Genomic DNA, 227,999 nt, shown 5'->3' on the forward strand with positions numbered 1-227,999 from the left:
ACAACTGGACTTTAACACCACTGCTGTACCTTTAAAGATACACTACACTGTTTGTACCTTTAGTGACAGTAATGTACCTGAACCGTACCTTTATTTCTGAGAGTGTAGGATCAGCATTTCTTAGTCAATATATTAAACGTAATACAATAACATAAATAAGAAAGAAGAAACAAATGCAGAGGATTAGGCAAATAAGCAGCAGAACAAGATCCTTAGAATTAAACTTGGCTTAGAAAGGAAATCAATAAAATTAATCAGAGAAAGCAAACTGAAAAATAAAACAATGTCAACAAGAAAAGAAAATTCCTCAGACAATTAAGTGCCTTCGAAGGCTGAAGAGTAAAAGTAAGTTTTAAGTTGAGATTTAAAAGCTGATATGGAGAGAGCAGACCTAATGTAAAAGTGAAAATTGTTCCACTGTCCTGGAGCACCCTTGAGTTTTAGCCAGGACCATGAAACAGCCAAGACATTTTGTTGACTTTGATATTTTTGTTGAATAATAACTTCTTTTCCCTTTTTATCTTCCAGAAAAAAATCTCCTGTTGCTTGTGTCCAAAGGAGTTCCATTGTATTTCCACAAATATATAAAGAAACATCGCCAAGAGGAATATCCCACAATGTTGAAATCAGGAGAGGATGGGGAGTGCAGGAGCTCTAGACATGAGGAGTTCTCCTTAGCTGCTTCCGACACTATTACAAATGACACCCAAATTGAGAAAAGTACAGACAAAGAGAAAACATACAACTGCTCAAAGTGTGGGAAGGGTTTTACTTTGCAGAGTTATCTCAGGATACACCAGCGCATTCACACAAGAGAGAAACCATTTCAGTGCTCATTGTGTGGGAAGTGCTTTAGGATTCAGATTCATCTTAAAGACCACCAACATATACACTCAGGGGAAAAACCATATTCGTGTTCAGAGTGTGGCAAGGGTTTCACTACCAAGCCTATTCTCAAAAGGCACAGACGCATTCACACAGGAGAAAAACCACATTCCTGTTCAGAGTGTGGCAAGAGATTTACAACCAAGCCTAATCTCCAGAGACACCAGCTCATTCACACAGGAGAAAAACCATATCAGTGCTTAGACTGTGGGATGAGTTTTAGGCTACTGATCCATCTCCAGAGACACCAGCGCCTTCACACAGGAGAGAAACCTTTTCACTGTGTAGAATGTGGGATTAATTATAGGCTACTTGTCCATCTCCAAACACACCAGTGCATTCACAGAAAAGAGAAGCCATATTTCTGCCCAGAGTGTGGAAAGGGTTTTACTACCAAGCTCATTCTCCAAAGGCACAAACGCATTCACACAGGAGAAAAACCATTTTCCTGTTCAGAGTGTGGGAAAAGTTTTACCACAAAGGGTAGTCTCCAAGGACACCAGCGCATTCACACAGGAGAAAAGCCGTATCAGTGCTTAGAGTGTGGGCTGAGATACAGGCTACAGATTCATCTTCAAAGACACCAGCTCATTCACACAGGGGAGAAACCGTATCAGTGCTCGTATTGTGGGGTGAGTTTTAGGCTACAGTTTCGTCTCCAAGAACACCAGCGCATTCACACGGGAGAGAAACCGTATTCCTGTTCAGAGTGTGGGAAGAGTTTTACAAGACTGATGTGTCTTAAAAGACACCAGCGCATTCACACGGGAGTGAAACCCTACTACTGTTCAGTGTGTGGGACGAGTTTTAGTTCACTGATTTGTCTCAAAGAACACCATCGCATTCACACAGGAGAAAAACCCTATCAGTGCCCAGATTGTGGGAAAACTTTTACACATCTGTGTACTCTCCGACGACACCTGCGTGTTCACACTGGAGAGAAACTGTATTCCTGTTCAGAGTGTGGGAAGAAGTTTTCTGGTCACAGTCATCTCAAAAGACACCATCGCGTTCACACAGGAGAGAAACCGTATCAGTGCCCGGAATGTGGGAAGCGGTTTACGCGAATGCATTCCCTTAAAGATCACCAGCGCAGTCACACAGGGGAGAAACCGTATCATTGCTTGGAGTGTGAGAAGAGTTTTATTCATCCTAAGAGTCTCCAAAATCATCAGTGTATTCGCAAGGGAGAGAAACCATATCAGTGTTCGGAGTGTGAGAGGTGTTTTACTCGAGAGAGGAGTCTCCAGAGTCATCAGTGCATTCGGAAAGGAGAGAAGGTTTATCACTGTTCAAAGTGTGAGAAAAGCTTTATTCACCATAAGAGTCTCAGAAATCATCAGTGTATTCGCAAAGGAGAAAAGCCGTATCAGTGCTCTGAGTGTGAGAAGTGTTTTACTAAAATAGGGAACCTCCAAAAGCATAAGTGCATTCCCAAAGGAGAGAAACCCTATCAATGCTTAAAGTGTGAGAAGTGTTTTATTCAAAAGAGGAGTCTCCAAAAACATAAGTGCATTCACTTAGAATAGAAATAATAACCCTGCACAGTATGAGATTATCTTCAGGCATTTGGATTTCAGATGCACATAGTCCTGGGCGTTATGGACAAAAATGTTATCATGGTAAATATTTATATTGTTGATCGATCATGATGTTGATACAAAAATTTGTTTTAAAACTAAATCTTTGTAAACATTATAGAGTGGATACACCAAATATGTGCAATGTTAATGCTATTATAATAGTTTTTTTTTAAATGTTTAAATATTAATTAGATCACATTATTTATGCACAGAATGCAGATTACTCTATTTCACAAGGAACAATTTAAGTAGACCTGTCTAAATGTACATTTCGATTATTCTGCCCAGATAATGAAAAGGTTTATTCTTACTTGACCAGCTTAAATGCTGCCAACTTCTTTCTTAACGGTCGTGGACCCAGAAAGATGTGCAAACCCAGGTCCAGTGTTCTCTAATTTCTCCATAGATGGGAAATGAAAAACATGTGTTCAGACATGAGAATTGTTTTTCAGTTAAACAATGGCATGCACTGTAGCTATATAATAAACTCTGGACACTACCAAATGCAATGTTGCACTCACCAGCCAGAACACAAAAACAGGCACCTCCAGCTCTGAAGCTCCAGCCAAGGACATGGCGGCTGTGGAGAAGGGGATAAGACATGTTATTGCGTGCCTGGAGTGTGTGTATTCCGGTGTTAACTTCATCACGGTACAGGCAGAGAATGGGGATGTTTTTGTTGATGCAGCAGTACTTGGTAAAATGTACAATAACTGTTAATAAAATAAGAAAATATCAAATGTGTTATGCCATTATAAACGTAAATGGTCCAGCCACTTAATTAGATACACATCCTGGTATCTACAATTTTTATTTAATGTCTCCTTCCATAGTGCAATTTGTAATTCTCCAGTTACATTACTGTAGGACAAATAACACAAACTGTGCAGCGACAGATGAGCTACTGTCTCTGACTTTACATCTACAAGGTGGACCTATGAGGGAGGAGTGTCTCACAGAGTGGACTCAGGGTTTAAAAACTATATCATTTGATTTATAGATGGCACGGTGGCGCAGCAGGTAGTGTCGCATTCACACAGCTCCAGGGGCCTGGAGGTTGTGGGTTCGATTCCCGCTCCGGGTGACTGTCTGAGTTGGTGTGTTCTCCCCGTGTCCTCGTGGGTTTCCTCGGGTGCTCCGGTTTCCTCCCACAGTCCAAAAACACACGTTGCAGGTGGATTGGCGACTCAAAAGTGTCTGTAGGTGTGAATGTGTGTGTGTCTGTGTTGCCCTGTGAAGGACTGGCGTCCCCTCCAGGGTGTATTCCTGCCTTGCGCCCGATGATTCCAGGTAGGCTCTGGACCCCCCGCGACCCTAAATTGGAAAAGCGGTTACAGATAATGGATAGCTGGATGGTCCTGAACATAGAAGAACAGGGTAAAAATGTGTGTAATTGAACTATACAGGATGGGCCATTTATATGGATACACCTTAATAAAATGGGAATGGTTGGTGATATTAACTTCCTGTTTGTGGCACATTAGTATATGGGAGGGGGAAAACTTTTCAAGATGGGTGGTGACCATGGTGGCCATTTTGGATCCAACTTTTGTTTTTTCAATGGGAAGAGGGTCATGTGACACATCAAACTTATTGGGAATTTCACAAGAAAAACAATTTCTGACCACTTATAAAATGTGTTCAATGTGCTGCCCATTGTGTTGGATTGTCAATGCAACCCTCTTCTCCCACTCTTCACGCACTGATAGCAACACCGCAGGAGAAACGCTAGAACAGGCTTCCAGTATCCGTAGTTTCAGGTGCTGCACATCTCGTATCTTCACAGCATAGACAATTGCCTTCAGATGACTCCAAAGATAAAAGTCTAAGGGGGTCAGATCAGGAGACCTTGGGGGCCATTCAACTGGCCCACGACGACCAATCCACTTTCCAGGAAACTGTTCATTTAGGAATGCTCGGACCTGACACCCATAATGTGGTGAAGCACCATCTTGCTGGAAAAACTCAGGGAACGTGCCAGCTTCAGTGCATAAAGAGGGAAACATCATCATGTAGCAATTTCGCATATCCAGTGGCCTTGCGGTATCCATTGATGAAGAATGGCCCCACTATCTTTGTACCCCATATACCACACCATACCATCAATTTTATTTGTTCCAACAGTCTTGGAGGGATCTATCCAATGTGGATTAGTATCAAATCAATAGCGGTGGTTTTGTTTGTTAACTTCACCATTCACATAAAAGTTTGCCTCATCACTGAACAAAATCTTCTGTGTAAACTAAGGGTCCTGTTCCAATTTTTGTTTTGCCGATTCTTCAAATTCAGTGCACTGATCTGGGTCATCCTCGTTGAGATGCTGCAGCAGCTGGAGTTCTTAAGGGTGCCATTTGTGAGTACCTAATATCCACCAAAGGGATGTTTGACTAATGCCACTCTTCAGTGACATGCAGCGAGTGCTACGCTGCAGGCACTTGCTGAATGAAGCCATTACAGCTGTTGATGTTTCTTCATTAGTGACAGTTTTCATGCGTCCACATTTTGGCAAATCCAACACTCAACCAGTTTCACGAAACTTGGCAAGCAGTTTGCTAACTGTAGCTTGGGAGATGGGTGGTCTCGTAGGGTGTCTTGCATTGAAATCTGCTGCAATGACTCGGTTACTGCGTTCACCAGACATCAACACAATTTCTATACACTTTTCACGTGTTAACCTCTGTGACATGTCTATGGCTGTAAACAAAGAGAAATTTGTAAATAATTCATGAAAGAATAACGTTATGTTAAAATCAAGCACACCATTGATTTCTTGTGAAATTCCCAATAAGTTTGCTGTGTCACATGACCCTCTTCCCATTGAAAAAACAAAAGTTGGATCCAAAATGGCCACCATGGTCACCACCCATCTTAAAAAGTTTTTCCCCTCCCATATACTAATGTGCCACAAACACTTCTGCCAATCACAGTGCAGGAGGCGGGTGTTGTGGAGAGGGACTATGTGTGAGGGACAAGCAGAAGAAGAGCTGTGTGCTGCAGATAAATCAGGAGCTCTTGCTGAAGGTAGAGATCTGTGGAAGACTTTTCAAAACTGTTTACACTGGGCTTTGACTCTCTCTCTCTCTCACTTTATTGTGCAGAGAGCCAATAACATGCAGTTAGTATCTAAACAGATGTGTAAAAAATAGTATTATATACAAATAAAGTACAGGAACGAAAACATGGCAGATGATGCTATGGTTACATTATGTACAATTAGGGATAGTGGGGGTAATATACAAATATAATACAGGTATTTACAGAGTGAGTGGAGAGAAGGCTAATATAGTTACAGTAACTTGCTGTGCAAATATGAATAGTGCCATAATGCTAAGATATAAAGTACAGTTATGGTGCTTTTCCACGGCATGGAACCTATGTGATTCGACTCGGATCTTTTGCTTTTCCACTGGTCAAATCTGGTCCTGATCCTGGAACCGGGTAAGTTTTCAGTCCCAGCTCTCTTCAGGTTCCAACTATGGTGAGGTGTAAACTCTGCAGAGCGTTGATTGGCTAGAGCCATATTAATCACCACTCAATACAGAGCTCATTCAAAATCCAGCACAAACCGCTGTTTGTATAAGCTCTTAAGTTACAGCAGCTTTCACATTTATTTTTATTGGACTCACGGCAGCAACTTGTAACTTTACCTTCAGGTGTTTTTGAAGAGGTTTAAACACTCCTTGGTCAGATGGCAGACAAAAAATTCCAGGGAAAGCCAAACATGCAACAAGTAACTGATCTGTGAGAACTGGGGTGGAGTCGTGTTCAGTCCAAAAAACAAAAACAACACGAGATACACGATGAGTAAACTGTGCCTAACTGCTGTTGTTGTGGTTTTCAAAGTGAGCAATTCCTGTTAGAGACAGGTTTTTCAACGTCACTGGTTCCATTTCACGGGGGAGCCCTTCCAGTGGAAAAGCGACAAGCTTTATATGTGAGTCAAGTCGCGTAGAGCCTGACCCATGTGGATTGATTTCCTACTGTATTGCGTGGTGATTGACATGGTTCTGGCCAATCAACGCTCTGCAGGGTTTACACCTCATCATTGAGTACCTACTCAGCACAGTTAGAACCTGAAGAGAGCTGGGACCGAAAACTTACCCGGTTCCAGGATCAGGACTAGAAAAGCACTATTATAGTGGCACAGTCTCAGGGAAGAAGCTCTCTCTGAGCCTGGTTATGCAGGAGCCTGCCAGATTGGAGGAGGGTAAAAAGTTAATATTTAGGACAAGAATTGTCCTTGATGATGTATCTCAGCTGTGCCAGGCAGGGCTTATGGTAATTGTCCTCAGTTGTGTGTCAGTCAGGAAGTCCAGAATGTCTTGCTTCTGGGGCTCCCCCTAGTGTAATTAATTTTTATAGCACTGTACTGAAATCAATGGGGAGGGGATTGATTTCCTATCTGCCTCCAAAAGTTACATAGTGCAGTTTCTGCTGTGCTGAGCCCCATGTAGCAGTATCCTACTTACTACGGCTCAGTGGAACTTTTACTTGGAAGCTTTAATTTATTTAGTGTTCCTTTAAATTCTGAACTGATGTTAAAAACAGCATTCTGAGATTTGACAGTCCAGGTGGGTCAGTATATTCCCATGTTGTTGGTGCTTTTAATATCAATGTTTACTTTCCCTTTTTCTCTTCCAGAAACAGAAACCCCTCGCTGCAAATCTTCTCCTGCTCTTAGTGTCCAAGACATTTCTACTTTCACAAATACATTAAGAAACATCATGAGGAAAACCCCACAATGTTGAAATCAGGAGAGATTAAATGTGAGGATGAGGTGTGATTGAACTCTAGTTCTCAGGATTCATTCTTGATTGCTCTTTGCAATAACATATCTGGCAGACAAACGCCACAAATTACAGACAAAGGTCAAATTTATGACTGCTCAGACTGTGCAATGAGTTTTATTTATCACAGTACTTTCAAAAAACATCAGTGCATTCACACAGCGAAGAAACCATATTCCTGTGCAGAATGTGGTTAAAGGTTTACTAGATGTAAAAACCTTCAAACCCATCAGCATGTTTACACAGGAGAGAAACCGTATTACTGTACATACTGAGTGTGGGAAAAGATTTACTGAACGTCGTAGTGTGCAAATACACCAGCACATTCACACTGGAGAGAAACCATATCAGTGCTCACAGTGTGGGAAGACTTTTACCAATAAGAGTACTTTTAAAGGACACCAGTGCGTTCACACTGGAGAAAAGCTGTATTCCTGTTCACTGTGTGGGCACGATTTTACTCAACTCGGTCATCTTCAAATACATCATCGCATTCACACAGGAGAGAAACCATCTCCTAAGACACCAGCACGTTCACACTGGAGAGAAACCTTTCTAGTGTTCAGTTTTACAGGACTGAGGAATCTTCAGCAATAGACCGTGGCAGAAACCGGGATACCTGATGGAAACTCAATTGGACACAGGGAGAACACACTAAATTCCTCACAGTCAGTCACACGGAGCAGGGCTCAAACCCACAACCTCCAGACCCCTGGAGCTGTGACAGAGACACTACCTGCTGCTCCACCATGGTGCCCTGTTTTACAAATTAATACACATTATCAACATGTAGAAGAATACTTTGTATCATAGGTTCTTCAGACCTGTTCCCAAGCAGATGAGTCTGATGAATGTGGGAGCATTGTAAGTGTTGTCCAAGGTGAAAAAAAAATCTTGAAGTCTTTATCTTCCAGGTATTGAATGAATGATCTAATATTTGCCATCATTTATTCACCAGTAAAATTTGGACTTTGCATATTGTCCAATCATAATACAGCCAGTGCACTGAGGTGGAGCTACTTTTTGAGCTGTGTGTAGGTATTATGTAACGATGAGTAAATGAAGATAAATTTAAAATGTGCAGTTATTTTGTTGTACAACAAAATGTGTCTTCTGCCTTTAACCCATCTAAGTGAATGCACTAGGGGCTTTGAACACAAATCCAGAGGGGGGTCAGCCATCCCCGCCCCCAGTTTCTTGCTAGTGTTCTGAGGGTTTATCTTGTCAAAATGTGCTGCAATATTGTACATTTTCTTAAATATAAAAAAAGGTAAGATACTCTGATAAGCTAAATGTAGTGTATCAGAAAATGCTGCCTACAGAAGTATAAGTAGGGGATATTCATTCATTCATTCATTATCTGTAACCGCTTCTCCAGTTCAGGGTTGCGGTGGGTCCAGAGCCTACCTGGAATCATTGGGCGCATGGCAGGAATACACCCTGGAGGGGGCGCCAGTCCTTCAGTAGGAGATATGCACAGCATAAATCTCCTTATTAAAGAAATTGTAAGATATATATATATATATATATATATATATATATATATATATATATATATATATATATATATATATTAATTATACAGTGCTGTTTTGGAACACTGAAGCAAAAAATAACGGTAATCAATGATTGTGAAATGTAAATAAATTTATCATGTAAAACACCAGAAAACGTTACAATTTTGGGTCTGAGCATGCGCAGAGCTGCAAAGAAGCACATTTTGACAAGGTAGCACAACTCGTTACAACACCTGTCAGGGGAATGATCTTTCAGTCCTAAACTCTCTTCTCTGTTTGAGACCCTGAGGAGTGGAATTAACTGATATAAAATGGCGGCTGTCTCTTTAAAATGTAGTGTGTGTGAGCAGCAGTGCAGTCTAACCTGCTGCCGCCTGCGCTCCAGTGGAAACACCGCTACAGCAGCGAGGACTGATCGGTCACTGTCCAATCAGAGAGCGGGTGGTATGAAGCTGCATCCAATCGCAGCGCAGGGGGCGGGTGTTGTGGAGAGGGACTGTGTGTGAGAGAAGCAGAAGGAGAGCTGTGTACTGGAGATAAATCAGGAGCTCCTACTGAAGGTAAAGATATGTGGAAGACTTTTCCACACTGTTTACGCTGGGCTCTCTCTCTCTTTCTCTCTCTCTCTCTCTCCGAAACGGGGGCAGACAGCTCCTCTCTCTGGGAAAGAAGATGGAGAGTGGGGGGAGGGGGGAGATATGTCCACTGTGAGCTCTTTCAGGATTGGAGTATTATTGTGATGTTCACAGAGAAACGGTTACATTGACATTCTTAGTGTGCAATGCACTAAGAATTAACTCTTAGATCTAACAGACATCAGTATAGAGTTCAGTATGAGTGCAATAGAGATTTTTATATACTTTATAATTTATATACTAGCAGCAGCATGCAGATGCACACCTATTATATCTGAATATATTCAGATCAGGAGTACAAATATTTTACAATTGTTTTACAGCATATATTTGTAATTCGGCAATTAAACATTATCCCAGTCTTTTGTCATTTTATGTTAAGTGGTGTGTCCTAATAAAAATCGAATTCTCATGTTTTTTCAACAAAAAATAACCTAAAAATGAAGCCGTGTGAAAAGTGAGTAGTTTATTGGGCGCTGCATTCGTTCTGAGCTCCATCAGGAAAAAGCTGCAGAAGACTGTGATGGATTTGTTCTGTTCTTGTGGATAAAACTGTGTCCAAAAGTCAGTGTGAGTGTGGGTTTAGACGGATTAATACTTATATATTTTTATATTATGCAAAAATGCTTTAAAACTTAATTTTACATCAAATATCAGGGATACAATATTAACACCATCCAAGATTGTAATCAGCTGATACTTCAGTCTAAATCCACTTACTTGTGTGCCCAGATTTGCACAGCTTATTCTCAGATTTGTGATTTGTACTGGCCAATCATCTTGTGCTTGGACTCAGATTTTCCTATAAATTGAGGTTTCAGCAGCGTATGCAACACTTCATAGCTCCTAAGAGTAGTGAGTTTCTGCCATTCCTCTGCTCTCTTTTACTGGTTGAGAGGAACACAATGAATTCACCCACCTTTTTGGCTTGTATCAATATTAACAGATTCAACAGCCTCAGGTCATGGGAAGTAAGAGTATTTAAAACATTAAAAATATTTACATTCACTAAACAGATATAATATTTAGTAATCAGAACCTCTGGTCTCTTGCTTGAACTAAGTTATACCTTTTACACAAATTATGGTCCTTGCACCCCCTAAGTTTCAGTGACTTTTCACTGGGCACATCTAACACAGGAGTGTTACTTTTTTTTTCACTTTCCATTTTTCTTGAAAATTTATTGAAATATTAACTTTTCCTTTCTATTTTGCAGTATAGAAAAAAGACTGCAAGTTCTAATGTCCAAGGCACTCCTACTTTCACCAGTACATCAAGAATCATCAAGTTGAAAACATAACACAATGCTGAAATCAGGAGAGATTAAAAGTGAGGATACAGAGTGCAGAAGCTCCAATTCCAAGGAAACATCCTCGGCTGCTCCTAACACTAGTACATTTGCTGTACAAGCACAGAAAACTACAGATAATGGGAAAACTTACAACTGTACAGTGTGTGGAAAGAGTTTTACCCTTGAAAGTTCTCTCAAACAGCACCAGCGCATTCACAGAGAAAAGAAACGGTATTCCTGTTCAGAGTGTGGGAAGAGTTTTACTAGACCGAGGCATCTAGAAATCCACCAGAGCGTTCACACTGGAGAGAGACCGCATTCCTGTTCTGAGTGTGGAAACTATTTTTCTAATCTGAGTTCTCTCAAAAGACACCAGCGCATTCACACAGGAGAAAAACCTTTTCAGTGTTCAGAATGTGGGCAAAGGTTTACTAGACAAAATAGTCTCCAGACACATCAGCGCATTCACACAGGAGAAAGGCCTTACTACTGTACAGAGTGTGGGCAGAGTTTTAATGAACGTCGTAGTTTGCAAATACACCAGCACATTCACACTGGAGAGAAACCTTATCAGTGCTCAGAGTGTGGGAAGAGTTTTAATCAAAAGAAAAACCTTCAAAGACACCAGCTTATTCACACAGGAGAGAAACCATATCAGTGCTCAGAATGCGGGAAGAGTTTTGCTCATCTAAGTAATCTCATAGGACACCAGCGTCTTCACACCGGAGAGAAACCTTATTCCTGTTCAGACTGTGGGCAAAGTTTTACTCGACTCGGTCATCTTCAAACACACAAACGCATTCACACAGGAGAAAAACCATACCAGTGTTCAGAGTGTGGGCAGAGTTTTACTACAGGGAGCACTCTAGTAAAACACCAGCGCATTCACACTGGAGAGAAACCGTACCAGTGCTCAGAATGCGGGCAGTGTTTTACATCAAGGAATAGTCTCACAAGACACCAGCGCATTCACACAGGAGAAAAGCCGTATCAGTGTTCAGAGTGCGGGCGGAGGTTTACTGCACGGAGGAGTCTCATTAAACACCAGTGCATTCACACTGGAGAGAAGCTGTACGTGGGCTCAGTGTGTGAAGTGTATTACTACACAGAGTAATCTCTACCAACAGCAGAGCAGTCACTAAAAACATAAGCAATAGCAATGCACAGTATGTTGAAGTACCTTTAGATTTAAAAATACATAAAGAAGTAAGGACTAAGATAATTTCTTGCTGCTTGTTGGGAAATATTGTGTCATGTTGGATTTCGGTTTAATGAGATAAAAACTTTATTCACTCATCCACTTGACCGGCCTGCACAGGGTCCTCAGCACAATGGAACACCTTTAGAATGAATTAGAGTGGAGACTGTGAGCCAGGCCTCGTCCAACATCAGTGTTACACACTTGTAAACAATGTGGAAAGCCTTCCCAGGAGAGTTTTTAGCTATTATGGCTGCAAAGTGTGGGGTGACATTATCACTCAATGGCCACACAATTTCATGTGTGCAAAGGCAGACGAGAGAGCGGATACTTTTTCCAATACAGGGTGTGTGTATATATATATATATATATATTCATTCATTCATTATCTGTAACCGCTTATCCAATTCAGGGTCGCGGTGGGTCCAGAGTCTACCTGGAATCATTGGGCGCAAGGCGGGAATACACCCTGGAGGGGGTGCCAGTCCTTCACAGGGCAACACAGACACACGCACACACACACATTCACTTTTGAGTCGCCAATCCACCTACCAATGTGTGTTTTTGGACTGTGGGAGGAAACCGGAGCACCCGGAGGAAACCCATATATAAATATATTATAACCCATATATATATATATTATATATATATAAAACAGTTTCTTACTTAATAAACAGAAAACCATCTTGAAACAATATTTTACACCCAGCAAAAATCATTATATATATTTGCTTTACAACACTGAAGCACATAATTCTCTCTAAAAAGCACTTCATTTCACTGCATTGCATAATGTTTGGGATTTGTAGACCTCTGTGAAATGTGTAATTATAAGCAATATGTATAATAAAAAAACTTTTTTAAAAATAAGAAATTTTTTAGACCTTTCCATAGGCAGATTAATCAAATGACTGAAAGAATCTGATCATTTTGGATCAATTTAATGATTGCAAGAGCTTTGGAAAAGTCTAAATTTATTTAGACAAAACGTGACAAAGGATATAGAGTTGGGGTGTACGTCATTTTATTTATTTTTCTATTTTTTTATTTTGGGATATAAACAGAATGTGGATTTAAATGTTAAAGTTAGGTTAATTTAAGTGTTTTTTTTTATAACTATTAAAATTCTGGTTCTGTCTTGCAGAAAAAGTCTGGCAGTCTTGTTTTGTTCTCCCTCACTCTATGGTCCACGCACTGCTAGTGTGTTCTGTTACCAACCTTGCCCTCATTATTGTTCATAGGAACAATCAACAATATCATCATATAGTGTCAGAGAAATCAAAAATGAAGATATGTGTGTAACTTAGTATGTAAAAATAACACATCAAAGAGGTTTGTATATGACCTGCTAACAAACTCTTTCCCAGAACTCCACACTGGGGAGCACAGTGGAAGGCCTACAAGATGCTGTTTGCAAACTTAAAGATGTATGAAAAGAGTTACAACCAGCAATTTAAACTACTTTGTCAAAGCAGTGCAAACACTAATGTAGCAAAGGATACTGTGCTTTGGGCTTTGACTTCATCCAGCTATTGGTAAGTCCAATTAATGCTGACTGCTAAATGGTTAAATTTATCAAAGCTTGAATTAGGCAGTAAAATGTTTGCCGAATAACACAATATTTTATTAGAGGAACACCCACCAACGCATTGGTTACAGCAAAAAAGTAAAATGCTGAAGATGCTAGACCTTTTTGTTTTCCAAAAATGCATTTTTTTTTCATTTTAAAATAAAAAGCATTGTATTAAAATAAAAAGCATTGTATGTAGGCTAGTCTAACAAAAAATAAATACAGCTGCATATAATTATGTTGTATTAAAAGCATTTTATTAGTTCTAAGTGAACTGTCTTACAAGCTTTATGTAAATAATTACAAAGTAATATCGTGTTTTATTACAGGACACAACATTGAGGATGACAGGTTTACCCAGGCAATCTCTTTATGCAAATTTATGGGTCTTCCAGAGGCTGAGGTGTATGATGGCTATGATGGCTGGTGTTCCAACATATTTAAATAAACTGCCTCAGCAAAAAATACTTTTCAAAATTCTTTGCAAAGTTGTGTACAATATTTCATTAGGGAAATATAAATATACTTATGAAAACTATCATTATTTACTGATATACTTTCTGTGCTGTAGGCTATATTTTCATATTTTTAAATATATTTACAGAACAATTAGGCCTCCCATTGTTTAATTACATTTAAATTACTGTGCCAAAAATAATTGTAATTATCATATGAGATTTTTTGCTGTGTAAAATAGCAGCTGTCCATTTAAAATGTAGTGTTAAGTTGCATAGTGCAGTTTCTGCAGTGCTGGGCTCAGAGTACCAACAAATGATACTTTAGTCTTCCTATTGCAGGACAGTACAAATATGGAAATATAGAAATAAACGTAAAAATTTGAATTAGAATCACTTTATTGGTAACTGTGCTTGCACACAGCAATTTGTTCTTCACATTTAACCCAATCTGTGCAGTGTAACACACATTCACACACTAGTGAACACTAGGGGGCAGTGAGTACACATGGTATGTGTAAATAAATAAATGTAGAAATCAATTAAAGATGGATTAAATTTAATTATGTCCTTTTTCAGGACAAAAAATATTTGTATAAATTTGTTGTGCATTTATACTTTATAATTGTATTTATTGATTCGTTGTTTTTTAATTTATTTCAATTTTTTTCCCTTTTAGCAGCTCTAATCCTATAAAATTACTAAAACTCCGTAGTTGTATAAAATGGCGACTGTCTCTTTAAAATGTAGTGAGTGTGAGCAGCAGTGCAGTCTAACCTGCTGCCGCTTGCTCTCTAGTGATAACACCGCTACAGCAGCGAGGACTGATCGGTCACTGTCCAATCAGAGAGCGGGTGGTATGAAGCTGCTGCCAATCGCAGCGAAGGGGGCGGGTGCTGTGGAGAGGGACTGTGTGTGAGAGAGAAGCAGAAGGAGAGCTGTGTGCTGGAGATAACTCAGGAGCTCTTACTGAAGGTAAAGATCTGTGGAAGACTTTCCCACACTGTTTACACTGGACTTGGACTCTCTCTCTATCTCAGAAACGGGGGCAGACAGCTCCTCTCTCTGGGAAGGAAGATGTAGAATGGGGGGAGGGGGAGATATGTCCACTCAGAGCTCAGGAGCTCTTTCAGGATTCAGGAGTGTTATTGGTATAATCAAAGAGGAAGAGTTACAGTGATATTCTTAGTCTGAGCTTCCAAAACACAGAACTGTAATATTTAGCTTACAGCAGCAGCATGTATATATATATATATATATATATATATATATATGTTATAACTGAATATGTCTGGTAGGTCTGCAAGATTAACACTGGCTAATTGGCTGATTTATAATATTTCAGTCTTTACTGTTTTGAGAATAATATACGGTAATTCATCTCATTTTGCAACTGGATTCTACTGCTCCCCCAGCCCCCTTGTGCTTATAACAGAATATAGAATGAGTTTACTGCACTTTGTTAGAGTATGAAGACAGCAGAGGCTCAGCAGTGTAGACTACACTCTTCAGAGCCCCTAAGAGCAGTTTGACCAATAAATTTCTGACTGTCATTGCTCTGCTGTCTCCCACTGTTTTATAGGAGTGGTTTACCCACATCTCTGGCCTGTCTCAGCATTGACTGATCCAACAGATCCAGGTCATGAAGAATGGAAGTAATATTTATGTTAAATATTTAAAATATTAACGTTCATGGTGTCACATGGCTCCAGGGTCCTGGAGGTTGTGGGTTGGAGTCCCGCTCCGGGTGACTGTCTGTGAAGTGTCAGTAGGTCTGAGTGAGTGTGTGTCGCCCTGTGAAGGACTGGCGCACCCTCCAGGGTGTGTTCCCATCTTGCGCCCCGTGATTCCCAGTAGGCTCTGGACCCATCGCCACCCTGAACAGGATAAGGGTTACAGAAAATGAATGAATGTTCACTAAGCAGAACTTGAATGTACTAAGCAGAGCCTTTGGATTCTTGCTTGCACTCTTCTATATCTTTTAAAAGAGGATGGCCCTAATTTTAGCACACTAATGTTGTAGTAAATTCATATCTGTAAAACATTTTACATGTTTTGAAATACAAAAAGATTTATAACTTCCTTTTATTGTTTCTGTTCCAGAAAAAAACCCTCCCTCTCCAAGTCTTCTGCTGAATGTGTCCAAGACAGTTCTACATTACTTCCAGAAATATCACAGAGAGGATTATATCACAATGTTGAAATCAGGGGAGATTAAATGTGAGGACGAGGAGTGTGTGATCTCTGGTTCTCAGGAAGCACCTTCAGCTGCTCTTACCACTAATTCATTTGGCAAAAGAACACAGAAAAACACAGATAAACGGAACAGTTTTAACTGCACTGAGTGCGGAAAGAGTTTTACTCATCACAGTTCTCTGAAACAACACCAGCGCATTCACACAGGAGAGAAACCGTATTCCTGTTCAGAGTGTGGAAAGAGTTTTACTCGACAGAGTCATCTCCACACCCACCAGAGCGTTCACACTGGAGAGAAACTCTATTCCTGTTCAGATTGTGGGAAGGATTTCACTCATCAGAGTTCTCTCAAAAGACACCAGCAGATTCACACAGGAGAAAAACCGTATCACTGTTCAGAGTGTGGGCAAAGGTTTACTAGACAAAACAACCTCCTAACACATCAGCGCATTCACACAGGAGAAAGGCCGTACTACTGTACAGAGTGTGGGAAGAGCTTTACTGAACTCTGCAGTCTGCAAATACACCAGCGCATTCACACTGGAGAAAAACCGTATCAGTGCTCAGAGTGTGGGAAGAGTTTTTCACAACTGAGTAATCTCCAAAGACACCACCATATTCACACAGGAGAGAAACCTTATCAGTGCACAGAGTGTGGGAAGAGCTTTAATCAACTGAGTAATCTCACTGGACACCAGCGTCTTCACACAGGAGAGAAACCGTATTCCTGTTCAGTGTGTGGACAAAGTTTTACTCAACTTGGTCATCTTCAGACACACCAGCGCATTCACACAGGAGAGAAGCCGTACCAGTGCTCAGAGTGTGGGCAGAGTTTTACTACACGGAGTAGTCTCGTAAGACACCAGCGCACTCACACTGGAGAGAAACCGTATCTGTGCTCCGTGTGGGAAGTGTTTTACTGCACAGAGTAATCTCTACATCAGCGTGGTCACACTAAATAGAAGAACACTACACGTGTGTTGGAGTATCTTTTAAATATTTAGATTTAAATATGCATAAAGAAAGAAGAAAAGACTTTCTGATGATTTCATGCTGCTGTGTGAAATTTGGTTGTGTCATGTTAGTTTTCTGTTTAATATTAATAATAATTCTGTTTAAACAGGAAAATAGTTTACTAGAGATACTAATAATTATTAAGGGCGGCACGGTGGCGCAGCAGGTCGTGTCGCAGTCACACAGCTCCAGGAACCTGGAGGTTGTGGGTTCGATTCCCGTTCCGGCTGACTGTCTGTGAGGACTTGGTGTGTTCTCCCCGTGTCTGCGTGGGTTTCCTCCAGGTTCTCCGGTTTCCCCCCACAGTCCAAAAACACACGTTGGTAGGTGGATTGGCGACTCAAAAGTGTCTGTAGGTGTGTGTGTGTGTGTGTGTGTGTCTGTGTTGCCATGTGAAGTACTGGCGCCCCCTCCAGGGTGTATTCCCGCCTTGCGCCCAATGATTCCAGGTAGGCTCTGGACCCACCGCGACCCTGAACTGGATAAGCGGTTACAGATAATGAATGAATGAATAATAATTATTAACATTGCTCTTTAAATAACGACACTGAAGCACATGAATTCAAAGCACTAAATGTATTTAAAGCAGCCATGTGTAATTTTTGGTTATTCGGGGACTGCTGTGGTGGTGAAGTGTAGCTGTACTCAGTACAGAAGTACATTTTACAGCTTGGGTTCTTCTGCAAATAGGATGAAGCTATGATTGCAGATGAATCTGATGATTTTGGATGAATCTAAGGATTGCAGTGAAATGAGCTTGGATTCTCTATGAACAATTTCTAAAAAATACTTCCTAGGAAGTTAAAAACATGCAATTGTCCACCCTGGGTCCAATTTCTCTTACCACAGGTTTCTAAATTATACTGTTTTTCAGAGGTTTCAGAGAAAGTTTTTCTATTACAGTTTTGCTGATTTGTAGCTGGGAATAATATTATGGATAAATTTCAGTTTCTGTTTTAAAAGCACATCATTCTACAGACCTTGCCCTCCTTGAGGTAACAAATGATGTATTGTTAACTTTAGACTCTGGAAAATGGGCTGTATTTAACATGGTGATACATGAAATCCTTCTTGACTACCCTAAAAGTGAAGTTGGTAGAATTTGCCTAAAATAGTTTGCTTCTTACATATAAAAAATGAACCTTTTCTGTAAAGTAGGAAAATTCTCCTAATCTACTGCAGAATTTACCTGTGGAGTACATCAGGGCTCTATATTGGGTCTTGTATTATTGTCTATGCTTCCTCTAGGACAGTGGACATCAAACTTTTTAATTAAAGGGCCAGCTCACAGTTTATCAGTCTTTTGGGGGATGGGCTGCAGCCAGAGAAGGAAACATCTAGAAAAAAATATATACTATGTCATAAAGTCATAAATATTTTGAAGTTAAAGTCATTTTTATTTCAAGATTAAAGCCATAATATCTCAAAAATATAATGTAGCTGGATTGAAGTGGCTCTAAGTTAAAGGGGCTGGTCAAATGAAAGCAGTGGGCCGTATATGGCCTTGGACCATATTTTGAAGACCCCTGCTCTTGGGTCTATCTTCCCTAAACATAAAATCTCCTATTACTGTTACACCAATTGTATGAATTATGCCAAAACAGATGCGGTTATCTTTGGCCATTCGGACTCTGTACCTGATTGTCTGCACCCACTTTCCTTAAATACACAAAGCCACACCAGAAACCTTTGTGTTATCTTTGACTTAAATTCAATCAACAAATCAATGCAGTGGTGAAAACCTGCTTATATAAACTTATTTAAAACCCATCTTATCATTTAAGGAGCCCTGCTTTTATCACGTCATGCCTTGACTCTAGCAGTTCTCTCTAGGTGAGTCGGCTCTTAAGTGGAACCAGGAAAAGGGAAAACACCACACCTCTCATGGCTTCCCTTCACTGGTACAGGTTAAATACAGATTAGGTTTTAAGAGTTTGCTGATGTTAATTTAAAGATCTAAATGGTGTCTTTCTGACATACATTTCTGACAATTTGAGCCCATATTTAACATCACAGACTTATGGCCATCAAATCAGTTGCTGTTGGGCAATCCTCATTCTGGAATGAACTCTAAAGGTGACAGAGCTCTCTCTGTAGAAGCCCCAAAACTGTGCAATGGCCTGCTGCTCTATATAAGGATTCCACCCACAGCTGATGTTTTAAAATTTGAAAACCTACCTATATTCACAAGCTATTCTTTCTTAAGTTGTTTTTAATTTTTATGTCCTGGTAATATTTGATCTAGTTTGTTATGGATTTTATTTATTCTAAACTTTTCTTTGTTGTTTTAAATTGTACAGCACTTTACCTCCTGTGGTATTATAAATGTGGTTTAGAAATAAAAGATTGACTTGTTTGAGATTGTGGGTGAATTTGATGATCGCAGGTGCTTTGGATTCTTGTCTAAGTGGAAGTCACACAAAACTCTGATTGAAGCTTTATTATTGATATCAGAAATGAAGTCCTGTTTCAGTCTAGCAGAAAGCCCTGTTTATACTCCCTCACTTTCTGGCCTAGGTCCCACTTAATCTGCTTTTTCAGCAGTGATATCCTGAATGGTGTTTACAAACACAAACATCAGTGTCCTTTCCTGCAACGTTGAAGGGGCAAGCAGTTCAAACTCGAACATGGCAAAGGATGCAGTGCTGTGGCACTGTTTGGTAAATTGGAAAGGGCAAGTTTTCAAAAACAAATATTAACTGCTTAAGTGTTTTATTTAAAATGTATGTAATTTATCAAATGCTTTTTGGACAAATAACTGCCCCCAAAAAAACAATGATGTGTGTTTGTCCAGATTGTCTTATTAAAATAAAAAACTAAAACATTTTATATAGACCCAGCCTACCAAGTTAAATTAATTTTTACAGGGTGGCACAGCAGGTAGTGTTGCAGTCATACAGCTCCGGGGACCTGGAGGTTGTGGGTTCAAGTCCCGCTCCAGGTGACTGTTGGTGAGAAGTTTGGTGTGTTCTCCCGGTGTCCACGTGGGTTTTCTCCCACAGTCCAAAAACACACGTTGGTAGGTGGATTGGAGACTCAAATATGCAGCAAATAGAACTTGAGAAGGTTGGGTTAAGTGGTAAATATAATAAAGTAATTCTATTATTATTCATTCAAGTGTTTATGCTTATGTTCTTCATACTCCAGCTTGATATTGCTTAAAATTCTGAAAACAGAGTAAATGCTATAAATTTGGGAAGAGAACTCATGCTTCCAAAGTCAATAGTGTATTTTTTTAAATATTAAACAGTGATTAACTGCTGTGAGTTCGACAGAGATGCACCATGATTCAGTAAGACCAGTACTCACGTCTCTGTCACAACAAAGTCCTATGGTTTAGTTTCCATGCAGCTGGATACATGGTAATGCACAACCACACAGCTGCATTTCACTGCCATTACAACCCTGGAGGCCAAATGAGGGCAAAGTTTGTTTTTGGGGTTTTTATTTGTTTTTGTGTGTGTGTGTGTGTGATATAGATGTATAAAAGTCGAGGTGTCGGTGATCTCCACGTTTCAGAAGTCCATCACTGCTGCAGCTATGACCTGGACTCGGCTCATCCTCTTCTTTTTTCTTTATTTCTCCCTCTCTTTTGCCCAGAATGGTGAGACTAATGTTTATTTACTCTTCTTCCTGTTTCTCCACACTAGGCCAGAGAGAGAGACCAGATTACACGTGTAGTTTTATATACATTTACATGAGGTGAGTTAATGTCCAAAATTAAGGAAGGAATATGGACAGTTTCTTATTCAAATTCTTTTTTAATATTATTTATTTAATTAATATAGAATGTTTTAAAAAACAGCTCAAAGTTGCTGCAGAAGACATCACAAACAAGGACTGAGTGAACTCCAAGAGATTAATTAAATTATATATATATATATATATATATATATATATATATATATATGTATGTATATATATTTCTGTCATGAAACAAGGACATACTTATAGTCTCATTTCTTTTATCATGTATTTTTATACATCAAATTAATTTTTGCTATTTACATTAATACATTATATATTATATACATTAATCCTATTTATTCAAATTTATTTATATATTTTCAACATTCCTTTATTTCCACATGTATTTATTTATTTATTCCTGTATTTCTCAGTCTCTATGTTAATTGAGTGGGTGGTTCTTGTGTCAGGATGTTATTACGGACAAATAAAGGACCTCACATCAGAGACTCATGGATATGTACAGCGTTAGACAGGTTAAAAACTCTATCAGTATTTTTATTCCTGTACTATATCTATGCTTGGCACGTTATAGACTTAACCTCAAATACATGAAACATCTCAAATTGTGGATATTTAATACCCTGTTTAGTACAATAACTGTACTGCAGTACGTCTGTACACCTTTCTGTTGTGAGGTCCCCACTGTGTTGGTACTCTGTAAGAATAAATAAATGTATAAAAACATACATCGGCCAAATTAATTTTGACGTATGAAGATATAGACATTTCAAGAAATTTATTAGAAATTTATTATTATTAAAATTATTTTAGGTCAGTTTTCAAGTCAAAAATTCATTTATTTATTCATTCATTCATTCATTATTTGTAACCGCTTATCCAGTTCAGTGTCGTGGTGGGTCCAGAGCGTACCTTTAATCATTGGTCACAATGCGGGAATACGCCCTGGAGGGGGCGCCAGTCCTTTACAGGGCAATACACACACACTCTCACATTCACTCACACCTACGAACACTTTTGAGTCGCCAATCCACCTTCCAATGTGTGTTTTTGGACTGTGAGAGGAAACCGGAGCACCCAGAGGAAACCCACGGGGACACAGGGAGAACACACCAACTCCTCCTATTTATTTATTTATTTATTTGTTTTGCTTATAATACATTATAATTCATGTATTAATTTATATATTGGCACTTTTATACATATTTATTTATTTATATTTATGTCACTTTCAGTCTTTCATACTGTTCAGTGGGACGACTATGAAACATTACTCTCAAAATAACTTCAGATATCTTCCCCATGTTGCAGAACTGTGAGGAATTCCAACTCATTCCAAAATTTCCTCACATTCCTAAAGTAATACCTTTTTGGTCCCAGAATCATGCGACACTGTGGAAGGTGCTGCTGTGTCTTCATTGTGCTGTGTGTAAAATTATTTCAGAGTGTGGTTCAGAATCGACTGTGTGGCAGCTCTGAATTGAATGTGTACCTGAAGATTAAAATGTTCTTTTGGACCGTTCTCAGAGTAATTAAAATTTAGAAAATATCAAAAAGGTCCAAAATACACCCTCCCTCTTCGGGGAGATGTGTTCGTTCCGGAAGAGTCGCAGACACCAGTCGAGTGAAGTTCAAAGCAAATCAAAGTATTTATTTAACAATACTGGATCCAGGAGAACTAATACATGAGAAAAGAGTTTAATGCCCCTCCCAAGTAAAGCTCTGACCTCTTCAAGATCTGACTCCGACAGTTATACCCTATATGACGTATAACCTGCTGGTGAGGCGTTTCTGGCTGATTAGCGTATATTAATATGCATAATTTCACGTGTTAGTACTCAGCTCTTCACGTGCAAGTTTCAAGTGCATTCTGTGACCCCAAAAACATTCATTATGGCCAGGCTGACAATGGACCTTTTCTTTCCCAAGACTCCTCTCCCATGAGGAAAATTTAGGGAGTTAGAAATGCACTTTCAAGGTCAACAGCATGCCCCTACACTTCAGCCCTCCTAAGCCAACACTTGTGATTAATGTCAGTGTGCTAAAAGCCTAAAGTGCACATCTATTCAAGGTTAGACGTTTAAGAATTAAGAATGTGTAAATATCACGTGTGTCATCATGCCATATAGTTAGTCGTGCAGGATCTAAAATGTTTAACTAATCATCATTTAAGGATATTTGTCCACAAACACAAAGTAATAAAATTGTTTCCTACGACAGTTCCCCCTTATGACGTGTCCCCAAGACACGTCATCACACTCTAGGTCCTCCAAACATGTTTTTGACATGTGTTTAACCAAGGAGAGCGAAAACCTGTCGGGCAGCCAACCAACCAATTTTTTGACAGGAAAAATTCTCCCACTGCCCCTTTTGCCCCCAGGCGGCCAAAATTTTAACCATGTCAACAGGAGGAAGTAACATTATTTCCCTGTTTGTTATCTCCCAGACTACTTATTCTACAACAGTAATTGTGCCTGTATTTTGTCCTGTCCCACCCCCTTTTTCCATACCAAGCCATTATTAAACAATCAATGTGTTTCCCCACTAAGTTTCCTTCTAGTTAATAAAATATTATCTATACTCTATATGTGTAAGTGATAAAGTTACAGGGTGCGTTTTTTTTTTTTTTTTTTTACAATTTGTTTAGAAAGTTCAACCTGCAAGGAAAGAAGAAGGAGTCCATAAGAGTCCAAGGAACCTGTAAAGAAGAAGAGTCCACAACAACCTGTAAAGAAAATAATAATGTGTTCTGGATCTTCAAGAGCTTCAGACAGCTCTCCGGTGACACCTGCCGTTCGCAGAGTGTCCAGCTGGCACTTGTTACTAATTAGATGCTTGCTTCTGCGCCTGGTACTCCTCTGGTGGCAGTGCTGGCTTGCACTGAGACAGGTGGTACCATGAGCTGCCTTTACCCTTGAGTCGCACCGCGTGGCTGGTTCTCTCTGTCACCCGGAATGGGCCTGTCCAGCGAGGCTCTGACCACTTTCGCTTAATGGCTCTCAGATACACCCATGGAGCCACGGCCACCTCGGGAGGTATCTCATGCTCCTCGTCTCCTCCTCTGTTTCTCCGTACCTGCACAGATAGTTCCTCACACACTGATTTTAGATTCAAAAACAGTTGACGATACTCATCTGTGTTCGTCCCAGGCGAGCCCGCATCAGGACTCAGTCTTGTTTTTGGGCCTGGGAATGCTACGCCTCTGACCAGTTCAAATGGGGAGAAGCCTGTGCTTCTATTAATAGAGCTCCGAATACTGATCAGGGCAATTGGTAGGGCATCTAGCCAATTCATGCCCGTGGTCAGTGTAATCTTAGCTAATTTGGATTTCAAATTTTGATTCATCCTCTCCACCTGACCTTGTGAGGCACGATGATACACACAACCATAGCTATGGCGCAGCCCCAACGACTGCTCCACCCACTGCAGTGTTTTGCTCGTGAAATGACTCCCGTTATCTGAGAAAATTTTCCTAGGAAACCCATGGTTCGGAATCCAACAATTAATCAGAAACTTACAGACTGATTTTGCATCTTCCCTCAGAGTGGGGACTGCCTCTACCCACCCCGAGAATCGATCTACAACGACCAGGAGATATCTATATCTCCTAATGGGGTCAATCATATCTGTGTAATCCATTTGAATCTCGTGTCCATGAGAATCTGGCAATGGAAACCTTCCTGGAGCTAGTTTAAATGCTTTTGCTACGTTCTGTGTGTTACAAATCTGACATTTAGTGATGTAATCAACCACTAATGCTGACATGAATGGGTGCCACCATTGTTTTAGATTTTCCAGTGTCTGTTGTCTTCCTACGTGCGCCACTGTGTGTGCTTCTTCTAAAACTGCTTCTGCTAGTGACATTGGTAAAACTACTTGTCCTTCTTGTGACGTCCACACCTGACTGTTTGGGCTAGCCCCCTTTGCTAGCCATACTGACTTTTCTTCTGGACTTGCCTAATCCTGTATGTGTCTAAGCTCTTGTCCTGTGGGAATCGGTTCCCAGGGTACACTGGAGTCCAACACAAGCATGTTGTTGGGTTCCGTGTATCCTGCTGCTCTTTTTGCTGCCTCATCCGCAGCTTCATTCCCTCTGTTTATTATTGTGTCGCCCTTTTGATGTCCTTTACACTTCACAATCGCTACCTTGTTTGGTTTGTGTATAGCTGCTTCTAATCGCATCAGTTCTGTCTTGTGTTTGACTGGTTTCCCTGTGCTTGTGACATATCCAACCTGCTTCCAATGTGGAATGTCTACATGTGCGGCTGTTACTACGTACGCTGAGTCACTATAAATAGTGACGTCCCTTCCTTCTGCCTCTTCTAGTGCTGAAATTACTGCTAGTAGTTCTGTGCTGATGGATTTTGTTTCACCTCCTCTGCTATAACTGTCTGAAACTCATATGTTTCCCCCTTTGCTTCCTGAACGACTGTGTATCCTGCTCTGACTTCACCTGTATCTGCCCTGTAGCCACACCCATCTGTCCATAATTTCCATGACCCTGGAATGGGTGTGGCTTGTAAGCCTGGTCTTACTTTTCCTTGCCTTTCTACCTGTTTCTCACACTCATGTGGTGGACCTTCCAGCATCCCATCTGCCATGTTAACTCCTTTGTGTGTGTAGGTGATGTTGGGTGCAGTCAATGCTTTGTGAATGCATCTCTGTCGCAATGGAGTGAGTGTGAACATCTGTTAGTTTATGTATGCTACTACTCCGTGTGTGGTTAGAATGTGCAATGGGTATCCTGCTACCAGATGTGCTGTTTTCTGGACTAATTTGGTCAGTCCTGCTACATGTCTTGTGCACTGTGATTGTCTCCTCTCTATAAGATCCAATGGGACACTTAAGTACATTAGTACTGCTCTACCTTCCCCCTTTTTCTGAAACAGTACACCATTAATCAGTGTCTGTTTCAGAAACATCCATGTAAAAAGGTAGTGAATAATCAGGTCTGGCTAAGTCAACTGCAGCAGATAAGGCTTGTTTAACATCTATAAACGCCTGTTCATGTCAAGACGCGGCTTATCCTGTTCTATATAATTTCCCGTGGTATCTATAAGGTCAGAACAGTCGGTGTTAATATTTGTGTGTGGAATTGAAATTGACTCATGTGGCCTTCGCAGTTGAAATGGATCATCTGTGTGTGCGTTCGTGTGTGTGAAGCTGTGGGCTGCCTGCTCACGAGCAGAGCCCCTCCCTTCTGTGTCTGTCTGTACACTCACTTTGCCTGAGTCTACGCTAAAGACAGGCAGGATAGTGTCAGCTGGTGGGATGTGGCCTAGGTTGTATGGCGGAGGCGGAGCTGTAGGCTCCTCCCCCTTGTGTTTTGTATACTCACTTTCCACTTCCGCCTGCTCAGCAGTAAGTGAAACTGCCTTCGACTGTGATGGACCTGGTGTTTTCAGTGTAACAAGCTGTGGTGTCATACTGAGAAATGCCGTTTTAATAGCTGCAAGCTCCGCAATGTCCGTCTTAGTTATTTTTAAACTTTTCTTTGCCTTAGTTCTTTTGAAAAGGCTAGCCCTACTAACCTCTGCTTCAGCCTGACGTAATATTTCCTCCAGATCTCTCTTCGACTGATTAATGCAGGTGATCAGAGATACAGTATCCCCTGTGTGTGTTTTAGCCCAAGTGTCAAATCTCTTGAGCACACTTTTGTGCACGATATCCCGCTTTTTCAAATTTATCACCCCCTCTTTCACTCCCTCAGCTATCTTTTCAATTTGCTGAACGAACGGTTTCCATTCCCAATTCCCCATGCCGTAAATGGCGTTTAATTCATTATGCAAATCTCTAGTAGTACCCATGTTGTCTGTAAGGTGCTGATTAAAAAAAATGGATCTCACCTGAATGGGTCTTCGTTCTAGTTCACTCTTTAATCGCAAATCAATTAACACCGCAAGGTTTCATCACAATTCAGAGTGTATAGAACAGCGTCCCAGGGTCTCCCCCACACAGCGCCCACGGCAGCAACCGCTGCACTTAACGCTCTCCGGACGGTATATAAAAAAAAAGAAAAAGTCCAAGTTTTAGAGTCAAGTTTTCAAACTCAGCCAAGAAAAGCAGTACCACCTCAGCCCTGTGAAGAATTTCACAGGTGGATAGAAAACATAGGGCGTGTCTTCAAACACAGTATTGAATTTGAAGCAAGCTAAGCCTAATTTACATTGAGTATCAAACCGGCCCACGGACCGAAAAAGCTCTTTAGTCAGAAACAAATAACACACCAATAGATGAAACAGAATTTGTAGTAAGTGGAAAAAGCTATATAGGCAGGACAATTATCTCACAATACAGAATGAAGCCAAAGACTATATTTTTGATAACCGGACACACTAAACCAGGGGTGTCAAATTAAATCCACGGAGGGCCATGTGGGTGCAGGTGTTCTTTCCAACCATGCAAAAGCCCCACACTACTGAAAGTCAAGATCTATTGATTAGATCCAATGATTAAAAACAGGTGGCATGAGGTGTGGCTTCTGCATGGTTGGAAAGAAAACCTGCACCCACACAGCCCTCCGTGGATTTAGTTTGACACCCCTGCACTAAACAGTCCGCAAGCCACAAAAGTACCTATTATGTGGAGGAACAATTCCAACCGAACAGGACAAACATCATCAGCACACCGTTAAAAGGCAGTCAAATTACAAGATATATTATAGCAAGTGAAAACAAAATTTTGAGAACTATGGAAATAGCAAGCAAGTTACAAAATATGTTATGTTCAACGAAAAGTTCAAACCGAGGCAGAAAAGAAATTGTTAACACAAACTACCACAACAAAAAAAATGCAAACTGAACCGGAAAAATAAGATTCTTTGTACAGTAAGTAGTAAGCGAAGTACAAAATATATTTTATCCACAAAAGTCCAAGTCATCAATAAAAATCCAAGTGAAACCCAAGAACAAAGGAACAATTAAAGTGAGGCTTTTAATCTACGTGTATAATGCGCTTCACAAAGAACCACCGAATATATTATACAATAAAATATGGCTGGGTATATAATCCATTAAATTTATTGTATAACACCAGGTGCTCTTATTCAAATAGATGGACCAGTTTATGCAATCCTCTATCACCCTCTAGCATGCAGAAACGTACTCAACAGTCATGTAAACAGCCCCTAAGAAATAGCACAGCCTCTATAACAGACAAATCATGAAATAAACAATCAAGTTACATTAAAATACACAACGAAACCCTGGTGGGAACAGCTTCCACCTATTGCGGGAACAGCATTCGCTCGCGGGAACAGCTTCCGCGTCTGATTATACTTTAGGGGGGGACCACACCCCACGGACGGACCCCCCGACCGGGCCTTTACTTCGATACCTCGTCAGGTTCCGAGGGGAGCACGCCAGCGCTCAGTCCCTGTGGTGGGAACAGCATCCACCTCAATATTTAATTTAATTAATTTTTTTTTTTTTTTTCAAACAAGCAACCCCAAATATATAAACTGATAAGAAATTATAAAGACTCCACACCACTCCGCACCACAATTTTAGAGAATTCAATAAGCAGAATTTGAATATAACAGGGTCTGCGCACCCACCTCAGCATATTGCGGCCGCGAGTGGAACGGAGTCCGAAGTCGTCCACCGCCTGGACCTCCCGCACGTCGGGGTCACCAATTGAAGATTAAAATGTTCTTTTGGACCGTTCTCAGAGTAATTAAAATTTAGAAAATATCAAAAAGGTCCAAAATACACCCTCCCTCTTCGGGGAGACGTGTTCGTTCCGGAAGAGTAGCAGACACCAGTCGAGTGAAGTTCAAAGCAAATCAAAGTATTTATTTAACAATACTGGATCCAGGAGAATTAATACATGAGAAAAGAGTTTAATGCCCCTCCCAAGTAAAGCTCTGACCTCTTCAAGATCTGACTCCAACAGTTATACCCCATATGACGTATAACCTGCTGGTGAGGTGTTTCTGGCTGATTAGCGTATATTAATATGCATAATTTCACGTGTTAGTACTCAGCTCTTCACGTGCAAGTTTCAAGTGCATTCTGTGACCCCAAAAACATTCATTATGGCCAGGCTGACAATGGACCTTTTCTTTCCCAAGACTCCTCTCCCATGAGGAAAATTTAGGGAGTTAGAAATGCACTTTCAAGGTCAACAGCATGCCCCTACACTTCAGCCCTCCTAAGCCAACACTTGTGATCAATGTCAGTGTGCTAAAAGCCTAAAGTGCACATCTATTCAAGGTTAGACGTTTAAGAATTAAGAATGTGTAAATATCACGTGTCATCATGCCATATAGTTAGTCGTGCAGGATCTAAAATGTTTAACTAATCATCATTTAAGGATATTTGTCCACAAACACAAAGTAATAAAATTGTTTCCTACGACAGTACCTCATTGATGTGGCAAAAGGAAGCAGAGCATTTTCCTGTTTTTATTTCCTTGTGATTTTCTGTTTTTATATAAAAAACTGAGGGCTCATGTAAGTCTTTCCAATTATTGTTTAGTTATTCATTTGTTTACAAAACATTTTATCATAATTCCCTTCATGAAAAATTGGCCATCAATTAATATTTTTATCATAGTATTCATTACTCTAGAGTTCTGGAGCATTTCTGTTAGGATATTTATTGTGAGTTGTTGTCTAAGAGAAAAGATAACCTATTAATTTAACTGTGTTCTTATGTGATAAATGTAGTGTAATTTCCACTGCTGTGTGTGCAGGTGTGGACCTTAAGCTGAAGAAATGTAATGAGAAACTGGAGGAAAAAACTAAACATGCCACAGACATCGGTATGAAAATAGAGGTTAAATCTGCCTATGACTTATTTCTGAGGGTGACTGCCCTTTTAGTGCCATGTCTTAGTTTGGTGGACAGAATATATGTGCCAACAACAATAGGCATGGTTTTAGAAGGAGAGGGAAATGAGCGGGTGGGATTTTTTCTGGTTGTTTTTTTCTACTGGTTTCTACAGAATCACCTACTGTAGCTTTAAGTTTCAAGGTTTAGTGGAGGTTATTCTAAGCCATATATGTGTTCTCCAGAGAATAATCTCTTAGCAATGAGGAAGGAGCTGAGGCAGGTCACCACTTTGTGGAAGGACACCATTCTTGAATCCACTGAGCAGATTGCAGGTAAACTTTCCCCTTTTTTTGTCCGCTACAAATATGATTTTTTTCTTCTATCACTTATATTTAAGGCATTTTGTGTTCAGTTGGAGTTTGTATTCCAGTTTGAATACTACCCTCTATCTACAGTAAAATATGAAAAACAAGTAGACTGGCCGGTGGAATTAATTTAAATCTATTTATCTATTTTTTTGTCATGTTGAGATTATGGAGGCTCAGTGGAGCAGCAGATAGTGTCTCTGTCACAGCTCCATTGACCTGGAGGTTGTGGTTTAGAGTCCCGCTCTGGGTGACTCACTCTATGAGGAGTGTGGTGTGTTCTCCCAGTGTCCGTGCGGGTTTCCTACAGCTACAACCTCCAGGACCCTGGAGCTGTGACAGAGACACTACCTGCCATACCCTGGTGATGAGGGAACTGTAACTGGAAGATTTCCGGTTCAATCCCCAGAGCTGGCAGGTCATGACTGAAGTGCCCTTGAGCAAGGCCTAACCCCCAACTGCACCCCATGTGCTGTGGCTAGGCCTGCCCACTGCTCTGGGCACTGCTCACTGCCCCCTAGTGTTCACTAGTGAGTATGTAAATGTGTGCTTCACTGCACGGATTGTGTTAAATGCGGAGAAAAAATGTCTCTGTGTGCAGCACCGTGCCCAATAAAGTGATTTTGATTCTAATTTAGAAATAATTATTATTTATTTAAGGAAACAACTCAAAGCTTAGTGTAATAGTGATTGGTTTTATTTTGTTTTCTACAGCTCTACAGAAACAGCTGGATTATCTGGTTCTGAAGCTCAGTAAAAGTGCCCAAACAGGTGTGTACAATATTCAAGTGTGTGTTTATAATCACCACTCCATTTAAACATCTGACAGTTCATTCTAGTTGTAGATTACAGCTGTTTATGCTATATTCATATTTAATACCCATTTATATCCTTGATATACAACAATTTATATAATAAAAATCTCAGTTCACGCACTACCCACAGGTAAGGATATTCACAATACTGACACCTAGTGGCCTGGATGTGACAGAGATACTGTTTTAAACATGTCTACCTCTGTGTGGGAGACCCACCCTATGGAGAACAAACTGGTTTAGGACACATTTTGTGAATTGATCCTTTATCTCATGTGAGCTGCACGTTAGACAGCTGAGAAACATGGTTTAATTTAATGCCTCATATTTCTCTGCAGAGTGTGAGGCATTGGACATGATTTTCCTTCTGGACGGCTCTGGCAGCATGACAGATACTAGCACGTTTATTCAGAGCAAAGGGTTCATTTGGGATGTTGTGACAAGAAATAAAAATTCCTCCATACAGGTAACCTGGCTTTAAAAACCTTCACTACATACATATTCATCTACAGCGGAGGTGCACTTGAGCAAAACACGTAATCCCCAAAACGCTCCCTGGGCGCCGAGGTGGTTGGCAGCCCACTGTTCCTGATGTGTGTGTGTTCATTGTCCCTAGTGTGTATGAAGAATTGACCACTAGTGTTTGTTTGTGTGTTACCGATTAGGGATTAATGAAGGTGACTCTTCTACCACACCCTTCTTCAAGCTTATTTAGTTTCAGCTCCAGTTTTCATTTAGATCAAAAAAAAGAAATTTGATTTTAATATAACAGGGACACAAAATATACACTTATATACAACATTATTGTTTAATTAATGTTTAATGGAGTGTCACACTTAGTAAATAAACAGTAATTGTGATTTAAAAATGTGAGAACAACAATCAAAATATTGTTGCAATGTTGTTAGATGTAGCTGGTTGCTGATTGGATCACAAAACAGCCACAGCAACCTTGGTGTTGAGGGGTAGGATTCAAACAACAGAAATGTTGTGGCTGTAGGTAGGAAGAGAGTGGGGTGGGCCCTATGTGAAGCTCTATTGGATTGGCATAGGATATTTTACATCTTATCTTGTGTATGATTATAATTGAACAATTTGGAATATGTTACAAATGTCTGACGATCTCTCTGTCTTTGTTTAGTTTGCTGCTGCCCAGTTTTCTAGTAAGGCCCGCACAATCTTCACTTTTAAAGACTACAAGGAGGGCACAGCGAAGGAGAAGAATGATAAAGAGAAGGATATGGGAGAGCTGTCAAACACTTACAATGGTATTGAGCACGTCCTGTGAGTCTTCATTTGCTTCTCCTTATTTTTCTCAACCTAAAAGCAGGTGGGGGTATTAGGGGATTTATGTGCTAATTATCCTGGGGTATTTCATATCACTCAGTTCACTTGGAGGAGCGTGCTGTGTCTTCCCCATGTTTAAAAGTCCAGGCACTAACTTAGGTCATTCTGAAAGGAGCTGTTTATACAGGCGGAGAACACTACTGTGTGGGGTTTTGACAAAACCAGGTCTCAGATATTTCTTTAAAGCAACATTAGGCCGCATTTTTACTTTAAAATGACAACTTCAACTTCATACTGATACTCCACTGTGCTGTAATAGGGAAAATAGAGCCTCTGTCCTTGCTACCCCAGGGTCAGTACTGCAGAAACTGCACTATGTAACTTCTTGAGTTGGGTAGGAAACTACCAGAAAAAATGTGTTTTTACAGATTATTTCATAACTCTTACAATCGAAATTTGCAACAAAGTGATGGCAATAAAAAATTTTCAAAGAAAATATTACATCTCACAGATTGCTGATGAATTTTAGTGAAAAGAATTTATACTTAAAGTTCCTATTCACAGTATATGAACTTTATGTATATGTATTTTTGTATATGAGTATGATTTTTCAGCATGAAAATATTAAACACTGAATAAAAACACGCTGAAACTAAATGACACAAACTGAACCCCCCACAGTCTACAGAACAACACGAGGGTTCAGGAGTGTTCCTAAGGCTCACTGAGGGAGTTTGAGGCTCTGCTTCTGTGTGTTGCTCCTCTCAGTAAAGGGGTTTTTAATCTATGTAACTGCTGCTGTTTAGTTTTGTTTTGCTTGTTGTTTCAGCTTATGTGTTACGAAAATCTGCTACAAACAAGATGAGCTGTTCAGTTGCTGTCTTCATGCTCATTTGTTTGGCCTGTAACCATGACAATGGTGCTGTCTAGTCTGTCTAATTTTAACGAATCCTTCAAACACAGAAAATTGAACAGGCTCTAATTCAAAATCTGACACAGCGTTGCAGTTTGTAGTTTCAGATTTTTGTGGGGTTTTTTTTGTCTGTGTGAAAAGGCCTTTAGGTAGATGTTTTCAGATGTGTCTTGTTGTAATTTGGGTTTTACTAATAGGAATGTCTCTTTTCGGGTCTTAATAATGAATAGGCTTTTAATGTTTAGATAATCAACATTTCAAATATTAATAACTTGTGATGTTCCAGAGTGAATCTCTTCAATGACACGAAATCTGGGGCGAGTCCTGCAGCCAAGAAAGTGCTGGTCATCATCACAGATGGACGTCTTACAGATTATGATGCCAAAGACGTGCTAAAACAGTGTGATGAGCAGGGGATCCTCAGAATAGTTATAGGGGTGAGCTCACTCACATTAAATATATCTTCTGAATGCAGATGCTGCAGGTCAACACCAGAAAAGCACCATAAAAATTACATTTTAATTTGATAAAAATGTATTACCCACAAAATGAAAGCCCCTGATCTCAGACCAGATGGTCTAGTCTCCAATTCCTCATACATCTATCTGGAGTGTGTCTTCTTTGCTGTGTTAACATTCAATACTTTGCTGACAGAGGTGTGTAAATCTGTCCATTCCTCTGGCCACAGGTTGGAATTATACAGGAAAACATTGGAATATTTGCATCAGAACCAAAAGATGAGAATATGTTCCTCACTAAGAGAATCACTGATATAAGCAGGCTTCCGGATAAACTGCAAACTAAGATCAGCATCGGTACGCATGAACACCATCTTCCACATCTTCACTGAACATCCATATTCATCTGTTACCAGTCACATGACATATGTATGACCTCTTTACATCTGATAACTAATATCAGATCTGAAAACAACAATATGCTTAGGGTCATAGTAAAGTATCACCTCTGATAAATTCCCTTTGTTTCTTCTCCAGGTTTTCCAGGTGTTTGTTAGGCTGAGTTGCCAGACTCAGAACATGGATTTTATATGAGGTTTACAATGTTTTAAAGAGTTTTTGTGTAATGTATAACTCTAATTTCATTCAAACATTCTCAGCTCCTTTGACATTTTATTTGAACTGTTACTGAGTAATAAACATGACAACTGTCATTGTACTCAACAAAAAAATAACCTAAAAATGCAGTGTTGATGAGCTCTGTTCCGATCTCTAACACTGACTCTATCTGTAAATCGTCCAAACCCACACTCACACGAACTTTTGGACACAGTATTTTTTCCTTTGGACACAGCAGCTTTTTCCTGATGGAGCTCAGAATGAATGCAGCGCCCAATAAACTCTTCACTTTTCACATGGCTTAATTTTTAAGTTCTTTTTAGTTTAATAAAATGAATGTGATTTTTAATATGACACACTGTACAATGACAAAAGCTCCCAAAAATATTAGAATTTTGAATTACAATTATACAGTATATAACTTAAAAAACTGAAGATTTCTGTTGTGTCTTTAACAATAATAATAATTTATAATAAAAGTTAAGTGACTAAGTTAATGTGTGTGTTCGTGCCTTTCATGGGAAGCTCCAGACCACCATGATCTGAATTCTTAGACCATGTAAAAAAACAACTAGCATTCTTCAGCTAGGATGATGTTTTATTCCAGCAGCGAGGAAAAGCTTCAGCTGTGTTTATTCTGCACTTTTAAACATGGAGGGACAGGAAAAAATATTTTCTGGAAAAGAATGTGAACTAAAGCAGTAGTGTTCAAGGCAACAGTCCAGATTTAGGAATAATATGATTAAAACTGTAAGTCACTCTGGAGAAGAGTGTCTGCCAAATGTCATTAATTCAAATGGAAGTATAAAAGTCATGGTCAGACCTGGCAGACAGTCCAACTCCCCAGAGGAGTATGATAACGGTGTCCAGAAGTTAAAGCACATTCTGAAATTATTTAGTGAGTGGTTTTCTCCAGTTATTCTTCCTAACATTAAGAAGACTGGCTTCTTAATGAGGACTACTAGTCTGGATATATCAGAGGTGCTGCAGTTAATCCTGTTTTAAACATGGCTGCCTCCATGTGTGGGACATGTCAGTACATATGTGGATGTTTTGGATGGAAACCCAACTTGTGTGTGTGTATGAGAGAGAGAGAGAGAGAGAGACTGAATGAGTGTGCCCACAGGTATGAATAAGTGAACAGATGAGTGTGCTTCTGCCTTTTGCCCATTGATTCAGGGTAGATTCCAGACTCATTGCAAACCTGAACATGATAAATTGCACCAATATCAAAAAAACAACTCTTGGGAAATATTTAAATGTATCAATCTCAATCTTGGTTTGTGAGCTGGGATTGTGTTGAATGCAATGTATGAATTTTTTTTTGTTTTGGTTTCAGATGTAAAAGAGAGAAGATTACAGAAGTGGGAGAGAATTGATTATGTTTGGCATTACACCTTTAAATGTGCTAAGGGTTTTCCTCACACGTGTGAAACTGTGTAGTTTATTCTCAACAACTTCTCCAACTAACTTGGGAGTCAATAATTGGCGAGCCAGCCAGGAGTCTTTAGATTGCATTCAGGATTCAACTTTGACAAATGTCAAAGGTGAGGTTTTAGCCAAGACTTGTACTGACTTCAACTCCTACTGTGCTGTTTGAGACAAAGGGCCACAAATCATCCACCTAAACCCAGCAGTGGTGAATTTAATTGTGCTCTCCTCACAGCAAGAAACACGTCAATTTATGGTCAATTATAAATGCTAAATTTATGCTAAATTCACTACATTTTATGTGGTTAATTTGAGCAATAAATGTAGACTTAAGGGTCGATCCTAAATTGTAGTAAAGTATCAACTCTTTGGATGTTTTGAAAATTGCCTGAAAGGTGCATCTCAAAGACTGACTAACAGATTAGAGGTTGAAATTACTTGGAATTAAAATAATTCAGTTATGGTGACTGTATAGTGTGAACATGGTATATGTGTTTACCATTGGTCTATGACAAATGAGGCTTATAACACTCTCTATATTCTGTGTATGCTCCCACATCTGTGTTGTCTGGGGGCTCAAAGGTCACATACATAACAGTTTCCTTCCTTGTCCTACATGGAATGAGATTTTTCTGGAGTTTCTGTATCTTTCACAGTGTTATGTATAGTATATGTGGAAATAAAAACATTTTTGTTTTGAGAACATTGTGCTTTTTTTTTTTAAAAGCTGTTTGACAAGCCTTTTACAATGTTTGGCACAAAGCAGTGAACCAGGATGGGTGTTCCTTTATGTCTTAAGCCTTTATAATACTCTGCTTATAGTGGAATGACTCAAAATGGTGAAATATTCAATAAGCACTTTGTTCTTATTTCACCCTACTTTTTTAGAGCTTGTTGCAGGCACAGATTCTAAATCTGTTTATATTTACAAAATACATTCAAATTCTTCAAAGACAACATTGGTAATCTATACTCTGAGCTTTTGTCTGTAATTAGAGACACAGATTTCTGCTGTTACTGTAATATACTGTATGTTAGATCTTTCTGGAAGCTAGATTTGCATATGTTTTAAATGATATGATATTGCATTTAATGTTTTATTTTTTCCAATGTGTTAAATGCAGCAAATTGAAATGTAGTATTTAAGTACATGTAACCTATTTAAGTGTTTATATTGAAATAGGCATCCTATTAAATTTCTCTAAAGGTTTCTTTACATTTTTACCCCATGTAGCAACAGAACCAGTGAGAATGTACCATTAATGTACCATAGGGTAGATTAAGCATCAAAAATAACAAGTCGTGCTGTCCCTCAAGTTTAAAGTGTTTATGCATATTTGCTTCATCCAACTTCATCTTGAAACTGCTTACAATTCAGAAAACAGTCTGAGTAAATATATAATTACTGGAAATATTGATTTGAATGAGAATCGTAAGAGCAAAGACCTGCTTCCAAAGTCTATAGTGTATTTTTATAGTAAACATTGATTAACTGCTGAGAATTATACAGAGATACACCAGGAATCAGTAAGGCCAGTACTCTTTTCTCTAGCGCCACCTAGTGCCGTGATATATTTGTTCCTTGATGCCGGATATATGGTAATGCTTAACCTCACAGAGGGTTTCAGTATGAGATTTGGGCATAAAGCTGAACACTTTAGTCCTAGAGAAAGGCCAGTACAAGTGTAGTAAGTAATTTCTTGCCTTCTTCCTAGTCCTGCCCTTTATCAGGCTGTAGGTGTTTACTTTGTAGCCCTCTTGTTATTGTTCCCAGAGTTTCCAGGTTTCTTAATACAGAATCTTTGCCTTGTTAATTCTCTTTATGATTGTAGTCACCATAGCTAATCATTGTTGTGTTTTGAATTTTGAAAATTAATGGAGGTTACAAAGACCAGGGCTGCCCAGTCTTGGGGTCTTATTTATAAAACTCTGTGTGGATTCTGAAGTGAATGTGTGCCTGTGCACAAAAAAAAAGCGTGGGCCCAAAAAGAGTCAGATTTTTAAAATGCTGAATTCTGTTTTCTCTTCGTAGTTCACAACCTTCTTCAAAATGTGAACCAGTTTCATGTTCTGCCTCTGTAATGCACACAGTTACCTATAAATGATCAATGCAAATAACCTTGTGAATATTTAAATATGGGCTTCTTTGTTAATTTTCATGTGAGATAGTGGAGACAATGGAGGACCTAAAACAAAAAATAGAAACTTTGTAGACTGTGCAGTACAAGTTATTGTTTTAGAGGTCGAGGCGAGGAAAAATGTGCTGTTTGGGGCTCAGTCGTGGCATTACACACAAACACAAGTTAGCTGAGTGACAACATGTGGCTGCAGCAGTAAACAGTGTTAATGTAGAATTTAATACAGAAAGCAATGTAACTTTAAAAGTTTTTTATTACTTGACTTTTTTAAAGTTATTTTAAACAAGTGTTAATCTTCCTGAATTTTCCATTAATCTTTGTGTTTTAATCTGTATGCTTTATAGACAGATATGTGTGAGGATGATTTGTGCATTAACTTGCAATTCTCTATTTTACTACATGATGTCACCCATTTGGGCTCTCTTCACAAAGGTTTATGGATACGCATGTGACAAACCTTTCTTAAATATATGCTCATTTTTTAAGTATTTATAAATCACAGTTTCTTCATGAGATGTTACATACGCACATTTCAGACCCATTTTTGTGACGACATTGGCTTATATTTGCTGTTACAGTTACATCACTTAAAGTGGAACTAACACTAAATTCAGGAGAGCGGTAACTGCATTAGCAACAGTGCTACAAAACTAAACAGCTCGAGTTACGAATGAGTTTCTGTGGGAATTCAAATTGTGAATAAACACTTACAGACAATTTACACTTCAGATACCAACAAGATACAGTCAATATTTTCCCTTAAACACGCAGTTCCACCTTAAAAGACACGGAGCTTAGAAATGTGCTTCCCCACAATTGTAGATGTTCCTTTCAGGAGAGATTTGAGGGTATCCTTCTCATATCCATAATTCACAGTGCATGTATCTAACAGCAGAAAAAAAAAAAAACTAAACCTGGTGGCAGACAAATGAGGGCAAGAGTGCAAAGTTTGCTTTTTGGTGGTTATTTGTTTGTGTGTGTGTGATATAAAAGTATAAAAGTCAAGGTGTCAGTGATCCCCACATTTTAGAAGTCCACCACTGCTGCAGCTATGACTTGGACTCCACTCTTTCTCTTCTTTTCTCTTTATTTTTCCCTCTCTTTCGCCCAGAATGGTGAGATTAATGTGCATTTTCCCTACTTCTGTTTCTCCACAGTAGGCCAAAGAGACCAGATTAAAATTATAGTTCTATATACATTTCCATAAGGTAAGTTTTACTTTAAAATATCAGAACAAAATGTTACTCCAGTCTATAGAGAACGCATCATTCAGTATTATTTACATATAAAAATATTATCCTCAGTTGCACATTCTTTAATTGTTGCTCGTTTGTGTACAGTCTATCTTATGTCTATTTTTTTTTTCCTTTTTAACCAGGAAAGTCAATAATAACATATTCTTATTTACAGCGGCATCCAGACAAGAAGCAAGGGCTGCTTGAGGAAAGAATGTTTAAAAGAAAATATATATAAAGAGAAAGGAAAACAAATTATGAAACATTTGCATACATGATTACATGCACAGGGGTAATAATAAATAAATAAATAAAGTCTTATATTTAATGTCTTTAGATATTTAATATCTAATATGTCTTATATTTAATTTGGACTACATTATTTTATACTATTATAGTTCATTTTTATGTCAACACCTGACCAAACAAGTTCCTTGTACAACAGCTACTCTGATTCTGATTCATAATAATATGAAGTAACATGTAATAATAATAATTTGAATAAAAATCTGATTCATAATAATAGCAGTAACATGTAGCTGTACCAATAAGATGTTTTGTGATATAAATTAAAATATATGTATTTATTTCCTTTAGAATAACTGTTAGATAGTGCTAATAATTCATTATTCATTAAGAAGCAATGTAATGTACCTGAATGGTGTGTATATATATATATATATATATATATATATATATATATATATATATATATATATATATATTTATATATATATATATATATATGTTGTATTGTTAGTGATGGAAGAAAAACTTAACATCTTAACAATCTTAACAAAACATTGATCTTCAAACTCACTTTCACCTACTACTTTATAGAAAATAATATCTTATATTTCTTATTTGTTTTTTATTATTATTTGTTTGTATTTACTGTGATTATATATAACTTTACACAAGTCCCAAACTCACTGAGAAGGCGTTAGTTTAAATATATATCATTATCTTAGATTTCTGCACTGTGCTGTGTATGAATAAATAAATACATTTGATATAAATACAAAAAGAAAAATCTCAACAACAGTGTTATGTGATAAATTGCACTGCTGTGTGTGCAGGTTTAGACCTTGAGCTGAAGAACTGTAACGAAAAACTGGAAGAAAAAACTAAATACACCAGCGACATTGGTGAGAAAGTGGAAGCCAGATATAAGTTATTCATCAGAATTATTTATTCATTCATTTATTCATTCATTCATTATCTGTTACCCTTATCCAGTTTAGGGTTGCAGTGGGTCCAGAGCCTACCTGGAGTCATTGGGCGCAAGGCAGGAATACACCCTGAAGGGGGCGCCAGTCCTTCACAGGGCAACACACACACACAGTCACACATTCACACACACACTCACACCTATGGACACTTTCGCCAATACACCTACCAACGTGTGTTTTTTTTTTTTTTTTTTGACTGTGGGAGGAAACTGGAGCACCCTGAGGAATCATCAGGATTAATCTGGCAATCTGACAATTTTTTACTTATTCCACAAGTAAATTATTGAGATGTTAGTGATGTCGTGATACTGTATACAGCGCAGAAAACCTGGCAGTACAATAAGCATTCATATATATTAATAAAAAACAGATAAAGTAACTGAAGTGTTAAGTGTTACAGATATTCTCCAGTACTCCAAACTATATATATGTAACATTCTGATTAATGTCTGCCTGCATTGGTGTGTTAAAATTGCCTGAAGATAACAAATTTGTTTATGGCAAATGCATATTTATTGCCATTTTTTAATTTGGTGGACCGAGCATATGGTCTTGGTACTTTCCATCATAGTTAACAATAATAATTACAATTTTATTAACTTTATAAAAAATATTGTCATTGCTAATTATATAATTGAAGTTAATAACATAATTTTGGGAGTAGGACCACACCCAAACTCCTCCTCTCAGCCCTATACATACCCCGCAAATTCATGTAATTTCTGCGTCAGACAAACTCGCTTCATTTAGTTCTGGAGACGGATCTCGACTCGACTGCTTCACTATGTCAGCTCGCTCCTCCGCGCTGGGTCATTCCTGATGATCCCCATATTCGGAGCCGTGTTCGGCCATTGTCAAACCCACTGAGCCTCCTATTTAGAAAAAAAAAACTTGCTCCCACCTCCACCCTGTCTCCACCCTTTTCTCACGTTCATTTATCCGGGGGTGGGGTCCGGCTTTATACGCATTCTTAAGCCACCCTTTACTCCTCCCCAAAGACTTCTGAGTTCACCTCCCCGTTTCAGCCTCTACGGGCGTGGTCCGTACTAGCAAATTAGTTAAAATAAATAATTATAAAAAGATGCAGTTATTGTATCAGTAAAACATTAATTAGTTATATCACCATTTTAACATTTAAAGTTATAGTAGTAATAATATGACAGAATTGTCACTGCACTATATCGCTGACTGATTTAAAAGAATTTAGAAGAGTTAATCTGGTTGGATAACCATGCCTGTTGGTCATGTAATCATTCTGAGGTCTTTTTGTAATTGCACTGCTCTGTGCTTATTAATTGCGTGCTGCTAGACATGAAAGTAGCAAACAGGATTTCTGCCACACCCACATATCACATCTTTGCATATTATTAATGGAACAAAACCTTATATCTCAAAAATCATCTTTGCAGAAGATGGAATAATAATCTTCAATTTAGGTAAAATACATAGATTTGTGAGGTATATTTTAACTTGTGTTTTTCATGTGCTATAATTTTAAAATATGCAAAAAAAAAAAAAAAGCAAAACCTTTTGTTAATTTCTTTAAATACTCTACGTCCTGATAGAAGTCAGTGTAATAAATTCTCTTAAGGTATGAATATGTTGAGCTCAACATACAATGCACTATTTGTGTACAGATGCTGTTTTATGACCCTCATCAGACATACAGTATTTAAGATTCAGCCCTTGTTTAGGCTGCAGCTTAGACTCAGCACTAATTCAGTGCAGAAGAGTAAATCGTCCTTTATCAGTCCATGCCATTCCTGATTTAGGGGAGTGGTTTAGAAGGAAGGGGAAAGTAGGGGTGGTATTATTTTTAGAATAAAATTTTCTATTGATTTTTACAGAATCATCGACTCTAGATTTAGTGTCAAAGACTCAAGGTTTTGTGAAAATGACACTAAGATTTTTTTTTGTGTTCTTCAGAGAATAATCTCATAGCAGTGAGGAAGGAGCTGAGCCAGGTGAGAACCTTGTGGAAGGACATCGTTGTTGGGTCCACTGAGCAGATCGCAGGTAAACTTTCTCCTTTTATTGTCCCCTACAAATTTTCATTGCCTCCTATATTATATTATACTGTGAAAAAAATTACTGAAATATTTATATCTAATAATAATAATATAAATTGGCATATTAATTGAACAATCTAATATGGCAATAATATTAGAGTGAAATTATTTTGATACATTGACCTTACTTTGAAGCAAAAATGTTCTTATAATACTTTTAAACTCATTGTGATTTCTTTGGGTAAAACAATACCTTTGCGGTGTAGTTCTATTGTTCAGAGGTTCCTAGTCCCAGAGACCTATATGTAATGTGTTCGGTTAAGTGTGTGTTTTTTCCTTGTACAACAAAGCTTTTTTTCCTTAGGTAATCATCCTCTGAGATTTTTCAGGTTGTAAAAGAATTGGCAAATTATTATTAGAGATTGGCCTTCTGTGATAATGTTCTGTGAATTCTACTAGATCCCCCTTGGTTTTTCACATTATGTTAATGACCAGCAAATATCAATTCACAAAATATGTTTTTGTTATTTAAGGTTAAATGCAAATATGTGAAGCTTGAAAAGTTAATTCTAAATTGTATTTCCAGTTTATTATAAACTGTTTGTTTTCTGTTTTTCATTTCAGGAGTTAAACCCTAGTGTTCCCAATCTGGTTAAAGCAGACATTTTATTTTTATATTTCATTATACCTATATGTTTGTTTGCCATGTGATATCCCAAATTCAGTGCTTATTGTAATTGTGATGCTCCTGTTTTATTTGTACAGCTCTACAGAAACAGCTGGATGCTCTGGTACAGAAGCTCAGTAATAGCAGACAGATTGGTGTGTACAATATTCAAGTGTTTGTTTATATTCACTGCACATTTTAAAAATGCATTATGACGATTCACTTTGATGAATGTTACAGCAGTTTATATTATTAAAGCAGTAAAGTCTATTTCTAGATTAATATATTTGTGTTGTATTTTATTTCAAATATAAATATTTATTTAAGGAAATAAATAATTGCAGTGCTCAGTGTAATATTGATTGGCTTTGTTTTATTTGTACAGCTCTACAGAAACAGCTGGATGATCTGGCACAGGAGCTCAATAATAGCACGCAAACTGGTGTGTACAATATTCAAGTGTGTGTTTATATGCATCATTTAAACATTAATTCAGACAATTCATTTCAATGGAATATTACAGCTGTTAATGCTTTATTTATAAGCTGTGCATTTAGATTCTTGATATACAACAATATATATAGTCAAAAATTGCACACTACCCACATGTAAGGCTATTCACAATACTGACACCTAGTGGCCTGGAAGTGCCAGAGATTCTGTACTAAAATATTGTGTGGGAGATATGGTCTATGGAGCACAAAGTGGTTAATTCAGGGAACACAAAGCAAATTGATTCCTGTTCTCATGTGAGCTGCACTTTTGATTGTGTGTAAATCATAGTGTAATTTAATACATGTAATTTCTCTGCAGAGTGCAAGGCAGTGGACCTGGTTTTTCTCTTGGATGGTTCTTTCACTGTGTCGTCTACAGAGTTTACTTTGATAAAAAAGTTTGTTTGGGATATTATAACAAGATATAACAACTCAGCCATACAGGTAACCATCACCTTCACTACACACCACTCTTCTTCAGACAAGCTTGTTTAATTTGGGCTCAAAGTACAGACTAAGAACATTATTGTTTAAGAGAGTATTACACTTAGTTAATAAACAGTAATGCTGAAATAAAATGTGCAGAATTGTGAACAACAAAATAAATATTGAATATGTTTTAATGTCTGCCTGTCTCTCTTACTGTCTGTCTGTGTTTAGTTTGCTGCTGCCCAGTTTTCTCATAAGATTCAGACTATTTTCACTTTTAAAGACTACAAGGAGAGCACAGCTAAGGAGAAGCTTGATGAAGAGGAGCAGATGGAAAAGCTGTCAAACACTTACAGGGCTATTCATCACGCCCTGTGAGTATTCCTCTCCATTTCCTTATTTTTCTCAAACTGAAAACACTTAAAGTTATAATTAAAATGATAATTATTAAATTATTATAATAAAACATATTGGACCACAAAGCACACTGTCCAATTCGCAGCTTTTTTACTTTAAAAATTCTTTATTCTATGAAATCAAATCATATAAATAACTTTGTGCAGTTGTAGAAACATTTAGTGTATGTGTTAAAAAAGTTTTTCTATGTTTAAAGGAGCAATTTGTAATACTGACAGCAAGCATTTACAATAGGATCTACAATGCAGATTCAGATCAGTGGCAAATTTTGACCCAGAGTTGACGCTTGAGCTGACTAGCCAATCAACACTGCAGACTCACTAACCAATCAGAACACTGCACACTGAGTAGCCAAAGCTATAACTGCTGCTTCTATTTATTCGGGTATACAGAAGGTGCTGGAATATCTTACTGTCCGATTAGACCATGAAAAATGACATTTCCTTTAGTAAGTCCTGGCAGCTTTACATTTGGAGGCACCTGTAAAGATCTGCCTTAATGATGTAATAATCAACATTTTAAATATTAATATTACTTTGATTTTCCAGAGTGAATCTCTTCAATTACGGTAGGTCTGGGGCGGATCCTGAGTCCAAGAAAGTGCTGGTCATCATCACAGATGGTGTTCCTACAGATTATGATGCTTATGGAGTTCTTAAACAGTGTGATGACCAGGGGATCTTCCGAATCATTGTCGGGGTGAGTTCACTCGCATTATATTTACATTCAGCATTATAGACACCCTAGCGCTGCTATATACATTGATATACACTGATCAGCCACAAGATTAAAGACCCTGATCTCACACCAGACTGGCTAGTTTTCATCTCTTCATGCATTAATCAGGAGTGTGTTCCTCAATGCTACACTAACATTCAACACTGTTCTGAGCAGTCAGTACTAAATATTGGAACATGACTGTGAATATTTGATGGCATTATGCAACATAAGCAACAGTGAGGTCAGATTCTGATGCTGGATAGTTCTCCAAAGGTATTGGAGGGAGCTTTATTACTATTAAGTTATCAAGTTTATGTGTTTGTGTACCATCAAAGTCTAACATAAATGTTCTTAAATCTAGTGTTAAAAGTAATTTCAAGTATTTACATTATAAAATACTCAGGGAAGTAATAGATAAAAGACCAGTAATACATACATGTAAAATCAAATACTTAGAACCAACCTCCGCTGACAGAGAAGTGTAAATCTGTTCTTTCTTCTGGCCACAGGTTAGCATTCTATCCTCACGGCTGGTTACAAGATTAGCATCAGACCCAAAGGATGAGAATTCATTCTTAATTGGGTCATACAGGAATCTGGATGGCCTTCTGGATAAACTGCAAACTAAGATCAGCAGTGGTACGCATGAACACAGTCCTTCACATATTCATCTGTTACAGGTCATATTAACTTTTTAATAACCATTTTACATCTGATAACTAAAATCAGGTCTGAAAAGTGATCTTGGAAGAAATTATTTGATGATTGATATATGGATTAGAGACATAACCTGAGAGAAAATTCAGCAAACCTCATGATGAAAGCCTGAATGTTTTAAAAATTAAATTAGCCTCATCAGGAGATCATAAGTTCCAGTTCCAGTGATGCCCCAGACATCCATAATCAGGAGTCCCAAAGAGTATATGTGGGTGGCTAAGACGGCCCTCCGTCTCCTTCCATCACTCATCAAAGAGCCTAGCAAAAGCAAGCATCTGTTAACCAACATATCAGACGTGGACAGTCAGTGTCCTTCTGCAAGTGTGTTAAGCTGATGGAAGAGAATCAGCAGTTAGTGTTTTCCTCCAACTGTGTTTATCGGAGGCACCTGAATCAGTAGTTGGTGTTCTCCAAGTGTGTGGAGCAGATGCCACAGAATCAGTTGGGTGTGTTCTCCTTGGTGCAGGTTGAGCATGTTGAACAGAATCTGTAGTTAGTGTCCTCCAACAAGCGTGTTGAGGTGATGCAAGAGAATAAAATGTAAATGATGTAAATGCTGAAGTCCTCTAATAGTAAAGGTTCACCTGTGATAATTACCCTTTTTTTTTTCAGGTTTAACGGGTGTTTGTTAGATCATGTTTCCAGACTGAATCCTTTTCTTTTGGATGTGCTTCTTTCTCTAAAATAAAGACAGTGTCATGCCTTCCCTCTTCCTGACACAGAAAAGGAAGAAAAAATAAAGCATCAGAAAGTCATCACAATGAGTTAGAACCTTGAATTTCAAAAATGGAATTAATGGAAATGTACATAATTTCATTGTTCTTGATCTTAGATATTTTAAAATGTTTTTTGTGTAATGTATAATTGTAATTCAAAATACAAACATTCCCCTGCTTTTGTGTAGTATCAAAAATAACATTATTATCATTATCTGTAACCGCTTATCCAGTTCAGGGTTGCGGTGGGTTCAGAGCCTACCTGGAATCATTGGGCGCAAGGTGGGAATACAAGGGGGCGCCACAGGGCAACACAGACATACACACATTCACACCTACGGACACTTTCGACTCGCCAATCCACCTATCAACGTGTGTTTTTGGACTGTTTTTGGATCTGGTTTCCCGGAGGAAACCCATGCGGACACGGGGAGAACACACCAACTCTTCACAGACAGTCACCTGGAGTGGGAATCGAACCCACAACCTCCAAGCCCCTGGAGCTCTGTGTCTGCGACACTACCTGCTGGGCCACCGTGCCACCCATCAAAAATAACAATTGTCATTTTATATTTAAAATACCAGCCTTAAAATCAAGTATTAATAAGCTACATTCATGAGGTCTAACATCGATATTACCATCTTTCTACCAAAAATCAAAACATCTAAACCATAGCTGACATATTTTTAGATAAAAGAACAAAACAAATTGTTGCACGTGCACTTCTTTAAGTTAATTTTGGTTGAATGATATCACAATTGTCATTATTAATACTACAAAGGTTTATAATAACATACAATTATAAATAAAATTGCTTTAAAACTTCTTTGTACATATAATAATTGCACTTACACTACAACTCCTCTTTTGTCTCCAATGGGAATTAAAAATAAAACAGAAGTTTCAATCTCATGTTTGTAACCTCATACATGTTCCAGTGTCCAGCTTTGTTGGTTTTGACAGTATATTTTACCTTCTTTTCCTTTTTCAATACCAAAATAAATCTGCATTTCTACAGCTCCTAATATCAAATACAGATCTATAGTACTTTAATTCATTATTATTAAGTGGTGAATTTTTCTATTAATACTTATTCTCCTGTCAGGACCGGTCAGACTGATGGAGGCGGACGCAAATAACACAAACTTTATTTAAACAAAAGATAACAAACAGAGATACTCAAACAGAAGACGTGAACAGAAAGACTTTACAGGGAGAGCTAAACAGACAAACCTAAATAGAGGGAACTGAACAGACAGAGAGAGCTTAAGCGACTAACCTTGACAAAGAGAGCTAAACAGAAACTAGAGAGACAGATACAGACCTAGACTGGGAGATAGATACATATAGACCTAGACAGGGAGATAGATACATATAGACCTAGACAGGGAGATAGATACATATAGACCTAGACAGGAAGAGCTGAACAGAGACACAAACAGGGAGAGCTAAACAGACTAATAGAGAGGAACAGACAAACCAAACCAAACCAAACCAATACACGAAGCACAAGGAAGGAACAGACAGACCAGATTGACCTACAAAGGGAAGCGACAAGAATGTCCAATAAAGGAAGTCTGAGACAAAGGAACTTAAATACACACAAGGACACCTGAGACAGATAACGAGAGACACTGACGAGGAAGTGGAACTAAGGCGAGACTAGGGACAGGAACCATAATAAAAAGAACCATGTGCAAGTGCACATGGTGGGAAAAGCAGACAGGACAGGGCCAGGGCGGGACATCTCCCTTATCAAAAATGAAATGATGCTTGAGTGATATTATTTTGGAAACATTAACTTGTACTAAGTCATCACTAATAAGTATTTTATATTATATTAAGATACACATAATATACACTGAGTGAACTAGTCACATGTTATTTTTGTCACTCTTCTGATAAAACTGAAATATATTCCTCTGAGCTGTCACCTGAATTCTAGTCAGGATGGCATGACTGTGAATGAAACATAATTTATTGTGTTACAGCAGCTGTTCAGAATGAAGGTGATGATCCTGCTAAGGCTGCTGTTCAGTGGGATTTTCTTTTTCATACTGGGTGCTGACTCGAGTATAATCCCTGTAAATAATTAGGACTATGTTTCTTTGTAAATACTTTAGCCTGTCTTTCTGTTTGCAGTGTTTATGCCTATTTTTGGCATCCTACCTCTGCTTGAAATTGCTTAAAATTCAGATAACAGTCAAAGTAAATACTGTATTACTGCAAATGCTACAGATACGGGAAGAGGATTGTAAGAGCAAAGTCCTGCTTTCAAAGTCAATATTTTAACTGCAAATTATACAGAGATTCACCAGGGTTCAAAAAGTCCAGCTGTCATGTCTCTAGCTTCACCTATTTCTGTAATGTTTTTGTTCCTTGCTGCTAGATATATAGTAATGCAAATCACCACAGCACTGTACACTGGACAGAGGGGTTCAATGTGTGCATAAAGGTGAATAATTATAGAGCTGCTAAAAGTGTAGTAAGTCATTTCTTGCCTTCTCCCTAGTCCTGCCCTTTATCAGGCTGCATGTGTTTACTCTGTAGCACCGCCCTCATGTAATTGTTCCCATGATTTCCATGTCTGTTAATACAATCTTTGTCTTATTATCAACTAATCACCATTTATTGTCACCGTAGCTGTTTTTTTTTAATTATTATTTTAAAAATGAAGAAAATTAATAGGGGTGACATGTTTAAAGTAGGATTTAGTACAGAAACTGTATCACAGAGCCTAGATTGCAGTCAAGCTGAGCTGTATTAAAACACTGTAAGGTTCCCATGTTAAGTATGGAGGTATGTTTGGTGCAAAACCCCTAAGCACCCGTGACAGTGATATTTGTAGTTGTAGAACAGGGGTGTCAAACCAAATCCACGGAGGGCCGTGTGGGTGCAGGTTTTCTTTCCAACCATGCAGAAGCCACACCTCATTCCACCTGTTTTTAATCATTGGATATAATCAATAGATCTTGACTTTCAGTAGTGTGGGGCTTTTGCATGGTTGAAAAGAACACCTGCACCCACACGGCCCTCCATGGATTTGGTTTCACACCCATGTTGTAGAAAATAGTCACACATGTGTATCAGTAAATTTGAAGTCAAAGTGAAAATCACTTCAGGAGTTGCAAACCTGTAGTTTTTTTTCCACTCCCACAAGTACAGCTTAATAGTTACACCTTCACAAACTCTTCACTGCAGGTGCACAAATCCAGTTCTACACACACACAAGTACAAAAATATCATACGCTCACAGTTTTGCTCCATTTGTAGCGGTAAATATGGTGCATAACACATTCGCACTTGATTAAAACTTGCACATTCGCAAACCAACATGTGAATCTGGGCAGTGCGAGTTGCACACCTGTAGAAAGTCTCCTCAGAAATATATATATATTTTAATTTTTTGGGGGGTGATATTTCTCTTGCACAAACACAAGTCAGTGACTGCACCTGCTCGAATCTGCGGCTACGAGTCTCTAATGCTGGCTTCTTCACTCACACGTGACTACTTCCGGGCGCTCTCATATTTGCAACAAATATATCAGATGGAGCATGGTGCAGAACTAATCTGTATCTGTAGAACTGTATATTCTAGTAATGATGCAGATTTTTTTTTTGCTCAATTATTCCAAGAATTTTCTCTGAATTATTGAAAGCTAATATAAAAGATTAGCTCTGTACCATGCTCCATCTGATATATTTGGTGCAAATATGAGAGCGCGCGGAAGTAGTATATATGGGCGGCATGGTGGTGCAGCAGGTAGTGTCGTAGTCACACAGCTTTAGGGACCTTATCCAATTCAGGGTCACGCCGGGTCCAAAGCCTACCTGGAATCATTGGGCGCAAGGTTGGAATACACCCTGGAGGGGGTGCCAGTCCTTCACAGGACAACACATACACAGTCACATTCACTCACACACTCACAGTCACTTTTGAGTCGCCAATCCACCTACCAACGTGTGTTTTTTGACTCTGGGGGGAAACCGGAGCAACTGGAGGAAACCCACACGGACACAGGGAGAACACACCAAACTCCACACAGTCACCCTGAGCGGGAATCAAATAACACAAACTTTATTTAAACAAAAGATAACAAACAGAGATACTCAAACAGAAGACGTGAACAGAAAGACTTTACAGGGAGAGCTAAACAGACAAACCTAAATAGAGGGAACTGAACAGACAGAGAGAGCTTAAGCGACTAACCTTGACAAAGAGAGCTAAACAGAAACTAGAGAGACAGATACAGACCTAGACTGGGAGATAGATACATATAGACCTAGACAGGGAGATAGATACATATAGACCTAGACAGGGAGATAGATACATATAGACCTAGACAGGAAGAGCTGAACAGAGACACAAACAGGGAGAGCTAAACAGACTAATAGAGAGGAACAGACAAACCAAACCAAACCAAACCAATACACGAAGCACAAGGAAGGAACAGACAGACCAGATTGACCTACAAAGGGAAGCGACAAGAATGTCCAATAAAGGAAGTCTGAGACAAAGGAACTTAAATACACACAAGGACACCTGAGACAGATAACGAGAGACACTGACGAGGAAGTGGAACTAAGGCGAGACTAGGGACAGGAACCATAATAAAAAGAACCATGTGCAAGTGCACATGGTGGGAAAAGCAGACAGGACAGGGCCAGGGCGGGACATCTCCCTTATCAAAAATGAAATGATGCTTGAGTGATATTATTTTGGAAACATTAACTTGTACTAAGTCATCACTAATAAGTATTTTATATTATATTAAGATACACATAATATACACTGAGTGAACTAGTCACATGTTATTTTTGTCACTCTTCTGATAAAACTGAAATATATTCCTCTGAGCTGTCACCTGAATTCTAGTCAGGATGGCATGACTGTGAATGAAACATAATTTATTGTGTTACAGCAGCTGTTCAGAATGAAGGTGATGATCCTGCTAAGGCTGCTGTTCAGTGGGATTTTCTTTTTCATACTGGGTGCTGACTCGAGTATAATCCCTGTAAATAATTAGGACTATGTTTCTTTGTAAATACTTTAGCCTGTCTTTCTGTTTGCAGTGTTTATGCCTATTTTTGGCATCCTACCTCTGCTTGAAATTGCTTAAAATTCAGATAACAGTCAAAGTAAATACTGTATTACTGCAAATGCTACAGATACGGGAAGAGGATTGTAAGAGCAAAGTCCTGCTTTCAAAGTCAATATTTTAACTGCAAATTATACAGAGATTCACCAGGGTTCAAAAAGTCCAGCTGTCATGTCTCTAGCTTCACCTATTCCTGTAATGTTTTTGTTCCTTGCTGCTAGATATATAGTAATGCAAATCACCACAGCACTGTACACTGGACAGAGGGGTTCAATGTGTGCATAAAGGTGAATAATTATAGAGCTGCTAAAAGTGTAGTAAGTCATTTCTTGCCTTCTCCCTAGTCCTGCCCTTTATCAGGCTGCATGTGTTTACTCTGTAGCACCGCCCTCATGTAATTGTTCCCATGATTTCCATGTCTGTTAATACAATCTTTGTCTTATTATCAACTAATCACCATTTATTGTCACCGTAGCTGTTTTTTTTTAATTATTATTTTAAAAATGAAGAAAATTAATAGGGGTGACATGTTTAAAGTAGGATTTAGTACAGAAACTGTATCACAGAGCCTAGATTGCAGTCAAGCTGAGCTGTATTAAAACACTGTAAGGTTCCCATGTTAAGTATGGAGGTATGTTTGGTGCAAAACCCCTAAGCACCCGTGACAGTGATATTTGTAGTTGTAGAACAGGGGTGTCAAACCAAATCCACGGAGGGCCGTGTGGGTGCAGGTTTTCTTTCCAACCATGCAGAAGCCACACCTCATTCCACCTGTTTTTAATCATTGGATATAATCAATAGATCTTGACTTTCAGTAGTGTGGGGCTTTTGCATGGTTGAAAAGAACACCTGCACCCACACGGCCCTCCATGGATTTGGTTTCACACCCATGTTGTAGAAAATAGTCACACATGTGTATCAGTAAATTTGAAGTCAAAGTGAAAATCACTTCAGGAGTTGCAAACCTGTAGTTTTTTTTCCACTCCCACAAGTACAGCTTAATAGTTACACCTTCACAAACTCTTCACTGCAGGTGCACAAATCCAGTTCTACACACACACAAGTACAAAAATATCATACGCTCACAGTTTTGCTCCATTTGTAGCGGTAAATATGGTGCATAACACATTCGCACTTGATTAAAACTTGCACATTCGCAAACCAACATGTGAATCTGGGCAGTGCGAGTTGCACACCTGTAGAAAGTCTCCTCAGAAATATATATATATTTTAATTTTTTGGGGGGTGATATTTCTCTTGCACAAACACAAGTCAGTGACTGCACCTGCTCGAATCTGCGGCTACGAGTCTCTAATGCTGGCTTCTTCACTCACACGTGACTACTTCCGGGCGCTCTCATATTTGCAACAAATATATCAGATGGAGCATGGTGCAGAACTAATCTGTATCTGTAGAACTGTATATTCTAGTAATGATGCAGATTTTTTTTTTGCTCAATTATTCCAAGAATTTTCTCTGAATTATTGAAAGCTAATATAAAAGATTAGCTCTGTACCATGCTCCATCTGATATATTTGGTGCAAATATGAGAGCGCGCGGAAGTAGTATATATGGGCGGCATGGTGGTGCAGCAGGTAGTGTCGTAGTCACACAGCTTTAGGGACCTTATCCAATTCAGGGTCACGCCGGGTCCAAAGCCTACCTGGAATCATTGGGCGTAAGGTTGGAATACACCCTGGAGGGGGTGCCAGTCCTTCACAGGACAACACATACACAGTCACATTCACTCACACACTCACAGTCACTTTTGAGTCGCCAATCCACCTACCAACGTGTGTTTTTTGACTCTGGGGGGAAACCGGAGCAACTGGAGGAAACCCACACGGACACAGGGAGAACACACCAAACTCCACACAGTCACCCTGAGCGGGAATCAAATAACACAAACTTTATTTAAACAAAAGATAACAAACAGAGATACTCAAACAGAAGACGTGAACAGAAAGACTTTACAGGGAGAGCTAAACAGACAAACCTAAATAGAGGGAACTGAACAGACAGAGAGAGCTTAAGCGACTAACCTTGACAAAGAGAGCTAAACAGAAACTAGAGAGACAGATACAGACCTAGACTGGGAGATAGATACATATAGACCTAGACAGGGAGATAGATACATATAGACCTAGACAGGGAGATAGATACATATAGACCTAGACAGGAAGAGCTGAACAGAGACACAAACAGGGAGAGCTAAACAGACTAATAGAGAGGAACAGACAAACCAAACCAAACCAAACCAATACACGAAGCACAAGGAAGGAACAGACAGACCAGATTGACCTACAAAGGGAAGCGACAAGAATGTCCAATAAAGGAAGTCTGAGACAAAGGAACTTAAATACACACAAGGACACCTGAGACAGATAACGAGAGACACTGACGAGGAAGTGGAACTAAGGCGAGACTAGGGACAGGAACCATAATAAAAAGAACCATGTGCAAGTGCACATGGTGGGAAAAGCAGACAGGACAGGGCCAGGGCGGGACATCTCCCTTATCAAAAATGAAATGATGCTTGAGTGATATTATTTTGGAAACATTAACTTGTACTAAGTCATCACTAATAAGTATTTTATATTATATTAAGATACACATAATATACACTGAGTGAACTAGTCACATGTTATTTTTGTCACTCTTCTGATAAAACTGAAATATATTCCTCTGAGCTGTCACCTGAATTCTAGTCAGGATGGCATGACTGTGAATGAAACATAATTTATTGTGTTACAGCAGCTGTTCAGAATGAAGGTGATGATCCTGCTAAGGCTGCTGTTCAGTGGGATTTTCTTTTTCATACTGGGTGCTGACTCGAGTATAATCCCTGTAAATAATTAGGACTATGTTTCTTTGTAAATACTTTAGCCTGTCTTTCTGTTTGCAGTGTTTATGCCTATTTTTGGCATCCTACCTCTGCTTGAAATTGCTTAAAATTCAGATAACAGTCAAAGTAAATACTGTATTACTGCAAATGCTACAGATACGGGAAGAGGATTGTAAGAGCAAAGTCCTGCTTTCAAAGTCAATATTTTAACTGCAAATTATACAGAGATTCACCAGGGTTCAAAAAGTCCAGCTGTCATGTCTCTAGCTTCACCTATTCCTGTAATGTTTTTGTTCCTTGCTGCTAGATATATAGTAATGCAAATCACCACAGCACTGTACACTGGACAGAGGGGTTCAATGTGTGCATAAAGGTGAATAATTATAGAGCTGCTAAAAGTGTAGTAAGTCATTTCTTGCCTTCTCCCTAGTCCTGCCCTTTATCAGGCTGCATGTGTTTACTCTGTAGCACCGCCCTCATGTAATTGTTCCCATGATTTCCATGTCTGTTAATACAATCTTTGTCTTATTATCAACTAATCACCATTTATTGTCACCGTAGCTGTTTTTTTTTAATTATTATTTTAAAAATGAAGAAAATTAATAGGGGTGACATGTTTAAAGTAGGATTTAGTACAGAAACTGTATCACAGAGCCTAGATTGCAGTCAAGCTGAGCTGTATTAAAACACTGTAAGGTTCCCATGTTAAGTATGGAGGTATGTTTGGTGCAAAACCCCTAAGCACCCGTGACAGTGATATTTGTAGTTGTAGAACAGGGGTGTCAAACCAAATCCACGGAGGGCCGTGTGGGTGCAGGTTTTCTTTCCAACCATGCAGAAGCCACACCTCATTCCACCTGTTTTTAATCATTGGATATAATCAATAGATCTTGACTTTCAGTAGTGTGGGGCTTTTGCATGGTTGAAAAGAACACCTGCACCCACACGGCCCTCCATGGATTTGGTTTCACACCCATGTTGTAGAAAATAGTCACACATGTGTATCAGTAAATTTGAAGTCAAAGTGAAAATCACTTCAGGAGTTGCAAACCTGTAGTTTTTTTTCCACTCCCACAAGTACAGCTTAATAGTTACACCTTCACAAACTCTTCACTGCAGGTGCACAAATCCAGTTCTACACACACACAAGTACAAAAATATCATACGCTCACAGTTTTGCTCCATTTGTAGCGGTAAATATGGTGCATAACACATTCGCACTTGATTAAAACTTGCACATTCGCAAACCAACATGTGAATCTGGGCAGTGCGAGTTGCACACCTGTAGAAAGTCTCCTCAGAAATATATATATATTTTAATTTTTTGGGGGGTGATATTTCTCTTGCACAAACACAAGTCAGTGACTGCACCTGCTCGAATCTGCGGCTACGAGTCTCTAATGCTGGCTTCTTCACTCACACGTGACTACTTCCGGGCGCTCTCATATTTGCAACAAATATATCAGATGGAGCATGGTGCAGAACTAATCTGTATCTGTAGAACTGTATATTCTAGTAATGATGCAGATTTTTTTTTTGCTCAATTATTCCAAGAATTTTCTCTGAATTATTGAAAGCTAATATAAAAGATTAGCTCTGTACCATGCTCCATCTGATATATTTGGTGCAAATATGAGAGCGCGCGGAAGTAGTATATATGGGCGGCATGGTGGTGCAGCAGGTAGTGTCGTAGTCACACAGCTTTAGGGACCTTATCCAATTCAGGGTCACGCCGGGTCCAAAGCCTACCTGGAATCATTGGGCGCAAGGTTGGAATACACCCTGGAGGGGGTGCCAGTCCTTCACAGGACAACACATACACAGTCACATTCACTCACACACTCACAGTCACTTTTGAGTCGCCAATCCACCTACCAACGTGTGTTTTTTGACTCTGGGGGGAAACCGGAGCAACTGGAGGAAACCCACACGGACACAGGGAGAACACACCAAACTCCACACAGTCACCCTGAGCGGGAATCAAATAACACAAACTTTATTTAAACAAAAGATAACAAACAGAGATACTCAAACAGAAGACGTGAACAGAAAGACTTTACAGGGAGAGCTAAACAGACAAACCTAAATAGAGGGAACTGAACAGACAGAGAGAGCTTAAGCGACTAACCTTGACAAAGAGAGCTAAACAGAAACTAGAGAGACAGATACAGACCTAGACTGGGAGATAGATACATATAGACCTAGACAGGGAGATAGATACATATAGACCTAGACAGGGAGATAGATACATATAGACCTAGACAGGAAGAGCTGAACAGAGACACAAACAGGGAGAGCTAAACAGACTAATAGAGAGGAACAGACAAACCAAACCAAACCAAACCAATACACGAAGCACAAGGAAGGAACAGACAGACCAGATTGACCTACAAAGGGAAGCGACAAGAATGTCCAATAAAGGAAGTCTGAGACAAAGGAACTTAAATACACACAAGGACACCTGAGACAGATAACGAGAGACACTGACGAGGAAGTGGAACTAAGGCGAGACTAGGGACAGGAACCATAATAAAAAGAACCATGTGCAAGTGCACATGGTGGGAAAAGCAGACAGGACAGGGCCAGGGCGGGACATCTCCCTTATCAAAAATGAAATGATGCTTGAGTGATATTATTTTGGAAACATTAACTTGTACTAAGTCATCACTAATAAGTATTTTATATTATATTAAGATACACATAATATACACTGAGTGAACTAGTCACATGTTATTTTTGTCACTCTTCTGATAAAACTGAAATATATTCCTCTGAGCTGTCACCTGAATTCTAGTCAGGATGGCATGACTGTGAATGAAACATAATTTATTGTGTTACAGCAGCTGTTCAGAATGAAGGTGATGATCCTGCTAAGGCTGCTGTTCAGTGGGATTTTCTTTTTCATACTGGGTGCTGACTCGAGTATAATCCCTGTAAATAATTAGGACTATGTTTCTTTGTAAATACTTTAGCCTGTCTTTCTGTTTGCAGTGTTTATGCCTATTTTTGGCATCCTACCTCTGCTTGAAATTGCTTAAAATTCAGATAACAGTCAAAGTAAATACTGTATTACTGCAAATGCTACAGATACGGGAAGAGGATTGTAAGAGCAAAGTCCTGCTTTCAAAGTCAATATTTTAACTGCAAATTATACAGAGATTCACCAGGGTTCAAAAAGTCCAGCTGTCATGTCTCTAGCTTCACCTATTCCTGTAATGTTTTTGTTCCTTGCTGCTAGATATATAGTAATGCAAATCACCACAGCACTGTACACTGGACAGAGGGGTTCAATGTGTGCATAAAGGTGAATAATTATAGAGCTGCTAAAAGTGTAGTAAGTCATTTCTTGCCTTCTCCCTAGTCCTGCCCTTTATCAGGCTGCATGTGTTTACTCTGTAGCACCGCCCTCATGTAATTGTTCCCATGATTTCCATGTCTGTTAATACAATCTTTGTCTTATTATCAACTAATCACCATTTATTGTCACCGTAGCTGTTTTTTTTTAATTATTATTTTAAAAATGAAGAAAATTAATAGGGGTGACATGTTTAAAGTAGGATTTAGTACAGAAACTGTATCACAGAGCCTAGATTGCAGTCAAGCTGAGCTGTATTAAAACACTGTAAGGTTCCCATGTTAAGTATGGAGGTATGTTTGGTGCAAAACCCCTAAGCACCCGTGACAGTGATATTTGTAGTTGTAGAACAGGGGTGTCAAACCAAATCCACGGAGGGCCGTGTGGGTGCAGGTTTTCTTTCCAACCATGCAGAAGCCACACCTCATTCCACCTGTTTTTAATCATTGGATATAATCAATAGATCTTGACTTTCAGTAGTGTGGGGCTTTTGCATGGTTGAAAAGAACACCTGCACCCACACGGCCCTCCATGGATTTGGTTTCACACCCATGTTGTAGAAAATAGTCACACATGTGTATCAGTAAATTTGAAGTCAAAGTGAAAATCACTTCAGGAGTTGCAAACCTGTAGTTTTTTTTCCACTCCCACAAGTACAGCTTAATAGTTACACCTTCACAAACTCTTCACTGCAGGTGCACAAATCCAGTTCTACACACACACAAGTACAAAAATATCATACGCTCACAGTTTTGCTCCATTTGTAGCGGTAAATATGGTGCATAACACATTCGCACTTGATTAAAACTTGCACATTCGCAAACCAACATGTGAATCTGGGCAGTGCGAGTTGCACACCTGTAGAAAGTCTCCTCAGAAATATATATATATTTTAATTTTTTGGGGGGTGATATTTCTCTTGCACAAACACAAGTCAGTGACTGCACCTGCTCGAATCTGCGGCTACGAGTCTCTAATGCTGGCTTCTTCACTCACACGTGACTACTTCCGGGCGCTCTCATATTTGCAACAAATATATCAGATGGAGCATGGTGCAGAACTAATCTGTATCTGTAGAACTGTATATTCTAGTAATGATGCAGATTTTTTTTTTGCTCAATTATTCCAAGAATTTTCTCTGAATTATTGAAAGCTAATATAAAAGATTAGCTCTGTACCATGCTCCATCTGATATATTTGGTGCAAATATGAGAGCGCGCGGAAGTAGTATATATGGGCGGCATGGTGGTGCAGCAGGTAGTGTCGTAGTCACACAGCTTTAGGGACCTTATCCAATTCAGGGTCACGCCGGGTCCAAAGCCTACCTGGAATCATTGGGCGTAAGGTTGGAATACACCCTGGAGGGGGTGCCAGTCCTTCACAGGACAACACATACACAGTCACATTCACTCACACACTCACAGTCACTTTTGAGTCGCCAATCCACCTACCAACGTGTGTTTTTTGACTCTGGGGGGAAACCGGAGCAACTGGAGGAAACCCACACGGACACAGGGAGAACACACCAAACTCCACACAGTCACCCTGAGCGGGAATCAAATAACACAAACTTTATTTAAACAAAAGATAACAAACAGAGATACTCAAACAGAAGACGTGAACAGAAAGACTTTACAGGGAGAGCTAAACAGACAAACCTAAATAGAGGGAACTGAACAGACAGAGAGAGCTTAAGCGACTAACCTTGACAAAGAGAGCTAAACAGAAACTAGAGAGACAGATACAGACCTAGACTGGGAGATAGATACATATAGACCTAGACAGGGAGATAGATACATATAGACCTAGACAGGGAGATAGATACATATAGACCTAGACAGGAAGAGCTGAACAGAGACACAAACAGGGAGAGCTAAACAGACTAATAGAGAGGAACAGACAAACCAAACCAAACCAAACCAATACACGAAGCACAAGGAAGGAACAGACAGACCAGATTGACCTACAAAGGGAAGCGACAAGAATGTCCAATAAAGGAAGTCTGAGACAAAGGAACTTAAATACACACAAGGACACCTGAGACAGATAACGAGAGACACTGACGAGGAAGTGGAACTAAGGCGAGACTAGGGACAGGAACCATAATAAAAAGAACCATGTGCAAGTGCACATGGTGGGAAAAGCAGACAGGACAGGGCCAGGGCGGGACATCTCCCTTATCAAAAATGAAATGATGCTTGAGTGATATTATTTTGGAAACATTAACTTGTACTAAGTCATCACTAATAAGTATTTTATATTATATTAAGATACACATAATATACACTGAGTGAACTAGTCACATGTTATTTTTGTCACTCTTCTGATAAAACTGAAATATATTCCTCTGAGCTGTCACCTGAATTCTAGTCAGGATGGCATGACTGTGAATGAAACATAATTTATTGTGTTACAGCAGCTGTTCAGAATGAAGGTGATGATCCTGCTAAGGCTGCTGTTCAGTGGGATTTTCTTTTTCATACTGGGTGCTGACTCGAGTATAATCCCTGTAAATAATTAGGACTATGTTTCTTTGTAAATACTTTAGCCTGTCTTTCTGTTTGCAGTGTTTATGCCTATTTTTGGCATCCTACCTCTGCTTGAAATTGCTTAAAATTCAGATAACAGTCAAAGTAAATACTGTATTACTGCAAATGCTACAGATACGGGAAGAGGATTGTAAGAGCAAAGTCCTGCTTTCAAAGTCAATATTTTAACTGCAAATTATACAGAGATTCACCAGGGTTCAAAAAGTCCAGCTGTCATGTCTCTAGCTTCACCTATTCCTGTAATGTTTTTGTTCCTTGCTGCTAGATATATAGTAATGCAAATCACCACAGCACTGTACACTGGACAGAGGGGTTCAATGTGTGCATAAAGGTGAATAATTATAGAGCTGCTAAAAGTGTAGTAAGTCATTTCTTGCCTTCTCCCTAGTCCTGCCCTTTATCAGGCTGCATGTGTTTACTCTGTAGCACCGCCCTCATGTAATTGTTCCCATGATTTCCATGTCTGTTAATACAATCTTTGTCTTATTATCAACTAATCACCATTTATTGTCACCGTAGCTGTTTTTTTTTAATTATTATTTTAAAAATGAAGAAAATTAATAGGGGTGACATGTTTAAAGTAGGATTTAGTACAGAAACTGTATCACAGAGCCTAGATTGCAGTCAAGCTGAGCTGTATTAAAACACTGTAAGGTTCCCATGTTAAGTATGGAGGTATGTTTGGTGCAAAACCCCTAAGCACCCGTGACAGTGATATTTGTAGTTGTAGAACAGGGGTGTCAAACCAAATCCACGGAGGGCCGTGTGGGTGCAGGTTTTCTTTCCAACCATGCAGAAGCCACACCTCATTCCACCTGTTTTTAATCATTGGATATAATCAATAGATCTTGACTTTCAGTAGTGTGGGGCTTTTGCATGGTTGAAAAGAACACCTGCACCCACACGGCCCTCCATGGATTTGGTTTCACACCCATGTTGTAGAAAATAGTCACACATGTGTATCAGTAAATTTGAAGTCAAAGTGAAAATCACTTCAGGAGTTGCAAACCTGTAGTTTTTTTTCCACTCCCACAAGTACAGCTTAATAGTTACACCTTCACAAACTCTTCACTGCAGGTGCACAAATCCAGTTCTACACACACACAAGTACAAAAATATCATACGCTCACAGTTTTGCTCCATTTGTAGCGGTAAATATGGTGCATAACACATTCGCACTTGATTAAAACTTGCACATTCGCAAACCAACATGTGAATCTGGGCAGTGCGAGTTGCACACCTGTAGAAAGTCTCCTCAGAAATATATATATATTTTAATTTTTTGGGGGGTGATATTTCTCTTGCACAAACACAAGTCAGTGACTGCACCTGCTCGAATCTGCGGCTACGAGTCTCTAATGCTGGCTTCTTCACTCACACGTGACTACTTCCGGGCGCTCTCATATTTGCAACAAATATATCAGATGGAGCATGGTGCAGAACTAATCTGTATCTGTAGAACTGTATATTCTAGTAATGATGCAGATTTTTTTTTTGCTCAATTATTCCAAGAATTTTCTCTGAATTATTGAAAGCTAATATAAAAGATTAGCTCTGTACCATGCTCCATCTGATATATTTGGTGCAAATATGAGAGCGCGCGGAAGTAGTATATATGGGCGGCATGGTGGTGCAGCAGGTAGTGTCGTAGTCACACAGCTTTAGGGACCTTATCCAATTCAGGGTCACGCCGGGTCCAAAGCCTACCTGGAATCATTGGGCGCAAGGTTGGAATACACCCTGGAGGGGGTGCCAGTCCTTCACAGGACAACACATACACAGTCACATTCACTCACACACTCACAGTCACTTTTGAGTCGCCAATCCACCTACCAACGTGTGTTTTTTGACTCTGGGGGGAAACCGGAGCAACTGGAGGAAACCCACACGGACACAGGGAGAACACACCAAACTCCACACAGTCACCCTGAGCGGGAATCGAACCCACGACCTCCAGGTCCCTGGAGCTGTGTGACTGCGACAGTACCTGATATATATATATATATATATATATATATATATATATATATATATATATATATATATATATATATATATGAGGAGACTTTCTACAGGTGTGTAACTCGCACTGCCCAGATTCACATGTTGGTTTGCGAATGTGCAAGTTTTATTCAAGTGTGCGAATGTGTTATGCACCATATTTACCGCTGCAAATGGAGCAAAACTGTGAGCGTATATTTTTGTACTTGTGTGTGTAGAACTGGATTTGTGCACCTGCAGTGAAGAGTTTGTGAAGGTGTAACTATTAAACTGTACTTGTGGGAGTGGAAAAAAAATACAGGCAACTCCTGAAGTGATTTTCTCTGTGACTTCAAATTTTCTGATACATATGTGTGACTATTTTCTACAACTACAAATCTCACTGTTACAGAGGTTTGCACCAAATTAACCTCCATAGTTAAGGATCCTTCACATACAGCTCAGACATGCAGCTTTTTTTGGGAGAGATTTGGAGGGTAGTCTTTTCTTACCCACAATTCACAGTGCTCGTATCTAACAGGAAAAATAAACTACACTTTTTAGAGGCCAAATGGGCAAAGTTTAGTTTTTTTGTGTCAGGGCGTGTGGTGGGATGGCAGTCTTTCTTTATGCTGTGTGTGTGTGTGTGTGTGTTATAATAGCAGGGGGCTTTAGCGATCTCCAAGTTTCAGAAGCGCATCACTGCTGCAGCTATGACATGGACTCGGCTCTTTCTATTCTTTTGTCTTTATTTCTTCCCCTCTTTCGCCCAGGATGGTGAGATCAATGTGCATTTATTTTTGTGTCTTTTTATCCACACTAGGGCAGAGAGCCCAGATTAAACTTACAGTTTTATATACCTTTACATGAGGTGGATTCTACTTGAAAATGTCACAACAAAATGTAATGCCTAGCTATCAGCTTTATTGTTATTTTTTAAATTTAATAATAATAATGCCCTACTGACTTGAAATTATGTGATATATAAACTATTATTGTTAAAGAAACAATGTAATTCAACTGAAAATTAAGTTGAATTAATGAAAGTTCTTAATGAAAAAACATTTTCAGTGTACCAACAACTTACTGCAATTAACTCTGGAGCATTTCTATTGATTTTTCATTATGAATCGTTGACATATGAATTATGTCAGTAAACTAAAAATAACACAAATGGAGACGAGAGGTTGTTGAAATAGGCAAGTGTAAGATACAAATGTGAAATATCTCAGCAACGGTGTTATGTGTTTAATGTTGTGCATTTTGTACTGTAGTGTGTGAAGAGGAGAAACTTCATCTGAAGACCTGCAACAAGGAGCTGCAGGAAAAAAATCAATACATAACCAATGTTGGTGAGAAACTAGCACCCATATTTAATTTATTCAGCAGGACTAATATCATATCTACTTTATTTAAACAATCTTTAATGACCCTGGAAATAATTTTACTTTAACTGACATTAAGCTGACTGTTTTTATTTATTCTACATGTTCAGTAATGAGAATTATATTTCATGCTCCAGCAGAGAAAACATGGCCAAACATTAAGCATTTAACAAGTAATGGTCAAGAATTATACAAAGACAATATGTGACCGAGTATGATTTTTATTCTTTTGATTCCTTTACATTTTGTTCTACAGATAACATTCTTGTTTACTGTAATATTCTCTGTACTCCACAGTCTTTCTGTAATATTCTCCTGTGCTCCAGAATCTTTCTGTAATATTCTCTGTGCTGCAGAGTCTTTCTGTAATATTCTCTGTTCTCTAGATTCTTTCTGTAATATTCTCTGTGCTCTAGAGTCTCTCTGTAATATTTTCAGTGCTCCAGACTCTTTCTGTAATATTCTCTGCGCTCCAGAGTCTCACTGTAATATTTTCTGCGCTCCAGAGTCTCTCTGTAATATTCTCTGCGCTCCAGAGTCTCTCTGTAATATTTTCTGCGCTCCAGAGTCTCTCTGTAATATTCTCTGTGCTCCAGAGACTTTCTGTAACATTCTCTTTGCTCCAGATTCTTTCTGTAATATTCTCTGTGCTCCAGAGTCTTTCTGTAACATTCTCTGTGCTCCAGAGTCTTTCTGTAATATTCTCTGTGCTCCAGAGTCTCTCTGTAATATTCTCTGGGCTCTAGAGTCTTTGTGTAATATTCTCTGCGTTCCAGAGTCTCACTGTAATATTCTTCGTGCTGCAGAGTCTTTCTGTAGTATTCTCTGTGCTGCAGAGTCTTTCTGTAGTATTCTCTGTGCTGCAGAGTCTTTCTGTAATATTCTCCTGAACGCCAGTCTTTCTGCAATATTCTATGCTCCAGAGTCTTTATTGTCATGATAAGTGCTAGAGTGATATTTGTTTCTTTCCAGGCTGGCACAGCATATAAATATATGCTCTGTCCTGAATAGTTCCCAACTTAAATAAATAAAAAATAAAAAATAAATAAATCCAGTGCATGAACTGTTTGGCCCAATGTGAATGGCTTTATTATCTAACATACAATGCACTATTTGAGTACAGAAATTGTTATTTATAACCTGCATTGTGCACTATAGGGTGGTGGAAGTTGTCTGAGATTGAGCTCTTGCACAGGATATGGCTTAGACTCTGCACTGATTCAGAGCACAAACATAAATCGTCCTTTGCCATACTGTGGCATCCTTGTGATTTAGTTTTAAAAGGTGGAAAAAAATAAGCTAATTAAATAAGAGAGAAGAGATATTTTGGTAGATTTTTTCTATTGGTTTTGACAGAATCACCCACTCTACCTTTAATTTCAAAGATGCAAGGTTATGTGGAAGTGAGTCTAAGTTATTTTTGTGTTCTCCAGAGAATAATTTCTTTGCCGTGAAGAAGGAGCTGAGACAGGTCAGAACCTTGGGGAAGAACAATATTCCTGAATCTATTGAGCAGATTGCAGGTAAATATACTCCATTTATTTTCCCTTACAGATCTGCATTACCCTCTGGCTACAATATACTGTCAAAGAAATTAAGCAGATGGTATACACTGGTGTTAAAATACCAGGATAATTTTATTGATGCTACTAACATCATGCTGTTTACACTGTGAGATTAAAAAAATGGAACTAAATTGTCACAAACTAATGTGTTTTTGTTTGTTTGTTTAAATATGTCGATATGATGAGCAGTACATTTCATCATCATCATCATAATCATCTTTTCAGCTTAGTCCATTTTAGGGTCAGGGTGGCAACAGCACAATTAACGAAAGCCAGACGTGTCTGTCCCCTGCAACTTCCACCAGCTCCTCCTGGGGGATCCCCAGGCATTCCCAAGCCAGCCAGGAGACATAATCCCTCCAGCTATTCCTGGGTCTACCTTTGCTTTATGGCTCAGCTCTCTCTTCACCACGATGGTCCAGTACAGTGACCGCATTACTTCAGACGCTGCACCTAACATTTGGTCAATCTCACTATCCCTCTTCCCATCACTCATGAACAAGAACCCAAGATATTTGAACTCCTTCAATTGGGGTAGGTTCTCACCCCCGACCTGAAGGGAGCATGCCATGGCCTCAGACTTGGAGGTGCTGATCTGCATACCGACCGCTTCACACTCGACTGCAAATTGCTTAAGTGAATGCTGGAGGCCTCCGTGTGAAGAAGCCAGAAGAACAACATCATCCGCAAAAAGCAGAGATGCCACCTTCCGAGCTCCTCGATGAAAGCCTTTCTATCCCAGACTACGCCTCACCACCCTGTCCATGAATATCAGGAACAGGAGTGGAGATAAGGCACAGCCCTGACGGAGTCCAATGCCCTCAACAACTCAAACTCTGAGAGTACAAGGAACGTGCAGCTCGCCGGAGCAACCCTGGCACCCCATACTCCTAGAGCACCTCCCACAGAATCTCTCGGGGAACCCAGATATATGTAGCGTATGTTGGTCATACACCGTGACCTCTGTGAATATATATTTAATATATATATTTATATTTGTGTTTATAGCGTTGACCTTATTCAAACTCTTATAATCTCTGATATTTGACTTAATGATATTAATTAAAGTTTATAATTTGCTTAAACAATTAAAACGTTACTAATTAGTTTGAGAATGAATAATAGTCAAGCTAAGTGAGTACTTCAGGATTTTCAGGAAAATTAATGAACAAACTGTATACACTGTGATTTCAAATAATGAAGGTTTTATTAACAAAGAGAAGGATATTTACTTAACATAGCGTGATCTTGAAATCTCACGGCATCAATGCAGGGGAAGCCGATTCGACTTTAACGATACGCTAGGCACTCTGGCTTGTGACTAAAGTGTTGCTAACTGAGGTTTAATTAATACAAAATTTTATCAAGAGACTTGATTTAATTTTCAGCTCTGGAGATGCGTAAGTTTAGCTTACTTTTCGTCGATTATCTCCACTCGTTGGGTACAAAGGCTCTCTGAGGTCCTGGGAGTGATGGCGTCTTGTTTGGTTTCGCTCCCGCGGAAGTTTCCAGGTTGGGTCAGCGTGGAGTTCTTTCTTTGTTGGTCGAGTAGCCTCGGGCGTACTCGGAGCGTAATGGCGCCGGCGTCAGGATCCTCTGGCTCAGTGTCCTGAGTAGGAGGGTTCAACCATATGGACGTTTTGGACGAAGGTTTCGCTGGTTACTGCAGATCCAGAATTGAAAATCGATTCAATAAACTTACTTATTCTACGACTTTCTTATATCTCGGCGGTGTTTTCTTACTCTGGCCACGAATAAGTTCACCTGCTTTGATCAGTCGTGAGATTAAACTTAGATTGGGCGATAAAACATAAACACGATTAAAAGAAAAGAAGATATTCAAATCACTCGACGTATTAGTAAGGCTTCATACTCTAGCTAATTCAAGACGTCTCTTGTGAGCTTTGGTGAAGTCTTTAAGGTTCTTCTTTGTTTCTTTCGTCGGCATGAAGGAGAAAGCGTCTCACTTTGGAGAGGTTTGGAGCTTGAAGAGATGTTCTCTGCTGATCTCTTTGATGTTTCGAAGTTTTTCTCTTCTGATTTTCTTGAACTGCGGTTGAGCTTCCGATCTTCTGAGTTGAACGGGCGTACTTGATGAACTGCATGCTCTCTTTTTCCTGTTGCGAACTGTGTTGTTCTCTTGTCTCTTTCTGTTCTGCTCGACTCTCCTTTTGTTTTCAACTCACTTACTGTGTGCCGAGCTGAACTGTTTTTCAAAGCCAGCGCGGTCACGCCCTAATGGGAGGCGTCCTTTTCCGATTGGATGCGAGTTCGAGGCTCGCGTGACTCTCACGAGGGAGAGAGAGGAGGGGGAGTTTGAATCAGCGATTCACAGAAACGGAATATAAATTTCGCGTATTGAAATTCCTTATACATGTTAGTAATATACGACAATGAGCGTCCTGGATTATTAATATCAAACATTTACATAAGATTTCATCTTGAGTACATTGTTTTTACGTCCCGTTTACAATGATACGTTAGAAGTATTAATTCTGGTGTTAATTCACTTTTCTAATCAGAGACAGAACTTCTTTTAATGGTTGACAACAGTAATACACATCATTTCATTAGAAGGTGGACGTTCATCTGAGGACACAGAAAGTGACATTAATACATATTGTTTATGCACATTAATTAGAATTTGATTTCATTTCCGTTATTCGTTTAGGCGACCCCGAGCGAGGCGTAGTTTTGCCAGTGTCCATTTGGGGTCGCTGTTGGTCCATGCGGATGGTTAACGAGAGGTCACGTCGAGTTCAATCAGTTTGACCATCTGGGCTGTCTGTTTAGTGGGCTCGAGATAAGGACTGAGACACTTAGGAGCCACTGTCATATACGACTTATGACTCCCCACTCTTGTTTGATGTCCTTTTGGTCTAAGAGCATCATAAAGTGGATTTGTTATCTTTATGTTTCTGAAGGGAGGAAGGGTGTCGTAGCCAGGTTCTGGTCAATCCTTTGATGTAGACCTTATGTGCGTGTGCGTAAGGTTCTGTGTGTGTGTGGGGGGCTGCAGGATCTTTGCATCCCTGTGGTTTGTGGAATGTTGGCTTCGGGACCAGACGAAGGTCCTGGTCAGAGTGAGAAAGATTTAATTCAAAACTTTTCATTTCTTTATTTCTTCATTTTGATTTTTCATCCTTTATCTCGTTATTCGGTCCATAGTCCACTACACATATGCCTTCTCCAAAACCACAAAGCATGTGTAGAGTGGAGTAGCAAATTCCCACGCCCCCTCAATCATCTGTGAAAAAGTAAAGAGTTGGTCCATAGTTCCACTGTCAGGACTAAATTGGTATTGTTCCTCCAAAATCCTAGGTTCGACTATCGGATGGATTCTTCTTTCCAGCACCTTGGCATAGACTTTCCCAGGGAGGCTGAGAAGTGTGATGCCATTTTTTTTATTTAAAAAATAGGAACCACTACCCCTGTTTGCCAATCGAAAGGCACTGTTCCTGAGGTCCATGCAATATTGTAGAGGCGTGTCATCCAAGACAGCCCCACAGTATTGAATGCCTTCAGTACCTCTGGGCGAATCTCATCCATTCCAGGGGCTTTGCCACTGGAAAGTTTTTCACCACCTCAGTGACTTCAGCCAAGGAAGTGGAATCTAATACCCCAGAAACTTCTGTCTCTCGGGTTTAGGAGTTCCTCAAAGTGCTTTTTGGATTGTGTTTGTCTGGATCTTCACTACAGACCTGTTCGCCATGGGAGACCCTACTGGGAGCTAACTGCTCCCAACAACATAGCTCTGCTGGAAGTCATTAAACTGCCACAACAAGGCCCCAATCCTGGAAGTGTATGTCCCATGTTGGTTTGTATCCTTTGTGTTGGTGTTTGTGAACCTCTGGAAGTGCTTTGAATGACTGAAAAGCACTCAAATTTTAATTTTTCCATGTCTGTTTTCTTGAGTGACTGGCAGGATAACGTTAGTTAGTTAGTCAGTGTGTTGTTTTCAGCTTTTGTTCTCAGCAACAAGTTAAGGTGGGAGGTGTGTTGAGGTGGGAAAAATGATGAGAATGAAGGGAAGAGTGTCACAGGATTACTGTTTAAATTTGGCTCTGAGACACCAGTGTAACACCTATAAAGACCTAATTTGACAGTTTTCTGTTTTTAATTTTAATAGTTAAATCCCTAGTGTTCCCCTCAGTTTAAAGCAGGGAATTATTTTTATCTTAAAATTTACATATGATATCTTTAATCTCATCTCTTTATTTCTACAGCTCTACAGAAACAGCTGGATGATCTGGTACAGAAACTCAATGAAAGTCTTCAAACAGGTGTGTACACTATTCAAGTGTGTGTTTATCACTGTGCAATTTAAACAGAGACTGCAGGAGTTCATTCAAACAGAGGATTACAGCAGTTATTATATCAGTAAGCAGTGCATTTATATTCTTGATATACAAATTTATACATTCAATATTTCTATTTTCATGCTACCCACAGGAAAAGCTATTCACAAAACTGACCCCTAGGGGCCTGGATGTATCAGGGCTACTTACTAAACCTCTCTGTGGCAGACCTACTCTATGGAGAAATAACTGGTTCATTCAGGGAACACAAAGCATATTGATTATTGATCTCATATAGTGAGGAACATGGTATAATTTAATTTGACTCTGTCGTCTCTCTGCAGAGTGTGATGCAGTGGATGTGGTTTTCCTCTTCGATGGCTCTGCCAGTATGAGGACTTCAGATTTTGAAATTAGTAAAAAGTTCATTTGGAATGTTGTTACGAGGAATAAATACTCATCCACACAGGTAAACAGTCTTTATCTTATTTATAGACAAGCTCATGTCATTAGGGATCCACTTTTTCTTTACTTCAGAGACTTTATAACATCTTTGTGCTGAAAATGCAAAAAATCTTCTAAAAGTCTTAGTGCAGTCAGATATATATATATCATTATATATCAATATTATCTTGTAGCACTGTGTGTGAGATTGTTTTAAATTTAAAATGCTTTACAGATAAAATATATTATTATTATTGTTATTATAATATGAACAAAAATGTAAATATTCAGTATGTTTGAATATGTTTCAAATGTCTGTATCTGTGTCTGTATTTAGTTTGCTGCTGTTCAGTTCTCCAGAGACATCCGCACTGTTTTCACTTTTAAAGACTACATGGAGAGCACAGCTAAAGAGAAGCTGAGTAAAGAGGAGCATATGCAAGCACTGACAAACACTTACATGGCTATTAGATACGTCCTGTGTGTGTTACTCTCCTTTCTCTTATTTTCCTCACACCGAAAACTAACATTTAGGGTTAAAGGGATTTATAATTACTTATAGCTGAAATTACCCTGGGGTCCTCTACAATTTTTCACATTAGTAACTTAGAATACCAATCTATGAATGCTAATACACATATGAAATTGTATTTGTATTTACTACTATGGGGGATTCTGTAATTTATGACCCATTTTAAGATCCATAATTAATAAAAGATAAAATGCTGTTGAATAAAATTGTTTTCATGTTGGAATGTTTAATGCTAGCTTTATAAAAATCTGTTTCAATGAATTAATTCTGTTTAATGTTGAGATGTTATGTGCAGAGACTTTCCAACCAGTATGGAACAGATTTGGGTCCCGTACAGACACCTAATTTTGAACCCTTTGGCACTTTTCCACAAACATACACAGACTCCAGAAAATAAAAGATTAATTCCCAGTTTAAACAAAAAACAGGTTCTTCAACAGTAACTGTGGTGCATCCATGCCCGTGTCCATTTAAAAAAGCTCAAGAGACCACATAGTTCTGGTGCAGTGGACCCCTTATCTGAGTCTTTTACATTTCTCCGCTGCTCTCCTTCACAACCTCAGCAGGATCGCTTCAGAGGCACACTCCAAAATAATCATGGGAAAACCAAAACTCTGCAATATTCTAGATGTGTATCATATCTCACTCTGATCTAACCCTTCTGTAAACTGTGGATAAACCATGACTCATGATATAGCACGCTCTCTGGAATTATTGCACACATCTCCTAGTGTCAGTGATGTTATCTACAGTAATACACTACCATGGACTATACAAAGAGGATGCAGTGATAAGTGAATATGTTAAGTTTGTAATATGGTACTTTAATACATTTTACAAACCACCACTTTGATTTTCCAGAGCTAATCTCTTCAATAACGTGACGTCTTGGGCGGATCCTAAGGCAAAGAAAGTGCTGGTCATCATCACAGATGGAGTTCCTTCAGATTATGATATTAATGATGTAATTAAACAATGTGATGACCAGGGGATCTTGCGAGTCATTATCGGGGTGAGCTCACACACATTATATTTACTCTCAGCATATATATATTTACAGATGCTGTGGCACCGCCCTTGCTGGTCAACACCAGAAAAATGTTAATAACTCTGTTTTTCTCTGATAAACACAAACCAAAAGATTAAAATCCCTGATCTTAGGTCACACAGATCACCTTCGCTTCCTCATGGAATATTTTGATGGGATTGGGCCTCATAAACCTGAGGTCAGTTGTTGATGCTGGATCATTCTCCAAAGGTCACAGCTCAGTGATGAGGGGCTTTAAACATCTCTAGTCCACTGTTGCTCTTGGGCAGAATGACCTTAGACTCATGTTCAGCTGTTCCAGAGCACCCCATTCAAGTGGCCTCACAAAATTTTATGTGGTTGATTACCATCAAATACTCACAGAAGTAAAACTATTAACATTTGTAGTCAGGGAAATATGAAACCTATCAGTATTTTATTGAATACATGTGTCTGAGTAAAAGAAGTACTTAATACCCACCTCTACTGACAGAGGGGTATAAATCTGTCCATAGGTTGGAAATAGAGATGAAGCGAAGCTTGGAAAATTAGCCTCAGAGCCAAAAGAAGAGAATGTCTTCTACATCATGGGTCATGATAAACTGGATGGCCTTCTGAATAAACTACAAAATAAGATCTGCTGCGGTACGTATGAACACAGTCCTTCACATCTGGATTTGGATCTCCAACATGACCTTTATTTTAAATCTGTGTATATCAGTGTTGGGGCTTTCTATTGGAGCAGCAGTCTAAACACTGACCCGATCATCAGGCGGTTGGAGGTTTGAACCCCAGTGATGCCTCTACATCAAAGGCTGGGTGTCCTAGGGAGAACAGTAGGCTTGTACAATTGTTCTGGGTGGGTAGGATTAACCTCCCTCTCCATCTCTCTGCTCAAAGTACTAGCTAGTGTGGGCGTCTGTCAGCTGATGTGAGATCTAGGCAGAGTGCCGTTCATAAAGAAGTGGTGGAGTCGGTCTCAGGTCTTTGAAGTATTATGTGTTCGGCTCAGCCCCTCGAGGCTGTGGGCAAGGGGTTTGAGAATGAAATGTAAATGCTGTGAATACTGTCCCCTAACAATAAAGTTTCACATCTAATACCTTTTTTATTCTTCTCGAGGTTTTCCATGTGTTTGCTAGGCAGAGTTGTCTGATTTCAGAAATAGAAATAAATGAAAGTTAACAAAACATAATTTTTCTTATTAATAATAATAATAATAATAATAATAATAATAATAATAATAATAATAATCACCGTGACCCTGAGCTGGATAAGCGGTTACAGATAATGAATGAATGAATGAATGAATAATAATAATAATAATAATGTTTTATTCTAGAGCAGCTTGAGTAGACCATAGGACATTACAGCAACAACAGTGAAATAAGAAAGCAAAAGAAATGGGGTAAAAAACTGTTTTTTCAAAACATAAGCTGAGAGTAGAGAGGGAAAGGAGAATTGAACACTTACACTATATAAAAGAACAACTGGAGCTTTCCAACTAAGACAAGGTTTTTCCTCCCTACACTGGATACCCATAACATTTCACACTGACTATAAATACTCCTCTTAGCTTATAAATCTCTAAATGGTTTAGGCCCACAGTATCTTACTTCGTTCACAGGACACTCGTCTACTCTTAGTTCCTCACATTAAGAAAAACACTGCCGGAGGAAGGGCCTTTTCTCACAAAGCTCCTCAACTCTGGAGTAGCCTCCGGTTACTGTTCGAGGCTCAGACACACTCATTCATTCATTCATTCATTATCTGTATCCGCTTATCCAGTTAAGGGTCGAGCCTACCTGGAATCATTGGGCGCAATGCGGGAATGCACCCTGGAGGGGGTGCCAGTCCTTCACAGTCACACCCTCAATCGTTAAATCTAGATCCTACCTTTTCACACAGGATTTTGTTTAATCACTCACTCTCAGGTTACTCTTTTTCTACTGGTGTTAGAGCAGGTTTTCATATTATCACAAGTCTGCATTAACCCTGTCATACTAACATAACTACAGCTTTTTTAGTTTTCTGGTAACCACCAACATCTCTCATTCTGTAATATTCTCTGTGCTCCAGAGTCTCTCTGTAATATTCTCTGTGCTCCGGAGTCTTCCTGTAATATTCTCTGTGCTCCAGAGTCTCTCTGTAATATTCTCTGTGCTCCAGAGTCTCTCTGTGAATATTCTCTGTGCTCCAGAGTCTCTCTGTAATATTCTCTGTGCTCCAGAGTCTCTCTGTAATATTCTCTGTGCTCCGGAGTCTTCCTGTAATATTCTCTGTGCTCCAGAGTCTCACTGTAATATTCTCTGTGCTCCAGAGTCTCTCTGTAATATTCTCTGTGCTCCAGAGTCTCTCTGTAATATTCTCTGTGCTCCAGAGTCTCTCTGTGAATATTCTCTGTGCTCCAGAGTCCTTCTGTAATATTCTCTGTGCTCCAGAGTCTCTCTGTAATATTCTCTGTGCTCCAGAGTCTCTCTGTGAATATTCTCTGTGCTCCAGAGTCTCTGTAATATTCTCTGTGCTCCAGAGTCTCTTTGTAATATTCTCTGTGCTCCGGAGTCTTCCTGTAATATTCTCTGTGCTCCAGAGTCTCACTGTAATATTCTCTGTGCTCCAGAGTCTCTCTGTAATATTCTCTGTGCTCCAGAGTCTCTCTGTAATATTCTCTGTGCTCCAGAGTCTCTCTGTAATATTCTCTGTGCTCCAGAGTCTCTCTGCAATATTCTCTGTGCTCCAGAGTCTCTCTGTAATATTCTCTGTGCTCCAGAGTCTCTCTGTAATATTCTCTGTGCTCCAGAGTCTCTCTGTAATATTCTCTGTGCTCCAGAGTCTCTCTGTAATATTCTCTGTGCTCCGGAGCCTTTCTGTAATATTTTCTGTGCTCTGGAGTCTTTCTGTAATATTCTTTGTGCTGCAAAGTCTCTCTGTAATATTCTCTGTCCTCCGGAGTCTTTCCGTAATATTCTCTGTGCTCCAGAGTCTCTCTGTAATATTCTTTGTGCTGCAGAGTCTCTCTGTAATATTCTCTGTGCTCCGGAGTCTCTCTGTAATATTCTCTGTGCTCCAGAGTCTTTCTCTAATATTCTCTGTGCTCCAGAGTCTGTCTGTAATATTGTCCAATGTACTTGGGGATAATATATTCTGGCATTTGTTTTTTTGGATGAATATATTTGTGGTCTGTACAGGATCACCTACTCTATCTTTCAGGTCAATAATTCAAGGTTTTGTGGAAATCACTCTAAACTATTTTTGTGTTGTCCAGAGAGACATGCAGCGAGGAAGGAACTGAGCCATGCCATTCTTTCATCCACTGAGCAAATTGCAGGTCAGTTTTCTCCATTTATTGTTCTCTACACACATGCATGACTCACTGTACTGTGAAAAATAAATGTAAATAACAGCATTATTTGCTGTTATTATTATTATTATATTTTATTGGACTACAGTCAGCAATTGTAGAAATACAAAGTGCTCCTATGTGGTCAGTGAGTGTAGTAACAAAGTTGATGTTCCTAGTTCAGTCAGTTCAGTGTATATTATCTCTATGAGACTAAATGAATATTTTTATTATTATACCCCTATAGTCCAGGGGTAATTATTAAAATTCATTAAGGTCCAGGTAGAGAAAATGTTTTCAAGCCAAGTTGTATAACTTGCATGTCATCAGTGCCACGTCCTGTACATTAAAGTAGCCTCATAGTTATAGCATCATTTTATGTCGTTAACAACTGAAATGTCCTTTTTTTCATTTCAAGTAAAATTTACAAAACAAAAACAAAAAAAAAACACAAAGATTTGGAAAAAAAAAAAATGCATATTTTAAATAAAATCTCTAATGACTTTTATAGTTGCAGTTGACTTTGCTGCTTTTCCATAACAAGCAATCTGATTGGCTCTTATTGCTAGAGGGCAGGATTTTATCTGTTAACAGCAACCTGATTGGATCTTATTGCTGAAGGGTGGGTTCTTTATGCGTAAACAGGATCCATGTTCAGAGTTTTGAAAATTTCAGCTGGTAATCAATCCTTTATTTTTAAAGTTTCTGGATTTAATTCACACCACACCACCACCTGAAAGTGTCCCAAAAGACACTTGGGTTGGGTTGTTTTTACTGGCCCCAGGACAGCGGTGTCGGGACCCTGCCCTGTGTGTGTCACTCATTGGAGTCACAGCGCTTATCATAATGCACAGATCTGATTGGCTGAGGAGCCTCATGTGTGATATGCAGAAACAGATGTGATTAGTCTGTGGGTTTCCTGGAGCGTTAAACCTGAACCGTAATGACTAGAAGAGTCACACCACTTCATACACACATTCTGTTCAAAATTACACAGCTCTTACAAGTTTATCACTTACAGGTCCAGGTCCGGATCGGACATAATGTGGATCCGGACCGTGGGTCGCCTGTTCCTGACCTCTGATATAGTCCGTAGTGTAGTTTTACAGTGACTCCTTCAGTAAAGATCTGACACAGAGCTTTGACTATTTTCTATTTTGTGACTGAACTCTTTATACCCTGCTGTACTCTAACTGAAGCACAGGCTCCTATTTAGAAACTCCTGTAGGTTCAGTAATGGTGTTTTTCTCATATTTGGTCTCATGTTTATCTAAACATTACTGATTTCTGCCTTTATCATTTCCTAATGACGTCTTGAATTAATAAAACATTAAAGTTTTCATTTCAGCTCCTGAAGTCCTAACCCATGGTGAAGCATGGGTGGAATCTACGTTAATACGTACCTGAGAAGATACAATTCTGATTTAACAGTTTTTTGTTTGTAATTTTAGGATTTTATCCCCTAGTGTTCCAATCTGGTTAAAGCAAGAAATTATAATTGTGTAATTAAATTACTTGTGTTATGTTTTGTTTAAAATGTAGTATCCTATAATGTAAGGAATAATTTATTCAAGAAATATATAATTATTTAAAATAATATCATTATGAAATAATTAATAGCATTTATTATTTTAAATATTTAATTCATAATTAATTACACATTTATTTATGGTAATAGACAAGTCCAGTTCTCTGTGTAAATTTGGTTGGTTTTATTTTATTTTGTACAGCTCTAAAGAAACAGCTGGATGATCTGGTACCGAAACTCAATAAAACGGGTAATGATTCATTCTTTTTTATATTCTTGATACACAATTTATACAGTCAAACTCAACCCCCCTGACACCTAGTGGCCTGGATGTCAGAGATTCTCTACTAAATCATTGTGTGAGAGACTGGTTCATTCAGGGAACACAAAGCCTATTGATTATTGATCTCATGTGAGGAACATGGTATAATTTAATACGTCTCTGTCATCTCTCCGCAGAGTGTGAGGCAGTGGATGTGGTTTTCCTCTTCGATGGCTCTAGCAGTATGAAGACTTCAGATTTTGAACTTAATAAAATGTTTATTTGGAATGTTGTGATGAAGAATAAATACTCCTCCACACAGGTAAACAGTCTTTAACCATCACCTTCACCACACTCTTATCCAGACAAGCTCATTTCATTAGGCATCCACTTTTTATTTACTTCAGAAACTTTATAACACCTTTGTGAATGTTTGTGCTGACTCAAAAGTGTCAGAGGTGTGAGTGTGTGTGTTGCCCTGTGAAGGACTGGTCCCCCTTCCAGGGTACAATATAAATAAAGTTAATTTAATACAGTTACAATTTAATAAAGTTAAGTTAATACAAATAAAGTTAACATTTAATTGTATATTAATGTTGACCACAGCGTCTCATTCATTCAGGAAATAAAGAGTAATGGTGAATTAAAATGTTCACAGAAGTGTGAACAACAAGCTAAATATTTAATATTATAGAACATGTTTTAAATGTCTGACTTTCTCCTCTGTGTCTGTGTTTAGTTTGCTGCTGTCCAGTTCTCTGGAAACGTCCGCACTGTTTTCAGTTTTAAAGACTACATGGAGAGCACAGCTAAAGAGAAGCTGGGTAAAGAGGAGCATATGCAAGATCTGACAAACACTTACAAGGCTATTACATACGTCCTGTGAGTGTTCCTCTCCTTCCTCTTACTTTTCTCACACTGAAAACTAACATTTAGGGTTAAAGGGATTTATAATTACTTATAGGTGCTAATTACCTTGGGGTCCTGGGCTCATACTCTTTATTTCCTCAAGTCCCTGTAGTGTGGAAAGGTTCATGTTTCTAAACTTTAAACTTGAACCATGTTCATGCACAATAAGGTAAGATGTTACTTTAACAGTCCTGCAGTAGGGAAGTTTACTGTGTTACAGCAGCATATGTGTAGCAAACAGTGGTGGACACAGTACACAGACCATGTACTGAGTAAAAGTACAGATACTCCAATGTTTATTGAAATGTTTATACTCCAAATTTTATTTCAGGGTAAAATATATCTCCAGTAAAAGTAAAAGTCCTTGTTGTAAAAGTACAAAAGTATTTACCTACAAATGTACTTAAGTATTAAAAGTAAAATTACCATGATGTATTACGGCTGTAACGTCCTATTATCATTTCTTTAACGAGACTCATGTTTAACGCACTGTAGGTGAAAAACTTGAGTGCCACTGTTGGTTCCACAGTCTTTTAATAGAACGTCATTAATGAGTCTGACACTGAACACAGTTTGAACACACTGAGCCCAATTTACGTTCTATGTTAAACATGTGCTGTAGGCAGCATGGCCTGATGTTCACCCCTCAGAAATGTAACTTATCACGTCTACACAGACCACGACGACTGTGATTGCTCAAGTCAAGAATCCAGAAATATTACCTCCTCTACACTACACTCCCTTAATAGTGCACTTTAAAGATTCGTAAAACTAACACCACTACGTTGTGTACTACATAGGGTTGAAGAAGTTGTTTGAAATTCAGCCCTAGTCGTTTGGTGGTGTAATTCAGACGCCAGATGCAGACGCCAACGCACAAGTATAAACTTTCACAATGGAATAGGACACTATTAAAAAATAATATCATAAATCATATCATAAATAATATCACATTGATTGATATTAAAAATATATAAATATATTTTGGGGTTTAATAAACCTCCAACTGACTCCATCCTCTGGGAGTGACATCTACAGCTCCATAAACTGTGTTTTTGAATGAACAGTAGTTACTGATGACTCAAACACAGCCAAATACTAAATACTACAAATCTTTTTGTTAATTCATAATTGTTCTAAGAACTGAAAGTGATTAATTACAGTCTCAAATTCCCTCAACCCTTGATAAACCAAACTCACACGTATGAACACTTTTGAGTCTCCAATCCACTTACCAACGTGTGTTTTTGGAGTGTGGGAGGAAACCGGAGCACCCAGAGGAAACCCACGTGGACACGGGGAGAACACACCACACTCCTCACAGACAGTCACCCGGAGAGGGACTTGAACCCACAACCTCCAGGACCCTGGAGCTGTGACAGAGACACTACCTGAGCAGTCTTCAGAAGAACAGCTGATGTTTTGAAAAAAAAAAAAGAGTATTTTACTAAATTTAATAAGCCAGAACTTGTGATTTTCCAGAGATGTGCTCTTCAACAATACGATGTCTGGGGCAGATCCTGCTGCCAAGAAAGTGCTGATCATCTTCACAGACGGAGTTCCTTCAGATTATAGTACCAGTGATGTTCTAAAACAGTGTGATGACCAGGGGATCCTCAGAATCACTATCGGGGTGAGCTCACTCACATTATTTTACTCTCAGCATTACAGACGCTGCAGGGCAACAAAACTGCAGAAATACATTAGTAAATATACCTTTTTATTTGATGAACACTGATCAGCCACAAGATTAAAGTCCCTTATCTCAGATCAGACGGGCTAGTCTTCACCCTTAATGCATCAATCAGGAGTGTGTTTTTCACATCCTGGCCCAATCTTGTTTGTTTTCCCCCACCATGTGCTCGCTTGGCACATGGCTCTGTCTGTCTGTTATTGTCCATGTCTCCGCCTTTGTTCCGCCTCCTTGTCCTTTACCCTCATTATCTGTGTCAGGTGTGTCTTGTTTTTTTATGTATTTAAGTTCCGTTGTGTCACTTCTTTTCAGCGGTCATTTGTTTTGTATTGTATTGTGTTGTTTTGCTTGCTATGTTCCTAGTCGTGTTGTTTCGTGTTTTTCCAAATTCCTAGTCGTTTTGTTTACAGTTCCTCGTGTTGTTTCATTCCCATATCTAATCATGTTGTTTATCATCTGTTCCTCGGTTCGTGTTTACCCTGAAGTTCGTTTGTGTTTGTTTTGTTATTTCATTAATAAAATATCTGTGTTGTAGCGTGTGCGTCCGTCTCCGTTAGTCTGCCCTTCGCGTCCCCCTGACAGTGTTCCTCTTTGCTGTGTTAACATTCAACATTTCTCTGAGTAGACATTGGATACTGGAACATTAATGTGAAGATTTGATGGTGTTAGGGGTTAGGTCAGATTCTGAGGCTGGATCATTATTTAGAGGTGCTTTGTAACTTTGCAGATCTAAAGTTTATGCAACTGAGTACCATTAAATCCCCACAGAAATGTTATCAGGTCAAGCAGTTAAAGTATTAAGGTTTGATGGCTTTGGGCCTCATAAAAAACAGAGGTCAGATGCTAATATTGGATCATCATCCAAAGGCATTGGATGGTGCTTTGCTCATCTGATGTTCTAATGTTTACATGGTTGAGTACAATCAAATCCTCTCAGAAATGTTCTCAGAAATAGTAGAAGAAATAACAGAATTAACATGTGAATATAACATGTGACAATATGACCCCTATGATAATTTTACTGAATATGTATGTCTAAGTAAAAGCATAAATTTAGTACCATCTTCTACTGATGTATAAATCTGTTTATTCCTCTGGCCACAGATCGGAAATGTAGATATCAACAAGATTCAAGAATTAGCCTCAAAGCCAAAGGAAGAGAATGCATTCTACATTAGGCTTTACAATGAACTGGACAGCCTTCTGGACAAACTACAAAATGCGATTAGCAGCAGTACGTATGAACACAGTGCTTCCCTTCTTCATTTGGACCTCTGTATTTATTTGTTACTGGTCACATGACTGTATTTATGACCTTATTATTTTTGAGATTTGAAATTTTGAATTTTGAAATTTAATATCAGATCTTAAAGACAACTATACACTGTAGCTCCCAGAATTTTAAATCTCTTTGTATAAGAGTGTTGGGGAAAGTTGTCTAAGCATTGACCATATCATCCAAATGTCGGTGGTACAAACCCCAGTGAGTCAGAGGCCAGGAGAGTCAGAGGCCCAATAGAGTGGGTAGGATGGCCCTCCTTCACCCCCATCTTTCTGTTAGTGCCAGATATGACAGATCTGGGCAATGTGTGTTCTCCTTCGGAGTGTTCAGCTGTTCAGTGCCACTACATGAACAGTAGTTTGTAAAGAAGTGGTGGTTTGGCCTCATTTGTCTCTGAGGAACAGCATGTCCACCTAAACCATCCCAAGCCCAGGGGGGAAGTGTGTGTTCTCCTTCAAAGTGTTCAACTGTTCAGTGCTACTACATGAACAGTAGTTCGTAAAGAAGTGGTGATTTGGCCTCATGTGTCTCTGAGGAACAAGTCCACCTACATTCTCCCAAGGCCGGGAACTGGAGATGAGTAATAACTGAAGAGAAAATTCAGCAAACCTTGGTATCCTGAACATTTTAAAAATGAAAAATGAAATGAGTCCAAAAGAGTATATGTGGGTGGGATGGCCCTCCCTCTCCCTCCATCACTCAGCACAGAGGTTAGTAAATGTAAGCCTCTGTTAGCTAACATAACAGAGTGGAGGGTTAGTGTTCTCCTCCAAGTGTGTTGGGCTGATGGAACAGAATAATGTTTCAATACTGAAGTCTAATAGTAATAGTAAATGTTCACTTCTGGTAATTATATTTTGTTTTTGTCTCCAGGTTTTCCAGGTGTTTGTTAGGTGGAGTTGCCATATTGAATCCTTTTTTTTTCCGGGATGAGCTCCTTTCTTTTTAATAAAGCACTTCCCCATTCCTCAATGACACAGACAACAATGAATAAATAAAGCATCAGAAAATCATCACGTGTCAAAACCTTGTATTACAGAAATAACAATTATTATTATTATTATTATTATTATTATTATTATTATTATTTTTATTATTATTATTATGTGCTGTATTTTAGAGCTTATCAAATAGACACAAGGGCTACAGCAGCAACAGTGAAATGAGAAAATAACAGTAAGGGGTAAACAAACATGAAGGACAACCTTATAGTATCAGAGAGAATTTCATTTGCACACTAGAGACAGTAATGACAGGTCATGAGGCAAGGAGGTGGGATGCAAATGCAGAGTTTTCTTAGTGGCTAGTTGCTCTTAGCCACAGAAGCTCTGCCCACAAGTTGATGAAGAGTCTGATCCCTTCAGTGCACTAATCTGGTCTCAATGTCAGGATTCTGCCAACTGCATTCTGATTGGTTCTCTGTACCTCTGCAGATGCTCACTTCAGTGTTTGGTTTTGTACTGGCTCTGGTATTGGTCCAACGTGCCTCCTGCTACATGGGAGCCCAAAGTAGCAGACGTGTGACTGGTCCTTTTGAGTGTCAGTCAGATTCCTTTTCCTGTAGTACTAGGTGGTTCTTGGCCACACCGTGACTTGAGCAGAAATGCTGCGGCACACTTTTATAATTTTATCCAATTTAATGTAATTTAAACTGTTAATTACTGTGGATTAAATCGTCCGCCAAGTGCCACAAATATAAACAAGTGTAAAGTTCAGGGTCAAAGCAGGCAGGAGTTCAAATGTAGGTACAAAATTCTTCCACCTCAAGGTTAAAGCAGATAAAAGCAGTCTTTAAAGGTGCAATCATTCATTTTCTCTAGTGATTCTTCTTCGCAAAATGTAACAGCTGTTACACTGACACCTAGTGGCCTGGATGTGTCAGAGATACTGCAGTTAATCCTATTGTAAACAGTGATGATATTGTAAACTGAAAGCAGGATGGAGATGTGTTTTTCTATCACTTGTTCAAGCTCAAACTCATTGTTTTCCCTCTTCACTCTCTGATTAACAATGACAACAAAAAAACTGGTTACTTCCTCTTACTTTCTACTTTAATTATAACCTGCACCAGAAGAGCAGAGGCAGACTGTGAGTGTGTAAGGCTTATGATGTTTAATAAACTACAGGTAAATAATGTGTTGTCTGCTGAAACCAGTAAACATTTATATTACTTTGCCAAGTATTAATGCTATACTGTACTGGAGCACAGGAGGAAACCCACACAGACACAGAGAGGACACACTACACCCCTCGCAGACAGTGACCCAAGGAGAGGAGACCAGCACCAATTAGAGAAAGGGGTTCAGACTGTAATGTGAACAGATATTAAATATTAACTACAGCCAACTTTTATTCAGTGCTGTGTGAAGCACTGGGATTGACACAGACCACAGGGACAGCGCCACCTCTTGGTCTACCACATTCTACAGCCACCCAAGCTGTCTTGGGAGGTTTCTGCTGGGGGAAATACATGACCCAAAATGGGAGACCCAGTTTTGATTACAGTTTGGCGCTGATGAAACACTGGTGGTTTCAGACTTGTAATTTTCACATTCTCTGCTTCATAACCTTTTTATTTTATAAGATATTTGCATGTTTAGTCATATGAAAGCTGGAACTGTCTTCTTTCCATTGGAGTGGTGTAATTTATGTAATTTGTGTAAATATAATGACAAATAACGAGGAATCTGCCTCAAGCAAACCATGTGTAATCCTTATATATATATATATATATATATATATATATATTTTTTTTATTATATATATTTTATCATGCAATACCATTTAATGAGGGCCACAAGATGGCCCTAACCATTCATTTAACGCCTTATTCAAGGTAATGGAGTTGTTTAACTATTAAACACTATTTTTTACACTTTAGATATTTATTACACCATTTTTTCTAAAAGGACAAAAGTTACACTCTTAGTGAGTCCATTACCACTTGTTAGAATCTAATGTTGCCCAGTATGGCTTTTCGTATCCCAAACATAAACCATTAAATTTATATTTGTAGTAATTCAAAATTCATGTGAATTTCTACATATAAATCCACATGTGGACCCCAGCTGATGTCTCTAAAATCATTTATAGTGTTAAAAAGTGAGAGTCTACATTTTTTGGCCTTTAGGAGTCAATTGGAAGCATGCAAACTTTCTTAGGGTCGAAAACCACATCTTTTCCTACTTTAAAGAAAACCCAACTATTTTGATTTATTCCAATTATTTAGAAAGTAATAATCATTCAAATTTGGCTGTGTAATTTCGGAAATTCTGAACAATAGTTTGAGGCTAACAGGTTACAAAAAGAAGTGTATTATTAAATGTTCATCTGATGGGAAGGATTTGGACGTCTACAAGGTCTTGTGTGGATGTTATGAGTTCCATTTTGATCAATGTTTTCTGGCTTATTTTGTATGAAAATAAACCTTTTGCATAGTGCTATAATCTTCTATATCCCTCACAGAACATGGGATAGGCCCAAATCTGTGGTTAGAGACATTATGATTAATGCTTTAGTTAATACCCAAAAATGTCACCCTTATTTCAGTTTCTCTTCTTCCTTTTTATGATTTTTAATCAGTTTTCCCCCTAAATACTCATGGCCAACTGCGCGGCTGTGCCTGATCCACTCATACCACACACTAACACACTACCACCACGTCAGTGTCACTGCAGCTCTGAGAATGATCCACCACCACATCACACCTTCTCACCTCGCTGAAGAATAGGGTGAAATGGGGGTAACAATGTATGCAGAGCAACAGATGGACTACAGTATGTAATTGCAACACTACTCATTGACTGGTGTCGAGAGTGAAGCTAAGAGAGTCATGTAGCTGGTGTTGTTGGGTCCAGCAGGGGGCGCTGTCCCTGTGGTGTGTGTGGATCCCAATGCCTGGGTGCAGCGAGGGGAACACTGTACTGAATAAACAGCGCCGTCCTTCAGACGAGATGTAAAACAGAGGCCCTGAGGGCTGTAAAGACCACTGGGGGGCAGCTCCTGGAACAGAGTTTGTCTCAGTCTGCCCCTGTGGTCCCTCTCTGTCCTCCTGATCATCCCCGTCTTTAATAAACCACTCTGTCCCTTCCCCTCATCTCCTAATCGCTGATCTGTGGTGAGGGGGGAGAGTGGACACTGGACGTGGAACTATCATTCATTCATTCACATTTAAAAATATAAAAGTGGAATGTATTAATAGGAACATTTATGTAAAAATTAAAAGATGAAGGACTGAAGTCTTAACCAAAATAGTGTCCACTAATCCTGGCTCTTACATGTGACCTCAGTCCTGTTTGTGAGAGAGGGTTTATCCTCTTTCAGAGTTACTTTAAATCCTCAGAGGCTTGGGAATCTCCTCTCTCTCTCTCTTTCTCTCTCTCTCTCTGTCAGTGATAAGGATGGAGGGACAGAAGGTGGTTCTAATAACTGGATGTTCTTCTGGAATTGGACTAAAGATCGCGGTTCTTCTCGCTAAAGACCCACAGCAGAGATACCATGGTAAACTGCTGTTTTTATCTTTTCTTCATTCATTCATTCACATTTCGTAAGTGGTCTTTTCTGATCAGGGTTGTGGTGACACACACTCACCCAGAACCTCTCTTTTACACACACACACACACACACCCCTACCGTTTCACACACTCACCCGGTCACTCACACACTCACCCCTGTCTGTGTTTGGACTGTGGGAGGGAACCCACGCAGACACAGGTAGAACACCCCACTCTTCGGGGTCTGGAGGTCTGAGCTGTGTGACACTGGTGAGTTCTGTCATGCTGCTGGTCCCCAACTTGAGGAGGATGTGTGGGTCGTGACAGGAAGGGGGTCCGGAGTAAAACCCATTCTGAGTTGACTGTATAGACTGGCTGATCTGCTGTGGTGACCCAAAAAGTGTTGTTCCACTGACCACAGCACACTCAGGATTGAAACCTTGCTGTGCTCCGGTATCAGTTCTGAGGGAATTAGGACACTTTGCTCTCCGTTAACTCACCCACAGCTCTCAGCTCGCTCTGAGTCACAAGACACAGCAGGTACCAGGACCAAATGCATCTAATTTTACTGTAGAAGCCAATGGACGAGCTGGACCCACCCCTGTCCAGTCCGTGTGGGCTCCACTAAGGTGAGCAGGCTGTGTGATGAATTCAGCACCAGTTTCTTATTTCTTACGTCAAGGATCAGATGAGTTCACTTGCTGCGATATTACAATCACATTTATATAACACAGAATAAAGAGAGTCTGTATATATAAAACCCTTTATCCATACTTACCCTTAATTCTCTTCAGCTATTTTCAGACACAAACAACATTATTTAACCCTCCACACACTCTCTACCTAAAGGTTATGTGCACAATTTCCTCCAGCGCAGTCCACAGCAAAGTCTGAAAGCCATGCCTCTTCTTCCACCTGGCATAACACTTCTGGGCAGTTAGTGTTCTCCTCTAAGTGTGTTGAATGGCCCACTTCTGTGTGAAGCTCCAGTTGCTGTTACTGTGGGTGGGTTACTGGGGGGCACCTAGCTATCGGGGGGAACTAGTGATGAAGCCTGGCCTCTGTAGTGGAAAATGATGACAAAAATAAGAAAGCTCAGTCTCTGAGTCGGCATCAGGTAAAACAACAGTTTATTTGGAGAGAATGCTATGCGTAACACCTTTTCCTCCCTCCCTGACCGTTTCTCAACCAGTGTCTTTTATACCTGTAATTGCCATTACCATGGCACCCATTGAAGTTACCATTTGTTCACTATCAATCACATTCCCATGTATTCTGTTCCCAGTATGACTCCAAGCCACTTTTACCATTTGTCTACACTCTTTGTATATCTATCACCTTTCCTGATGCACTCTGTGCACCCCTCTCTATTCAGTTGGTCTCGGTGGTCTCCTCTCTGTGGCCTGGAGACAAAAGGAGTTGATTGAAAGGAAGGTGTCGATATGCTGTTATTTGAAACACGCACACACACAAGCCTGTTGTTCACACAGAGAATTGAGGAATAAAACAATTTCAGTTACACAAGCATACATGGTGATTGCTGATTAAAAATACCTCTATTGATTATGAATCATTTCAATAAACGATTTCCATCACACCTCATAGCGCTTTTCCACCAAAAGAAATCTGGTTCTTGAACTGGTCCCGTTCCTGATTCTTGGAACCTTGGTTCTTTCCAGTGAACCACCGCGTTTCTACATGTTTAGAGGGGAACCGAGGATATTTCATCAGCGGTTCTGCTGTGTCTGAATACAGCGTCAGAGCCACAGATAAACTGTCATGACAGGGTCATTGTTTATTCTGTTTACTGTGGATCAGTCAGATCAGAGTGAGATATAACACTGTGTAAATGTTGCTGAGTTCAGAGGCGTCCTGCTGAGCTTGTGAACAGCGGAGAAATGTAACCAACACAGAGCTGCGGCTCGGACCAACGCCCACTGTGTCGCTCCAAACACAACCCCAGAAACACACACAAATGGAGCGTGTTCCTTCTTTATTTCCTATTATTTGTTTTTATGAAACAGTGTAAATGTCCCCATCCACAGACCACGGTTCGCACTGAAGAACCTATTCTTCTTTGGTTCCAGCTGGGAATTAACTTTTCTGGTTCACGAACCAGTTTATGTCGGTGGAAACGTGCCGGAACCATTGTGGGTCCTCCTTTGTGGAAAAGTACTATCAGTGAGTGCCCCAATGAAAAAATGTTCGAAGAGAGAAAAAAGCCTCCATTCCCAGTGTCCACTCCACTCCACACCTTCACTCCACCACTGTGGCTCCAGTCGTCCCCCTGCAGCAGCTCCTGGATCAGTGATGGATCTGATTCAGCACAAACTTTTACTCCCTGCGTTTTAAAGCTAAATCTCTAGTGTTTGACCAGAGGAGGACTGTCTCCTGTGAGTCTCAGTTCCGCAGGAGGCTTTTCCTCCAGCTTTGAGGGAGTTTCTCCTGCCACTGTCGCCTTCAACTGCTCCCCTGGGGTTTTACTTCATACTTTTGTTTTATTTCTCAATGTTTGTGAAGATGCTTTTGACTCCCTCAGATTGTAAAAATTGCTACAAATAACTCATCACTCTGTCCTGATTTTCTCTCTGTTTTCTCTCTCTCTCTCTCTCTCTGTAGTCATAGCGACAATGAGAGATCTGAAGAAGAAAGACAAGCTGCTGGAAGCTGCAGGGGACACTTACGGTAAAACCCTGTCTCTCCTCACGCTAGACGTCTGCAGTGATGAGTCCGTTCAGCAGTGTGTCAACAACGTCAAAAACCGCCATATTGATGTCCTGAGTGAGGAAAAAAACACACACACACACACACATTTTTGGCTATATCAGGATTTTGCAAGCACAGACCACGCCTGGACGGAGATGGAGGACTCGGGCTGGAGTTGTGGGTGGCTTGGATGTGTGTGTGTGTGTGTGTGTGTGATTCCTTCCCTAAACTCTTCACTTTTCACACTGCTTCATTTTTAGGTGCTTTTCTGTTGAATAAAGTGAGAATGTGATTTTAATACGACACACAGTCACTTTACAATGACAAAAGATAGGAGAGTGTTTTCTGTTTAAATTACAAGTATAAACTACACAAAAACAACATTTTAAATGTTTAAAGGCCTCATGTGTCATTTGTGGCCCGTGTTCACAGATCCAGATGAATCTAATTAAGCAGAAAACCCTGGGTCTGTAAGAGGGTCCAGGACTGAGAGACACTAGCAGCTCCTCAGTACTCCCTCAGATAATCCCTGTTTATTTACAGCCCTCAGATCCTCTTTCACACACACACACACACACACACACACACACACAGCTGACTGGCACAGTCCCTTACCTCAGAGATAAGACTTCATTGATCTTGATAGAGATTGCATTAGCGTACACACTGCACTAGACCAGACTCATATCAGTCTGAATATGGAGGAGGGGGTGGGGGGTGATACAGAAGTCCAAATCAATTCAGAGTGAAATATATCAATGTAAACACACGAGGCGATGAGAATCAGTGGCTACAGCTCTCCACACATTATCACCCAGAGCCACAGGGACCGTAGCACTCAGTCTGCAGTGGAACAGGTGTGTGGAACTGTGGAGCTGTGTTCTCTGGAGCGATGGAGTTCCTCTGGTGTGTGGAACAGTGGAACTGTGTTCTCTGGAGCGATAGAGTTCCTCTGGTGTGTTGAACAGTGGGACTGTGTTCTCTGGAGTGATGGAGTTCCTCTGGTGTGTGGAACAGTGGAACTGTGTTCTCTGGAGTGATGACATTCCTCTGGTGTGTGGAACAGTGGAACTGTGTTCTCTGGAGTGATGGCATTCCTCTGGTGTGTGGAACAGTGAAACTGTGTTCTCTGGAGTGATGGAGTCCCTCTGGTGTGTGGAACAGTGTAACTGTGTTCTCTGGAGTGATTGTGTTTCTATGCTGTGCTCTTTCTCTAGTCAATAATGCAGGAATTGGTCTGGTGGGGCCTCTGGAGAGCTTCAGCCTGGAGGAGATGAAGAAGGTTTTTGAGACCAATTTCTTCGGCGTAATCCGAATGATTAAAGAGGTGCTGCCCGATATGAAGAGACGCTGCTCGGGACGCATCATCATCATGAGCAGCGCCATGGGACTACAGGGTACACCCCAAAACATCACCTCAATACGGCAGACCCTTTAAAATCTAGTGATTAGAGATTAACCTCTTTATACAGGATGTGTGACTTATTTCACCAGCCGTGCTCAGACCTTTATATCATGGCTGTTTCTTAAAGAAACACCACGTAATATTTTAAACTTAAAATTACAGCTTCAAAATCATTGTGATGCTTCACTGAGCTTTAATAAGAAGAACAGAGCCTCTGTCATTGCTACTCTGGACCCAGCACTGCAGAAATTGCACTATGTATCCTATGCACTATGTATTGATTTCAGTACAGTGCTGTGCAGAAGAATTACACTAGGGGGAGCCCCAGGAGTAAAAAAAACTAATCTCACTTAGTGTTCCATTAAATTGTAACCTTACAGGAGACCAGTGGAGACCAGTGGATGTCAGTGGAGCGTTTCTATTGGTCCATTTATCAGGAAACACTCACACAGTGTGAAGGACAGGTGCTGTGTTCAAGTGATGTAGTAACTAAACATCCACAAACACAGAGACACGGCTTTTAATCAGACAAAGACAATATGCTTTTCAACTAAACAATATTTCAGGACCCGTAAAGTAATAACGTTATTATTATTATTATTATTATTATTGTTTCTCATGTCATTTTTTTATGTATGTACTGCTTTCTCTGTATGGAGCTATATTCGAGTCAAAAGTTTTGTTCATTTAAAAAAAATTCTGAAACTCAAAGTTCAAATCTTAAGATTAAACATTGAAAAATACAACAAAGTATTCAACATTAAAATAAGTATAGGATGATTTTTTTTCCAAATAGAAATTTGATACAACATATAATTTTTTGAGTAAATAATTTATTTTTTTTCACTTTGCTATATATTTTGATATTTGAAGTCTTATATTTTTCATTTGCAGTTCCATCTGTCACGCACTGGTCCTGTCCTGTGTCTGTTTTTCCCACTATCTGCTCTAGCACATGGCTCTGTTTGTTATTGTTACTGCCTTCGTCCTAGTCCGGCCTTAGCTCCACCCTCTGGTTGTGCCTCCTTTGTAGTCCTGCCCTCTTGTTATCTGTCTCAGGTGTTCCTTGTCTGTGTTGTGTATTTATGATCCTTTGTGTGACTGCTAATTTGTTGAACATTCCTTGTTCCATTTGTATGTTTGTTAGGTCTGTCTGTTTCTTTTCCCTTTCTGTGCCCGTTACACTTTGAAATCGGTTTGTGTCTCTCTTTCGTCTGTTTTCTCTTTCTGTGCTTGGTTTGTCTGTTTCCATCTCTGGTATGTTAGTGTCCCTCTCTCTGTCTTTGTCTAAGGTCCTCAGTTAAAGTTTCTGTATCTGTCTCCTAGTCCAGGTCTCTGTTTAGTTCTCCCTGTCCAGGTCTCTGTTTAGTTCTCCCTGCTTCTGTTGGTGTGACGGCAGCTTTGTCCTGATAGAGCGGACACCATCGCCAGCAAAGTGCTGGGAAACTAAAGTGTGGCTTTGGAACTATGCTCTGACAGAGTTTATAGCTCTTTTAATGTGGTTGGTGCCAAATGTTGTCTAAAAGAGCTCACTATAAAGAACTATGTCACTGAAGTCAATGTTTTACACTGAATATTGCATATAACGTGAGAGTTCAGCGATAGTTCTCATAGTCAACAGTGAGGAAGGTCCACCGCCTTCATTGCTATGCTGTCAGTCATTAGACCACGCCACTCTCGGCTGATGTCCCACCTCTCACGCTAGATCAGGGCCACAACTCTGAAACTGAAAAACCGATCCGAAAAAGGATCCAAAAGTGAAAAGAAAAAGTGTGAAAGTGAAAATAAGATCTGCGACCGAAAAAATAAACTAATATAAGATCTGAATCTGAAAACATTAAATCTGCAACTGAAATATATAAGACTTCAAATATCAAAATATATAGGAAAGAGAAAAATAAAAATAAATAATTTATTCAAAAAAATTTAATAATTGAATCAAAATTCAATTTAAACTGAAAAAAAAAACATCCTACACTTATTTTAATTTTGAATACTTTGTTGTATTTTTCAAAGTTCAATCTCAAGATTTGAACTTTCAGTTTCAGTTTTTTTTAATGAACAAAACGTTTAACCCAATATAGCTCCATATCTTTCTCCCTCCCTCAATCTCTCTCTTTCTCTCTCTCTCTCTCTCGCTCTCTCTCTCTGTGTATTAGGTGTAGTGTTTAATGACGTTTATGCAGCGTCTAAGTTTGCTGTTGAAGGTCTCTGTGAGTGTCTCGCAGTTCAGCTCCTCAAATTTAACATACAGTGAGTACCTCTCTCTCTCTTTCTCTTTCTCTCACTCTCTCTCTCTCTCTCTTTGGTTATTATTACCTGGTACAGAGAGAAGAGAACACGTCCCTCTGGTCTCACCCTTCCTTATACTAATTCCCAGTGCACTACAGAATCCAGAGTAAGATTGTAATGATGATGTTTAAAGCCCTGATTGCTTGTATTGTGTTTATATTGTGGACAGGTTTTACACGTCCGCGCCTGTAAGGTCTCTAAGGTCATCATCACTGTCACTTCCGTCTCTCCCAAAGGCTCGTCTCATGTTCAAAGGGGATCATAGCTTTGCTGACATTAGATTTAACTCCTTTCTGACTGTTTTAAATCCAAGCTCAGGACATTTCTATGGTCTTTAATCTGCTGAGGTGTGGACTCAGGAACCATCCACCCTGTCTGTCACTCCCCCAAACAAATTAAAGAAGCCCTGAATGACCCACTTCCCAAACACAACTTATACAGCTTATGCAAGAATAGAACATGAATATTTCACACATCTGAGTATCTCAGCAGCCATAGTAAGTGTACAGAAGGCAGTCCTACCTTAAGCAACTTCTTTAAAAAATAATTTTAAAAAACCAAAACACAGATATTAAGCAATTTTTCCAGTAATGCTGCTTCAGCTGCTTCTCATCCCTTTTTAAGATTTTTTGTCTTGCAAACTACAGCCCTTCAGGCTATTATCTGGCCCTCTGAATATTTACCCAATTGTCCTAAAAACCGCATTAATTTCACCTTTTTCCTGCAATATCCTGCATTCAACTGAGTCAACTAGATGGCGCTTCAAACACTACTGACTTCTGCTAAAGGCGAGTCTATTAGATCTACAGCTCTACGCCTCTGGAGTCACTGATCACGGAAGTGTGATCTCAGCACTCAGCTGGTTCAAGACGTCTCACATAGACCGTTAACGTTTGTTGAAAGTGCTGCTTTAAACGCTGTATTAGTTTTGTTTCGACTGCGATACACTAACAGAAACAAAGATAAAATAAAAAATACATTACAAAATCACATTCTCACATAAATTAAACTCACATAATTACATGAGTCTGGCATTTCATTTATATTCAGAAATAAGATAAATATAGATTATATATTAAGGTAGGTATAATCTTTAAATACACATGTAATTTATGTATTTATTAGTTCCCGCTCCCCATAACACCCACCTTGGCCCGTCTGTCATTTTTTAAACCTCAGTGTGGCCCTTGAGCTCAAAATTTGCCCGTTCCTGGTCTAGGGCAGCGTTTCTCAAAGTGTGGGGCCTGTGGGTATTGCAGGGGGGTGCAAGGAATCTGAAGAAACAAGCATTTCTTTATTAATGAGCCTGTCTTTATTAACGCCCTTCTGTTTTTCCTACAAAGATTACTCAGTAAAAAGCACCCACTCACAGTGGATTCATTAATAGCCCTTAAACATAATAAAAGAACATTAGATAGGAGACCAAAACATGTAGCTTGCCTGGAAGCAAAATATGTTTTTATTCGCAAACATTTATTTTGAAAATATGCCACAGAGATTACCATGTTTTGGTTATTAAACAGAATTTTAGACAATTTGCCACATTTTAGCACTTTTCCATTCACAGTCCAAATTAATTTTTTTTCTTTCAATAGGTTCTTTTGTTATTCTTTATAAATAAGATCAGTAAATAATTTGAATCCAGCACAGTATCAACATTTTTAAAATAATAATTTTATATCAGGCTTATACTCATTATTATATCTCTCATAGTTGTTGGTAATATTTGTATTAGTTTCTTTTCCAGAATAAAAGTCCCTGTGAATTTAAAATTAAAAACTAGATTAAAAATGGTTTATGTCTTGGAGTTGTGAATTCATATTTCAGAATTGATTTCAAATCCTGTGACTACACATTCATTGGCTTTTTGTCAATTCAATTCAATTCAATTCAAGGTGCTTTATTGACATGACAAATTAGTTTGTATTGTCAAAGCTTGGGTTACAATTTTAAAAGTTTAAGAAGAACATAAATATTGAAGTAAATAATCAAATTTTGAATTGGATAATTACAGGGTGTAACGTATTAGAAACTTGGAAACAGTAACATTTACCACTAGTAACAGTGACTGGAACTATGGGAAAAGGTTGTAGAGTATGTTAGAGTATGTATAGAGTATTATGGGGTCATAGGGTGTGTGTGTATGTTTGACAGGGTCACTCACTGTCCCTTTTGCGATGGCAGGTGAGGACGTTGAGAGTGCAGCTCTCTCTCTGTTCTCCCAGCAGATACGGTAGTCTGTCTGTGGGGGTCAGGGCTGTGAAGGATGGGTGTTTTTTCTAAATTTAATTAATTTGTCTCCAACCGGGTGTCTTGATTGGTTTATTTAGCACAGTACACATTGGGTAGTATAAATTAGTGCTGTTGAGGACCCCCTGGTGGCCAGGTCGGTCATCCTTCCCTGGGTGGACTGATGTGTGTTTGTGTTTGTGTAACTGCTGACTGGAGGAATTCTTTCTCATAAAGCACTTCATTTTTAAATGTGCTCTAGAAAATAAATGTACTTACTTTCCTACTCAACCCCTTCTCTCTTTCTCTCTCTCTCTCTCTCAGGGTGTGTATGATAGAGCCGGGTCCAGTCCACACAGAGTTTGAGATGAAGATGATTGAGGACGTGTCTCAGAAGGAGTTTCCCGGCGCTGACCCCAACACCGTCCACTACTTTAAAAACGTTTACCTTCCCTCGTCCGTGGACGTGTTTCAGACACTCGGCCAGAGTCCGGACGACATCGCCAAGGTCAGGAGAACATCTTGTTCACACACACATAAAAAGAGAGACAGAGAGGGAGGGGGAGAATGCTTGGAGGAGAACACTGATAAATCTGCTGGCTGATAAAGTGCTGACTGGAGGGGCAGAACTAGGAATGTTCAGGGTGTATATATATATATATATATAGAGAGAGAGAGAGAGACAGAGAGAGAGAGATTAAAGTAAAAGTTAGCGTTCTTCTCCGAGCCGCAGTGAGAACACACCCTGAAGTAGAATATCTCACGCTGTGAGCTGCCTGTGTGAAAGGACTACTCCGGGACATTTCCGGACCTGATACTCTGGTAAAAGAGATCTCTCTCTATCTTTCTCACACACACACACATTCATTCACTCTCTCCCTCTCTTCCCCATCTCTCTCTGTCTGTCTCTCTCTAGTGCACTAAGAAGGTGATAGAGGCAACCAGCCCCCGGTTCCGTAACCTGACCAATCCCCTGTACACCCCAATCGTGGCGCTGAAGATGGCGGATGACACGGGGGGTCTCTCTGTCTCAGCGTTTTATCACATGCTATTTAACCTCGGAGGACTGATGCACGTCAGCATGACGGCTCTGAGGTGGCTGACCTGTGGGTGTTTACGCAGCCGCACGATCTCCCCCGACTAAACACACAAACACACCGCCATCCTCTCACACCACATACACCACCCCAGTTCTGTTCACACTTCAGCACTCAACACTTAAGCACCAGCGCACCCTCAGAACGGGTCTGAGAAATATCCGGATCCCTGCACATCCAGTGTAACCCTTATCCAGTTCAGGGAGGTGGTGGGTCTGGAGCCTACCCGGAATCACTGGGAGCAAGGTGGGAGCAAGCCCTGTAGGGGGCGCCAGTCCTTCACAGGGTGACACACGCTCACACATTCACTCACACACTCCAATCCACCTATCAACATGTATTTTTGAAGCGTGGGAGGAAACCGGCGCACCCGGAGGAAACCCGCAGGGAGAACACAACACACTCCTCACAGACAGTCACCCGGAGTGGGACCCACAACCTCCAGGACCCTGGAGCTGTGACAGAGACACTACCTGCTGCTCCACTGTGCCGCCCCTTTTGTAAAGTGTTTCTTTGTGATTGTACAGTGACTGTGTGTGGTATTAAAATCACATTCTCATTTTATTAAACAGAAAAGAACCTAAAAATGAATTAATGTGAAAAGTGAAGAGTTTATTGGGCACTGCCTTTGTTCTGAGCTCCATCAGGAAAAAGCTGCAGAAGACCGTGATGGGTTTGGTCTGTTCTTGGGGACAATACTGTGTTTTAAAGTCTGTGTGAGTGTGGGTTTAGACGATTCCCAGATGGGGTCAGTGTCAGAGATCAGGAATGGAGCACAGTAACACTGCATTTTTAAGTTATTTTCTGTTGATAAATGTTGGATGTATCAACAACATGACTCTAACATGCTGAACTCCAAGCACAATTCCCTTTGTTTTCACTGAAATATCACAAGAAATCAGTTTTACAAATCTCTAAACACTGCATCATTTAGGAAACTGTTCACCTGCAAACACCGGCCTTCAACTTCCCGACTCCCAACTCGTCTCACTCATGTTTCACCTGTTCACACTCAACTGGGAGCAGACTGTGATCATTTGTAAAGAGCATAAAAGAGGCAGGATGTAAATCTATTTCATGACTTTTGCAATAAATAAATTTCTTTTGTGACCTTTTTTTTATCTGCCTTTTTCTTTGTGGTGTTTCTCGTTTTGCTACATACTCCGTGGGTTTTAAATGGGTCCACTGTGTGTTATGTACAGATACATGTCGTAGTGTAAATGCTTTGGGACAAAGAACCTTACACTTCACCAAAATGAGAAAAAGAAATTCTATTTTCCACACCCCAATATGCATTTGAATGTGTAGCATGGCCTCGTTAAGCACAAGCACACATCTCCATGTGTGATGGCAGTGTTGTGAGTCGTATCAGTGTTTATTTGACTGACTCTGTAAGAGATGTGTAACAGCTGTGTGTAGTGAAAGGGGTCAGGTCTGAGGAGAGAGCGTGGTTCTCAGGGCTGTGTTCATTTGTCCAGAGATTTGTGGCTTTTCGACAAAGTAATAAACTCTTTTGAGTTTGATAAATGGAGCCAAGTTTCTGGAAATGTGTTTAACATTTAGGAAAAAACTGTAACGCAGCTTGGGAATAGTGTCTCTTTTTGGCCCAGACTGAATCAGTCCTGTATCTCAGCCCAGGTTTCATCAGTGGGTTAAATGTTGGAGCCTCATATGGAAGCCCTATGGGGTCAGTGATGGGACAAGGACAAACAGATTATTAAAAAGAAATAAGAGAGACACCAATCAAAAATGTGCTCAATTACAGTTTAATCACAGGGTAGATTTACAGCAGCAGTCTCTCCAGTGATTATTAAACAGCTGTGATACTATGGAGTGAGATCACTACGACACTAAATCGAGCACGTCAGACTCAACAAGCACACAGAATCAAGAAAACCGAGCGAAAACAGCAACAGCGGAAAATCAAGCACTGTGCTCACCTCCTGTAGCTCCACGCTCTCGTTTCACTGTGTGCTCCAGTTTTTTCCTTGCTTCAAAAATTTGAGCTCGCTTCTCAAAATCTGCTCCCTTCTCGGTTTTAACAGGAAATACGTCACGGATTCAAAACCTGGTAACCGATTCCTAGTGATGCCACCCTTGAATCTGAAAATGGTTAATTACTCGAAGCTTCGTGACACAGGGCACATAAGTGCTGTCTGGTGGCCAAAACCTCAAAACGCTTTGTGTATCTCGCGAACAGATGTCACTTTTACAGCTTTTAAAACCGTGTTTTGTGTGCATTACAATCATGTATTTGTTGTTTAAATAAAATAAACCACTAAAACTAAATTGTTGTGCACGTCTTCAATATCTCATTGCTGATTTGGGTTGATTTGGTAGAAAACTTTAATGAATGAATAATATATTCTGTTACAATACATAAAACAGTAATATATTAAAAATAAGTTTAGAACACACTCATAACACATCTTGATGAAGCACATTGTAATTACTGTTGTAATTACATTCACAGTGTTGCAGGTTGGAACTTCTTGTTATGTAATTATTCGGTTAATATCTAAAATTATAATATTCTTTGAGCAGGGCTTTCAATAATACATTTACAATTATTGCCGTGCTAATCCATGTCCTGTTTTTTCCAAAGGCGAGGCTCATGTGGGCTTGCATATGAGGTATTTAACATGAGAGAATTTTGTGTGCATGCCTTCAAGCTTCAGATTCAAGAGTGCCATCACTAGGAACCGGTTACCGGGTTTTGAATCGGTGACGTATTTCCTGTTAATACCGAGAAACGAGCAGATTTTTGAGAAGAGAGCTCAAATGTCTGAAGCGAGGAAAAAACTGGAGCATGTACTGAAAACTGAAACAAGAACGCGAAGCTACAGGTGGTGAGCACAGTGCTTGATTTTCTGCTCTCACTGTCGCTGTTTTCGCTCGGTTTTCTTGCTTCTGTGCGTCTTCATTGAGTCTGACTTGCTCGATTTAGTGTCGTTTTTGTGCTCTCGCATAAAAGACGGTAATCTCACTTCTACATTATACTGACACCTACTATAGATCATGGGAGAGAGCCTCTGTGTCACAGGGAGTTTAAAGGCTGTAGACTGCAGGCTCCTTTTACACTGTGCAGTCCATGATAGCGCCGTCAGTATTGAGGATCCACAGGTGTCCAAGGTCATAGGTGACGTGGGAGGCTGTTGGCCCGTACTGGACCTGGCTCCAGTTGCTTCCAGCAGGATTGTCTGGGGAGACTCCCAACCTGCAAGACACCAGCCGAATATTGTGGACGTTAGATACTTTTAGCCTGTATTTCTGGGGAAAAAAATGGTTTTCATTATCAAGATTTTATTTTACCCCCAGATTTCATCTGCAGTTCGCTCCACAAGTATGTACCCCTCCGATCAAACACAGCACCCCTTGACTGTGAAGGGTGGGGGTGAGCATGTGTTTCCTCCAATAAACATGAGGCCAACCCACTACTTTTTATGAGCTGCCTCCAACACAACACTGACCAGCTCCAGCTCAATGCTCCGGAGGAAAACACACAGTGCCCAGATCTGTCACATCAGCCCGTGCTAGCTAGCACTATAGGCAGTAATGGGGGAGACTAGACTCTCAGCATGGGGGAGACTTGGACAGCTAAGTCATCTCCAGGATTCAAACCTGTGATCTGCAGGGGATGTGGTCAGCATACTTCCATTTCTCTGCTATAAACTAATTTAACAAAACAGACCATAGGTTGTAGAGATATGAAACTTTGTCAGTAGGCAGTATTATTTCCCACTACTTAGGTGCTCAAATTCAGCCCAATCAACCAGATGGTGGTTCTATAGAGGAATGTAACAAAATTTGGTCCATATCTCAAACACTGGGTTGTAGGGAAATTCTGTGCCTGAAACTGAACTAAACTGCCTTTGGAGTGTTTAGCTCCTCCCACTATTCTGAGCTCATTTGCATTTTATGGAAATTATCTGAAGACTTTGGATTTTCAACGTTTTCACAGATGACAAAAGATTCCTAAAAGCTGAAAGCAAAATTAGGTAGTATTTTTTACCTTAAATTACAGATTAAAAGTCATGGTGTTTTTCCACAGAGCTGTAAAACACTCTTAAATAAATAAAGGTGCCACAAGAGATTGTTTTTCCGCCAATGTGGAACGGACTCTGGTTCTGGTTCATGTTAGAAACATTCGGCACATTTCCACCAACAAAAATAGGTTCCGGAACCTGAAAAGTTTGTTCGCAGCAGGAACCAAAGAACAGTAGGTTTTTCAGCACGAACCGTGACGACATTTGTGGGCGTGTCTAGGTACAAGAGCAAGGCACCATCTTCTCACTTCTATTTATTGCCACTGTGCAACGCCCCCTATTGATGACGTATTCTGTGACGTATCCTGGGCTACATTAAAACTGGTGTAAACGCAGCTGGTTCACTGAAAAGCACCAAGGTTCTTAAAAACTCAAAGGGAACCAGTTCAAGAACCAGAGCTCTTTTGGTGGAAAAGAGTTATGAGCGATGACTTTGAAGAACCACTTTTGGTTCCATAAAAATCATTTTTTTAATAGGTTTAAATGGGTAACGGACCATAAGATTGAATGACGGATTGTTAAACTTTTAAAGGTTCTTCACACTCACACATCTCTGAAACTCAGATGATTCTTTATGGAATCTAAAGTGGCTCTTCTATGGCATTGCTCAAAGAAGCCTTTGTAGATCCTTGGTGCAGGGAGAACAGAGACTGTTTTTGTTTCTCCAGGCTCAACACTACAGAAACTGCACTAATCTTTTGGAGGAGGGTAGGAAAATATCCGCCCCCCTCCCCTGATTTCAGAACTGTGCTGTAAAAGTGAATTAGACCCTGCAATTTGAGGAAAAATATCAAATCTTACCTAGTGTTGCTTTAATGAATAAAACATAAATGTATAAAATCATTCTCCATTGTAATTCCTCCCAATAATGAAATCACCTCTGGTAGATATTTCCTTGGAAACTGACCCCGTAGACTTGTCCATCCGTGGACACCTCAATCATGGACAGACCTCCGGACACGGACTCCCAATTTAAGGAACCAGAGCAAGAGCTCTCAGTCACACCCTGAAACAAAGCAGATTCAAACTGAAAACCCACTCCCTGATATAACAAACAGGCTGAAGAGTCCTGAACCTTTACATCATGAACCGACTGGGTGGAACCAGCTGCGGCTTAGTCTTTATCAGCAGAATACCTTCATAATGTAGATTGCGTCTGCGCTATTGACTCCCCAACAGCTGTAAGGTCCACAGCTGTAATACTTCAGCTGTCCAGGGATGTGCGTCCATCCAGAACCTTTTCCCCCAGGGAGGCAGAAGATTTCATCAATCATGCTGACACCAGCTGGGGACACTGTTCCTCCTGCATCAATCTGTTTTAGTTTACCTTGGTCAAGAACAGATGAACAGAAATGTAAATAAACAGGGAAAAGATTTCTTAAATCACTGCAAAATGTCAAGAGCCACAGACCTGGCACGATAACCCAATCTCCTCTCACGAGTTTGTAGATGAAATCATTTTTATTGACCCCCCAGACTCCAGCAGGGCCCACGCTGACGTGCGTCAGAGATCCAGGGACTTTCATCCAGGAGTTGCTGTACAGAGTGAAGATCTCATTTTGATTGCTGACTCCAAACACTTGGCCATTTGCTGCGTCAATCTGCTTCAGAACGCCTGGCACCTGTGTGCACTGAAGAGCTGTGAGGAGGGCAATGGCACATCATGAGAGTTGAGATAACCATTTATGGCATGTAGAAGAGTCACCTAAAATGTTTACTCATGGTACACATGTAAGCAAGTGTACTGTTAGGAGTCCAGAGACATAGATCAAGGCCAGTGTGATGTATGAACCTAGAGATGTCCTATTTACACTGAACTCACCAGAGGGCAGACTAGGGATTCTGAATGTAACCAGTGTGGCATTAGTTCAAATAAATAAGTGATGAACCAGAGTTGTCCTCCTTGCTCTGTGTGTCGATTAATAATGTTTACTTAGTTACACTATAAGGGAGCAACATAACATAAACTGGCAACTAGTCACGTGTTTCGGAATACTTTGCATCGATAATGTGAATACTTTGCTGTGAAAGTTAAGCCACCCTTGTGCAAGTTTTGGACCGAAATGAACACCCGTGTGGGTAGCTAATGTGCTGATCAACTATAAGCCAACCATCAATGGATACAAGGGCATTGAGTGCTTTAGGTTCATCTACAGTGCAAGTAATCCCAGAAAGACCTATGATGGCTGGAATATATGGACAAATGGACATTTTCGATGAGTCTGGTGAGCAGTGGGCAACGTATATTGAATGTTTTGAGCATTATGTGGTGGCTAATGACATTCACGAAGCTAAGAAAGTTTCAGTACTGTTCATGGGACCTAAAACATATGGACTGCTTCGTAGCTTAGTAGCTCCCGTGGCACCTGGCACAAAGACTTACGAACAGGTTGTGACTGTGGTTAAAGATCACTTCACACCAAAACCGCTTGTTATAGCCAAAAGGTTCAGGTTCCACAGGCGAAATCAGGGGGAAAGAGAAACGGTAGCACAGTATGTAGTAGTACTCAAGAAGCTATCAGAACACTGTGAAGTTCGGGGCTTATCTAGAGGACGCTCTGAGGGACAGAGTTGTTTGCGGATTGAAATGCGAAACTGTCCAGAAATGTCTTCTGATTGAGGAAAACTTCACATTCATAAAAGCAGTGGAACATGCAGTGTCAGCAGAGACAGCAGCATGCGACGTACAACAGTTAAGTAATTCCCTGAAAGTACATGCAGTGTTTTCGCAAAGTGAAAAATGCCGCTGCTGTGGGAAGGGAAATCACAGTGATGATGACTGCTGGTACAAAGACTGCGAATGTCACCAGGAGGAAAGGCCATATGAAACAAATGTGTAGGGGTAGATCAAAAGGCAGTCACGAAAGAGAACATAAACACAAAGATAGATAGCCTGAACAGAAAAGCCATGCTCACAAATGCAGTGTGAAAGATAGAAAGGAAAAATCCATCACGTCAAGGTGAATGAAAGTGAAAGTGACGGAACTAAAGCGGATAGTGACAGTGACTTGGGACTGTATGCAGTGTCTCAAAAAGGGAAATATTCATGCATATCAGTAGTGAAAGAAAATGGAGATGGAATTAGATACAGGGGCTGCAGTGTCACTGATTCCTTATGAAATGTACAAACGAAAGATGCACAAAATTCCTCTGCAACCCACTGATATCATGCTAAAGACAAACACAGGAGAGCCTTTGGCACCAGAAGGAGTCATTAAAGTGCAAGTGACATTGAACAAGCAACACCCTGTATTGCCACTGTATGTGGTGAAGGCGGATGTTCCACCATTGTTTGGCAGGGAGTGGCTGAGAGTCATTCAACTGAATTGGAGAGACTTAAAGATGGTACATGCAATTGAGCATAGACAGACAGACAGCTTAGAGACAGTGTTAAAGAGATACTCCGCTGTTTTCTCCGATAAGTTGGGCACCATAACTGGAGTTAAAGCCAGGCTCACTCTAAGACCAAACAGTGTACCCAAATTCTGCCCACCACGCAATGTGCCATATGCTCTTCGACAGCGAGTGGAAGCTGAACTGACACGCCTTACTGAGATTGACATCATCTCACCGGTGGCGCATAGTGACTGGGCTACATCAGTGGTGCCCATGAACAAGAAGGACAGCACCGTGAGACTCTGAGGGGGCTTCAAAGTCACACTCAACCCAGCGCTCTGCATCGAAAAACACCCAATTCCTCGTAATGAGGACGTGTTCACTTCTCTCGCTGGAGGTCAACGTTTCAGTAAGCTGGAGGTCAACGCTTCAGTTAGCTGGATCTATCCAATGCATAGCTACAGATGGAAGTAGAAGAGGGCTCCAAGAAGTTGCTGACCATCTCAACACAGAAAGGACTCTTCTGCTTCAACCGCTTGCCTTTTGGTGTAGCATCATCGCTCGCCTTATTCCAGAAAGCAATGGCTCAGGTGCTCCTCGGACTGACACACACTCACTGCTACCTGGACGACATACTTGTCAGTGGTTCTGACGAGCAGACACACCTGAAAACCCTGAATGCAGTGGTCAGCAGGCTAGAGGAATACGGTCTGCACATCAAGAAAGAGGGCCACATCATTGACGCTGCTGGGCTCCACAAGTCACCAGAGAAGGTACGCACCATTGTGGAAACACCAGCACCAGGCAATTTCAACTTCGATCTTTCCTAGGAATGCTTAACTATTATGGACGCTTCATCCCTGATCGGTCCACTGTGCTAAAGCCGTTGAATGAACTGCTGAACAAAGCGTTCCAGAAAGCCAAAGCACTCCTGATATCACAGGAGGTGCTAACACACTACAACCCCGTGTTGCCTCTTCACCTCGTTTGTGACACTTCACCCTATGGGGTCAGAGCTGTTCTCTTTCATGTCATGCCGGATGGTGATGAAAAACCCATCGCCTATGCACCCAGAACTCTCAGCAAAACAGAACAAAATTACGCTCAGATTGAGAGGGAGGCGTTGATAGTCTTTGGAGTACGCAAGTTTCACCAGTACCTGTATGGCAATACATTCACTCTACTCACTGACCATCACCCACTTACAACCATCTTCAGTCCAGTGAAAAGCACACCATCCATGGCTGCCGCTCGCATGCAACGCTGGGTTCTCCTGCTCTCCGCTCACAATTACACCATTGAGTACAGAAAAGGGGCCCTATATGCCAACGCTGATGGACTGTCGAGGTTACCGCTCCCTCATGCCCCCAGGGAGAATCAAGGTGCAGTGGAGGTGTTCTACACCTCACAGTTGGACACATTGCCAGTCGGCAACGCTGAGATCAAGCGTCACACCATGACTGATTCCACCCTGTCCTGTGTCATGGAAACGGTCACAACTGGCCGTTTTCCAGCTGCAAAGGATGCAGTGGACTAGCTGTCTCCCTATCTCCAGCGCTGCCATGATCTCACCATGCAGCACAGATGCCTCATGTGGGGTTTGAGAGTGATTGTGCCACCCAAACTGCACCCCCGGGTGTTGACAGAGCTGCACTCAGCACACCCAGGTGTAGTAAGGATGAAGAGCTTGGCCCGCAGCTACGTTTGGTGGCCCAGCAACGACTCCCAGATCGAGCACCAAGCAAAGTCATGCCACTCATGTCAGTGAGTGCAGAAAGACCCTGGCCTAGCACCCTTACACCCGTGGATGTGGCCATCCAGTCCTTGGGAATGGATACACCGACTTTGCCGGTCCATTTGAGGGGCACATATACCTGGTCGTAGTGGACTCACACTCCAAATGGCCCGAGGTGCACATCATGGATAGCACCACATCCAGCAAAACCATCCAAGTGCTTAGGGGACTCTTTAGTTACTATGGCATTCCACACGGTCTTGTAAGTGACAATGGCCCTCAGTCCTGCTCTGAAGAATCCAGCACATTTCTGAGAGCCAATGGAATCAAACACATTCGCTCAGCACCGTACCACCCTGCCTCCAATGGCTTAGCAGAGCGATTTGTGCAAACTTTCAAGCACGATCTGAAATCTTCCAGAGGAAATTCACCAGTGCAACAGCGTCTAGATACATTCCTCCTGACCTACTGCAACACCCCGCATACAACACCCAAGGAAAGCCCTGCAATGCTGTTCATCGGACGCAAACTGCGTTCTCGACTGGATTTCTTGAAAGCAATTGTAGTTGGAACAGTGAACCAGTCACAAGAGGCTCAACAGCAACGGCACCAGCTACACTCTAAACAGAGACAGTTTGAAATTGGTGAGCCAGTGCTCATGCGTGATTATAGGAGGGGGGAGGATAAGTGGACGCAAGCTGTGGTGATCGAGAAGACCAGACCAGTGTCTTACAAGGTAAATGTGGGAACACAACTACACTTTATTATAACACAGACCACAACAAATGTGACTGGTCCACAGTCAGATGAACATGAATGAAGTGGGAGGAAGTCCATCAGGAGCAGAGACCCAGGTGGGAAAAAATTCCAGTGTTGTATTTGTTTCTTTCCTGGCACCACATGTAAGCTACACAAAACAATAATACTGTGTCCTGCAGTATTTAAAAATTTGGACTGTATCTCAAATGAGGGTTAGGGTTAAGTATTTATAATGTGTGTGGTGTGTCAAATTTCTGTGTGGTGTCTTTAAATACAAGACCAGAGTTAACTCATGTGCATTAAAGAGAGCCACAGGAAGGGGGCGCTGTGGGAGCTATCTGACTGGTGATGTCATGCTCTGAAAATGGGTGGGGGGAAAAAACACAAGCCCAGTAGCCCACTGCAGTTGAGTTTTTTTAACCCTTTAACTTAACCAGGCAAGTCATTAGAACATAATTGTATTTAAAAGAACAGCCTGGTAAGTAGCAGAAGCTGCTTGAGGGATCATTGAGAGAGTTTAGCGCTGAGTTTCTGTTAAAAGAGAGATGAATGAAGCCGAAAATAGACAAAACTCTCAGAAGAGCCTTCACTTAACTCTGTGGTCACAGCTATGAGGCTTTATCTCTAAATGTGTGTGATTTGAGCCTCAGTTTCACTGGAATACTATCTGCTTTGGTGTATTTAACCCACTGTTGGACAAAGTACACAATCCATGTACTTGTGTACAGATACAGATCCTCAAGGTGAAATATTACTCCAGTAAAAGTAGAAGTCCTTGGTGTAGATCTCTACTTGAGTAAAATACAAAAGTATTTACCTTCAAATGTACTTAAGTATTGAAAGTAAAGGTACCATGACGTATTTATGGCTCTAACGTCCCATTATTAGTTTTGAAACAAGACTCATATTTAACACACTGTAGGTGAAAGGCTCTAGTGTTACTCTTGGTGCCGCAGTCTTTTAATAGAATGTCATTAATGAGTGTGACACTGAACACAGCAGAAATGTCCAAAGATTAAATACAGTGAATGATGTTATATCACTGCTGCCACTGAGTAGACTAATCCATAAGCATGATATTCAATTCCACTGTTATGCTGATGACACATATATATCAGCCAAACCTAATAATTTTGTCTACAGAAAATTACAATATCTAATTGAAATTAAGGACTGGATTATGCAAAATGTTCTCATGTTAAATTCTGATAAATCTGAGGTCTTGTTACTAGGTACAGATACTCAGATACATTCACTCAGAAATGCTACTTTTAATCTTGGTATTTCAAAAGTAAAACATAGTGCCATCATTAAACACTTAGGGGTAGCTTTTGATTCAACTTTCACATTTGATACCCACATATCCAACACAGTCAATACTGCCTTCTTCCACTTATTTAATCCTTAAATGATGCAGAAAAACTAGTGCATTCATTTATAACTTCACATCTGGACTACTGAAATGTGTTTCTGACAGGGAGCTCGTGCAAAGCGTTACACAAGCTTCAGTTAGTTCACAATTCAGCAGCCAGTGTGCTCACTAGAGCTAGAAAATTTTAAATAACCCCAGTTCTCTCGTCCCTACACTGGCTAACCGTAACATTACACATTGACTATAAAATACTCCTCTTATAAATCTCTAAATGGTTTAGGCCCACAGTATCTTACTGAACTTCTCATACCTTATCTCCGGTCACGTACACTTCATTCACAGGACGCTCGTCTACTCTTAGTTCCTCACATTAAGAAAAACACTGCAGGAGGAAGAACCTTTTCTCACAAAGCTCCTCAGCTCTGGAATAGATTTGACAGTTGATTTGATATCAGCTGTCTCATACACCCAATGCGCTGCCCCTCCAAAACAACAGAGGTCACTGTCTCCTGAGTATTACGCCGTAGGGCACACATCAATCTGAACCCTACACATAGCCTGACTTGCACCTCTCCAGAAATATAACTAACTATGCATTGCATTGACGCTAACCGCTATGACTGTGATTGGTCTGCAGTGAGACGAACATGAATCAAGTTGAACCGAGGAAGCCCAAAAATATGAACTCCTCCACACTACAGAGACTGCAGACAGCAGCAAAGTCACCTCCAGAGATTTCCTCAGACATTGGTTTGGACCATCACAATAATTTTGAAGTTGTAGTTTTAAGAAATAAAATATTACATCGAGTTTTATCTTCATAGTTACAAAGTAAGTCTATTGTTTGAGCTATTTCTGCGATTCTGAGCCGTCTGTTTCTTAAATAAGTTTTTAGTTTTTCCTGGTACTCGGTTTTGTTTTTTGGATTTGCCTTTTGTACTTGTTTATTTCGCTATTATTATTTTCAGATTTTGGAAATATTTCTGGTTTTGACCTCACTTCAGGTACTGTGTTAATTAACACTGTAAATTGTTAAAAACAGTGTTAAATGAACCAGCCACCAATTCTAAACAGCCTTATTTCACTTATTTTAACTTTTTTTAATAACTTTTCTGTTCCTCCAAAACCAGTCTCTGAAATTTTCTCTCACAGAAATGGGTTTTTATCATCAACACGTGTTGGTGTGCACTGTCGGGCTGTGTGGAGCTGAACTGCACAGCACTGAAAACCCTTCGCAAATGGGAAATCAATCCAAACGTGAAAGAGGAAGCCAAAAGGGGTCTGTGTCGGAAAGGACCAGTAGAAACAAAACAATGAAAGGGCACTGTGTCTGGAAGAACAACAACAGAACGCACATCTATAAAAAAATATGGTTCTCATCTGAGCTCACCCACAGCTGCAGTGAGAAACCCTGGTGGAGCTGAAGGAGCTGCACTCACCCAGAGAGATGGTCCAGATGTTCATGAGAACAAAGAAGACTGCGATTTTGCCCATGGCCTGCAGTTATAGCTGTGATTGTACTGACAGAAACTGTGATTCTGAAATGTAACAGTCCTGTGGAGCATAAATAAAGGGAAGTGAGTATAAGGAAGTGACTGATGAACCCAAATGACTGGACATTGCACTTGGGACATTTACACTTTGAACCCAGGTTGGTTTCCTCATTAATAACATGTGTTATATAAAGTCTTTAGTCTCTGTGTCCTTTTAGAGATTTTCATTTATTCATTCCTTTAATAAAATAATGCCAGTTGGTCCAAAACCTACCCAGAGCTGGCTGGACTATCATAATTAGTGCTTCTGTTTTATAAAATGTGGCTAACTAAAGACCTGTGTCGTCTTTGAGAGTCTGCACTCATGAATGTTACAGTTGGTGTCAGAAATGGGATTCTATGGAAGCAAATCTGTCTCATCAGATTCTGAAATATTATTTGTAGCACTGAATTTTTTTACACTGAAATTATGCTTCTGAATTTTGCTGCTTTTCAAGTTAAGTCTTCAGATTTCCACCTCTGAATTATTTGCTTCGAAATTATGCGTCTGAATATAATTTTTCTATCTGAATTTATTAACCTTGAATAATAACAGTGAAAACGTGTTCTTGAAAAATTCACGAGATCAATTTAAGAGTAATTTTATTCAGATGCATAATTTCAGTCCAAAATATTCAGAGGTGGAAATTTGAAGACTTAAATTCAAAAGCAACAAAATTCAGAAGCATAATTTCAGTCCAAAAAATTCAGTGCTACAAATCAAAGGTGGTAATATTTCAAAGTCTGATGAGACAGATTTGCTTCTATAGATTCCACTCAGGAGAGAAGCATGTTCCTGCTGTTCCTCATTGAGTGGACCAGAGGAAGGTCCAGGCAGTTGAGAGAGAATTGAATACTGGGTCTGCTCTTAGCCCAAAACAGCTAACCAGATAGTTAACCATGCATCACAGACTCCACACCATCAGCTAAGGGATAACAGTTATTAAGGCACCAAAGAAGAGCACTGCTGCTACATTCGGCAGTGAGGCACCCTTACAATACTCAAATATATATACTAAATTTAAACTCTCTGACCAGCAGCGCATCCTGAAAACCAGACCCATCCAAATAAATAAACAAAGTAAAACCACTCACCTGCAACACTGGACAAACCAATTTATTTCACAACACAAACTGAACTGCTTCCTGACCCTAAAACCACAGCACCCACCAGCCCAGTATCTCCTCACTGTCTGAGAAAAACAGAGGCAGATCCTGACAAAAATACAGACTGGGTGACCACACCCTTGCCATAGAGAAAGACAGATGCGGGGGTCCCCAGAGAGGACAGAGTGTGTGGTTACTGTGAGACGGGAGGTAGAGATAGAGGTGGACTTCTTGCTGAAATGTCCCAAATATCCAAGTGTAAGGAGTAAATATTTGACCAGTTTGAAAAACGCATTGGCATTTTCAGAGTGCTCGGAGAGGATAAACTGGCTGCTGTGTTGGGAGAAGGTCAGTCAGCGTCCACTGCAGCCAGATACGTGCAGGAATGTCATAAACCACACACACACACACACACACACACACACTAAAACACACACACACAGATAATTTTGTACTGTTATATATGTAAATATATTAAATAGACCTTCTTATTAACACAGAGATTATAACAAATTTGCTTTTCTTAATGTTTCCTTAATTTTATTTTTCTTTCTTTTCTATATGTTTTAATTCAATGAAATCATGACCCTGAATTTGATAAGCGGTTACTGAATGAATGAATTAATAATTAGTTTAATACATAATTTATTAATAACTTAAACTGGGCTTTTTTTTTCTTAACAAAATAACATTTTTTGGAGTGGGACATTGTTTCATGCTTTGTGATTTATATCAAGCAAATCTTGGACTTTTGTTTCAAAATAAGGCTTATGCTTTTATTTTGACATATTGTGAATTCCCTGCAGACCTTCACTCATGTAGCTTATAGCAGCAGAGACTGTTTTCCAAAGCAGAGAGGAGCTTTATCGTAAATAGCGAGTAACTTTAAACAAACACAAACATGAGTTAATCTTTCCTCACTGTCCTTTACAGTTTTAAACAGCTGCAGTTTACACACCTGCAGAAGCATGAAGTTCTGTGCATTCACCGTTCGAATCAGACAGCAGCCCACATCTGGTAGTGACAGAGGACCATTTGAAAGAAGCTCTCCATTTACTCACATTCATTTCAGGATGTCTATGAATGAATAATAAAGACGGCCCATATTCTCTTCTGCAGAGAGTGGACTCTCTGTTATTTGATCCACAAGCTTAAAGTTTATAAATTAATGTTTTCCTACAACAGTGCTAAAGATGACATGATAAATGTCTGACAAAATCAGTGCTATGAATAAAACCTGCAGACTTTTGTAAATTAAGTAAAGGCAAACCATGGAAAACCATTTGCACAAACATGACTTGTGACTTAATTCTGCTGTCTGTGATGTGAATGTTGTCCTCTCACTGCAAAAACTATTCTCTGGAGTGTTTTCCATTCCAGATCACCCCAAAGTGGATCAGGAACCCCTTCACACTTGACATTATAGGAATGCCTGAGGATCTGACCTCTGCTGAACAGACAAAGTTGCTTGAGTTTTCCTCTGATGACACGCTGACATCAGAATTTAAACAGGTGTCACTCTGGAACTTCTGGATCTGAAAACAAGGTGAATACGCAGCCCAGTTTTTGATACCTTTTGCTACAACCTACCTTTGTGAGAAAGGCCTCTCAATTCTCACTGCAATGAAGACTAAGTACCAGAACAAGTCATTTCAGCTTACTGATATCATTCCTGACATATCCTGTTATGCTCTGCTAAACAACCGCACCACGTTCATGGAAATGGTAAGTGGTTGCTGCATATACACACACATACACATACATACACACCCCTAATTAATAAGTAACATGGTTCTGTGATGAGACACATGGGTGGGCACCTGCACAATCTCTCTTTCCTAGGATTTGAGTATGAGAATGAGAATGAGAATCTGATCAGGAAGTGAAAAGATTAACTTGTTATTTACAAAGTATTTGTTAATAGTTTGACATTAGTTAATAGTTTAACATTTCATGAAATTGTGATGGAAAGCCAGTTTCCAAGCTCCTAACTCCTGCTTGTGGAAGTTTGCAAGCCTTCCATGGAGTTACACCTTTTTTTTTTTATCACAAACAATCCACCACATTTTTCAAAACCTAAATGAATTGGTAGCACCTACATTTCCAGTTGGTTTAAATGTGAGATTAATATCCAGATCATTGTAACTCTATATTTATGAGTTTAAATCAGAACTTTATTTTTCCAAATAAATTACAATATCAATGAGTCTATAACTGCACGTGTTGGCATCAACATACAAGGATAGAGGAGGATATAATGCCCTAGAAATACCCTCCACTTTGGACAATAAAACCCTTTCTGGGGGGTCAAATTTTATTGCAAGCAACAGCCAAAAATAGTTGTTCTGGCAGTAGCTTTTTTACTAGTCATTATTTAGAGATATCGGACTGATTCTTTTACTTGTATTCCGTCAATCTGAGTCATATTTCTATCATGTATAGTCATTATTTCATATTTATCTCGACTCACTGACAGACCTGACACTTCTGAAAACAACTAGTCAAATCAAAAGTCAAATTTATTTATATAGCCCTTTTTTGTTGTCACAAAGCAGCTTCACAGAATTCCAGTAAGACAAAGTCCGGACGTAATGGTTAAGAAGTTCAGCTACAAAGAGGAATAAAAAAAGGGAATTTGGATATCCTTGACTAATGCCCCTATTAATTGTAGTGTGTAGACCCATCATTGCTGTTCATATGAGTTAAATGCTTGAATAAACTTTTAAAAAATTAACTAAAGCCAAAATATTGCAGAGTTGCAAATATACATTTATGTTCCACTGTATCGAATGCTTTGTAAAAATCCACAAATATAATAGCTTCCTTATAAACCAATGATGAGTAATCCAAAATATCAAAAATAAGACAAGATATTTAAAAAATATTTTACTCTGTTAGCATATAAATATGCTAATAATTTATAATCAGAAATTATTATTATATATTATTATTTTTAAGTTTTCTTTTAAAGAATTGTTGAAGAATCAATATGTAATACTGACCAAGCGTTTAAAATCTGAACTATAATACAGTTTCAAAACAGTGGAGAGAGCTGTCTGCAGGCAGACGAGTTTAAGAACTTGGGCTGTAATCTCTTAGAAGAATGTGCCATAATCAACATATTTCCACAGAAAAGTGTTCATTATTTCACTAAAACATCTACCTACGCAAGAGAAAGTCAAAAAAGGTAAAGGCTTGTAAATGCCGCCATTCCCCTGCCTTTACAAGCCTTTACTGTCCAAATCCACCTTAAATATTTTGATTAGACAAGACCGGTGTTACTTATTGATTTTCCATTCCACAATAAATATAATTTATTATTCACCAAACAGACCAGTAAATTTGAGAGACGTGACTATGGTAGTGGTGTTGAACGGTCAAAGCCAGCCTTTAAAATGCAGTGGCATAAATCTAGCAAAAGTTCAGCTGAAAAAAACAAAAATAAGATGTTTTAGCTGTAACCAAATAGGACACAAAAGCTCTGAATGCCAATATCCTCCCACTAGCTCTAACCAACTGTGCTACATCCCTAGAAAAAAATCATTTTAGTACACCGGAAGGTAGTGATGAAACAGTAACAGTTGGATAAGAGTAACAGTTAAAATAAATAGCAAACAGTTTAAGGCTTTATTAGATACAGGGGCAGGCCAAACTTTAGTCACACAGGCATGTCTTGAAAACACACAATATAACCTTACTGTAACGTTAAAGGTTAAATGCATACATTGTGATGAGCAGATTTACCCAACAACAGAGGTTAACATATCAATCAAAGGACAAGCCTACCTGGTAAACGTAGGCGTGGTACAAAACGCTCCATATGCCATCATACTAGGCAGAGACATCCCTATTTTTATCCATTTATTGAACTATAAAAATGTAAAAGTGGCAGAGGCTATGGTAGTGACAAGGCAAAGCAAAAAAAAATTAGCCAAAGAAACCACAGAACTGTTTAATGATTTACCATATGCAGCAGAAACTAAAATAAGACAAGGAGAGATGTAAGAAAAGCAAGAGTTATGGGAACCAAATTCCTAGAGAAAATAGAACTGCCAGACACAGATAACATCAGCTTGCCCATTAACTTTGAACAACTCCAAAACCTTGATGAAACTTTAAAAGCACTATTAGAAAAAAGCAAACAATATAGCAACACTGATAAAGGTTGCCACTTGGCGATAAAAGATAACCAACTATATAGAGTCACTGATAAAGGTGAGCAATTAGTACTCCCAGTAATGCCTTAGGGAGAAAGTGCTTAAAATGGGACATTCAGATCCCTGGGCAGGCCACTGCGTGCAAGCTAAAACATTCAGCCGCATAGCATACAGGCATACAAATTTTACTGGCCAGGTCAGTATGCTGATGTAATTAAATACTGCAAAAATTGCCCAGAATGTCAACTTACAGCAACTCAAAAAAAGTCAGACAGGGTGTCTATGGTGAGCATGCCTATAATAGACATACCATTCTCTCGCATAGCAATGGACGTAGTAGGACCGTTACCTAGAACAAAAAACAGTAACTGTTACATTTTGGTAATTTGTGACTATGCGACAAAATATCCAGAGGCTTTTGCTCTCAAAAATATTAAAACTCATCAAATTGTCAATGCTCTAATAAAACTTATTTCAAGAGTAGGGATCCCAAAAAAGATATTGACAGACAGGGGCACAAACTTCACTTGACAACAAATAAAGCAAGTGTACGATCTATTAGGCATTAAAAGTATTCACACCACACCATATCACCCTCAAAATGATGGGTTAACGGAACGTTTCAATAAGACTCTGAAACAAGCCTTACAGAAGGTGACAAACAACAATGGTACAGATTGGGACCTATGGTTACCCTATGTGCTGTTCGCGTATCGTGAAGTACCTCAAGCTTCCACTGGCTTTTCCTCGTTTGAATACCTTTACAGAAGACAGGTGAGATGCCTGATGGATGTCTTGAAAGAAGTTTAGGAAGGTGAGAAGAGAGAACAAAAACTGAACATTTTACGTATGTCTTGAAGATCAGAGACAAGTTGAGTCAATTGACAAGAAGTGTCCATGAAAACATGGGGAAAGCTCAACAGCAGCAAAAATTCTGGTACAACAAAGTGGCAAGGAAGAGGGTGCAGAAAGTACTCATTCTACTACCCACCAGTGACACTGGACTTTTAGCCAAATGGCAGGGGCCATATAAGGTGCACAGACAGGTCGGAGAAACTACATATGAACTCCACCTGCCTGAAAGATTAAAGAAATTTCAGAACTTCCACATTAACATGTTGAGACCCTGGAAGGAGCCTGAGTGATTTGCCTGAAAACTATTTTCTCAATGATTTTGCCAATGAACGGTAAATTAGAAATTGGTCTGTAGTTTCTTATCTGAGATGATTCTAAATTTTTCTTTTTTAGTGTGTTAATGTGAAGTAAGTCTGGTGCTATAGTGTGAAACACACTCTTAAAAAATTTGGTTGGTAGTGTGTGGAGACTTCAAGTGGATGGTTTGAGATGATTAACTGTGTCAATTAAAATTTCACTGTTTACAGTACTGAACATTTTAACTTAAGGAGTTTTTATGAGGTGATGGAGAGGGTACAGACACATTGTTGGATTTAGATGTACTAATCACTCGTCTGATATTCTTGATTTTAGTGTTAAAAATGTATACAAACTCATTAAATCTCTCAGTTGATACTAATTCAGGGGCCATTAGTGTGAGTGAGTTTGTAAGTCTGTCGACCACGGTGAAGAGGATTTTGCTGTTGTTAATGTTGTTGTTGATGATGCTAGAGAAATTATTGTGTTTTGCATATTGTCGTGTTATATTCATGTAGCATATCTTTGTAGATTTCTTTGTGAATATGAAGACTTGTTTTACGCCATCTGCGTTCTGCCTTGCGACATTCCCTCTTTTGGATTTGAACAGAAGCATTTCTCCAAGGTGCTTTCTGTTTGCAAGACAAAGCCTTCACTTTAACTGGCGCAATCTCATCCATAACACTGACAATCCTTGAATTAAAACTGTTCAGCAGATCATCAACAGAGTCGGATTGTTGGTGTAGTGCACAACTTACTCATGAAAAGTGTAGCTGTGCAGTCCTTTATTATCCTTTTCTTGACACAAATTCTTCTGCCCGTGATGACTGGTGAGGCCCACATATCAAAGAACACACAGTAGTGATCTGAGAACGCGACATCCCTCACAGTGGTCAATATGTTGAGGGGCCCTTGACCAAGGCACAGAATCCACAACTGATCCCCACCGCTCTGGGTGTGTGTTCACAGACCCTAGTTCAGTTCTGTGTGTGTGTGTTCACTGTCACAAATGGGTCACCAGTAGAACAACTTACTTGAAACAGCCACTGATCCAGGCACCAAGGGAGAGCATGCTGCTGCGTTCTCCAGGTGAGACCCCGCAGTCCTTCAGCCAGAGGATATTTTGCATGCAGAAGTACCTGGCACAAAGCCGGCATGGATGAGTTGCAAAGGTATGTAATGTGAGCAATGTTTGTAAAGATGTGGTGTAAGTTGAGTTTGCATGTGGCAGTTATGTGCTGTGAAACTGGTGGGGGTGAGCCAATGAGTGGTCCCCTCCTAGTGACTTTGGGGAGAAAAATATAAGTGAATAAAAATAATATTTAATCCCATGCCTTTTTTATGCCCATGTTTAATAACCAACATAAACTGGAATAAAAGTGTCATCAACTTAAACCAACATGTTATACAGCATATTTAAATAATCTTCAGCACCTTTACAGTACTCAAATATACATGCAATAGCAATAAATCAACACATTGCCAGGACACGAGTACGTCCTTCACAGGGCAACATTCACTCACACCTACGGACACTTTTGAGTCTCCAATCCACCTACCACCGTGTGTTTTGGTCTGTGGGAGGAAACCGGAGCACCCGGAGGAAACCTACAATGACACAGGGAGAACACACCACACTCCTCACAGACAGTCACCTGGAGCGGGACTCGAACCCACAACCTCCAGGAGCCTGGAGCTGTGTGACACTACCTGCTGCTCCACTGTGCCACCCCTGTTTTAAAGTGTTTCTTTGTGATTGTACAGTGACTGTGTGTCGTATTAAAATCACAGTCTCACTTTATTCAACAGAAAAGAACCTAAAACTGAAGCCGTGTGAAAAGTGAGCCGAGCTCCATCAGGAAAAAGCTGCAGAAGACAGTGATGAGTTTGTTCTGTTCTTGGGGATAATACTGTGTCCAAAAGTCTGTGTGAGTGTGGGTTTAGACGAGTCACAGATGGGGTCAGTGTTAGAGTTTCGGGAACGGAGCTCATTACAGTTTTTCTCAGTTGTTTACGCACATTTTCTAAAAGCGTGACTCATACTCTTAGAGCTCTACACACAAATCAAAAAAACCGACACACAATGGGCAAAACCACTTAATTTTTTACAATGTATATGACAATTACATTCAAAACTATGTTATCTCTTCACAACATTGTATTTTGTTTTCGGATGACACACACAAACCATCATATGAATAGACATTTATAAGAACCAGTTGAACACTGATGAGCTCAATGTAAAACACTATGATCAATGGGAAACACATTCTCCATTCATCCTGTAAAGGTGCGAGGCGTGCGGACTGACGGAGGGTGGACGCAAACGCTTAGAACACAGACGTTATCAACAAGAACAAACACAAATGAACTAGAGGGTATACACGAATTAACCCGACAAGAAAACAGGGCAAGCTAAACAACACTACACGAATGGGGCATGAAAGGAGCAAGGGAAACAAGCAGGAGAAACGAGCGAGAGAAACAAAGAACACTACCGTACGAAGAACAAAGAACAAGGCGTGAAACAAGGAACAAAGAACAAATGAACGACCAGAGGAAGTGAGACGAGAGGGCTTAAATGCACAACACAGACGAGACGCACCTGAGACAAATAACGAGGGTGACGTAAAAGAGGCGGAGACGAAGGTAGAGACAAAGGCAGAGACATGGACAACAACAAAACAAAGCCATGTGCTGAGAAAACGAACCAGACGGGACGTGAGTGTGACAGATGCCCCCTCCTGAACGCGCAACTCCTGGGGCGCGTAACCTAGACCCCCCAGAAGCTGGCCCAGGAGGGAGCACGGAAAACAAGACAGACTAGGAAAACAAGGAACTGTAGGAGACAGGCCTCAGGACAGGACAGGAACAGACACGGGAAATGGAGCTATGAACAAGGGACTAGACAGTAATGGACGCTGGACAGAACTAGAAACAGGAGACGGGAATCGCGAGAAGACAGGAGACAAGGCAGGAGCAGACACACGTGACTGAACAGGGTGCTGGACATTACTAACAGGGGACTGAACATGAGACAGGACAGAAGGTTGAAACGGGGACTGATGCAGGACAGGGGCAGAGACAGGGGACTGAAACTTGGACTGGACAGGAGATGGGACTTGAGACAGGAAAGGACTAGACTGAAAGGGAGTGATCACATGAGATTGGACGGGAGTGGACAAATGTGACTGGACAGGGTGCTTAACATAGGAAGGGAACAAGGACTGGACATGAGACAGGGCAGAGGGTTGCAAAGTGGACTGGACAGGAGACGGGACAGGTAACTGGGACTGGACTATACTGGAAACGGGGAGAGACACTGGACTGGAACATAGACTGGACGGGTGCTGAGATGGAGGATCTATACTGGGAGTGAACAGGGGACTGGACATGAGTATGTGCTTGGACAGGACTTGGCAGGGGAACCGGTATCAGGACATTCACAGGGACAGAAATGAACACCGTGACAGGGACAGGAATAGAAATGAAAGCAGACACAGGTACAGGGACAAGGAGAGAGACAGGAACTAGGACAGGGACAGACAGCGGAATCAAAATAACATGGGGGTGCCCAGGACTGGCAAATGTCTGAGGGGACGTCCGAGGGACCAGCCTGGGCACAGTTCTGGGGATCGGCCCCGAAGTCCTTGGGGCCGTCCTACGGGTTTGACCGGGAGCGGCCATACCCACAGTCTCGGGGGCAGAAACGGCCGTAGCCACAGTCTCGGGGGCAGAAACGGCCGTAGAAGCCGCCTTCTCTGGGGCTGGAGCGGCTGGCTGCGCCGCTTTCACGAGGAGAGGAGCGGCTGGCTGCGCCGCTTTCACGAGCAGAGGAGCGGCTGGCTGCGCCACTTTCACGAGCAGAGGAGCGGCTGGCTGCGCCGCTTTCACGAGCAGAGGAGTGGCTGGCTGCGCCGCTTTCACGAGCAGAGGAGCGGCTGGCTGCGCCGCTTTCACGAGCAGAGGAGCGGCTGGCTGCGCCGCTTTCACGAGCAGAGGAGCGCCTGCCTGCGCCGCTTTCACGAAGACAGGAGCGGCCGGCTGCACCGCGTTCACGGAGACCTCCAGACGCGCCATGAGGCTTGTAAGCTTCTCTTGGAGGTCAGGAGGGAGTGCAGAGAGGTGCTTTGGAGCTGGGGCCCTTGCGACGAAGTCTCTGGAAACAGGAGGCCCTGCAGCGACGCCGTCCACGGAGGCAGGGGGCCCTGCAGCGACAATGTCCACGGAGGCAGAGGGCCCTGCAGCGACGACGTCCACGGAGGCAGGGGGCCCTGCAGCGACGACGTCCACAGAGGCAGGGGGCCCTGCAGCGACGACGTCCACGGAGGCAGGGGCTTGTGCTGGAGCTGGAGAGGGTTTAGGGGGCTTGACGGGCGCACTCATGAGATCCCCTAGAGGTGCGCCCCTGTTAGCCTCACCTCCGTAGCTCTGAGGTTGGAGGCTAACAGCCCCTACCCTTAACGCCCCCCCAAAAATTTCCCGGGACCTGAGGGGATAATCCTCCAGCAAGGGGGAGACTCCAGCCCGCTTTCTCCTCCGGCTCCGTCGATTCCCGCTGGAGCAATTACTCAATTCCTGAATCGAGTCCTTTGGTCGGAGATGAGTACCCGCGCCGGGCATGATCTGGAGCCGGCGACTCCATTCCGAGGCCGCTCTTAAAGCCTCCTCCACAGGATCCTTAGGGCCTGTGCGAAATGGAGTCCGGCGAATTGCACACTTCGTGAATGGGTAGTCCGTGCTAGCTGCATCCTTTTTTGGTCGTTCATTCTGTTAGGGGGCGAGGCGTGCGGACTGACGGAGGGCGGACGCAAACGCTTAGAACACAGACTTTATTAACAAGAACAAACACAAACGAACTAGAGGGTATACACGAATTAACACGACAAGAAAACAGGGCAAGCTAAACAACACTACACGAATGGGGCATGAAAGGAGCAAGGGAAACAAGCAGGAGAAACGAGCGAGAGAAACAAAGAATACTACCGTACGAAGAACAAAGAACAAGGCGTGAAACAAGGAACAAAGAACAAATGAACGACCAGAGGAAGTGAGACGAGAGGGCTTAAATGCACAACACAGACGAGACGCACTTGAGACAAATAACGAGGGTGACGTAAAAGAGGCGGAGACGAAGGTAGAGACAAAGGCGGAGACATGGACAACAACAAAACAAAGCCATGTGCTGAGAAAACGGACCAGACGGGACGTGAGTGTGACACATCCATTCAATGACTTAGGTTTGATAACATTTTTGTTTAGTGTTAGACTTACTACAGACAGTACATACATAAGTGTGCTGTAAAATATTTTAGAATATATCAGAACACACGAATACATGGTAACAAATATTTTTTATTTTTCACACAGTGTACATCTCAACCAACACAAGGTTACATATGCAGTGGTCTACATACAAAACAACAGAAGAATTTACTGTATACAGTTACAGTAAAAAAAAAACTGCTGCATCCTCTCTTCTATTTCGGTCTGGCCACAGCACATCATCCAACAAGCAATGTATTCCCTGGCCAAGCAGCAGGGGAAATATAGCCTAGCATGGCAAATCCAGCCATGAAAAGCATCAACTGCCATATCTCCACATGCATCTAACAAAGCTTGGAGAAGGGGCCAAGGGTAGCGTAGTGATGGATGACGTCATGTTGGGTAATATCTGCACACACTGTGGTGTTCCCTCCTTGCTGGCCAGGGACTTCAGCAATGGCACGCTGGTCGATGATATTTCTTCCCCTCCTTCGTCTTTTTTGTGAGGTTGAATCCAACCTCATCAATGAACGTGAACTGGTGCTCCACTGCAGCCACATCTAACTCAAGGACTCTCTGAAACACACGCGACAGTATCAGAAATAGACAGTGTGAGTGTAAAGCAGGAATTATGCTTGTAGTTTAGCAGAATTGGTTCAGGGGTTTGTTGCATTGTGTCTCCCGTACCAGTATTTCTGTGTAAACAATTGAGAAAAACTTAAATACTCCATTTTTAGGTTGTTTTCTGTTGAATAAAATGAGATTTTTTAATACAACACACAGTTACTCTAAAACAACAAAAGAGAGACTACACAAAAATGCTTTAAAACTTATTTGTGCTTGATACATATTTTAAACCCAGGGTCTGACAGGAAATTTCCCTCAGGTCTTGTCACATGGACTTGAGTCTACCGTTTTCAGGCTAAACTGTAAAGTCCTTCTTTGTGGGCTATGCCCCCAATCCCCATCTGACTGCTGTTCCTTGTCCCTGTGTATTTATACCCTGTCTTTGTCTTGTCTTTGCGTTGTTGTTATCTGTTATCTTGCTTTCAACGACTCTGCCTCGGCCATCAGTTCGTTACATGTCTGTGTTCTTAGGAATGTTCTGATTATTTGTTTTCAGTCTAAAGCCTTGTTTGTTTCTTTTTCTGCTTGTTTTCACCATGGAATCCACCAATAAAATCCACACTTCCCACCTGCTTCCTTCGCCTGTGAGGTCACTCCTGGGTTTATGGAGTTAATGCAGCTTGTAAATACTCAAATGATTGGGAATAGTGTCCCATTCTGGCCCCAAACTGAAGGAGTCCTGTATTCCAGCCCAGTTTTCATCAGTGGGTTAAATGTTGGAGCCTCATATGGAAGCCCTACAGGGTCAGTGATGGGACAAGCACGAACAGATTATTAAAAAGAAATATGAGAGACACCAATAATAAATGTGCTGAGTTACAGTTTAATCACGGTGTAGATTTACAGCAGCAGGTGGTCAGACTCTACAGTGATTATTAAACAGCTAGATCACTATAGATCACAGGAGAAAGTCTCTGTGTCACATGCAGTTTAAGGGTTCCTTTTACACAGTGCAGTCCATGATAGTGCCGCCAGTATTGAGGATCCACAGGTGTCCGAGGTCATAGGTGACGTGGGAGGCTGTTGGCTCATACTGGATCTGGCTCCAGCTGCTTCCAGCAGGATTGTCTGGGGAGACTCCCAACCTGCAAGACACCGGGCGAATATTGTGGATGTTAGATGTATTTCTGGGGAGAAAAACTGTTCATTGTTTCAATTCAAGATTTTTGACCCTACTTTTCAAATATATGGAGGTTGAAAAGAAATGTATTTTTACCTGGTAGTTATAGAAAGATAAGTAACAAGAGGCACGTCTCTCTGTGAGACTCAGACTGCGACCCTTAATGGCCCAGCCATTCGTATTCATATGGTAATAACATGATAATCCAGCTGCTCTTATTGGAGGATTATGACACATGAAAACACTCATTTTAGTCATAAACAAATGCACATGGATGTGTTTTTACACAGAGATGGTGCAGTCACGCATTTCAGCTACCCGAGGAGGAACTGCTTCATTTTGTGATGAGTAAGAAATATATTTGACTTGTTTTTCTGCAGCACATTTGGAGCTGATTAGCTTCGACACTATGCTAGTTCAGTACTATACTCCAGATGAAACTTGTGAAGCTGGCGGTAAATGTTTTGTAATTGCGCAAAGGCACAGAGCTCAGCTGATAGAGGGAAAAATGGCATGTAGTATAGTTTGGGAGCTCTTTGCTGCTTTCAAGCTGTTGTCTGAAGCTAATATTTAAGGCTCTGAGGCTCCAATGCAGTCCATGTCTTAGCAACAGAAATAAATACCACCTTATACAAATGACTGAGTTGTTTTCACTGATGGGGTGGGGGCTAATGGCCATTAACTGTGACAGTGCGAGGATCTCACATATCATGAATATTTATTGTGTAAGCCACAAGAGAAAACTACAGTGTCACATCAGAATCAGAGCAATATAGAAGAAAAGCTAATTAAAATCTCAGAAAGCTGTAAACACCAGTGTGTAGCCAACACCCATGTTTACACAGTTAAATATCAAGGTCAGATCACCTCAGACCTGGCTGAACGGCTTCAGACTCCAGGGGGTTAATTAACACATAATAAATTTATAAAGTCTTTCTCCATTGAGATTCCTCCCAGTAATAAAATCACCTCTGGAAGATATTTCCGTGGGCATTGACCCCGTAGACTTTTCCATCCGCGGAAACCTCAATCATGGCCAGAGCTCCGGACACAGACTCCCAATTCAAGGAACCAGAGCAAGACCTCTCAGTCACACCCTGAAACAAAGCAGATTCATACTGAAAACCCTCTCCTTGATATAACGCACAGGCTGAAGAGTACTGGACCTTTACATCATGAACCAACTGGTTGGAACCAACTGTGGCTTAGTCTTTATCAGCAGAATACCTTCATAATGTAGATTGCGTCTGCGCTATTGACTCCCCAACAGCTGTAAGGTCCACAGCTGTAATACTTCAGCTTTCCAGGGATGTGGGTCCATAAAGAACCTTTTCCCTCAGGGAGGCAGAAGATATCATCATTCATGTTGACACCAGCTGGGGACACTGTTCCCCCCGCGTCAATCTGTTTTAGTTTACCTTGGTCAAGAAAAGATGAACAGAAATGTAAATAAACAGGGAAAAGATTTCTTAAATTACTGCTAAATATCAAGAGCAACAGACTAGAGGTGGGTGATACCGAGAGTTTTGGTATCGATCCGATACCAAGTAAATACAGGGCCAGTATCGCGATATTGATACCGATACCGCTAGTCTTCACCACGTGCAGGTGCCGAAGCAAAAGACAGGAGCGGAGGGGGGAGGTGCACGCATGCCTGCTCTGCACTGACTCACCCATATGGCATTATTTTTGTGCCACAATTCTGCATGCGCGCTCGCGGATATTTTGAGCGAGCAAGAAGGTTTCTGCGTTGTCTCTGACATGTACTCGCTCCACACTTACAGCCATTACAAAGTGCCTCAGACTCAGCCAATCAGAAACTTCATATGACAAAGGTAATTTCTGATTGGATGGCTTGATTGCCGAGTGGGAAGGACACATAGGCTAGAGACCAGTAAATAGGCGGTTACCGGCGAGTGGGAGGATGTGGTTAGGGGGAAATCTAAAAATGCCCTCTGTACGGCAGCAGACCAGTACACCACAGCCAGTCATTTTGTTTTATATTCATTGAATTGACAACATTGTAGAGTTTTTATCTGTTGTTTTTGGCCTTGTATTTACCTTGATTAACTGAGTCAGCAACGTAGCTGATGTGCTAAAAACAATGTACATGGTGTAAATTAGTGCTAGCAACGACAGTAAATGGTACTGCAAATACTGTAGAAACTACTTTATTAGTAATAGAAAGTACTGTAAATGCTATAGGTAGTTATCAACATACAGGGCTAGCTGATTGTGTAATTCTTAAATCTATATAACTTCCTAAAGGAAGCTTAATGCAGCTATAAAGTTAGCTTGCGGTTAGCTATTCAGAATTCTGTTGGCTATATCTCTGTAATGTAGTAACGTACACCTGCATATATTAGTGGTTATTTGATTTAACTATGGGGTGGCACGGTGGTGCAGCAGGTAGTGTCGCAGTCACACAGCTCCAGGAACCTGAGGTTGTGGGTTCGCTCCGGGTGATAGTGAGGAGTTGGTGTGTTAACACGTTGGTAGGTGGATTGGCGACTCAAAAGTGTCCGTAGGTGTGAGTGTGTGTGTGTGTCTGTGTTGCCCTGTGAAGGACTGGTGCCCCCTCCAGGGTGTATTCCCGCCTTCCGCCCAATGATTCCAGGTAGGCTCTGGACCCACCGCGACCCTGAATTGGATAAGCGGTTACAGATAATGAATGAAAGAATGATTTAACTATGCTTCACAATTTAGGTAGAGCAAAAAAGTATTTCAGTTTTTTGCTGTAGATATTGGGAAAGCAATGCATGTAGCCTTAATAACATACAGGGGAATGAAAGAAGGGTGAACTGAACCCACCTTGTCTGTGAAATCTTTCTGTAATTTTTTTTTAAACTCCATAGAGCTTTCCAGAGTTAAAACCTATTTGTCCAGTGTTTTGTGTGTGTGTGTGTGTGTGTGACTATGCGGGGGGAGGGTAGAGGGAGGCTTTAGCATCAGAGCGGTGGGAGAGAAAAAAGGCTTGAGTATCGATCTTTTCCCACAAGTATTGATCAATACCAATACCAGCGTTGGTATCGATATTATCGATATTTGGGTCAATACGCTCACTACAACAGACCTTGCACAAGAACCCAGTCTCCTCTCACGAGTTTGTAGATGTAATCATTTTCATCGACCCCCCAGACTCCAGCAGGACCCACACTGACGTGCGTCAGAGATCCAGGGACTTTCATCCAGGAGTTGCTGTACAGAGTGAAGATCTCATTTCGGTTGTTGACTCCAAACACTTGGCCGTTTGCTACATCAATCTGCTTCAGAACGCCTGGCACCTGTGTGCACTGAAGAGCTGTGAGGAGGGCAATGGCAGCCGAGATTAGCATTAATGGAATTTGACAGAGTGACACAGTTCCTAGTGATCTGATATAAAATAAAGCTAGTTTTATTCCCACCTTGCGCCCAATGATTCCAGGTAGGCTCTGGGCCCACCGCGACCCTGAACTGGATAAGGGTTACAGATAATTAATTAATTAATTAATTAATTAATAGCTTTAATGAAACCACAGGAGTCACTGGGGCAACCTGGCGTTCTTGTGTGAGAGAGAAGAAACAATCCAATTCCACTCAGTTCTGACCTGAACTCACCCACAGCTGCAGTGAGAAACCCTGGTGGAGCTGGAGGAGCTGCACTCACCCTGAGAGACGGTCCAGATGTTCAGGAGCACAAAGAAGACTGTGATTTTGTCCATGGCTTGCAGTTAAAGCTGTGTTTGTCCTGATGGAAACTGATTCTGAAATGTAGTGGTCCCATGGAGCTTAAATATAGAGAAGCGAGTAAGTGATCAATGAACCAAAATGACTGGACATTGCACCTTGAACCTAGAAAGCTCCATTCTGGGTTTCTCATTAATAAATAACTTGTGTTTTTACTTGGGTGTTTATTTGGGAAAATAAAAATTTACAGAATACCATTACAGAATAAGTAAGATAAGTTCAGAGTGTTTTAAACCAATCTGTAGCTGCTAAAACAGGAATGTTTTAAGTCTTGATTTAAAAGTGTCTAAAGTCGAGGCTCTTCTAATAGTCTCAGTCAGCTGGTTCCATATAAGAGCGCTGCCAGAGCTAAACGCTGCTTCTCCATGTTTAGTTTTGACCTGAGGTAGGACTAACGGACTAGTTCCTAAAGATCTGAGAGCTCTGCTTGGCTCATATCTCTGTAGCAGATCTGATAAATAAACTGGTCCTACCCCATTAAGACATTTATAGACCAGTAATAACACCTCAAAGTATATTCTGTAACAGACTGGTCTCCAGTGTAAAGATTTGAGGATTGGCTGAGTTCCCAACTGCTGTTCCCAAATAGTATAATCTCAGTTTTATCTTTATTCAGCTGCAGAAAGTTGTGTCCCATCCAGTTAGTCATGTGTTCAAGCCACTTGCGTAATGAGTCAACTGGACCAGAGTCGTTTGGGGACAGGGTCAGGTAAATCTGAGTATCATCTGCACAGCTGTGATAGGATAGCCCATAGTCCTGTAGAATCTGGCCAAGAAGAAGCATGTATAATTAAATAGTAATGGACCTCAAATAGAACCCTGGGGGACACCACACATCACTGGCATGTTCTCTGAAATATTATTTTCTATTTCTACAAAGTATTTCCTTCCTGCCAGGTAAGAAATGAACCACTTCAGGACTATTCCGGAGAGTCCAACCCAGTTTCCGAGTCTATCTATTAGAATCTTATGGTCAATGGTATCAAAAGCAGCACTAAGGTCAAGAAGTAATAGAAGAGATACCTTTCCAGCCTCCATATTTAAGCGAATGAGACTAAAACTGAGATCTGAGTCCATTAATACACCAAGGTTACGAGCCTTTAGATTTGAGGGTTCTCGAGTCCAGATACGCAGCCAATATCTGCCTCACTGCTGTTCCCAAATAGAATAATCTCAGTTTTATTCAGCTGCAGAAAGCTATGTCCCATCCAGTTAGTCATGTGTTCATGCCACTTGCGTAATGAGTCAACTGGACCAGAATCGTTTGGGGACAGGGTCACCTAAATCTGAGTATCATCTGCACATCTGAGACTCTTCTAATAGTCTCAGTCAGCTGGTTCCATTTAAGAGCGGCGCTGGAGCTAAATGCTGCTTCTCCATGTTTAGTTTTGACCTGAGGAAGGACTAACGGACTAGTTCCTAAAGATCTGAGAGCTCTGCTCGGCGCATATCTCTGTAGCAGATCTGATAAATAAACTGGTCCTACCCCATTAAGACATTTATAGACCAGTAATAACACCTCAAAGTATATTCTGTAACAGACTGGTCTCCAATGTAAGGATTTGAGGATTGGCTGAGTCTCTCACTGCTGTTCCCAAATAGTATAATCTCAGTTTTATCTTTATTCAGCTGCAGAAAGTTGTGTCCCATCCAGTTAGTCATGTGTTCAAGCCACTTGCGTAATGAGTCAACTGGACCAGAGTCGTTTGGGGACAGGGTCAGGTAAATCTGAGTATCATCTGCACAGCTGTGATAGGATAGCCCATAGTCCTGTAGAATCTGGCCAAGAGGAAGCATGTATAATTAAATAGTAATGGACCACAAATAGAACCCTGGGGGACACCACACATCACTGGCATGTTCTCTGAAATATTATTTTCTATTTCTACAAAGTATTTCCTGCCTTCCAGGTAAGAAACTAACCACTTCAGGACTGTTCCGGAGAGTCCAACCCAGTTTGCGAGTCTATCTATTAGAATATTATGGTCAATGGTATCAAAGGCAGCACTAAGGTCAAGAAGTAATAGAAGAGATACCTTTCCAGCCTCCGTATTTAAGCGAATGTCAATAATGACCTTGATTAGAGCAGTCTCAGCACTGTGTTTAGATCGGAACCCGGACTGGAATTTGCCTAGGCTACTGTTTATGGACAAGAAACTAGTGATTTGCCTGATCTATAAGCCTTTTTTTTAGAAGAGGCTTTATAACTGCAGTTTTTTGTGAGCTCGGAAAGACCCCTGACATGAGTGAGGTGTTTACAATGTGGAGTAAGTCTGGTGCTATAGTGTGAAACACACTCTTTAAAAAATTGGTTGGTAGTGTGTGGAGACTTCAAGTGGATGGTTTAAGATGACTAACTGTGTCCATTAAAATTTCACTGTTTACAGTTCTAAACTCTGACATTTTAACTTAAGGAGTTTTTATGAGGTGATGGAGAGGGTACAGACTCATTGTTGGATATAGATGTACTAATCACTCGTCTGATATTCTGGATTTTAGTGTTAAAAAAGTATGCAAACTCATTAAATCTCTCAGTTAATACTAATTCAGGGGCCATTAGTGTGGGTGAGTTTGTAAGTCTGTCGACCTCGGCGAAGAGGATTTTGTTGTTGTTAATGTTGTTGATGATGCTAGAGAAATAGGATTGTTGTGTTTTGCAAATTGTGTTGTATTCATGTAGCCTATCTTTGTAGATTTCTATGAAGACTTGTTTTACACCATCTGCGTTCTGCCTTGCGACATTCCCCCTTTTGGATTTGAACAGAAGCGTGTCTCCATGGTGCTTTCTGTTTTCAAGACAGAGTCTTCACTTTAACTAGTGCAATTGTAGCAGGATGGAGTTCTGCCATTGGTTTTACCTCCTATACTCCCCAGTCTGAGGATTTTGGGGTGGGACTTTCAAATTAATGAGGGGGGCGGGCCTTCCTTGCGCTATATGTATCGGCAGTGGTGGGTTGCTTGCCAAGGCATTTCCTGTTTCTCTTCCGGCGTCTGATCCCTGTATTGGCAGTGTTTAACGTTGCTGAAGTTTGTGGCTTGCTCCGTGACGATCGGAAACCGTTGGCTTGTGCTTGGATTGCCGGTGTCGGCTGGTTGGATTCCGGTGTTTGCATCATAGCGAGGTAGCAACCGTGCTGCATGGTTGGGTCGTTACTGCTGCTGTACTCTCTGATTTTGACCGCAGTGGGGAACGCTGTGCTACTGTCTGTTGGTTCCTGAGCCTGGGTGGTCCTGGCTTTTGTCCAGTTCCTGCGGTGCTGCTGTTTTGTCTTGGGTTTTTTTGTTTCAAAGACTACATTGTTTTGCCTTCGTTTTGTTTCAAAGACTACATTGTTTTGCCTTGGTTTTGTTTTAGTTTGTTTTGTTTCTGTGATTTCTTCTGTATTTTTTTCATTTGAATTTGTTAGTTATCACCATTACCCGCAAGCGCTCGGTGTGTGTGTGTGTGTGTGTGTGTGTGTGTTTGTGTGTTTGATGTGAAGAGTGGTGTTTTTTTTTTGGAGTGAATTGAGTTTTCTTTTATTATTTTCTACATTTGTGTCCTCTGATCTTCTCTCTCTCTCTCTCTCTCTCTCTCTCCTGTTTAGACAGGAGCTGTGGGTCACGGCAGGAGGTTATAGGGTTGGTTTGTGGAGTCCCGGTCATTCGTCCTGCAGTGTAGAGCACTGGGTTTGTAACCTGTGTGGTGTGATTACATATGGTGGTGGTATAGGGGACTCCTTCTGAGCTCAGTCTCTGCCGTGGCAAGCCCAGCCCTGTTCTACTACTTAGTCTTGTCTAGTAATTATTTTACTGCTGATAGTCCTCCCAGTCCTGTTGGTTACATGAAACTGATTTAAAACCTATTGTTAATAAATTTGGAAGTGTTGGAAATACGTCTCTGGCCTCTTGGTGTGAACGAACCTGAGTGTCTTTCTCATTTCTTTTCTTTCCTCTGGGCCTTAACGCCCCCTTTTTTATTTCCTAGGGGTGAAAGTCCCTTAGGTGGCGTAGTCGTGCTACATCACTTTATTGTAGATTCCTCCTGACCACTACCACCTCGCCACACAATCTCATCCATAACACTGACGATTTTTGTATTAAAACTGTTCAGCAGATCATCAACAGAGTCGGATTGTTGATGTAGTGCACAACTTACTCATGAAAAGTGTAGCTGTGCATTCTTTTATAATCCTTTTCTTGACACAAATTCTTCTGCCCGTGATGACTGGTGAGGCCCACATATCAAAGAGAACACAGTAGTGATCTGAGAACGCGACATCTCTCACAGTGGTCAATATGTTGAGACTCTTTGAGATAACAACATCCAGAGTGTGACCATGAAAATGTGTACGCCCTGTAACATGCTGTGAAAGGCCAAAAGAGTTCAATATGGCGTGTAGTTACTTGACAAAACAGTCCTTGGGATTTTCGATATGTTAAAGTCACCAGCAATAACAAAATGATCAAAGTCAGTAGAAATAAAAGACAGCATCTCTGTAAATTCATCAATAAAATTAGCACTGTATTTCAGAGGCCTGTAGATAGTTACTAGTAATATCTGTTGTGTCCCTTTCAGAACTAAACAGAGGTACTCAAATGTTGTGAAGTCAACAAATGGTAACCTCCACCTTTTCTACTGGCACGAGATATATTTAAAAAATGAAAATCTGAAGGAGCCGACTCCGTTAAAACAGTTGCAGCACTACATTCATTTAGCCAAGTATCAGTTAAGAGTATAAAATCAAGCCCATGTGCTGTAATAAAATCATTAATTAAGTGTGATTTCTTTGTGAGATTAACTTAGTAACTTGTACACTTTGCCAAAGAATCTCTTTCTCACATTTTATTTGCTGTAGATTGTCTACATTCACAGAATCTGACCTGAACTCCCTATTCTTTCTCTCTCTGATAAGTACTGGAAAGGGAGAGATTACAGGCACCAAAGGCCCAAGCTTGTTTTGAAAACATGTTACAGCAGACATCATCAGGTGGGGTGATTGTGTATGTGTTGGGGGGGGGGGGGGGGGGGGCTGATAGAGTTGGTCATTGCCACTCATGTCCAGTGTCTGCTGCCCCACTGTGGGGAGGATGTTCTGGTGTCATCAGCTTGTACAGTAGAGTTCCTGGATGTTGGTGCTGGTGCACCACTGTCAGGGGCAGTGGATAAATTACACACTGAAAAAATAACGTTGTCTGTCAGAAGTTAACAAGAGGGGTGCAGGTTCGTGTGCAGTCCATCTCTCCTAAAAAGTTCTCTGTTCCCAAAAAACAAGTTAAAGTTGTCAGTGAAGTACAGTCCATTGACCTGCAGCTGTTCTGTAGCCAGTGTTTAATCCCAGTAACCTTCAGAACATACTGCTGCAGGTAGAGGTCCACTGATGAAAAATTGTATGTTGAACTTACTGAGTGTGTTAAAGAGATCATTAAAGTCTCTTTTTAAAACTTCAGACTCCTGCTTGACAGTGTCATTCTTTCCAACATGTATAATAAGCCTCTTCACATTCGCGTACTCAGCCAGTACAGCTGGAAACTTTGCAGTAAGTTCAGGGACTGTGATATTTGGCTCGCATCGCACTAGTTTTGGGTTTGTTACCGCCTTTACAGTGTCATCTCCAAAGATCAGGGTGTCTGCTGTAGGTTTGTTAGGGTTTTGTGGCCGGCTGACACTTCTGGAACTTTCTGTTGTGTTCACTGCATTTGTGATTCTCATGAAGGGCATGCAGTGGTTCAGATCTGTTTTTCAGCTCCAAAATGCCAGTCCTTACACTCTGATAGCAGGTTCCGAAAATCCCTTTCCAAAGCTGTAGCAATTCTGACAGCACATGTGTTGAACCATATGATGAGGCATTTCACAAGTTTCTTCTACTGTAGCCTGTTGAAACAGTCTTTGTTCCTAGAGCAATCACACTACTTTATACTTTACACAAAATTTATCAAAAGCAGAAAATGTTTTGGCTTCGTGGTACTGCTGACTTGTGTATATTTAAAAGATCGGACAGAAAAACAAGTAGGTTTCGAAAAAATAAAAAGGAAAGGAATAAAAGATAGCAGAGCTAAGCAGCGAAGTGTATGAACAGCAAGGAAACATGGCTGAAGTAGCAGGTTACAACTGGTTGCAAACAAGTGCTGATGAGCGCTTGAGCAAGGCACCGAATCCACAACTGATCCCCACCACTCTGGGTGTGTGTTCACAGGCCCTAGTTCAGTTGTGTGTGTGTGTGTGTTCACTGTCACAGATGGGTCACCATGGCAGAGTAGGACAACTTACTTGAAACAGCCCAGGTGTAGGAGGGATCTACAGGAGCTGTGATCCAGGCACCAAGGGAGAGCATGCTGCTGCGTTCATCAGTGAGACCCTGCAGTCCTTCAGCCATACCTTGCAAAGGTATGTAACGTGCACAGTGTTTGTAAAGATGTGATGTAAGTTGGGTTTGCTTGTGACAGTCATGTGCTGTGAAACTGGAGGGGGGTGAAACTAGGTTCCTGAGCCAATGAGTGCTTCCCTCCTAGTGACTTTGGGGAGAAAAATATAAGTGAATTAAAAAAATAAAAATATTTAATCCCATGCCTTTTTTATGCCCATGTTTAATAACCAAAATAAACTGGAATTAAAATGTCGTCAACTTAAACCAACATGTTATACAGCATATTTAAATCATCTGCAGCATTTACAGTACTCAAGTATACGTGCAATAGCAATAAATCAACACATTGCCAGGACACGGGTATGCTAATGCTCACTTGCCATATTTATCACACCTTTGAAAATACTGGAGCAAAAATCAGGCAGTGTTTTACAAAAGCATTCCACTCAGACTCTGTGCCTCCCTCCCTCGGGACACCAGCTCAGTAGACAGAATTTAGGACCTTTCTATTACAGCCAATATGTGATTAAACAAGAAGGGGAGAGTTCAAAAACAGAAGGGTCATTTATTTGTGTTTCCCAGCAATTTTACTGTAGTTTACAAAAGATGAGACATAGTCTCACAAAATAAACACAAACATTTACACTAGGGACAAACATATAAAATACAAGACCAGGGAGAACTGTCCAACTGTGCGAGGGAACTGCAAAAGCAATGAAAGGTGAGTATCTCATAGACACTGTCTGTAGAACCTCTCTAAAATTAATCTTCTCCAGGTGCAAAAAGAAGACATCTCTCTACCAGAATAAAGTGGAGTGAGAGTGAGAGAGAGAGGGAGTGTGTGGAGGGTCTCTGTGCAGAGTGTATTCCCCTCTTCATGTATGGTAATTTACAGAGGCTTTTATTTTGACACAGTATGACTATCACTACGTGTGGTGAAATAAATAGGCTTTTATTTTTGACACATTGTGAACTTTCCGTTTCTGGTGATTTGATAGGGTCTTTTATTTTGACACACTCAACTCCCCACTCTATGTGGCGAATTACCGAGGCTTTTATTTTGGCACAATGTGATTTTTTCCCCCGCTCCGTGTATGATAAAATACTGTGGCGAGCACCAGAAGAAGAAGAGACTTCTTTAGCTCTTCTGCTGGTTTCTTGTGCCCACCTGGTGGTGTACCAAAGAAATAGCCCCTTTATTGACTCAAGGCAGAGACTCACAACACAGCAAAATAGCCCAAGGTCATTAATTGCCATACCCATCTCGGTCATGGTGGCCACCCAAATTAACAATGCATAACTGACATCACAACCCAGAAACAACAGTAAGAGCAACACAACATCACTGATTAACTGAAACCATTAATAACTAGAACATCTAAGAATCAACACAAACAGTCCCATGAGTCTCTGCACCAGTGGCACCTCCCATTGGCTGCCCCCACCAGAAAGGGTTAGTCATTCCCGACAACCCCATCGCCCAACACAAAGTCTCTCAAGTGTCCCGGAAACCGCCTTAGACGAGTAGGCTCCCTGATACCAGCAGAGGGGGCATCGTCCTTGTTGGTACATGGGGTACCTCTAGTACCCCCATCTCCAATGGTCGGCGAGGCAAGTGGTCGATATAGTTAGAGTCTGTCCTGGTGCAATACCACCATGTGCCCCCGGCCGGGCATGCGCACCCGATACACCACATCTGATAGCCGTGTCACAATGTCAGCAGGCCCTTGCCAGTGACAACAAAGCTTGGGGGACACACCCTTCTTGTGGACCGGGCAATACACCCAGACCTTCTGCCCTGGCACAAAAGCCCTCCCCCTGCACCTGGAGTCATAGGCCCTCTTCTGCCGCACTCCAGCTTCTTCCTGGGCTTGGTGAGTGTAGTCATGGACCACCTGTAGACGTTCCCTCAGCCTCCTAAGGTAGTCCATTTCAGTCCCTCCAACAATCTCTGGCTCAGGTGGGGTCCCAAACACCAAGTCCACTGGTGTGCAGAGCTCCCGCCCAAACATGAGGGCAGCAGGTGTGCACTGGCTGGACTCTTGTACAGCAGTTCGATAAGACCAAAGGACCAGGGGCAGATGTTGGTCCCAGTCATGTTGGTGTTGACTGGTGAGGATGGCGAGTTGAGTAGCTAGTGTGCAGTTGAATCGCTCAACCAGACCATCACTTTGGGGGTGTAGTGGTGTTGTCCTAGTCTTGTCCACCCCAAGCCGCCTGCAGAACTCCTTAAAGACCTGTGACTCAAAGTTCCTCCCTTGGTCACTGTGGAGTTCGGCGGGGACCCCAAAGTGAGTAAACATCTCCTCCTCCAGCTTTCCCGCAGTCGTAGTTGCACTTTGGTCCGGTACCGCATACGCCTCAGACCACTTTGTGAAATAGTCCATGGCCACAAGTATGTACCGATTGTCTGACTCAGTGATGGGGAAGGACCCCAGAACATCCACTCCTACCGGCTCCATTGGGGCCCCCACCACGTACTGTTGCACTGGGGCATGGGACCGCTGAGTTTGTCCCTTCTGGGCCGCACAAGTGTCGCAGCAGAGCACATGTAACTCTACATCTTGTCTGCAGCCAGGCCAATAGAACCTTCCCCTCAGGCGGGGAAGAGTCTTAGCGTTCCCATAGTGTCCCGTCCCCACTGAACCATGGACCAGCTCGAGCACCTGAGGGCATAGCGATTGGGGCATTAGCAGCTGTAGTATGTCTTTATCCTGCCCTGGGGCATGCCATCTCCGGTACAGGAGGCCATCCTGGATCTCCAGGTTGCCCCACTGGGAGTAATAGGCTTTCACCTCGGGTCCTTGTGCTGACACCCCCTTCCACTCGGGGCGCTGTGCACTCTCCAGCCAGACCCTCACCTGAGCCAATACCGTGTCTGCCTCCTGGTGCTGCCCCAGTTGTTGCGGAGTCAGAGGGAGCCACCCTTCCCCACCGGGGGTAACTTGAGCAGCTGCTACAATCATTGATAATTGGCCCCGCTCTTCTTGCCGTTGGCAGTGACGACACTTTTCGGCTACGCAGGGACGTCTGGAGAGAGCATCAGCATTGCCATGCTGACAACCTGCTCGATGCTGGATCTCAAAGTCATATGCCTGGAGTACTTCTAACCAGCAAGCCACTTGGCCCTCTGGATGCTTGAAGTCTAGGAGCCAAGTCAGAGAGGCATAATCGGTGCGAAGGAGGAAATTGCTACCCAGCAAGTAGGGACAGAAGTGCCGTACAGCCAATACTACAGCCAACAACTCATGTCGAGTGACACAGTAGTTGGGACAGTAGGCAGAGCAGAACCGGTGTCAATGGTGTGTTGGACTAGCCCAGTCTGCCTGCAGTCTCTGTCGCTGGCAGCAAAGATGTCTATGTTGTCATCCAGGAGGCACTTTAAGTTGGAGCTGGTCATGGGTCAGGCCGGCCCCAATGCATTGCCATAGGTCATGGACAGCCATGGTTGTCTCAGCAGATGGGAGGATAGCGGACCCAGTCGTTCAGGCTTGGACGAGAGGCAGCAATGCTGGGTCACAGGCAGTAGTCGATGTAGCACCAGGATCCGGAACTTGCTGGGGTGTGGCTGCATGACTTCCTTGCCTGCTTTTGATCTTCTTTCTACTTATTTGGCCACGCTGGAGGGCCAAAGTCTTTGTGCCAAGGGTGATGGCCTCTTTCACCTGTGAGGTCACTCCTGGGTTTATGGTGTTACAGTTTTTCTCTAGTGCATTCTCAAAAAAATGGACCTGCTGAGCTCCAAACACAATTCCATTTGTTTTCACTGAAATATCACAAGAAATCACAGTTTTACAAATCTCTAAACATATTGCATCATTTAGGAAACTGGTCGCCTGCAAACACTGGCCTTCAACATTCAACTTCCCGACTCCCAACTCGTCTCATTCATGTTTCACCTGTACACACTCACATACTCACTTGGGAGAAGACTGTGATCATTTTCATGAATTTTGCAATAAATACATTTCTTTTGTGACCTTTTTGTTTCTGATCTTTTTTCTTTGTGGTGTTTCTCGTTGTTTTGATACACACTGCTTTAAATGGGTCCCGTGTGTGTTACGTACAGCTACATGTCATAGTGTAAATGCTTTGGGACAAAGAACATTACACTTCACCAAAATGAGAAAAAAAATCTATTTTCCACACCCTAATATGCATTTGAATGCGTAGCATGGCCTCGTTAAGCACAAGCACACATCTCCACGTGTGATGGCAGTGTTGTGTGTCATATCAGTGTTTATTTGACTCTCTGTAGGAGATAAGTGTAAAAGCTGTGTGTAGTGGTTTAGTGAAAGGGGTCAGGTCTGAGGAGAGAGCGTGGTTCTCAGGGCTGTGTTCATTTGGCCAGAGATTTGTGGCTTTTTGACAAAGTAATAAACTCTTTTGAATTTGATAAATGGAGCCAAGTTTCTGGAAATGTGTTTAAATGTTTGGGAAAAACTGTAACGCAGCTTGGGAATAGTGTCTCATTCTGGCCCAAACTGTATATATATACAGTCCTATATACCAGCCCAGGTTGGAGCCCACAGGGGTAACAGGTTTTATCAGTGGGTTAAATGTTGGAGCCTCATATGGAAGCCCTACGGGGTCAGTGATGGGACAAGGACGAACAGATTTTTAAACAAATAAGAGAGACACCAGTCAAAAATGTGCTCAATTACAGTTTAATCACAGTGTAGATTTATAGCAGCAGGCAGTCAGTCTCTCCAGTGATTATTAAACAGCTGTGATACTGATGCCTAGATGATTACACTGAGACTATAGATCACAGGAGAGCGCCTCTGTGTCACGGGGAGTTTAAAGGTTGTAGACCACAGGCTCCTTTCACACAGTGCAGTCCATGATACTGCCATCAGTATTGAGGATCCACAGGTGTCCAAGGTCATAGGTGAGGTGGGAGGCTCTTGGCTCGTACTGGACCTGGCTCCATCTGCTTCCAGAAGGATTGTCTGGGGAGACTCCCAACCTGCAAGACACCGGCCGAATATTGTGGACGTTAGATACTTTTAGCCTGTATTTGGGGGAAAAAAGTCCCCCAGCATTTCTTACTCATCGCCAGTTCCCTCCATCAGTGTGTCCCCCTCCAATCAAAATTTTAAGGATTTTTAAACCTTTAAAAGTGGTTCTTCTATGGCATCACTCAAATAGACCTTTGTAGCTCCTTTATTTTTAAGTCTGCAGGGAGAATAGAGACTCTGTCGTTGCTATTCCTGGCTCAGCACTGCAGAAACTGCACTATGTCAATGTTGGAAGAGGTTAAGAAAACATCCACCTCCCTCCCCTGATTTCAGAACAGTGCTGTAAAAGTAAAATACACCCTAGGGGGAGTCAATTGCAACTCTAGGGGGAACCCAGGAGCCGAAACCTAATTTTACCTAGTGCTGCTGTACTTAACATATAACGGAGAAATACATGTGTAACGTCATTCTCCATTGTGATTCCTCCCAATAATGAAATCACCTCTGGTAGATATTTCCTTGGGAATTGACCCCGTAGACTTGTCCATCCGGGGAAACCTCAATCATGGACAGAGCTCCAGACATGGCCTGCCATTGTAAAGAACCAGCGCAAGAGCTCTGAGTCACGTCCTGAAACAAAGCAGAGTCATACTGAAAACACAGTTCCTGATATAACACACAGGCTGAAGAGTCCTGAACCTTTACATCATGAATCGACTGGGTGGAACCAGCTGCGGCTTAGTCTTTATCAGCAGAATACCTTCATAATGTAGATTGCGTCTGCACTATTGACTCCCCAACAGCTGTAAGGTCCACAGCTGTAATACTTCAGCTTTCCAGGGATGTGGGTCCATCCAGAACCTTTTCCCTCAGGGAGGCAGAAGATATCATCATTCATGTTGACACCAGCTGGGGACACTGTTCCCCCCGCGTCAATCTGTTTTAGTTTACCTTGGTCAAGAACAGATGAACAGAAATGTAAATAAACAGGGAAAAGATTTCTTAAATCACTGCTAAATATCAAAGAACCACAGACCTGGCACGATAACCCAGTCTCCTCTCACGAGTTTGTAGATGAAATAATTTTTATCGACCCCCCAGACTCCAGCAGGACCTACACTGACATGTGTCAGAGATCCAGGGACTTTCATCCAGGAGTTGCTGTACAGAGTGAAGATCTCATTTTGGCTGTTGACGCCAAACACTTGGCCATTTGCTGCATCAATCTGCTTCAGAACACCTGGCACCTGTGTGCACTGAAGAGCTGTGAGGAGGGAAATGGCAGCCAAGATTAGCATTTATGACATTTAACAGAGTGACTAGGTAAAGGCGAGAGTAGTGTTAGGAGTCCAGAGACAAAGCTAAAGGCTCGTTTATGCTTCTGCATTAAATCTATGCTGTAAACAAAGTGTAGGTACCAATGTGATGACAACATGGACCACTTCGACTGTGACTGGTCTGCAGTCAGCTGAACACGAATCAAGCTGTGAAGAAATTAATGGAAGAAGTCCAGAAATATGAACTCCTCTTCTCCACACTCCTCACGCATCAGTTTGGATGCCACGTAGTGTATGAAATGGTGGAGGAACATAAGGGGAAAAATACGGACGCCTCAGAAAAACACTCACTGAGGAGCGGGGGCCAGTTAGAAAAAGTGCCAGTGTTGTATATGTTTCTTTCCTGGCACCAGGTGTAAACTGCATCCAGACAGTGCCCTAAATGTTCATGTCTATATGAATAACACATGAATGTACAGGATTTAAAGTTGCACAGGTCACTATTAGCATCAGCACTAGTGCTTTCTGTGCCCGAGAAAACCTGGCTGTGTTTCTCATTCTGGTTCACCTGCTTGGCCACTAGAGGCAATGTGGGTACCGTGTGAACTACAACAACACAGTAAGGTGCTCTGGTGAATCTGTCCAGTGAAGGGCAGGGGGCAAAGAGGGAAAACAACGGAGAAAAGGAGTGTGAAAAGGGCCTAAATCAGGATGAATATAAAATGTGACCTGTAAAAACAATACATGACTGAAAAAGGTGCAGAGTGTCAAAATAACATCAGCGCTGCTGACCCGAGCAGGGAATCGAACCCCAGTCTTTGGCATAGACAGGCAGCAGTGGCTCCTGTTTGCTGTTACCCACTGTGATACACCACATACATAGAAACAACTACAATCAATCAACCGTTGGCATCTTCCTCTGTTTTGCTGGGGTTTTAAATAGGTGCCACTCCCAAGGGGGACGTGACTTGATCAAATTACCCCCTATGATAATATTTTTATAAAACATGACATATATCCATTAATTTCCCATTGTCGCATGTCTGTAGACGCTTCATACCCCCCAACCCCCCCGAAAGATATTACTCTTCAACACAGGGTTTGTCAACCGTCCAAACTCGTTGAGCTAAAGAACAGCTCTGTCCTCACAAATAGTGCTGGAACTGAAACTAATCCTCAGGACTGAAGAGTATAGAGAATATCCAAAAGCTACAGAGACAGTGGAACCCCAAACAACAGCACTTAAATCCTCCATCTCTGAGAGAGAAGGGACAATCCAGTTCTACTCTCAGTTCCGATCTGAGCTCATCCACAGCTGCAGTGAGAAACCCTGGTGGAACTGAAAGAGCTGCACTCACCCAGAGAGATGGTCCAGATATTCAGGAGCACAAAGACGACTGCGATTTTGTCCATGGCCTGCAGTTATAGCTGTGTTTGTACTGACGGAAAATTTGATTCTGAAATGTAATAGCCCTGTGTAGCATAAATAAAGGGAAGAGAGTATAAGGAAGTGAGTGATGAACCAAAATGACATTGCACTTTGGACATTTACACCTTGAACCCAATGAACCCCTGGCTGGTTTCCTCAATAATAATGTGTTTTTATTTGGGTGTGGTCCTTTGCCCGACTGATCCTGTGGTCATGTTCACTGAGGGTGCAATCATTGTTCATAATTGGTGCAATTCTGTTTAATAAAATGTGGCTAATTAAAGACCTGTGTCGTCCTGGAGAGTCTTCACTCATGAATGTTACAGTTGGCGTCAGAAATTGGATTCCACTCAGGAGAGGAGCGTGTTCCTGCTGTTCCTCATTGAGTACACCAGTGGAAGAGTGAATGTTGGGTCTACTCTTAGCCCAAAACAGCTAATGAGAAAGCTAACCGTGCATCACAGACTCCCCACCATCCACTGGTTGAGTAGTGGCATCTTTCTTTCCCAGACGGACAGTTCCATGGCAGAGTAGGACAACATACAGTTGTGTTCAAAATAATAGCAGTGTGTTTAAAAACATTAGTTAAGCACAAAGTCTTAATAGCAGTTTTTATTTCCATGCATTGGGAACATTGCATACTGTTTTCCAAATCAAAACATGAAGAGAAATTTAAATAATTTTTAACTAATTTACAGAAAATACCAAACAATTAACATTGGGCTGTTCAAAAAATAGTAGTATCTGCATTTGTCTTTACTCAAACTCAAAATACGTACTCTTTTTTTGGGATTTATCATTCCTGTGAATCACTAACCTAATATTCAGTTGAATAACCACAGTTTTTTTAGAACTGCTTCACATCTGTGTTGCATAGAGTCAACCAACTTCTGGCACCTGTCACCTGGTATTCCAGCCCAGGATGCTTTGACTACATCCGACAATTCATTTGCATTTCTCGGTTTTGCCTCAGAAACTGCATCTTTGATGTCATCCCACAAGTTTTCTATCGGATTAAGGTCTGGGGATTGGGCTGGCCACTCCATAACCTCAATGTTGTTGGACCGGAAACCAAGATTTTGCTCGTTTACTAGTGTGTTTAGGGTCTTTGTCTTGTTGAAACACCCATTTCAAGGGCATTTCCTCTTCAGGGTAAGGCAACATGACCTGTTCAAGTATTCTGATATATGCAAACTGGTCCATGATCCCTGGTATGCGGTAAATAGGCCCAGCACCATAGTCAGAGAAACATGCCCATATCATGATGGTTGCACCACCATGCTTCACTGTCTTCAGAGTGTACTGTGGCTTGAATTCAGAGTTTGGGGGTCGTCTGACGAACTGTCTGTGGCCCTTGGACCCAAAAAGAACAATTTTGCTTTCATCGGTCCACAATATGTTTCTCCATTTCTCTTTAGGCCAGTTGATGTGTTCTTTGGCAAATTGTATCCGCTTCAGTACCTATCTTTTTTTTTTAACAGGGGTTAACAGGACTTTGCGGGGACTTCTTGCTAATAGTTTAGCTTCACACAGGCGTCTTCTAACTGTCACAGTACTCACAGGTAACCTGAGACTGTCTTTGATCATCCTGGAGCTGATCATTGCCTGAGCCTTTGCCATTCTGACTATTCTTCGATCCATTCGAATGGTAGTCTTCCGTTTTCTTCCACGTCTCTCTGGTTTTCCTCTCCATTTTAAAGCATTGGAGATCATTTTGGCTGAACAGCCTATTATTGTCTGCACGTCTTTATAAGTTTTACCCTCTCCAATCAACTTTATAATCAAAGCTCGCTGTTCTTCTGAACAATGTCTCGATCGACCCATTTTTCTCAGGCTTTCAAGGAGAAATGCATGTAGAGCATGTGCTGGCTTCACCCTTAAATAAGGGACACCTGATTCACACCTGTTTCCTCACAGAATGATTGCCCTCACTAATTGAACTCCACGCTGCTATTATTTTGAACACACTCCTTTCAATTAATTATGCAAATACACAGACTGAAGAGCATGCATATCATGAATGCTGAGTCTGTTGGTTTTCTAAGAATCTACTGCACGAACTGTTACATTGTTTGTCATGTGGTAATATAATGTATACCAAAAACAGTGATTATCTGGTTAGTCAAATTGGACTGCTATTATTTTGAACACAACTGTATCTGAAATAGCCCAGGTGTAGGAGGGATCTACAGGAGCTTTGATCCAGGCACCAAAGGAGAGCACTGCTGCTACGTTCATCAGTGAGACCCTGCAGAGGATACTCCTCCAGAGGATCTCTTGCATGCTTAGGAACCCGGCACAAAGCAGGCTTGGATGAGTTGCAAAAGTATGACATGAGAAATGTTGTTAAACATGTGGCATAAGTTAGGTTTGCATGTGGCAGTTATGTGCTGTGAAACTGGAGGTTGTGAAACTATGTTCTTGAGCCAGTTAGGTGAGCATCTCATAGACACTGTCTGTAGAACCTCTCTAAAGTTAATCTTCTCCAGGTGCAAAAAGAAGACATCTCTCTACCAGAATAAAGTGGAGAGAGAGAGAGTGAGAGAGAGAGAGAGAGAGAGAGTGAGAGTGAGTGTGGAGGGTCTCTGTCTGAGAGTGAATTCCCCTCTTCATGTATGGTAAGATACAGAGGCTTTTATTTTGACACAGTGTGACTATCACTACGTGTGGTGAAATAAATAGGCTTTTATTTTTGACACATTATGAACTTTCCGTTTGTGGTGAATTGACAGGGTCTTTTATTTTGACACACTGAATTCCCCACTCCGTGTAGCGAATTACCGAGGCTTTTATCTTGACACAATGTGATTTTTTCCCCCGCTCCGTGTATGATTAAAATACAGAGGCTTTTATTTTGACACAGGGTGAATTCCCCTCTCCTTAGTAGTTTTGTGTGGATGTGATTTCTGTACAGTAAAGTTACGGCGGGGGTAAACAGAGGGCTGGGGTAAATAAAGGAGGGCTTCTTGGGGTAAAGAGAGGATCACTGGGGTAAGAAGCGGCGGTGAGACTGAGGGTGAGTGCGGGTGTGTGTGTGTACATTCAGCCCCGGGTCACAGGGGTGTGTGTGTGTACACACCACGGGTCTGGGCTGAGTTCCGGAGCGGAGTGAGTTTAGTGGACTCTGTGTGGACGGGGATACAGTCTGAGTGAAAAGTCCACTGATATAGTGTGTGTTGTTCTCTTTCTCTAGCTGTGTGTGTGTGTGTGTGTGTGTATGAGAGAGAGAGTGAGATGCAGAGAGCTTTACCCCGGGTGTGTTTGGATAATTAGAGTTGGGTTAAACCTCTCTCCCGTTCCTGCCCCAGGCCTCGGGCGGTTGTGCGATTCTCTTGGACCGCGGTATTTAGTAACGCTTTATCACCCCACAGTTTACTACAGCGTGCCCAGTACAGAAAAATGAAAATTAATTTTCTCTCTCTCTCTCACTTTCCTTCCTATTCTGTGTGTGTGTGTGGGGGGGGTGTGAATGGATAAAATAATGAATGAGTGAATGTTAAAATACCTGTTGGGCATACGTAGTGCTTTCTCACATGAACTCCAGAGACGTTCTAGAGAAAGTTCGGAGTGTTGGGCCCGGAGATGTTCTGGAGTGGTCGTTCATACACGCAGCTCACAGTGGGAGATTTGCTGTGTGAAATGCGCTCTTGCAGGGGGAAATGAAACACATGCTTTAGGCGAGGGGGGCGGAGCCTATGCAGCGCGTGCAGGAGAAACTACGGAACATTTACCGCTCCGTTCTCACACGCACTGACTCAGACTTCACCCGGAGTCTTTACCAGGGCATGAGGAGGATAAAGGCAGTGTAATGTCTGGGACCAATGTTGTGGATTGTGTTCACACATGCACATGCCTGGATTACTGCGCATGTGTGAAAGGGGCATAGGAAAGCAGAGTCCTCTGGATCAGCAGCACTTCCTCCTCCTAACACCCTAACTAAGTGTGTGTGTGTGTGTCTACAGTTGGGCTAAAGGTGAAGTTCAGATTGTGGGTGACCCTGTCAGTAATGTGTCTCTGTGTTCTGTCTGTCCCAGATAAACAGAACCAGTGGAGACCAGAGTGCAGTCGGAGGGGGGATGGAGGTAGAGGCCCCGGTGCCTGAGAAGTCGCTAGAGGAAGAGAACTCAGAGACCAACCCGGACAGCTTCCGTACGACTCCCTACGTGAAGGTGGTGGAGACGGATCTGTCCATGGCCGACATCGAGGCCATTCAGCAGGAGAACCACCACCTCAGGAAGAGGGTAGCGTCCGTGGTCAAGAAGATCAAACAGAGAGAGTTCTACAACCTCAGGAAGGTACCGGATCTTTCAGAACATTCCTTCAGTCCGACATCTTCCTTTCCTTTATCTGTATCTAATTCCCCCTGCCTCACATGGTAACAATTAAAGGTGCAGTCCATAACTTTTGCAGTTTTAAAGTCTCTGGTTTTGGTGGTTTATTTTAGTTGTTGTTGTTGTTTTCCACAGTGTATATGTGTCTTGTTCTGGTGGTTTATTTTAGTTGTTTGTTTGTTGTTGTTTTCCAACAGCGTGTGGATGTCTCGGGATCTCCATCTCTCAGGGCCGACTGTAATGGGGGGAACCGACGTAAACAGAGAACCCCGCTGAAGCTCTGCTCAGTTCGGCTGCTGGACCGCCAGGCCCCCGAGGACCAGGAGGAAGAGGAGGACGACGAAGAACAGGGACTTTTATCAGAGGAGGAACAAGAGGACCAGGACCAACTCTACAAAATAGTAGTTCCTCGTAAGAGCCCTGTTTATTTTACAGTGAAATGTAAAATATGTATAATATCTTCGTTTAATTTTCTCTTTTTGGTTGGACATGAAGAGCAGCTGGCATTTTCAGTTTAAATTTTGTGATATTTCAGAGAAGTAGATGAACAGAAACACTCCAGAAAATAACTCGGGAAATAAGCTGCTTTCCCTGATTTTCATTACCGTTAACATATTTATATGAATTTTATATCTAAAGAAAATCAGTTTCAGTGTTTGCTGTGAAGGACATCTCGTTTTTCTCCCTATGGCTCACTGCTACTGGTCTGGCTTCCTCTGGTTCTCTGGCTTGAACTCTAAAATTCCTCTGCTTGTTTTAGTTGTGGAGAAAGAAAAACACCTAAGTTGATTTTCTGATTGTGTTCTCAGGCCCTAAAAGAAAGAAGAGAGGGGACCGACCGTCTCAACCTGCTCCCAAGAAAGAGAAACGTTTCCAGTGTCTCTACTGTGAGAAGAGCTTCTATAACTCCGGCAACCTTAATGCACACCACCGCATTCATACTGGAGAGAAGCCGTTCAAGTGCTCGTACTGCGAGAAGAGCTTCACCCAGTCAGGTCAGCTGAAATACCACGAGAGAAAGCACACCGGAGAAAAGCCTCCCGAGCCAAAGAAGAAGAAGAAAAAGGAGGCAAAGAAGGACCTGGTCCCGTGTCCTTTCTGCGGGAAGTGTTTCCCCAGTCAGTCCCACGTCATCATGCACCAGAGAATTCACACCGGAGAGCGGCCATACACCTGCTCACACTGTGGGAAGAGCTTCCGGCAGATGGGGCGGCTAAGGGCTCATGAGAGACTTCACACTGGAGAGAGGCCTTTCTCCTGCGCCGAATGTGGGAAGAGCTTCAACGAGAAGAAGGACTTTAAGATTCACCAGACGGTCCACACCAAGGAGAAGCCGTACCTCTGCTCCGTGTGTGGGAAGAGCTTCTCGAGGCCGGACGGCCTTTATTTCCACCAGAAGATCCACAGCGACGTTAGGGCTCACTTGTGCGCTCTCTGTGGGAAGAGCTTCATCCGTCTGGGCGCTCTGAAGAACCACCAGAGGACGCACAGTGAGGAGAAGCCCTTCCTGTGCCCCTTGTGTGGAAAGTCCTTCAAAACGCCGCCGTACCTTCAGAAACACATCCGCACTCACTCAGGGGAAAGGCCATACAGCTGCTCACTCTGCGGAGAGAGCTTCTCTCGCTCCGATAACCTGGTGAGCCACGAGAAACGGCACACAGGCGAGCGGCTGCACGAGTGCTCCCGATGCGACAAGGCCTTCATCCTCCCCGAGCTGCTGGTGGCTCACCAGGAGGTCCACACCGGAGAGAGACCGTATCGCTGCTCTGTGTGTGGAGAGAGCTTCAGCTACTCAGGGTCTCTGCTCACTCACCGGAAAAAGCACAGCACAGAGGAGCAGGCAGACGGACAGCAAACGGAGTCTCAGGAACTTTAACTAGGACAGTGTCACTTATCGAGACCCCTGTGGTCCTCCTCTCCGACCTAGACGGTGCTAAGTTCAAACCCATGGATGGATTTGGGACAGGACCGTGCCAGGTACAAGTTCTCGTGTAAGTGCCCTATGCGACAGTGACCAGATGATACTCATAATGCAGATAGAAATTACAGTAATTAACAATCCCTTTTTCCCCATGTCTTTCTAAACACCATGTTCATCAGTCAACAAAAATGTCTTCATTTATATCTCAAGAAATACTGGGTAAAACGTCACTTCTAAATCCATGTGGTCCACTTGGGTGACGAGAACTACTTGCGGACCTGTAGGACAAGAAACCTCAAGAATGCCTGATTTTGGGACAGAACCCAGTGAGACACAGGTCATCTAATTGCTAATTTGCTCATATACAATGATTAGATCCAAATTACAAGCATAATGCCGCTTAACAATGAGTTAAATTAATAAATAAACACAATCTTACTCTCATGTGCATCCTGGATTCTGGCTAAGAAGCCACTTCTGCATTGTTGCAGTCTTCACTGAAGGCCATATAGAGGGCTCTGTGGTAGTGAGTACCCTTCTAACTACCACAATGAGAAATGGGACACATCCTTGTAGCCTTCAATGGCACACACAACTGGAGTCTAGAAAATAAGTGTACCATTTTGGGATTGGGCTAACTGGGACAAAGCATTGTTTTTTGGAAGAGAAAACAGACTGTCTGAAGTTATTTTTCACCTGCTAAACATGAGTGAGTGAGTTCCAGGAGGTGGAATTAATCCAGGATGTGGTTAATATTCCTCATTTTGATGAGTATATTTGTTGGTATTCAAATAAGATTTACATTTTCTGTCTAGTTGACATGTTGAGGAAATACTGAGGAAAAAATAAATCATGAAGTGTGCCATAACTTATAAAATATACATTTGTGTGTTTCCTTCAGAGTGTTAAAGTAAACAGTAATTTAATGTTTTTTTTCCCACTCAAATCAACACAAACTTGGCATTTGTCTGAAGTTTTTTCTTTAATTTTACACTGGTTCTAAGAGGCTAACATCGCTAATAAGGAACAGAAGCTTATGTACAGCAGTTAGCACGATGCTAAGCATGTTTCAGTCTCCACACACTCGCTTCACACACTCTTTAGTGGTTTATTCAGTAATATGTGTTTTCAGTGATCTGTAAACCTATACATAAGCAAATTTACAGCTTATCTTGAGTATTCAGTAGGTTTTGAATTCCATGATGTATTGAAGGCCAGGGGTAAGGATTCTCTCCAGTTGTATTGACATGTGGTGGCAGGTTCTCTATACAGTATGTATTAAAGTCCAGCGGTATGGCTGCCTAGAAATTTGTGTTCTTTGAATGTATTAAAGCCAAGAGGTAAGGGTTCTTTCCAGCGTGAAGTCCAGCATTAATGCTTTTCTCTGATATGTATTTTTGTGTTTCTTAAAGCTCAGAAGTAAGGCATATCTCCAGTATGTGTTCTTTTATTACAGTATAACAATATATTGAAATTCAGAGATTTGGCTTCACTTCTTTGTTCATAGCGAAGCCTAGGGAAAAAGGATATATCTCCAGTATGAATTAAGTGTTAAAATCCAAAGATAAGGCTACTCACCAGTATGCACTGTTTGTGCATTGGGAAGTCCAGCAATTTTTCTTCAGTATGTATTTTTGCAAACATTAATGCTTCTGTCTTTATTCATTCTGTGTCTTAAAGCCAAGATGTGAGGCTTTCTTTCACTGTGTATTTTTGCACATTTAATGGAAGTGATGAGGACTGGCTACGTTATGTAGCCTTACATTTATTGTACAGCCCAGATGTAGTGCTTTTCTCCATTATGTATTATTTACTGAAGAACAGAGGTAGGGTTTTTTTTCCTGTATTTATTCTTTGCACAGTCTTAATGGAACTGGTGAGGCTTCACCTGTATATAATCTTACTTCTGTATCTTAGATGGTTTGACTTTTCTCCAGTATGTATTATTTTATAAATTAAAAACCCATATTATGTGTTGGTGTGTATTAATGCCCAGAGAGTAGGATTTTCTCCAGTATGTTTTCTAAAGTGATAGTATTTGAGATTAGTTTAGTATTCAGAGTGAAGATCTATTTATGGAGTTAGCATGACGCTAACAAGAGTACATTAGCTTTCATTGTCTGTTAGCAACATTAGCCTCATAGTTCTGTGTGTATATCTAAAGAAACCAACTTCACACACTGCAAAAATCTTGGCTGATTGACATTTTGTAGTAAATAAGGGGGGGTATTTGCCAAAATATTTATTGCTTTACATAACTTTTATTGTAGAAATGTTGAGGTAAACAAGCACAATTGCAAAAATGAGAAAATCAGCCAGTTTAGATCCAATAATCAGGCTTCAGAAAGATTTATCTTTTTTTGGCTCATTGTTTAACGTTTTGTTTGATTTTATGCATTTGAAATGTGTATTTCCAATATTTTCAAGTAATATTCAGTTATTTCCAATATTGAAAAATGCCTAAATAGCCTTTGTTTGTTTTCTTCTCTTCATTCCTTTGATAAATGTAACTGTTTATGTCTGGTTTTAAACCACTATTCAGAAGCAAAATAAAGGACCATTGGTTTTATTGATGAAATAAATATTTAACAAAAAATGTCCTTTAAATATGTAGCTTTATTTTGATGCCAAACTGAGGACTTTTATTTAAAAAGGTTATTATATATTAATCCGCTTGTTAAGTGTGAGGCCACGCATGACGTTTTGCCGTTTCTGGGTCCAGTCGTGCCGTTGGGCCCATGTTATACATTCATAAGTGCTTATGGTTAAAATAAAGCTGAATATCTCAATCAATTATTTGATCTTGGTGCAGGGGTTCATTAAAAGGACCAAATTTAACGTAAAATTAATCAAATGTGTCTTTGGCAGCACTGTTTGCACATTTGCAGCTCATTCTGATCTGTGTGATCTGCCGTTTGGACTGACTGTGTCTACCGCAGCTCCATCTCTGGGAGCCAAGACACTGTGAAGAGAGAGCTGTGTTTTCTGCATCTCTCGTCTGAGAGCCGAAGATCGTAGGAGAGAGCTGTGTCTTCCGTTGCTTCGTCTGTTTAAGTTGTGCTATTGATTATCTAATATAACATAGCTAAAGTTTGTAGAGAAAGTTGCTAGATTTGATGCTGGTCTGATTTTGAAAAAATTAATTAATTAAAAATAAATGAACAGTGGTTTGGACCCAGACATGACATTTCACAAGGTCGATACGTCACGACTTAACAAACAGATTCCTTGCAAGTCATGTAAACAGAAAGGACTGTGATATTTACGTGATTGCTTTTTTTTGTTTCTGCAAAAAAAATTCAGGAATGTGTCACCTCTGTAAACTATATTTTTATTTTATTAAAAAGTTTATTTTCCTTTGCCGTCAATTATTCATAAACAAATGTTTTTTTTTCTCTAAGCAACTGCTTTAGTTTAAGTACCAAATACAATATATGTGTGTAGAAATATGAAATATAATTAAGGTGAATATAATCATGTGCTGAGTTTTTACTGTTTATGAAAGTCAAGGCGGACTCCCAGCCAAGATTTTTAAATGACTACATTTAAAGAACAGAAATAAAAATTCAAATTAAGCTTTTCTTATAACCAATGGCATTACAAAGAAAGATCTTGCATAGTTTACCAATAAATGTATAAATGTAATTTTTTTTTGTACGTCAAATTGAACAACGACTTCTACACAGAGCCCCTTCACAACCAGCAGATAAACCTTAAAACATGTAATTGATAATCCTTTATTTTTACATCGCTGTCTATAAAGACAAATGAGTCAAAGAAACAATCTGGTCTGTTGCCCCTGAATGAACCAGTTTATGCTTCATAGAGTGGGTCTCCCGCATAGGGACAGAAAGTCCCCAGAAAGCTTAGTGCATAACCTAGGAAATAAATACGTACCATAGATTCTGTGCATTTTTCTCAAATAATAAAACAGTAATTATCCATATATTCATATACATATCATTCATATAAGTTATTATAAACCGAACAACTTAAATTAGAAAAAAAACACTTTTTCTCTCTCACACACAGGAGGGATGGTGTCCTACCCTCCTCCAAACATTGCATAGTGCAGTTTCTGCAGTGCTGAGCTTGAGTAGCATTGAGAGAGGCTCTGTTCTCCCTGTTATTGCTCAGCGGAGCATCACAGTGATTTTGAAGCTGTAATTTTAAGGTATAAATACTACCTTTAAGCTTGGTCTTTATGACTCTTGCTTGTTACGTGTGTTTTCTGGTGAACTCTAAGGTTGTCCATTCTTCCGAACGACTTTCCGCACTCAGGACAATGGTACGGACGCGTGTGTGTCCCGTTGTGCGCCGTGAGATTCGACTTGAGTACAAAGCTCTTCCCACAGACAAGGCAGAGGTGTGGCCTCTCTCCGGTATGAATTCTCTGATGGGCTGAGAGGGTTTTCCTGCTGGAGAACTGCTTCCCGCACTCTGAGCAGAGGAACGGCCTCTCTCCGGTGTGGATTCTCAGGTGGGTGGTTTGCTCGGCCTTGCGTTTGAAAGTCTTGCCGCACTCAGAGCAGCGGTAAGGCCTCTCTCCGGTGTGAATCCTGCGGTGAATGGAGAAGGAGCAGAGGCTGGAGAACTGCTTCCCACAGTCAGGGCACAGGTGGGGCTTCTCTCCGGTGTGGATTCTCTGGTGATTGAGGAGATTGCGCTTGTTTTTAAGGGCCTTGCCACAGTGGGAGCAGGGGACAGGTGTTTCCTCAGGCTCACGTTCAGATGGGAATTTATCACTGTTTCCTAAAGGAGTAAAAATTGAAAAATGAATTCAATACAATTAATACATAAAATATTAGCAATTAGCAAAGAATTTTTAATGTAATGTGTAATTCTCCCACTCTTTTGTCATTTTACTGTAACTGACAATCATCTTTTTATTTTAAAAAAAATAAGTATTTATACTCTATTCCTGATCTCTTACACTGACCCCATCTGTGACTCGTCTAAACCCACACTCACACAGACTTTTGGACACAGTGTTATCCCCAAGAACAGAACAAACCCATCACAGTCTTCTGCAGCTTTTTCCTGATAGAGCTCAGAACGAATGCAGCGCCCACTTCACTTTTCACACTGCTTCGTTTTTAGTTTAATAAAATGAAAATGTGATGTTAATATGACACAGTCACTTTACAATGGCAAAACAGCAGGAGAATGTTTGAACTTTGAATTACAGATATATGTTACACAGAAATGCCTTAAAACATCTTTGCAGAACTAATATTTGAAACTTGGAGCATGTCCAAGTGTGGATCCTAACATTGGGAGACTGTGGGTGATATCATGAGACTTGTGTCAAATCCGACTGGAGGCAGAACCAGATTTCCATGGTCATTACGCAGACGCATTCAGACTTCACTGATAAAAGTCTGCTTTAGCGTCTCTGTGAAACTCTGCCCCAGAATCAAACCTGAACAGAACTGAAGCACAAAGCACTGAATCCTGAAGCAGCTTCAGTCACTTCCCGGGGAGGACCGACCTGGACAGGAGCTGATGTGTCTGTGAGCGTCATGTTTCCTGATGACCGTGTTCCCACAGATCGGACAGTGGAAGTGACCCGTTGGACGGCAGCCCAGGTGGCACATACACACCACGAAACCTAGAGGCAGAAGACATTTCAACACAAAGTGAACACACTTATATCAGCCACTTTCTCCACTGAGTCTTTTACTTATTAACCAGGCTGTGTGTGTGTGTGTGTAGTAACAAACCTATCCATCTGATGTGACTCTGCAGGTGTTTTTGAAAGTTTGTGTGTGTTTTTGTGAGAGAGAGAGAGTGTGTGTGTATATATATATGTGTGTGTGTGTGTGTGTGTGGTAGGTCTTTTCCACCAAATTATAACCTTTCTGTTCCCTAATTTGGAACGTTTCCACTGATATAAACCAGTCCCAAATCCAGAAAAGTTAGTTCCCTGCTGAAACCAAAGAACAGTGTGTTATTCAGCAGAGGGCTTCTGGAGATAAAGAAGCTCCAGAAAGAGCTCAGAGCCTAAAATAAACCGTTATGGCACAGTGGAACTGGACGGGTCAGTTACAGAGTGTTATGTCGTCCTCGATGGGGTTCTGGGTAAAGACCAGAGAACCAGACTTTTAGAACTCTGCATCATTTCCACATGTGTATCATATCTCACTCTGATCTGACCGCGCAGTAAACAGTGGATAAACCATGACTCTGTCCCTTTATCTTTGGCTCTGGAGCTGAATTCAGACACAGCCACAGAGCGCCCCAACTGGTGGAGAGCAGGGGGCACGGTTCACTGCAGAGAGCCAAGGGAATCCTGAATGGAACCCATTGAAGAACCAGAGTTCTTTTGGTGGAAAGTATAGAAGTATGAGAGAGAGAAAGAGAGAGAGAGAGAGAGAGAGAGAGAGCGAGAGAGTGTAGCGTATAGTATAACAGACCTCTCACTCTCACGGCTCGTCTGACGTGACTTTGCAGATGTCTGTGGACGCTGTACTTGTCGTGGCGAGGTTTATAAACTGAAGGAGGACAGAAAGGACAGTGGATCTTTGCACAGCATACGGAACATCTCTGAGGAACTGGAGGAACCTCACCCTGGAGAACACTGCAGTGCTGCAACACACAGGAGAACACACACACAGCTGGTTTTCAGAGTTAGCCGGGTAACTTGAGGCCAGAGTGTGTGGTCCAATAGGACTGTCTCTAATGGTTAAGCCTGACTTGGGGGATTAGGTCATGGCTGTTTTATACACCTATGACTATAGTTGGAATTGTCTGTGTTTAGTTTCCCTCCCACTCACCATAATTTCCCCAGTATGTGTTTGGTGAAGCTGCTCTTGTCCGGTGTGTGTTTGGTGAGGCTCTTGTCTGTTGTGTATTTGGTGAAGTTCTTCTCCGGTGTGTGTTTGGTGAATCTCTTCTCCGGTGTGTGTTTGGTTTGGCAGAACTCCTCTGGTGTGTATTCTCCGGTGGAAACTGAGGCTGTCTTTGGTTTTGAAGCTTTCTCCGCAGTCCAAGCAGAGGTGGAATTTCCCTTCTGTGCCAGCATCAGTTTGAGACTTGTCTGAACAGATAAAGCATTGCTGCCCATGTTAACATTGTGGGTGCTTCTTCTGCACTCACTGAAAACAGCCTGCAGACCCCCAAACTACACTGTAACCCACCTGTAGACCACTAAACTACACTTGAACACACCTGTAGACCACCAGACTACACTGTAACCAACCTGAAGACCCCCAAAGTACATGTAAACTAAACCGCAGACCCCTAAACCACACTGTAACCAACCTGAAGACCCCCAAACTACACTGTACCTAAACTGCAGACCCCCAAACTACACTGTAATCAAACTACACTGTAACCCACCTGTAGATCTTTAAACTACACTGTACCTAAACTGCAGACCCCCAAACTACACTGTAATCCACCTGTAGATCCCTAAACTACATTGTAATTAACCTGTAAACCTCTAAACTACACTAAGGAGTATATTCTGATTTTTTTCAATTTGGCTGCTTCCGTTCTGAAGCAGTTGTGTTCATTCATTACAAAGAGTTTCTGCAGACGTTTGGATATGGCGTGTTGTGTCTGTCCCTGCTGGACCGGGGTAGTGTCTCTGACCTGACTGACCTGGACAGGAGCTGATGTGTCTGTGAGCGTCATGTTTCCTGATGACCGTGTTCCCACAGATCGGACAGTGGAAGTGACCCGTCGGACGGCAGCCCAGGTGGCACATACACACCACAAAACCTAGGGGCAGAACAACACAGTGCCTTTAATGTTTGTCTGTGTGTGTGTGTGTGTGTGTGTGTGCATATATATAGTGTAACAGACCTCTCACTCTTACGGCTCGTCTGACGTGACTCTGCAGATGTCTGTGGACGCTGTACTTGTCGTGGCGAGGTTTATAAACTGAAGGAGGACAGAAAGGACAGTGGATCTTCACACAGCACACAGAACATCTCTGAGGAACCGGAGGAACCTCACCCTGGAGAACACTGCAGTGCTGTAACACACAGGAGAACACACAGAACATCTCTGAGGAACCAGAAGAACCTCACCAGTGAGAACACCAGGTCCTGCTTTAAGCTTCAGTTTAGGAAACTCATTTATAATCCACCTTTTACATGTGCAAAACATAACTAATACACATTTATACAGTGGCTCAGACACAGCAGTGCTGCTGGAGTTTTTAAACCCTGTGTCCACTCACTGTCCCCTCTGTGAGACACTCCTCCCTCGCTGGTCCACGTTGTAAATGTAAAGTCAGAGACAGTAGCTCATCTGTCACTGCACAGTGTGTGTCGGTCGTCCTCTAGTCCTTCATCAGTGACACAGGACGCTGTCGGCTGGATGTTTTTGGTCGGTGGACTATTCTCAGTCCTGCAGTGACACTGAGGGGTTTAAAAACTCCAGCAGCACTGCTGTGGCTGATCTACTCGCACCAGCACAACACACACTAACACACCACCACCATGTCCTCACGCTTACCATGCTTTCCCCAGTGTGTGTTCGGTGAAGCTGGTCTTCTCCAGTGTGTGTTCGGTGAAGCTGGTCTCCTCCAGTGTGTGTTCGGTGAAGCTGGTCTCCTCCAGTGTGTGTTCGGTGAAGCTGGTCTTCTCCAGTGTGTGTTCGGTGAAGCTGGTCTTCTCCAGTGTGTGTTCGGTGAAGCTGGTCTTCTCCAGTGTGTGTTCGGTGAAGCTGCTCTTCTCCAGTGTGTGTTCGGTGAAGCTGCTCTTCTCCAGTGTGTGTTCGGTGAAGCTGCTCTTCTCCAGTGTGTGTTCGGTGAAGCTGCTCTTCTCCAGTGTGTGTTCGGTGAAGCTGCTCTTCTCCAGTATGTGTTCGGTGAAGCTGGTCTTCTCCAGTGTGTGTTCGGTGAAGCTGGTCTTCTCCAGTGTGTGTTCGGTGAAGCTGGTCTTCTCCGGTGTGTGTTCGGTGAAGCTGGTCTTCTCCGGTGTGTGTTCGGTGAAGCTGGTCTTCTCCGGTGTGTGTTCGGTGAAGCTGCTCTTCTCCGGTGTGTGTTCGGTGAAGCTGCTCTTCTCCGGTGTGTGTTCGGTGAAGCGCTTCTTCTCCGGTGTGTGTTCGGTGAAGCGCTTCTTCTCCGGTGTGTGTTCGGTGAAGCGCTTCTTCTCCGGTGTGTGTTCGGTGAAGCGCTTCTTCTCCGGTGTGTGTTCGGTGGAGCGCTTCTTCTCCGGTGTGTGTTCGGTGGAGCTCTTCTTCTCCGGTGTGTGTTTGGTGAAGCTCTTCTTCTCCGGTGTGTGTTCGGTGAAGCTGCTCTTCTCCGGTGTGTGTTCGGTGAAGCTGCTCTTCTCCGGTGTGTGTTCGGTGAAGCTGCTCTTCTCCGGTGTGTGTTCGGTGAAGCTGCTCTTCTTGAGACTTATCTGAAAAGATAAATTATCAGTGAGTGTGTTTGTGTGTGTGTGTATAAATCTTGTAGATGCTCTGTCTGCACCTGCAAAACACGACCTGCGGACCACCAAACTACACTGCAGACCACTGAGGTACACTGTGTCCAATTTAACAGTGTGTCTGATGCTCTGGAGCAGCTGCAGATGAATCTAAGGTCCTCATGCTCAAAGCCAAGTGTCCACCAGAGGGGTATAAGGCCTCCAGCACCGGGCTGTGGAGCATTGGAATGTTCTCTGTAGTGCTGGAGTTGGAGTGGTGTTTGGGATCCAGAACTAATTTTCCAACATCAGCCCCTGACCTCACTGATGCTTACGTGAAGGCTGAAGGTCATCTGATCCTCACAGCAATGGTCCACAATCTACCGGATCATGTGCAGCTGCTCCAGAGCATCAGATTCTATTGGTCAGTGTTCTTTAAATGGTTTATTCCCACTGTGGCCGGAGTGAGAGGAGCTTAAAGTGGAGTCTGCAGATATTTGGACACGGCGTGTTGTGCTGTCTGTCCCTGCTGGACCGGGGTAGTGTCTCTGACCTGACTGACCTGGACAGGAGCTGATGTGTCTGTGAGCGTCATGTTTCCTGATGACCGTATTCCCACAGATCGGACAGTGAAAGTGACCTGTTGGACGGCAGCCCAGGTGGCACATACACACCACGAAACCTAGGGGCAGAACAACACAGATTCAATATCAGCCATAACAATAAGAACAGGAGCAGACACAAACACTAATAATCTGTTCACAAGGCTCCGAGCCAAGAGTGGGCGGAATGTGGATATGGTTCGTAATATGTGTGTGTGTGTGGTATAACAGACCTCTCACTCTCACGGCTCGTCTGACATGACTCTGCAGGTGTCTGTGGACACTGTACTTGTCGTGGCGAGGTTTATAAACTGAAGGAGGACAGAAAGGACAGTGGATCTTCGCACAGCACACGGAACATCTCTGAGGAACTGGAGGAACCTCACCCTGGAGAACACTGCAGTGCTGCAACACACAAGAAAACACACACACACACACACACACACACCTCGGTTACTGCTGCACTTAAAATCTGTTTTCCTTCTCCTGACTGCTTTAAAGACACATGTTTTGTTTCTAAAATGCAGGGATTTAAGAACACACACAGAAACGTTCTGAGCTGGGATTTAAAATGACAGGTTCCACTCACCACGGCTCGGTCTGGGGCTGCGTTTCCACCTTTAGGAAAGAAACAAAGCTTAACTTCCCTCCTCAAAGAGGAACTCCACCATCAAAGCTTCAGTCACAGCTGAGGTGGGTTACTGTGTTATAGTGCAACCAATTATTACAATAAATTAAAACAGTTTCAGGCGCAGCCTCTGTACCAAAGTGAAATGTGGAACATACTTTCATTTAACACGGAGACACTTCTGCACAGAGCCACTTCTCTTACCTTTACTGCTCCACTAGGAGCAGCGGTGACCAGAAGGTTGCTGGTTCAATGCCCACAACTGGCAGAAAAAATCAGGGGTGTGGAGAGTGAAGGAACAGCACTGTCTCTTCCCTCAGCATCAGATATTTTTGTCATTTTAAGACTAAAAATGCTGCTAATATAACAGTATAACAATGCAATCACATCTCTTTGAAGATATATATATATATACACACACAATCTTATTTTCAGTCGATACGATGCAATTCAGATATCGATGTAAACAACATAAAAGCCACTGAAAAACTGCAAAAACAAACATGAAACATCAAACACAAACCTCTTGACTTAGTCAGTATTAGTATTTTTAACCATAATTTTTAAATTAAGGGCAGTGAACTGACAACAGCGCCCTCTAATGACCGTCAGTCAGAGACAGACGCTGTGAATAATGTGTACTGAAATTGGGAGAATGTGCTTAAAAATGGTATCATTGTTATTGAAACATTTTATATTGCAATATATATTGATATTGAAATATTGTCCAGGCCTATGTAAATCTAATAAAATCACTGCTTTTTAAAGAAATCCACATAACGAACAAATCCAGAACAGAGAGAGCACAAAAAATCAGAGAACAGAACAGAGCGAGCGGCTACAAAACTGGAGACTTTTATCCTGATATAAACACAAACATGGTGAACACAGTGGGAGAGATTGAAGTCAGCAAATATTATTGAGGTAATATCCATATATTTAAGATAAGTCAAAAATAGTAGTTATTGTGACAGTCATTTGTGTGTGTGTGTGTGTGTGTTCACCACCACAGATGGGTTTACTGTAGAAGACACAATTGGTTGTACAACAATACATAATTGAACATAACCACATCTATTTTTATAAAATATAATGAACACTCACCTTGAGGAATTCCACCACCACCGCTCTCCAGGTTTAGATCCCTCATCACTGTTTTCTCACATTTCTCCAGCTTCATCGAGCACATCTCTAACTCCGCCTGCAGGGGGCAACACATACAAACACCACCACTACTGATTACACCACTCTGTTAAATGCCCAGAGTCGGGCAGAAGGGTTTCAGAGGGACGGAGCAGCAGGAACACGGTGACATACTGAGCTTACTCAGGTGTCACTGAAAACAGCCTCCAGCAGCTGTAACAAAGCCCTGTTTATCAGTCTGACTTTTCTCCAGACGGGGGCGCTGTTTACCATATAATCACTTTTAATCTGACTGTACTACAGCATCTTATACATTTAAAACACTGGATATACAGAACTAAGTATACAATTCTATAAATGCAGTTCTAGGCATGACGTTCCAGATATACAGTAATTAGTGCATAGTTCTACATATAAAGTTTTAACCATATCGAAAGGCAAAGCTCTAGATATTCAATTTAATCATATCTACACAAAATACTACATATCCTGTTCTAATCTTATCTACATTTGAAGCTCTAGATATACAGTTCTAGCCATATCTATATGTGAACTTCTAGGTACAGTTCCACATGTGAGGTTCTAGATATGCAGTTCTAAGCATATAGTTCTAGACAGAGTTCTAACTATATCTTAATGTGAAGTTCTATATATAAAGATCTAAACATACAATTAAACACGTGAAGTTCTAGATACACAGCTCTAACTACACCTTTATGTATGCGGAACCCTAAAATAGATATACGGTTCTAACTGAAGCTCTAGGTTCTAAGTATACAGTTCTACACATAAAGCCCTAGATATGATTCTAATACAGCTGTACACCTGCTGCAGATACACAGTCCTACGCATGCAGTTCTAAATCTGATGTTCTAGATACACATCATAAGCGTAGTTTACACGTGAGGTTCTAGATACAGTCAGGTCTACACGTGAGGCAGTCCAGTTCTAGACTAAACCCTCAATACTAAGTAAGTCTGTAGACACACAAAGCTCTAGACGTGTGGTTCTACAAGTTTATGTTCATGTTCTTGGTTCTAGACAACTCCACCTCCATAAAGAACAACCTAGCTGCTGTACCCGTCGGGCTGGAGCTCCAGGGAAGTTCAGAAGCGCCGGGTTCTGTGTTTCTCCCGCTCGGTTCTCTGTTCTCCGGGTTTATAAACAGACCCTACACTTCCTAAAGGAAGAGAGTCGCTCTACTGCCCCCTTTCGACCACAGAGAGATTCACAGGGTCTGTACGTCCCTCACTAATCTACTCTCACCTACTGACCACTTTGAAGTTCTACTGTTGCTCTACTGTAGTCCATCTGTTGTTCTGTTTACTTTGTTAGCCCCGATTCCCCCTGTTCTTCAAAGATCAGGACCCCCATAGGACTGTGGTGGTGGTGTATTAGTGTGTGTTGTGCTGGTAACAGCGGATCAGACACAGCAGCGTCTGCTGGATTTTTAAAAAAAATCAGTGTCACTCAGCAGGTCTTAGTTCACCCGTTGGAGTGACAAAAAATTAACCACTGCGTGGAACTTCAAATTCAAAAAGGATGTTTGTTTCAGAGTAGATTCTGCACCATTTAAGGTGGAGTAGAAAAATCTGCATGCCACAATGAATTCAAACACAAGTTCCCACTCATCACACTCTCATGGGGCTCAACATGGAAGCTCATCTGTGCACCAGCAGGTTTTTCTCCGTGGTGTCAATGTTGGGCTACATATGGGTGTCATCCATGTATCATGGGTGGGTTTAACTTATAACCCAGTCTGGGCCCATGTGGACCCCATATACCAAGAGCTGGTTTACCTTCACAACTTTCACAACTCTGACACATCTAGAAAGAACTCCAATGAAATTGGCTAGAAATTATTGTAATTTATTAAAAAAGACATGGTTTACTTCAAAGAGCAGCAAGGTGGCGCTACATGTGGTGATTTTGACCACATGCTCCAGGGTGTGTGACTGTTCTGTCTAGTGTGTCCCTGCCTTGATCCCAGTGACTCGGGGTAGGTTCTGGACTGTCCATGACGCTGCCCAGAGCGAAACCCTAACAGATAATGAATGAATTATTTCATCACCATCAGAAGTTCAGCACGTAGACCGACAGACAAAAACATTCACCAAAAGGATTTTAATAATTCACTCTTTGTTACAAACTGTTATTCACAGAGAGTTAGTAAATGGGTGCAGTAGTGTGTGACGCCCTGAATATAAACTTGTGTTCATAGCTGGTTAGTCTTTTTATAACGTGGTTTAAACTGGAGATTTATTACTGTTCCAGCTTATCAAAACTCAAATGAAATATGTGATTGACATTAATAGTATTATCATGATTTATATCTTTAGCAGAAAATGTCTTAAAGTATTACAATGTTGTATTTCTGTGGAATTGTCCACCACTTAAAGGAACTTTATGTAAAGTTTTCCATTGTTGCTCATGGGCTACAGGTGCAGAATGTAATTCAAAAAAAAAAAAAAAAAAGAGGGGGTCGTTTCCTACCCTCTTCCAGAAATTACATAATGCAGTTACTTCAGTGCTGAGACCAGAGCAGCAACGAAAGAGGCTCTATTCTCCCTGTTACAACTCAGTGGAGCATCACAATGACTTTGAAACTTTGATTTTAAGGTAAAAATACTACTTAGTGTTACTTTAATCACAAGCCTGTGGTGTGTTTCTCTCTGTGTTTGTGTAAACCACTTAAAAAAGCGAAGGCTTCCCCACAGATGGAGCACTGGTACGGCTTCTCTCCGGTGTGGATCCTCTGGTGGGTTTTCAGGTCACACAGCCTGATGAAGCCCTTGCTGCACTGAGGACACTTATAGGGCTTTTCTCCAGTGTGTATTTTCTCATGCAGGTGGAGGGAGTGCTTTCTGGCAAAGGCTTTACCGCACGTGGCGCAGCAGAAAGGCCGCTCTCCGGTGTGATTCCTCTTGTGCTCCAAAAAGCGTGAGAGGTGGGAGAAGGTCTTCCCGCACTCCGGGCAGAGGTAAGGCCTCTCTCCGGTGTGAATCCTCTCGTGACACAACAGGTGGCTCCTCTGTTTGAAGAACTTCTTGCAGTGAGAGCACTGGAAAGGCCTCTGGCCTGTATGCGTCCTCTCGTGCGACTTCAGGTCACCAACCCGGGCGAACCGTTTGTCGCAGTGGGAGCACTGGAGTGGTTTCTCGTTGGTGTGGGTGCGCTCGTGGAGTTTAAGGTGCGTCCCGTGGGTGAAAGCACTGCTGCAGTGCGAACAGCGGAAGGGTCTCTCTCCGGTGTGAGTTCTCCGGTGCAGCACCAGAGTTCCTTTAGTCCTGAAACTCTTCCCACAGTCCTCACAGCCGAAGGGCTTCTCGTCCGTGTGCGTCCTCAGGTGGACCTTAAGGCGATACTTATCGGCAAAATGCTTCCCGCAGACCTGGCAGACGAACTGGCTCGTCCCCGTGTGCCTGTTTCTGTGGAGATTCAGCTCCGTCGACGTCAGGAAACGCTTCCCACACTCTTCGCACTTGAAATCCTTTATGTTCCAGTGGCGCTTCAGGTGCTTCTGCAGGCTGGACGAGGCAGAAAAACTCTTCTCACACACGGAACAAAGGAAAGGCTTCTTTGAGCACTGCAAGCCGTCTAAGGGACTCTTATTCTGGCGCTTATCTTGCTGTCTATCTTTGGTTACAAAGGACGGTGACCAGGTCTCATCATCACGGGTCAAATCTTCTAAAAGTGGACAGAGAAGTGGGCATTAGAATTGTAACAGGCCTGTGGAGCTAAATCACTGATGTAAGAGTATCAGTCTGAAGTTTGAATATATGAATTATACTTATCTGGTTTTAAATCTAAATATTCAAATTAAAAAAGTCCATATTGAATATGCAAAATTCAGGAAAACCCATCAGTGATACACCTCCATTCTTGCCCTCAAGTGGGAGCAGAGTCTTATAAAGGTGTGAACAAACACTTAAACAGTCCAGCCATTTGTGAAAGCAGAGCTCCAAATAGGGGGCGCTAGTGTGCTCATAAATACTGACCAATGGACAATAAGCCTGTCATTAGCCCCTGGGTTTAACACATTTAATGGCTGTGTTTAAATTCATGTGGAATACGAAGATAACTGATGCCTGCACAGCAATGTCGTTAAAGAAACACCAAGTAAAAATTTGAATTTTGGCTCCTGGACTCCTATGATTGCAGAGTGTAAATCGCTTTTACAGCAATGTCCAGACATTAAGGGGGAATTGGAGGGACTTGAGGGTGGTATTCTACCCTCCTCCAGATGTTACATAGTGCAGTTTCTGCCATGCTAAGCCTGAAGTAGCAGTGACATGGGCTCTGTTCTCCCTCTTACAGCTCAGTGGAGTATCACAGTGATTTTGAACTTATAATGTTAAGGTAAAAATTGTACCTATAGTGGCTTTAAGATAACGGCAGCCATGGGGAACTGTGGGAGTCAGGAGGAGATCTGGAGTGGTGTGGTGTAGTGTGTGATCACACCGTTATTGAACTAATGCTGTCTCTATGTAATTTAAATTAGATTAAACTGGTTTCTGAGGTGAACCTGCAGACCAGCTGTGGCTGAGCGCTTACTCCAGGGAATAAAGTCCTCACCTTCATGATCTCCACACTCCGAGCTCTGTTCTCTTCTTTCTGAGATGGTTCCGTTCAGGTTCTGTGTTTCTCCCTGAGCAGGTCTTTAATGTAGAGTCTTTTTTACACTCAGGATTCATACCGTATACGTCCTCCTCCTCTGAACACCCGTCCGTTATCAACACAGTGAACACCTCAGATTTACACTCAGGATTCACACTGGATTCTTCTTCCTGCACAGAGCTCTCCTCCGTTACGGATTCAGAGTGTGTTTCAGTTTTATACTCAGGATTCACATGGGATGCTTTCTCTGTCAGCTGCTCCTGGTCATCTGCAGTAGGTTCAGGGACCTGTGTGTCCATGTGGGTCAGTATAGTTTTACAGACGGAGCACAACAAGGGCGTGTCCTCCAACTCCTGACGGAAACATAGAGAAGAAACAGGTAAATAACACAAAATATATTCAGTTGTTTAGATTAAATATTACACACATAAATACAGTATGTATTATATACAGTACAGTATTTATTATATAAATACAGTATATATATATATATAGAAATACAGTATGTATTATATACAGTATGCATTATATAAATACAGTATGTATTATATAACCACACAGCTTCATATTCATCGCCTTTAGGGTTAGTTACTGAAACATGTAAAGGGTTTACAAGATAATTCACAGAGGACAGTGAGTATTTCACAACAGATACTGAATACTTCACAGAGAATACTAAACAACGCACAGCTGAAGATGAATGAGTGTTAAAGGAGACTCTGGTCCAGAAGCTGAGAGCATGATCTCTGAGCCCTGGACTATAGTCACTGTGTAAACAGAAGGAACAGACGATCTTTCTTTAAGAACAATGAACACAGACCTCTTTGGGACGTCTTCTTCGATGCCTCAGTTTTCTCTCCAGCACTGCCACTGTGGTCCTCAGCCTCCACACTTCAGTTTGCAGGAGTTCGATGTCCTCCATGGACAGGTCGGTTCCTACCAACTTTGTGCAGGATGCTTCAGAGTCGTAGAAAAGCTGGAGATCCAATAACACTTCTGTATTCAGTCCTCTGCCCTCCATACTGTGGATATCTCAGAGATCGAGTTCCAGGGTTAGTTACACTACAGAAATAAACAAAAAAACATCAGAAATAACCCTTCACTTCTTGAAATTAAAGTCAAAGCAGTTTTCAGGTGGTATTTCTTTCAGGAGGAGATTTCATACAAGATAAATCCCTCAGATCAGGAGAGGGCAATACAGAAGAGTTTCCAAAACATTCTCGTTCCCATGCCATAAAGAAGATGTCTTCTCCCAGTTCTCCACAGTGGAACACAGTTCATTCATTCATTATCTCTAACCCTTATCCAGTTCAGGGTCGCGGTGGGTCCAGAGCCTACCTGGAATCATTGGGCACAAGGCAGGAATACACCCTGGAAAGGGCACCAGTCCTTCACACGGCAACACACACACTCACACATTCACTCACATCTATGGACACTTTTAAGTCGCCAATCCACCTACCAACGTGTTTTTGGACTGTGGGAGGAAACCGGAGCACCCGGAGGAAACCCACACGGACACAGGGAGAACACACCAACTCCTCACAGACAGTCACCCAGAGCAGGACTCCAGGTCCCTGGAGCTGTGTGACTGTGAGCATACAGAAAACAGACTGGGGAGGGTCTTGTTTCACAGTATGTGGGTTGGTGGACTCCAGATACACATGTTAATGTGAACATGTGAACTGGACCATATAATATGTCATTTTAAGCCCTGCTGTAGTTTTTGGATAATTTAAAATAACATTAACATTATTCAGATTGTGAGAACACGCCCACCACGCTCTACCAGGAGAGGTTTAGAGGGAGTAGGAGTGGAGAAGATGGTGCTGATGGTGCTCTAACTGTGTGTAGCTGTAGTGTGTGTATGAGGATGGTGTTTTTATGGAGCTGATGAATACCTTCCCACCTGCTGCACTCTAACTCCCGCAGTAAGGGTATTTAGTCAGGCATCGAGCGGGGGCATCTCTCTGAGTCTAAACCTGACCTGCCCGCTTCTGTAACGCATCTTGCAGCCCCAATGGGAGTCAGGGCTCCGGACTTACCTCCAGCCCCAGCCTCCCGTACTGACTCCGGCTCTCAGCTGCTCTGCGGCCCCTGGGGGAGCAGATCTCCCCCCGCCGCCTGTCTCCCCCTCTGAGGGACAACCATCTCGGAGTTTAGTTTCAGTTCTCCTCCGGGACGCGACTCACGCACAGCAGAGTGAACACAGCCACAACAGCACGAGTCTCCTCTGTGCGATATTGGCATTTATTTCATAATAAAAGTCCTGTTACAAGAATTACGAGTATAACACCCTTATCAGACACACAATCCTGCTTGTGCTGCTGTACTAATGTGATGAGGCTTTCCTAATTTTGAACTATTTTTTATAATATTTAATTTATATTGCTATTTGTACCATTGTATTTCATGTTGCTAATTATTGGCCTCACAGCTCCAGGTTCCTGGGGTTATTCCACAAACATGGATTTCTCCTTTCAAACTTTAAGCATCCACTCAGAAAAGAGTTGGGTGACATTCCTTCATAACATGCCCTGATGTGGTGATGTCAGGGCCACATCACCATCTCCTCAAAACCCGTTAGCGCAGCACATTATAAAAAGGGCATTGACACAGTACTTAACTGGTTCCTCTAGGAATAGCAGCACAGGAGCCACCCAGACAGGGATTAAGACTAGTCCTGGACTATATCCTCCTCGCAATGGAAAATCACAACTCATAATGCTGTGCAGTCCAGGATTAGGCTTAATCCCTGTCTGAGAATCCGTCCTTTCAGGTCTATGTAGGTCTGAGGTTATTTGCCTCACTGAGTGGGATCCTTACCTCCCGTCACTGTGAGTTTATCTCTAATGAAAGTGTTGTTGTTTTATTATTATTATTTGTGTTTTTATTTTTTATTTCAATACAATCTCAGATAAAAGCACGTCTGATTAGATCAGAAATGAAAAAATGCCATGGTGCCACACACAAACACAAATAGACACACAGACACACACCGTCCAAATCAGCTAACATGAGCCTGGAGAGTATAACAGTTTTTACTTGTAAATTAGGTGAAATAAATACATAGTAAATCACATAAAAATAAACAATTCTGCAGTTTATCATTAGATTTTAATGTGGCACAGCACATGAGAAATTGTTGGACAAAAATAAGTACAGATATAATCTCATAATTATGAAATAAATTTCATGTCAAACAGACTTGTCTCAAGGTAGAATAAACACCTAAATACGTAATTAACATATACACATATCAGCCATATCATTAAAACCACTCGATGGTGGATCCATTCAGATCCATTCCCCTTCCTGTGGGGGTGTCCTGTAGGCAAGGTGGACCAACAAGGGAGGAGTGTCTCACAGAATGAACAGTGAGTGGAGAAATAAGAAGGTCATTTTAATATTATGGCTGATCTGAGTATGTCAGCGCTACCAGAAAATAGTTCTGCATTTTAGTTTATTTATAATGATAGTAATATTTATTAATTTGACACTAACTGCAACTCACAGTGTGAAAATATTGAAATGAATGAAAATAGCAAATAGAGGAATTGAAAATGATCCAAAATTAAGCTTAAAGAAGCTCCCACTGCAAATTAAATATTTTTAAACAATTAATATGAATTAATCACAATATTATGTATTCGTTTTACTCTGTTGTTACAGTTTCCAGTTTCTCTAAATATTTATATCATTTTATATCCAATCTTGGAAACATTTTTCTCTTTTCTCTTAAGTTGAGTATTTTTTATGTAACCTCAAAAACAACTGCTGAAAAATTCAATCAGTCACTGACAATTCTTCACGTTACGAAACAGATGTTATACTGACACCTAGTGTTCTTGATTTATCAGAATATTTGTACTAAACCACTCTGTGTGTGTGTGTGTGTGTCTGTGAGCATGTGTGTGTTGACTGAGTGTTGAATGGAATGACATTGTGTGCAGTGTGGAGGACCCGCTCTATGGAGAATAAACCTGCGCTTTCAAAGACAACAGAGCAGTTTGATTCTTCATCTATGAGCTACCGTTTATAGGAAACACTATAAATAAATAATAAGGGTCTTAAATGTTCTGTTCTTTTTTCTCTTGGTAAAAAAAGAAAAAAGTTGGCCACTTTAAATGTGGTCCACATTCATTCGTACTGATGTGTGTATCCTCATGTGGATTTTAAGGTTGGACAGCGTAGTGGACGTCTTCCCACACTGAGGGCAGGCGAAAGGCCGCTCTCCGGTGTGAATCATTTGGTGCGTTTTAAACTTTGAGAGTTGGATGAAGCCCTTCCCACACTCGGAGCACTGGTGAGGTTTGTTTCCAGTGTGAATGTACATGTGATATCCAAGGCCGCTGGCGCTGGCGAAGCTCTTCCCACACTGAGAACAGATGAAAGGCTTCTCACCGGTATGAATCCTCTGGTGGTCTTTTAGGTCTGAGAGCTGTATGAAGCTCTTCTCACACTCTGAGCACTGATACGGTTTGTTCCCTGTGTGTTTGTACATGTGCTTTTTCAAAGCTCTAGAATTTGTGAAACTCTTCCCACACTGAGAGCAGGAGAACAGCTTCTCTCCAGTATGGGTCATCATGTGACTTTTCAGATTTTTAGATGCTGAAAAACCTTTCCCGCACTCGGAGCAGATAAAGGGCTTTTCTCCCGTATGAATCATCATGTGGGTTTTAAGGCGGCCTGAGAGTGAAAAACTCTTCCCGCACTCAGAGCAGGAAAAAGGCTTCTTCTCGGTATGAATCATCACATGGGTTTTATAGTCAAACAACCTCAAAAAACTCTTCCCGCACTCAGCGCAGCTGAACGGCTTTTCTCCAGTATGAATCATCATGTGGGACTTAAGGTTGTTCGCTTGAGAAAACTGTTTTCCGCAGGCTGCACATGTGTAAGGCTTCTCTCCGGTGTGAATCATCATGTGAGTTTTGAGGCGGATGGATTTTAAGAAGCCTTTTCCGCACTCTGAGCAGGTGAAGGGTTTTTCTCCGGTATGAATTTTTTCATGCTGTTTTAAGTCCGGCAAACGAGCGAAGCTCCACTCGCACTGAGAACACTGGTGGGGTCTCTTTCCGTCGTGCATTTCCTGGTGACGTTTCAGAGAAGTCTCTGAGCTTAAATTTTGCCCACATAGTGAACAGATGTAGGACTCTTCTCCAGAATGAATTCTCAGGTCTTCAGTCAGGTGGGAAACATCACTGAAACTGTTTTCATGTGGAGTGTAATCTTCCAGAAAGGACACCAGTTCTGGACCGTGCTCCTCTTTAATGTCTTCACATGACAGTACATCTACAACAGAAACAAAAAACAAAACAAAACAGTAAGTCACACTCTGCAGGTTTTAGTTTTCAATTGATGTACTAAACAAACTCTCACAGTAGAGAAAGAACACCCATTTGTTTATCCATAAAGCAACAGTGGAAAGGAAACTATGGACACAGACTGAAATGGTAACAGGACCAGTGTGGAGCCCTCTGTATTTCTCGTTCCAGATCATTCTGCTCTGAAATGAAAGGCTAATGGTGCCTACTCCACTGGACTCTACTAGTGCCTGTTGGTTTTCCACTCCCACAGCTCCCCCCTGAAATGTATTGGTGTCGTCTCTAACCTCGTCTCTAAGGGGAACAGTGGGCTTTGGAAACCACAATAACGGCGGCAGTAACATTATGCGGTGTTTACTCATGGTGTATTGGCGTGTTGTAGTTTGGGACTGAACACAGCTCCATCATCAGTTCAGACAGATCAGTAGATTTTGTTCCTTCCTTGTTGCAGCGCCCAGCTCTCGCTGGAGAGATGTAAGCCACCGATCGAAGGAGCATTTGAACCTCTTCAAAAGACCACATTGCGAGCTGCCGTCTTCAGTCGGATAAAAACAAATGTGATCTCTGCTGCAGCTGGAGATTTTACAGATGGAGAGTTGGTGCTGGATGTCTGCATTGCGTGGCATAGAATGATGACTCTCTCTGGACAATCAGCGCTCTGCAAGGTTTACACACCATGGTTTAGTCCCTACCCGACTCTCTCTGAACCACGAGAGAACAACGACTAAACAAGAACCCGCTTCCAGAACCAGGACCTGATTTACCTGGTGGAGAAGCTGAGAAGCAGAGCAGAGTCGAGTAGAGTACAGAATGGACCATGCAGTGGGAAACCATTTCTCCAGAGTCTTCTTCGTGTGACCTGATCACAAAGCAGCACCAGCACTAAACCCCATCTGAGTTGGAGATAGCTTTATTCCTTACTATAACAGGATAAACAAAATACCAACGGAAAATACTCTGGAAAGTACAGACTGACCTCTGTTCATCTCCTCTGTCTTCAGTCCACACTCCTCCATCACTCTGATATCCTCCCTCTCTTCTTTAATGCAAGACATCTTGGTCTGTCTCTTGAAAACCATGCATTTCGTGTCTGAAACTAAAGATAAATTTCTGTGTGGATCAGAACAGTGCTATATAAAAGGTCAAGTGCTATTGCAGAGTGAGTAGTTCTGAACCACACACACCACTCCAACTCATCCCAAAGAATGAGCTCCATCACCCATCTAGAGCTCTGTCACTCAGATGAATATATGCCACTGCTTCACACACCACATAACCTTAGGATCCTGTGCATTGTCACAACGTCCTATATGTATATGCAATAGTATCTATATTTATCTATACAGAAAAAATATATATGCAGTTATCTCTATTTATAAACTCTATATTATAAACTCTATAAACACCCACTCCTACAGCAATAACGGGCTAGGCCTAAAATAAATAAAATAAATACTAGCATTATAATAACAGACAATCATTAAAACCACTACATTAAATATGAAACCGCTGACTGCCTTTGTGAGAAACTCGAGTCTTAAATCCCGTCAGGTCTCTACAAATAACTCTTCAATTTCACCTTAAATAAACAATGACAAATAAACTATATTAAAAAGATAAAACATTCCATATAAATCACCTTTCATGGCCTTTTCCCCGTGTCCTAAGAGGAAACACGAGCAGGTATTTCTGATTTAATCTTAAACCCACATTCAGCCATTCCAGGGCCGTGTTCCAATTCATGCTCCTAGCCTTTACTCCTGTGAAATGCACACTTTCGTGATATTTAATGAGGCTTCCTTTTGAAATGTTTAATTCCACAGTTATAGCTTCACTTTGCAATTTACGCGCTGTCGACACTGCGAAAGTTTAAACTCGTGCTTAACCACACTCCGCGCCCCTAAATTGTGCACTTTAAAGTCGAGTTTACAGTAGGATTGGGACACGAGTTTGTTACTAACGTGGTGTTCCCCCAAAATAAATCCCCCTCCCCGCTTAACCTCGCTACAAACATTCCAACATCAACTATATACAACCTCTACCACTACTTTTGTGTATACATACATATGTATATCTGTATTTCATATCTATAATAATAATTTTTGCTATATAAATAAAAGCAATACAAATTCACAAGGATTAATTATTAATAATACGTGGTTATATTGACGGATCAAATCTCTAAAATAGTAACTTAGCACGACAACACTTTATTATTATTATTTTAATGTGTTTCACCCTATATAAATGCAATCATCCAAAACATTTGGCAGCTAAAACAACAACAAAAAATAGAATGTTTTGATCCGATATGAGGACTCAACATTTACACCTTATTTATTTTGAACAATTGTTCAGGCTAAAACAAGACTCTGATTTTAACAGAAGGAAATAACAGAGGTCTATTTCAAATTGTAAGTGAAAACATTAATGAAAAGGTGTCTAGCTACTGCCGTTGGCCTGTGTCCGTGTCTGCGCATGCGCGCTTTGTGCTCCGGCGGTGTAATGGCCGGCTGGAGTCTCAGGAGAAGCGGAGTTATCAAGGCGAGGAGGTAAACACTCCGCAGTTTGGACAGGAGGCCGGGTCCGGGGAGAGGCACAGACGCTGGGGTGGTCTCTCCTCCACAGCAGACTCCTGTACTCCGGGTTCGGCTCGGTCTCTCGGCTCCAGGAGGGTTATTTTCTTCTTGTGTTATTGTGCTTCTTCTTCCACTGAAGATCATCATGTTCCACATAGACCTGCAGCCCCCACTGCCCCCCCTTCGCTCTCAGGAGGACAACAGCAAATCCACAGGGACTGACCTCTCCATGGAGGACATCAGACACTTGGAGGACCTCCAGAAAGAAATCAGAGAGCTGAGGGAGGAGGTGGCTCTACTGGAGGCCAAGCTGAGGCTGAAGGAGGGTGGGGAACATGGAGAACTTCAGGTCACTGTTTTATTTACAGTTCTTCATTAATATGAGCACATTTACTATTCACACACAGTATGTCCAAACATTTTTTGACATTCCATATCATTAACCTGTTCAGTTAATGATATGGAAAAATCTTCAGATTAATCTTTAATAACCTGTTCCCTCTGTATTTTCTTTATGCAGAAAACCCAACTGGACCTGATTGAAACAAAGCAGCAGAAGAACAATGGCAGAAACCAGGAGCTGGAGCACATACCCCATCAATCTTCACTTGTTTTTAAGGTGGAACCAAAGTCCAAAGCTGGGAAGAAGCAGAGCATGGCTGTCCAGGCAGTGGCAAGAAGACGAGGATTTAAAGATGAACCGGGGGAAATGTATCACTGTGGGTGCGATGAAGAAATGAAGCAGAACCTGAAAGATCTTCCCACTCAGTGTTTTAATGATTCTGGTTCTGGAGAAACTCAGGAATCTGGACCTAGAAACACATCTGACCCAAATCCTGAAGAAGAGCCAGGTCCTGGACCTAGGGACTATGTTAAAGATCTACCTCAGCAATCAGGGCCTGAGGTTAGTCAGGTTAAATCTGAATTAATCCCAACTGAGGAGGATGAAGATCAGAGCCAAGCAAAGGTGGAGGAAAGTAAAAACATCTTGGAGATGAAAGGAAACATTAAAGGAAAAGAAGAACCACAGGGTTATCAAGAGGGTCACTTCATATCTTCAGGTCAGCTTCATAAACACGGGGAACTGTGGTGGTGTCTCTGTCACAGCTCCAGGGACCTGGAGGTTGTGGGTTGGAGTCCCACTCTGGGTGACTGTCTGTGAGGAGTGTGGTGTGTTCTCCCCGTGCCTGTGTGGGTTTCCTCCGGGTGCTCCGGTTTCCTCCCACACTCCAAAAACACATGTTGGTAGGTGGATTGGAGACTCAAAAGTGTCTGTAGGTGTGAGTGTGTGTCGCCCTGTGAAGGACTGGTGCCTTGCGCCCAGTGATTCCGGGTAGGCTCCGGACCCACCGCGACCCTGAACTGGATAAGAGTTACAGACAATGAATGAATGAGTGTTTATTTTAAAAATCCACATAACAGCTCCAGAGCAGAGAAAAGTAGAGAACAGAACAGAGCGAGTGGCTAAAACACTGGAAACGTTTATTCTTCTGTAAACACACACAGTAAACACGGTGTACAACACTGAGGTCAGCAACAATCACTGAGGAAATGTCCGTATATCGTTTGATAAATCAATAATGTGATTATTGTCACGGACCTAATTGTTGATTCTCTTTGCAGAAGTGGCCATGTGTTCACGTTTAGAAGACCTCAAAGGAGCAGCCGCGTCTGAAGAGAACGTCTACTGCACAGAAACCTTCTCGAGGAGACCAGTGACATCACAAATTTTTACGGAAGGACGTGTTAATGAGGAACAGGACGATGCTTTTTCCTGCTTTTGGTGTGGAACCCAGTTCCTGTCTGCGTCTGTTCTCAGGGCTCACCTGAGTTCTCACGCTCTGGAAAGTCTGGAAAGTTTTTCAGCTCCAGAACCACTCACATCTCAGACTAACAGAAAGAAGCTGTATCCGTGCATCCACTGCGGGAAAATCTTTGCAGATCTGTCGCACTGCAAAAGCCATGAGAAGATTCATGCCGGAGAGGGGCCTTACCGATGCCCCCAGTGTGGCATTTCTTTCATCTTCCTTTACAGCTTCCAGAACCACCTCAAAGAACATGCCTTAGAACCTGAACGTGGAACCACAAAGCCTTACCCCTGCTCCTTCTGCACAAAGCAGTTCGCTACCAAGGCCACGCTCATCGTCCACAGAAGGATTCACACTGGAGAAAGGCCGTACCAGTGCTGCTTCTGTGACCAGGCCTTCACCAGGTCGGACAGGCTCAAAGAGCACGAGAGGATTCACACTGGAGAGAAGCCGTACCGCTGCACCTCCTGCGGGAAGCAGTTCTCTCAGGCAGCGTCCCTCAGGACTCACCAGAGGATTCACACCGGAGAGAAGCCCTACGCCTGCTCCAGCTGCGGGAAGCAGTTTTCTGACCTAACGGGGCTCAGGACTCATGAGAGGATTCATACCGGAGAGAAGCCCTACCACTGTCTACACTGTGGGAAGAGTTTCACTCAGGCGTCCAACCTCAGAGCTCACCGCAAAGTTCACACGGCAGAACAGCAGGCACTGTTCTCCGTCTGACCTGTGCGAGTCGGTAGGTAGTATTCTTACCTTAGAATCACTGCTTCAGAATCACTGTCTACAGTCCACTGAGCTGTAATGTGGAGAATAGAGCCTCTGTCAGTACTACTCAGAGTTCAGCACTGCAGAAACTGCACTATGTAACTTATGAAGGAGGGTAAGAAACCTCCCCTCCTCCTTGATTTCAGTACACTGCTGTAAAAATGAATTACACTAGGGGGAGCCACAGCAACAAAAATACCAAATCTTACCTAGTTTTCCTTTTAAAATCTGCAGATTATGGTTTGACCCTTCTATGATATGTAACTCATTTTAAAGCAACACTAGGTAAGATTTAATAATTTTGCTCCTGCCATCCTTCAGAAATTACCTAGTGCAGTTTCTGCAGTGCTGACCCTGGGGTAGTAACGACAGAGGCTTTATTCACCTTGTTACACCTCAGTGGAGCACCACAGTGATACTGAATCTGTGTTTTTAAAGTAAAAATATTACCTATTCCTTTAAAGAAGGATATCTGTGTTTTTTTGAGTGTGGATTATTCCCATGGAACATGAGCAATATTCTGGCACCTGATCTGAAATAATTACGCCCTTAAAATTAAGGCTGGTTTAATCTTGTGAAGATCTGTGTTATTGTGAAGGGAATTATGGGTAAGTGAGTCTCACAGATGCACTGACCTGCAGTACCTCAACTGCACCTGGTGATGGGATGAAGTGTGAGGAGCGGTGGACGGAGGAGGGGCGGAGTCCCAGTTAAAGTTACCCACAATTCCTTTTGGAGAAAAGTATGCATTTTAATATATATTTTTAAATAGTAGTCTTGCAGGGTAATATTAATAAGCAAACACAACTTACTTTAATTTAGTCATATGTCAGTGCTTCAAGGCAGATCAGACCTTTCCGGTGACGTCACCACGCAGCCTCTTTAGACCGTTCCATTTGTGTTACCAGGTTACTTCAGAGGACAGTCCTACCTCGGCCGCAGCCTAGGCTTTGGAACTCAGCCCCAGAGTCCCTTGAAGTATTTTCTCAGACACCCAGGTGAATGCTTGCGAATGACGCACACGTGGCGACATAGAGACAATTACACTGATATTTTCACAGGTATAAACCAGCCTTAATTTTAATCACAGTAGAGTTTACATTGATTACTCAGAACCATTTTGAAATTGGTAATATTAGTGTTTTTAAGCTATTTATTAAAACATAGATATTTATATATTTATAAAATATAGTATTTTGTCATGCTATTGCTGCAATGTTCAGACTCGAGGTATTTTTTTTCTGTTTCATTGTCTTTAGAATTAAACATTTTAACAAGGAAATTTTTTTAAAATGGATTCAACAGAAAAAAAGTAATGCAACTTGTTTTTTTTTTTTTTTTTTTTATTAAATTAGCCACAGAAATAATAAATATCTTTAAGCAGTGGCAGAAACATGAACTGAATTTCAGCGTTGAGTGTTGGGAAAATAATCCAAAAGACTTTACAGTTAAAAAAAAAAAAAAGGAAGAATTCCAGGTTTTGCATTGTAATTATAATTTTTGGAACAGGAATTCCAAACCTCTACAGACATCTCCCAGAACAATATTAAAACCCACCACGTAAAACCTCTTAAACATTTTGAGTGGAGTACCCTCCACAAAAACACATTTCACACTAGTCCTGTGACCCTGCTGCTAATAGAACATCGGTGTCTTTGGTGCGAAGCACTCATTTTTCATTTGGTTCCTTTTGTTTTTCTGTCCTGTGTATCCCAGTCCTTTGTGTTTTGAAGGCTGTTACACAACAAATGCAGAAAATAAGCGCATTCCTACTCCTTAAATAATATCATTAACATCAGAAGACTATCAGGAGTCCACAAACCCGTGAGATCTTTCAGTATCTTTCGGTTCATTAATAAAAGTAAATCACCTCAGGTGTGTAACAGCTTTAAACAAATATAGGATTTTTCTCCTTGTTTTGCTTTACCCGATTCTCCTCAGGAAGACCTTGGTAAATACGTGATGTGACAAACATGAACAGCTTGAAGAAAGACGGAAGATGATGGTTACCGTGTCTGTAATATATTTTAAAAATAAATTAAAAACTGCTTTTATTCTTGTTACTTTCTCCTGATCTGGAAAGCTCAATGATCTGTTCCATAGATACTCTGTTAAATTAGCACAGTTTTATCACTCACTGTCCACTCTCGCAGCTCCACTGTCCCCTCCGTTCATGTTGTACTTCTACAGTTACAGACTGTAATTCATCTGTTGCTCTGTATATGTTGTTTGCCCACTTTTATACTGTACTTCAGCGCTCAGGACCCCTACAGAGCAGGTGTGGGCTGTTAAACCCCTCAGTGTCACTGCAGGACTGAGAATATTCCACCGACCAAAAACATCCAGATGACAGCGTCCTGTGTCACTGATGAAGCACTAGAGGACGACCGACACACACTGTGCAGCAACAGATGAGCTACTGTCTCTGACTTTACATCTACAACGTGGACCAGCGAGGGAGGAGTGTCACAGTGAGTGGACACAGGGTTTAAAAACTCCAGCAGCACTGCTGTGTCTGATCCACACGCACCAGCACGACACACACTAACACACCACCATCAGTGGTGTCACTACAAAGTGCTCCTGCCTGGTCAATGGAGCTGAGAGAAAGAGTCTGTTTTAATGCTTTTCGGAGCCGTCTTTATATATAATTGATCCCTCTGAACGATTTAATTCTGCAAATTTAGGGATTGGGTGGAGTTCCCCTTTAAAGTTGATTCCGCTCCAGGCCTGTTGACGGCGCTCTGCGCTGAGTCTCTCACAGAAGCAGCAGCGGCGGCAGAAACAGAAGGAGCACGCGGTCAGTAAACACTCAATAAAAGTCTTTACTAGATATAAACATTTAATTAACTCATTAATACGCCTGAATAAATACTATTTTTGTGCTGTTTGTGTTCTGTGGCGGGTGAAGGGAATAAACCCAGACGACACGAAGGTTTAAACTTTTAGAAACAGATTGTTACAAAGGTATAAACCTGATTATAGACTGTGTTTATTAGCTAAATACTGAGAGCTGCGGGTGCAGGAGTTCATATCTCACAAAAACAACTCATCGGTTTTCATCATTACGGAGAGAAAATCAGCAGCATTTAAAACTCTGAAGTCGCTTTCTTATTGTTCAGCTTCTCGGGTACACCTTAAAATCTGTCACTCCTGCTGCACTGTTTAAGGTGGAATAGAATTGTTGTGAAAACCCAATTGCTGTAATTAGTCACAGGATCATATACATGTGTGGGTGTATAGGTCAGTAAAAGTCATCATTTATTTTTAAAACACATTTCAGACATCTTTTTATACTTTAGTTTAAACAGATTCCGCCTTTAAGGATTGATATATAATAATTAATGTTTTGTTATGTTTGACTGCACCCTTATGAGCAGTTTTGCCTTTTATATTTTCAGAAGAATGTTACAAAAATCTAAAAAACATGAATAATTGTTTTTGTGAAATTTACGTTTAAAACACAGAATTAAACTTGAATCAGATGCTTTGGATTCTTTCTGTAGTTGAGTGTGTAGCAGAGGTTCATTTAATGTTATTTCTTATTTACCAAGTTCATTTATGATTTAACTCATCTGCTGTTCATCACACTGTGGGAAACATCTGATGAACTTGGAACACATTCATTTTGCAGTGACTTCTATTTGTAATTCACATTTCCACTGTATTTTGGTTGTTTTAATCAGTTGGACATTCAGCCTCCAGTTTACCCTGTAACTGATTACAATCAGCTGGTGTGAAGATGGGGGAGAGTTGTGTGGAGGAAGGAGTTGTTTTATTGGAGCTGCAGCTTTTATACGACTCAGAAACGTCCTGCACAAAGTCGGTAGGAACTGACCTCTCTATGGAGGACATCGGGAACCTGCAGAAAGAAGTGTGTAGGCTGAGGGAAGTCATCCACTCACTGCAGGAGAAGCTGAGACAACAGGAGAAATCACAGCACACAGAGGTCTGTTCATTTTTAATAGGATTATTTTTCCACAACTAAAAAAATATATTTCCTCTTCATCCACAGTATTCCAGCCCGAATTAGGACATTTTCAGGATGGTAGGATGGAATTTCTGAACTTGGGAAATTAAAGAAATTCAGATCTAATGGACACTGATGATGTCAGAATTCATGTCATCACACACAATCGAGTACTTACTACTAATCATCCCACAACCCCTTAGCGATTATTTAAAACTAATTAAAAAAAAAAACTGTTAAACGCATTAACAACCAAAATAGACACCATAGCAACCACCTGGAATCAGCATAGCAATATTTCTACTATTATCCTAGCAGCAAACTGGAACACCACACTACCCCTAGTAAACACAAAAAAGAGCCACAGGAACTTCTTAATAACACTGGTGGCCGCCGCCTTACGCCATAACCACTTGCAAGAGACATCTAAAGCTGGAGGTGTATTTGATGTTTGGCCATTCGTTCATGTAGGCAACAGTCTCTGTCATGAGCATAACTGTTAACCTACTTGAAACTGGAGGCTTCCACTTGAGGGCAGACAAGAGAAAATCGCCGGTAATTGTGGACATGACTCTGACACAGCATTCTTCAAAACTTTCTTACACAGTGATGCTGTTGATAGCCTGCACTGCCCCCTACCTTTTATGCGTATACTACACCTTGCTTTCACATAGCATTTAATTTCTGAGGACATGCAGAACTGATGCACCAAACAGATGCAAGATACCTGAGGCAGCCAGCATATATACGCAAACAAGTACATCTCTAGCCAACTACTCTCGAGCACCTAATAAAAACCTAACAACCACCTGGAATTAAACCCAATTAAATGACCAAAGAGTCAATATTTTTCAACAGCCAGTTTAAAGTTTGTTCACCAATTTTCCAGTTCTTTTTCATTATTTTTGTACTATATTTGTACTTGCAAATTTCTTATATTCTCTACTCCCCTACACAATTCTGTGCTGTTTGCTAATGACCAGAAAGAAAATAGAGTTTTAACTGATTTTATTGTGTGTAAATTGCTGAATGTTGAATTTGCAGGTTTTAGAAGAAGACGCCAGGTGTAAAACGCTGGAAATCAGCTCAGTTTGCCATTTGCCTCCAAAACCAGAGGCAGGATTTATTTACAAAACTGAACCGATTCCTTCAGACTTGAATGGTTATGACCAAAGTCCTCAGAAGGATGAGGTGTCCACTTTGAGTGACGAGTATAAAACTGAAGCATCCACCATACTCATACTGGATGCGAACTCGGTTCCGGAGCGGGAAGTGGGTGTTTCCAGTGTGAATTCTGTGTGTAAAACTGACTTTTCATTAAAGAGGTGTTCGGTGCAGTTAGTCGACTGCAGAGAAATACAGAACCTGAACAGACCCGTCTCAGATGAAGAACCGGAGAACCAAGAGACTGAAGATATCAATAAAGGGGACAATGAAGAGGATCATGATGATAACGAAGATGATGATGATGATGAAGAGTATCGCGATGATGATGACGACGAAGATTATCATGATGATGGCGTTGATGACAAAGATGAAGACAGTAATTGTTCCACAGGTGAGTCGAGATAATTAGTTTTATTTTTTGTTAGCAGCTAAGGAAATAATTTGTCCGAAGTTTATACACCAGCTCGTCCCGCTTGTCTTTTGAAAGAAGAACACTGATGAGGAGTGTGTTCTCCTTCACTTCTGGGAGCACTACAGTTTGTGCTCTTCTTAAAGGCTCCACAACCAGAGAACAAACACATGACAAAGAACAGGATGAAGCTGATACAAAAAGTGAATGAATGAGTGTTTTGAATAAATGAGATGGTGTGTTAAACTTACCCTTTAACTTTAATGTATTATTTAGGTTAATTTATTACATCAATTAAGTATACTATATTACTTAAACTGAATATGAATCAGATCATGGTTTTTCATCAAGTATCTCGGGCATACATGGAATTAGTCTTGGTGTGGGAGCACACATGTGACTGTGGATTAATGGGAAGTGTGTGTGTGAGAAGTTCAGGTAACTAAAACTGCCCAGAAATGAAAGGTGACAGTCCCTTCGTTTTAACTAATTTCAGTTCTGTATTTTCCAAAATGTTCAAGATTTATTTTGAGACACAACACCTTTGAGAAACACACCTTTGTTAAAGTCACAGTTTACTTTTTAAATATATGAATATTTTTGCTGATCTTAAAGCTGAGTAAGCATTTACATGTTGCATTCAACATGTATCCATATAGTACAGCAGTCTAATTGTGTTTAAAAGCTTATCTGCTGCTGCTCTGAGCTGAGGGTGATTGAAATTATAGACAATGTTTGACAGAGGCATCACCACAGAAGCATAGACAGAGGACTGCTAATCAAAGCCATGGTGAAAAAACCTATGAAAATGCCTGGATTTGTACACCCCTGCATCAGACAAGAGCTGAGAAGCAGCAGGTGATGAAACTGTAGTTTTCCGAGCACATTCTCCACAATGACAAAAAGACAAATAGGAAAATGAGTGGATAGTGGCTATACAGACATAATGATGTTTAAATTTGTAGTTAATACATCCTCAACTCTGTCCTACTCTTCTAGGTGGCAGCACAGAACAAAAAAAGAAAACTTTCCCTTGTGCTACCTGCGGAAAATTGATGAGCTCTGCAGTAACGTTACGCAGACACATGAATTATCATGCCGGAAAGAAGCCTCAGAAGTCCCACGTCTGCAGCACTTGTGGTAAAGGCTTCTCCAGTTCGTCCACTCTGAGCGCCCACATTAGAATTCACACCGGAGAAAAGCCTTTCTGCTGTGAGGTTTGTGGGACCGCTTTTAAGACAAAAGGGACTCTCAAGACTCATCAGACTGTTCATACTGGTGAGCGACACTTCCAGTGCTCCTTTTGTCCGAGGCGTTTCATTCACCAGGCACACCGTAGACGCCACGAACGAATTCATACCGACGACAGACCACACAAGTGCCCTGACTGTGGAAAAGCTTTCCACTTTGCAGACGCTCTAAAAAATCACATGAGAATTCATGGAGGAGAAAAGCCCTACACTTGCTCGTACTGTAGCTTGAGTTTCAGGCACAAGACCTACCTTCAACGGCACCAGAGGATTCACACCGGAGAGAGGCCATTCCTCTGTGATCTCTGTGGGAAATCCTTCTCAGATCCGAGTCACTTTTCCAGTCACAAACGAGTTCACACCGGAGAAAGGCGTTATCAGTGCTCCTTCTGCGGGAAGAGTTTTTATCATAGCATCGACCTGAAACAACACGTACGAGCACACACGAAAGAAAAGCCGTACAAATGCGCCCACTGCGAGAAAGCTTTCTCACGGTCGGACGTCCTCAAAACACACCTGAGGGTCCACACTGGAGAAAAACCTTACAAGTGCTCCATTTGTGGACAGTGCTTTGCATATTTAGGAGGCTTTAGGACACACCAATTGAAACATACAAAAGAGGAAGCAAAGAAGAGTTTGTAGCTGTGAGAATTGAATTTGAATAATCAGGTGTGGGTGGGTTTTTCTTTGACAAAAATATAAGTGGTGTTTGAAAATCTCTGCCATCATTTCCCATGTCAAAAAACATGCTTCAAAACCAGATAGGTTTCTGTTGTGTTAATTTCTCCACTGTACCGCCAGCCGAATCACCTGCTCATTAAGGAGTTCTGTATCAGTGATGCTACATGCTGCAAACTACAATACTCTGCATTGCCAGATTATTAAAATAGTTCTTCTGTTCCCTGTAGAAATTGCGTGGTGTCCTGTGAGTGTAGTTCGGATGAAAAATAAATAATGTTTGATTATTTCACATTTATGTGCTGTTTATTTGAATGACAAAAGTTTTTTAAGCAACAGTTCTTCACGTTAGGAATGGAGGTGATACTAACCACTGTCTCTGGACGTTTTACTTGTCACCCACTCTACGGAATATATACTTCTTCCATCAGGGACAACACAGTTTCATAATTCGACAGGATAAAGTGGTTACAAAATTAAAGAATGATTAAAAAAAAAAAACATTGGGAAGCCAATTGTATATTCAAAATTAACCATAGGTGTAAGTGAGTGTGTGTTGCCCTGTGAAGGATCAGCAATCGGTATCCTCAGTTCCCAAACTATATTAAACAATATCATTAAAAGAGAAGTTGGTGTAACACAGTAGGAAATAAGTTTTTGTTTTGTTTTGTTTTTTTAATACTGTTTTAACTAGGACAATAATTCAATATCAATATATATCACAATATAAAATGCTTCAATAACAATACGATTTTTAAACAAATTTTCCCTATTTCAGTACAGATTATTTACAGCATCTGTCACAGACTGATGGTCATTAGAGGGTCCTGCCCAGTTCACTGCCCTTAATGTTAGTTAAAATTAGTTAAAAAATATTATATTAACAAAGCTAAGAGGTTTCTGTTTGATGGTGATGTCAAGTTTCTTGTTTTTTCTTGGAAGTTTTTCAGTGGATTTAATACTGTTAATGTTGATATTGTACTGACCAAAATTAAGAATTATATCATGATATTAATTTTAGCCATATCGTCCAGCCCTAGTTTTAAGCATCAAAAACAAAATTTTTATATCTACAAAAGATAAGCTGGTCAGTGAAAACATTGGAAAGTTGTGTTTGTTACAAATAAACATTCATGAGAATCAGCAAATCACAGATAGATGTTTTATTGCAAATTTCTGAAAGATGGGGTTTCTACATTGTCATTATGTTTAAAAGAGTAATACAAACAAACATAAACACTCAAAGTTGTGTCTAATGGAAATAATCTGTTTTGGATGAAGTATTCCTGCACAAAACACAAATCCTGGGTCCAACTACAGTGCTGCTACAGTGAGAGCTTAGAGGAGCACCAACTCACCTCTCATAGCACTAAGGAATTAATTAATTTGTTTTAATTGAAGATAAAGTTTGGTTTCTCTTCACCTGCAAATCTGACACTCCATCCACCATGACTGGGTTTCCCCAGGTAATCAGCTTATAAATATCCTTAAAAAAAACACACAGTTTAAGTGGTAATCACTCAAGTGTTTCACAAAATGGTAAAACCTCTAAATCTGCAGCAAAGAATTCTGAAAATAGAAACACAGTCTGTGATAATAACAGTCAGAGGCGTCAGAGAGGGCTGGGGCTGGAGGATATATATATCTCAAAAGAACCTGTTGCTCAATGGTTGAACATTGGAAATCATGATTATTTTGATGAAGATATGATTACTTTGGTTGATGTTTCATGTCCATCCTTAGAAGACTGACACTTCATCTTTTGTCTGAGTGCTCACAATCATCAGATTCAGTCGCTTGGGAACAGTCCGAAGGACAACCCATTTTTCCAAAATGTTTTCCACAAACTGAGAACATATAAACGTTCCCACAAAGTGGCCAGATATCTTGTTTTTCCTGGGGTGTTTCAAAATGTACTGCTGCTGGAATAAGTGCTTCAAGAGCCACCACACACAGACGCATCCAGGAAATGTGTCACATTCCTAGTATCAAGCCTCTAATGACCCAGAGACAAGGCCAGGAGCGTCTCACCTGGGCCAAGGAGAAAAAGGAGTGGACTGTTGCTCAGTTTGCATTTCATTTGGTAATCAAGGTCCCAGAGTCTGGAGGAAGAGTGGAGAGAGACACCGTCCAAGCTGCTTGAGTCTAGTGTGAAGATTCCACAGTCAGTGATGGTTTGGGGAGCCATGCAGATTTCATTTTCCAGCAGTAGACTCTACAGTGTATTGTCAAGAGGAAGGTGAGAGAGACCAGACCCAACAATCCAGACGAGCTAAAGGCCACTATCAGAGTTACCTGGGCTTCCATAATACCTCAGCAGTGCACAGGCTGATCACCACCATGCCATGACAAGCCACATTGACACAGTAAAGGAACCCCGACCAAGTACTGAGGGCATATACTGTACATAATTTTTAGTCGGCCAAGATTTCAGTATTAAAAATTATTTTTTAAATTGGTCTTATAAATATTTTCTGAGATAATGATTCTTGGCTGTCCATTAGCTTTGAGCCATACTCATTAAGATTAAAAGAAATAAACACATAAAATAGATCACTCTGTTTGTAATGAATCTATATAATGTATGAGTTTCACTTTTTGAATTGAATACTTGAAGAACTTGTACAGTTGAGTTGTACTTGTGAGACTGTAAAATGGGCTTTATTATTATTATTATTATTATTTGCTTTTAATTATTTTTTTTTATCCCAAGTTGTGGTTGTCTTTTCCCCAGATTGTTGCATGAGCCCCCAGTGCCTCCAGCCTTGGGAAGTTATGTTCCCTCCGCGATACAGGGTCACCACTTCTTTTCAAGCTGAAGCTAATGCAAAGCGGCTACACAGCCTAACAAGTCAGAGTACAATGCACAATGTCCAGATCTGTCATATTAGCAGACAGATGCCTGTGCTACTTAACACCATCAGTTATTTTGAGGCTACTGTGTTAGTTATGCTGCCAGAAGAATGAAGTTAACAGTAGTTTACAAAACTATTCTTTTATCTCTTAGGGTATGTCCAGATTTGTCAGTCTTGGTTGGTTTTTGGATGAAAGAAAACCCTAATATGATGGCTCTAATAGTGCAGTTCATTACAGTAGATGAGAACAATACCTTTCAAACCAAATAAGCTTTGGTTTCTAAAAAGGTTCTATAATAACTGGTGTGGTTTGTTTCAAGTGTGAACGCAATACAAAACATATGCATGTAAACAAACAAACAGAACGTGACATCCCTAGGTGTGCCAATAATCACAATCTCCATAGCGAATTTGCTCTGGTTTGTGCAGTGGAGAAATTTCTGGCACCATTTTCACTTCTTGCTGTGTTTCCAGTTTGTGAAACTATCTCCAGGTGAACACACAACCCTGATAAGTGCATGAAGGCCAGACTCCAAAATAAAAGTCATACAAGAATCACTTTTGTTTACTTACTTTGGTTTTGTTGTAAATGTGTCAATATGAACTCAACCCAAACCAGGACAGAAAAGCAATAAAGCTTCAATTTTCTTTTGGGTCTGGACCAAGACCACTGAACGACAAGTCTGAACACACACTTAGTGTTGATGCATGAAAATATAAAACATTAAACTTTTCTCAGTGTTGTTGCCCTGTTATACCATGTGGAGTAAACATTAAAATTATAGAATTTGCTTCTTTGACTTTAAAAACAGAGGGTTTGAAAAAACAGTATTTGTTAACACTGACTGATGCTCTGTCCACACAAATCCAGATATTTTGAAAAATGGAGATTTTCCTCCCTCTGTGTTTGAATATATCCCCATCCAGACAACTACAAAAAGGGCTGCATTATCATGCCAGTCCAGTAGGGAGCCATAGAACCTCTTTAAGAAAGATATCAAAACACCACAAAGCCTGAGAGAAACACAGAGGTTTAATCCCAAATCAAGGTATCCCTACCTTGCAGAACATTTTAGAAATCCTGTTTTCAATGACTTACAATGTCATTTTTATGTGGATGGGAGGACAAAATGCAGAAAAATACCTCATTTAAAAATAATCTGGATCAGTGTTGACGGGGTCTGAAGAGTATTCACTCACTGTAGATCTGGACTCAGATCTGAGTTTTATAACACCCACTACACTAACCACAATCATCAGTTCACTCTGAGAACTGAAATATTCACTCCTGTGTGAATGCACTGGTGTTCTTGTAGATGATTTAGTCTCGTAACATTCATCCCACACTCTGAGCACTGATACAGTTTCTCTCTGGTGTGAACACTCTGGTGAGTCCTGAGGTTACTGACTTGAGTAAAACGCTTCCCACACTCAGAGCACAGGTACGGTTTCTCTCCTGTGTGAATGCGCTGGTGTTTTTTAAGATGAGTCTGTTGAGTAAAACTCTTCCCACACTCTGTGCACTGAAATGGTTTCTCTCCTGTGTGAATGCGCTGGTGGTCTTGGAGATCATTCAGTCTCCTAAACTTCATACCACACTCAGAACAAGAATACGGTTTCTCTCCAGTGTGAATGCTCTGGTGTCCTCTGAGAGTACTCTGCTGAGTAAATCTCTTCCCACACTCTGAGCACTGATACGGCTTCTCTCCTGCATGAATGCGCTGGTGCTGTTGAAGAGTACTCAGTCGCCTAAATTTCATGTCACACTCTGAGCACTGATACGGTTTTTCTCCAGTGTGAATGCGCATGTGAATTTTAAGAGAACTCTGCTGAATAAAACACTTTCCACACACTAAGCACTGATGAGGTTTCTCTCCGGTGTGAATGAGCTGGTGTTGTTGGAGATGACCCAGTCTCCTAAAATTCATCCCACACTCTGAACAGTAATATGGTTTCTCTCCTGTGTGAATAGGCTTGTGATTGTGGAGATGACGAAGTTGAGCAAAACTTTTCCCACACTCAGAGCACTGATATGGTTTCTCTCCTGTGTGAATACGCTGGTGTCCTTTGAGATTACTCATTTGATTATAACGTTTCCCACAGTCTGAGCACTGATACGGTTTCTCTCCTGTGTGAACGCGTTGGTGTATCTGCAAACTGCGTTGTTCAATAAAATTTTGCCCACACTCTGAACATGAATATGGTTTCTCGCCTGTGTGAATGCGCTGGTGCCTTCTAAGATTACTTTGCCTTGTAAACCGTTGCCCACACTCTGAACATTGATACGGTTTCTCTCCTGTGTGAATGCGCTGGTGTCTTTTGAGATGACCCTGGTGATTAAAACTCTTCCCACACTCTGAACAGGAATACGGTTTCTCTCCTGTGTGCATGTGTTGGTGTGTTTGGAAAGAAATCTGTTGAGTGAACCTTTGCCCACACTCTGAACAGGAATACGGTTTCTCTCCTGTGTGAATGCGATGGTGTTGTTTGAGAGAACTTCGATGAGTAAAACTCTTCCCACACTCAGAGCACTGATACGGTTTCTCTCCTGTGTGAATGCGCTGGTGTTCTTTGAGATAACTCTGCACAGCAAAACTCTTGCCACAATATGAGCATACATACGTTTTCCATTGGTCTGTACTATTCTGTGTTTGTCCTCCAGATTTATAAGTGAGGGGCCCAGGTATAGAGGTTTCCTGAGCACTGGAGCTTTCACATTCTGTTTTTTCACATTTGATTGGTCCTGATTTTAGCATTGTAGTGTATTCCACTTATTCTTCTCATTGGTGCTTCTTCAGGAACTAACGTGGGCATTAGGAGCAGGAGAAGACTTGAACAATGTTATTTTATTTTCTGGAAGAGACAAAAAAATCTTGGTAAAATAAAAATATATTCAACAAATGTTTTATTAAAGCAAATGTATTTGATTAGATACATGTATGAGTTTGACACTACAAGGTTTCAAGTGCTAAATGGAAATATAGAAGGGCTCTTGGTGTAAAAGCTCTACATTCTAGGATAAAACTGGTCCCTGTCCCTGAACTGGTGAGAGTTGGGAATGTTTCTAGCAGGTGGTAACCTTTGACTGATATGCACATGCAAGTAGGGATGAGCAGTATCCACATTTTGCATACCGTCATACTGTCTAAATATATTAACAGGTAATACGGTATTATTGGTGGGATGTACACTGTCAGCCTGAATGAGCCTTATATCTATGAGTGTGGGTTGAGTGAAGGGTTTTCTGCACTGTAGAGTTCAGCTCAGCACAGCCGGAGAGGGCACACAGACATGTGTTGACGATAAAAACCCATTTCTGAGAGAGAGTAGATTTCAGCGCCTGAAGGAACAGAACAGTTGTAAAATACGTGAAATAAAACGTTTCTACACTATTTAGAAACACAGCTGGCACCAACACACACTTGTGGTTTAACACGCACCACAGCAGATGATTCTCAAGCGCAACTGAGGCTCAAATCACACACATTTAGAGATAAAGCTGTCAGCACAAATTTGAGGGAAGGCTCTTCTGAGTGTTTTGTCTGTTTTCAGCTTCATTCCTCTCTCTTTTAACCCAAACTCAGCTCTAAACTCACACTGCGGGGGGAGACTGGGTTTGTGTTTATCTCCCACCCGTTTACAGTGTGACATCAGCAGTCAGTGAGCTCCCACAGCGCCCCCTTCTTGTGGCTTTCTTAAAAGCACATGAATGAACTCTCTGGCCTCCTAATGATCTAGTCAGACACAGAACAGAGATTTGACATGCCACACACTCGTCATAAATACCACACTCATTTTGAGATACTGTCCACATTTGTAAATACTGCAGTATATGGGATTGCCTTTATAACCATCAATAGATTACTCTTATATTAGATTATATACTACAGATGTTTGAGACTACTGTTTACAAGATCTCTGCACTAAACCTAATGGTGAGACATTAATCTACTGCAGAATGGAAGTACCCATATCTTGTTATTGCTGGTTGTCCATGTCTGGAGTGTGGCACATACAGTGATAAACCTCTCTCCACTATGAGTGGCAATAATAGGGTTTTTGATCATGAGACACTTAGTCACTACTCTGGTGGAGAAGTTAATCAGTTAAGATCTGAACATTTGAGTTTAATCAGGGACTGAGAGCAGGATACATTGTTATCAGTCTCAGGAGTCTCAAGGAGATTTAGTACTGGATGAATGGGTGAGGTGTATGCTTTTCATCCCCCATTATCCCCCCAGTTCAATAACAGACCAACAGGTAAGGAAGCCTGGTTGGAATCACAAGAGCAGCTCTCGCTTTGTCCAAATCCTACCAAATTGAATGTTATCAGTTCATAAAGGTAAAAGATGTACCATCAAGTCTTATGAAAGTGAAATGCGAAGTTCCACAAGGTTCTATTTTAGGACTGCTCTAATTCACCTTAAACATGTTGCCATCAGTTTCCACTGTTATGCTTTTGATACACAGCTGTACAAATCAGCCAAACTACATAATAATAATAGCTTAAATAAGATCAATTACTGCTTAAACTATTCACATGTGAATGGTACTCAATGTAGTACCATTCACATGTACTGATTTGTACTGATATGGTACAAATATTTTAGGAAATATTTAATGTATTCATTTTTATATTTGACTAAAACTTTAAAATACAAAGATTTGTTTGGGACAACAGAAATTTGCTTTGTGACAGTAAGCATAGTAGCAGTCTTAGGCTGGTGGTATTTAATATCTATATTAATGACACTGCCAACTGTGAAATGTATTTTTATTTAGATTTTTACATTTCCACAAATTCTATATTAGTTATAGTGCCTTATAATCTGCCTTTTATAATAATTCATTTGATTTAAAGAAAATGTATGCATTTTCCACTGTGTTTAAATTTGACTTAAAAATTTTAAATATGACTCCTCTGAATTGATCTTCATAAATATGCAGCAAAACATCTGAATACATCCAGCGTTCAGGAACTGAATATTGTAGCACTCTGTTCTTCTCTTTTGGTATTTGTTCTAAATAAAATTGTAAAATTCTAGAGAAGCACAACAGACTAAGACAGAATCTAAATATTGCCTCCTAAACTGAATAAGGGAAAAGCAGATTTCTGACAGGTAGAATGAGTAGAAGTTAAATTATTTTAAACCACTCAGGAAAGCAGCTACATAACCATAAGTGCACTTTTAATTTTTACCTATAACTGAATAAATGTGACTAGTTTGATGGTCTTCAATCAAAGTAAACAATATTACCATATATTATTATCACAGCTAAGAGCTAACATTAAGCACCACCAGGTTTTGAAACAGTTTCTAGCTGCAGGACATTAGATCTGTTAATGCCTCACTTATGGCAATTCCTCCAAGCTCTCCAGCCCTGAGACAGTGGTGTGGTTTGTCCTTGTTCTCTCTGATATCAAGGCTATTAGTACTTTACCCACAGAATTATCATATTCCTACACAGCAGTGTGTAATCTGATGGAAGCATTAACCCAGAAAACATTTCACATATTAGATGGACTACTGTAAATTATATTTAAATAATAAAAAATAACAATTCTATTTATAATTATTACTGTAAACAAGGTGCCCGGCCTAGGTGTGTACAGATATATTTTGTTTCTCAGTGACTATCAAAATAAAACTCATGTATCCCAAATGAGCTCTCCTCCTCTCCCCATTCTCCATCTTCCATCCTAGAGAGAGAAGCTGTCTGCCCCCGTTTCTGACAGAGAGAGAGTCCAAGCCTAGTGTAAGCAGTGTGGAAAAGTCTTCCACAGATCTTTACCTTTAGTAGGAGCTCCTGATTTATCTCCAGCACACAGCTCTCCTTCTGCTTCTCCCTCATACACAGTCCCTCTCCACAACACCCGCCCCCTGCGCTGCGATTGGCTGCAGCTTCATACCACCAGCTCTCTGATTGGATAGTGGCCCATCAGTCCTCGCTGCTGTAGCGGTGTTTCCACTGGAGAGCAGGCGGCAACAGGTTAGACTGCACTGCTGCTCACACACACTACATTTTAAAGGGACAGACGCCATTTTATACAGCGACCAGTCGCTTAAGCTGTATTTATTTACCGCTGCTACGCCAACACAGACAATGAAAACAGAATTCGGGAGTTTCTGATTGTAATCTAAAATCCCTGTGTATAAAGCTCTGAGTGTGTCTCCTCTCCATGTGCTACTCTGCAGTCGTTTTTGCACTATAAACCTCTCTAATGTGTTTACGAAGCCCCAGTGTCTGTAAATGGTTAAAAAAAATCAAAGTGTCTCTGTCCAGTATACTAGGCTTTCTCTCTATCTCTTCTCACGGCAGAGAAACGCCATCTGGAGGTTTTTAGACAACGGAGAGACTCCAAACGCTGAAAAGCATGAACTATGATGAAGATGTTTCTCTATTCCTGCTCCATAGGGGGGTAACACTGACTTATTTTCACTGTTTCAGATCATTTAAGGTGGAATTGACTGTAATTTCTGGAGACTGCTAACTGCATTAGCGACAGTGCTAAAAACTAAACAACTCAAGTTATAAATGAGTTTCTGGTGGTAATTCGAACAGTGAATAACAAAGTTAAAATTCAGACACATACAAACAAAAGTCATATTTTCCTCTCAAGCACACACTGATCCAGCTTAAAACAGAACTTCTAAATGAAAACAACCAGAGAGAACTGCGTTTCCCCACAATCATAGATGTTCCCTTTAATGTAAACATTCTTCCCAAAAAGGGTTCGGTAAAGTACTCTTAAAAAGTATGGTTCATCAGTGAACAAAATGGTTCTTCTGTTGTTTCAAACTTGGCTTTGTTACAGTAGAACCTGTTCAAAATGCTATATAGAACAATCTACAGTACATTCTTCATCGATCTCAAGAATATTTTCATGATGCAAAGAAACCTTTTTCATTGTTCTATACAGAAACAGCCCTTTACTAAAGAAACCTTGAAAAAATGTATTTTAAATGTGTACATTTCTCCACAAGATGGCATGAGAACACTACAAATGAGAGTAGTTTAACCTTGAAAATTTATATTGACCTTAAGTGTCTCTTTATAATGCGTTGTCTACATACATTAACTTACTATATCACCTATATAATAAGTCATAGAAAATAGATATTACCCAAATTTAAACATGGTTTACACTTTTACAAATGCTTTGTTTAATACTTGTTTACGGTATAAAACAAGTTTGAATGAAAATGAAATATCTAGTTCTACTTAAAATGAGAATTTTAATTTGCCTGTTAACAGACACAATGATTCTTGAAGATAAATACATCTTTTCCCACATTTCCCAAAATATAACAGTACAGCTTCACTCCCTGTGAAGGACTGGCGCCCCCTCCAGGGTGTGTTCCTGCGTTGAGCCCAATGATTCCAGGTAGGCTCTGGACCCACCACAACCCTGAACTGGATAAGCGGTTACAGATAATGAATGAATGGTAATATATATATATCAAGCAAGAACAGACACAGTTTTCACTTGCAAAATTTTAATAATTACCACCAACTAAATTATTAAACATAATTAATAAGAAGGATGATTAAACACAGATCTGAAATGATTTCTCTTTCATGTGACTGTACTGGTGTTCTTGAAGAAGACTTAGTCACCTAAAACTCATCCCACTCACTTAACAGGGATTGGGTTTCTCTCTTGTGTGAATGTGCTTATGTACTCTCAGATGAGTCTGTTGAGTAAAACTCTTCCCACACACTGAGCAGTGATAAGGTTTTTCTCCTGTGTGAATTTTGGTGGTTTTGGAGCTCTTTCAGTGTCCTAAAATTCATCACACACTCAGAACAAGAATGTGGTTTCTCTCCTGTGTGAATGTGTTGATGGATTTTGAAAGAACTCTGATGGGACATTTACCACACTCTGAGCACTGATACGGTTTCTCTCCAGTGTGAATGCGCTGGTGTCCTTGGAGGTGACCGAGTCTCCTAAAATTGGTCCCACATTCTGAGCAGTAAAATGGTTTCTCTCCAGTGTGAATGTTCAGGTGTACTCTGTTGAGTAAAACTCTTCCCACACTCTGAGCACCAATGTTTTCTCTCCTGTGTGAATGCACTGGTGGTCTTGGACATCTTTCTGTCTACTAAAATTCATCTCACACTCAGAACAAGAATACGGTTTCTCTCCTGTGTGAACATGTTGATGTATTCTGAGAGAAATCTTTTGGGTAAAACCCTTTCCACACAGTGAACATTGATACGGTTTCTCTCCTGTGTGAATACGCTGATGTATTCTGAGAGAAATCTTCTGGCTAAAGCCCTTTCCACAATGTAAACACTGATACGGTTTCTCTCCTGTGTGAATACCCTGGTGTTCTTCAAGGATGCTCTGAACAGTGAAACGTTTCCCAAACTCTAAACAGTCTCCAGTTTTCTCTTTGTTTGTACTTTTGAGCGTATTTCTACCAGATGGATTAGTAAGGAGAGAAGCAAATAATGTTTCCTGACAAATGGAGCTTCTGAACTCCTCCTCTTCACATTTAATTTCTTCAAGTTTCAGCATTGTGGTTTACTCCTTTGTAGATGTGTTTGTGGAAGTGGAGCACTACTGAATACTAAGCACATGAGAAAAAGTGTCCAAGAGATGATTTAATTGTCTGAAAGAGGAATAGAGAAAAAGGAAGGAAAATGTATATGTTACATTTAAAAAAACAAGTTGCAAATAGGCAAATCCATTACATTAGATTACAAATATTAGTGTCCCACAGAACCAAAGAGGGAACTGAAGTGTAACTGCTGCTACTGAAAATGTGAGTCTTAGTTCACAAACCAAGATTGATCCCTCCAGGGAGAAGCCATTTCAAACTTAACTTAAAAATTTAAATATATTAATAAAAATGACAGTTAAGAAGTTTAAGTTAAAAGAACTCGTGAAACGAGAACTAGGTCTCAAACAGTTGGACCCCACACCTGATGTATGTTGTCAATTTAGTGAAGGAAATACACACTCTCTGACATATTTCAGAACTAATATACTACCTAGGCTGAAGTAAAACTTTTATTAGAAAGCACGTAAATATTTTTTTTCCCCTACCACAAGTACAAATAAAATTATCTTTCAGAATCTCAGATAAGATCTAATAATAGCCTCTTCACACTTCTTTCATCTGGGAGATTTTATAGGACTTATATCAAAGAACACTGGGTTACAGAACTCATCTTGCCCCATGCCATAGGTACTGTTAATGCATCACATTTGACCATTCCTCAAACCCATCCAACCCCTACAGCATTGGGACGGCAAAGTGGTTACTGAAGCCCTCCTTCTCCTCTGTCACATTAAAGTAGACTGAACGTAACCCACAGTCCAAAAACACACGTTGGCGACTCAAAAGTGTCCGTAGGTGTGAGTGTGTGAGTGGATGTGTGAGTGTGAATGTTGCCCTGTGAAGGACTGGCGCCCCCTGCAGGGTGTAATCCCGCCTTGCGCCCAATGATTCCAGGAAGGCTCTGGACCCTCCGCGACGCTGAACTGGATAAGCGGTTATAGATAATGAATGAATGAACGAAACCCAAACTTAATTCACTTTTAGGCACAGCAGTGTGTAATGTGATGGAAGCTGCTATAAAGAGAACACAGTCCACATTTACACAGAACATATTTCACAAATTGCACCACTAAAATCTGATATTCACACTATTACTCTCTCTGACAGCACTATATCTGTACAGTGTGCCTCAGAAATAAGGACACACCCATATGAAATGAAAAGGTTTAGCAGACGGTGACCCAATTTTAGACACCAGCTGTGTGGGAAGCAGGAAACCTGGTTTCTTCCTTCCCCCACAGCTTGTGTCTAAAACTGGATCACTGTTGGCCAAACAATTTTCATTTTATAACATGTTACCATACTTTTGTTACTCCTTGTACAGGTTCACTATGTGTATGATATTTTTAAAAGTAACAAGTTGTAACATTGTAAACATCTATACAAAATACAATTCAATATTTAGGTCTTTTAAGAACATATATCATAATAACACTACTGAATCCAGAATGAGCTCCTGAGCTCTGAGTAGACATATCTTCCTTCCCAGAGAGAGGAGCTGTCTGCCCCCTTTTCTGAGAGAGATAGAGTCCAAGTCCAGTGTAAACAGTGTGGAAAAGTCTTCCACAGATCTTTACCTTCAGTAAGAGCTCCTGATTTATCTCCAGCACACAGCTCTCCTTCTGTTTCTCCCTCATACAGTCCCTCTCCACAGCACCCGCCCCCTGCGCTGCGATTGGCTGCAGCTTCATACCACCAGCTCTCTGATTGGAAGATCGGTCCTCGCGATGTTTCCACTGTAGAGCAGGCGGCAACAGGTTAGACTGCACTGCTGCTCACACACACATTTTAAAGGGACAGCCGCCATTTTATATAACTACGGACTTTTTGTAGTTTTGGAGGATTATCCAAAATGAAAAATCAATCAAGAAAATAAATAAATAAAATTATATATATATATATATATATATATATATATATATATATATATACACACACACACACACATATATACCTGTGTATATTTCTACTGACCTCTATAATTAAGACTAGATTATCATTGCTATTCAAGCCCCATCACTGAGAATCTGCACAATGTAACTTAACTCTCATGGCTGTATTACTGAAATTTGATTTCTTATACAAATTAATGAGCTTCTGTCTTACCATTAACATTATACAGGCTTTATCCTGCTACAGCCCTAGTAAAATTCTCCCGAGTTCATACGTGAAAAGTGCTCATGTCACTGACAAGTCATGTAGTGTGGAAGAAAAAAAAATTATATATATATATATATATAGCATAGTGTGAAAGTCACAGCAATCTAATGACTTTTAAATTTGTGTACATGGCATTAGCTCGACATAAACTTATTTTAATGCATCAACATTATTGCTGTACATATTACAAATCATATTTAATTGTAACCAATGCACAGATTGTAATCAACAAATTCAAAGCAACATTTTCTCAGTGTTGTTTTACAAACAATATTAATGGTCTTCATTTAGTCACATGTGTAGTAAATGGGCATATTGAGGTGGGACATTAGTATTTTTAATAGAACTACTGTCTTGAAATGTTTTATTGTTAACTGAAATTATATTAAATACACATTAATATTGCTAAATAGTACAAAAATCACAAACCTTGTTTTAAGATTATCTTTTTGTAAGGTTGCAGGAACACATTTCAAATGACTATATATATATATATATGAGGAACGTTATATACATATTGATAATATTACATAAATAGTTGGAAATGTATTAACCGAAAAATGTACAGATTTTTAGTGCTGTCACTGACTAACCAAACCTTACATTGTATATATAAACATCTTTAGAATTTGATGCCTGCAACACACTAAAAATGTTGGGACAGATCCCAAATGACAGTGAAAATTTGTAGCATATTCAATCTATTCATTAACATTTCTCAGTCTATCAGCAAAGATGGGCTGTGTCTCACCACTTTGTGGCCAATTTCATTAAAGAATTGTCAACAGTTCAACACGACCAATAAGAGATGACCTTTCACAATCTACCATCCATAACACAGAAGAATCAGAAGAATCTGATACTTGGAGAATCAGAGGATCTTGAAGAATCAGAGACTCTGAAATCTCAGTCCGCGAAAGTCAAGATTTGAAACAACAGTTGAATGTGCTTGACCTTTGAGCCCGCAGACAGCACTGCTTGAAAAACCATCATGTTAGTGTGATAAATATAGTAACATTGACTTGAGTACTTTGGAATATTGTTAGCATTTAACACAGTCTAGCGCTGCATTAATAAATACAACTTTAAACTATTATACAAAGAGAAATTCATACATCAATTTTGTGCAGAAGTGCTGCCAAGCTTATCTCAGATTTTCCAAAAGACACAGAAAACCTGTTTTTTTTTTTGTTTTTTTTTGGGTAAATTGACAGAGTTCCAGCTTCATTTGGGTAAATTGACAGAGTTCAGTAAAAGATTCAAAAGCCTGTCAAAAATCTGTCATTGTTTGAAGGGGGATGTATCACCCACATCATGAGTGACTGGCTTATGAGTGAATATTCCACTGATTTAATACATGTTTCTCTGCATGCTTCCGTCGAGGTGACATCTTTTCCCAGGAAGTCCATGGTTATTTCAACAAGACAATGCCAGTCTCCATTCTGCACCAGTTTAGCAAGCATGGCTATGTTTATACTGAATGTGTGCACTTAAATACCCTGTCTGCAATCCAGAATTGTTATCTATGACATTTTCATAAAGAGGAGAATCAGACATTCGCAATCAGACAGTTGAGAAGCTTCAGAAAATGGGCAAAAAATTAACTTTCAGCAATTATCCTAAATTCCCAAAGGAAATTAGAAATTGTACTTAAAATGAAAGATGATGTAACATTGATAACTGATACGATCTTTCTCTGAAGTGAATGTACTGGTGTTCTTGAAGATGGCTCAGTCTCCTAAAATTGGTCCCACATTCTGAGCACTGATACGGTTTCTCTCCAGTGTGAATGCGCTGGTGTTCTTGGAGGTGACTCAGTCTCCTAAAATTCATCCCACACTCAGAGCAGTGAAATGGTTTCTCTCCAGTGTGAATGCTCAGGTGTCCTCTGAGCGTACTCTGTTGAGTAAAACACTTTCCACACTCTAAGCACTGATATGGTTTCTCTCCTGTGTGAATGCGCTGGTGGTCTTGGAGATCCTTCAGTCTCCTAAAATTCGACCCACACTCTGAGCACTGATAGGGCTTCTCTCCTGTGTGAATCCGTTGATGTACTTTGAGAGAACTCTGATGGGTAAAGCTTTTCCCACACTCTGTACACTGATATGGTTTCTCTCCAGCGTGAGTGCGCTGGTGTTGTTGGAGTGTACTTAGTCTGCTGAAATTCATCCCACACTCAGAGCACTGATACGGCTTCTCTCCTGTGTGAACGCGCTGGTGTATTTTAAGGGAACTCTGTTGAACAAATCTTTTCCCACACTCTGAACAGGAATATGGTTTCTCTCCTGTGTGAGTGCGCTGGTGGTCTTGAAGTGTATTAAGTCTCCTAAAATTCATCCCACACTCTGAACAGTAATATGGTTTCTCTCCTGTGTGAATGAGCTGGTGTTCTTGGAGATGACGTAGCTGAGCAAAACTCTTCCCACAGTCAGAGCACTGATACGGTTTCTCTCCTGTGTGAACGCGCTGGTGTTTTTTTAGATTACTCATTTGATTAAAACTCTTCCCACACTCTGTGCACTGATAAGGTTTTTCTCCTGTGTGAATGCGCTGATGTGTTTGCAGATTACGCTGTTCTGTAAAACGTTGGCCACACTCTGGACAGGAATATGGTTTGTCTTTTGTGTGAACACGCTGGTGGGTTTTAAGAATACGTTGTTCTGTAAAACTCTGCCCACACTCCGAGCAGGAATACAGTTTCTCTCCTGTGTGAATGAGCTGATGTTCTTCAAGAAAACTCAGCACAGTGAAACTCTTCCCACACTCCGAGCAGTCATAAGTTTCCTCTTTGTAGGTATTTTTCGGTGACTCTATATCAGATGGATTAGTCTGGACAGCAGCCGAGGATGTTTCCTGACAACTGGAACTTCCGCACTCCTCATCCTCACATTTAATCTCTCCAACTTTCAGCATTGTGATTTATTTCTCTTGGTAATTTTTTCTGATTTATTTGTGGAAGTGGCACTTAATTGGATTCTAAGCGCAGGAGATATTATTTGCTTGTCTGGAGGAGAAAAAGACAAAGGAAAATTTCAATTTCAAATTAAAAAACAACTTGTAAGATGTTTTTCAAGTGTTCAGATTAATACAAAGAAGGACATTATGTGTAAATGCTGGTAAGTGAAGTATAAAGTTTCTAACAGGCTTAATTGGAAGTGATATTTACCCACCCCAAACAAACAGTTCTTCTGTGAAGAAGAATGGAAGGCATTAAAGAGCAGAGTATAAATGGCCACAAAAAGAGGTTCCTTGGAGAATAATGGGCACCTAGATCATTGGTTCTAGTCCACTTATGGCACATTCCCACTGATTGGTACACAAATCTGCTCAGCTTTGTTATATTTCCATTAGGTAAATGTGGTACCTGGTCATGGTTCAGAGTGAGCCGAGTAGGGACTAAACCATGGGGTATTCAGGTAGTATTCCCAGGTTTATGTGTTTTTGTTTTGTTTACCATCTTTGCTTAGCATTATCATATTTTCTAAATTATAACATGCAGGATTATTAAGATGACTACATTTTATAGCACTTAATTCACAGAAAAGAACATAGCGTATAACATATTAATGTTCTCCCACATCAGTACGTTTTCTGTCCCTCACAAATGTAGTTATGTCTGTGTGAGTCCAGAACCAAAAATCTACACTACATTTGGCACAGTCCCAGCTCACAAACCAAGATGGATCCTCCCAGGGAGAGGCCATTTCAGACCTCCTTTTACAGGAAAACAAAATAAAGATCTTGTGGTGGAAGAGGAGACCTGGAGCATATCAAGCAGCAAAACACCACAGTAGAAATATGGCTACTGTCAATTTAGTGAAGAAAATACTCTATCTCAGACCTAATATATTACTAGGGCGGAAGTAAAAATGTTATTTTTTGGAATCACACAAAACAAAAACCCAGCAGAGAGTTGGAATGGAATAAATATGACTAAGTAACATTCTCCAACACAAATATAAAATATTACTATCTCCCAGACTTTTAGCTAAGAGCTAATATTAGCCTCTTTACACTTCTTCCATCTGGTGGATGTTACCGGAATTAAATGAAAGACCACCAGGTTACGGAAACATTTCTTGCCACAGGCCATAAGGAATGTTAATGCTTTACATATGGCCCTTCCTCCAACTCCTCAAGCACTGGGACAGAGATGTGGTTTCTGAACCCCCTCCACCTTCTGCCTTCTCCTCTTTCACATCAAGACGGCAGGAACAGTACTGACTTTCATGAACAGTGGAGTGTAACGCGATTTAAGCTGCTATGAATGGAACAAAACGCACATTTACAGAAAATATAAATACTGCTGCTCAGATTATTATTTCTGTCTCGGACAGCAATGTATCTGTACACTCTACATGTACACTATGGGTATGAGGTAAATACATATACACATACACACACACACACACACACACACACACACACACACACTAATACACACTTTAATATATTTTTAAAAATCTATACGTTAATTTCGTATGAGTTTACCATAATGCTGCTTTTAATTCCATTATCCATGTATGTCTGTTAGAACATACACAATACTATCACCATATATCACAATAAAACTCAAATCCAGAAAGAGCTCTTGAGCTCTCAGTGGCCATATCTCCCCCCTCCCCCATTCTCCATCTTCCTTCTCAGAGAGAGAATCTGTCTGCCCCCGTTTCTGAGAAAGAGTCCAAGCCCTGTGTAAACAGTGTTGAAAAGTCTTCCACAGATTTTTACCTTCAATAAGAGCTTCTGATTTATCTCCAGTACACAGCTCTCCTTCTGCTTCACCCTCATACACAGTCCCTCTCGACAACACCCGCCCCCTGCGCTGTGATTGGCTGCAGCTTCATACCACCCGCTCTCTGATTGGACAGTGACCGATCAGTCCTCGCTGCTGTAACGGTGTTTCCACTGGAGAGCAGGCGGCAGCAAGTTAGATTGCACTGCTGGTCACACACACTACATTTTAAAGAGACAGGACAGCGTCGACGATTTAGCGACTTTTATTTTCAAAGACAATAGTGAAAAATCTATAGATTTACTGTACAAACCTTAAAAGCTTCATATAGAAGAAAATCGCTGCTCGCTCTCTTTGTTGTCTAACTTTCAGTTTTTCTCTCTCCACCAACAGACATTGATCCCTCTATTTCTGTCTCGCTGTTTCGGCTCTCTCCACCTACAGACCTGACCTCTCTCTCTCTCTCTCTCTCTCTCGCTCGCTCTCTCTCTTTCTGCCTTCTATCTTTCTCGTTTCTCCCTCTCCACCTACAGCCCTGACCTCTCTATCCCACTCTTTCTCGTATTTAACCCTCTCCGCCTACAGACCTGACGCCTCTCCCATTGTTTCCTTTCTTGTTTTTCTCTCTCCACCTACAGACCCCTCTTTCTCGTTTTTTTTTCTCTCCACCTACAGACCTGACCTCCCTTTATTTCCTCTTTCTCGTTTTTCTCTCTCCAACTAGACCAGACGCTTCTTTCTCTCTGTGGCCTCCTATCTTTTTTCTCTCCTACAGACCTGACATCTCTCTCTCTCTCTCGCTCTCTCCCCCACAGACCAGCCCGCCCCTCTCTTCCTGTCTCTCTTGCTGCTCCATCATTTCTATCTCTGAACTTAAGATAATTTCTTTACACACATCTCTATATTCTACTGTATTCAGACTTTATCTGACCTGCTGTTACATTGCACTTTATTCTTGTTCCCTAGACTGACCATTTCTGTCACTGTCCTTCCTATTCATCATATTTTTACAGACAGATTACATATATCATAAATTCAACAGTGCAGTACTTACTTTTGTTGCTCTTGTTTATGTCATGTACATAGTCATTATGTACATAGACATGTATCACTTGTATTGTTTAAACATTAAATGGCAAGTAGGGTTTCCTCTGGGTGGAACACATAAAAACACATGTTGGTAGGTGGATTGGCGACTCAAAATTGTCCGTAGGTGTTAGTGTGTGAGTGAATGTGTGAGTGTGTGCCGGCCTGTGAAGGACTGGCGCCCCCTCCAGGGTGTGTTCCTGCCTTGCGACCCACTGCCGCCCTGAACTGGATAAGGGTTACAGACCATCAATGAATAATAATAGTAATAAAATATAATCTCATGGTTTATTGAGTCCCCCCCGCCTCCCACCAGTGTTCAGTTCATGACTAGGGTGTTGCGTCAGTGTGGTACAGTAGCTCCACTGCTGCTGAAGGGAAGGTCCTGCAAACTGTTGTGAAAACTGCCCAGTCCCTCCCCGCAGCTGTTCTCCCCCCAATACAGGACGTTTACAATAAAAGACGCCTAAGGAAATCCAGCAGTGTCACCTCAAACCCCACATCCCCCAGCTACTTCCTGTCCCACCCGCTGCCATCTGGAAGGAAATATCAGAATGGTTCGAGCCAGAAACACCAGGTTTGTACACTCGAGCTGTTAAACTGCTCACAACATCAGCGCCCACCAAACCCTGAAAACAAACATGACCTGAACTACACTCATGTAACATTGCACTTTAAAGTTATTCTGAGCTGCCATCAGACTTAATAAATGCTAATGTTCATACACACAGAGTGGGCTAACATTCATGTCCTTGTTTACTGAACACTAGATATAAAATTGCTGCACATTTTGTACACATACAATACTGTGTAGAAGTCTTAAGCACCTGAGATTATTATTATTATTATTATTATTTAAAATAATTACAATAATAAAAAACATAAACACAATAAAACAAACTGGCACAAGAAGAGATTTGGAATAGGTTAAACAACACATTCACAAACAGAAATCACTAATTACTAATAATGTAAAAATATTACTATAAATATAATAATACTAGTAATCAATATTTAACATAATATGAATATAAAATAATGCTGAAATAATGTTATTGGGTTTTATTTCACTATTAGTTTGTTTTGAGGTTTTTTGTTTTTTTCTTTGCGCTAAAAAACTCTTACTGATGAGATAGCTTTCTAAATCACTCAGGTGCTTAAAATTTGTTTCATTACCACACAGTACCATCTGTGTGTATTTTTATATTTATATATATAAAGAGTACAAAAATCATAAAGCTTCTTTGAACAATTCAAAGGATCTAAGAAATAAAATTAATCAAATCATACTTTTGGAATTGTTTTTAAAATTTAATTCCCTGTTCCCACAAGCACTATTTTTAAACTCCTTCTGTCCACACAGAAATATAAAATCATGCTGCGAAGAGCATGACAAACCAGCAGTCGGTGACATAATGTTAATTGTGAGGCCATGATGACCAGACTTATAAACCTTATAAAACCAGCACTTTTCTGGCTGCATCCGCTGTGTATATGATCACATCATGTTTAAAAAAAAAAAAAAAAAAGGAGCCAAGGGCACAGATTATCACATCTAACAAAGATACTAAACTGGGTCTTTTATAATTAGAGTGAAATCTATTACAGATGACGTGGTCTTACCCAAAACTACAGATTGGTGGATTGATATAGAGCAGAGTCCATTTGTCCCTTATGTCAAAGACATACAATTTGGTTTAAAAAATAAACAGATCATGGCCAAAAACCAACAAACCAGTTATTTCACAATTTATGTCTATGTACATGTCTAACTAATGTCCAGTCTTGTTCATAGATTCAGCTAATTCAGCCAATTATTGCCATAATTTACAAAAATATTCTTTCATTATTCTTTCATTATACAACAAAATCCTTCAAATGTTCTCATATTAGTTGGTTTGTTATATTAAAAACTGGAATTTAATTTTGTTTGCAAAAACTGCAGGTTTACAAACAGATTGTCAGTGAACTCAGATCAAGAAGCATTCTCTCAAAGAAACGTTTTTGAATAACCCTCTAGTGTAACTGATTTTTTGAAGTTGCAATTTTAAGGCAAAAATATTACATAGTTTTCCTTTAAATGTTCCAGACCCCAAAACCTAAAAACATTAATCAGATCACTCAATACTTTTCCACCAATGACGAACTGGAGAGGTTCCAGTTCGTAAATTTCATCTGGAACAGTTCAGCGCATTACCAACGATATAAATTGGTTTGCAAACCAAAAAATTTCATTCCCATTTGAAAGCAAAAAAAGAGTTGGTTCTTCAGCACAAACCCTGACGTTGTCCGTGGAGGTCAAGCTTCAGAAAATCTAAAAAAATCTCAGAGCCTGAAATGCAGAGTTATCTTACAGAGGACACTGTAATTAATGTTATATAAATAAATAAACAGAAATAAAACAGAAATGTGCTCTATCTGTGTGAGGTTCATTGGCTACTTTCCACTGTTCATGAGTTCAGAACTGATAGTTTCTCTCCTGTGTGAATGAGCTGGTGTGTTTTTACATGATTCTTTTAAGTAAAACCCTTATGGTTTCTCTCCTGTGTGAATGAGCCGGTGACATTTGAGCTCATTTAGTCTGCAAAAACTTCATCCCACAATCTGAACACTAATACGGTTTCTATCCTGTGTGAACATGCTGCATGCATGTTTTCTGAGAGAACCCAGGTGAGAATAACTCTTCCCACACTCCGTGCACTGATATGGTTTACTTCTAGTGCAACTGCTGTGGTGTTTCTGGAGAATACACAGCCTCCTAAATTTCATCCCACAGTCTGAACAAGAACATCTTTTCCTTCCAGTTTGAATACGCTGGTGTACTTTGAGAGAATTCAGACTTGTGACAAAGTCTGAGCACTGATACAGTTTCTCTCCTGTGTAAATGCACTGATGATTTTGAAACTATTCAGTCTGCAAACATTCCTCCCACACATTGAACACTGGTAGGGTTTTATTCCTGTGTGAATGAGCTGGTGAATTTTGAGATTACTCCCTTGAGAAAATCTCTGTCTTTCCACACTCTGAGCACCAATATGGTTTCTCTCTTGTGTGAACTCACTGGAGTGGTTTGAGATACCTTGGATGAGTAAAACACTCTCCAAACTTGGAGCACTGATATGGTTCCTGTCCAGTGTGAATACGCCAGTGATTTTTGAGACTATGGATTCTGCTAAAATTCATCCCACACTCCGTGCACTGATATGATTTCTATCCAATGTGAATGCGCTAGTGATTTCTGAGATGACTCATCTTCTCCCACATTCTGAACATTAATTCCTCCCACATTCTGAAATTCCTCCCACATTCTGAACATTAATATGGTTTCTCTCCAGTGTGAACCTGCTGATGAATTCTGAGATGATCCCATTCAGAAAAGCTGTTCCCACACTGATACGATTTCTCTCCAGTGTGAATGCGCTAGTGATTTCTGAGATGACTCATTCTGCTAAAATTCATCCCCACACTCTGGGCACTGATATGGTTTCTCTTCTGTGTAAATGTGCCGGTGACTTGAGAGAGCACTCAGATGAGTAAAGTCTTCTCACACTCTGAACACTGATACTCTATGAATCCGCTGGTGTTCTTTGACATAACACTGTACAGCAAAACCTTTCACAGCATACATTAGTTTTCCATTGGTCTGTATTATCCTGTTTTTGGGAGCAGCCAAAAATGCTTCCGGAAAACTCTAGCTTCCACACTCCTCATCCTCTTCTTTCATCTTTCCTGAGGTCAACATTGTGATACAGTTTTTTCCTCTTGGTGATGTTTCTTCATGAATTTGCGTAAATGAAATTGAAGTGTGGAGTGCAGTAAGAGGAAACCTGCAGAGAGGTGATTTTACCTTCTGGAAGAGAAAAACAAAAATAATCAATTGTCAAATTCAAATAAATATTCACAGGATAAAAAGCAAGATTCTAGTTATTGAATTCACATTTGAACTCAGGTTTAATCTCTCCTGTTGTCAACTGTGTGTTAAAGGTTATTTTTCTTCGGGATGTCGTCATGAATCTTTGGAAATAAAACAGAACTGTAGAGTGAGGGAACCTGCGGAGAGATGTTTTTACTTTCTGGAAGAGAAAAATAAAAATAAAAATAATTGTCAAACAGAAACAAATGTTGAAAATGCTCCTCTATTTTTCCAATGTCCCCCAAGGCGACTGCACTGCTGCTCATACACGCTATATTTCAAGGAGGCAGACGGCATTTTATACAGTGTTTTATGCATTTTATTCAGCAAACAACAGCTTACGATATATTTATTCACCATCGCTACACTAACACAGACAGCACAAAAAGAACCTGTAGCTCATCTGCTTGGGGAATTGGTCCGAGGAATGCCCCTTTTTACAAAATATTTTTCCACATTTGAGAAAATATACATTAAGGTCAACTAGATGTCCTGTGATCCTAGCAAAGTCTGGTATTTTGATCTGAATCCGGGTATCCTGACGTATATTAGTCACATATGTCAAAGGCAATGAAATACGAAATACGGGTTTAAACAAGCACAGCATCACTGCCAAAACCATCTGTCAGAAAAGTGACACACCACTTATCTCACGTCTGTTTACATCTAATATAATGTGGCCAATCGCGTACATTGATTCTGATAATTCAGCCAAGGGCTTGACCATTGACATTGAGTATAAATTTCAAGAGGACGCTGAATATATGAAATGACTGTGTCCTTGAAAAACCAATATATCCAGCAAACTGAATCAGACCAAGGTGGCACAGTGGTGCAGCAGGTAGTGTCTCTGTCACAGCTCCAGGCACCTGGAGGTTGTGGGTTCCAGTCCCGTTCCGGGTGACTGTCTGGAAGGAGTGTGGTATGTTCTCCCTGTGTCTGTGTGGGTTTCCACCAGGTGCTCTGGTTTCCTCTCACGCTTCAGAAACACACGTTGGTAGGTGGATTGGTGACTCAAAAGTGTGTATAGTTTAAAATCATTTAAAAAAATTCCTCATATTGGTTGCTTTTAAGAAGTGGAGTCAATACTTCAATTCGAGAATTAAATTTTGTCTCCAGAAGCTATAGAGAATATGTGTCAACACAGATTAGGAAAAAAAATCTCTCAAAGAAAAAATCTGAATAGGTAAAGTGAATATTAAATATTTCATCAGGCAGGTTTCTCTGCTGTGTAATTGTGCTGGTGTATTTTAAAAATACTGTGTTTATTAAAACTTTTCCCACACTCTAGGCACTAATAGGGTTTCTCCCCAGTGTGAATGCACTGGTGTCTTTTAAAATTTCTCAGCTGATTACAACTCTTGCCACACACTAAGCACCGATACGTTTGGCTTGTGTGAATGAGCTGAATGAACAAAATCTCCTAAAATTCAACCCACACTCTGTACAGTAAAATGGTTTCTTTCCTTTGTGAATGAACTGGTGTTCTTGGAGAAGACATTCATTCATTCATTATCAGTAACCGCTTATCCAGTTCAGGGTCGCGGTGGGTCCAGAGCCTACCTGGAATCATTGGGCACAAGGCGGGAATACACCCTGGAGGGGGCGCCAGTCCTTCACAGGGCAACACAGACACACACACCTACAGACACTTTTGAGTCGCCAATCCACCTGTGGGAGTAAACCGGAGCACCTGGAGGAAACCCACGCGGACACGGGGAGAACACACCAACTCCTCACAGACAGTCACCTGGAGCGGGAATCAAACCCACAACCTCCAGGTCCCTGGAGCTGTGTGACTGCGACACTACCTGCTGCGCCACCGTGCCGCCCCTTGGAGAAGACAAACAAGAATAAAACTCTTCCCACACTCTGAGCACTGATATCTTTTCTCTTGTGTGAATGCGCACATGATATTTGAGAGAAATTTGCTAAGTAAAACACTTTCCGCACTTTGAGCACTGATACCTTTTTTCTCCTGTGTGAATGCGCTGGTGTGTTTGCAGATTACAATGTTCAACAAAGTACTTCCCACATTCTGAAGAGTAATATGGTTTCTCTTTTGTGTGAATTTGCTGGTGACGATTAAGTGACGATTAAATCTGTGTTTTAAAACTCTTCCCACACTCTGAACAAGGATATTTTCTCTTCAGTGTGAATGCACTGCTGTTGTTTGAGAATATTCTTGACAAGCATATCTCTTCCCACAATATAATAACAATACTACTAATAATATGAGCATTCATAAGGTTTCCTTGTGTCTGTACTCTTCTGTGTTTGTCTGCTAGATGTGTTCGGGTGGAGAGTATTTCTACATGAGGTGACCACAGAAATAAAACTCTTCAACGTTAGGTGACACTATCAAGTTAGATTCCTGATTAATTTGTATAGTTTCACTGTGCAATTTGTCTGGATGGCTAGCTCTTAATTTGTTCAGTGAACAAGTCAGCTTAGCAGTTATCACAATTGCTCCAGCTTTACTGTTAACTGTAAACCTAATTCATCATTATATTAGTAGTGTTGCTGTCTCAGCTCCAGGGACAAACTCCTCACAGACAGTCACCAGTCGGATTTAATGCCAGCCATATGAACCAGACTCCTGCTCTGTTTATACAGGGATTGGATGGCTCGTAGCAAAGAGCCCAGTACCCCCTACTCCCAGAGCACCCCCCACAGAATACCCTGAGGGACACGGTCGAATGCCTTCTCCAGATTCACAGAACACATGTGGACTGGTTGAGCAAACTCCTATGCACCCTCCAGGATGCTAGCGAGGGTAAAGAGCTGGTCCTGTGTTCCATGATCCGGGCGGAATCCGCATTGTGGAATATTGAACATATGGCTGCAGGTCCGATGATATGACTATAAAGTCGATCATTGAAATGCGGCCTAGGGTATCCAGATGCCAGGTGTACTTGTGGACACCCTTATGCTCGAACATGGTGTTTGTAATGGACAAACTGTGAGGGGCACAGAAATCCAATAACTGAACCCCACTCATGTTCAGATCAGCGGGGCCGTTCCTCCCAATCACGCCCCTCCAGGTCTCACTGTCATTACCCACGTGAGCGTTGAAGTCCCCCAGCAGAACAATGGAGTCCCCAGAATGAGTGTTCTCCAGCACCTCCTCTAGGGTCCCCAAGAAGGCATGGTACTCTGAACTGCTGTTCGGTGCATAAGCACAAACAACCGTCAGAGCCCTTTCCCCAACCCGAAGGCGCAGGGAAATTACCCTCTTGTCCAGTGGGGTAAACCCCAACGTACAGGCGCTAAGCCAGGGGGCTATGAGTAAGCCCACTCCTTCCTTATGCCTCTCACCCTGGGCAACTCCAGAGTGAAAGAGCATTCAGCCCCTCTCAAGGAGATTGGGTCCAGAGCCCATACTGTGTGTCGAGGTGAGCCCAACTATATCTAGCAGGTACCTCTCAACCTCGCGCACCAGCTCAGGCTCTTTCCCACCAGAGAGGTTACGTTCCATGTTCCAAGAGCCAGTTTCAGTAACCGAGGATCAGAACGCCAGGGCCCCCGACCCTGACCGCCACCTGATCCACAATGCACCAGACCCGGATTACTACCTCTCTCACAGGTGGTGGGCCCATGGGAGAGTGGACCAATGTTATTTCTTCGGGCTAAGCCCGGCCGGACCCCATGAGTGAAAGTCCGGCCACCAGGCGCTCACCAAGGAGACCCTCCCCCAGACCTGGCTCCAGGGTGAGGCCTCGGTAACCCTACTCTGAGCAAGGGAGGCTGTGTCCCTGTTCTTAATCTGTTCATCTTGGTCTTTATGGATCACTCTTTGTCTAACCCATCACCTAGGACCAATTTGCCTTGGGAGACCCTACCAGGGGCTATTGTCCCCGACTACATAGCTCCTAGGCTCACAAAGGCACGCAAACCCCTCCACCACTTTAAGGTTGTGATCCAGGGAGGGGTAATTATTTTAATAGTTTTCTAATTACAAATAGGTTAAAATATCTTTCATTTACATACACAGAAAATGTATGTAAATATGATTGTGTGTGTGTGTGTGTGTGTGAGTCATACAATTTTTATGTTTTAACTAAAATGTTATTTTCAATAAGTCTTATTTTTTTATTATTTGTATATATTTAAAAAATAATAATAATTTTGATTTAATCAAAGGAACCATCCCTGTGGACAGTTTCTCACCCAGTAACTCACTCACTCACCCTGTCACTCACACTCTCACACCTGTGGACAGTTTCACACGCTGTTGCGAATGTAAAGCACTGGCTCCCCCCTGTGGAGAAATATTACACCTACCAGACCTCAGGAATAGAATTCAAAGAGATAGAGAAGTGATAGAGAGACAGACAGAGAGAATTAGAAAAACTAGGAAACAGGGACAAGAGTGAAGTAATGGGAGAGAAAAGGATAGAATACAGATACAAAAAAGAGAGAAAACAGGGACAGAGAGAGACTGTGAAAAACAGGGAAATGAGTGACATTATGGGATTTTACCTCATGTACAGTATTCTCTCTCTCTCTCTCTCTCTCTTTCTGTATTTCTTGATTTTTCTCTGTTTTCTTTTTTTAACCCCTACTCTTTCTCTCATAAGATAAGTTAACACTTTCTTGATAGTGAAAGAAACTGTGGCATCAGCAAGTTTACTCGTTCTTTTCATCTCCTCCGTCCCTCTCTCTTACTCCCTCTGGGTCCTGATGGCCTCATCTTACCCTGAAAACATTAATCAATCAATCATACACACACACACAGAGAGAGAGAGAGAGAGAGAGAGAGAGAGAGAGAAAGTCTTCATTGTTTCAATGGACTTATGTTAATTTAACAGAGATCTACCTTAACCTTAACCTTAAATAAACTACTTTTAATCCAACCCTAAACCTAACTGTAATCCTAACACTAATCCTAATCCTGAAAATACTCAAACCCACAACCCAAGTTTCACACTAAACCAAGCCCAAAACCTTAGTCCTAACTTTAACCCCAACATTTACACAAGCCCCTTGCTCTAGCCCTAACCCTAACCTCTACCCTTCCTTTCTCCTTCTCGTTAATAAGCAGACACTTGTTTTTTTCTGATGGTTTCTTTCTCTCCCTTTTTTTACTTATGTTTCTCTATCTGCAGGTTCATTCTGTCACTTTCATGACTTCCTATTCTCCATCTCGCTCTCTCACTCCCTCTGGGTCCTGACGACCTCACTTTACCCTCAACACATTAATCACACACACACACACACACACACACACACACACACACACACACACACACACACACACACACACACATTTTCATGGGGCATTACACAGGTTTCTCTTAATTTTGTGGAGACTTACCCTTACCCTTATCCACAACTCTCGCCCCAATCCTAACCCCATAACACTGAGACTTATCCTAATCTTAGTCCTTATTCTAACCAGATCCCTGAATGTAACCCAAACCTAACCTCGCTCTAACCCTATTATTACCCTAACCTAAGCTTCCCCATTCCCTTTCATTTACCATGTCTTCACTTTAAAATGCAAGGATTTATGTTTAAAAGCCAAGTCCCTACACTGAGTGTGTAAACAGGTTTTGTTCTCCACCATGTCTTAATTACACACCACATGTAAATGTAAATTAAAACAAGAGGCAATTATGTGCCAATCATTTAAACCCTGTATTTAACTGTAAATAGTATGAAGACAATAAAGACAATATTTCATACTGTCGCTGTCCAATCAAAATCTATATCTCAGTTTTTGTTTAGTTTACTACATAATTAACACAGCAGCTACTCTTCACACGGTGTGAATTTTTCATGACGAATGACCAATAAAAACTCTCCAAAATTACTCTGAATAAAATCAACTTCCAGTGATATTTAAAAACGTTTGTCAGTTTCCTGTAAGGTTACTATTATTTATGATACATAGTTTTCTTGGGACAGTGACGATGTAACTGAGAAAAATGATTATTAATTTTTTTTACAAGAGTTTTTGCAAACCTGATCGGCGGCAATCAATTTCTGAGACAATTCTTGTCTTAATGTGCCACATGACCACCTTCCCATTGGAAAAACATGCCCTTGATCCAGTATGGTGGTGTTCAAGATGGCACTCATGTTCCAGACATAGCCTTAAAGATAAGCCCTTCACCCTTTACTCTCTGGGGTATTCAGATGTCATTTCCCCTTTCCTTTCTGAAATAAAAAGGAGTCCTGCCACTTTCAACTCCCCCTGTAGCAGAGGTATGCTATTAATGGTAGATGATTAGTGCTGGATCAGCAGAAACCTCTCTGAACCTCTATAGGACACCGTTCCCTGCTCCACAGTCCACTTTGGGTTAACTCCTGGCATTGGTCATGATGGCGCTCTGCTCATGGTCACATCCTCAATGACTTTCTGGAGATTAGACAAATTTCGTCCACAATGGATGCACCTTAAAGTAGAGGTAAACAAACTTTTGTACATGTAGTGTAAGCTCCCATTGGGGGTTTTGTTGCTGTGGCAACAGTATCGTAATTTGCTCAACCGCTGCCCCTCATCGAGCCGTGCGGATCCCCTGTGAACCCTTTAGCCTCTAAGCAGACAGTTAGAGGAATGTAGAATGTGCCCAAGCATATTTTATCAGGTGGGCAGCTCTCAATCCTGTCCTAGCATGTTTCTGAGTGCATAGGTGTGTGTGTGTGTGTGTGTGTGTGTGTGTGTGTGTGTGTGCATGTGTGTGTGTGTGCATGTGTGTGTGTGTGTGTGTGTGTGTGTGTGTGTGTGCATGTGTGTGTGTGTGCATGTGTGTGTGTGTGTGTGTGTGTGTGTGTGCATGTGTGTGTGTGTGTGTGTGTGTGTGTGTGTGTGTTTGTCACACACACTCACACACACACACAGATATATTAACACAGATATATTTCTAGTGAGCGTTGTGATTACATCACTAATTGTTCTCAATGTCAAAGCAGTGTGGTAGTGATTAAATAGGGATGAAGCTCCAGCCAATAACCTTTTCATGATGGGCATGGCATCTAATCTAATCATCCCAACTCTGTATCTGAACTTATTAATGTGGCTGAACACCATCAGATCCTCACAGCAATGTTACAGTGTCTAGTGTAAAGCCTTTGAAGAAGGTCAGTTATTGTATTGAAAAGTGAACAAACTCATGGTTAATAGCCTTCATTTGAGAAGAAATGCTGGACGCTGTCCACAAACGTTTGGCCACACACTTGTATATTAAGTAGTGAATATATGTGACATATATGTCACGGTTATGGTCAGTGTTAATATCATATACTTATTTACACATTCCTAATGGTTTATAGATTATCTTCCTCCAGCTGAGCTGTAAGTGATCCTAGGATTCCCTCATTGAAAATTGCTGTGAGAATGTGATTGTGGTTTTATGTAATTTAAAAACAAACAAACAAAACCTTTACAATTTATTTAAAAATCACTTCTTTTAAATGATGAAATTCTGCTGCAAAAAGAGAACCACTGAATCTGATCAACAGCATGTGAGTAATCTGAAAAAGATCAAAGAAAAGAAAGTTAAATCCTCTGTCCATGTGTTCACATACCACAGAGAGAGAGAGAGAGAGAGAGAGAGAGAGAGAGAGAGAGAGAGAGAGAGAGAAAGGAAGAGAGAATGTAAGGGGATGTGAGAGAGACAGAAGGAAACAAGAGTGGGAGAGGAGTGGGAGGGAAAGAGAATAGAGTGGAGGAGAGAAAAGAGAGGGGAGAGGAGCAGGATAGAGATTTAGAGATAGAGAGAGAGAGAAACGAGAGTGAGAGATGTGCAAATATATGTAAGTCAATTTGTTTCTGCAGGACTGAGGGATTGTAAAGGACCCTCGCTCTCTCTGTTCTTCATTGGCACACAGCTGTGCCACTCTTTCTGTCTTTTCTCTCTCTCTCTCTCTCTCTCTCTCTCTCTCTCTGTCTGTGCTGGTGAGGTGGGGGTCAGTGTCGGGTCAGCGGTGGACATGGCTGGGGCCACTGCATCGTTACTGCTGTTCTCAGTCCTCCACACCGCAGCCGCCTCTACATACACAGGTACAGCACAGACAGCAATGCATCCACTTTCACTGTCTGCTACACATGATTCACTCACTGAGTCGTTTATATCAGTTACTGCATCATTTATATCACTAACTGAGTCATATATATCATTTACTGGGTCATTATATGACTAACTGAGTCATTTATATCAATATATATCAATTACAGAGTCATTTATATATTTATTGATTCATTAATATTAGTTATTGGGTCATTTATATCATTTACTGAGTCATTTATATGTAGTTAATGTTTCCTTTATATCACTTACTGTATCATTCATATAGTTACTGAGTGGTTAATATTACTTACTGTTTTGTTTATTTCACTTACTGAGTCATCCATATAGTTACTGACTTGTTTATATCACTTACTGAGTCATTTATATAGTTACTGAGTCGTTTATTTCAGTTATTGAGTCATTTAAATCACTTACTGAGTCATTTATATAGTTACTGAGTCATTTGTTTCAGTTATTGAGTCATTTATATCACTTACTGAGTCATTTATATAGTTACTGAGTCATTTATTTCAGTTATTGAGTCATTTATATCACTTACTAAGTCATTTATTTCAGTTATTGAGTCATTTATATCACTTACTGAGTCATTTATTTCATTTATTGAGTCATTTAAATCAGTTATTTAGAGTCATTTTTTAAGATATGTTTAGTTTTAAGTTACTAGTCATTTATGTCGTTTAATGTGTAATATGTACGATATGAAATAATTTACAGTTACACATTTGAAACACATATGAAATAATTTACAGTTACACATTGATATCAGATATTGAATAATTTATATTATTCATATCAGTAACTGAGTCATTAATGTGAGTTGGTGAATCTTTTAAACCAGTTACATAAAATAATTTTTATCAGTTATTCAGCCATTTGTATCAATTACTGAATCATTTATAACAGGTATTGAGTCATTTTTATCTGAATCATTTATATGTGTATCATTTAGATATTGATACATTCAGTATTTCTATCAGTTACTGAGTCAAATATGATGTTACTGTATCATGACTCAGCAGTAATTATTCAATGTCTGTTATTAAATATTTGTTATCTGTTGATAATTAATATCCACTGTGATTTGTTTGGTATGAATTATTCAGTATGAAGTATTAATAATTAATTTAAAGTATCCCATAGTGTAAAGGGTTAATCTCCGTGCTCTCCTTGTGAACCTGGTTCAGTCCTGTAACCGTGTTTGTGTGTGTTAATTCTGTGGGTCTCAGTCGGGTCTTCTTCTGCAGTGTTTTTACCACTCAAACACATGCACTCTTACAGCTTTAACCACTTCTGTGCTGGGGAGGGTGTTTTAGGCTGAGAGAAGCATTCCCTTTGCAGGACAGGGGTCCTCCTGGACCTGACTGAAAGCAGTGTAAATGAGTGGAGGAGGGTGTTTCCTGAGATGGTGTTGGAGAGTGTGCAGTGAAATATATTTTTCCTGTTAAAAACTAAAATTCTTTTGGTATTTTTTCAGGAGAAAGAAACAGCAGTGTTAATTAATTTAATAATTTTAATAAACTAGTCCTCAGAGTTTAAACAGTGTTATTCCAGGGGTAAATACTCTTTATTGTTTAAGGCGTGTGTCCCCATTCCAGCACTGTGTCTGCTGTTGTCGTTTTGTTGCTGTCTATATGTACCTTGAGAAATTAACATTTTAATTTATATCAAATTTTAAAAAAAGGTGTGGAAAATGTGCTGCAAAGTTGGACACTGGTTTGTAAATCCAGCAGAATATAAAGATATCAGTCACGTCTGTAAAAGCCCACACTGAATCTGATCAAATGAAATCAGAGCCGATGACGTGAGAAATCACATTCTGACATCTTCCGCTCGTCAAACGTCATTTCTTGAACAATCCAATCCAGGATCTGTCTTTACGTCCCGCTGAAGTTTAATGTCGAGAGGAGGAGAAAAAACAGCCTGGATTAGCTGTAGATAGATGTTTGTAAGTACTGAATTGTATCAGAGTGTAGTGTAAATGCTACACAGAAAATGTAGCACGCCCAAACACGCTGTTCATTCCCTGTCCATTTTTAGAGCCTTATATAATCATAGAAGAATGCTGGTGTCATGCTGCTAATAAAATACTTATAATTACATATTTCTACAGTGTATAAGGCTAGTGTTCCTGCAAATTCGTGCTTTAATGCTAACCCTCTTGCTAATCATAGAGCTGTATATTTGCTTTATTATATCACATTATGAGTTATACATTTGCTAATTCCTAATGAATTCTTGTCTCTTCTGCTTTGTGCCCATGTGAGTTCACACATTAATACTATAAATAACAAGGCTAATTTTAAAAGTTAATCAAAAAACCCATTTGTGTGTCCATGATAATTCTGCTAATGAAGGGTGTTGCAATTAGCAAGCTGGATGTGGGTTTTAAGGTTTGTAAATCTGTGTTTTTGATAATCCTTTGTGTCTCTGTCATCACGTGTTTGAGATGTTACGGCTGTAGTAAATGTTTTATATCCTCTTTGTGTCTGGTAACAGTTCAGATGTGAATTTCTCAAAGAGTGAATGTCGTTCAGCTGTTGAACCTGAACACACTTGTTGGAGAAATGTGGTGGAATTTTTTGGGTTAGGTTACATCACCTCAGGCTCACGGAGCTGCCGGGTCATCAGTGTCCTAATAACTCTCTCTCTCTCTCTCTCTCTCTCTCTCTCTCTCTCTCTCTCTCTCTCTCTCTCTCTCTAACTGATGGGTTAATGTGCCTCACTCCTTAATGGTGTCTCTGAGGCATTTTTCTGGAATTTCTCTCTTAGCTGGTGCTCTTTGTGTTGTGGAGACTGGACAGGTGGTTTTCATTCTCTCTCTCAGCCATTTGCTTTGCTTTAAACATGTGTACCATGTGGCACACTGGGCGCCGTCTAGAAACTTTCTGTGCTTCAGTTCTACTACAGTTACAGCCTTGCACATTTAATTCAGCTGAAGTGTACTGGTGTACACAAGAAGTCTAGTACATGGTGAAATGTATAATACATGTCAACTACAATCTGCACACTAATTATCTATCTATCTACAGTGTATTTATATCTATATAAATATATATATATATATCTGTCAAGTAACAGTCAATAATCAAACTAAGAAATCTTTTTTATCTCGTCCCTTGGGTTGTTTTAATGGCCCCAGGACCGCGGCATCTTGACCCTGTCCTGTGTGTGTCACTCACAGCGCTCATCATAATTCACAGATCTGATTGGCTGAGGAGCCTCACGTTTGATATGCAGAAGCACATGTGATTAGTCTGTAAGTCCCGAAAGTGACGTGTGAGTTAGGTCCAGAAACTTTAATGAGAAGGGAAAGATTACGGATGAAATTCTCATAACGCTGAACACGGATTCTGTTTACGGATAAAGTCCTACCCTCCAGCAATAACAGCCAATCAGAACACTGGTTATGGAAAAGCAATAAAGTCAACAGCAACTAAAAAAGGTATTAGGGTCTTTACTTAAAATATGCTCCCCCCCAACCCCCCCCCCCCCCCCCCCCCCCCCCCCCAAAAAAAACCCATTCTTTTATTTGTAAATTTTAAGGACAGTTTGTTTAGAATTTTTTGTTATTTGTAACATTTATAAATGTTGTTGAAGTACAGTGGAACCTCTACCTACAAACTTGATCCGCTCCATGACCCGGTTCGTAAGTGGAAATGTTCGTTTCTCGAGTCAATTTTCCCCATTTAAAATAATGGAAAAGCAATTAATGTTCCAGTCCCCAGTCACCCTCTTTGCACTGATATATGTTTACAAAACTCTCAAATTAGCAAAAAATACATGTAGCATTACTAAAAATATAAAAGATATACAGTGGAAACAGTAATAAAAAAGAAATAATAAAGTTTTAAGTGGTTACACATCGCAAACTTGAAGACGTGACGACTGGCTGGAGCAGTAACACAGGCACTGGCTGTATGACGGGAGGTGGGGGGGTGGAATAACGGAGAGTAGGCGAGTGAATGTGGGGAGACGAAGCGTAGATACGGCTTAAATTAGCACGAATTTCGATGTCTGCTATTTACACTAATGCTAAATTGCTAAAACTACAATTTGCTAATCTTAAAAGCTCTCTCAAGTCTGGACGCGCTGGGAGACTGACCTATTGGGGTCAGTGGCCATTTCCAGCCGCCGGCGGAGGCTCGGGTTCATTTCTAGAGTCATGGTTCGTTGGTGGAAGCAAAAAATATTCAAATGCCCGGTTCGTATCTTGGAAAGTTCGTTAGTATAGACGTTCGTTAGTAGAGGTTCCACTGTATTTTGAAATGTAATTGAAAGTGTAATTTATTTTACATTCAGTTGTTAATGACATAAAATGATAACTATGAGGCTACTTTAATGTACAGGACATGGCACTGATCATGTGCAAGTTATACACTATGTTCCAGACCTTAGCTTCAGAACATTTTCTCTATCTGGACCTTAATACATTTTAATTAATTACCATTGGTCTAGTGTCTCTAGAACTGAAAACTGAAAAAAGAACTTTGAGACTAAATGTCCTGTTCACTGATACGTTGGAGGCTTGTGAGTTTGCATCCAGATGCTGAAACCTGTTGTATTTTATTTGGGTTTTTAACAAAGCCTCAGAGGAAGGAAGCAGTGAGGAATCAGTGTGTGAGGGATGTTTGAGGCTTGTGAAGAACGAAAGGTCCTGCAGCTTCTGCCCTGTGTGTGATGGAAAGACGGAGCATACCTCTAAGGCTGAGTCTCAACATGTCTGCCACTTTGGGATCCTGGCAGGAATGGAGCTCCTGAGGAATACAGTAAAACTGCTGCTGTACAGTAAAAACAGAATAACATTTCGGTAGTCAGCATTGTTTCCGTAGCGGGACACATTCAGCAAAATCTGCAGTTAGTGTTCTCCTCCAAGCATGTTTTTTTTTTTTATGAAACAGAATTAAAGGTTAAAGGAATGCTATGTAATATTTGTACCTTAAACCACAGATTACTGAGCTGTAATAGGGAGAACAGAGCCTCTGTCATTGCTACTCCAGGCTCAGCACTACAGAAACTGCACTGTACACTACGGGGAAACCCAGGAGCATTCATTTATTATCTGTAACCGGTTATCCAGTTCAGGGTCGCGGTGCCAAAGAGCAAAAAAAGAGGCCAAAACAAACTTATTTTAAGTTCTGTTTATGCTCTTGTCCAGCAGCTTTTGGTAAAGATCAAATTGGGTAAATTGCATTGCATTCTGGGTCTGGAAGGTTTTGCTCTGACTGTGAAATGTACTACACTGTCTTTAATTCTGACAGTCTTACCCCTATTCAGAGCATATTCCCATTAATGTGTGGATCTGGAGTCTACCAACCCACACGCTGTGAAGCAAGACCCCCCCACACCCCCCCACCCCCGTTTATGTGAGAGCGCAAAGATGAGGTTAAACGTAGCAAAACAGACACAACGAGCATGGACAAATAAAAGCACTGAGTAACAGCGGAGAAAATGAGAACAAAGAAGAAAGACAACCTCCCACAGATGAATGTTCCTTACAAATGTGGCACCATTTAAAAGGGAAATTAACAGGCTCCAATGGTGTTTTACTGCCAAGAAGCATCGTTACAACAAAGAAATACTCTACAGAACACACATTTCCTTACTTTTTGAGCTATGTTTAAATGAAGTAACTGTAAAGAGATGTAAGGAATTTAAACACCTGAAAGTGAAGTGAAATATGTGTGTGTCTGAATGATTCACCCATTCACTTTTGACCCGTTATATTCAGAGGGTCATGCCTTTGGTGATATTTCACACACCTGGCTTTCTGCTGTGTGTGTGTGTGTCACAAAGAGAGAGGTAGAAGTACAATAACACACTCTGTTCACACTGACAGATTAACAATGTTTCTATTCACAAAACAGACCAGGTGTACTTCATTTACTCCAACACCTTATTTACTCTAATGAGATATTACAGACATTACTGAGATATTACAGAGACACTACAGAGATATTACAGAGTCACTACTGAGATATTACAAAGACAGTATACAGAGATATTAGAGACACTATAGATATATTAAAGAGACACTAGAGATATTAAAGTGACACTACAGATATGTTAAGGTGGAACTACAGACATATCAAGGTGGAAATACACAGATATTAATGTGGAACAACAGAGATATTAAGGTGGAACTATTTGTTGTTTGTTCATGTAATGAACATAGTTCCTGTTCGCACCTTGGCGGTGGATTTGAGAGAAGTTGTAGAAGTTACATCGTAAAGGTCTGTCCACATGTAGATGCTGTTACTGAAGAAGAGTTTTCGGTTTTAGAGCTGATCACAGGAAGATTAAACCATGAGGGAGTAATTTGATACATACAGACCTCTGGTTTTTACAAAGAAATATACGTCGTGTGTCCTGTTCCACAAACGGGCAAGAGCTATTCCTTTTTATATTTATTCATCTGTCTTTGGGTCCAGGCTTCTCTTCATCTCCTTCCTGTTGTTGAATGTGTCCATGAAGACTCTATAAATTTGGCTGTATTTGGATGTCATGAAAAATGACATGGCATACAATCACATGATGTACATCTATTCCTCAAACCTTTAAAATATACAGATCCAGTCACTGTAAATTAAAGTGGGTTAAATTTAAGATTTAGTTTTTCCTGAAAACCAACCTGTGGATTAGGAATGTCCAGTGGAGAGAGAGATCTCATTACTGAGCCCCTAACAGCGCCCCCACTCGCTTTTCTTATCTCCTCATTGGAACAAATGTAGATAAGGGTGGAGGACAGCAGCCAGCAGTTCTTGTCTGGGGTCCACACTCAGTTTCTCTCTTCTTTCCAGATGTTTTGAACCATCTTTTGAAGTTTCCAGCAAGTGGGAGTCTTTTCATTTCGTGGTTAGGGGCAGCCGTGGCTGGTTCAGTCCTGCAGGACAAAACAGGTCAGCAACTGAGGTGGAGGTGGCTGACCAATGCTGTGTGTGTGTGTGTGTGTTTACTGTGACAGATTGGAAGGAATTCTTGTTCTTGTTCACCAGCTCTTTTTCATCTTTGTCTTCTTCTACTTTTTCCTCCTCTTTTTCCACTTCCATCCATTATCTGTAAGCGCTTATCCAGTTTAGGGTCGTGGTGGGTCCAGAGCCTACCTGGAATCATTGGGTGCAAGGGAGGAATATGCCCTGGAGGGGGCGCCAGTCCTTCACAGGGCAACACACACACTCACACATTCATTTACACACTCACACCTATGGACACTTTTGAGTCGCCAACGTGTGTTTTTGGACTGTGGGTTACGTTCAGTCTACTTTAATGTGACAGAGGAGAAGGAGAGCTTTTGACACTTTTGAGTCGCCAATCCACCTACCAACGTGTATTTTTGGACTGTGGGAGGAAACCGGAGCACCCGGAGGAAACCCACGCGGACACGGGGAGAACACAACCAATTCCTCACAGACAATCACCCGGAGCGGGAATTCTTTTTCCACTACTTTCTTAATTTTCTTCCTCTGAGTCATCATGTTAATCATCTTCTATTTCCCATTCTCCTACATCTTCTTTTCCTTTTCTTCTTCTTGTAATTGTTCTTAATTTTCTTCTAATATTTCATCTTCTTTTTCTTCAATTTCTACTCCTTATTCTTCCACTATTTGTGGAATGTTCTATAGATGGTTCCTTATTGAAAAGGTTTCTATACGGCATGAAAATGGTTCCTTTTATTTTAACAAGCTTGGCAACTTTCTGGTGCCGTATAGAACTATCTATAGCACATTCTCCATCAACCTGAAGAACCCCTTCATGATGCAAAAGAACCCTTTAATCATGAAAAGTTTCTTCTTTTTAATTAAATGTTCTTACCATCCTCTTCATTAAATATTCATTGTAGAACCATGTTTTTTAAGTGAGTACTTCTATTATTTCTTTCTCCTTCTACTCCTTCATCTTCTTCAGCTTTTTCTGCGTAATAGTGGTTCTCTATCTCTGTAGTGTGTTTACATTGTTGTACCCTGATACTCTCACTGGTGTCACCCAGACTGGCACAGAGAAATAAACTCTGGGTAAATGTGGCTCAGTCATATGACTCTGCTCTTGTCTCAGAGAGAGAGAGAGAGAGAGAGAGAGAGAGAGAGAGAGAGAGAGAGAGAGAGAGAGAGAGAGAGAGAGAAGCCTGTTGATGTTCGAACATCATGCGTGTGTGCACTCTGCTGATATCTCTGATACTTTATAAACACTCTCCAGGTGTGTAAAATCCAGCTGTTTAAAACTGTAAATAAACACATTCTGGGGGTGTGTAAATTACTGCTGTTTTAAACTGTAAATAAACACTCTGCATGTGTGTAAACTCCAGCTGTTTAAAACTGTAAATAAACACTCTGCAGGCGTGTAAATTACTGCTGTTTAAAACTGTAAATAAGCACACTATGCATGTGTGTAAACTCCAGCTGTTTAAAACTGTAAATAAACACTCTGCAGGTGTGTAAACTCCAGCTGTTTAAAACTGTAAATAAACACTCTGCAGGCGTGTAAATTACTGCTGTTTTAAACTGTAAATAAACACTCTGCATGTGTGTAAACTCCAGCTGTTTAAAACTGTAAACAAACACTCTGCAGGTGTGTAAATTACTGCTGTTTTAAACTGTAAATAAACACTATGCATGTGTGTAAATTCCAGCTGTTTAAAACTGTAAATAAACACTCTGCAGGTGTGTACACCCCAGCTGTTTAAAACTGTAAATAAACACTCTGCAGGTTTGTAAACTCCAGCTGTTTAAAACTAAATAAACACACCCTGCAGGTGTGTAAACTCCAGCTGTTTAAAACTGTAAATAAACACTCTGCAGGTGTGTAAACCCCAGCTGTTTAAAACTGTAAATAAATACTCTGCAGGTGTGTAAACTCCAGCTGTTTAAAAACTAAATAAACACACTCTGCAGGTGTGTAAACTCCAGCTGTTTAAAACTGTAAATAAACACATTACAGGTGTGTAAACCCCAGCTGTTTAAAACTAAATAAACACACCCTGCAGGTGTGTAAAGTCCAGCTGTTAAAACTCATGTTTGTGTTTGTCTAAAGTTACTTGCTTTTCACAATAAAGCTCCTCTCCTCTCCCTGCTGCTATAAGCGACATGAGTGAAGGTTTGCGCATGCACAGTCCAAATCGGGCAGCCGCAGGGACCATGGACCCTGGTTTAATTCTGAGTGTGCGTTTTACGTGAAGTTACGTGTGTTTATAATTTAGATGTGAGTACTGTTTATATGTTAATGTTTGTGTTGTGAGGTAATGTGTGTGTGTGTGTGTGTGTGTGTGTGTGTGTGTGTGTGTGTGTGTGTGTTTAAGAGCATCATAATCAGAGCCAGCTGAAAAATAAAAGATAAAACATCTGTAACTGTACCATCCCCCACAGCTCCACACTGCCCCTCCCTGCTCTCCCCAGACACCGCATCTGAGGAAAGGGATGACTCAGTGATGACCACTGCTGTTGGAGAACCGTGTTTCCTGGTTCTTCAGTTTACACCCTGAGAAACGGAAGAGGGAGTGTGATCAGCACTGATAGAGAGTTTCAAACGCTATTAAAATATCACTCTCTTTAATGCACAGCCACTTGTGGAAACTGAGACACAGAAGAGGTTCCTTTTTAGTTTCATTTGTGATGTCATAAAAATGAAAGTATTTAAACTTGTTTTTTCTGCCTAGAGCAGTTCTGCCTGCCCATTCACACTGATGTGAGTGAGTGACTGGGTGAGTGTGTGAGTGACTGAGTGAGTGTGTGAAACTGTCCATAGGTGTGAGTGACTGGGTGAATGTGTGTGACTAGGTGAGTAACTGGGTGAGTGCATGAGTGACTGGGTGAGTGTGTGAATGACAGGGTGAGTGCGTGACTGACTAGGTGAGTGCGTGAGTGACTGGGTGAGTGTCTGGGGAAATGTGTGAGTGACTGGGTGAGTGTATGAGAGACTGGGTGAGTGCATGAGTGACTGTGTGAGTGCATGAGTGACTGGGTGAGTGAAACCGTCCACAGGTGAGAGTGTGTGAGTGACTGTGTGAGAGTGTGAAACTCTCCACAGGTGTAAGTGATTCACTCACACACACTCACTCACTCATGTAGTAATAAATGTGGATGAGTGCGGAGGGAGTTTTTCTAAAAGTCTGGAGACTATTTTTTTAATTCATCTGCCCTTCCTCATTGCACACATCTGGCACCCAGTCACACACTGAGCTAAAGGTGTGTGTGTGTGTGTGTGTGTGTGTGTGTGTGTGTGTGTGTGTGTGTGTGTGTGTCAAACTACTAAACAGTACAGCCTGTTGAGTTGTATATGTTCAGGATCAAAGTGTAGACCACTGTCTGTCTCCCTATAGGTTCCCCTCAGGCCCCGCCCACTCCAGGGCTCCGCCAGAGGGGTGTGGAACAGTGGAACTGTGTTCTCTAAAGTGATGGTGGTATTATCTCGAATAGGAGGAGGTATTATTAGTCTGTGTGTGTGTGTGTGTGTTGACAGATGTTGACAGTAGACGACAAGTTGGATGGATAGATTACTGTCGAGAAGGAGTAGGAGATAAAGCCAAGATCAGACATGTTTTCTCCCTCTCTCCCTCTCTCTCTCTCTCACTCTGCCTCTGTCCTCTCTCTCTCAATTCAGTTCAATTCAATAAGCTTTATTGGCATGACCTTATTTAGATACCGTATTGCCAAAGCAATATTTGATTATTAATATTTAGTATTTATACTTATAATAATAATAATAATAATAATAATAATAATAATAATAATAATAATAAATAAATAATACAAATAATAATAATGATTGTGCTGATAAAACAGCAATCTAAAGAACAACAAGAATCACGGAACATGTTAAACATTAAATTAAATAATAAATGTGTAACAATTGAACCTAAATTAACATCTAGAAAGGTTAACAATCGGAGCGTATTTTTTGTCTGTGTGTGTGTATATGTGTGTATCTCTCTCTCTCTCTCTCTCTCTCACTCTCTGTGGGGGTCTATACCCTTTTTGGTGACACTTGGCATTGAGCATACCTTGTGACCTTAGGCTCATGTGCAGCGGGTCCAAAGCATTGTTAGCATATTATTCATGATTCTCTACAGATAATAACTATACTGTCCCCTATGGGTGCAGCTTATAGAGGCCACAATGTGAGTTTGTGTGTGTGTGTGTGAGAGAGAGCTGAGAAGCACCTCAGGTTTTAAGAAGGTTTCTTAAAGACAAAAAACCGGCAGACATGTATCTGCTCGCGTGCAGACGCAGTGTGAATTTGTGTGTGTGTGTGTGTGTGTGTGTGTTGACCTGTTGCCTAGTAATAGACTAATTGTAACAGTATTTCAGTGAAATGGCACTGATCTGTTTCCATTTAACTCTACAGGCCTAATATGTGTATGTGTGTGTGCGTGTGTGTGTGTGTGCAGGCATACACACATATGGACACACACATGCCTCTTGATATCATATGTTCTACATTCTTGCTGTGTATGCTCAGGCAGCGGGGTCCTATGCAAGTGTGTGCATGTATAATAATGTGAGTGGCCACTTTATCAGAAACACCCCCCTTCTACTGACACACACTCACTGGCCACTTTATCAGAAACACCCCTCTTCTACTGACACTCACTGGCCACTTTATCAGAAACACCACCATCTTCTGACACCCACTGGCCACTTTATCAGAAACACCCCCCTTCTACTGACACTCACTGGCCACTTTATCAGAAACACCCCCCTTCTTCTGACACCCACTGGCCACTTTATCAGAAACACCCCCCTCTACTGACACTCACTGGCCACTTTATCAGAAACACCACCATCTACTGACACTCACTGGCCACTTTATCAGAAACACCTCCCTTCTTCTGACACCCACTGGCCACTTTATCAGAAACACCCCCCTTCTACTGACACTCACTGGCCACTTTATCAGAAACACCCCCCTTCTTCTGACACCCACTGGCCACTTTATCAGAAACACCCCCCTCTACTGACACTCACTGGCCACTTTATCAGAAACACCCCCTTCTTCTGACACCCACTGGCCACTTTATCAGAAACACCACCATCTACTGACACTCACTGGCCACTTTATCAGAAACACCTCCCTTCTTCTGACACCCACTGGCCACTTTATCAGAAACACCCCCCTTCTACTGACACTCACTGGCCACTTTATCAGAAACACCCCCTTCTTCTGACACCCACTGGCCACTTTATCAGAAACACCACCATCTACTGACACTCACTGGCCACTTTATCAGAAACACCTCCCTTCTTCTGACACCCACTGGCCACTTTATCAGAAACACCCCCCTCTACTGACACTCACTGGCCACTTTATCAGAAACACCCCCCTTCTACTGACACTCACTGGCCACTTTATCAGAAACACCACCATCTACTGACACTCACTGGCCACTTTATCAGAAACACCTCCCTTCTTCTGACACCCACTGGCCACTTTATCAGAAACACCCCCCTTCTACTGACACTCACTGGCCACTTTATCAGAAACACCCCCCTTCTTCTGACACCCACTGGCCACTTTATCAGAAACACCCCCCTCTACTGACACTCACTGGCCACTTTATCAGAAACACCACCATCTACTGACACTCACTGGCCACTTTATCAGAAACACACCCCTCTATTGACACTCACTGGCCACTTTATCAGAAACACCTCCCTTCTTCTGACACCCACTGGCCACTTTATCAGAAACACCCCCCTTCTACTGACACTCACTGGACACTTTATCAGAAACACCCCCCCCCTCTACTGACACTCACTGGCCACTTTATCAGAAACACCCCTCTTCTACTGACACTCACTGGCCACTTTATCAGAAACACCACCATCTACTGACACTCACTGGCCACTTTATCAGAAACACCTCCCTTCTTCTGACACCCACTGGCCACTTTATCAGAAACACCCCCCTTCTACTGACACTCACTGGCCACTTTATCAGAAACACCACCATCTACTGACACTCACTGGCCACTTTATCAGAAACACCTCCCTTCTTCTGACACCCACTGGCCACTTTATCAGAAACACCCCCCTCTACTGACACTCACTGGCCACTTTATCAGAAACACCACCATCTACTGACACTCACTGGCCACTTTATCAGAAACACACCCCTCTATTGACACTCACTGGCCACTTTATCAGAAACACCTCCCTTCTTCTGACACCCACTGGCCACTTTATCAGAAACACCCCCCTTCTACTGACACTCACTGGACACTTTATCAGAAACACCCCCCTTCTTCTGACACCCACTGGCCACTTTATCAGAAACACCCCCTTCTACTGACACTCACTGGACACTTTATCAGAAACACCCGCTTCTACTGACACTCACTGGCCACTTTATCAGAAACACCCCCTTCTACTGACACCCACTGGCCACTTTATCAGAAACACACCCCTCTACTGACACACACTGGTCACTTTATCAGAAACACCCCCCTTCTTCTGACACCCACTGGCCACTTTATCAGAAACACACCCCTCTACTGACACTCACTGGTCACTTTATCAGAAACAACCCCCTTCTTCTGACACCAACTGGCCACTTTATCTGAAACACCCCCCTTCTTCTGACACCCACTGGCCACTTTATCAGAAACACACCCCTCTACTGACACTCACTGGTCACTTTATCAGAAACAACCCCCTTCTTCTGACACCAACTGGCCACTTTATCCGAAACACCCCCCTTCTTCTGACACCCACTGGCCACTTTATCAGAAACACACCCCTCTACTGACACTAACTGGCCACTTTGTCAGAAACACCCCCCCTCTACTGACACTCACTGGCCACTTTATCAGAACACCGCCCCCCCCCACTGTCATTCACTGGTCATTTTATCAGAAACACCCCCCCTCTACTGACACTCACTGGCCACCGTATCACCCTTTTCCATGCCCTTGTTGTGAGCTCATCATCAGTGTTCTTCCTTCTCTTTCAGCCAATCACATTGATGTGCTGAAGGTCCTGGAGTTGTCAGACAGAATGGAGGGCGTGACGTTTGAGGCGGGGCTCTGCACTAATAGGCGGGGCCTGGAGGAGGTGGACCTGGCCTATAAGATCGAAAAGAAGATACAAGTCAGCGTTCCCACAAAGCAGCTGTTTCCAGGTTGGTTCTCACACAAATTGACATGGCTCTCTGTCTGTTTTCTCTGTGTGTGTGTGTGTGTATTAACCAATCACAGCACTGTTCAATATCACTAACCAATCAGCACACTACCCTCTCACTCACCAATCTGAACACTGCTCACTCACTGACCAATCAGAACACTGCTGTCTCACTAACCAATCAGAACACTACACACTCACTAACCAATCAGCACACTGCCCTCTCACTAACCAATCAGAACACTGCGCACTCACTAACCAATCAGAACACTGCCCTCTCACTAACAAATCAGCACACTGTTATTTTAGGCAGTGTCCTGTGTGCAGTGTCCTGTGGGCTGTGTATTGTGGACTGTGTCCTGTGGGCAGTGCATTGTGGACTGTGTCCTGTGGGCAGTATCCTATGGGCAGTGTACTGTGGGCAGTGTATTGTGGGCAGCGTCCTATGCTCAGTGTATTGTGGGCAGTGTATTGTGGGCAGTGTCCTGTGTGCAGTGTATTGTGGGCAGTGTATTGTGGGCAGTGTTCTGTGGGCAGTGTATTGTGTGCAATGTATTGTGGGCAGTGTCCTGTGCGCAGTGTATTGTGGGCAGTGTCCTGTGTGCAGTGTATTGTGGGCAGTGTCCTGTGGGCAGTGTATTGTGGGCAGTGTCCTGTGTGCAGTGCATTGTGGGCAGTGTCCTGTGGGCAGTGTATTGTGGGCAGTGTTCTGTGGGCAGTGTATTGTGGGCAGTGTTCTGTGGGCAGTGTATTGTGTGCAATGTATTGTGGGCAGTGTCCTGTGCGCAGTGTCCTGTGCGCAGTGCCCTGTGAGCAGTGTATTGTGGGCAGTGTCCTGTGAGCAGTGTCCTGTGTGCAATGTATTGTGGGCAGTGTCCTGTGTGCAATGTATTGTGGGCAGTGTCCCGTGCGCATTGTATTGTGGGCAGTGTCCTGTGGGCAGTGCATTGTGGACTGTGTCCTGTGGGTAGTATCCTATGGGCAGTGTATTGTGGGCAGTGTCCTGTGTGTAGGTTATTGTGGGCAGTATCCTGTGTGCAGTGTATTGTGGGCAGTGTATTTTGGGCAGTGTTCTGTGGGCAGTGTATTGTGTGCAATGTATTGTGGGCAGTGTCCTGTGCGCAGTGCATTGTGGACTGTGTCCTGTGAGAAGTGTATTGTGTGCAGTGTATTGTGGGCAGTGTCCTGTGTGCAGTGTATTGTGGGCAGTGTCCTGTGTGTAATGTATTGTGGGCAGTGTCTTGTGCACTGTGTCTTGCAGGCAGTGCATTGTGGACTGTGTCCTGCGGGCAGTGCATTGTGGACTGTGTCCTGCGGGCAGTGCATTGTGGACTGTGTTCTGCGGGCAGTGCATTGTGGACTGTGTCCTATGGACAGTACATTGTGGACTGTGTCCTCCGGGCAGTGCATTGTGGAATGTGTCCTGCGCGCAGTGCATTGTGGACTGTGTCCTGTGGGCAGTTACTTGTGGACTGTGTCTAGTGGACTGTGGACTATGTCCTGTGGGCAGTGTACTGTGGACTGTATACTATGGGATGTGGACAGTGTACTGTTGGCACAAACATGGAGATGCAAGTTTTTTATTTTACAGGTGTGTGTATGTGTGTGTATATGTTTTAAGATTCTGAGTTTCCGGAGGATTTCTCAGTGCTGATGGCGGTTCGAGCTCGTCGTGGAGCTCAGTGTTTCCTGCTCTCTGTGTACAATCCTGACGGCGTCCAGCAGCTGGGCCTGGAGCTCGGACGCTCCCCCGTGTTTATATACGAAGATCAGAATGGTCAACCCAGCCCTGACCAGTACCCCACCTTCAGGAAAATCAACTTCGCAGACGGAAAGTGAGTGCTTCAGCTGAGAAAAGCAGACACTAATTTCCTACTGGAAAAACAGCAGTAACACTCATTAATGTTTATTTAAATATTCATGTATGCAGTTTACATGTTATACTTATTTCAACATGAAACATCACTCATTACATTACATTTACAGTGTCCCTTTACTCACAAGTAGTCTTCCACATAGGTTTGTGGTGTTTATTTTGTAGTAGAAAATAGCCATTAGGTGTAATTAACAGTGAATAGTACAGTAAGTCCCCTCCAGGGTGTATTCCCGCCTTGCGCCCGATGATTCCAGGTAGGCTCTGGACCCCCCATGACCCTAAATTGGATAAGCGGTTACAGATAATGGATGGATGGATAGTACAGTGAATATTTCAAGGAGAGTACCAGCGCCCCCTGCTGAGCTGCATGTTCACAAGATGTTTGATTATTTAGAATGTCCACACTCAGTTTGTTCACACACTAAATATAATTCACATAGCTCATAATCTCCCACGGTGGTCTCCAGGCGTTCTCTCCAGACACAACAACGTCTTACGACCCAGCTTTTCACAATAACAACTTTATAAGCTTCATGACTCTGTTTTTCTTTTCTGTCAACATTGTTTTCTATTGAAGCAAAGCTCAGTTTTTCCTCGCTACAAATAACAACACATTTATTTGTGTCTACAGCAGTGAAACATCTGGAATCAGACCATTACATGATGTTTTGTTGTTGTTTATTGACCATAAAGCAGCTTTAACATCGTCCCCGTCAGAGGAATCAAAAGAATGTGTGATCTCATGAAGCGTAGCTATAGAAAAATGGCTGCTGAGTTTGTTTGTTTTGATTTTGCCAAGTGTTAGCTCCAGTTGGTTGAGAATTGCCCTGTATTTTGTGTTATTTGTGACTATTTTCACAGTGACCACCTCATTCCACTGAGCATTGGTTGCTTAGCAACAGCTAGAGATAACCTTTGCTAAGTTTCTACTTTAGCTCAAATGAAAATCAGAAAATAAGCCCATCAGAAAACATTAATAAAATAAATTTTAAAAATATTTGAGCTGAGCACAGCAAACAAACACCACATACCTTCCCTGTATTTACCCGAATGGAGGAGCAGCTTTGTCTGTGTGTGCCTCTTTGAGATAAAGAGCTCTCACAACACAGATTAGCACAATGTGAGTGTGAGTAAATCCGGGGGATCATTGCTTAGGATTCATAATGTTTATTACAATCTTTATGTTATTCTCTCTCTAGTTTTTGCCTGGCTCCCAAATAATATTTTTGCTTTTTGTTTAGCATGTGATGTGGCGAACCTCAGTTTTTGAAAAGCGTGATGCTAATATCTAGAGCCTTCCAGACAGCGAGCATATGTTTAAAAGCTCAGCACCCCGCTGACTGTAGGCCACTGTTGGTCAGCCATGGGACTGCTCAGAGACTTTTATTCTGGAAAATGAACTAATACAAATATCAACAAATACCATGAGAAACACAATAATGTATAGGTCTTATATATATATTATATTCTTAGGTTGAATATGTTGACACTCTGCTCGATTCATATTGTTCACATATTATATTCTTTACATCTAATTTACAAAGAATAGCAAAATAAATTAATGAAGGAAAATAC

At 41.0% G+C, this 227,999-nt stretch overlaps 14 protein-coding genes and 2 pseudogenes across 26 annotated transcripts in view; 8 read left to right on the forward strand and 8 right to left on the reverse strand.

Annotated features, from left to right (window-relative positions):
• LOC136686526 (zinc finger protein 850-like) overlaps nucleotides 1-3,151 on the forward strand; it is a 4,205-nt gene extending 1,054 nt beyond the window's left edge. Inside the window, exon 2 of the mRNA XM_066660367.1 lies at nucleotides 529-3,151. Coding sequence (XP_066516464.1) covers nucleotides 618-2,414 — 1,797 coding nt within the window. The 5' untranslated portion in view covers nucleotides 529-617 and the 3' untranslated portion in view covers nucleotides 2,415-3,151. The remainder of the gene's footprint in view (nucleotides 1-528) is intronic.
• Nucleotides 3,152-9,219: 6,068 nt separating this feature from the next.
• Nucleotides 9,220-19,761, forward strand: LOC136686545 (zinc finger protein 585A-like). Of its 3 annotated transcripts, none has more exons than XM_066660408.1 (3): nucleotides 9,220-9,332; nucleotides 10,624-11,769; nucleotides 16,251-19,761. In XM_066660408.1, exons 2-3 carry the CDS (start codon nucleotides 10,712-10,714, stop codon nucleotides 17,047-17,049), a joined length of 1,857 nt encoding a protein of 618 aa, XP_066516505.1. In that variant the 5' UTR covers nucleotides 9,220-9,332; nucleotides 10,624-10,711; the 3' UTR covers nucleotides 17,050-19,761. The 3 variants fall into 3 exon arrangements, with proteins under 3 accessions (XP_066516505.1, XP_066516504.1, XP_066516503.1); XM_066660406.1 differs by lacking the exons at nucleotides 9,220-9,332; nucleotides 10,624-11,769 and adding exons at nucleotides 14,853-14,896; nucleotides 15,504-15,576 and having other exon boundaries at nucleotides 16,025-19,761; XM_066660407.1 differs by lacking the exons at nucleotides 9,220-9,332; nucleotides 10,624-11,769 and adding an exon at nucleotides 14,833-14,896 and having other exon boundaries at nucleotides 16,025-19,761.
• A 9,277-nt stretch (nucleotides 19,762-29,038) lies between these two features.
• On the forward strand, nucleotides 29,039-34,342 carry LOC136686555 (integrin alpha-M-like). The gene is made up of 9 exons (XM_066660421.1): nucleotides 29,039-29,052; nucleotides 29,534-29,602; nucleotides 29,855-29,944; nucleotides 30,692-30,748; nucleotides 31,131-31,258; nucleotides 31,934-32,076; nucleotides 33,279-33,429; nucleotides 33,681-33,807; nucleotides 33,988-34,342. Exons 3-9 carry the CDS (start codon nucleotides 29,872-29,874, stop codon nucleotides 34,005-34,007), a joined length of 699 nt encoding a protein of 232 aa, XP_066516518.1. The 5' UTR covers nucleotides 29,039-29,052; nucleotides 29,534-29,602; nucleotides 29,855-29,871; the 3' UTR covers nucleotides 34,008-34,342.
• Nucleotides 34,343-38,668: 4,326 nt separating this feature from the next.
• Nucleotides 38,669-47,246, forward strand: LOC136686549 (integrin alpha-L-like). 2 transcript variants are annotated; one of them, XM_066660414.1, is made up of 10 exons: nucleotides 38,669-38,752; nucleotides 39,952-40,020; nucleotides 42,031-42,120; nucleotides 42,879-42,935; nucleotides 43,166-43,222; nucleotides 43,594-43,718; nucleotides 43,935-44,077; nucleotides 44,669-44,819; nucleotides 45,350-45,479; nucleotides 46,170-47,246. In XM_066660414.1, exons 1-10 carry the CDS (start codon nucleotides 38,689-38,691, stop codon nucleotides 46,187-46,189), a joined length of 906 nt encoding a protein of 301 aa, XP_066516511.1. In that variant the 5' UTR covers nucleotides 38,669-38,688; the 3' UTR covers nucleotides 46,190-47,246. The 2 variants fall into 2 exon arrangements, with proteins under 2 accessions (XP_066516511.1, XP_066516512.1); XM_066660415.1 differs by lacking the exon at nucleotides 38,669-38,752 and adding an exon at nucleotides 39,140-39,164 and having other exon boundaries at nucleotides 46,170-47,245.
• A 15,480-nt stretch (nucleotides 47,247-62,726) lies between these two features.
• On the forward strand, nucleotides 62,727-81,396 carry LOC136686532 (cartilage matrix protein-like). Its single transcript, XM_066660382.1, has 15 exons — nucleotides 62,727-62,879; nucleotides 63,377-63,454; nucleotides 64,921-65,010; nucleotides 69,279-69,335; nucleotides 69,695-69,819; nucleotides 70,132-70,274; nucleotides 71,188-71,338; nucleotides 71,869-71,998; nucleotides 74,616-74,678; nucleotides 76,421-76,468; nucleotides 76,678-76,802; nucleotides 77,220-77,362; nucleotides 78,872-79,022; nucleotides 80,187-80,316; nucleotides 81,238-81,396. Exons 1-15 carry the CDS (start codon nucleotides 62,816-62,818, stop codon nucleotides 81,255-81,257), a joined length of 1,518 nt encoding a protein of 505 aa, XP_066516479.1. The 5' UTR covers nucleotides 62,727-62,815; the 3' UTR covers nucleotides 81,258-81,396.
• Nucleotides 81,397-84,112: 2,716 nt separating this feature from the next.
• LOC136677095 (retinol dehydrogenase 8-like) lies at nucleotides 84,113-95,108 on the forward strand. Its single transcript, XM_066654506.1, has 7 exons — nucleotides 84,113-84,140; nucleotides 84,757-84,864; nucleotides 87,477-87,638; nucleotides 88,781-88,960; nucleotides 91,128-91,221; nucleotides 93,814-93,997; nucleotides 94,406-95,108. The coding sequence occupies exons 1-7, from the start codon at nucleotides 84,113-84,115 to the stop codon at nucleotides 94,631-94,633; spliced, it is 984 nt and encodes a 327-aa protein (XP_066510603.1). The 3' UTR covers nucleotides 94,634-95,108.
• A 2,393-nt stretch (nucleotides 95,109-97,501) lies between these two features.
• LOC136686553 (fish-egg lectin-like) lies at nucleotides 97,502-108,555 on the reverse strand. The gene is made up of 6 exons (XM_066660419.1): nucleotides 108,462-108,555; nucleotides 107,274-107,388; nucleotides 100,044-100,271; nucleotides 99,769-99,959; nucleotides 99,511-99,638; nucleotides 97,502-97,803 (listed from the first exon to the last, which is right to left on the reverse strand). Exons 2-6 carry the CDS (start codon nucleotides 107,326-107,328, stop codon nucleotides 97,662-97,664), a joined length of 744 nt encoding a protein of 247 aa, XP_066516516.1. The 5' UTR covers nucleotides 107,329-107,388; nucleotides 108,462-108,555; the 3' UTR covers nucleotides 97,502-97,661.
• Nucleotides 108,556-120,456: 11,901 nt separating this feature from the next.
• Nucleotides 120,457-124,586, reverse strand: LOC136686552 (fish-egg lectin-like). The gene is made up of 5 exons (XM_066660418.1): nucleotides 124,441-124,586; nucleotides 123,868-124,095; nucleotides 122,022-122,212; nucleotides 121,764-121,891; nucleotides 120,457-120,759 (listed from the first exon to the last, which is right to left on the reverse strand). The coding sequence occupies exons 1-5, from the start codon at nucleotides 124,493-124,495 to the stop codon at nucleotides 120,618-120,620; spliced, it is 744 nt and encodes a 247-aa protein (XP_066516515.1). The 5' UTR covers nucleotides 124,496-124,586; the 3' UTR covers nucleotides 120,457-120,617.
• Nucleotides 124,587-130,770: 6,184 nt separating this feature from the next.
• On the forward strand, nucleotides 130,771-147,474 carry LOC136686531 (zinc finger protein ZFP2-like). 5 transcript variants are annotated; one of them, XM_066660376.1, is made up of 5 exons: nucleotides 140,762-140,860; nucleotides 141,024-141,152; nucleotides 142,569-142,829; nucleotides 143,063-143,276; nucleotides 143,675-147,474. In XM_066660376.1, exons 2-5 carry the CDS (start codon nucleotides 141,150-141,152, stop codon nucleotides 144,739-144,741), a joined length of 1,545 nt encoding a protein of 514 aa, XP_066516473.1. In that variant the 5' UTR covers nucleotides 140,762-140,860; nucleotides 141,024-141,149; the 3' UTR covers nucleotides 144,742-147,474. The 5 variants fall into 5 exon arrangements, with proteins under 5 accessions (XP_066516478.1, XP_066516477.1, XP_066516473.1 ...); XM_066660381.1 differs by lacking the exons at nucleotides 140,762-140,860; nucleotides 141,024-141,152 and adding an exon at nucleotides 130,771-130,887; XM_066660380.1 differs by lacking the exon at nucleotides 141,024-141,152 and having other exon boundaries at nucleotides 140,743-140,860.
• LOC136686554 (fish-egg lectin-like) lies at nucleotides 135,527-142,250 on the reverse strand. The gene is made up of 6 exons (XM_066660420.1): nucleotides 142,040-142,250; nucleotides 138,464-138,578; nucleotides 136,865-137,092; nucleotides 136,589-136,779; nucleotides 136,331-136,458; nucleotides 135,527-135,836 (listed from the first exon to the last, which is right to left on the reverse strand). The coding sequence occupies exons 2-6, from the start codon at nucleotides 138,516-138,518 to the stop codon at nucleotides 135,695-135,697; spliced, it is 744 nt and encodes a 247-aa protein (XP_066516517.1). The 5' UTR covers nucleotides 138,519-138,578; nucleotides 142,040-142,250; the 3' UTR covers nucleotides 135,527-135,694.
• A 765-nt stretch (nucleotides 147,475-148,239) lies between the features above and the next one.
• On the reverse strand, nucleotides 148,240-160,541 carry LOC136677103 (zinc finger protein 721-like). Its single transcript, XM_066654515.1, has 15 exons — nucleotides 160,520-160,541; nucleotides 159,172-160,208; nucleotides 158,501-158,561; nucleotides 157,602-157,666; nucleotides 156,483-156,579; nucleotides 155,340-155,368; nucleotides 154,984-155,155; nucleotides 154,711-154,830; nucleotides 153,253-154,142; nucleotides 152,596-152,767; nucleotides 152,383-152,511; nucleotides 151,563-151,825; nucleotides 151,203-151,374; nucleotides 150,278-150,397; nucleotides 148,240-149,538 (listed from the first exon to the last, which is right to left on the reverse strand). Exons 1-15 carry the CDS (start codon nucleotides 160,539-160,541, stop codon nucleotides 148,976-148,978), a joined length of 3,912 nt encoding a protein of 1,303 aa, XP_066510612.1. The 3' UTR covers nucleotides 148,240-148,975.
• A 3,661-nt stretch (nucleotides 160,542-164,202) lies between these two features.
• LOC136686539 (zinc finger protein 135-like) lies at nucleotides 164,203-168,432 on the reverse strand. 4 transcript variants are annotated; one of them, XM_066660395.1, is made up of 3 exons: nucleotides 168,102-168,432; nucleotides 167,439-167,558; nucleotides 164,203-166,430 (listed from the first exon to the last, which is right to left on the reverse strand). In XM_066660395.1, the coding sequence occupies exons 1-3, from the start codon at nucleotides 168,106-168,108 to the stop codon at nucleotides 165,262-165,264; spliced, it is 1,296 nt and encodes a 431-aa protein (XP_066516492.1). In that variant the 5' UTR covers nucleotides 168,109-168,432; the 3' UTR covers nucleotides 164,203-165,261. The 4 variants fall into 4 exon arrangements, with proteins under 4 accessions (XP_066516492.1, XP_066516493.1, XP_066516494.1 ...); XM_066660396.1 differs by lacking the exon at nucleotides 168,102-168,432 and adding an exon at nucleotides 167,227-167,355 and having other exon boundaries at nucleotides 167,439-167,537; XM_066660397.1 differs by lacking the exon at nucleotides 167,439-167,558.
• Nucleotides 168,433-168,826: 394 nt separating this feature from the next.
• On the forward strand, nucleotides 168,827-179,346 carry LOC136677108 (zinc finger protein 585A-like). Its single transcript, XM_066654528.1, has 6 exons — nucleotides 168,827-169,390; nucleotides 169,562-170,102; nucleotides 170,665-171,566; nucleotides 175,339-175,563; nucleotides 176,629-177,142; nucleotides 178,160-179,346. Exons 1-6 carry the CDS (start codon nucleotides 169,187-169,189, stop codon nucleotides 179,050-179,052), a joined length of 3,279 nt encoding a protein of 1,092 aa, XP_066510625.1. The 5' UTR covers nucleotides 168,827-169,186; the 3' UTR covers nucleotides 179,053-179,346.
• Nucleotides 179,347-180,278: 932 nt separating this feature from the next.
• Nucleotides 180,279-198,148, reverse strand: LOC136686533 (zinc finger protein 850-like). Of its 3 annotated transcripts, XM_066660385.1 has the most exons (4): nucleotides 197,722-198,148; nucleotides 197,405-197,629; nucleotides 194,429-195,677; nucleotides 180,279-184,549 (listed from the first exon to the last, which is right to left on the reverse strand). In XM_066660385.1, exons 3-4 carry the CDS (start codon nucleotides 195,584-195,586, stop codon nucleotides 183,200-183,202), a joined length of 2,508 nt encoding a protein of 835 aa, XP_066516482.1. In that variant the 5' UTR covers nucleotides 195,587-195,677; nucleotides 197,405-197,629; nucleotides 197,722-198,148; the 3' UTR covers nucleotides 180,279-183,199. The 3 variants fall into 3 exon arrangements, with proteins under 3 accessions (XP_066516482.1, XP_066516480.1, XP_066516481.1); XM_066660384.1 differs by lacking the exon at nucleotides 180,279-184,549 and having other exon boundaries at nucleotides 193,163-195,677; nucleotides 197,405-197,581; nucleotides 197,722-198,147; XM_066660383.1 differs by lacking the exons at nucleotides 194,429-195,677; nucleotides 197,405-197,629; nucleotides 197,722-198,148 and adding an exon at nucleotides 187,737-187,904 and having other exon boundaries at nucleotides 180,279-184,796.
• On the reverse strand, nucleotides 189,457-192,227 carry LOC136686550 (zinc finger protein 300-like; annotated as a pseudogene).
• A 3,334-nt stretch (nucleotides 198,149-201,482) lies between the features above and the next one.
• LOC136677119 (zinc finger protein 83-like) lies at nucleotides 201,483-214,607 on the reverse strand (annotated as a pseudogene).
• Nucleotides 214,608-227,999: the final 13,392 nt, after the last annotated feature.

This window comes from Hoplias malabaricus, chromosome 2 (assembly GCF_029633855.1).
Source record: "Hoplias malabaricus isolate fHopMal1 chromosome 2, fHopMal1.hap1, whole genome shotgun sequence".
NCBI lineage: Eukaryota > Metazoa > Chordata > Actinopteri > Characiformes > Erythrinidae > Hoplias > Hoplias malabaricus.

Bases quoted from the DNA above. Each gene is read 5' to 3' on its own strand.
- LOC136686545 (XM_066660408.1), top strand. From the start codon at position 10,712: ATGCTGAAATCAGGAGAGATTAAAAGTGAGGATACAGAGTGCAGAAGC. The intron at 11,770-16,250 runs GTACGTGGGCTC...TAAACGGAACAG, and splicing joins ATTCACACTGGAGAGAAGCT to TTTTAACTGCACTGAGTGCG.
- LOC136686555 (XM_066660421.1), top strand. From the start codon at position 29,872: ATGAGGAAGGAGCTGAGGCAGGTCACCACTTTGTGGAAGGACACCATT. The intron at 29,945-30,691 runs GTAAACTTTCCC...TGTTTTCTACAG, and splicing joins ATCCACTGAGCAGATTGCAG to CTCTACAGAAACAGCTGGAT. The intron at 30,749-31,130 runs GTGTGTACAATA...ATTTCTCTGCAG, and splicing joins CAGTAAAAGTGCCCAAACAG to AGTGTGAGGCATTGGACATG.
- LOC136686549 (XM_066660414.1), top strand. From the start codon at position 38,689: ATGACTTGGACTCCACTCTTTCTCTTCTTTTCTCTTTATTTTTCCCTC. The intron at 40,021-42,030 runs GTGAGAAAGTGG...TGTGTTCTTCAG, and splicing joins TAAATACACCAGCGACATTG to AGAATAATCTCATAGCAGTG. The intron at 44,078-44,668 runs GTGAGTATTCCT...TTGATTTTCCAG, and splicing joins AGGGCTATTCATCACGCCCT to AGTGAATCTCTTCAATTACG.
- LOC136686532 (XM_066660382.1), top strand. From the start codon at position 62,816: ATGACATGGACTCGGCTCTTTCTATTCTTTTGTCTTTATTTCTTCCCC. The intron at 63,455-64,920 runs GTGAGAAACTAG...TGTGTTCTCCAG, and splicing joins TCAATACATAACCAATGTTG to AGAATAATTTCTTTGCCGTG. The intron at 69,336-69,694 runs GTGTGTACACTA...GTCTCTCTGCAG, and splicing joins CAATGAAAGTCTTCAAACAG to AGTGTGATGCAGTGGATGTG.
- LOC136677095 (XM_066654506.1), top strand. From the start codon at position 84,113: ATGTATGCAGAGCAACAGATGGACTACA. The intron at 84,865-87,476 runs GTAAACTGCTGT...CTCTCTCTGTAG, and splicing joins CCCACAGCAGAGATACCATG to TCATAGCGACAATGAGAGAT. The intron at 93,998-94,405 runs GTCAGGAGAACA...GTCTCTCTCTAG, and splicing joins GTCCGGACGACATCGCCAAG to TGCACTAAGAAGGTGATAGA.
- LOC136686553 (XM_066660419.1), bottom strand. From the start codon at position 107,328: ATGGGCAAAATCGCAGTCTTCTTTGTTCTCATGAACATCTGGACCATC. The intron at 100,272-107,273 runs GTGAGTGCAGCT...CCCTCCTCACAG, and splicing joins CATCTGGACCATCTCTCTGG to CTCTTCAGTGCACACAGGTG. The intron at 99,639-99,768 runs GTATTCTGCTGA...GCTTTGTTTCAG, and splicing joins ACGCAATCTACATTATGAAG to GGTGTGACTGAGAGCTCTTG.
- LOC136686552 (XM_066660418.1), bottom strand. From the start codon at position 124,495: ATGGACAAAATCACAGTCTTCTTTGTGCTCCTGAACATCTGGACCGTC. The intron at 121,892-122,021 runs GTATTCTGCTGA...GCTTTGTTTCAG, and splicing joins ACGCAATCTACATTATGAAG to GGTGTGACTGAGAGGTCTTG. The intron at 120,760-121,763 runs GTGATTTTATTA...GGTGTCTTGCAG, and splicing joins CACGGAAATATCTTCCAGAG to GTTGGGAGTCTCCCCAGACA.
- LOC136686554 (XM_066660420.1), bottom strand. From the start codon at position 138,518: ATGGACAAAATCGCAGTCGTCTTTGTGCTCCTGAATATCTGGACCATC. The intron at 136,780-136,864 runs GTCTGTGGTTCT...TTCTTGACCAAG, and splicing joins AGACTGGGTTATCGTGCCAG to GTAAACTAAAACAGATTGAC. The intron at 135,837-136,330 runs GTGATTTCATTA...GGTGTCTTGCAG, and splicing joins CAAGGAAATATCTACCAGAG to GTTGGGAGTCTCCCCAGACA.
- LOC136686531 (XM_066660376.1), top strand. The intron at 142,830-143,062 runs GTACCGGATCTT...GTTTTCCAACAG, and splicing joins AGTTCTACAACCTCAGGAAG to CGTGTGGATGTCTCGGGATC. The intron at 143,277-143,674 runs GTAAGAGCCCTG...TTGTGTTCTCAG, and splicing joins CTACAAAATAGTAGTTCCTC to GCCCTAAAAGAAAGAAGAGA.
- LOC136677103 (XM_066654515.1), bottom strand. From the start codon at position 160,541: ATGACAGGCTTATTGTCCATTG. The intron at 154,143-154,710 runs GTCAGTCAGGTC...TTATCTTTTCAG, and splicing joins ACACATCAGCTCCTGTCCAG to ATAAGTCTCAAGAAGAGCAG. The intron at 151,375-151,562 runs GTGAGTGGGAGG...TGTGTGTTGCAG, and splicing joins CACATACTGGGGAAATTATG to CACTGCAGTGTTCTCCAGGG.
- LOC136686539 (XM_066660395.1), bottom strand. The intron at 166,431-167,438 runs GTCAGTCTGTAC...TTTCTGTTGTAG, and splicing joins GACAGAGGAGATGAACAGAG to ATGTACTGTCATGTGAAGAC.
- LOC136677108 (XM_066654528.1), top strand. From the start codon at position 169,187: ATGTTCCACATAGACCTGCAGCCCCCACTGCCCCCCCTTCGCTCTCAG. The intron at 169,391-169,561 runs GTCACTGTTTTA...TTCTTTATGCAG, and splicing joins GGGAACATGGAGAACTTCAG to AAAACCCAACTGGACCTGAT. The intron at 177,143-178,159 runs GTGAGTCGAGAT...CTACTCTTCTAG, and splicing joins AGACAGTAATTGTTCCACAG to GTGGCAGCACAGAACAAAAA.
- LOC136686533 (XM_066660385.1), bottom strand. From the start codon at position 195,586: ATGCTGAAAGTTGGAGAGATTAAATGTGAGGATGAGGAGTGCGGAAGT. The intron at 184,550-194,428 runs TGTGGGACCAAT...GTATGCTCATAT, and splicing joins AACCGTATCAGTGCTCAGAA to TGTGGCAAGAGTTTTGCTGT.